The 288358-nt window shown below is 31.2% G+C and overlaps 3 protein-coding genes across 3 annotated transcripts; 2 read left to right on the top strand and 1 right to left on the bottom strand.

Moving 5' to 3' along the window:
• Positions 1-61719: 61719 nt before the first annotated feature.
• LOC129974884 (CD109 antigen-like) lies at positions 61720-221987 on the top strand. Its single transcript, XM_056087658.1, has 33 exons — positions 61720-61848; positions 74080-74406; positions 109448-109628; positions 138656-138824; positions 142028-142098; positions 142430-142481; positions 144712-145034; positions 146270-146500; positions 147355-147549; positions 150720-150839; positions 154782-154844; positions 155976-156173; positions 162262-162411; positions 167862-168002; positions 168132-168180; positions 171185-171298; positions 172086-172209; positions 175962-176079; positions 176975-177088; positions 178988-179104; positions 179201-179329; positions 183533-183704; positions 186348-186548; positions 191843-191915; positions 199384-199564; positions 200323-200406; positions 202348-202525; positions 203152-203381; positions 204514-204675; positions 211854-212050; positions 212948-213122; positions 214835-214940; positions 216367-221987. The coding sequence occupies exons 2-33, from the start codon at positions 74222-74224 to the stop codon at positions 216549-216551; spliced, it is 4788 nt and encodes a 1595-aa protein (XP_055943633.1). The 5' UTR covers positions 61720-61848; positions 74080-74221; the 3' UTR covers positions 216552-221987.
• Positions 221988-233215: 11228 nt separating this feature from the next.
• On the bottom strand, positions 233216-273672 carry LOC129976004 (uncharacterized). The gene is made up of 3 exons (XM_056089333.1): positions 273200-273672; positions 239092-239381; positions 233216-234646 (listed from the first exon to the last, which is right to left on the bottom strand). Exons 1-3 carry the CDS (start codon positions 273505-273507, stop codon positions 234591-234593), a joined length of 654 nt encoding a protein of 217 aa, XP_055945308.1. The 5' UTR covers positions 273508-273672; the 3' UTR covers positions 233216-234590.
• A 5558-nt stretch (positions 273673-279230) lies between these two features.
• LOC129975582 (uncharacterized) lies at positions 279231-280004 on the top strand. The gene has a single exon (XM_056088644.1). The coding sequence runs from the start codon at positions 279231-279233 to the stop codon at positions 280002-280004; it is 774 nt and encodes a 257-aa protein (XP_055944619.1).
• Positions 280005-288358: the final 8354 nt, after the last annotated feature.

Here is a 288358-nt window from a genome sequence, read left to right as displayed (position 1 = left end):
AGAGTGTAAATATTACAAAAATATTTGTAGCTTATAAATTATAACAGTATATAAAGAAACACAAAAAAGTAAAGGAACAACTTATTTATTTAAATCACAAAAAAGTGTAAATATCACTATTCAGTCTGGGGTATTATTACAAATTGTTGAAATGTGATCTTAAAAAACATAATGCATCAATTGTACTGTCATTAATCCTGAAAAGTAATTTTATGCAAAAATGACCAGCTGTCGAAAACGCTCTTTCGGCATCTACGCTAGTTGGTGGTACAATGCGAGATACATTTTTTCCAAGTGTTTACCTCTAAATCCCTTATCTTCAAATAAATCGATTTCTTGTCGGATGTTTTTGGATAGAGCTGATTTCTGTATTGTATTTTGGTTCGTTGAAATTTTTTTTATTTATCGCTAATTCTAATTTTTGTTCAAGAGACAATTCTTCTTGGATTCTTCTGTTCTCTATTTTTTTGGTATAATACTTCCATTACTCCTAATTGAATTCCATGAGTATAGCACAATTGCTGATTTGCACCAATCAACTTTCCAACTTTTTAGTCGTTATGGATACAATATCTTCGTTCAGGGATAATCCATGTTTCGCTCATTTATAGTTAAGCAATTAATTAAGCCATTAATTAGCTAATTAATTTCGCCCGTTAGGGAGACATAAAAACAAAAGCGTATACTATTTTGCTATGTTGGCGATCCCTAAACATATAGTGGAGACAATTTTAAAAATTTCTAGTAAATACCGAAAAACCGGTATTTAAACTTGTGAATACCGGTATTACAAAATTGTAGAAATGGCTCAAAATACCGGTATTCGGTATACCGGTATTGCAATCCCTAATTGTATTCAATGTATTTTGAGTTTTTTTAATTAATATAATTTTGTTAAGAGATATCTAAAATATCTATTATATTAGACACCCAAGATATATACTTGAGACTTATTAAGTCATTTTTTTCGGATTTTGAATTCTTGAATTCATATAATTTTGTTAATTGGTATCTAAAATATTTCTTTTTTATGTGAATGTGGGAAGGTAAGCAATTTAGATTCTTCTTCAACCACATTTAAAAAGGAATAATTTATTAACAGGTATATTTGCCATTCTATATAAGTTATGTATTATAGGAATTCATTAATAATAATATCTGCCATATGTTTTATGCTTCATCGTATCTTCATTGTAAAAGATGGAAGAAATAGTTATTAATTCAAGGTCATTATAAAAAATAAATTTTTTAAACGCTATTTATTCAAAAATATCACGCATATCGCTGGGAATAATGTATGAAAATAACCGCAAACACATAAAGACTGACGATTTTGTCGTTAAGTTGATATTCAAGCTATATTCCATTCATCCGGAAAGGAGAATAATACGAGTCTTGGTTGCTGAAACTCCACGTGCAATTGTGGCAATTCAAAGAGATTCCCAAAAGGTAAATACTTCACACAGATGAAGGTATATGAATTACTTTTTCTTATATGTGGGCTGTGCTGGCTCAAATGACCTTGATGTGTTGCAGTTTTGGCTGGCTCAAATTACCTTGATATTTTGTAGTTGCAGCTGGTTCAAATTACCTTGATGCGTTGCAGTTTTGGCTGCCTCCACAATCAGGTCATTCAATTATTGGAACATTCAAGTCCATTGATACCCGAAAGATGTATATCAGCACTGTTGGATTAAGTGTTTTAATGGGGTGATTTCACTTCGTTTCCTCTCCCCTCCCCAAATCTTCTAATTTAGTACTTCATGATTTCTTTCAAGACGACATTAAGGACCTTCTTAATGCATCCTTTCTACCATAAACTTTAGAAAAGTTCGAAGAACGGATCCGTGATACAATGATGACCACTGACAGAATGACACTATGAACGAGCTCAATTACTGCCCGGAAAAGAAAGGTGTCACTCAGGGGAGTGCACATAAAGCCTTTATACAGTGAGCAGAAAATTTGATTCGTTTGTGGTTATCTTCATGTATCACTTGTAGTTGTGTGTGTAATGTTTTTGATTATAAAGGGTTTCAAACGAATTCATTTCTAATGCGGTTTCTGTAATGCAACTTAGAAATAATCCTAATTTGGTTAGGGAATATTCCCAATGAAATTTAAGCAGTTTCAACAATATTTCCGAAAATTCTGAGTTTCCTTTTGTTGTGGATTTGTTCAGAACCAGATGTTGAATTCATTTCGTTCGTTTTCTCCAATAATTATTATGAAAATTGTTCATGAAGTACAAATTTGTTCATAAGCATTGTTACTTGTTTCTCAATAATATTCCCGAAATCAAAAAATGCTTTCTGTACACTACTAATTATTATTTTCTTATCATTGCAAGTATATAAAAAATTAGAAATATCCATCTTAATACTTATAAACAAAATTAATTTAAATAATAATAACTGGATTAACAGTGTTATAATGCAAAAATACAGTTGCTAATGGAAAAAAATTGTTAGAACTAAAGAAAACAAATTCATTTGTGAGACAAATATATATCCCCAAAAGTTTAAGATAAGCCTTTTTAAAGACGAGATGAAACAAAATGTCACATTTGAGAACAAAATAAAAGAATTGATTTATTTTATCGGCAAGAGACTCGATATTAATTAAGAGTCATTAGTTTAACTTGACGTAATATTTTTCAGTTTTTTTCTTCCCAAAATAAATGAAGCTAGAAGTTTTCAGGTCATTTTTTCCATTTAAGGTTACATGCCATTGATTAATAAATGCGAGGTTTTTTGAAATTATATTTATTTATTACATTAAAAAAAAGTTTGTAAAAACTCTAGTAGCTATTGACAAATAATCCGAAATGAAGTGAAATTTCTTATAACGGAAGTATAAAAAAAAGCAAAATTTACCGAAGACATTTCTTCGGATTTATTAAAATATATGTTAAGGCATTTTAATACTTTCTAACAGTTTAAAACATTATTTTCAGAATTTCCTTTTCCTTTTAGACATAGATTTGTAAAATATAGAGCTTATTATATGAATTTGTTTTCATTCACAAATCAAATAATGAATTCGTATTCAATTTAAGCTCCTTTTCTAGCTTTAAAATATTATTATTATCCCACATGATACAATTTATCCAGCTTTATTCAGAACTATTGATAAAAAGCAGATTCGAAACTCTAGTCTGAAACATTGAAGCAATGGCGATATTGCGTTAATAACACATGCCGTTTCCTCTATGTGTGACAAAAAAATGGAAGTTTAAGTGTATGTATCGTATCGTAAGTTTTTAATTATTTTCAATCATGTTGAGTAAAATGATGCATCGCAGGAGAAACATATAAACTATATTTATTAAGAAACAACTACTTCAGAAGGAACTCAGCAGAATGAACTGCAGCGTAACCTTTGCATTTCGGGCATCGGAGCAATAGCACATACCAAAACACACTTGTAAACGAGAGCGTATGTACAATAAACAAGTAATGTTCATACAATGGAGCTAGAAAAATTCTAACATTTGACGCTTTGCTGTCACAGTGAACTTGATATCAAAGCACAGATGGCATATCAGTGGATAAATCTCAGTCTATGACCATCGCATTTATTTCAATTTTCTTGTTTGATACGTCATCAAAATATAGTTATAAAATTTCGTTAAAAGCTATTTTTTATGACTTAATTTTTTTAAAAACAGGGGAAAATCCATACAAGATTATTAAAGTTTTTAGTCTATTAAAGAAGTGCAAAAAACGATTTTGCATTATTATATATGCTTCAATTTTACCGAGGAAAAGGTTGAAGTTTATATTAATTTTAAATTAACTAAAATTCCGATTGAAATTTTCAAAAACTTTTTCAAAATAAAATGGATTACTCATTACTCTTACTACGTGTCGAACGCGGTAGTGTTAGATCCAGAAACCTACCATGTGGAGCTTTTTAAGTGATTTTTGTGGTACACAGCATACAGAAAGAATAGGAGCCGAAATCCATTATGTTAAATGCAATCTATTTTGTTAATCAAAGTGGTTTTGTGGTAGATATCTAATTCAATTCTTATATTTAAAAGTATCATGAGAGGTTTTCAATCCACATTTGCATTTCGATGTCAAGGGCCAATTTCTTATTAAAATTCTATCAGTTTATGAACAATTATTACTAAGATTACAGCTGAAAATGAAAATTTTTATCTTTCTTATTCCATTCGTCTTTTTCAACTTTAACCACTAGGTCACTGGTGAATTTTACATGAAAGTGATTACCTCCCTGTAAAGCACAAAAAAAAAAAAATCATTTATTCATATCGGATTCTTTTTTGATAGACCTTCTATGTGCGCTTATTTACATATGGGTTGGGTTTTGATTTTTCTGATTTTTAAATCTTTTCCCCCATGGTCCATATAACATATATAACAAGTTTCATCAAAATATGATTGGCAGAATGGATTCTAGAGGGGTTTGAACAGGGTCTCTTTAATTATAACCAAACTGTTTAATATAAATTTCGAAAAATATTTACTTCATTAACAAATTATTTCACGAACTAGAAAAGTTAAAATAATATTTTGTTGAAAAAACTATTTTATTAGACCGCTTTAATAACGGGGGAAAAATATTGCACCAAAAGTCACACATAACGTCTTATTTTCAAAAAATTCAAAATTATTATAAAAATTTTTGAAACTATTAATTAACCATAAGAGATCCCTTTGTTTGCTCCTAAAAATAGCTTTTAACATCTATTGTTATTTAAATTAAAATAATTGAAAATCTACTGTATGCAATGATATTTATGTTGTTATTTCTTATTTCATCATCCATGTCTCTTGGAAAAAATAACTCGTCACCAATGTTTTCCTTACAATTCAACAATGCAAAGAATTGATCTTATACGTTTAAGTTTTAAAAAAATTGCACCGTTTTTTTTATTTTTTTATATTGGAATAATTAATTTATTTATTTAGAATAGTTTTATAAAGTTGCTTCACATAAAAGCATTTCAAAATTTTATATCTAATTTTGAGACATAAACAAAAAACTTTAATGCAAATACGCGCGAGCAAACGTGGGTATAAATGAATTCATTTAATCAAGAGGAATTTCGATTAATAGAATACTTTCTGGTTTCATCAAAGCATTCACAATTTTCGTTATTGACTGTGTGACCACGCCGCCAGACAGATCGAACAATTCTCCACCTAAAGAAACTCCAAACTGTCTAATAAGTAGAACTTCAGAATCGACATGGGCAATCCTGATTAATGGAAGTAATTAAGGGATGTCAGCGAATTATCGACATCGTGGAGAATTCTAGAATACAAGAAACGATGCTTGATGTAATAGGCACTTCGCATTAGCTGCTCAGCAAATTACTAACAATAAGCAAAGTCGACCTATGCATTATGAGAGAGATCAATAAAAATTTAGAAAACTCAAGCTTCAGCGTAAAATCTTTCATTAGAAATTGATGTAAACTGTCGAATTTTTGCAAATGCAGCTTAAATTTTTGAATTGAATAAATTGATTATTTAGATAAATGGTTGATTGAGTTAATTTCTGATATCTTATACTTTGTAATAGCATGTTGATAATAATTAGTGACTTGCAGAAATTTAGACAAACCAGTCAATGGATGTGTTCTCAATTGTCTTGAACACATAGATAAAAAATTGTGTGGCACGTGTCAAAATTCAGAAAATATACAAATCTTATAACTTTAAACGAGCAATTCTTATATATATATGTCATGCTATTTTAATTCTAATTTAAATGTAATTAATTTCCCAGATTTTATCTTAATTTAGCCCATAGTAACTTTATTCTAAAAATATTATCTTATTTCGAGATTCAATTCCACTTTCGGTTTAATTAATTCCTCTGTAAAACTAATGAGCCATCAGTACTACGTATCACATGAAAGTGATACTTCAGTTGCCCTTGTCAAAGGTCATCATATGTATTCCATCGGCGCGTGGCCGGAAATCCTATGTTATATGTAGACTATTGATCCTACGTAGACTAGTGATCATTTGTTTCGCGCACTTCTTTACTTCTGCTTTTGTGCCGCACAGCGTCTGCTTGTAAATGAATTGTTTTTCGAGATGGGTATTAACGAGAGAATAAAACGAAATTATATATATATATATATATATATATATATATATATATATATATATATATATATATATATATATATATATATATATATATATATATATATATATATATATTAATTTTGTGTATCTCGGAAACGGCTCTAATGATTTAGATCAAATTTTATATTTAGATAAAGTTTTACTTTTTAAGTTTATCTATAGATGTCTTTCCTGAAAAAACGCGATTTTACACCAAATTTTTTATAACTAACTATTAGAGTAGGAATATTCAGCTTCCACTTCGACGTGTGGACAGTATAGTGCAGTGGTAAGAATTGCATAAACGACGCGTGTGTTGCGGTCCTCGGTTCGAGTTGCGCTTTATGCTTTACTTTGTACTTATGTATTTACATTTAATGTTTTTGCTTTTTAAGTTTATATACATAGGTGTCTTTCCTGAAAAAAAATCCCTCGATATTACACACACACAAAAAAAAACCCCTATTTTTTAAACTAAATACTAGAGCCTTTTTCTTTCTGCTCTAGTGTTGACAATGTCATAGAGCGCCATCTCGAACCCGATTTCACCCTGATAAAACTGATCTTAAGTATAAAAATATAATGATAGATAAACTTGTAAAATGAATGCTGTAATATAGCAGGTTGTTTCGAATAACATGTTAAACTAAGTGCCATCATGATTTTTTTTATCTAAATGTCCAGTTCGTATGTTGGTTAGATTGAAAAATATTCATATGTAAACAGTATGTGATTCGTATTTAAATATTTTCTCAAAAAAAAAAAAAAAAAAAAAAAAAACACGACTTTACAAAAAAAATGTCGAGAGAAGCTTGTTCTTACATATATGGTGCATTTATATATGCACTCTTTAGAGATTTTGATTTAAAATTCAAATTGACAAGATTTTACTTAAGACTAAATACTAATTTTCATTTATCTAGTTTGAGTGACACTATTTATTATTAATTTACTCACGTATAGATGGCGCAGAATAGCAAATCCTTGCTACAATGAAAAGTAAGTGGATCCTTAGTAAAAATGATAATCTCTGTAAATGTAAAAATGCTGTAGTCTAATGCTTAGTAAAAATGCTGTAGGACTAATCCTTGCCTTAGAATATGAAGTGTCTTGATGGTGTATATTGGAATTGTATTTTAATGCCCAGTTAATATTACGTATGTTCCTAAAAGAAGAAAAATATTATTTATAGGTATTAGTTGTAGAATTAGACATTATTATAGGTAATAATTTCTAAATTACAGAATTAAAGAATGAGATTTTAAAAAGTGCAGTTAAAATAAGATGTTCACGAGAGAATTATTTATAGCATATGTAAACTTGTGTTTTATATTGCTATCCCGTACTGACTGCTTTATTAAAAAATTCTGCATCCGACCCCTTTGGATGTCTAAATGCACCGTTATCTCTGGTGCGACTGATTTATATGCAGAACCACACAGAATCAACGGCGAAAGAAACTTTAATAAAAAAAGGGCCACAAGCTTGATATTATGTTTTTCAAAAGAAACAGATATTTTCTTTTGTACTAAAAAGAATTCGATAACTAAACTGATGCTTGTATAAAATGAGATTTTTGAAGCCTTACTTTCAGATTTTATTCTTTTGGTTCTTCGATGTAGATGCCTTTGATGCCACCAACTTTTAAAAAGTTCCATCCTTCCGCTCAAATGATATTTGTGTTGATCGGGAAGATGGGATTTTCTTTTGATGAAAGAAATTTTAGAAAATATCGACTGAAAGAACTTAGAAAAGAATTTTGTAGTTTAGAAATACTTCCAATATTGGCTGGTATCGCATCGATCTTTTTTAACATGTTTTTAGCTAATTTAATGTTGCAAGCTACATTTTCAAAAAAAAAAAAAATATTGTAATTATTTCTATCATGTTTTATTGCTATTAAATATTTATAGACATTTCTTAAAAGATTCATTACTTGTCTTATGAGAATAAGAAAATAGTAGTAAATACATATTTAAATTTGTTAGACTAATTTAATATGTGAATTTAAAAAAAGTTGATGAACGGTACATTTTTATGATGTACTTTTCCATTATGTTCACATGGAAGACGTATGCGCACATAACATCTGATATCGATTTGAGCATTTTCTGTAGAGATAACGTAACTCCACTTTCTTTTGCCTCATACAGAACTTCATAATAAAGATTACTCATTAAAATGTGGTACATTAAATTCGTATTATATGCGTACTGCTTAGTTTTATTAACGTCCCGCTTTAAAACAACGCTACGGCTATTTTGCGACGGACCTCATAAATTTGAACTTCAGTCAGATGACAAGGACGGCACCTGAGCTGGAACCTCCTCCTCACCACACCAGTAGCAGGATGTTTGGCACGGATGGATTTATCGTTCACCATACCCGCTTACAAGGCGGTTCTTCGGTGGAATCGTGTCTCGAATCTGAAACAGTCCGCTTCCGAAGCCGACCTTACCACCAGGTCATCGCGGCTCTTATTATATGCGTATATTTACTGCTATATTGGTTGGATCGTAACATACTAATAAAAAATAAAAGAAAGTGCAATTTTTCAACAAATCAAGTGAATAATATAAAATTAGATGGTTTTATGAATATAATCTGCTAAAGAAAGTTAAAGTTTCATACGCTGTTACCAATAATATGAAAAAAAAAAAAAAAAAAAAAAAAAAAAAAACGAGCTTTCAATCCTCCCAATAATTCAGTTTTCAACAACTGATCAAAAATGCACCATTGAATCATCTTTAAGAACCACAAACATTGAATTGACATAATTTAAACATCTAATTAAAATATTTTAAATAGATCATCGAAATTCAGAAAAAAATTGCAAATAACTTTATATCATTAAAAAGATAATATCTTGAATTTTTATGCGACGTGAAAAATATTTTAAATTGATAATATTCCCGACACTAAAAACAGAAACGGCCAAAAAATGTTTCACTATTTAATTAATGAAAATTTTAATATTCATTTAATCACTATTTAATATCTATGAAAATCATTATGAAGTTCAATATGCCTTCCAAGATGCCATGTTAAATATATCTGGATTCATGATCTACCCTATGAAACATCAAATAGGAAGACACTCTTTGCTGTTTTCAAGAGCGGTTTAAAAATTGAGAAATTAAGAAAATGTAATAAGGGGATTGTTATCTTGAAAAATTCAAAAATGCATTATTTTTTATCAATCAGAATCTCATTTTCATGATTTTCAGAAGAAGAACAAACGCAAATTATAAAATTTGCCCAAATGAAAAGGGGAAGGGATTCGGTTCGGAAGCGATGTATGTTTTGTTTATACATTATGTTTGTAAAATGTTTTTTATTAATATAATGATAAAATGATGAATAAATATGAAATTATATATATATAACTTTTGAGGAAAAAGCACACTTTGATGTAGCAGTTATTTACAAAAACTAGGATTATTCTAGAGAAAAAAAATGGTTACAGTTTTTCAAGTCAGTTCTTTGTAACATTCTATGTGTAGCTTACCTTAGAGTGTTATCATCACGATATCTAAGGAATAATGATTATCAGAATCAACTGATGTATATGGAGATAAAATAATCACTAAATATTTAGTATAAGTAAATCTTCTTATCCTCACGGTATTGAATGAATAGTGGTTATCAGAATCAGAAGATGTATTTGGAGCTTCAAACTAATTGTTAAGAAGACAATAATAGCGAAATTCACAACATTTCGTGAATATTTTCTGATTTATAAATGTGCCATATATTCAAATATAATCTTCACAACTTCTGTTTCCTTGAGAGAGAAACAGAAGGTATTTTTCATTTGGTTTTTCCTTCAAGTAATGTGCATGTAGAATTTTCAGGCCTAATTCAATAACTTCTGCTCACGCTCTCTCAAAAGATGAATCACATCTCTTGCTGCACGACTAATGCCAACTATTCCGGCACTCCAATATCTCCTCATTATCCGGAAGCACGTTTGTCATTACAGCATTCCGTGAACAAGAAAACTTCTATTACTTCTGGCGGGTGAATCCTTCGATCACTCTTTGCTGTGATGGGGTAATCACAAATGCCTTCCTACGTCGGATTTTCCGCCAACAGTTTTGTGAATAAGAATGTATTTTTGTATATCTTAATAGGCGTCACTGAATATGAAAACAGCGAAAGTGACACGAATTCCATATTGAACGATCTTTCTTTCCTTTTTCGGCACTATCTTGGAATTTATTTATACCAATGTACATATTAAGACGAAAATGTCTTTCTTGTATATTTACCAAGCAAAAATTAGAAGTACTGCCGTAAAGACATTTTAAACGATGGTGCTTTAACCACATCTTTAACCATATATTAAAACCATGGTGCTTTAAATTATCTTTCCCTTTCAAGCAGAATCATCTTAAGTAGAAATATAAGTAAAGACCTAGTCATCTTTTTTTATATCAAGAATGTTTTCAAAATGGGTTTAATAAAAGTGTATGATTGATAAAATTTATCCATCAGTCTTTTGGAGTTCAGTTTGCACCATTACTATTTAAGACGTTATTACATATTGCTTCATGTTATTCTTTTTTATTTACCATTTTAGAATTTTCTTTAGATTTAAAACACACTTTCTCACATCAATATAATACAACATCAGTGATCTAGTTAGAAACAACGTGACACGCAAAAATGTTATTTATTTAACCCTACTTCTCCACTTACTTGCCTAAAATGATGCACAGCAAAAATGTTAATCTACTTAAATAAAACAAAAATTTCAAATAGATCGATTCAGAAAAGAGACTTTACGGTTTCCAATTTCTTATACCGCTTCAATGACAATTCCACATTGTTATTTCTGGACCAAAAGGAAAAAAAATCTTTCTTAAGCATGATATTTTTCTTAGCAAATGCGTTTCTTTTTTTCCGTCAGAGCCCTCAAGAGAAACAATCCTCGGTTTAACTGCTGATCCTCGACGCCATTATTCCCACAACACCAACCATAGATGGGATCTAAAGCATCGAGCGTAATAAATAAATGTCATGCAATTTACTCTCACTTTCTTTCATGCTCTTAGCTGTAGATGGAATTCTAAAAGCTTGAGACATAGCGTAATTCTTCTTTTGAAAAGACTTTCTTCCCACAAATAATTCTGTAACTTAAAATTTTTTTTAATTATTTTTTTTTCATTATCAGAAAAGTTTCGCATGAAGAAAAGCTATATTAAAATAAAATATGGGCTTATAGGGAATTAGTTTTCAGAAACTAGTATTGCTTTTTAATAAAGTTACAGATGAAGAAACATGCCACATAATACCATGATTCTAAAACAATAAGATAAATGAAACAGTGACTCATTCACGTCACGCATTAACATTTCTTTAAGCCGGCTGCAGGGTAGTGTGTCTTACCCATGATCTGAACGTACCGGGTTCGAACCCTGATTCGGGCATGATTGTTTTTTACCTTGTTTTCTATCTGTGAGGTATGTGAAAGAGTCACCCTGTAAAAAGGGGTTGTGCAAGCGAGTGTGTGAGTATCGTCTTCATACGAGTTAAAGTCAGATTTCTGCTCTCGGGTGCTCAGGGGTCTTTACCCTCAGAAGCTACAGCACTCCTCTTTCCGTTGTAACGCAGACACGACATCAAAGATTTAATGAGGACAAGATTCGAAATAATTATAGAATGCAATAAAAATGCTTTTTTTTTTCTTTTGACAATGCATGCGATTTTGTGCGTTTCATTTCCTTGATGACTGCTTCAACCCATATAACATCATAGGAGCTCTTTTCGTTTTTCCTTTGATTTGTTTTTCCCTATTCCTTTCCGACCCAATCTTTTTTCTGCTATTTCCAAATAGACATATCACTTCGGTGATATGTCAATACAGCACGTGATTGAATTTTCGAAGATTTTTCCGACTCGCTTTATTATTCCCCTATCAACTCCATATTCCTTGGGTGCTACGTGTTTGTCTTGATCGATGTTCAACATTCAATTGCACAAATTAAATATTAGGATGTCCTAAAATTTTTTTCTCATCGCCGTTTCTAACAAGGCTTGTGATTGGAGACGAAATTTAGATTTTATATGAAAATGTTTATAGAAGACGCACTTGGTGTAAGGACAATAGGCTTTCAACTGTGGCAAAGTCAGGACTACGCCTCCAAAAAGTCCTTTTATCCATTTGATGGGATTGGAAAGGCCCGGGACTTGAACCCGGGAAGCGTATTCCATATGTTAGCTTACTTCAAGCTATGAACTTTTATCCTTAAAAGGGGATTTAAAATTTACTTCTAAACTTTTAAAATGATGAGAAGTACATTCATCGAGATATCGAACTTCAAGGGATTTCAATATTATATCCTTCTAGTTATCAAAAATTAAAGATTGGTTCAAACTCTAAGTTGGCATTATAAGTTGAATGGCTTCTCAGTCTTTAAATCTATTTCCGACACCGAAGTAGATATACAATAAAATATCTATTTCAATTTTTCTGCTTCTATTATCTAAATGATATTTTAAATTTATTTTCTGTATACCGATTTAAGTTCATGATCTGAGTTGATATTTCATCTGAAATGAATACAAGAAGATAAATTTAAAATGAATCTTCAATATTAAAAAAAGATCAACGGCTTCATTCTATTTCTGCTTTTGGAATATTTAACTTTGATGTAAGACATGGAAAAAATCAGCTACAACGAGAGAAAAAAATTCTGAAGCACGCAGGACTTTTTTTCCCAGTTTTAATCTATCTAGCATTAAAAGCCGAAATTTTTCAGAGAGCTGATCAGAATAATGAAACGATTAAAAAAAAGCTAAAAAATAGCAGAAAAGGGGGAGGGACTTTAGTATTTTTAATGTATAGGAACTTGCGTACGTCTCCACTTCATAAATAAGGAGATGAATTTTCATTACTGTTTTGCTCGAAAATAAAAGACAATTTAAAAATTCTGATTAACTTTCATATTCTATTAACTGCAACTTTTACACTGCTGGATATATATTTGAATGTTTATGAATGTTAAAACATGCAGTGTTTTGATTCTTAAAAAATCATTTCATTTTCAAGTATTATTTTCTTTAATAGTGCTTAAAAAAATTTTTAAGAAAAAAAAAAGCAGTATTTATACAATTTGAATTCAGTTATCTATTAACCCAACGTCAAGCGAAGTTATTGCATAGCTCTTTGGTGGTGGGGGGATTTCCCGGATAATATTTTTGGCTTTAAGCCTTAATTTTTATTACTAAAAAGCTAAGATATTGTTATTTATGTATATGATATCTTATTTCCACAATGATTCAAAGGCACCCCCCCCTCTCCCACCTTCAGGTTTCTCGCAAATTCTTCTCATCCGGAAAATTGTACTTTTTATAGGTCCTTGTGAAACTAGAAAAAAAAGTTAGAAGATTACTAGTTAAATAGTAAAAATTAACTCTACGCTTGAAATTTATTTCGTTCTAAGCGATGACAACAATAAAAAACTTAAAATTTGAAAATAAATAATAAAAATTATCGAGAAAAGAGGATGAAATAACGGCAATAATATTTCCAAAATCAAAATTAGAAATCTTGTGCGGTTCCTGCAAGACAGCGAATAATTGATCTCCCTAGACCCAATCCTTAAATAGATAAATTCTGAATATAATTATTCTAAAATTCTGAATATACCATTATTTATACCATATGTGTAGATTTCTATTAAAGTTTGAGCAAAATCTGTTCAGAGGAAGAAATTGAAAATATGTTAAAACAATAACTACAAAACGGAGATAGTAGATGAATAGAATTCGATACACATATTTAACATATAGAATGCAGAGATCTATCAAATTTTGAACCAAATCCAACAAGATCCTGAACGTCTCTACTATCAGAGGAATGTAAACGTGATAGCTCAAAAATGCAGTGCCTTAAATATATCGAATTGGGTGCAATTTTATGACTACAATTTTAGCTTTGTGTCAAATTTTAATTTCATTCGGTTGAAAAAAAAACGCACTTCTAAAACAAATTCTCATTTAGGATGCTATTTACCTCATATCAAGGATTCATCGTCAAAATTTCGCCGAAGATCACAAGATAGGTTGAGCAAAAATGTTAAATTTATGCCAAAGGTTAATATTTCTTAACTAATATACGCCAATGTCAGTAAGGCGTTCTTTGTCTTACCCAAGGTCGACTGTGTTTTATGAGGGGCATGGATATTAGAGAGCCTGCAAGGAAGTTTTGGGAGACCCCCTCCTACTGGTTTTTTTTCACACTGGTGACCTCTAAAAGAAAAATATTAACATTTAAGAAAGAAGATGTCTTTCTGCCAAAGAAAAAATAATCGGTGCCAAAAATTTACATGTATTTGTTAGACAAAATAATAACTCAAACGAATGGAGGCTAACTTTAAATGGGGAATAAAAAATTAAATGACAAAAGCTCAGCCGGGTCCACTCTAACTGTAGCCCTAGCGCCTCTTAAATGGAAAAAGTGAAAATATGTTCTTTTTCATACCAATCTGTGAATCAGATGTGTGCGCAAGGGGGCTTTTATTTCCCGAATAGCACATTCCTCTTTCTTGTTGGTACATTTTTTATCTTATGTTTGTATTCTTATAGTTTTCTTTCATTTTCGTTGATTATCATTCTCTCAAAGAGACAAAATAAGCAAAGAATGTAGTAATCCTGAAGTGCAAAAGTAAGAAAATTTGATAGTAAAAGAAAATTTTGCTGTTAAAAAAATTCAAAAGATGTTACACCTCTACGGCCGTTTTGAAAGAAAGGCGATTGGCTGAAATACTTATCATTCAAATGGAAAATAACTCTTTAATTGTTGTTGTTGTCGTCGTGTGAGAAATACAATAAAGAATAAGAAAAAAAAAGGGGAGAGAGAAGGGGACAATTACATTGGGTCGAAAGCATGTAGAACAGCCCTGGCAACATCTTCAGCTTTATAGGAATAAAGAATATTCCTGGTGCAGTCAATGTCTATTTTGAAGAGGGCTGAAATAATGGAACGGCAGCTAAAAATATGCCCCACCTCCAGCTGCACGTCTGGACAGTGTTTGCATTCTTCATCTAGTCTGGAACCATCAGGCTCCTCATGCTCCTCAGGTGCCCTGTTCTGAGTCTTGCAATTGTGGTTGTGATGTCTCTTTTACAATTTAAATTTGTCAGGAATAATTTCCTTCGATTGGTATAGAGCATCTGCCTTGCCACGGCATTAGCATCCAGAGCAGTAGTAGATAGAAGCGTGGGACCCATCTCTGGCCCCTTTGACAAGAGTGTCGGCTTGCTCGTTTCCATCAATGCCGACATGGGCTGGGGTCCATTGCAAGGTGCACGCCTTCTTCATTGCTACGATAGAGAGCAAAGAGCATTAAAATCCTGGGAAATCCCTGTCTTTCTATCTTGAATAGTCTCTAAAGCAGATTTGCAATCTGAGAAGATCCACTTTAGAGACTATTCAGGATGGAAAGACAAATTAACCCTTAAATTATATTGAGAATGTTGTTAGTTAATTTTACATAATATTTTAATAATATTTTTTTAGATTTTGTTTTATGTTGGGAAGAAGATAAATGGACAACCTAACAAGACAATTTCTTTAATGAAATAAAACATAGCTCTGCTCTTATGTTAAAAGGCTGTTTCGCGTGACTCCATTTATCTTTAATGAGCAACTAAAAGCCTCCTTGTGTGTTTTCGTGCTTGTGGAAATAAACCTTTTTAATTACTTTCGCTGCGATTAGAGCCATAATTGTTTCACTTTTCTAGTGTCTATTTAATGAGTTTTATTATTTTTGTCTCCGGAATTGTGCTTAACAAAAATTTTTGGCTGAAAATCCGACAGTAAAATTTCGTCACCAGAGTGCTATTTAAAGTTTTTACTAGCCTTAAGTGAAATAAATTTAAATAGTGTATTTGTGAGTCCTAACTATAAATATGAAATAACACACAAGCAGTCGCTATAAGCCAAACTCGAGTGTGCCATATGGAAAATCTTGCTCTGCCACAATGTTTTAACAAAAGTGAATTGGAAAAAATCACGAAAAGGTTTTTTTAGCAGTGAATTTATTGTACAGCTAAAAACAAAACCATAGCACCAATTCATAAAATATAAATATCAATTTAGACATAAAAGTAAAATGTCTGATAAAGAGTCCATAAGCCAAACTCGGACATTTCACAATTAAGCATAATCCTGGGTAAAAATTACTGCCGTCTTTATTGTTATCATTATAATTGTCCAGGAGAATTTCCCAATTGTGTTATTTTTGTTTACTGTGGAAGTAACTAAATATCAATTTAGTTAAAATGACAAGGCAAAGAGGCTAAAGAACATTCTGTTAAGAAACTTGGTTAATAAGCATGCTGAAGATGGAAAGTTTGTGCCAGAAATATCAAAGATTGACCACAGAAGTTTTTCAACGGTTCATGACAACGTGAAACACTTCAAAACCTATAATCAGATGGAAAATAATTTTAAAAAAATAAAAGAAAATTCGTTCTTTAGTGCAACAAAACTAGTTATTATTGCTAAAAAAATTAGAAAAAAACAATTAGCCCATCAACAATAAGACTCGTGCTCCATAGGGCAGATCTTATTGGAAGAAAAGTCAGACAAAAGCCTTTGATAAGTAATCGAAATCAGGCCGTAAGACTTAATTCGCAAAATAAGGACTTAAATTCGCAACGTCCGTGAAAACATAGATAGACAAACAAACATTTTTTCTTATTGAAAAAATGTCTGATTTATTGATGAGAACAAATTCTACATTTTTGGATTCGATGGCAAGCCTTATGTCTGGAAAAAATCAAACGAGGAATTGCGCATAAAAAAAAAGAAGAAAGCGGTGGATGGGACGGTCAGTAATAGTCTGGGACTCGTTTGCAGATGCTGGCCCCGGAACCCTGCATTTTACTCATGTGAGAAGGGATCAGAATATATACCTCAAAATTTTGAAGAAAAATTTGCCAAAATGTGTGCAGAAACCTTCTCTTGGCAAAACTGACTATTATCAGGATAATGATCAGAAACATAAAGCTTATCGAATGCGTTCCTGGCATTTATATAATTGTCCTCACGTCATGGACACTCCACCCCCAAAGCACCGATATATACCATTTAAAATTTATTGAAATAACTTAAGAAAAAAAGTCTGAGAACATGCCATTTCCAGTGAATATATTTTGAAAAGAGCATTGTTGCAGGAATGAGAAAATATTAAACCTGATTTTTTTGTAAAAAAATTGGTGCAATCTATATCTAAATGTCTTAAATTGTTACAAAAAACAAGGACTTGCATACAAAATAATAATTAATTTGTAATATTAACTAGTTTTTAAAATCTTCTAATTCGTCTGAGTCTGAACATTGTGCATTATGTTTTGCTTTTTACCATAATTTCTTGTTAAAATTAATTTATTTATAATTTTTATTACTTGTTTTAACAATTGCAATAACTGTACTATTGAAAATTCATTCCATTGTGTTTTTTTATTATTATTTTTAGTTTACAAATTTTGACTGTATTAGTATCGTTTCTTTGATGTTCTAGTTTGGTTCGAGTCAAGTCTGAACTAAAAATGAAAAATCACTTTTTTATTTTTTATTTGCTCAATTTTTATTATGTTTCATAAATTTACCAAGAAGTTTTATACGCCAATATTTATGACTTCCAAAACGCATTAACACAAAGTTCTACTTCTATAGACAAATATTATAAAACTTTATTTAATAACCTAATCGAGAACTCTCTCCAATTTACTTAATGTTAACAAATGTTTTTGTCTTTGTTTCCAGTCTCTGTCTGATTGATTTTAGGACTGTTTTTTCATCACTCACACTTATCTGAACTTGTTTTATGTTCCTACAATTGGAATTTTCTCTTCGGCTTTTAGTTTATTTCATATTAAGTGTTCTCGTTTTTTATGTTTGTCTATTCCTTATTACTATTAATTATGTTAATATTCTACAAAATATATTGTTAAAATTTAATGGCAGTCATTCTTAGACATATTATTTATTGCTTTATCTATACAATTTATTTTTATTTAATCATTCAATTTTTCATTTGCTTTAAGAATCAATTATTTAATGATTAATGTCTTTTGTTCAAAATTTTTCCACAAGCAACTGTGTATTCAATTTTTATGCACAAATGATTATATAATTCTTTAAAAAAATTGGATAAATGCAAAATGTTTCTTCTGGAGCAATTAGCAATAAATACATTTCTTTCATTTTTAGTACTTAAATATATCTTGCTTAAATATTGCATAGTAAGAAATGACTCTAATATATTCTGTAAATGTATTTGATGCCTAAAGCACAGATTAAGAATGAAATTTTTTATTCAATTACAATAAGGTCAAAATAACTGCCTGTGGCAAAGTACAATGAATGTATTCTTTAAACAAACTTAATGAAACAAAGAAGCTAAAAAAAAAGAATTTTTTAAAGTCTCGATTTGAAAAATTGAGATTAATATTTTAACATAATTTTTGAAAAATAAATTGTTTCAGAAATTACAGTCAATGTAGTTTTATTTAAATACAATCATTAATATTAAAAGCATAATAAAAGTGGCAATATTATTTTAATAAAGCACATATATCTAAAGTTTAAAAGAATGTTATTCTAAGAATTGCATCATTTTCTCTTATAGCGATAATTGCTTAGAATTAATATTTTTTATACTGAAATTCAACTTGGAATAAATGGAAATTATATTTATCCATTGAAAAAATAATTTGGTATTGCAATGGTATTTTTTTTTATCAGGATGCTATAGAAAATCTTATATGCCATACGTCAGTCAAAGATTATTCAATTAAAGAGTGTCTCCCCCCCCCCTATAAAATTTATAAAACCACAATACGGGATTTGAGGAAAGAAAGAAATCGAAATAACACATCTGGGAACAGTTATAGGTTCTATTAATATATATATATATATATATATATATGAGATCTTCCAATGTTTAAAATATTAGAAAATAGATTTTCTTCATTCAAATGAGTGTAGTAGATGTCGATTTACTAAAATATATATTATGTTCAAAGCGTTTTGTTTTAAATGTATATATATATATATATATATATATATATATATATATATATATATATATATATATATATATATATATATATATATATATATATTGTAAAACGTATAAATTCAAGGAATCTAATTATAATATACATTTGAACACAAAAATTTCTAATATGTAATGAAAGCTTTTAAAAGTATTTTGAAAGATACTGATTTTATTAATTTTCATAATTTTTCAATAATTTCCCTTGAAAATATTACCCTAAAATGGAGCACATAGTTAAACACATTTCAGACAGGTTAATTCGCAGTTGTCCTTAAAGTACACAATTCAAATCAAAGGCTCATTAGCACACAAATCTGCTATTTTTAATATCCTCAATACCTGTTTGCGAATCCAGGTAAAATGAAAAAATGTTTCCGTTGCTAAGATACGAAAATGCTGCATCGAGGTGAAGCAACCGACAAATAATCGGAATAATTGTTCACGCGGAATCTATTTTGTTTTTCGAAATATTTATGACCCCGAATCATATTCGAATAAAGAAAAAGTATGAGATTCTTTCCTACAACAGGACGATAAATATTCATTAAGCTGTGTCATAAATGGGTTTTGCGGATGAGATAATAAATTTAAATTGATGAGGTAGAATGTTTTATTTTAAATAATTTTATTTCTCCCATAAGTATTTGTTTCATTCTTTATTGAATTGATAAATAAATATATTTTCTAAAGATAAATTAAAATACTGGTTATAAAAGCCCGTAACTTCTTTTATAAAATGACTTATGTATTATTGAATTTTACTCTTAAATATGAGGATAATTTCCTGCCCAAGATTTTCACTTGAAATAGAAATGATTGAGAATTCAATCGAGAAAGAATTTTAGTTATATAACTTGGCATTTATCAAAGCTTAATGTCGTTCTCGAGCTAATTTATAAAAAACAAATACTTTATTTATAAACAAAGAACTTTACAACAAATTTTGAACACCAAATGGATTTCAAAAAGAGTAGGAAGAATAGAAGCACCCAATTCAACGCTTAAAAAAATAAATAAATTTTTCGAAAGTCTGTGGAACTTCAACTCTCTGGATTTTGTTGTTTGATTTTGCTGTTTTCGGCCTTTTGAGTGATTTTCTTCATGCTTCTCTCTTTTTGCTATTCTGCTCAGCTTTCTACTTCTTCTTTGGTTGTCTCTACTAACTTGATTGAGTGAAGAAAAAAAAATCATGCAGTGGCTCATAAAGAATGTTTTTTGTTTTTGTTTTTTAAAGATTTTTTTTTTTTTTTGCTTTTTTTCTTGCTGATACTTTTTTTGTGATTTAAAGCAAAGCAACGTGTTATGAAGTTGAAGGCAGATAGGGAACCAATTCACTGATTTTTTTCCTCCGTATTCTGGTTTAAACTTAGTTTTCTTGCATCAGAAATCACTTTCGATAGAATTTTTTAATTGCATAAAACCAAATCGATATATCAGCTCATATTAAAGATTTTTCTGCCTTTGAGAAGCTTAAATACATGAACAACGCAAAGCCAATCCTATTTTACAAAAATGTTATGTACTAAAGTTATTGTAATTCTTCGTTAAACTAATAAAAATTGTATTGTAATCGTAAACTAATATAAACTATTAAAAAGATTTATTAAATGCTAACTACTATTTATTTTCGTAAGTTGTAAATTTTTTAATCCATTCAGTAATAATATCAATTATCTCAGTTAAATTTCAAATTAAATTTCAACTTGTGTCCTCATTACAAGCTAGATGCGACATGTTTTTCATTCAATGTTTCAAAATCCCAAACTGATTTGGAAAAGTCGTGGAGAGAAATAAGGAGCCATTCGCTTCTGTTCGGTAATCGTACAATCAGTAAAAATTTTTTAGTTAAAAAAAATCATTGTCTACATACTGAAATATCAACAAACGTCAAAGTTTTTAATAACGAGATTCATTTTCCTCGTCAAATTTCAAAAACGCAGCAAAAGTTATTTCCGGAAAACAGGTGTCGTAAGTTTAGGTCTATTTGTTTCAAAATTATGAGCTAACAAATTTCTTATTTTCTCAGTTTAAAATTAAATATTGAATTTTTATTCATATCTTAAAAGTTATTATATTTATTGATCTAAATCCTTTATGTTATGGCATTTTGTTAAGGAATTTTACATATTTTAAACACGTATTACTCATTAAAAAATTTAAATGCAAAGGAATTTCAAATTAAAGTTTAAATTGTTTAAATGATAACATAACTTTAGGCATAAGTCGAAGAACAAGGCAAGTTTATGCAGGCATGCAAAATTTCAGTTCATTCCATGAATAATTTTTCCACTATATTAAAATGTTGAAGAACAAGACAAGTTTATGCAGCCATGCTAAATTTCAGTTCATTCCATGAATAATTTTCCCACTACATTAAAATGTTTGCATCTTCTCTAAACGATACGTTTAGAGCCGCTAACACAAATGCATCGTTTTCACTACAATCCCTTCTTTGGAATGAGAGACACTGGACTTAGATATGTATCTTGATTTGCCCACAAACAAAACGAAATTTAAGACGCGTGATTTAGAAAAGAAGCCTAATGTGAATTTATCTAATCGCTGAGCTCCAGATGAAGCTCTCCTTCAAAATTTACAAGTTAATATCGAGGCAGAAGGTGAAACTCGCAAAATCCATGCTCTTATTGACAGTGGCTCAAAACTGTCTTATTCGTCGAAAAAGACAGTTAAGGAATTGAACATGAAATTTTGGAACAATTTTGGAACAACAGCTTTGGAAAGAAGGCATCATGAGGCGCCCTGAGATATGGAAGAAGGTAATAGAGCAAAAGGATTCTAATATAACAAAATAACTAATATCTTAAACAGTACATATTGTACATAACATAAACATAAAACATAAAAAAAAAAGTACAAAACATAAAAATAAAACAGGAAGAAACATATTTTTGCATTACCCTAATACAAAAATATGAAAACTACTCCCTTGTTCTTCCAAAAAACATTGTCTTGCTAATGTTACATAAAAAAAATCAGATTAATATACGCCATCTCAAAGTAAATCACTTATCTATATAAAAAAATTGCCTTCTGGTATAATTCCTTCTTCTTTTTCATTCTGCTCCAATAATTTGTTTCTTGTCAAGTGATGTATAAAAATAACTATTATACATCAAATGAGATTCGACGAATTCAGCCTCCGGGCTATAGTGCTTAGTTTGTAATTAATAGGAAGAAAAAAATTAGAAGATACTGTGAATCCTGAGAAGTTGCAAATTAATTATGGCTGCATTGCAGCTAAGAGAGTTCATCCAGATGTTTCCTTCAAGAAACATTTTTTTCTTCTCACTGTCCTCTTTTATATCGCAGTTTGGGAACATTATTTTTCTTATTTTGTACCTCGAAAATTATCTCGCCTTTGAGTCGAAATTTTAATATATCATAGTTAGTTACATTATGTAATTATAGTATATCTTGAAGATCAAACAATATTATGGGATTTTATTGCTGGCACTAAATACATTCTTTGAAACGGATTAGAAGATATTATTTATTATTAACCTCTCATAGTATTTATAAAAACACTTTTCTTTTTTGATAATACTTATATTTATGGTAATATTCCTGTCAATCAGCCATGATATTAGGGTGTCCCAAAAGTTTCTTTCCTATTTCTAATATGAAATGAATACACAATATTACTGTTTAAGATATTATTTATTTTGTTATTTAAGAACCCTTTCGTCCCTACATTCTTCCATCTCTCAGGAAGTTTCATTATGCCTTCTTCCCGAAATTGTTGTGTTTGGAAAAAGAAATAATCCTCGAGGTTCACTTTTATTTCGCTAAGGGATTTAAAGCGCTTATCGCGAAGACAATTTTTTAAGGACAGAAAGAAGTAATAATCAGATGGAGCGAAATCTGGAGAATATGCAGGATGCGGTAAAACATCCCAATCGAACTGTAAGAGCCTTCTCTCTGACGACAAATGCAATATGTGGTCTCGCGTTGTCATGATGAAAAACAAGGCCTAATTGGTTCATTAATTCTGGCCATGTTTTTCTTCTTCTTTTTTTCTTGTTATGGCAGCTTTCAATTGATGACTGAATTTCGTAGAATTCATTATTTCACCTTGAGGAAGGAGCTCGTAGAAAATGACGCCTTTTCAATCCCACCAAATGGACAAAAGAGCTTTTTTGGGGTGTAATAGAACTCTGGGACGACTAAACCGATGACATAGACGGCTAATAGAAAAACCTGCATGTTTGCAATAGCAGAGCCAGATACGGCCATTCATAGCACAATGAGGAAGAAATGTTTCGGATACCTTAATATATTTTTTCACTATTTTCTTAAGTATATTTATATACAACAAAATTAACCAAAATACATGTTTGAAGATTTTTTTTTAATTTTACCATATGTAAAAGTTTAAGTACATGTACTGTCTCATTTTATGTACAAGTCTCAGAATTACTCCTTTTTTGGCTATTTTAATTCTATATATATTTGGTATGTTAGGAAAACTTTTTGTTAAGTCTTATTTGATTGAATTTTGTTTCGATGAATTTTCTACCGATCTGTCGCAATTTTGGAGATAAAACGAAACGCACGCAAAAAAGATTTGTAGACATTTTTTTAACGTTCACATAATTGGAATTGCACTTTCTCTCCATATCTGTGAGGTTAAATTATTGCTGCAAATTTTGTAAATTTTCCACCAAATTTATTGAAATGAATTGCTTTATAGCTTATTCTAATTATTTAACTAATCATCTCAATTTAGCAGACTATAGTTTTATGACTAAATTAAAGGGTTCAAATTACCTAATATTACTAGATTAAAAATCTCTATTTTTGTAAGATTTTTGTCTAAAAGTGGTCTTATAAAAACAAATCTCTACAAGTGGTCTAAATAAAAACAAATCTCGACAAGTTTATTTGAATGACTACAGATATCAGAAAGCTCTTGAATAGTTTAATAATGAATAAATTCGGTTTTTTTTTTATTATTATTTATAAGAGCCGATTTAGCCGACAAACTCTTCACTGGAAATATTGTAAATAAAATTCGACTTGGATGGATTTTGATGATCAAAATTGTCTCAGAAAGAAAGTTTTTCTATTTTCATCTGTACTTTATTTCCGCTGCAGAGAAAGGAAATTAGATTATCTAAGAAGATATTCTTGACATGATTCATCCATCAAAACTGTAAAGGCAAAATGAAATTAAAAGGAACTTGGAAAGAACACATTCTCAGATCAGTGACCAAAAATTCTGGAGTCCAATATGAAATTTTCTTATTAACATTTCTTTCAATGTAATTAATTGATTTCGATGAAAGAATTAAATTCATCGAAACACACTAAAGATACGGAAATTTTTAGATGAATATTGTTATTAATCTGTAATACTGTTTCTCTGCATTCTTAACACTAAGAATACCACAACCGTTCAAAAGACCGATTATGAACTTCTGCATCGAAAATGCGCATATCCTCTTATCGCTTTTGCACATTTCACTTCATGTCTTTTTCTACAAGAATTATATACAGTTAATATTCTATTATTTTTTTATTTGTATTTTGTTTATTTTGAGTAATACTTGTCGCATACCGTTATCGACGACAACCAGTCATTTTACCGTTAGAACAATTTATTGTTTTATAAGGTTATCGGATCAGAAATTATGATGTAATGCGTATTTTCAACGTATCGTATTCAGTTAGTTGCACATTCTTGATTTAGCTGGCAAAAATGCCTGGATTTTGCACAAGCAAACGACAGAGGAAAATATCTTGAGACAAGTTTTTTTACTCCAGTTAACGGTAGAACTTGCCACCGACTTTTGAGAAGCCCGTGAACAGCAGAAAGAAAGAACAAAGCAAAACGAGCGATGTCTAAATCTATTACAGACTCTTATCAACGTAAGACAATTCAAATAGGATATTGTAACGAAAATAAAACCATCAAAATTTGTTCTAAATGTGAAAAGCATGTTTGCAGAAAATATACAATGGAAACACCCTGCATATTTAAAAAAATGCGATAAGCAATGAATTAAAAAAATTTTTTCTTTGTGTTTGAAATTGACAATATGCAATTTTGTTTCATTATAATGAAGTTAATTTGTTTCTTTCCTTTCTAACATTCAATCAGAAAACTTAAAGTTCGGTCGTATGACCGTCTATGGCAGAAATAGGTATGTATTAAGTATTGGTATGTTTAGTGTTAATCTTATAATTGAAAAGAGATACTTACTAAAATTTGTAATGGATGCCGAATAGACGATTCAATAACTGATCCCCCTCGACCCTGGTAGTAAATTAAATGTTCTAGAAAATGCTAGAATTATGATTGTTTACGTCAGAAATCAAGAAGTGGATATTCTTCTGGCAATTTCCATATGACTTTATGCCCTCTCGGAAGATTAAAAATGTCGAGGCACTCATACTGGAAATTAATCTCTCTTTGGAGATATAAAGAGGGAGAGCTATTTAGTTTGCTGCGTGAGTTCTGTACTATTTCCTAACCAGGGATTTGCCGTCTGATTGGGTTGTTACTTTCTACAAGTGTTGTTCTTTATTTACGCCTTGGTTGTACTTTCGTTACTTGTGTGTTTCCTACAATATTCTTCAATAATGTGTCGATACCCGCTATCTAAATGTATAAGCATTGTTTTTGTATGACTTTTTCGAACTGATTGTAGTGAAATATTTTTTCTCGGCTTGAAATTCAAGATACTCAACAATGCTGGGTGAATGTACTAATGAACACTTTTCCTGAAGTATATTTCTAAGAATAAGTAGGATGGATATTTCAAGGAATAAAGCATTTTTTTAAAAAAAATTCTGGGTTGATACATTACAAGCCAAATATTTTTTGCTATTTTTGCTCAAATTGAAATTTTCTTCTTTACTAGAAAACTGAATTGCAGTTGTCGTAGTTTCGGACATGGATCTCACAGGCCCCATTTATTGAAAGAGAAAATACATATCTCGGATACTATTATACACCTGTGCAGTATTTCAAAATGTTCATTTTGAACTAAAACCTTTACTGAGCACTTAGGTCTTTCAAGATTTGCATCAAAGATATGATCACCTTGCATTAGATCTCATCCCACGTGGGTATTGAGGGAAACAAGCAGGCCGGCACACTTGCCAAGGAGGCCAGAGCAGCGCATGACAGTCCTCTATCTGCTACTGCTCTGGATGCTAATGCCGTGGCAAGGCAGAGGTTCTGTACCAATCAAAAGAAATTCTCCGTGACAAATTATAAAAGAGACATCAGAACCACAATTGCAAGACTCAGAACAGGGCACCTAAGGGGCATGAGGCTCATGTCTGATGGTTCCAGACTCTATGAAGAATGCAGACACTGCTCAGACGGGCTGCTGGATCCGGAATATATTTTTAGCTGCCGTTTTATTATTTCAGCCCTCTTCAAAATACACATTGCCTGCACCAGGGATATTCCATATTCCGATAAACCTGAAGATGTGGCCAGGGCTGTTCTACATGATTGTGGCCCAATCTGATTGTCCCCTCCCCCCCCCCCCTTTCCTCTTATTTTTTTATTTTACTTGTCACACGATGACGACAACAACAACCACAAAGATATGATATATTTGAAATATGAAGATTATATATTGTTCCATGTGACAATAAGTGGCTATATTTAATTCTTTACCTGATAAGATTAGATGTTCACGATTTCGTTTGAAAGCTATTTCTGTGAGAACAGGTCCTTTTTTGGAAGGAAATGGATCATTTTGAGAGCAGATTGTTACTGTTTTCAAAAGTGAAATTTGCCGACGTTGTGGCCTAGGGGTAGCTCTTCTTCCCCGTGGTCTCGGCGTCCCGGGTTCTAGTCCTGGTTCGGGCATGGTTGTTCTCTTCTATGCTTATTAACTGTAGGGTGTGTGAAGGAGCCCACTTGTTAAAAAAAGTGCTGTACAAGCGAATGTGTGAGTGTCAACTTCGCTTGAGCTAGAAGTCAGACTTCTGCCCTCGGGTGCTCAGGGGTCTTTCAGAAGCTAATGCACTCTTCTTTCCCCGATTACTTGTCTTGTTTTGAATTGGTGTTCAATCCAAGGGTGGGTAACGCAACAACAACAAAAGCGAAATATTTGTGATATGTAGTTGTCACTCATACATATGAAGACTTCGATTAATTTATCTGTTTCTGAAATTGATTTGATTATTTTTTTTCTTTGATATATTCAGATAATTGTGCTTTTTTGAGATTCAAATTTTTTGAGTTTGCGTTTTTTGAGATCCTTACGTAATTCAATAGTTTATGAGTACCTAAAACAGCATGGAAGGACAAAAAAAAATAGTACTAGTGAATTATTAAAAAATTAACAAATAATATTTGTAATACAATGAGATGGGAGCTAATTATTAAAAAAATGACTGTAATGATGACGGAAGCTGATAATAAAAAAATGTTTTTATCGGTCGAACTAAACCGAAGATTTCAAAGAACGATAAAAATCGCAATTTGAAGGCGAAAGAAGTCGGTACACAGAAATTAAACTCTTTGCTTTCTGAGACCAAAGCTGCCACTGAAACACAATTAGTCTCTATGTACGATGAATGAAACTACCGAAGAGATGGAAGTTGTAAGTTGCTATTAATTGTACTTACTCCCTCTCAGTCTCACAAGTTGGGAAAATGTTTCTATTCTCTATAAAATGAAGTGAAATGAAGAGCATGCGTAATTGATTTTGATGAACATTTAAACTTTAGGGGACGATCAATGCGATCAATTCAGAGCTGCATTTTACAAATTTCAACGTTTTCTTTAACTTATGAAATGTAAATGTATTGTGAATTGTTAAAAACATCTGAAGTGTTTTAATGAATCATCCTAACTTAGCTCTCAAGCATGCAATAGCGAGACTGCGAAAGAAAGCCAAATTACCTAATACTATACTATATTGTTTCACAATGCTGGTACACCGATTATTATTAATCTTATCACATATTTTCCTTCTTAAATGTTCGCATATAAATTACGATGGAAATAAATTTTTTCCTTGTTACTTCATATTACAGAAATTGGTGGAAACCTATCTTACTAATCTGTTCTATAATTTCCTTAAAATAATAAGAGAAGAACAAAATACTTCTCTGCATTTTTTTATTGATTTCTAAATTAATTTATGGTATGACAGATAAATCTTTTAACTTATCTTTTCTTGTAGAATATTTCTATTATGCTGCTCTATTTATCATAACGCAGGTTTGGTATTTCGTTTCCAACTTTTTATTTACTCGTTGTTCATGTTGTATGCTATGAGTAGGGTTAAAGTATGATATAGAATAAATTAAAAATTTATTCTGGTGTAGAATCAAAGTAAGAAAATTGAAATAAAAAACTTTAGGCCGTAAAAATAAAATTATTGAAATAGTGGAAAGAAAATAATGAAGAATAATGAAATAATGAAAAGTTAATTTTTGAATTTTAAATTGATGAAAAAATAATTTCTGTGAAATAGTTTGCTTCGAAGCAATTGATACAAAACTCGAACATTTCAGATGGTGATGCAAAATTATAATTTGATGGAAAAAAATCAAAGACCTGCCAAGTGAAACATTAAGAGAAATTTCTACATCATGTACGTGCAATTTCCAGATAGCATAAACACATTATCGTCCTCCCTAAACATTTTTGTACCAAAAACATTAAATTTCAAAAAACGAAAAATTATTTGAAAATATCATAGAAAAAATAATCGAATTGATTTCAGAAACAGATTGAATGAATCAAAATCTTTCTACGTATAAGTGACAATATTACAAATATTTCTCATTTAAAAAACACCCCACTCACAAAAGGATCCATTTTCTTTCAAAATACAACCTGTTCTCAAGAAATAGCTTTCAAACAATAATCCTTGGATTAAATGTTAATCCCCAAAAAACATCGCTTTCATAATATTCAGTGGGAGACTGATAGACTAAATGAAGCCAATAAATAAATATAATCTCGCAGAAAAAGGTATAAGATTTAGCAAAATTTACTTTAAAAAAACAAAACTGGAAACTTCTTCATGAGGAATTTTCCAGAGTGGCACATCATAAACAAAGAAACAGAAAAAAGGCAATTTTTATTTCTTGCGAAGTAAAACTGATGGAAAAGAGGATACCATCAATACTTTAAAACGTCTCGATGAGTTTCAATTCAAAATTCAATAAGCAGTTCACTTACACAACTCTTAATGCAAAGCGATCAGTTGCAATAAATGAAATTCAGCCAATCTGGAATGCCGAAGTGCATCGCTAACTGTATTAATGGATTTTTTTCATTGATATTGAAAAAGTGAAATTTCGTATTCTAAACAAAACCAATCAACAATACGTTGGACAGCAGGCTATAGATTAGTTCAATGATTAATTTTGAAAATAAGTGCGAATTATTTTTGTAGATGAATATTCTGCCTTCCTACCATTATTTTGATAACTTTAAGGAATTCATTATTAAAGAAAAGAAAACAACATAAGCATTTTTTTTTCATTTTCATTAATGGTATTTTTTGAATATTTTTGTCTGTACTTTCACCTTATTTAAGCCTTATCCTAAACTTGAAATGATCTATAGAATTTATGCTAATTTAAATTGAAGCATATCAATCGATGGAACTGAAGAAAGCGTGTTAAAGCTAAATTATTTTCTTTTCATACTTTTTATAATCTTCATTATGCATAATTTACTATCTTGACAATATCTTAATGCATTCTTCTGGAAGTGATTAAAATTATTTCTCATAAGCGTCTACATTCTATATAGTAGAAAAAATTAGGCTGTCTCATTAATTATGATTTTTTATAGCCATAAACATTTGGCTCTCGTGATGTTTTCTTCACACGGTTACAATTTATTTTCTTACAGAAATATTCGTTTTTAATTATAAGGCTGACAACACGCTTTTTTTCTGAACTTGTTAGGTAATATTTTTTGTGACAAATAATTAATCTAGCAAATATTTAAGAAAGTAAACATTTTTATAATACAATTTTTATCTTCTAATTTTTTGTAACAACAACAAAAAAAAAGAAAGAAAGGGAAAAAAAAACGAAAGAAAGGAAAAAAAAAAGAAAGAGAAAGAGAGAGGGAAACAATAAGCTTTTGCACATATTGAAAAACTTTTTAAAGAAATCTGCATGTTTCCATGAGATATTTAATAATTACCCGCAATTTTCTATTAAATTATTATAATTTATTGGTAGAACATTTCAAATTTGTATTTTTTTATTCTATAAGTTAAAAATGTATAAATGCCTTTACTACAATTTATTTCACTTTACAAGATCTCTTTTTGTTCAATTTTTTCTAGGTTGATACTTTTTAGCTCAGTTTCCACAGACAGTAGTTTTTACGTAGTTTATTTTTAAAAATAAGAATTATATACATATAAATGGATAAATATTTGTTTGAATTTGCTCTTAAATTCGATTTAATTAAAATTCGTTCACTTTGATTTAGACAGAAACTGGTATAAATAAATGTAAAGTAGTTCTTCAAAGCTATATTTTTTAATTAATATCAACATTCATTAGATATAACATATGCGCATATTTTGAAATAACTTTTTAAAACCATCGGTAGTTTTTTCCCACCGATAGTCATGTATTGAGAATTTTTTCTTATCTTTGTATACGATTATGCGTTTTATACCTCGCAGTGTTATGAAAGCAAATGAATATGCACACCAGTATTATTTAACAACAGCTTCCAAAATTTGGTGCTTGTTACAATTCTGGTGATTTTATTTTATTGCAGATATCATTTTTACAACTTCTTGCATCTCGTTCACATTCATTTGAATAGATAGTCAACCTTTTAGTAGATTTCTCGTAAATGTTTACACAGATTTATAAATGCTCAGGTATAAAGAAAAAAAATTCTATGATTCTTTAAATTCACCCAGCAATTGGAGTTTCCTGAATTTTTCTGCCCACATTAATGAATCTGTACAATCAGACTTTCCGATGACTCATTTCGTTTCAAATATTAGTGAAACTTACAATAATCCTTTGAAAATTCAATTCCCAATTTCCTTTTTTTTTACAATTTTTCTTAATTTTTTGTATTTTTGAGGTATTAAATTTTCTTCAGGAAGAAATAATAATTTTTTAAAAAATTCTTTTTGGACTTGGGTAAAGAAATGTAGAGTTTCCAAAACTTATTAGGAATATTTTAATGACTGCAATTTGTTCCCTTTGTTCTCTTTGAATTTGAGAAAAGTAAAAATGAGAATTTTTGTGACCAGAGAATAGGAGACGCAGAACTTTATTTTTTTCACTGGATACAATTTTTTCAAGTAATATTAGTGGAAGTTTTCACTATTTACTGAGACTGACAGTTTTTTCATTTTGTTCTTTCTCATATAAAAACAGTATATATCTTCGTTGTGCAACTCTTTCTATTCGATAATCTGAAGCATTATACCTCCAGGTTGGATACTAAGGCCAACATTCGAAGCACTGAACAGGCAGGATGTTGAGTGACCTATGAGATGACAAAATCTACGTTACGCATCATCAAAATGTAGCTGTGAATTAAAAAAAAATCCTAAGGAATTAGTTTAATAAAAAAAACGTGTTCCATTTAAATAGAACTTTTTAATAAGCTTAAGTTCGAGTTAACTAGAAATTTATTGTGGGTAACGGCAACCAAACGGCATTCTATGTATATTAACCGTGCAACGTTTTCGATAACAGTCAATAATCATGTGATTAAGTTATTTTACTCCAGGTGTAGCAAAAAAACTTTGATAGTTATTTGATATTTTTTTGTAATAAACTGCACAAAACATAACGAACAATTAGTATATTTATAACTTTTTCTTGTTGTTGAAAATCATGGTACTTGAATCCTGTTGTCATGAAATCATGATACTGCAGATATCAAATCACCACAAATGAATGACTGTCGCCAATCTGACAATTCAATCATTCTTACAAAAACAACCACCAAAACGACGTGTTTCTATTAAATATCGTGCTATTTGTTCTCTAAATTTGTAAGGAAGTCTTTAAATATATATTTATATATATATACAAAAGTATTAAAATCAAGTTAATAGGAAAATAAAAAAAAAATTAAAATTAAAATTAAACCCAAAAAAAATATAAAAAATATAAAAAAGAATCCGGCCTGAAGACTTTTTCAAGGGTCACCCTCAGGCAGGGATTCAAAGAAAGGGATTTTTTCTGTGAAGGAAATGCAGACATTAGTCTAATAATGATTTCTCGTGACCCGAAAATCCCCTGAAATCAGGCCTAAGAGATATACCATATTAACAGAAAGGAAATTACAAAACAACAAATTAGAAGAAAATAACCACTACAAAGTAAAAGTACAATAACAAAAATAACATTAAAAACAAAAAATAGCACTAAAAACAAAAAATAGAACTAAAGGAAAAAACGAAAAGGGCAGAATATACCATCAGCAGTCAAAGAAATTTTAAGCTATCAATTGTGATTCCCGCTTTTTAAAAACACTAACGGTAAAAAAGCTAATGGTAAATTAGGTAAAAAGTTGTAGTCTCCCAGCGCCATCTATTGAGTGATCTAATATGCAAGGCAAGTTCTATTTTTATTTAAGCCAAAGGATTAATCCCAAACCATACCTTGTTTAATTAAAAAATTGACATTACAGTAATTTCTAGGAAATTCATTTTTAATTAAATTTTTAATGAGGTTGTTTGATGCTTCAATATAGGAATTTTTATTATTGTAAACCCTTTTGATCCTGTTAACTTGTGAGAAAATTAGATTTTTGAAAATTTTAGAGTTTAGATTGGAATGGTAGTTACATAGTTTTGTTATTTTAAAGTTGAATTCATCCCTTTTATCGTATATACCAACTATTGTTTTATCATTAGCAATTTCGATTTTTAAATCCAGAAAGGTAGCCTCAAGTTGATTTTTATTTGTATCTGTTAGAATTAAATCTTTTGGATAGCAATTAGTAACAATATTAGTATTGTCGAAGTTAATCAAAAGTAGGGTAGGAAGTTAATCAAAGGTAGGTTTTTCGGATAACGAGGAATCATTATTAGACTAATGTCTGCATTTCCATCACAGAAAAAATCCCTTTCTTTGAATCCCTGCCTGAGGGTGACCCTTGAAAAAGTCTTCAGGCCGGATTCTTTTTTATATTTTTTTTGGTTTAATTTTAATTTTAATTTTTTTGATTTTCCTATAAACTTGATTTTAATACTTTTTTATCAATTCATCAGTGTTTTAGAAGTAGCTGTAGTTGCGCTCTCTAAATGCTATGAAGTTCCTTTTTGGTTTTAGTTTGAATAGGTAATAATTTTTAGTTGCGATTTCGAAACTGTTTTGTTTCGTTTTCATTTTAGTTTCTTTTTCAAACTATTTCTTACTATAGAGTGGTTATATATATATATATATATATATATATATATATATATATATATATATATATTTGTTTTGGTCTTAGTTCATGGCTTTCAAACTGAAAACCACATCAGCCTATGCAATGCTGGCATTGCAAGCATTAAAAAAATCATTCAAAATGTCAATAAATTTTGTTCGATATCTAACTTGAATTCATTCATTCAGCAATGGTTGCAAGTTTCGTCCCATAAATTTTATTCCGAGAAAAGGAGCCCACCCCCCGAAAAAAAGTTCAATAACGTCAGCGCCATCCCACCAAATTCTTGATCATTTTCGTATTTCATCAAATGCCTTTCATAAAACTCAACTACTCTCATATCTGAATAATTTTTATTGATAGAGAATACTAAGTAACTTTTTCATTTAAAGTATTTGTCTACGTTTAAAAAGAAGTTTTTGGTCAAAATTCACAATTTTTTTATTGTTCTATTTTAAAACAAATTTATTTGGATTTCCAAATATAAGTTTTTAATTCTACGATAAATAGAAACCGAGATATGTGATGTTTTATAAACCACTGTAGCTGAAGACGAAACCGGAAGTAGTTGAATTTTTTCCATCATTTTATCAAATACATGTCTCCCTGAGTTATAATTTATTTTGTCCCGTCAGCAAGCTACGTGAATTAGAATATGTTTTGAGTAGTTTTTATGCCGAAAGGATTTGCAATTACATCTGCTTTTGAATATTATTTATGTTTACAAAGCATTTTTAGTACAAGGCAAATGAAAGCTTTAAATGGTTTTTTTTTTTTTGGGGGGGGGGGAAACTTGGATTTCGTAAAAAATTTCATACGCTTAACAACTATGTCGTGTACTCGCCTATGGTACACGGGTTCTTTTACTGTGATTGAAAAAAACTACTCTCCTTGAAAAAGATAACTATAACATTTATTTCTACGACAAGACAAGCTATTCTATATACACATTAAGTTTAAATGACTGCATTTCCGAAAGAAAATAGTTCAGAATCTTTTCAGCTGCTGATCACAACGCTGATCCGTTTTTCAAGTTTGATTCCAAGTTGTTGTTGTTTTCAATACGGAGTTGAGTTGTTACTCGCTTCGTCGAAGATTGCTCATTCACGCTACACTCCTACCTTTTTGGGTTTTTCTTTTCAAGAAAACTCAAAATGTTTTTTAGTCCAAACAGTTCACAGGTCCAGTCGTTTTGGAACTTGAATCTTTCGACCGAAACGGGTTTTCATCGTATTTAGATTTGGTAGAGACGTTTTGTCAGATTCTGGTAGCTTCTCAGGATGTTCAGCATATTGCTGTTGTACTGCCTCTTCTTTCTCATCTTCAATTTCAGATGCTCTCTTCTCTAGTAGATTCTCTACTGCAGGCGTTTGAACTTCAAGTGCGTAGAGACGCTGTACAGGTCTCAGAAATTTGCCATTCTTCGTTTTTACTTTTACAAGACGAACTGAACCGTCCTTACCAGGGAATATTTCTGTTATTTTCCCCACAGGCCAATTCAGACGTTTTTGATTGGTTATTTCGACAATAACCACTTCTCACACCTTGAAATCGTGGAGTTTTTTAATTTTCCTAGTTTGTTGCCTCAGTTGCCCCAAGTATTCCAGTCGGAATCGATTTCTGAGATCTTCTTGCAGTTTACACCTATACAGTCGCCGCTTGCGAAAATACTCAGGAGATAGTTCCAAGTGTTCAAGATCTGGAATTCCATTTTTTCTAGGTTTTCTGAGGAATGAAGATGGTGTTATAGGCTCCAAATCATCGTGTTCTGAAACGTAGGTAATGGGTCTTGAATTTACGATGTCTTCGCAATCACATAGAATTGTATCCAATTCTTCGTAATTCAGGCATGCTCGGCCTAGAACTTTCTTCAGAAGGTCTTTTACTCGGGCAATAAGGCGCTCCCACTATCCTCCCCACCATGGAGCTGATGGTGGTATAAATTTCCAAATAATTTCCTTCTTTTTCCCTTCTCTTACTACTTGTTGCCAGTTAATACAATAGAATAGTTTACTTGTTCCAACAAAGTTTGTTCCATGATCCGAGTATATTACTGAAAATCGTCTACGTCGTGCAATAAAACGTCTTAGCACTGGTATGAAATTCTCTGTTGACAGCGAGGAAAGAAGTTCAAGGTGGATCTTTAAGTTCTTTAAAGGCCAGACTCTAGCTCGAGACTGAACAAAGCTAACAAACACCTCATCACGAAACTCTACTCTTAGGAAAATACAAGTGGCATATGCTTTAGCACTTGCACCACAAAAGACATGAAGACTGACGGTTTCTTCTTCGCCTTGAGTCAGTTTCATCCACCGAGGTATTTTGACCTCTAAAAGATTCTTTATACCCGTCAGACAGTTCCAAAATCGTTTTGATAGACCTTCTGGCAAGGCATCCTCCCATTTAAGTCCAAGATTCCAGGATTCTTGAAGCATAAACTTTGGAGTGATGGTTATGGGAGAAGATATACTGTGAACCAAAGAAAGCAGACCTCTTTTAGTAAGAACCACGTTTTCATCTTTCGGACAGCAAGACAGAGTATCTTGTTTTAGATTCCAGTTTAAGCCCAATAAGGGTACAGCTTGGTGTTTATCTGGCTGATCGATAATTTCAAGTGAAGCATTTGATTGCCAGCCTCGTAGATTGAATTTGCCTAAAGACATCAAAGCTTGCGATTTAACTATAAATTTATCTGCTTCATCTATATTCTTCAAAATTTCCGCAGTATTCAAGAGCTCTTCAGGTGCTTTTTCCAGATGGCAATTCAAAATTGCTGCTAAAAGGAATGGACTGCAGGTGACACCAAACACAACTCTATGATGTCTATAGATTTTCATTCCTATGTGTTTGGTTTTCCATAAAAATCGCAGATAATCCTTGAACCTCTCTCTAATTCCGATCCGAAGAAATGCCTTCTCAATGTCTGATGCTATTCCAACAGGAAATTTCGGGAAACGATTCAGTAGGGGAGGAACAAGTTCAATTAAATTAGAACCGCTCTCAAAGCAGGCATTCAGTGAGGATGTACTCTTTATATGTGCGGATGCATCGAAAACCGGCCTCACTTTCTTAGTAATGCTGTTCTCTTTAAATACAGGCCTGTGCGGGAGATAGTATACATTTAACCCCTTTTTATCTTTGATTTCTTCAATGACACCGTCAGCAATCCATTTTTTAAAGACATCTGTATGTACTCCAACCTTCTCGGATTCTACAAGTTTTTTATAAACAGAAGAAAGTTGTTTCTCAGCCATTGGTCTGTTGTCAGGGAGCCGGGATAATTCTAACACCCAAGGTAAGGCGACTTCGTACCTCCCTTCCTCATCAATCGTCAGAGTGTTTCGAAAATAATCTGAAGTACCTTGATGCATTTCAGTCTTCTTTTTCGATTCAGTAGGATCAGTAATTCCAATGGCTTCTAACTTACATAAGTCACTTATATTACAATCTTTTATAAGTAAGTTTGTCACTGTCATGCTTATAGAGTCTGAACTGCTTGGTGCTCTTCCCATAAGTGTCCAACCAAGCAAAGTCTCAGTGGCAGTTAATCCACAAGCTAAATTGAGGATTTTTCCAGTCATCAATTTTCCTGCTATATCAGCACCAATAAGCAAATGGATTGTGGATGAAGAACAAGATGCTAAACATTCTTGATCCGTTAGATGAATTTTATTATCCTCTAATTCCTTTGACCAGAATCCGGTTGGTATCTGACAAATTTCGGCACAGATTTTCTCTTGATCAAATGCGTTAAAAGTGCAATGATAATTTTTGTTAAAATCACTTACAAAAATCTTGTATTCTGAATGTTTCTGGAGATTTGGCATCCCTCCAAACAAAGTATGAATAAGAGTTGTTTATTTAATGCAGGATACTTCATTTTCTTAGCAGCTTCTTTCGTAATATAAGATTTCTGACTTCCAGTGTCTATGAGGGCCCTCACAGCAAAATCCCGTGTTTCTCAACCCAAGAACTACTTCCAGGGTTTGTAGAAAGACACTTGTAGAACATGTGGGATTGGTCAATGTATTGAACTGTCCAAAATTGATTGAACTTTCCGTTGCTTCTTGAGAGTTAGAAGACTAAACGGTCTTTCTATCAGGGCACATCATAGCATGATGTCTTTGACCACAACTTCCGCAATTCACTTGGACCCTGCATAGCTTTGACACGTGACCATTACTTAGACATCTGAAACAGCAACCTATTTTCTTCAATCGGTTCATTTTCTCATTTAAATCCAAATTTCGAGCAACATGACATTCTTTGGATTCATGATTGTTCTTGTCACAAAATACACACTTTAAAACAGATTTTTTGTTTCCTGGAAAAAGTCCCGCAGCTGTCGGCAAGTCTCTTTTAATCTTGATATTTTTGTTATTTTCTTTCAAAGAGAAGCCTTCCATAGCAAGAGCTATCCTGTCCTCATTTTCAACTTCGTTCTTCAAAAATTTCATCAAACTTTCCAATCGAGATTCTTTCGTGTCATCTTTTCCATCCACCCCTCTATCATTTCTCCGCCAGGCTCTTAAAACTTCTTCACTTAAACAAGATTCAACCAGGGGGAATAACATGGCCGCATACTTCGATGTAGTAACGCCAAGAGTTTCTAATGATCTCAGCTGGGTTTCAAGACGGTCATAAACAGTTGATAATTTAACATGTTTCTCTTTCAGATTAAATGCGAGTGTCAATTTTAACAATTCTCTAGCGTAATATTCTACCAACAAATCTGCCGAATCTAGATTTCAGACAACCAATCGCCTTGCAATAATTTCCGGAGATAAGGGGAAAACTTTCAACTAATTCCCTCGCTTTGGAATTCGGGATAGTTGCTTGGATTAAATATTGAAACTTGTCGGTTTCATCGATATCGTTGTCTTCATCAATTTTTTGGAATTGTTCCCAAAACGGCAGCCATTCTTTAATTTCTCCGCCAAATTTCTTCAGTTCCAAACGAGGCAGCTTGAATTTCCGCTTTTCACCGCCAACTGAAGATAATGTATCAGCGTTAACAGCGGGATTAGTTTTTCGATCCACTAATAAACTCATCCTTTTAAAATTGAGTGAATACTCATCTGCTGAACGAGATTCCTTTTCAATATCGTCTTCATTTATGTCTTCAGACATCAACAAAAGATTCAAAATATCTTCATTTAATTGCAAAAGTTCATTGTTTTTCTCGCCAAGAAGCTGGAAGGTTGCCAAACAATCTAAATCTTCTGCAATATTTACTTCCGTTTTCGCTGACTCATCTAAATGATTAAATAATCTAGTAAATGCAGATCTAACTGTTTTCCGTTTAAGCTTTAAAGCTTCCATAATTTTTCTTCAAGTATCAGTTATTCTTCAAAGTATCGACAAATTTCTAATAGCAAATAATTTATCGTCAAAAAAATTATCTTGCCTTTCGAATCGTTGATTTCAAATCACAATCCTGTCGCGGACGCCATGTCGTGTACTCGCCTATGGTGCACGGGTTCTTTTACTGTGATTGAAAAAAACTACTCTCCTTGAAAAAGATAACTATAACATTTATTTCTACGACAAGACAAGCTATTCTATATACACATTAAGTTTAAATGACTGCATTTCCGAAAGAAAATAGTTCAGAATCTTTTGAGCTGCTGATCACAACGCTGATCCGTTTTTCAAGTTTGATTCCAAGTTGTTGTTTTCAATACGGATTTTACTCGCTTCGTCGAAGATTGCGGATTCACGCTATAAACTATATATATGAATACTAAGATATATTAATTAAAATATTAGTATTCATCTTAAAAACTTATTAATATATTAACTTGAAATTTTACATATATATTACCCTAAGTGTTCCAAAGGCAATGAACCAGGGATATAACTTTGAATTGAGTAGTTTTTCTTTTAGGGCTGCCTAATGTAATTTTCAACAACAGATTTTTTGAAATTTTCAATACAAAAATACTCGATTAACTATAACTTTTTTGAAAATAGACATATTTCTTAAATTCTAGTTCATTTCCTTTACCATAATTGTAAGTATGTTGTATAGAAAAATAATTGGGATATGTGCAATAAAATTTTTTTGCAGAGTGATTTGATTTTTTTTTTTGCAATTTTCACTATTTTTAACCTAAATTGACATCTTTTTACAGAATCTCAGTCGGCACAGAATTTCCCGATCAATATTTTTCATTGTTTGCAACCACATTGATTTAGAAAATGAACTGAAATAGCTCATTAGAGGGATTTTTCAGAAATTTGCCTCCGTAGATAAACCGATACCTCAAATCACTTCAAAACTCGATGTCCCCTATCCTTTGGAATTCTTACTTCAAAAGCAGCTGGGGAAGCTGTGTCGTTGGAGATACGATTATCTTCTATGATGTCTCTGAACATTTCCATTTATTTCAAGCCGTGTAGAGGCTATCAAGTAGATGAACGGAGATTGTCACTGACATAACCTTTGCACTTCTACCACAGTTTCACATTCCCATCAGTACTTTATAACGAATTCTCTGTCATCAAAAGTTAATTTGGATTAAGTCTTTAATTCTCTATAAATAAATCAGTAGCTAACTAAATGGTGATGTTTTAAGAGTTAATAAAGTGGCTCACTATTTTTCATTCCTTTTTACTACAGCTTTAATGTATTGCGCAAAATCAAATATCAAAAACTTGCTTTTGGAAACGGAAAGATGAAAAACAAGTACGCAATATTTCGCAAATAAGAAATTAATTTTGTTTCAGTCTTAGATATGAATACAGTAAAGTCCTTGAGCAAGTTGAATCTCATTCAGGCAACGCGTGCATGCATACTCAAAATTACTTCTATGGAAAGTGAAAGATTGATATAATTTAATTACATGAAGTGCAGAGATTCATTATAGAGTCTGTCATACTTTTCTTTATTGTTAAATTATGATTCTTTTATTGTCTCTTAGAAGAATAAAATCATGAGCTGCATTTTCCGGTGAGTTGGCAAAACCTATTTCAGCGATTCGTTTCAAACATTTCATTAATTTAAATATATTGGTTATCATATTTACATCATAAAAATATTTTTATATATTTATAATTATCTTAATTATTTTATATTTGTTATTAGCGCACATTATTTTTGTTATTTCATAATGACTATTACATGAAATACACACACACACGCGCGCGCACACTTACACAGACACACGCGCGCACACTCACACACACACGCACACACACACACGCGCGCACACTCACACACGCACGCACGCACACACACACACACACACACACACACACACACACACACACACACACACACACACACACATACATATATATATACGCGACCAAAATTAGAAATAAATATTAAGTTAACAGCCAAAGTATCAAAAAGAAAGATTAAATGAATCCGGCCCGAAGACTTTCTCAAGGGTCACCCTCAGGCAAGGATTCAAACCAGGGATTTTTCTGTGAGGGGTCTGACTTTCGTCCAACAAACTGACCCCTCGTGACCCGAAAATCCCAGAGAATTGAGGTTTTGGAGATAAATTAGTATCACAAGATTATATTTTAGCAACAAACAATCTCATTAAAAATTTAACTATTAACGAATTTCCCAAAAACTTTTGCAATATAGAAGTTTTGATAAGAGAGGGTCTGTTTAATTTCTGACTTCCTCCGGTTTGTTAGCTTTGAGTTTTAATTCAATAGATGGCACTTCAAGTTTGATGACGATGCATTATGACGAAACGTGGTAGGCGGATATAGCTTTAAACGTGGAAAAATTAAATTTTAGTTTAGTTTAACGAAATGCATCTACAATAGCACGTTTTAACTTCAAATAGTTTTCTTCAGAATTGTACTTTCAATTTGTAAGTATTTTGCCTTGTGTTTATATTAACTTTTTGGTTCTATTTCTTGTATTTTGTGGTTTGATTTGCTGTGGTCTTATTTGGATTGTTTTTTTGCTAGTGTTTTTACTTGTTTTAATCTTGTGATACTAATTTATCTCCAAAACCTCAATTTTCTGGGATTTTCGGGTTACGAGGGGTCAGTTTGTTGGACGAAAGTCAGACCCCTCACAGAAAAAATCCCTGGTTTGAATCCTTGCCTGAGGGTGACCCTTGAGAAAGTCTTCGGGCCGGATTCATTTAATCTTTCTTTTTGATACTTTGGCTGTTAACTTAATATTTATTTCTAATTTTGGTTAAGTTCATTTGTGTTTTAGTTGTAGCAGCATTAGCGCTCTCTAAATAGAATGTTTTTTTAATATATATTTTATATTTTATTATATAGATTCAGAAAAATTATATAGATGTTTTTGCACATTGTTTATTTATGGATTGATATATATATGCGAGCTATAGTCAATGAAAAATCAATGTAAAACATATTAGTGATCACCCCCAACATAGCAGAGGGTGATCGAAGAATTCCTGCTGTTTTGCTCCCTCTGAAGTAATAGAAATGTTCTTTTTTCGAAGAATGCCGTAATGATCAATGTGTTTTTGGATAATGAAGAAATATTGGGAAAAAAGTAAGAAAATGGAAACGCTGTTCATTTAGCGATATCTCGCTGGATGTTTTGATATACAGATTGAGGAATTTCTAGAAAAGCAGAATAAATTATAGGCACTCTCTTATAATTTGATAGTACAATTAAATTTAAATGAAAAATTTTAATTTTAAAGGTAGAACCCTGCAAATGTATTTGAAAAGTGATGGCGCAGATGTTAATCATAGAAAATTAAATAAATTGAAATCCTCTTTACAAAGACTTATAGTGAGAAAAAAAGTCAGCAGTTTATTTAATTTTTTTTTTTTTGCATGTATTTTACTATTTTATATAAATTTTATAAGAAGTACATATTTAATTATCGTTATTTTGGAAATTTATATTATAATTAAACATGGTTCTTGAACCAATCAACACTAGAAAACGAACAAATATAATTCATAGTACAGGGATTGCAATTAAAGTTCCACTTTGAAATGGTTGTAAAAGGAAAACTACTGGACCAAATGGATCAAACTTAGTAACAGTTTAAAGGAGGTCATGGAAATTTCTTTCCCTCCAAAAAAGGAGGGAAGTCAAAAAACTCCACATCAAGCGGGAAATGGCGCTGTATGCAATATTGATAAGCAAAATAGGATATGAAGACACCGGTTTAAAATGTGTTTAATCGTTTCTGAAACATGTTACAAGCATGTTCAATGTGTGTTATCTCAAAAGCACTTTATGGTGATAATCTAAACAATTTGGCGGATCTGAAAGTGGCGATGCACCGACATGTGCGCAGCATTCCTCCTCATATGCTATGAGCTACTGTTAAGAATGCAGTAATGCGATGTCACGTGCTTTCAGAAAATGGTGGAAACATGGAAATAAACATGGTGGAAAATGAACATGCTTTTTAATACGTTTCAGAAACGATTAAACACATTTTAAACCAATGTCTAAAGCTCCTATTTTATTAAAAATATTGCATACAGCACCATTTCCTCCTGGTGGTGAGTTTTTAAACTTTTTTTTTGGTAGAAAAGAAATTCCCATGTCCTCTTTTAAATTATTACCAAGTTTGATAGCATTTTATCCAGTAGTTTTTCTTTTATGACCAAAGTGGAACTTAAATTATAATCACCTGTATTTTATATTTATAGAAATATTTATTTTATGACAACAAAAGATCGATAATGTTATTTTTTTTAATGAGGAGAATAAGAATATTGCGACGTTTTCATCAATGTTTTCTTAATCATAGAAACAGAGCACAAAATATTGAAGTGGAAAACTTTTGAAACTATGAGATATTTTTTTAGCTGCATTAAAGGAACAGCAGACATAAAATTCTAGAAAAATTAATTCGGAGTCCCTATTACAGATTTAAAACTATAAGAACTGGTTCCTAATGGCAGAAATAATATAGCGGAAAAAAAATCAAAGCTAGGCTTTATTTTTTTCTTTCTTAGACTTCGTGAATAATTATGAAGAATAATATACCTTGGAATTAAAAGTTAGAAAATTATATTTCTGAACTCCACAAAGAAGTTTCAACAAAATAAATGAAGTCATTTCAAACGGGGCCGAGTTATCCTGGTTTGTAGGGCGTTAGATTCACATCCCTTAGGTTATGAGTTTGAATCCCGCCGGCCGAAGACTCTCCTTGTATATGGTGGCTGATGCACGTATAAATCTGTCGTGGTCCCAAAGTCCTCCAAGTCGAGACAATGCCACTAGGGGTACTAATTCAGAGGTGATCGCTCTATGATTCAGGTCTAAATCAAGATCTGTGGATGAGTGAATGAAATGTATGAAATTAGTCCTCCCCGTAGAAAGGGTTGTGACGCTTGAAATAGCTAAGTCGTACTCCTGGCCATAGATTTCGCTACTGAAGAACAAGAGACGCTCTTCTCGGCTTAAAATGGCTGACAATTAGCCAGCGGGCTTCTCTATGACAAGTGCCATAAGAAACAACAACAACAATTACAAATTCTCCGCATCAAAAATATCTAATACAAGTTATGAGCATGAATGGCCTTTTTTATAGCTCTTCTAAAGTTCCTGCCCACAAAATTGCTGCAATCCATAACGCACATAACTGGTATATCCAATCATTAATTTGGAAACTTAGAATAATGGATACCTATATTTACATTTTTTAAATAAAAACACCTGAAAAAGAAAAAAAGAAAAAGACATTAGCAAGCTTACTTTATTTTTAGCAATCTTTATTGTATTTTATTCTATCTTAATTCGCTTATAATAAGAACTGTTATTATATTGTTATATGCATGTTTATATTGTTTGAGAAATATATGCATGTTTTGGCGCTTACATCTGACTTAACAAATAAGGCATAAGAAAAAATGTTAGAGTGGGGAAAATGTACATCTCGGAGTCATTTCCGAGTAATTTGAATTAAAGTTAGGTCAGAATTTGGAGCTTCCTCATAATAACTTCCGAAAATTATTATTAAACAAAATTGATTTTATACCGTTTAAAATTTTAAAAAAACTGTATTTTTAACGATGCAAATTTAGTTGCATCGTTTATTCTACAAATTTTTAAGAAATATTAAAAATTAGCAAAAAATTTTAATAACGTGATTTTTTATCGTTGTTGAAAGCAATGAAGGAACATTTTACCTAATATCTAAGCAATTTATGCGAACATTCAAAAAGTGAAATTATATTATCACAAAAGAAAATGTACAATCTCATATAGATTTACCATGTACTTCATTTTGGGCATGAGACTTGACTCCATTTAGGAAAATTTATATACATTATAATAGGAACAGGTTTCAGGTTTTTAAAGTATCATGGTTTTAATTTGTTGCACGTGAAACAGCAGAAAATGATATAAAAAAGAAGAATATAATTTAATTAAAAAGTTGTATACTTTTAATGCCCTAAGAAAAATATACTTTAAAAAGATCTTTAATTTTATTTCAGAAAATATTTTATTAAATTCCTTCTTCTTCTAGAATCTTGATTGTTTATACTCACACGTTAATTAAGACTTCTAGTTACGTATTCCATGAACATTAAAATGTGAATTAAAGTATTGATTAAAGTGATGATTTCGATATGTATCTTTGATCAGATTAAATAATTTTGTCATCTATTACCTTTCAACTATCATTGCAAAATAAAAGCTGGGCATCTCAAAACTTAAGGTAAATAGCAATAGCAACAAAACTTATTTTGTGTACACTCCCATGTACATCTTCCCTTCTTCTTCTTTTTTTTTTTTTTTTTTTTTCTTTACTCACTTATATTGAAACAATATCATTCACCTCTTTCGACGCTCGTAAATGCCCCGCTTTATAGAATTATTTCTGTCTGTTGATCGGTTGGTGTAATTGTAAAATAAAACAGCAAGCTAGATCAATTAAATTTGGTATATGTTTTTAGTTAAATGGACACATTTGATATTCTAAAACATTCTTCTTCTTGTCAACTGCGGAAGGATTCAATCATTCTGAAGCCGCCTATTTCTCATTTTACCTATGTATGATCATGATAATTAAAAAAAAAAAAATGTAAAGAAATGAAGGAAATTTGGAATATCGCTTTATGTATCTTACATATGAAACTAGGTTTTATCATTAGAATTGTAAATGCGTCATATTTCTAACCAAATCGTCCTATACATAGTCTGTCTGTCTCTTCTCTAACACAATAAATCGAAAAATTGGCATGAAAATCGTATATATATATATATATATATATATATATATATATATATATATATATATAATAAATTTTAATTTTAGCTGATTAAAAGGAAACAATTCAAAATGTTTCGTGATTTCCGATTCTACCTAGACCCGTCTCACCCTAGCAACATACACGCATTCTACAATATTCCATGACATTAAATGTTATGCGTAATATTGATCAATATTATTGAATGATATAATATCATATTTCACAATATTATACAATAGGGTGCAGTTGACTGTGCAACATACACACTTTAAAAGAAATGAAAGGTGGAGAACAATATGTTTGGGGTATGTTATGAAAAATCGGGTTTTTAGGGTTTCGTACTACTAAGTTAAAGGATATATACTTTTGTAAATGATTGCTTAAAAATGTCCTTGATAAAAAAATTTTATTTGTTATAGTTCTAGATAAAAAAAAGATACTAAAGCTATATGAAAAGTCTGTGCAAATAGCATTTGATCCCTTGTTAAATTTAAACAAATTTTCAAATAATGAAATATTTAATGCTGAAAGTGCTTAATATTTTCCGATAGTGCAAACTGAAATCTTACCAATAGTAGTAAATATTAAAGATAGATTATGTTGAAAATATTATCAGAAATAATTATGCTTTTAATTATTCAAATTGCATTTTTTAAAAATTCGTTCGGTATTCTTTTTCTTGTTTATGAATATTTTACTTCAAAAAAAACTTTCATTTTGTTTCCCAGATGGCAGCACGAGACAGATTTTTTTTTCTTTCAGCATTTCTCTTGAATAAAGATAGATATATTAAATTTCTTCTACCTTTTCTCCTACTTAAACTTTTATTTTACGAGAATTAATACAACAAATGTGCATCTGTGTATATAACAAATTTGTATATTGTATCAATAGTTTCGACAATAACTTCTTAATCCTCTTCTCATGTAAATTAAGCCTTAGAATGTTTTTACTATTTGTGTCGTTATTAAATAGAATACTTGGAAATCAAATACGCACGGCAATGAATCAAAATATCACTGATGACAAAATTAAATCCAAAGGATTTTGGAATGAGTGCAAAATTTTTATACCACAATATTTTCCCAAAATTCTTTTCTGATTTCTGATGTTTTAAATTCCATATATATTTATACCTAAATTTGTTCACTGTTTGAAGAAATTGTTTTATTTACAATGAAATGGCAAAAAGAGTTATCGCAAATGTATATGAAAACACAAACACACACACACACAGATATACATATATATATGTGTGTGTGTGTAAACATAATTTTTGTGAATCTTGGCCGAAGACAGTTTCGAATTTTAAAACTTCGCTTTTATTCCATTCCGGAAGGCATGATTTATGTACAAGCAGAAGGACGGGTACATCAACACAGAACGACACAAGAGAGAAAAAAGGAAAAGAACTTAGAATATTTATCCCCATGGTTACATACTGTGAGATTTTGATAGGGATTTCTTTACATGTGTCGCATTAGGTAAGGGAATTATAGGGATCTTTTAAAAGAATGTGCTTGACTGTACACTTTTTTTATCCCCCCCACACACTTTTTTTGTGCACAGATGGAGTGAACTTCACTTTCCTCTTCCGTAAGATTTGAAGGCATTAGACCCAACTATGTCCTATTCGATCTTATAACACAATTTCTCAATTGAATTAAGATCTGGTGATTGTATGGACCAACGTAGCAAGGTAAATGCTCTGTTATTCTCTTCGAACCATCTAATGACAATGCAAGCTTTATGAAAAGGAGCATTGTATTGGTGGAAATATCCATTCCCTTGCGATAACATTTAAATACCATTGGGAATTCAGAAGTTGTTTCACAGGAATCAATGGACCCATACAATACTAAGAAAACATATCCCAAACCATAACACTGCCTCCATCAGCTTCAAGTGTAGTGGAAAAGCAGTTGGGGTCCCTGCTTTCGTGCTATTGCCTCCATATTTGCATTGAAGCTCATTTTCATTGAAACAAAATAATCCGCTTTAGAATTCTTAAGAGAAATTTAGAAAGTAAGGTCCATATTATTAAAGAATCCACAGCCGTTTTCCTGAATGTGAACCGATGTAATGTATAGTTGGCAATATATGAACCGACATATTTAATATATATTTAAACAGACTGTTTCACAAATATTTTTTTTTCTGGTTGAATGTAAGAAATATTGATATCAGTTAGGATATGCACAACAATGTCAACAAAAAATTAATTAAAGATATTAATTCAACAATTTTTTTTGTGTATTTCCATAAATTTATCATCTACATTGACGGATAATATAACTGTTGTTGATATTTTACAAACATTATTAATGTTAATAATAATTACTGCTAATTAATGTGAATAATAATAATTATTATACTAATAATAATTACAAATGATTGTTGCCGGCATCCTGGTAGAAGGGTGGCGCGTCTTCTCCATGATGCCTCCTCTATGCTTCGACATCCTGCGTTCGAGGCATGGTTGCTCCTCTGTGTTCTCTCTGTGAGGTGTGTGAATGTACCCGTCTGTAAAAAGGTGTTGTACAAGCGAATGTGGCGCTTGAAGTAGCTAAGTCGTACTCTTGGCCATAGACGACGCTACTGAAAAAACAAGAGACGCTCACTCGGCTTAACCCGCTCACAAATCTGTCAGTGGACTTGTAAAGTCATAAGTAACAGCAACAACAAATTATTATTAGCATTATTAAACATTATTAAATTAACGGGAAATTAAAATTGGATCAATCCTCATGATCGATAAGCATATATGTGGAACATGCATGTTTATCATACGTTCTGATAAATTTATCAGAAATAAAGAAATGCGCTTCTTCCCGATCATTTGCCATTGTAAATAATTGTAGAATGCATGTCTTTATCAAAATAAATGAAAAGAAAATTAATACTGATCCATTAGTTGCATACAGTTCTCATTAAAGATATTCATGAAGTCAATTAAAAAGAAGCAATATCATTAAAGATGAGTCGCCTTATCAAGATTCTGTAATCGTCCTTTTTATATTGGTACATTTAGTGTCTCAACCTTTACTTTCTTGAATAGCGTACCATCATCCTTGACTGAAGTCAGCAGAGACTGAAGGGAGGGACCAAACACACAGAGGCGGAGAACGTAATTAACGCTGTCAGAAGAGAACGTCATCCGTAATTGATTTATTCGCGTGTTATATTGAATCATGTATTACGGACATCTGATTCACGAGCAGACTTAAATGATAGCGGCTAGATATATGCTACTGATCGCACGACCACCACAGTATGAGCATGCTAATTGTAAAAGAAAGCAGCAGAAAGTGTCTTATAGAGCCGAATGTTTCACTATTGAAGCTCAAACTGATAATATTGACAAGCCAGACAAGAAATTGTAGGATTTGGAGGGGGAAAAATTCTTGCTCATTCGCAAATAATTAAATTCTTTAAAAACACTTATATCGAATAATAAATATTTTATCAAAAATATGAAAATCAAAACCAAAAATCGCAAAAACGTGAGGATCAATTAGAAAGAATTAAGTATCGTAAACACTATGATATAATTTAATTTTTATGTCAAGAAATTTTAGGGTAGGTGCATTATGTGCTCGGAGATTCGGAGCTCGTATTCGAGAGAATATAAGTACTTTTTTTCATTCACATTTTGAATAGCAGTGATTTCTGTGCACATGCAGCATCTTGAACTCTAAAAAAATGTTAGAATTTTACGGATACATTGTGTTAAATTTTTAAGAAGTATAACTAGTAGAAAAATTCATAATATTTTTAGAATTCTTATTGATAAGAATATTTAAAATATGTAAAAGAAAAGAAGAAGAAAATACATAAAATGAATGATCGATTTCCTGATTTGAACTGACAACCAGTAAAACCGCCATATTTTCATCGAGCTTCAAGCAGTTATAAGTTTCGAAGTACGAACATCATTCAAAGTTTGAATAAGATAAGCGTCTGGTGTAAAAACGCATTATCGTCAATAGGAACGATTGTTGTGAAGTTGAAAAATCATGAAATCTAAAAATTCATATTATATTATAGATATATTGAGGTTACACACATATAGCCTATAAAATAATTCGTAGCAACTTTAGAATTAGTGCAGAGAAAAAGTATTCAAATCATATAGAAAAGAAGAAAAAATACACAAAACTTTTCACGATTCGAATCGTAATAATAAAGACCAGACGCTTTAATCACCGCGCCATACTTTATTCGTGTGTGAGTGAAGTATGAGCACGATTGCCATTCAGAGGATGAAATGAGATGGTTTAAAAACGCCGATTTGAACAGGATTCGCATGTGCAATATTTTGAAATCTGAAGTATAGAATTAGATAGAATATTAAATAGAATTCTATAGATATATTGGGGTTATTTATTTATGATGTATAGCAAGTAGAATATTTCGAAGTATGAATTTTCGTTAGAATGTTTCGTAATATTATTATGGACAATCATATTCTAAATAAGTGAAAAAATGGAGAAGAATTACACAAAACTATTAATCGATTTTCTAATTCGAACTACAGACCAGCAAAACGCAGCAAAGCATCACGACGCTTTATCTAGCAGGCCACTCACTACATTCTGATTACGTGACTGCATGGTGTGGGGTTAATGCTGAATTTCTCTTCGGACCATTTTTTTTTTTGAAGCTTTGTTGTCTCAAAGTCTTAAAACGTACTTTGTGATGAGAGCACGGTACTGTGAGCTTCTTCGACAGCATATCATTCCTGCTTTACAAAAACGGAAGACCATGTAAGATAGAACAACTCCTCACATTGGACGCTTTTGTCTTAGAAGAACTACTTCGTGCTGACTTTGGCGAGAATCGTGTAATATCCTGAGCTTTTCTAGATGCCTGGCCTCCTCGTTTCCCCGACTTAAATTCCTGGGATTTCTGTTTATGGAGATTCCTAAAATATCGTGTTTATGGAAGAGGAATAAGAACTTTACCTGAGTTGAAAGCCAGCATTAAACGCAATGTTGCTGAAATCCCGCAAGAGTTTCGTCGCGCTACCATTCAGCACGCTATAATGATCTTTCAAAACGTAAATGTTAATGAAATATACAGTAAGCACATTCTGTAAAGGAATAAATTTTAAAGATTCTAGCAGATATTTTGTCCTTCTTTAGGTGCCACAATCCCCCTGGTGGTCAAAATTTGAACTATTTTTATTAAAGAATTCTTTTTCCCATGTCTCATATAACGTATATACGGAATTTCATCAAAATCTTATAGATAGGACGAATTCTAGAGGGATCTAAATAGGGTCACTTTAATTGTAATGTGACATTACATTGATATCTTCCTTTCTTAAGAATTTTTACATATATATATATATATATATATATATATATATATATATATATATATATATATATATATATATATATATATATATATATATATATATATATATATATATATATATATATGAAAGTATTAATATTGTTAAAATATGATAATAAGATTACTAAAAAAATGAAGTTATTGTTATGTTATTGCTATTATTATAATGAAACAAAACAAAAACAAAAAAAAACCGAAAAATGAAATTTAGTTGAATTGCAGATGTGGAATGGAATCAGAGGAAAATGCAAGAGCCCGAATACCTATCCATTCCTGTACCTCTAACAAAACTATGGTGGTGATTTAAAGCAACATGTCAAGGCTTCCGAACATATTGTATACTCTATTGTATCTACACACAAAACGCAAAGCATATGAATTACGAAAAAAGATTCCGCATGCCCTAAAAAGTTCAATAAGAACGATATTTTATTCCATAGATTTTATTCTATGATTGAATGATATTTATTTCCATAGATAGAATTTTACATGTATTTTTAAAATGAGTAAAAGTACTCTATTTGTTCGGTGCATAAAACTGACTTTTGTATTCTTAAACTTTATCCAATCTTTAAAGTGGTTATGAATGGCGAAGTATGCATTATAAAGATTAAAATACTAACAAAGTATCAATATCAAAGCTATTAACAAAAGAGAGAAAGAGAGGGAAATAAAGAAAAAAAAATGAGTTAACGACGCATTGAAATATTTAACATACAGTAATCAATTTTTCAGAAACAAAGACCCCATTTAATCGTGGCGCCATCTATTAATATATAGCTGAAAAATATATAGCATCTAAAATTAATACCTTTGTTTATGGAATATGTGCTTCTTAGTAAAATAATAATAATAATAATAAATTAAAATTAAAAAAAAGAAGAAAAGAAAAGAAAGAAAGAAAGAAATTTTTATAAAATATCATGATAAATATCAAATGGACTCTTCTTAAATGTCCATAAACATCTAGAAAACTGAATAACGGATAATATATTGTTCAATAAAATCATAATCTCAAAAAATATAATAATTTAAATTGTTTTGAATAGGCTAAAAGTGTATCAATTTTTGTGGCTTTATTTAATCATCATTAAAAATATATTTTCATGCACATTTATAATATTTTTAATTAGTTTATTTGACAACTACTATTTTTTAAATTAAAAAAATCCAAGTAATTTTATTAAATTTAAAATTGAGAATTATTTTGTATGAATTTTAATTGTATCAATTAATAAGCATTATACGTCTGCTTTAGAAGCTAAAACTGCACCAATGCCTCTACGCTGTTCACTAATTGATGCTAATTCTTTTCTGCTTCTTTTTCAAATCGCCCAATTCCTTAAATACCTAGAACCAAGAACATAGTATAAAGGAAGAAATATCATATTTAGAAGATCTAAAATAGTTATTCAGAAAATATTTTAAATCTTAAAATTTATCAGAAATTTAAAAGTTAGCAATTCAATCGCATTTTCTTTATGTATTAAACTTGTATATTAAATGAATTGCAAATTATTAAAAGGATAATTTCTGTTTGAAATTTTACGCAATGTATTTAATCGTCACCTACTTATTTCTCAGTTCTCAAGGCAAAATAGCCTTTTCTGTCCATTGCAGCTTAAACTCTTTCAAAATAGTTGATATCAAAAGTTTATATATATATATATATATATATATATATATATATATATATATATATATATATATATATATATATATATATATATATATATATATATATATATATATATATATATATATATATATTGATATCAAAAGTTTATATATATATATATATATATAGTAACCAATCTAAAGTAAGAAAAAGTTTGAAAACGAAACAAAACAGTTTCGAAATCGCAACTAAAATTTATTACCTATTTAAACTAAAACCAAAAAAGAACTTCATAGTATTTAGAGAGCGCAATTGCAGCTACTTCTAAAACACAGATGAATTGATACAAAAGTATTAGAATCAAGTTAATAGGAAAAACTAAAATCAAATAAAAATTAAACCAAAAAAATATAAAAAAAGAATGCGGCCTGAAGACTTTTTCAAGGGTCACCCTCAGGCAGGGATTCAAATAAAGGGATTTATATATATATATATATATATATATATATATATATATATATATATATATATATATATATATATATATATATATATATATATATATATATATATATATATATATATATATATATATATATATATATATATATAAATAAATATATATTATTTCAAAAGTGTTATTTACTGAATTATATATATAGTATAAATGGAAATTTTTGAAATTTTAAAATGAGATAGGAATTTCTTTTACGCACTAATATTTTTAGAAATTATTAAAAAAATCAAAGAATTAATGAATCGACGAGACGTTGTTTTCCTCCACGACAACGCGAGACCACATATTGCATTAGTCGTAAGAGAGAAGCTCTTACAGTTTGATTGAGACGATCTACCGCATCCTGCAGACTCTCCAGATTTCGCTCCATCTGATTATTACTTCTTTCTGTCCTTAAAACATTCTCTTCACGATAAGCGCTTTCAATCCATCAGCGAAATCAAAGCCCACCTCGAGGATTATTTCTTGTCCAAAACACTAACAGTCTTGAAAAGAAGGCATAATGAGTCTTCTTGAGAGATGGAAGAGAGAAGGTAAGAGAGCAAAAGGGTTCTTATATAACAAAGTAAATAATATCTTAAATAGTAAATATTGTGTATTCATTTCATATTAGAAATAGGGAACAAACTTATGGGACACCAAAATGGATTCGATAATAATCATTCTTGATTCCCCTTTGCGCTTCTTTCATCGGCGCCCACAACAGCTTTGCTGTATTTAAAAGTGATTGTGCGTCCTTGACATAGGACCGGATTATTAAACAGGAAAAGAGGCTAATTGTCTAGGGAATTCGAGATGCCGAAAAAAAAATCAGTATTTTCAGGGCCAATTATTTTGTATTTTCATTGAATTTACTAATGCCCTATATGAACAATTATTCAGATTACAATCAAACTTCGGTCAAATTTTGAAATGCTGTTCTAAAATAAATTTCTAATCAATTACCACTTATTAGTTTTATCTTGCATTGCTTTATAATTTTAAAACTATGTTCATGTATAATAATTCATCATCTAAAAAAAATGACCGATTCTGTAATTAAACTGTATTTAGATTCTGTTTTAAAAATGACATTTTTTAAATTATTAACTGTAAAGATACTCTTATATAATATATCTATATTTTTATGAGAGAATACCTCTCTTGAAAGTGGTTTGCAATTTAATGCTTCACTTTTTCAATTTATCAACGTGTGCTACTTAAAGCTGCAGATACAGAGATTATATTAAAATTACTAAAAAAAAATGGTTTTGAAAAAAGGAAAGGGGGAATTTCGTGTTCAAAGTGTGTGAACGTCATCTCTACTATAATAAAGATAAATGTGTGTATGTGTGTGTGTTATGTATCTGTGCGTTGATACTGCAAAGGCTAGACAGCTTAACCTAGAACAGGGATGGCAAACCTTGGCACGCGTGCCATTGATGACAAGCGACACAATAGTTTGGGCATGCCGCCGATCAAAATGGTTTGCATTTTAGTTCAAAATAAAAGAGTTCATTATGAAGCATAGTAGACAAACATTGTAACAGAGAATTTCAAACTTGGTGGACCAAGAAATATGGCATGATTAATAAAAGCGACAAAGCGTGTGTGTTTTATGTTCTAAAACGATGGTATATAGAACATCGTCTGTAAAACGGTATTTTGCAACAAATTACAAATTTTTTTTGTCCCCGATATTATTACAAGAAACTGCAAATACTCTACAAACTTGAAAAAAATATATCAAAGATTTGGATGTACAGGAGACACAGACGAAGAAAAAGTTATTGAAGAATTTATTTCCGTAACTGATTCGTCAATCAAGGAATTTTAGCGAGATTTTCTCAGTTCAAAGAATGATCGGAAACGTTCAAGTTTATTATGTACCCTGATGTGACTTCATTTGATAAGCTGAACTTGTCCCAATACAATTGGTTGGAAATTGAGGAATTTGAAATGCAACTGATGGATTTCCAGTCTAGTTCAATATGGATTCAAAAAATTATTGAAATAATAAAAAAGTTGGAATTGATTGAAACAGAAAGATTAACAAGCAATATAAGTAAAAATACCTGTGACGAAATTTTGGAAACATGGAATAAGATTCCAGACACATTTAACTGTGTAAGAAGCAGGCTCATGCTATTTTAACCATATTTTCATCTACCTATGCCTGCGAGTCATTATTTTCAGAGATGAATAACATTAAAGACTTATTAGATGAATAACATTAAACCAATCCTCTTATATATTATTTGTGATCTAATCTGCAACAACAAAAGTCACACTAATGTTAGTTTAATTTGGATGACACGAAACTACTTCAACTACGTTAAAATTGAAGAACTACTTTTACTTCAATTTGAATGACAATGAAAATACATTTTGCATTATATAGCATTAAATGTTTTAGTTATCTAAAACATTTAATGCTATATAATGCAAAATGTATTTTTTCGTAGTCAATAAAGAGATTTGAGTTGTTAGTACTTAGTTTTATTATTTCTCTAATAATTCACAAGTCAAAATTATTTGATGGCACATCTACACCTCATTAAAAAATTTTTTAGAAAAAATGGCACATTAATGCATAAAGGTTCGCCATCCCTGACTTAGAACTACCAAATTTCGCATATATATGTAGGGAAACGAGTACCTCGGAACGATTTTTTTAAACTTTAATTAATTTTGCAAATTAAACCAAATCCCGACGTTTTTCTGCCATAACTTTCAAAACTATTATAACAAAAAGCTGATTTTTTCATTAAAGATTTTAAAATTATCATTGTAATGATACTTACTACAGATTTTACTATAATTATTAATTTATGCATATATATAAATTAATAATACATTTTTCTATTTTTAAACATTTTTTAAGCATGTTTCATACAAAATATAATAAAATAGTTTTTATCAACATCATGCTTTCAAAAACTCAAATTAAATTAAATTTCATTGCAAACTGATCCTAGAAAAAACAAAATTTTAGGGCGCGTCTCTATGGAATAAAATAAACATGAAATGTGACATTTTCTGGAAAAATAAATCTATGAAAACCATTTTTGTGATCTTCGAAATTATTCACATTATAAATAAATTTCTAGTATTTAAAGCAAATGTTGTTTAGAATGTACTCTAAGTGGGGCCCAATAATTAATTTCTAAAATTCTAATATTAGATACATACAAACAGTAAAAAAATTAATGTAATTGAAGTAAAGAATTATATTTTATGTAATTGGAATCAATAAATTATTTAAGGGATTAAAATTTTAATTAAAGGATTTAAGGGATTAAAATTTTAATTAATTTTAATTTAATTAAGAATTTTTTTTCAATGATTCATATTAAATACAATATTCTTGAGTCATTAATATGTTAAATAGCATAAATTCTGTTCTTTTGCGACAGAAACTATTTGAGTTATGAAAATCTGAATATCAATATTTTATAAAAACGCACAGTTTTTATCCATTTTATTGACAGTTTTGAAGAATATACACCGATCAACTTCCAGAGTTTCTCAGAATTTATTGATTTAAATTGATGAATTAGTTGATTGTCTTAAAATAGTCATATTTAAAATTTCAAAGCTCGGTCGCCGAAGGTTAAAACATGTTTTGATTGAAAAGTTGAAATGTCAAGAATATTTTACTGAACATTATTCATAGGATCGAAAAGCTGTAAACAAATTAAACTTCATAATTCTTAGAAGAACCTTTATTGACTGAAACAGTATAAAATTTTATAATTTACATTATTTAGGGATTTTTTTTTTCAATTGGAAGTTTGTACCTTTGTAGGATAATTTAGAAATTTGCGTTCTCAGACAATGTGAAAACATTTTTAAGTTGTAATGTGTTCTGACCTTGAAAATCTTCGAAATTTCACTTAACTTTTTAAATAAATTTAATGAAATTTAATTCAATAATTAAAATTTAAAAAACTTGGCTCCAAAGTGCAAATTTCCATCCACCAAAGTCTATATGTAGCCAAGATGATAATTCTAAGTCAAATGGTCTATTCAGAAGAGCACGATAACACGCATTTCTCTTTTTTGTCAATAACAGGAATGAATGCGTTTCGGCATTGTGTGGGCGTGCTTAATTATGCGCAAATTAACGGACTGTCATTTCTTGTGAAACAGATTTATTGCTAAGAAGCATTATACGTTATAGCGTTGAAGTCTACTTCACTCCCATTGCATGAGCGTCACAAAAAGGTATGCCAATTGGCTGAGAATTCCGTCGCCAAGGAGAATCAGACACACACTACGGAACAGGCATTCTACAGAGGAGACAGTTATAATTATAATCACCAGGTTTGGAACAGATATACCTTGAAAGATAAAAATGAGCCCCTCCGAGTAATTCTTTTGAAATTTAATTGAAATTGTAAATTAAATATGAAACAAGTCATCCAAAGAATTGTCTTTTGAATGATACATTTAATTGTCTTTTAAATTATTTTCATCTATTTTTAATTCCAGTAAAAATATTTTAAGCGTAATTAACAGCAATATATTGTAAAGAATTCATTGTTGATATACGTAGGTATTTCACCCTGGATTGATTATGTTTCATTAAATAACCATGGAAGAAAAATCCAGAAAGTGTGAAACATGTCTTATTTTCTCATAATGAATAGGGTTCTTTTAATATACTTATTGAAGTTTTATTTACAATTACGGTTTCGTACGATTTACAATTTTGTAAATTAGCAGTGAAGAAAGTTTTTTAATATGCCTTCATTTGTATAGATTGCTTCGTTTTGTAATGTAATTGGATGCCTAAGATTATATGATCTTTCTTATCACTTAGAAATTGCTTTTTTTTTTTGGTATTAAACTGAATTTCATGTAGAATGAGAGAATCTTATGGAACAAAATTTTCTCTCCGTATAACGTATTCTGTAATACATATAAAACTTCAGTGCTGAACGATTCTAACTTCTGAAATAATATTTGTTTTAAAAACTTGTTTAGTTACAAAGAAATATTCTGCATTGGTTAAAGTTCAGTCAACAAATTAGGGCTTGGAGGATAATGTACAATGTAAAGAGCGGTATAAGGCTTGTAAATCAGAATAGATCAAAAAACGTAATTTGTAGTTTAAAAATATTTTGCTGAAAAAGCAATTAAGAGACCTAGTAACATAAAGTACTTAATTGAAAGTTCTAGTGACTATCGATTCTTGCTAACCAACTGGTCACTAGAGGCAACTAGTATGTAATAAATTTTGTCGCGCGAAAATTAAAACACTGGTAAATTTTCAGTAATGATTTTCTGTCACATTGTGGGTACAAAAAAAAAGTAAATTAAATGATTGTTTTTATTTCATTTCATTTATTTATGTATTTATTATTATTTTTTTAAATCTGTATGTGTACTGTAGAAATGGAAAATTCTGATTGTTGCAAAACATACTTTTAACTTTTGTGCTAACTCGGACTTAATAGTTTCGGTTTTCAATATTTCTTCTTTTGTATTCATTTATCTGTTCCAAATAGACAGAATTCAATCAGTGAAACAGAAATGATCAATAAAAACACAACGATACTTTTTAAATTTGCAATAATTTAATTAAAATTAAAAAAATCAAATAAAAATAAAACAGAAAATATTTTGTTCCATTTCGATTCTTCATATTGTTTCAAATTATTGAATTCATTTTGTTCACTATGTCTCTTCTCAAATTCCGTCTTCAGTCTACAATTACATGAATATCGCATCCATTCAGTATCGGTGCTCCATTTTCTTCACTTCCCAATGAAACCACCCGTCTTGTACTCTTCAGGTATCGGAAAGATTTGCAGGCAAACGGCTCAAATGGCGTGCCCAGGTTATAGGCACTAAATTAAAATAATAAATACACATTTTATAAAACATTTTAATTAATTAAGAAAAAATACAATAACATTCTAATAAACAAAAATAGCTTAGTTAAAAATAGGAAGAACAGAATAAACAAAAAAGGATAATTATTTCGTTTGACTTTCTTAAGTAAACTTAGTTTTTTTTTTCGTAGGTTCCAACAATATTTTGCCATCATTTGATTACCCCATTTGTCTTGATTTCGGGTTTCCATTGATTTCCCGTCCTAAGGAAGTCATTCACTTTCTTTCTTTCATAACCGCTCTCTGATACTACTAGGATTTTCAACAAAAACATTTAAATGACTGCTAGAGTAATGAGTTTTTATACTCGTATTACAATCAAAGTTTCTGGAAATACAAGCTTTCCGTTAATTAAATGAAAATAATTTTCGATAGCCCACAGAACTCTCGACGGCAAATAAGATCCGAGTATTTCACTCCATGACTTCCGCAAAATGAGGATCACTGACCAGCAGTCTGAATTGGCGTGTTTAAATTTAGATCTTCTAATAAATCTCCTTGTCCTCGCCCGTTTTCTTAGTTATGCTTACATATTTATTTTCAAATCGGAAACTGTATTTTTGAACATTTCAATAAATTTAAAGTATTAGAGTGTTCCAAAAATTTCTTTCCCGTCGCGCTATGAATGGCCTTATCTGGTTCTGGTTGTGCCAACGTGCAGGCATATCTCTTAGCCATCTATATCACTTGGTGTAAGGACAATAGGCCTTCAATTGTCGCAAAGATGGACTACACCCCAAAAAAGTTCTTTTGTCCATTTGGGGGGACTGGAAAGGAGTCATTTTCTACGAATTCCTTCCTCAAGCTGAAACAATAAATTCTAGGAAATACTGTCATCCACTGGATCAATTGAAAACTGCCACAGCAAAAAAAAAAAAAAAGCAAGAATTAATGGACTACGAGGCGTTGTTTTTTAACATGAAAATACAAGATCACATATTGCATTAGTCGTAAGAGAAAAGTTCTTATACAGTAGACTCCCGATTATCCGCGCCTGCCGCACAATTTTTTTTTCCTGCTGTTTATTTCCTGAAACATTTCCTGCTGTTTATTTTACGTTTTATTGTACATAAAACGATTTTTCAAAGTTGAAATGACTATTTTCTCTTTTGCTATATCCGTTTTTAGCTTTTTTCGGATTATCCGTGATTTTTTTATCCGCGGCGGCCGCGCCACCCAATTTCGCGGATAATCGGGAGTGTACTGTAGTTTGATTGAGATGTTTTACCTCATCCTGCACACTCCCCAGATCTAGCCCCATCTGATTATTACTCCTTTCTGTCCTTAAAAAATTCCATTCGCGATAAGCGCTTTAAATTCATCGGCGAAATAAAAGCACACCTCGAGGAGTGTTTCTTGTTCGAAACACAACTATTTTGGAAAGGAGGCATAAAGATGTTTCCTGAGAGATGGAGTTAGTTTAGTTTAGTTATATTAACGTCCCGTTTGAAGCAACACTAGGGCTATTTTGGCATATTTGTGGCAACGATATATCCAAAACTCTTTGAGATAGATGGGTGAAATTTGATATGCGCTCTTAACACCAAATTTGTAAATCTCTGTCAAATTTTGAACGAAATCCGTTCTAAGAAAGTCTGTCTGTCCTCGCGTTCCAAAAATTGAATTGAAATCCTCTGTCTGTCCATTACAAATTGAAGAGAGCTATATGGATAAAATTCGGTAGACAGATTTAAATTCTGAAATGTAGACACCTATCAGATTTTGAGCCAAATTCAAAAAAGATTGACAGATTGTGCTTTGAGAAGCCTGTAAATTCAATAGATCAAAAACGCAATGACTTAAATATATCAAATTTGGTATGTCATTTTGTGACTGCAATTGGAGTCCTGTGCCAAATTTTGGTTTTAATCGGTTGGTGAAAATTAAGTCTAAAACACAAATTTAATTTTATTTGAGAGTATGGAAAGTCTACTCCCATTGTTTTTTATTTTATATAATTTCAGCATTCTAGTAGTAAATCTTTATATTAACTGCCTAAATTTACCTGAAGATGCCGTAGATTAGCATTTTAATCTAGTAAACAACGTTTAGTTTAAGTAATCACAAAAAGAAATATTAAGTAATAGCAAAACAATAAGTTTATTTTAAAAGTGATTCATTTCAACAAGAAGACTTGTATTCATTGATAAGTGAAAAAGCGTTCATTTCAGCTACGCAAATAATGAATCTTGGGTCTCCATTATACCTAAGTAAAGAAGGAACATGCGGCGATAATCCGATTGATAAATTCATATTCTTCAATCAACATATTTAAATGCGTTTCTGCCTCCTATCCCCCCTCCTTAACCCCATTTTTTTCCGGCTCACCTGTCACCCCCACCTCACTATGAACTGTAACCGCATCGTTGTTACATAATCAGGCTCCCCCTTCCCCCCAAAATGAATAACCTATTAAACCAGTTATGAAATCTTCGATTCTCCCCTTCAGCAGCAAGTGAAAGCGAAACTGACCGGCCCGTGACAACGGACTTTTTAACAACAAAGTAGCCCAGCAACTCTTGCTGCGAGAGCGGGTGTTCACGCTTGCGCAGACATTCGATGCGCTCTCGATGAGTGCGCATGATTTTTCCTCATTCGTCGGGTGTTTGTTTACGGTACAGATGCCCTCACATGCAGTTTCACCACGTCAATCGCGAGTCTGAAAATACGATTACTGATTATGAGGTAGTCTACATGCAAGAAAGAAGAGTAATTTAACAGAACTTTATCCTGGTAAGGTGGAAAACTTTTTTTTTACTTAACTTCATTAAAAAGTAATTATTTATAAATTATAGCATTAAATGCATATAAAAATAATAGCTAATTAATTTTACACTTGATGATTTTTTATTTCTCACAAAAAAAATGCCTAAATAATATAATAATAAAGGAAAAAAATGATTAAATATTGTTTGAATTTTCTATTCACAGTAATTATTCCCTATTTTACTTATTTACTATTTGTTTAATTATTGTTCAATTAACTATTATAACTTATTTAATAAGAAACTTTCCTCTTTTCAGCTGAAAATACATTGAGCAAAGTATTTTATTTAACAGTTCAAAATTATTTTTTAAAAGTGTGTGTAATAGAAACTTGAAACAGTTTTTTTTTTACTGTCAGGACTATAAAAGTAAACTAAGAATTAAAAAAAATTATGAAAAGGTTTTTTATGTAAATTTTTCGATAATAATTTTATAAACTTTTCATATCTAAATGCGACTTTCTCATATTAAGAAAAAGAAATATATATTTTTTAAAATCTTTCTTTAACCGTCTCATGAATTCTGAATCTTTAAAGAGAAAACGAAACCTATTTTAGCAATGAAACATTATTCCGGTGTCTCAGATCTATTTAAAAAATATCTAATTTGAAATTAATCTATTTATTGTATTGAAAAATTCTAGTTATGCAAAATAATTTGGATATTCCAAATTCATTAGAAGGTCAGTTACGGCATTTAATGAAATGTATAAATATTTGCTTCATAGATATTAATTCTTTATTTTCCCATTAATTATGCATATTTAATTTTTCATATAGTGTTCTGCACACTTTTTATATTTCTTTGACTGGAAGAATTGTAAAGAAATATGCAAGTTGTTGTATAGCGCGTTGTGAAAAACTCTTAACATTCTTGCTATTTTTCAATTTATTTCCTTTCAATCAGCTCCTAAAAATATTCTTTATTCCTTAAAACTACATTTGGAATTTTTTTTCTTTATCTCAAAACCGCAAATATTACTGGAAAACGATTAATGAAACTGTTTTATAATCAACGCCTGTTTATGTGTAAATTATATATTTTTGTTATATAAATTTTTTCCCAACTTAATTTTGCGATCAGCAGAATCAATTTTTGTTTGATTCTGCTTCGAGGTTAACACATAAGCAGCCATTAATATATTATTTATAGAATGACGTTTGAATTCTTTGATTCATTGTTTATTAATTTTTTCGTATTTTGTTTAACATAAAATTTTGAATGAAAGCGCAAAATAAATTGTACGTAAAAATCAAACCAAAAGAAAAAAAATTGTGTAAGAACAATATTAATATACAATATAATATTAAATATTATATTGTATATCAATGAAATATTATATTGTAAATTAATATACAATATATATTAATATACAGTAGATATTAATATGCAATATTAGAAACGCTTAAAAATAATAGATATTTACTATAGCGTATCTTAGAAATATAATTAAAACAAAGATGAAAAGAAAATTGCGGAAACAAAAGAAGAAAACGGAAATTAACTTTTTGGATACTCTTTCAGTAGAATAATTTAATTAAAATGGTGATTTTTCTTTAAAAGAATAATTTTCTAACAAAGTTTAAATTGTCCTCTTGCATGTGCAATTGATTACCCTTGTGTATTAAATAAATAAAAGTAAAAGTTTATAATCGTCGAAAAAGAAGTTATCCCAATTTTGATTAATTTCAATCATTATCTCCTGAAAAAGCATTTTGGTATTATTATCTGCATACAAAAGCGCAATCTTTGAGCGATATTTAAATCTTCTCCCTGCATGAAAGACAGCTTAAAGTTTGATGAGTTTTTGAGAAACAGTTTATTCGGATTTATGAACACGATGCTGTTTGAAGGTTATCAGTAAGTTGCGTTATGCTTAACATTTTCAACACTATCGACGAGATATATCGTCTTTCAGATACTTCCAATTACAGGTTTCTGTGGGCTAAAATTTGCCTCTTATACCAGTTTAGATAGGTTGAACTTTCTAATACATATCTTAATACCTTTACTTTTATCTAAATTGGCATAAGAGATAGGTTGAACTTTCTAATACATATCCGAATACATTTACTTTTATCTAAACTGGTATAAGAGACAAAAGTTAGAACACAGAAACCTGTAAATGGAAGTATCTGAAAGACGAGATATCTAGTCGGTAGCGTTGAAAGTGTTAGGACGGATAATTAACTTTGACTGCAGAATTATCAAATATCACACAGTTATTTTTCGGAAACAAGTGCGCTCACTAAGAAAGGTTGAGTTGAGTTGAGTTTGATTTTTATTGCATCTTTGGCTAATCTACGCCACATTCATGAAATTAAAATATCTGTAAAGAAAACCGTGGACATTCTACAAGAATGTGTAAAAGAGACATCGGATTGTTACAAATTGAGCAAAATGGTGTTGGGCCCCCAATCAACAAATGTCGGTGGGTGAATAGAGTGTGCCCAATCCTCAACCTAGTTAAAATTATGCCCAGTTTTCTGCTGTGTAAACTGGGCCAGAGATCTATTGTAGACTTAATTGTATGAAGCTTATTGCAAATCTGTGCATCCCATTCAGTTTGCCATTTGGAATGCAAAATATGATACATATATTTCTTATAAACAAAAAGAGGAATCTGTGTTGGCAAGAATTGAAAAGGCATTTTCAAAACTTGTTTAGATTTTTATAGTTAAAAATTAATCTAAAAATTAAGAGCACCGAATGTTTTTTAACATAGTAAGTTTGTTGGGCTGAACATTCTATCTTTAAACATACAGAATGTAACGGTTGACGCAATCAAGCCATAAAATGATATCGTGCTACTTTATTTCAAGCTAGATATAAAAATATTCTTTAAAATCATATCTACGTTTGTTATCATTCCCATCAGAATGCTTTAATGCGATGCTGCTGAAACTTCTTAGTTCTTTTTAGTTTAAAAATCACAAATTTAAACTATGATAAAATCATACTTATTATAAGATAACACATTAATACATTTATTTTTGCTTTGATGTTTGTGGCTATAATTAGAAAAAAAATTGAATGGTTGAATTGGTAATTGAAAATTGGAATTGGTAATTGGAATGTGAAAATATTCGGTGTCTAATATCTACAATCGGATACAATATGTCAAGGCAAGTATTTTTATGTATAACATTTGGGGTCAGGAATATAACGCTATAGTATAATTAAGATTTGAAGCTTGTGTTATGAAAACTTCAAGAAATGAGAAAAAAAGGGAAAATCAATGTTTATTGAGAACTTTCAATACAACATATTTTCGAAATGTCTGCCGTTCGAACAGATGACATGGCAAAATCTGGAATCGAAGTTTGCAATTGTTTTCTGCAAAACATCAATTCCAATTTTCTTGATCTCAGTTTCATTTGCAGCTCTCTAGTCATTCAGTGTTGAGACTTGACTGAGATACACTGTGTCTTTCAGGCGTTCCCATAAAAAAAGTCGCATGGTTAAGATCCGGGGAGTAACGAAGCCTCTGTATACCATTACATGTTCAGTCTATCATGAAAATGTTCAGCTAAGGGAATGAAGTTTCGCTGAGATCTAGCGCCATCTTGCGTAAACCAGTAACCGCTTATCTTGTCTGTTGGGAATTTGCTTATTTTCAATTTCAGATTCGCTTTTCCTCTTATTCGTATTCACAAATTTGCATAGTCACCTAGAGAAGTTTCCATGTTGTATAATCGTCGCATGCATCGTAATTTGGAATACAAATTGTCGGATCCGTAATTAACGTTTTTCATGTAATTAGACTATGAAGCTATATTAGAGGACCCCACATGTTATATATAAAAAAAACTCGTCTTGCCGTGTTCTATCCGAATTTGTAAATATTAGACATTGCATACCTTATGGGACACCCTGTTTTATCAGTCACTAAAGTCTTAGTTACTGATTTGATAGCCAATTTATATTAGCGTCAGAATAAGCCGATGTAATCTAGATGTAATACAGTTACAATGCCAACATCTTATTGAAGGCGCAATAAATTTTTTAAACATGGAAAAAAAAGCAGTATTCTCCTTACTTTGCTTGTAACATTTACCGGGAGAGACTCCTGAAGAGGCGGATGAGAATTTTCCGGATAAGGAAGTAGGTTGGAGAAACAAGTAAACACGGATTTTAAATTATTAAGGGATGAACGATTCTGTTGGTTTTAAATCGTTAACTGCAAATTCAGGTGATTTCCACCCGTGGTAAAAACTAAAAATTTTTTTTTATCAGCCTGTTATCAAGATCATTCATTACAACAATTCGTTTGTGTACATCAAAGAGAATAAAGTACGACAATCAAAATGGCAGCGTACATTTTTTTTTTAAATTTAAGGCAGCTTAAATGTTTAGAAGTAGTCACCGAAAACCATAAAAATTAAAAATGCGCTGGTTCAAATCAAATATGTGCTGGAACAAGTCGTCATCAGAAGAGGCAATTTTAAACATTTTCAGATTCCTATCAATCAAGAACATTTGCTTGCATAGCATAAAGACAAAAATATTTTTGATTTCACATCAAAAATAACATGTGTTGATTTAGAATTAAGAGAGAAAATTAAGAGAAAAATTATTTTTTAACAATATATTGCTTATTACTTGCAGATTATTATTATTAGTATTAGCCCTAAATTTTGAATGCAAAACTTTTTCATTGTTGTCTAAAAGATAGACTGTTAGACATACAGACATATAATTAGTCTTACTTCTTCATTAAAAATTTTTCTCAAGATTTTACTAATTTTTAAATAAAAATTAATAGAAATGCCTTTGGTCTTTTTTCTTTGATAAATCGGTACATATTATCTTAAAATTTTTTTACAATATTTTTTAAAAATTAAAAAAGACAAATTTTTGAGTAAATATTTACGCTTCCTACCACTGATTAATTTTTTAATAATATTATTTCTGCAAAAACTGAACTTTATATATATTTATTTTAAATATATCTTATTAATTTTAAAAATTCATCGATTAAATGTCTATAAATAAAAATGTGTGAAAAATTATCTCTATATTTTTTTACATTGGGATTTATTGAATATATAATTATAATTGTACCCAATTATTTATTAGAATTATTATATGATTTTATTTTAAAAAATTATGGATTTGAAATAAAAGACTTCTAAAATGAGAAATTAAATTTTTGAAATTTCAAAATTTATATATATTTTTTATATTGTGTTTCCAATTTCACTTTAAATTTCCAAAATTATGATTAAAATGTGCCACTTCATTTTGAAATCTATTTCGATTTTTTAGGATTTCTAGACATATATATATTCAAAAAAATTTAATCTAAAACTTTGGCAGATGTGTTTAAGAAAAGAAAAAAATATGTGTAAAATAATCAAATCTTCTAAACAATGAAAAAAATTGTGGGGAGTTAGTTTTAGTCCAGTTTTCTTACAACTATTTTTGAATAGTATAAAACTATCGAATAATGGAAGACATAAGATAGAATTTCAGCTTAGAACATTATATATGCGTGTATAGACTGCACTTAAATAGTTGAAATATCGTCTGGCAGAAGCATCGGCAGATGTTTTTGCAGTCGAATACGTGTATAGTCAGACGGTAAAGAAAAATTTAGAAACATATGTTTCGCTTTCAGTGTAAATTCCTCCCATAACTCTGTAAACTAACTATATTGACGCTGGATGGGTCAGCTTAAATACTAATCCTAAACTATTTAGATTTAACAAATTCTCTTTATCTGTACAGAAGCTTAATATAAAAATTTTGATAAAATATAAATCTTGCACGCTATCGAATAATTATATGTATATAAAATATGGGTTTCATCAGTGGATAATGCTGTTTTGCGAAATCCCTTGATTTAAAAGGTTTAGTATTATTATTACCTTTTTTTGATAGAATGCTGCACTGTTTCTATTTTATATTTAACAGACTGAATTTTCTATCCTCATAAAGATTTTAAGAATTTTTAGATTTGCTTCTTATGATCTGTAATAATTAAAAAGAAAATTTTAAGTTTTTCTTAACTCATATATCGGTTCTAATGCGGCTATGTATGCGTGATTGCTTTATTTACCAACTATTTGTAGATTAGTTTGTTCTAGATCATTTTTAAACAGCATTTGTTGCATTTAATCAATTTTTATTGAGATTAAATCATATAAGAAATTGAACTTTTAGAATTATCATATAAGAAATTATTGGAAAATGCATACTCCTATCAATCAGTTTCATCATCATAATACAAGGAAGAAAAAAAAAAAAGGAAAATTTTTGAGTACATGATATTGTTTGAATACAAAGCCTTTTACATGTTTATGAAACTGGAAGCTTCCTTTTTATTTTATAAATTGATAAAAAAATCCCATCAATAGAAGGTAGTGTTTTAAAAGTTGAAAAAAGGATTATAGGTTGATTGTTCGATTCCTGGTGTATTCAATTAAAAAATTTCGATTTCAAGCTTGATAGAATTGACATATGAATTTTTGGTCTAAAGCTATAAATCATGCTTTGAAATAAAGATCGTGAAGAAATTGTGACGTTATTGATTCCTGCAAGATTTTTATTTGTTTTTATTAATAATTATTAAATTAAAAATAAAACAATAAATTCCACAATAAATATTAAATGTTATATGATATAAGAGCCATCTTAAGTAAACAATTTCTTATATCAGTTTTGCAAAAAGGACTACAACAATGAAAAGCAGTGTTTTCTCTAAAACATTTAATTTAATAAGATTGGCTTACCCTTGCAGTAAATACTTAACAACTTTAATTTTATTAATATTTAAATAATATTTGATTTCAAAAATGAATTACAAAATTGAAATTTGGAGGAAATTAATTTCTTCTTTCTTGATTATTTAAACTTCTTCTGGTGATTCTTTTGTTTTATTTATAAATGTATTACATTCCACACATATGCAATTATTACATTTTAAGAAAAAAAACTTTCAATATTTCATTGATCTTAGTATAAGTTATATATTTCCATCTATTATGTATCACATACATATGGAATTAACTTAATTATAAGAAAAAATTTATATAGAATAGAGCAGTGATATCAAAAAATATACATAGGATATTGCATTCTAGTAAAATTGCTCAATTTTCTTTAGAATTCGATACTAAAATTTATAAATGCGAGAAAATGTTAATGATATTATTTATAATTAAATTTTAATTTTAATAGACCTTCTAATTATTAAGAAAAATATAATTTGAAAACATAGCACATTTTCATTTCTTACTGACATTTACAATTAAAAATTACTATTAAACCATTTTTCAATTTATTTCACTGCATCAGGAAAACTACTTATTCTTATTAAAGTGTATTATTATAAATATTATCTTTTACATTCTTATGGTGCTTATTTCTTATAAAGGTTATTCACCAAAAATCGGTAAGAACATTTTCCTTATTCTTTTTCTATTAAAAACCATTTCTATAACATTCATTCCAATATTTCAGGTATGTTCAGTATATGTATGTATATGTATGTCAGGTATGTTTACATTTATTCTTTAAAATTTAAGAAAGAATTATGATTATCACTTATGGATGAATAATAATGGTGTGCTAATTTTAATTATGGTTGCTGTTCGTAGAACGGTGCAAGAAAATCTAGAGTAAGAGACATAAGCAGTCGCTCTTATCATCAGATTATAAAAAAAAATGACGTAAATCGAGCATATTGCTGTTAACGTTGTTTATAGCCATTTTTTTCTCATTTTGATTTTTAAAAATCAACATTAGGTATTTAAATATGAAGGGACATCAATAAGTAACGCGTAATAATAATAAAAGAAAATACATTGAATCAAAATATAAAATGGAAATGAAAGTTTTGCCAATTTATTACTTTTCTACAGAAATGCCATTAATATTGAGGTATTCGTTCTTGAGCAGGATCAGTTTGAAAATGAAAATTCCGTACTCATAGAAATCATTGTTAAGTGTCAAGATTCCGACCACTAAAGTACCTCTTCATGCGTCAAATCAACGATTTAGTTTAGTTGCCCCCTTTTAAAGCAACACCAGGGATATTTTGGGACGAACCTCGTCACCTTGAACCTCGGTCAAACGACGAGGACGACACCTGAGCTTGTACCCCCTCTCCACAACACACCAGCGGAAGGACGTTTGGCGCGGACGGAATTAACGAGCACAATACCCGCTTACACGACGGTTCTTCGGTAGAGTCGGGTTACGAACTGAAAATCCTCCGGTTCCGAGGACCTTACCATCAGGCCACAGCGGCCCGAGTCAAAATAATGGAATAAAATAGTTGGAGATTTGGACGTTCGAAATCAGCTATATAGTGAGAGTTCCAAAACTTTTCAATCGATTCCTAGCAGTTTTATACGAAATGGGTAGACGCAGTTCCTGGAACTTGCCGAGAAACAGCCCGAATTTGAACCCGCAGATTTTCATCTGCTTGTGCTCATGAAGAAATGCTCAACAGAGCTCGACTTTGACGATGAGCCGCGCGTTAGTGACTCTTCTCGCAACCGAATGCATTTTATTAGACTTAAGAGTTTCAAACGAATCCAGATATTGCGGCAAATGCCTCGACATTGATGACGATATGTCGAAAAGTAATAAATGGGCCTCATTTCGGTTTTACATTATCATTCAGTGCATTTTTTATTATTGGTTCAAAATTATGTTCGTCTCATATTGATACTCTCTTGTATTTAAAAGAATTACAATGTTTTTTATTTCGATGTTCCTTTTATTTTAATATTTTTTTGGCAATTTAGATTTGTATTATATCATTTATTGATGTTATTCAAGAATTTTTTTTAATCTAACTATGCACCTACGTCATTTATTAATATTAAAACTATTATTTTTAAATATAAAATATTTTGAAGTACATTTATAACACTTTCTTCTTGTTCTGATTTATTGAAAGAATTTTTTAGACAAATTCAAACCTAATTCCAACGCTTGTAGATATTAGTATATACGTTGCACGTTACTATTTTTTTATCGAAAAAAATATATATTTAGTTTTCAGTTCATTTTATTTTGATTCCCTCAAATCAGGAGAATGTTATGATGTGTATCAGTATAATAATTACAAGAAGATATTAAGTAAAAATATATGATTGCCTTTTAATTAGTTATGATTTTCACGCAAAGTCATTGCAACTGATTTTCTTTAACTAAAGAAAATCTGTTTTAGAATAAAATTATTATGAAGACTGCTATTATGATTTTTCTAATTATAGTTATGATTGCAATATGAAAAGTTTTCAAATTTTTGTTTTTAGCTATTCATACATCTGCAAAATATGTTTCCCTTTAAAAAATCTAAAAGTTTATCAAAAATGGTTAACCTAGCGTAACATTTTAAAAATTCTTTTCATGTTTTGAAATAGATTTGAATATTTTAATGCAGAACATGCGAAGTATATCCACAGTTAACTGGAACATATTTCTAAATAAGTAACAAAAATTATAAAATATCATGCAAATAACAAATTCCTGTACCTTAAATCAGGACGTGTAACAGGAATTCTATACTGCTCAAGCAAGTCATCGCCGAAGCAACGGCGGATAATTCGCTATTAAACGTCTCTCCATTGTTTTCTTGAAAAAATCTCAGAAATTATTCTGGAATATTTCCAAGTTATGCTTTCACTCACATATTCATTCAAATGCAACTCTGTCAACCGAGGAAAGCAGCCGCAACTGAGCAACCAGACAGAAAAGAGATGAATCTGCATACAAGGCTTATACGTCATTCGTTTTCATATTGTTTTCAATGTGGCCTTTTTCCCTCATTTCCCATATGTCCACATGAGGGCCGATTTCCACGTTTCAAGAAAAATTTGCTGCTTTCAACGTGTCTGACAATCGTTTATTGCAACCACAGAGTCCCGTTTTACCGTTACCAAAACTGCTATGACCTGCCCAAGAATGCATTTGCCGACGATTTACACATTAAAGCGGAATCGTCTGTCAATTAAGGTATTTGTATGCGTTCTTTTTTTTTTATGTCTGTAGCGCGTTTTGGCAGGTAAAAACAAAATTTGTTTTCGCTATTTTTAGTACATTATTACAATGGAGTCAAGGTATTTTACTCTTTTCTCCCATTACAACATATTTCATTTACGTTTTAGGATTTATATTCTTTTCGTGATCATCATTTTCCATAATAAATCACTTTATTGTTTAATATACAAGATGTGTTTTTTTTTCTTTTATTAATTCTGATCAAATGTCAAAAGATGGAATGTACAGAATTAAATTATTATTAAAAGCCATATCCGGCATTCGTTATCCTTTTTACATTTAGTCTAAGCTTATGCCTTTTACATTCCGAGAATCTCATTTTAAATTATTTTCTTTGTACTTACTTTACAATATCATATTTTCTCTTGTATTCTAAATACAGCTTAGACATTAGTAACACTGATTTATTTCTGTTATGTTATAAAATCATAATTTTTGTATGAATTATCTTATAAAAAATTCTGATAGTATAACTATCAGTTCGTTGTATTGTAATTCTCAATCCTTCAATTTTGGGAATGCTTAACTACTTACTTTAATGCTAAAATTTTATTTACGTCATTTTAAAAAAGTTCTTACATTTTCATCATCAACTCATTTTATTTCCAACTAATAGTAATAATAGTAATAATTTCCAACTAATAGTAATTATTCAGAGGAAATTATATTTTTTTAAAAAGTGAACCGAGATTTTTGTCACATTTCGTTATTCTGTTAATTTAAAAAACATTTTTTTAGTATTGCGAGTATAAGAAGCTTAGATTAGTTTTTCACAAAGTACATGTTGCCAATTCTTTTCATTAAATAGATTAAAATAAAATTAAGATCTTGCTCGAAAAATTATGAATAAATACTCACTTACAGGTTCCTATTTAAATTAAAATTAAACGATACGTAACCTTATTAAAATGTATTCAGAATGTTAAAAATTAAGATTTTAAATTGTTTTTGTGTTTACGAATATCAATTTTCAGCATGAATTTAAAAAATTATAATCTTTCAGTACAGTTCATTCAAGCAAATAAACTGATTAATCTTTATAATAATTTTTTTTTGTAATTGTAAGCTATGTTATGTATGTAGTTATCAACTTGTATTTAATTTGTTGCATTTTGAATATTTGTGGTGACATGGCTTGATAAATTCATATATCATAAAAACTCTACATAAATGGAATATGCATACGATTTATAAAATGCTTTACAACTGGATATTTTGAATATTACTTTTATGCACTTAGAAAGTCTCCAAAAATTCTATAGAAAATAAATTTCAAAACTGTTTCCAATGATGACAACAGCTCAGTGTATGTGTACACAAAATATGTACATAAAGAATATACATTTGTGTTTCGCATTATATATATAATATGCATTAAAGTAAAGCGAAAAAAGTCGATTTTTCGAGTAACAAATTCTAAGATATCTAATGTTAAGCAAAATAGGGCATAAAGACACCGGTTTAAAATGTGTTTAATCGTTTCTGAAACATATTACAAAGCATGTATAACGTGTGAAGACGAATTATAAAATTTGATCTCATTACTTCTGAAATAAAAGGTGGTTATAGTTAAATTCCACTCAAAAGCACTGTTTATGGTGATGACCTAAACAATTTGGCGGAATTGAAAGTTGTGATACACCGACTTGTGCGTAACATTCCTGATATACTAAGAGCTTCTGTTGAGAATGCAGTAATACGATTTAACTTGGTTTCAGAAAATGGTGGACGTCACATTAAACGTGCTTTGTAACACGTTTCAGAAACGACTAAACACACTTTAAATCGATGTCTTTATGTCCTATTTTGCTTAACTATATTGCACATAGCGTTATTCTTTCCTGGTGATGAGTTTTTGAATTTTTATTTTTTTATTTATTTTAGCGGAAAAGGAATTTCCGTGACTTTGTGTAAACTATTACCAAATTCGATAACATTTGGTTCAGTAGTTTTCTTTCTATGATCATTTCAAAGGGGAATTTTAATTATAACCACCCTGTACTGTAATTATCTGCCTTAAAATATGCTACAGTATGTTTACTATTTGCATACTTTAGTTTTTTTGTTGCAGTTTTTGTTTTTAAAGTTAAGTGGATAGAGTGAAACTGATTATTTTTGGTATTTTTAGCCCAAAACAATGCAATCGTGCTTTTTCCCATTGTTTTCCTTTTATTTTTTTAGATTTCCCTGAAAATGTGAAACCTTGTGTGCTTGAAAGAAAGGAAGAGAAAACAAAAGAAAAAGGGCTTTTCAAACTGGACCATGACTTATTTATAAGTGTTTACATTAATGTTCTTCCGAAAAGCAACTGCAAGTGCTCTACATGGATACATACTCTCGGAGCAGATGGAGTGTGTTTCGCTCGGTGATTTGTGGGATTATATTGTGCACCTGCGTAAAATTATGTGATTCAGAAACGAGGATATTTACCGCTGGTCAGTGGGATGGAACCGGAGTGGAGAACGAGTATTATTATGCCAGCGATAGAAATTCCATTCTTGAAACTCCGTAAGTTATTCCACCAAAAAATTCTGTTTTTTAATTTTATCAATTTTCCTTTATCCACTTTAGAAGAAGTTTTAATCTTTTGCCAACACCTAATATTATTATTAGGACGATAATTTAGAAATACGATTGATTCAAATGGTCAAAAATGGTATTACAACTTTATTAATCGCTTTTCAATAAACGCATTTTCAAATTTAAACATTACTCATAATACAATCGATGTAATTGTTATGGTGTATGACGATAACTGAGAAATCTGTTCCTAATCAAGATCTATCATTTGATATGTTATCAAAATTAACTATGATTTGCTGACAATGCAAAAGACAAAAATTAAATAAGTAGCGAATCAGTATTCATTCTCTCAAATTGCTGGAGGAACAATGATTATGACCGCATTACCACGAAAAGGGGATGCTATAGCTTGTGGGGGTAAAGACCAGTGAGCACCCGAAGGCAGAAGTCTCACTTCTAGCTCATATGAAGATGACACTGACACACTCGCTTGCACAACTCCTTTTTACAGGGGGGTTCTTTCACACACCTCACAGATACAGCACAGGGTAAGGAACAATCATGCCCAACCCAGGACTCGAATCCGGGACGACCAGATTACGGAGAAGACGCTCTACCCCTAGGCCAGGACGCCGACAGTAAATTTCTGATGATTCAGTGATATAAAAATTCTTCAGCCTGTTCCTAGAGAAAGCAATATCACTTTCACAGTACATGTACACTAATTAGTGAAAAATTTAAAAGGATCAATTATGGGATTGTAATTTTTAAATGTCTCTTGAAATGTCTAAATTTATTTGAAACATAACATATTGCTTTTAATGTATTTTCACTAGATGATTTAAAGTTATTAGGAATCATTTCAATGAATGTTTAATTATGTTGGGAAAACATGTGGATTTTAATTACATTTTGTAGCCTTGCATCAAATATATGGAAAAAACAATGGTGATTGTTTCCAAAAGTTGGTTTATAATGCCCCATAAGTTCTTGATTAAAATATAATCAATCTAACTTACTGACTGCTTCGAATTTCCTTGTCCTACAGTAACTCATTTTCTTCCTTACCTGGTAGTAAACCACCGGGGAGCGCATCGAATTGAGGGTGAGATGTTTCCGGAATGGTGGTTGAATCTCGCCACCCTGGAGAGTACAGGAAAAGGTGGGGGTTTGGTTCCTCCCATCTATGACGGGACGTACTTCCTTCGGGAAGGGTTGTACCGTGGCCGGCGATGGCTCTTAGGACTCAACCACAGTTCCCGCCAATGTTGCTGTTGCGGCTGTCCGGTCATTCAGCATTTATTATCCGTGTGCCTTCGGGCGGGTCGGAGAGTCAGTGATGTGACTTACCTGTTAGTAAACTTTAGGCACAACGTTTATTCTGGGAATCATATCACAAATTTGTTTTAATGACAACCTCAAGCTTGGAACATAACTAATGTCAGGTACAAAAAGATATCATATTGTTTCTCATGCATTAGTAAGTGATAGAGATATTAACTTCCAATCATTTAAAAGAAAAACATATTTCTGTTATTCAACAGAATCCCTGCCTTAAAACTGTGTTCAGCGATTAAACGTGATGTGTTCTATAGGTTATTGAACTTAAGATTCATAATAAATGATCTATAGAAGAAAATAAAATCTCTTATTTCATTAAAACGATTCATTATCATAATAAAATCCCTTGTATGAACCACTAATATGTACTGAGTAGATGTCTAATATTTTTTAGTATCAATCATGTTCCCAGCAGATAATCCATATCGATCATTCAGGCAACAAATATCCACAGTATATCCAATTTTTCATTTTTTACGCCACTTATTCTAAATTGCAGTTACTCAAAATTTATTTTAAAATATAAGTACAAATTAACTGTTAAATCCGTTTTATTCTATTAAATTTGAACATTTTATTATGTCGAAATGATTCATTATCAGCAAAATATCATCTATTCACATTTCAGATTATCATATCTCTTCATAATTGTTTTCAATTATCTTACTTAATAAACTTTTATTTATTTATTTATTACTTAAAAGAACATATTTTCAAAAGCAAACTTAATTTATTTACGCTGCTACAGTTATCATATTTCCGTTTCAAAATTATCTACAACAAGTTTCAAGTAGTACATAAATAATTCTTCAAGTTTTAGGTATTAGATATCCATAAATAATAAAAATTATTGTTTTCGTAAATTTCCGTATTTTTATATCATTTTATTGGTTTATTTCTTGTATAACATTTTGTTTTTGATTAAAATATTTAAATATCAATTTATATTATTAGAATAAATAAAAATCTGTGCCAAGTACTTTCAAAGTAATAGATGATTAAAATAAATAGTATTTATATTGATATTCCCTTTTATAACAAAATCATGTCAGAAAGAAGGAGAAAAAAAGCTGCTTTAATTTCTTTTTTTTAAATTCTTTTCAGAAAATTTCTGCAATCAAATTAAAATAATTTCTTTTTCTTAATGTACTTAGGAAACACTTTTTCCTTCAAGTTTTTTTGTTTGTTTAATATAAATTTAGTCTTTTCACTTGGAACTTTAGTTAATCACTCATTTTACTCAAGTCCTTCTTATATTGATTCCATTATCAAAAGATGGAATTGTAAGTTTTTTTTTTCGAAAAATTAATCTTTTCCCATAACTTAGTATGTAATTTATTATGATATCGAACCCAAGAAACTTCTCTACTCTGACACTGCATTCGCAATGCGCCAGATCGCGATGCGTTAACTGAAGGTGCAAGACATATTTTTCGTGTCATTAAACTTTTCTTCTTTCTTGGTAGGATACAAATTCAGTTTGCTTTTAAATAGTAGAACTTAAGTATAACAAATAAATATCATATCATAGAAAATTTTGTTTCTACATGTATGCTTTTGTAGAAACAAAATAAATAAATAAATAAATATCTTAGTCTACTAATCGCGGGTGAAGTCTACAATAATAAATTAGGAACACAAAATTGCTGGCTTCATGGCCTAAAGATAGCGCGTCTTCCCCGTGATCTGGGCATCCCTTTTTCGAGTCCTGGGTCGGGCATTATTGTTCTTCCCCATGTGTTCTATTTGCGAGGTGTGTGAAAGAACCCCCCCCCCCACCTCCCCTGTAAAAAGGGGTTGTGCACACGAGTATGTGAGTGTCATTTTTATATGACCTAGAAGTCAGACTTCTGCAATCGGGCGCTGAGGAGTCTTTACCTTCAGAAGCTACTGCAACCCCCTTTCCGCTGTAACGAGGACACGACATCGTCATCATCATCAAAAGCATGAAATTAATTAACCTTCATACTTGCTTATTTTTACATTTATGCATAAAATAATTAAAATAAAGTATTGTCTTTCAAGCCGGCATCCTGGCATAGGGACCATGATCGGGCATGGTTTTTCTTCTTCTGTGCTCTACCTGTGAGCTGTTTGAATGTGCCCCCCCCCCGCGAAAAGGTTTCTGCAAGCGAATGTGACGCATGAAGTAGCTAAGTCATATTCTTGGCTCTAGTTGGCGCTACTGAAAAAACAAGAGACGCTTACTCGGCTTAAATCGCTGACAGTTCTGTCAGTGGGCTTGTAAAGTGTCACAAGTAACAACAACAACAGTCTTTCAATGCTGTGAGGAAAAAAAAATTAAAATAAAGATTTAGATCTTTTTTTTTTTTTTTTTTTAAATGCAGAACGTTCTGAATAGGAAGAGTTGTGTGTTTGCAACTACAGCAATAGTGTTATGATTTTAAAATATTGCTATACTGAGTATCATTATTTCTTCTATAGAATATTCTTTTTTATAAACATTTCATTAAATAACCTAATCGTGTAAATTTATTCCTTTTTCGCTTGCTTTTACTGACTCTATCTCTTGTATCCTGATATAGCTCACATTTTATGAAACTAATTAGTTATATATTTTAACAGTAGCATTTATCCAATATATCTACTTTTAAATCTATCTGAGAACTTATGATGATACTTGCTTTGACTCCTCAGAAATTCTAAAGAGAATGTTCATCTTCCCTGCAGTGTATAATAACAACTGTTTCCAACAAACGAGAACATTTAAGTTCCACTCTTAGTCTTTGATATCGCAAATTTATTAAACAAAAAAGGAAAATTTTACTAAGAAAGAGCTTTTTTTAAAGATAAGTACACAAAAGACTCAAAATCTACATGAAAATGTTTTCTATACATTATACAGAGTGCGGAAATTAAGCATTTGTGTGTTTTAAATATATTTAAAATTTATTTCAAACAAATAATTTTGTTTTTCTGAAAAAAAAGAAAGAAAGAAAGAAACTGAATATCACTGAATTGAGATTTTTTGGTATTTTAAGCGTAACTACATTGCTTTAAAATTTAAATGAACATATGTATGAAAACTGGAAAGCTAACATTCTAACCAGAACATCTTCTAAACAATAGGTTGTTAAATATGCATAAACTAGAACCTAGGGAACTAGCATAAAATTATCAAGGTTTTTAGCATGAATATAAAAATTTGATTGGCCGTTAGTTAAGTCACAAAAATACGTCAATTACAGAAAGTTGTCTCTTAAATGAATGATAATATTTTATATGTATGGACTATACGGGAAGTAAAAATTCTATAAAATGTAATTTTACAAACTGTCATCCAAATCGTTTCGCACTATTTTTGAAGATGTACTATATATCACTTGACTAAATCTATCGAAAAATTTCTTTCAAATTCATATTAGTGTTGAAAATGCAGCGAAAATGCTTGGATTATTTTAGATCTATAAATTGATTTACTGACACCATTTTTTTTCCGTTTTAGAACTCAATTAAAAATTATAAAATTGGGTACTAACTAATTTATTTAAATAAAGTGAAGACAAAATTAAAAAGATACCCTTAACATTCAGCAAAAAATAGGAACATGTATCGGAATGCATAATTTCGATTATTTAAACTAGTATTGAACTCTTATCGGCAAATTTCTTGAAAAACTCCTCTTCAGAAGCTTAATCATCACCTCAGAGTAAAGGACCTGCTTCATCCAAACTAATTTGGCTTAAGGGATGAAACATTCACAAACCACGTAATTGGACAATTAACCGAAACAATTCATAATTCCAAACAGTAAAAAAACAGCACACTATGGTAATTTCCTTAGATATTCATTCTGTTTACACTTTCGATAATCTGCAATTTTTTCCGTCTGCAATAGCCTCAACAAATTTAATTTCAATTCAATAACTATAGAAACATTTAAAGATATCCTTAAGAATAGAAGGTATTCTTAAGAAGTCTTTCTCAAACATGGCCACTTGCTCATAGCAGGAAGGTCGCGCAAAAGGCTCCTGTTCTGGACCAATTTTTTGGAATATCATCACAGATGAAATTCTTTCGGAAAAAGGGCCACCCAACATTCATCTCCAGGATTTTGCAGACGACTTTGTTTTTGTTGTAGTTGGATCAACGGGAGCAGAACTGAAATTAGGCGCCCAGAATGCGCTCTTAATCTACAAGCGCTGGACCGGCAAACATCACCTTCAAATTTCTCTTGAAAAATCATGGAATATCCTGATTAGCAAATTGTTTAATGGACAAACAATTAAATGGATAAACGGGACAATCAAACGCCAATAATCTTTAAAATATCTCATTGTTACCATTGATAATAAGCTTAAGTGGATCCCTCACATCCTCAACATCAAAACGATGGTGATTCTTTTATATCAAAAGTGCTTCAGAATTTCTGTCTCCACATGGGGTTTGAAAAAAGAATTCAGACGCCACCTCTACTTTACCGTTGCCGAAAGAATGGTCTATTATGGAGAATCACCTTGGGACTATCCTCTCTCTCATATCGACAACTAAGAATCCTAAAGTCTACACTCAGAAAATTTCTTCCCTGTATTTCTGATGCATTCCTCACAACATCTTCGGTAGCATTCCAAATCGTCGAAGGAATTCTTCCACTCCACATTTAAGTGCAAACAGAAGTAGTTTATGTGAGAACAAGCCTTGCCTAGTTGTTTCTAGAATTTAACATTCAATCATGAGAGCTTTGAGATCAAATGCTCTCATACAAAAACATTTTCTTCAAGCTTCTTTCTTGAAAACAGAATTTCCCTCAAACTAGATTCCAAGCAACAAACAAGTATAATATTTTTATAGATGGGCCCCAAAATCAAGGAACCTCTCCCCTGGCTCTACCTCTGCGACTTCCAAACCGACCAATCACTATCAGTATCTCGCCAAATTGAACAAAAAGAATTCTACCTTTGAGACTGAACTGCCGGCCATTAAGGAAGCCTGTAAATGGGTAGCGAATTTAACCACACGTTAAGATATGGAGAGGTAGTGAGTCCAATTTAAAAGCGATCTGCTCATTTTCCACGTCAATCCTAACTGTACAAGATTTTCAATCCATTCTATTAAGCCACCCTTTTATTTGGTTAGGATGATTTAAAGTACATGTGGGCCACAACGGCAACGAGGTCACATATTTCTTAGCCAAGCAGGACATTTCTACAGGTACCACGTTCAATAGCCAGTTTCTAAAAGCCAAAGGAATATTCAACAAACTGAACCTACATCGATGGCAAGAAGAATAGGACAATGGCTCAGCTGTTAGAAACATTTATCAAATTATCCACAAAGTCTCCTTTAATCCAGCGTCTTGAAACAAGCTAGATATAATCTTTGTTGACCATGGCGCTTTCTCTTCTTACTTCAAACAATTCCGTATTAAAGGATCGAATCACTGCGGCTGCGGTGAAGGCGATCCATTTCAGTATGCATTTAGCTACCTTCTTCTTGTCGATACTGCTACGTTCAATGGCGGCGAGGTGGTCAGCTGTACGCAAGAAGAAGAAGTACGCAAAAATCAAAATTAGAAATCTTGTTAGATTTCTGCTAGATAACGAAGATTTGATCTCTCCAGACCCGCGTCCTCAATAAATGTTTGTCTCCGTTTTCAATCAAGTCCTTCTCCAAGAAATATAAACTTCATCAAAATTCTTAAACTAGTACTGCCCACCAAATATTCCTTTTTTTCATTATTGCATTGTGTATAATTGTTGTGTTGCTGTTTTGTATACTGTATGTAAACTTTAACACTTTTTTTTCTCCTTAATATTTCCACGTATTTCAATTCAACTGATGGGTAATCCTTGAGATTCCAAGTTCGGGAGATATTCTGATGCTAAAATAAAGAAAAGTATTAAAGTAGATGTAGCAATGAATTTTTAAAATAGAAAGTTTCCCTTTCTATGTTACATGAGAAAGAATTAACAATAAATCTCCAAAATAGAATGCGTTATATAATTAAGAAGATAAAAAATTTGTAAGTAAATAATTGAATTGTTCTTCGAATCTATCCGAATATAGATAATGATCTTTTAACATATAAGTCTGAAATTTCATTCAAACTTTTGAGGAAAATTAATTTTAAAATAAAATTTCTCTTTGAGACTCACTTCCTAATGAATACGTTCAATGAGCATTTGTGAGTATATAATTTTGCATATACTTGCCATTTTGTATATACAGAATAGCAATTTCAATTAATGAATAATATTATAGCACTTCTTTTTACTATTTTTTAAAAAAATAGTAACATTTAATTTAGAACCTCCTTATTTCCCCGAGTTGTGCTCACTATACTTTATGTTTTAATTTTTCCATCTTTTATATTTTAATTTTTTGCTTGTATATAATGTTATAAAGTGTATATTTTAATTTTAGTTTTACTAATTAATAACATAAATATAAGTGTGAATTGAAGCAATTCAAATTCAATTGCTCAACAGCAATGACGTTTCTATGACACTTATGTTCAAATTCTTGGTTGTGGATTTTTAATTCTTAATAATTTCGATTTCGATGTTCTTAATAATTTCAGAAATATTATTAAAAAATAAAAATTATGTTTTGAAGTCAATATTACCTTTTTCCAGCTATTAGATTATTAAATTTTCCGTAAAACAGTCAAAAATTCGAGAATCAATTTTAGATTTATCTATATAGTATGGTTATAATTAAAATTCCACTTTGAAATGATCATAAAAGGAAAATTACTGGACCAAATATTGTCCAACTTGGTAATAATTTAAAGAAAGCCATGGGAAATTCTTTTCCACCAAAAAAAGTTCAAAAGCTCACCACCAGGAGAGAAATGGCGTTGTATACAATATTGTTAAGCAAAATATTACATGTAGACATTAGTTTAAAATGTGGCCTCCTCCATTTCTGAAAGCAAGTTAAATCGCATTACTGCATTCTCAACAGTAACTTTTACCATATCAGGAGGAATGTTACGCATGTACGAATGTTACATGTCATTGTATCGCATCTTTCAGTCCCCCCCCCCAAATTGTTTCGATTATCACCATAAACAGTGCTTTTGAGATAACACACGGTGAACATGCTTTGTAACACGTTTCAGTAACGATTAAAACACATTTTAAACAGGTGTAAACCTGGTGGTGAGTCTTTGGACTTATTTTTTCTTGGTACAAAAGAAATTCCTATGACCTTCTTTAAACTATTACCAACTTTGATAACATTTGGTCCAGTAGTTTTCCTTTTATGACCATTTCAAAGTGGATCTTTAATTACAATCACCCTACACATTTAAGGTCTGTAGTTTGCATATAAAACACTAACCGTTTGTTTTGTAAACAAGTGTAATAAATGAGGATGGTAAATGATGTTAAATCGTGAGGCCTCATGTTCCTTGCGATTCGGCACACGCACATTGTTAGCAGAATAACGCACATTTTATCTCTAAAAAAATATGCAATCTATTATTACGACTCTTTGTACGAAATTGATTTATGGCAAATGTTTCTGGAAGCTCAATGGACAATTACGAAAAACCTAATCTAAGACTATGCGAAGTGGGCATTTTATCAAGTAATAAAACTTTGTTTTTCGCATGTTTCACTTATTATATGGGACCCAAGGGTGCGCTATGCATTCATTTGCCGTTTCTTTTATTGTAGCATTTTCATTTCCAAGCACCAAACTGCATTTGAAACTACTGAGATCTTTAATATCTTGTAAGCTAGCTCTAGTATCCTATAAGCTAGTTTTTAAAGAATACTGCTAGAGTAGATCAAACGCTTTAAAATAGATGTTTTCATTTGAGAAAAAAACTCGCATGTCAAGATTAGCTGCAGTAATGAAAATACGGCCTTTTTTCATCATTATTCCAAAATCAGAATTATATAAATTAAAAAAAAAATCTGTTAAAAACCGAACTTTCTCAACTATGTTTAGTTTGTTTTCATGATGCGATAAGCACGAGGAAAAATTTCATTTAAAATATTATAAGAGTCAGAACGGTGAATCTACAGATACCAAATTTGGAAACATTTACTTAGATAGCAAATGATTACTAAAAAAGCATTTTAAGTTGTAAATGTCCTGCAAAAAAGTAATTTTCAATTAATCATTGGGAATTTTTTTCAGTCAATAATTTTAGACCATATTGTTGCTCCAATGCCACTTTAAAATTGAAAAGGCAATCTTTTTAATGACTCTACTTTAAGTTCTCTGAATTTTTATCTAGTTTTAGTATATCTTCAATTGTATTTTTAAAAATATTGTACTACAAATAATGTTCTGTATTTACATTCACGCGCTTTGAGACGATATTAAATATATTTTTGTGTGTGAATGTTAACATTGCTATATAATTAAAAATAAATTGCAAAAATCTAATACAAAAAATCGATAGATTAAACTTAAAATAATTATCAAGTAAAATTTCGTATGTCTTTAATTTCTTATAATACTATTTCTTTTTGTGTTATTAATTTACTATTTGAATTCCCTATAATTACGCAGTCCTTCAAAAAACATTGTTTGCAAATTGTTTTAATTTTGATGATTGATTGTTTTGTTATTTTTAGTGTTGATTCTAAAAAGGAAATCCATTCATTTCTATCGCGTAAGCATTTTTTTGCATATTTGGAAAGAAACAGTTGAATTCGGAAAATTTTGGCATTCCATTAAAATTTCATCATTAATTCATAAAAATTACATTTATATCCTATTTCAAGAATTTTTTAAGTATATATGGAATGTTAAAATTGTTTTAATAGCACTTTTCTTTTACATTAGAAGTTACTTTGCCTTTTGTGTGTTTACAGGGATCATCTTCTTATAGTATCCAACAGTAATCGACTATCATGCTGACATCCCATTTTGCTTGATATTAGTTTTCAATCTGATTTATACCTTGATGAAATCTTTTGCTTTGTTCTTCACTTACTGCATATTAATTTTTAGTAAAATAGTTGAGAATCGAGAATATGAACTTTGCAGCACATACTGCAACAAAAATCTTGGAAGTTTTTATCATCTCTGCAACAACAGATTTGTAGTGTGGGCCTTTTTTGTATCCGAGACAGCTAGACATAGTTTTAAGAAATCCAGGATTTTCTTCGTTACATTTTCTTTTATCTCACATTTTTATCTTTCATTCTTTTCCTAATGTCGGGTCCTACAAACACACCTTCTTTCAGTTTTGCTTTGGATAAACTGGTCATAAGGACATTCGAAGGATTCACTTTCTTTTCCTAAAACTCTTGACAGATTGTTTCATAAAACTTAGTTTTGCGGGAAGGGGTAGATTAACCCGATTTTTTTAAAAATTTTTTCGCTAAGATCTAATATCTTCCTGATGTCTTCTTCTTCTTCTTCTATAATATATTCCTTCTGTATCGACTGTTTCATTCAAAAAGAAAATGGAGATTTCATGTACCCTTTTTGCTGACCAGGTAATATAGAAATCACTTCCACATAACTGTAAACTGCCCATTTGTGATTTGAATAGGTAGTTTATTCAGAATAAAATCAAGAATTTCATAGCACTCTTCTAATTGAACTGAATGTCCAACAAGTACGAAAGCATTTTCATTTCCGTAATGCAATAGTATTCTTTTGGGATTTCTTTTCGATAAATTTATAAAAAGGTCACCATTTTTCAAGTTTATATTGGATTTTAAAACTTGCTATGAGGCCTGGAGTATCACTACAGTAAACTAATTTACCAAGTTCAAAATAAAAAATTAACTCTTGTTCTGCACATTCTGAAACAAATCTTTCCATCTGGAATTCAAAACATCTGACGAATCCTAAAAAAGATGTAATTCCTCACTAAATCATTTAATTCAGAGTGTGTGAAAAGTTAGGTTCATCGCTAATAGAGTCAGTCACAAACTTCATCAATATCATAATCAATTTCACATTCAGATTCGGCCTCTTAATTAAAAAAATGTTTCCCACACTATCTGGGAAGAAAGAAACCAGCATATCAGGTCTATGAGGAACAGGGTAGTATGACAGATGGAATCTTAGGATAAGATATTGTCTTTTTGTACCAAATATATATTTTTTTGGCCCAAAATCATAGTTATTTAAATTGAAACCTTTCACATTGCAAATACAAAAATAACTGTCGTCCCTACTTTTTTTTCTTTTTTTTGGTTCTCTCAATATCAATGATATACCAATATTGTTTTTCACCTAGAATCCATTGGTCTAATTCTTCTAAACAACACACATTATGTGGAAGTTTGCCTTACCAAATTCCATACCAAAATATAAAAAATAGACTTTTTCTTCAAAATCTGGAATGTTTTTTTGTTGTTTTTTACCGTATGATGATGAGGATGTTGTGTCCGTGGTTATATATATATATATATATATATATATATATATATATATATATATATATATATATATATATATATAAACATCAGTTCGGCGAAATAGCACATAAACTGGAGGCCTTAAATCTTTAATGAAACTTACTCACTTATAAAATAGAAGTAAAAATATTATGACCTTAAAAACAGGATAAGTCAATTTACCGATTCAGAGGAGTATTCTAGATTTAAATAGTTTGTTTTTGTCTATTTTTTAAGTCTATAAATATGTTTGTCGAAATCATATAATATTTTTTTGATTCCCAATATGCTAAATTAAAAAAAAAATAGTTGATTTGTAAGGAAATGGAACTTTTATTTTTCCCGCAATCAGTATTAAAAAAAGCTTAAAAAAACCACTTTCTTATCTTTTTTTTATCGCAAACTTGTATAAAATTTTGTTGGTTAAAAGAATAGTGAACTCTACTAGACAAGTTTGGGAATTATTTAGTCAGAGTTATGAAATATTTTATGCATATGTATTAAAAGAAAAATACATGAAATATTACATCTTAACAAACATTTTTATACAAAATCTATTATTTTTTTAAAAATTAAAAAATATATAATTTTTAAAAAATTTAAAATATTCCAGGTGATTTAATTTTTAATTTTTTCTATTTTTTTTTCTTACTATCCAATGTAAATTTATTTGAAACAAAACTACACATGATTTTGTAATTCCAATTAAATGCAAATTTTCTTGAAATATTTTATGGACACTTACTGAAGTTTCATAGGAAGTTTATGCTTTTTTGAACTAAAACTGACTTTTAGAAAGCTAAGAAAACTCTAAACATAAAATGCATACCCTATCTTTGATCGAAATCATTATTATCAATTTCATTTAATTTCTTCAAAAATTAAGACACCTGGAACATTTCAAAGATATTTAATTACTATATCATTTTGAGAAAAGTCATTATGATTTACTTTTTTCCTCTTAACCAACCCTTTAAATATTTATTTTACTGAACAGTTAAAATAGAGTTATAAAATAACTCACTTTTAGTTGAATATAAACATATATTTTGGTGATGAAATGATAAACATAAAATTGAACGTTTTCGTCCATTTTTGCTTATTTCAGTCCCCTAATGGGTGTTACTTATATGAAGAGGTGAGATTTATCTTAACGTTGTGAAGAAATGTACATAAATAAAGCATTTCATACCACGTTTCAAAAGCACTCAGATACCACGTTTCAAAATATTATTTTGTAATTCTTTTCAAATTACTTTGCATTCATTGAGAAAAGGTTGCAATGAATGGTCCTGGTAAACATCACGCACACACTTGCAATGTAATTATTTGATAGTCCAAGGCCACAAGGCTGCTTTCAGTTACACATCAGGAAGACTAATGTTAATCAAAACATTGTGTCCTCCATTTGATTGAGCTTTTACTTTCCTGCAGTCGATGACTTACAAGGAAACAGATTGTTACAACAGATTTAACAATGGCTTCAAGGCCCAAGCGGCGGATTAAATTCCGGTTTGTCTGCGGAGTTCCCCCGATTCTTTTAACTTTCATTTTGTTGTGAAAACGTGTCGTTAGTCAATAAATTATTTAACTACTTAAGAGAAAAATGTTGACTTACTTTGAGAAGCTCATCATTATTTCAATTAACACGCAATTTGCATGCATAAAATCTAGCATGCTGTTGTATATCAAGTGACTTGTAATTATTTCTTCACTGAATTATCAAAATAAAAAAAAATGCATTAATCATTAGAATGAAATCAACGTTTTTATGAAAAACATCTCATGATTCATGTTCGTTAAAATGTTCGTTAATCTCCTAGAAGTATAAATATTAATTTCAAGATATTTAGGATAATAGTTTTTTATTTTTAATTTGAATATATTCAATTTAAATAGGATACTTAAAAAATAATTTTTTTTTCGATGCGTAAAATATTCAAAGAGAAAATATAATTAACCTTTCAAAGTTTCGAGATGTATAATAATCATTGGAAAATGCTCTAAGTATGGACTTTTCTTAAAAAAAAAAAAAAAAAGAAAGAAAGAAAGAAAAGAAAAACGAATTATATTCGTTTATGAGCCAGAGTTGCCGGCGTCCTGGCCTAGGGGTTTCACGTTTTCTCTGTGATCTGGGCTTTCCGGTTTCAAATCCTGGTTCGGGCATGGTTGTTCTTGTTTTATCTGTGAGATGTGTGAAAGAGCCCCCCCCCCCCCAGTAAAAAGGGGTTGTGCAAGCGAATGTATGAATGTCATCTTCATATGAACTAGAAGTCAGACTTCTGACCTTGTGTGCTCAAGGGTCTTTACCCTCATGAGATACTGCACCCCTCCTTTTTTTTAATAATGAATGAATGAATTATTATTCAAAATAATAAATTTTCTAAAAAAAATCAAGCCATTATTTTATGATAATATTTTTCTCGCTAGTTCGTATGATTTGACTATGTAACTTTTGGGGGTAAAGTTTCAGATAATCAAAGCTTTGAAACAAATAAATAATTTTATTCTAATATACAATGTTACTGACGATTACTGGACAAAAAGGTAACCGCAATAATTGTTCCCGTTATTAAGTTTAAAAAATAGTAATAAAGATAATTAAATTTGAAACCTTTTGAAGTGAACCAGCCACTTTTATCAAAGATGAAAATCGAAAAGCTGCATTTGGGATAAATATTGAAGTAAGCGCGTGATTTTTGAGGGAAAATTTTAATCTTTGATCACGTCATAGTCTTTTCAACTTTAATTTACTTAGATCACTAACCTCTGGCAGACACATGACTTCTGGATCGCTTTATTATTCAAATGATACTTCTGGTGATTAAAGTAGGTGACTGCATGGAAAGTCAATTTTTTTTATAGAAACTATGAATTTTTTTTATTTAATATTCTTAATGTTTGAACAGGTTTCTTTTGAAAGCCATTAGAATTTTGATTTTGAATCTACTTTTTGAGAAGTTACAATAATCTTTATATTTGCATTTACATATATTTTAATGATATTTTACATCTTTAGAAGATATTTTCTCAAATTTTAATCTTTGGTAGTATTTTCTTACGAAAAACTTCATAAATTAAAGTATAAGCATATATTTTGTTCAAATTGGAAAAATTCCTCAGTATATTCCTGAGTTGTATATATATATATAATTCCTGATATTATATAGTATATTCCTGAGTTATTATATAGTTCTTGGTTTAGAGAATAAGCTATCTATTCATTTAGAAATATTTTATATTTGATTTAATGCCTTACAATGTGAAAAATATTGAAAACTTCATGCTATTTATCAGTCAAAATCCAATATTTAAAAGAATGGATAGAAATACAACATATTTTTTAGTTCAGAAAATAGATACTATTTTTCTTACGCTATCTGCAAAATGTTAAGCAAATCATTTGATAAACCACTAAACTAGAAGTTTTTTGCTTTATTCCTCTTTCTAGCCAAAAAATTTTCCAATTTTTTTAAAAAAATTTCTTTTATTTTTTGAAAAAATAATTTGGTTTCTTAGATGTTTTTTCCGTCTTTTTTTATGCAAATGTTCCAAAATATAACTATTTCCGAACTTTTTTCAAAAAATCCTCCCACACATTGTCACATACCTTAAACAAACATTCGCAACGCAAATGGGCATTTTTAGGTCAAATAATTCTAGTAATAAAAGTTTTAATTTATAAATCCTAATTATTAAAATTGAGATCGCATAATTCTAGAGATAAAAATTTTAGCTTATAAGAATAATGAAATTAAGATCGCATAATTTCTTAAAACTTTGATTTTAAATATCTTTTCTATTTTCATTTAGAGTGTTAAAACTATTTAAACTAATACAAATTTATACATACTGCATTGAGGCTGATCTTATAACTATTTCAGTGATTTGATTATAAGTGTATATGAAAGTTTGGTTAGAAAAATAAAGCTTTTGTTAAAGTTTCTTCAGTAATTATTAATGAAAATAGTTAGAATCTAATTGATAAATCCTGTAAAAAATTATATCTTAAAAGGGTATGGTAAAGTCAGAAAAAAAGGAGATTTGTTGGTCAAGATAAATAAAATCAAAAATTGATAATTTTATAGAATAAAATAATTTAAAATCCTTCAAAAATCCTCTAATATTTTTTATATGTAAAATCATTAAAATTTCATTTGGATATCATTATAGATTCCTGAGCATTTATCAAAACATTTGCTTGCCAATTCTTAGCCGATCGAAACATTCCACTAAATAACATTTATTTATGAATTCAGATAATTATGCTCAAAGTAAAATTACATTTAAGGTAAAAAAATTTTTTTGAATGCAATGACTAATTCTTTGTTAAATTTACGAAATTTAAAATATTTCCATCCATGGATGGCAAATATTGATAAAATTCATACACATCATTGAATTTGGCCTTCAAAGTGAAATTAATTTGGATTTTTTCCGTTCTCATGTGATGGTATTAAAACAATAAGTATACTTTTTAATAATTACATAATGTTCCTCTTTTGGTGCAATTTCACTAATAATACTTCAAATGCACAATATTTAAATTATTTCCTTTAGTTTTGATTATAACTTTAAAATATCTGAATCTTTGTCGGTGATGTGCCATGCCGACAAGGTTCCTATGACCGCACTATATCTTTGTAAAATAATTATTCAATTTTCTAAATTGTAACTTTTGAATGAAAAAATCTAGTGCAATTCTTAGCTGTGTTTCAAATAATGGGGAAATAAAGAAACTTTATGCTTAGCTAAATAAAATTTAAATTTCATTAAGACCGACTGAAAGACAATTTAAGTAATTTCACTTAATGTCACGTAATGTCCACTTAAATTTCGGATAGTGAGAGAGTTAAAAGGCTGAAAAAAATCTACATACAGAAAAAAAAAAAGTCACTGTCATGAGAAACTAAATAGCAAAGATAGGTCGGAAAATTGTTTTCAATTCAAGTATCTGAAATCCTCTAAACATATTTAGACGCTTATTAAAAGCAAATGAATCTAAAATAATCTTAGAATTTCAAGCATGAAAAAAAAAATCATATTTTTTGAAGCCGCTAATTTTCCAAATGTGAAAAATTAGCAATTTTTTATTATAATATACAGTATTAGAAAAATAGATTACAAAAAATTACAACAGATTTTACAAGATAACAGATTTAACAAACAACAAAAAAATTTTATCAACAAATTTTTTCAACTGCAACTTCAGATATATGTTGGTCTGATTACACTACAAATCGTCGCTTCAGTTGTTTATAAGAATTAATGAAAAAAGTTGGGCAGTAATGCTTTCAAAATTTTTTTCATTTCTACAATATGAATGAATTGAACCGCGTTACTCATTGGCAGTATTGAAATACAATATTACACAATAATACCTGAAACTATATTAAATTCCATCGTACAAAAAAGGAATCTCAACTCTTTGTACACCATTATTCAGACAACGATATGTTTGACTCTGCACCGAACATTTTTACTTAAATTAAAGCAACAATTAAATTTAAATTCAAAACTCGAATCGAAGTAACTCGGGTTCTTTTATGTTCTTATATAGACTGATATAACAGTAATCACAAAAATTATATTTTTAAATAAATTTCTGTACTCAAAGGTCAAAAATAAATTTCCATTTAATCTTTTTTTTATTATCTGTGGCAACGGATATTAAAATATCTTTCGTTGCATAGAACACTAATAGATGGTAAAAATAAATTGTAAAATTTTCTTAAAAATAATTTTTCTAAAATATTTCATCTCATTTTATGTGACAATAATAAGTGAGGTTGCCTCTGCTTATATAAAAGCTCATCGGATTGCAAAAGCTATGTCCTCCTCCTTTGTTAATATATCGCTATCTTCCCATCATTATGCGTAATTTGCATTAAAAAAATGCCAGTCATCGCCTTGGTCACCTTTGGAACCTGACGACTTGGACGGAATACATAAACGATTTAACTAATTAATTTATCTTTGTGACATTTGGCCAGTGTTTGTACTCATTTTATTAGGAATGAAAGTTCTGCTGTCTCAATTCACGAGTAATTAATAGAATGTTTGACAAGAGGCACGTGGATTAAGAGGAACTTGTTTATTTTAACAACATGGAAGTTCTTATGGGAGTTTGGAAGATTTAAATGTGTATTCAGTGCTCGTTTTCGCGAAAGTGAAAAGTTGACAAAATTTATTTGCTAAAAAGAAATTTAGGAATATAGTAATAAAACAAATTATAAAGCATGCAAAAAAAATGCCGATCCGTGAGGCAACAGGAATCAACTTCAAGTGAATTCTAAAATATGTTGCTACAATCTTTAGTTATATTTCTTAGATAATTAATAAAATAATTTAACTTTTTGTTTCTGGCTATGTGACCAAATGTGTCTTATATTAGGATGTCCCATAAGTTTCTTACCTATTTCTAATATGAAATGAATACAAAATATTTACTTTTAAGATACTATTTATTTTGTTATATAAGAACCATTTTGAACTATTACCTTCTTCCATCTCTGAGGAAGCTTCATTATGCCTTCTTTCCAAAATTGTTGTGTTTTGGACACGAAACTATCCTCGAGGGGCGCTTTTATTTCGCCGATGGATTTAAATCTCTTATCGTGAAGAGAATTTTTTAAGGACAGAAAGAAGTAATAATCACATGGAACGAGATCTGGAGAGTATGCAGGATGCGGTAAAACATCCCAATCAAACTGTAAGAGCTTTTCTCTTATGACAAATGCAATATGTGGTCCCGCGTTCTCAGGATGAAAAACAACGCTTCGTCGGTTCATTCATTCGGGCCGGGTTTGTTTATTTTTTCTTGCTATGGCAGCTTTCAATTGATCCAGTTGTGATAGTATTTCGTAGCATTTATTGTTTCACCTTGCTGAAGGATCTCGTAGAAAATGACGCCTTTCCAATCCCACCAAATGGTCAAAAGATCTTTTTTGGGGGTGTAGTTCCGGCTTTGGGTGTAGTAGGGTGTACTTCTGGTGTACGACTGAAACCGATAACATAGACGGCTAATAGCTAAGCCTGCATGTTTCAACCAGTTGAGCTAGATGAGGCCATTCATAGCGCGATGAGAAGAAACTTTTGGGGCAGCCCAATGTTATTACAACATTAAAAAGGATAAATTCCATCATACTATCGCTGGGGGGGGGGTCTGTTATTTACGTAGAAAATTTTATAATAAAGTCCTTATTGTGTAAAAGGTTATTTCTACCCTCTCTAATAAATAATCCTTTAGCCATTCCCATAGCAAACGCAAAAACATATGTACCGGTATTCACTTGTATCTTATTAGCTTGAAGAAAAGTTTTGTAATTAGTAAACTAAGTATAATTGTTTAAACAGTGGAAATATCAAGCAATAGTTGCAATTAAAGAACTTACTTTATTTTACTAATGTTTAATCATTTATACGAATAGAATTCTTTCATAAATTAACTTTTCATTTTTCCTCGATTCCGTATCATATCCATCTATCCATTTTCACGAGATATAACCCTCAATATCTTTTTATAAAATATTTTCCCATGTTTTAATTTTCTTCTTTTCAAAGTAATTTATTTCCAAATTACGAAGAGGAGATCAATTCCTGCTCCAGTTTTATACGCTACAGTAAAATTTTAATACTCTTTCCAGCTAGTATCCATAACTCCACATTTCTTTTAGCATCCATTATGCGTACATTTGCCTTTGAGATCTACAGAAAACAGCCTAAAACAATTTAATTATTAAATATGATTTTATTTTTAAATTTACGTCTTATATTTTCTTAGCTAGTTTCTTCCCAGAATAAGTTTTAATAACTAAAACTAATATTAGCAAATGCAAATGTCAGTTTATTATATACTTTGTGAGAATTTAATTTCCCTAATAAAGACGGATCCAGTATAAAGTTTATATAAAAAGTGTAGGGCCCATCGAGTGCAAATCACCCTTTGTAAAATATCGTGTTGTTTTACTTCGTTCGCCGAGCAAATTGAGAATAATCGGGACTCTGCCGTAGTAAATTTATATTTATTAGAATGAAATAACCTAAATATGGACAATATCACTGACATACATTTTTACTTTTTCGTATACAAAGTACAGAACATCAAAAAATTAGAACTTTAGAATTTACGAATCTCCACGTTGTAATCCAGAAAACACATTTTTAGCATTGTGTCTGTGACAAAATAATTCAAAAACGCATTACACTACACGGACGGTGGTGACACCAAATTGGTAGATTTTCATCCAATTTTGAGCCAATCTATCGGTTCGGTTGTTCTAATATAAGATAATACGATGATTGCAAAACAAAGAGAGCTAGATGGATGAAATTCAGTACGCATATTTAAAAATTATAGTGTAAATTACTATCAACGTTTGAGCCAAATCCAATAAGGGGTTGACTATCTGTGCTTTCAGAAAAATGCAAATACGATAAATCAAAAAGGACAATGACTGAAATGTATCAAATTTGGTGCGTGATTTTTTTTACTACAATTGTAGTTTTTTTTTAAATCAAATTTTAGCTTCAATCGATTTTTGGAAAAATGCGTCTACAACACAAATTCGATTTTCGGATACCATTAACGGAATGCTAGGGATTCATTGCCAAAACGTTCGCCTAGGATTACGGGTTGGGTTCTATATAATTTGTTAAATTCACGCCAAGAGTAACTATTACTCAAGGACAACAATTTTTGGCGAGAGATCACACCTTCACTAGAAGGAAAGCTTACAGTTTTTTTTAAGTTGGCAATAATTTTTTCAAGCCTTATGACAAAATGGATTCTTATATTGATGTTGCTTATTTTATATACATGGTTCCCCAAAAATGTAAAACTTCCATTTATTTCCTCAAGTTTTTCACTTTCAAAAAAATTTCAATATAAAATTTTAGTTTTTCTTTAATTTTAATGAATTGGCTGATTCCATAAGTACTCTGTGGCTTCTGTAGAATATATTTATCTTCTTTTAATAAAAAATTTCAAAATTTGTTTATACTACCCTTTAATGTTTTACTACCCTTTAATGTTAATTTATACTACCCTTATTTGTTTATACTTCCCTTTAAAAAGCAAATTTATTAATTGAATTCACTTTTTAATACCTTAAACTAATATTTGAATTGACCTTCTTTGCAGGGGATAATTGAAATAATAGACATATCACAATAAGTTATGAAAAGGACAGAATCATATATACTATTAATACATTCATACTTCTTCTTAAATTTAGAAAAGAAAGGTCAAAATATACAATAATTGAAAAGTTTGCAAAGTTTATTCAAAATTATTTTTATCATCTTCGACAACAATACGAAGTTCTATTCTTCCTACAATGCTTTTTGGACGTACACACATTCAACTGGATTGCCAATGCGCACAGCATCAAACATCAGCAGTTGGAAGAACTAAATTTTATTTTTTGCTTATAATTTTAATTGTTATTGAAAATAAGAATCAATTAATGTGAACAAACAATATGGGAAATATATTTTATGTAATTTTGGCTTATATATTAGAATCATGGATTAGTTTTTTTTTCGCTTTATACAATACATTATTGGTAATTGTATGTTTTCTTTCTTATTTTATCAATGATATAAATTTTCTGCAAAAAATTAAAAAAACCTGATATTTATATGAAAATAGTAATAGAAAAATAAACAGTACTTTATTAATTTTCAACAATTCTTTCAAGATATGGCTATAGAGAATTACATAAAATAGTTATTTATTGACAGAGAAATCAAATTTGCAGAGATTAACCGAAAGAAAGCAATCAAAACTATTATTTGCATTTGATTATCATGATTTTCAGTTTATTCAATTTTAATAAAATGAACAGAAATATTCTATACGAATTAATTAGAATATTTCAATGAAACATTCTAATAAAATGAAAACACACAAACACATAATAATTCTATAACATTCTATTAAAAGAAATATTCTGAAAATAATTTTAATTGTTTGAATAACTATTCCATTACGCATTTTAATCTTGCAAAGCGATTTTGCCAAACAACTGATTCTCTGAACCATTTTTTATAATTTGTATAGCACCGGAACATTTCAACCGATATTACGTTTATTGAAACCGATTTATGCAACTTTCAGTTCCAAATTCTGAAACATGCCTTATCTTTGTTCCGTGTAACAAATCAAACAGCTTGTATAAAATTTGTTTGTATTTGGACGCCTGCAATTGCAGCAGAGATATGTCATAACTGTTGCTGGTCACGATTGTCTATGAGGAAGTAAATTCAGTTCGCGACAAGAATTTGATGCTCGAATTTTGGACGACTTTATTATAGATTTCGAATCTAATGACTGTGGTGGAATATTAATGAATGAAGTTTTGGCATATGAATATCTAAATTTGCCTAAATTTCGTTTCGTTAGATGGAGTTAAATACTTAGATTCAAAATTCGTGTCCGTTGTAGTAGAAGTTAGAAGCATTTAATTGAATCAAAATGATACACATTCAAGTCTTTATAAATAAATGAACTTATCTAGATTTGAGATTTTTGAACGTTTCAAACAATTAAAGGCATATTTTTTGTTTTTATTTTTCTTAAGTTATCTCTACAAATTTCCTTGAAATTCTTCAAGGAAATAGACTGTCTTATTTTAGAAGATAATATTATTTCTCAAGTATGGAAGTAAAGCAACACTTATCAAGAGGATCAGAAACAGAGGTCAAATATATGTTAGAAATATGTCAATAAAAATCAGTGTAGCATAATTTCTGTGAAATACGTATCGATAAATCCTAAAAAAAGCACTGAGAAAAAATTATTTACATCTAATAAACAAAATCTATTATGAATCTTCCAGGAAATTCAATTTGAAGAGAAATTCAAGAACAATCGTGAATAATAATGAGTGTCAATAAAATTAATTAATAATATTTAAATTGAATGTTTTTTTATTTACCTCCATTTGAAAAAGATAAAACATCAGCGATATCCCTCATAGCATACCAAGAATATTTGTATTACTGTTGACTGTCAATTTGCAATTTTAAAATATTTTCAAGTGTTCAATTTTTAAATTTTTAGTAGTATCAGTGTGGGAAAAGTTCCATTGAAAGCAAAAATGCCGGCTATTATACACATGATTTTGTTATTGTAGAAAGTATACCAGATTCCATCGCAAGTCTCGATTTGTTGCAATCTACGTGCAGAATATCCCTGGTTGACATTTAAAGAATCTGGTGGCTTTATTTTTCAACATCTCTCTATTGGAACTGCAATCAACTAGCCGCCTTTGGAGACTAGCTTGTTATCCCAGATTATTAACTTTTTGGGCTGTTAAATATTAAAATGATATATATATTTTAAAAACTTTTTCTCCACATTTAATAAAATCGAAAATCAAGAATTTAATTGAATAAATCAAAACAAATTATAACTTATGCAAATGAAGTATATATACTACGAAAGAAATGCGGAAGAAAGAAATCCTACTTCGGAATGAATGCCCAAAGATGGCATTGGGTTTTAGTCTTGTTTCTGCACTGACAAAATAACGCGATGGCAAACCAATTAATGTTAATCGTATTTTAATCGCATGATTACATTAAAAAAATTTATTAAAAATAAAGAAAACTTAGTACAGGAATGAAATTGATATTATAAAGAAGTAAATTTTTTTACTATAAAGTTATGCAAAAATCCTTTTTATGAAAACATATTTTCAAATATATGACCAACAATTTCCATAAGTAAGCCATACGCTGACCCTTTTGTAAATGGTTAAATGGATTTTTGAGCCCATTTAAACTATGTGTCGCCTATTCCTTGATGTATTTTACATGTTCTTTCCTCTGAATGAATATAATTTTTGATGAATCCATGTTACTTTAACGGAAACCAGAAATAGAATAGCAAATAGTTGCAGGGGTGCACTTTATTTCTATATAAAGTGTCAGAGTAATTTGTTGTATGATAAATAAAATTACTTTTTTCCGATTAAAATAATCAAAAGAAACTGTTATGAATTGTATGGAATATTAAAATCCACTATATAAGAATTTTTTTTTTTACTTCATCTAATGGTAACAAATATAGTTTTGTCCGAATATAATTTTAGTCGAAATTTTAACGAATCATATATCATATAAAAATTTTAAAATCAATATTACATATAGCTAAATATTTATCTTTATGAGTTTCCCCATTCAACAAATAATTCTGCGTTCTCTGCTATTTGTTTTCTTTAAGGCTTGAAAATATTCCAAATTATTCTTATTTACAAGATGTCCTCTTCTTTTTAAAGAATTTTAATCTATTTATAAATGAGATTGTGGCTTATTTTCATAAGTAAGAGCAGATCAGCATAAATTTAAGTAGAAAAGATGTTCTATAATTATAAAAGAAGCAGAGAACATGTTTTCCTGTTAAAATAAATTTAAAAGCGAATGCAAAGAAAGAAAAAAAAATCGCAAGATTTCCTGCTTCCTGATCGTCAATCTTTTCAACTACGATAGAAGGCTCAAGCGATAGAAGGCCTGTCCTCTTATGTTAATATTTTTCTTATTGTAAGCAAAATCCTCTTGGCACATGCCCAACAATAATTTAATTAGTGATTAAAGTGGATGCAGAAGATGTGTATAACAACAAATGTTTCTAAGCTACTTACTGAGATTTTTTTTCCTTATTTAACTAGAGGAATTGAAATGGTTTTAAAATATCCTTTATTTAATCACTTTAGGAATGATCCATTAAAAAAGGAATCTGAACATTGTCTGAGGTGATATATATATTTTTTTTAAATTTTAAATATAATTATTTTAGTACGGCGAAGCCAAGTGAAGATATGAGAAATTCAATTTATCGATTATGTGTATATTTCATTCTGAGATAACTAATACTTTCACGCCGGAGTCCTGGCCTAGGGATAACGCGTTTTCCCCGTGATCTGGACATGCCGGGTTTCGAGTCCTGGTTCAGGCATGGTTGTTCCCCCCTCTCTGTGTTCTATGTGTGAGAGAGCCCGTCTGTAAAAAGGGGCCGTGCAAGCGAACGTATGAGTGCCACCTTCATATGAGCTAGAAGTCAGACATCTGTCCTCGGTCTTTACTCTCAGAAGCTACTGCACCCCTCTTACCGTTGTAATGCGGTCAAGACATCATCATAACTAATACTTTCACGATGAATGGCCACCATCTGGTAAAGAGGAAATATTTTCATTCTTTGCATGATTCAGCATGAACACCATTCTTATTAAAAAAGACAATTTAATATCAGGTCGGATTTTCGTCTGTAGATAATGCGTCAAGAAAAACAATTCTAGAAAATATTTGAAGGTCTTTTCTTTTTGAAATCTGAAAGTATTTCCTGCCTCATTATAAAGTAATTGTTAAAAAAAATATTACCCTATCAAAAGTGAGCATATTTTAGGGAAGTGTTTACGTATTCGCTTAACAGAAATCATCTCGAAGTTTATTTATCATTCGAACATGTCATGGTTAATAAAAATACGGTATTAAAATGAAGGAAATATTTAAATTAATGTATATAGTGCAAGTATAAAATATTAATTTTTTGTGCTTTATAGTTAGAATACATATATGAAATGAATCTTTGAAATGAAATTTTTTAACAAGGAATTTTACAGTACATGTATAGTTAGAATATGAATTTCAAATTTTTAAATTATCCGCTCTCACTTCAAACTTTTCATTACAGGATTTAAAAATGTCTTTCTTTTTTTTAATTTTCTCTTTTGAATATTTTTTCCTCCTAAATAATTTTAATATTTTTAGAAACGTAAAACTAGACTTGTTGAAAAAAAGTTCTTTAAATGATAACATACTGATACTGAATTTCTTATTTTAATAACCCTATTTCAAATAAAAGTAAAGTTCACTTTATTTAGATTATTCTTAATTTAATGTAATTCAAATAAAGGATGAAAGTTAATAAATTTATAGAGACTTAGATAAGGCATATTGCAGAAAATAGCGACTACAAAAATGATATTTTTGAAAACGTTTATATAGAATATTTCTCGGGTGTAAAATTGAAATCCATGATCTTGGAAATTCGGAAAATGACAAAACTATCATTTCTTTATGATTCTAATCTATAAAATATTACATTCTTCGCCTCCTAAAAAATGTTATTTAGCTGTAGGATTTGACAACACTGCAAGCGTGATCACGTGATTCTTTTTCTAAACGTTAACAAACGCGATCCTGATTTCAACCGTTTACTGTTATTACTTAAACATGAATCTCGGCTGAAAGAATGAATGAAAGAAGGCGAGTTGAATGAAAGAGACTTTCGGAAGATGCTCAGAAAGGAGTTTGTTGTTTCAAGAGGCCCAGCAGGCTAAAAAACAAGAGAAACATCCTTGGTTTAAAAATCGTTGACTTCGTCAGCGAGCTTGTCCATGGCAAGCGCCATTATAAACAACAGCAACAAACGTTTATATGAAGAGAATTAACTATCTAGGTTCGATTACTGAAATTTATGAGTCTTGTGGGGTCTATTTTTGGAAATATGAAAGATTCTTCCCCTAAATATGCGAAATACTGCCGTGAGCGTATGGTGCGCTTGCTGGCATTATAGAGCAGTCCGGAGTTGATGAAATAGTTTTTATGTCCCGATTCACTTCGGTTACATATCGCGGTAATACACTGCCGCATTAACCTTCGCGTCTATGGATGTAGAAATAGGTATATGCAATTGTGTCTATAGAGAGGTTAACATTAACTGTCAACATTAATATGACTCCCATGAATATCAAATTATATTTGAAGATTCAAGACAATTATGAGACGAACCGCAAATGTCATCAAAACGCATTTTTATGAAAGGAGTATTCTTTTGGGAAAATTATCTAACGGCCACATAGACTTAAAATTTAAGATTACCATTTGATTTTTACTTAATTTTATTTGTCAATTAGAATTATTTTTCCGGAAAACGTATCCTCATTTTAGATATCAAGACAATTTATCAATTGAAATCTTAATAGGCTTTTTCAAATTAAGGAATAAAAAAACCCCAAAATATTTAAAAGAGCGAAATATGTATGTTTAGCTCAGTGCTTATTTGCCTCGAACTTCTGTTCTGCAAATTACAAAAATTAGTCTTCTCTACATATTAAAGAAACACTCAGTTTCGCGGAGAAAAAATTCTCAAGATAGAAAAAATAAATCAATCAAATTTTGTAAGTCAGTTTTTTAGTTGTTTTATTTATTTAAATGCTTCAAAGGTTAAAAACATGATGCATTTTTTTACCTGAACCACCTGTTCTGCAAAGAAATTTATTCTTTCACGGATTCAAAGAGTATTAAGTTAAGTGTCACGATTCTGAAATCTAAATTACCGGTGGAGCTCATTCCTTATCGCATGTCAAATCATGTTTCCTAGCGAGTTCAAAGGATCAGGTAGAAAGAAAAAAGAAAAGAAATAGATTAGGCTAGAATAAATATTTTTTCGGGCTTGCAGTTGATTTATATTGAGTAATGAAGTCTTATGTAAGGAATAAAATATCTGATTATTTATTTATCTTATGCAACGAATGTACGAAGCTTATAGAAATATATATAAAAAAAATCTTTGGATCATTTCACCGGTCGAGAATGATCTCGTGCTATAAACCGTTGTGTCAATGATTGGTGGCAATGCTTGGATTTTCAGTGTACATATTCAATAATGGTGTTCTTCAACCCATTTTTTATATCAAATCAAACTGTTATTGCTTCGTTTTCCAAGCCCAGCTTTCGGCGTTTAATTCGGCTGGATCTTGGAGAACAGAATTAGAATCTAAATTTTGTTTCCTGGCACTTTCACTTCGATCGAAGTTTTGTCTTCAGCATATCTTAAATATGATTTCATTCTAAACGTAAAGGAAAACAGCTTTTAGAGTACATGGTTTAGGTAATTTCATATGGACATGCGCATATGCTGGGAATCAGCTGTCCGCCAGCCGATTTTGCAATGGGGGAAGATTGATTTCCCTGTTTATAAATTCTCCCCTTAATGTTGTTTTGAATATATGTTTTTTAAATTCAATATAACTGAGCAGATTTATTTCCAAATGGAAATATTTCCAACAGGAAATGGTGTTGTGCTTAAAGGATTTTCTAAATAAGTCTAATATTAAAACTCTAATCATTAATTGAGAGCTAATTTTTTTCTTACTAACCATCGCTTATCTTTTTATATTTAAACTGTTAAATTCACTGAATATCCCCCGTGGGGAATTCGGTGGTCCAGATCATTCAGTTTTCCAATGTCGTTTTACAACAGATTTCCATCTTTCTTCTCCATCAGTTACCCATAAGTCTATACATTTGAAAGTTTTTAGCAGAAACCTATTTTTGTTTTCTAGTTAATATCTAAAATAATGGAAATATATTTTGATATTACTAATTCCCTGAAGTTTCAAGAAAAGTTAGTAGTGATTTATTTATATTTCTGGGGGCATTCTCCTTAATGGTTTTGGCTTCTTGATGTTTTATTTTATGAACAACAGATATTTTATTTTATATTTTTAAATTTAAAATTTTTCTTATTTACTGAATCACAATATGCATTGCGTTGTCTTGTACTGTGTTTTGTTTGTTTGAATGCAATGGCGTTATTCGATGCAGTTACTCTCTAAGAATCTTCTAACCGATGGATTGAACTCGTCATCATCGGCTGTTTAACCTCACAATATGCTACAGGTGGATATCAAGGTTGGGCTGGGGCTTCCCTTTCTATAGATATCCCATGGGTAATTAGGTCGACGAGTGTTCTGATTTGAAATAGGGCTATTTATATAGAGGGTTCCAAAAAAAATGAAACAAGCGTTTAGTCCCTATATATTGAACCTAGAAGCATATTTTCAGATATTAGCCTACATTAAATAAAGTGGGCACTTGCATAAAACTCTTATGAAAATTTATAATAAAATTTGTTAATTTAATTTACTTTTTTACAGTTTTACATCATCTGACCGAAATAAAAGTTTACATTTTTTTACAATTCCATACGGTTCTTACATTTATTTATGTACACATGATTGTGTCTGCAAAATTTGTAGAGACATGTTTATTCCTAAACTTCAAAAACATGACAAATTTAGAAAGTTATATTTAAAATTTGTAGAAATTCAAATTTATTCAGTGCAGAAAAACTGTCATATATCATCCAGTGATCATGACTTGAAACTAATGCTCTGGTTACACATTCTGTTATCCTTTATGGTTGGATGATAACTGCAATTTAGGCAATCAAGAAAGGGAGAAAAATTCGAAAAATTGAATGTTTAAGGTATTTTTAGAAAAGAAATAAAATTCCGAAAGCGAAAATAAAATATTCTTTGTTTCCCCCCAATTCTAATATGTTTGAAAATTTCCAAACAGTTGACGTATTTCAGTTACGGCGAATATTTTGAAATAATTTTACAATAGCAACGAATATTTATATCAAATGTTCTCAACTTTTTTTGAAATTTTATGAAAAAATTATAATTATAACCAAATAACTGAATGTATTAAAAAAACTAGTTGAAATAAATGATCTTCCTTCTGACTAATGCACATTTTAGGCAATTTTCTTTCGTTGATGTATATGTGTCCTTTTTCTGTCTCATTTCCTATATTCTAAACTCTTTTTGAAATATTAATGCTGCTTTTGAATAACTTAGCGAACGGTTACTAACAAAAACTACAATACTATGGAATAATTAATGTTTTTTGTGTTAAAACTACTATACTTCATTCGTAAATGTTGAAACAACTATCATTATGTTGCAATAAATGTGCAGCAATTTCAACATTTACGTGATCAACGGAATTCAAAATTTTTAACAATTTATAAGGGGTAGATTTAGATTTATAATTCAATAAAGAAACTTTAATATAATTATAATAACACACGTACGGATGATGTATTCTAATTATTCTGAAAATGTATCATTAATTATTTACACAGGAATAACAACTGTACGCTTAAACTTATAGCTGACCATTCCGCTCCAAATTTCACTCTCAGTTTTTTTTCCTAGTTATCATTTAAACACAGTTTCTAGGTTTGTCTTTATCTGGAAGTACGTCTTAGTTATAGGCTAATTGAAATGTAGCTAAGGTAAATTATTTAATATCGAGTGCACAGGCTGAAATGGAGAATATAGATCATACGAAATTATTCTATCCGAAAAGTATTTTAAAACTGACTGATTCTTAAATTACCGACTTCAAATTTTTTATGAACAGTCGAGAAGGGTTATGGTATAACCTTGATAGGAGGAGGGAACGGGGAAATTATCCTCTATGACCGCTACTTCAAAGATTATTTTGAAATGTTGCTGCCATTCAGAGTGAACGCGGTTGTTAAGATCTCGGCTTCTGTATCTGATTAAGTATCTATATTAAGAATCAGTTATCCTTTAAGATGTATGTGGGTTTGATTATTAAATCTAATGCAAATAATTAAGCATTTAACCCCTAGTGTGGCGTGGAAATTAGGAAAAGAGGAACTTTTCACATAAATGCCACTTATTTAGAATGGTGAGACTCTTATTCAAAATTGCGTTTGTTTTATTGTAAAATCAATCTGAAACCCTTCCCTTAAATGAATATTTGTTTGTAAAAATCTAAAGTATTCAAAAAAGTAATTTAGAAGAATTTCATGATTTTAATTATTCATTTCACCCTGGTTTGTTCTAATTTAAACCTCTAAAAAGAAGCTGCCAATATTATCTTATTGTTATATATGATTAATTATACAATTTTTCAAAAATGTTGTATAAAAAGTGAGGTTTTTTTATAAAATATTAGAAATGAATAAAAGCTGAAGAAATAAATAAAGAAAGAAAGAATTCACAAAAGAAATCATGCTTCTGAAAAAATTACACGTCCATAACACCGTCGTTACAACGCTTGATTATAAACAACCCAATTCTGCAATTATAGAAATGAACTAAGCTGCTTATTTGTTGTTTTCCCCCTCAAGCGAACGAGGAAGACAGGTATTCAAAAAAAGCTTCATTTTTTTTTTTTTTTTTTTTTTTTTTTTTTTACCGAAACATTGATGGGAAATTTGACTAGTTCTTATATCCTCGGGCCAGAGGTATATCCTCAAAATCGTGTAGCCAGATACGATGTCATGCCCTTTTAGGAGATCTCGAAGATCGTTTTGCGCTGCATAAAAGCATGTTGACATTTTTCTTTTTTTATTTAAAAAAATGGTATTAACTTTAGCGTTTCATGACTTTGTAGACAATAATTTATAGATTTTATTCTTTTTTAAAATTCAGCAAATTAGTTTAGAAAATTATAGACAGGACAAGTTTTTGATTTATATATTTAATGTATAAACTCAAATTTTGAAAACATAAAAAAAAATTAATTCAATGATTTCAAAGACAGTTAAAAATTGTGATGGTATAGTTTTCTTTAAATGCATTTTATTGTTTGTCCAAATATATAGGAAACAATTGAAAATATATTTACACGGGAATATTAAATGCTAGCTCCTTTTTTGCTTTAATAATTATTCTATTATTTCTGCCACAGAAGAAAATAGGAATAGTTATTACTTCATTAATAAGTTATTCAGTATAATTTAAATCTTTGAAAATCTGTTTTTTTTCAGTTAATTATTTTATTTATATCATTTTACTACGTTTGTCAATTAGATATTAAAATGATAATTTTTATTTGTCAAACGAATCACGAAAGTTTTATGCATATATTATACAGAAATTCAAAAACAAATTAATTTTATTCATTGCGATAAATTTATGTTTGAATGATCTATCATATATAATAATTTCTGAACGCCATTTAATACAACACATTAATGGATGTTTTAGTTGCGCATTTCAGAATTCATAATTTCTGAAACTTTCTCAAAAAATTTAGAGTTCTTGCTCTTATTTGAGTATACTCCTATTTCTTCTATTTTTGTTACTTCTTCTCAGAACAGCTGTTCTTCTGGCACGAGGTCTCGTATTGTGGAATCGAGACTGAAAGTTTAAAATATGTCACCTCGCAGTGAGACCTGATTTACAACGCAAGATAAAGGGAGGACCATTAAAACGTTACTGCAATGTGAGCCTTTTATTGCAAAACTGACTGTTACCGTAAGCGAATCAAATTGTCTAATAAGACTGATCAACGTTGCTATCTAGTAAATAAGAAAATCAGACTAAGTTAATCTGCTGAAACTTCAGATATCTTAAAAATATATACTAAATCAATCAGTTTTTTTCCGCACCCCATAACTAGACAGAAAATCTACTTTCAACAGACAGCAGTGAATCGCAACATTAGGTTTCTATAGCAACGAGTCACGTGCCTCACTTGACGTGCAGCTGTGTTATGGTATTTCGATTTCTGAAAAGCTGCAGAGGGAGATGTGTCATTTTAAGAGAATTCTCAATTAAGTTTTAATTGAGTTCACAATTCTTTCTTGGCACTTTTTAGTCATGAAAAAGTGTTGTAAAATGGTTAATAGAATAATTGGGTGTTTATAATTCGATTGAGTTGTAATAATAACATAGCAAAACATACATATTATTGTTTATTCTTAATTGGGTTCAAATTCGTAAGAAATATTACAGCTGTCTGTGCACAGCATGAGTGTTTACATGTCTAGTTTGTCAATAAATTTCAATTCCCGAAAATTTTCTCAGAAATAAAAAAAAAATCCTGTTACATCTAAAATACTTTTAGATTCAATTATCTGTATTTGTTATTGAAAATTTTAAACCTGATAAAAACTTTTAATGTTGAAGCAGGCGTTTCTCGAAATTCCAGATTTTCTTGTTAATGATTTTCTGCATATTTGAACTTTAATTTTGATTTCTGTATTTATATTTTTTCGATTATTTCTCAACACAAAATATATTTAAGATGCCATTAGTAAAATTATACTAGAGCTCAAACGTTTTATTTTTATGTAATGTAGCAATCCATCGCCGAATCAAATACAAAATGAAATTCAAAAATTCAGTTTAATTAAATATTGAATTTCAATTCAATTAAATTCCATTGTTTTGTACAAAAGCAGAGCCAAAAATTTGAATTTTCTATATTTAAATAGTATACTTGCCAATGATAGTTCTAAAATATTTTTCACTTTAAAACTCAGAGGCAAATATATCACTATTAATTTCCTTTGAGTGATCTCTGGTATGATACTCATCACTACTTATTAAATTAATTAATTGGTGAGCCAGAAGTATTTTTTCTTTTTCTGGTGTAATATTACTTACTATTTACAATATCAGTTTACACTAAAAATATATTTTCTAGTTATTCCTATAAAAGAACAAGCTACACAATAGAGGCAATTTTGAAAAAGTGTGATAAAATAGCTGAACTTTCTTTAATGAAGCAATTTAAGTCCTAATTTGATATAACTCATTAAACAATAAGGTGACTTGTATAAGTTTTCATGATTTTTCATTTCAAGATTCATTTTCAATAACCATAATTATCATGCAGGAATTCTGATTGCAAGTTTTCATTTTTCTCACTATTTATGATTATTATTTGATTTGAAATTTTTATTCTAATATTTTTTTCTTATATAATTAGATGAATTTATTTCACTAAAAACACTTTTTTTGTCATGTTAGTTTTTTACGGTATATTTTCTTCAAATGGGTTTTGTTATTTAAAAGTGAAGAAATATTGACTTGCACATAACAGAAATATAAACATAATAATAATAACATTAATCACAATAAATAAATAATAATAATTTTTGTTTTAATTAAGTGGCTTTTTAAGAATTCAACAGTTCTGCAGTAGCACAAATTTTTTCCTCTCTTTTTGCAATGTCAACCAAAAGTTTAATTTGTTTATTTTTTTATAAATTCGATAAATGCTTAGCAAGAGGACACCTTTTCTTCTTATGTTTAGTATATTGATGCATGATGTACCTGAAAGGCTCATTGACTTGTTCAATTATTTGCTTTGTTGTATTAGCATGCAGAAAAACTAAACAGTATTAATAAAATAAATGATAAAATAAAGACATATATATCACAAACAATTATATATATATATATATATATATATATATATATATATATATATATATATATATATATATATATATATATATATATATATATATATATATATATATATATATATATATATATATATATATATATATATATAACAATTAGTAATAGATATTCAAAATAATATGCTTTCGTTTAAAGCTTATGCTGTTATTGTTAAACGAAAAATAAGATTAGATATAACATTCACTTTAGGAATAGAATTTGTAATATTTTTCAAAATTAATTCTTTTATAATATCCTGTTTTCCAGGGATCTTAGATAGCATTATTTTCCTAAATTAAATTTTTCCATATAATAATTTAAATGAGACCTTTTGTTAAATCTAGAAATGTAACATATCGAGAAAAAAGTATGAAATTTGAAAATGCGACCAAAGAAAACTTATTATTGTTAATAAAACGCAATTGGAATAAAACTTATCAATATTATTATAAATTCTTCGGAAATTTTCTTTAGGATTTAAAATTTTTCTCAATACATCATATCTTTCACAATTAGTTTGTTGGAATTTGAGTTATTTAATTAGTTTCGGTTTGTCTCGCGGTTAGACTTCACCAATAATGATAGCCTGCTGTAAAATTAATCGGAGCCTCGTCTGTATCTAGAAAAAATTGCACATATTTTACTGTTTATATTTAACAGAAGCAATAATATTTCTTCTTTTCGCCTGATAATGTTTTGGATTGGGTATAAAATATAAAAGCGTGAATATAATCAGTACTGAAAATAGAGAATTGCAAAATTTAGCTCTGCATCATTTTTTAAGCCATGCAACTCAGAAATACGTTGAAGAAAAAAAAATGTTGAATACTGAATAGAGAAATTTTAAATTTCAATTACTTCCTCTATTGTAGCGTATTATATTCTGAGCTTTATCAAAAATTATCCTTTTATAAAAATCAGCTGTTGAAATCTCTCATGCATTTCTGCGAATCTAGGCTCTTTCACCGATTATGTAACTGTTCTCTTACCATATAAACGAAAAGCCTAATTAAAAAATAGTATGCAGGATAAAAAATAGAAGAAATTCTTTATTTCAGGAAGTTTTAAGAGATTTTGTATTTAATCAGTAGTTAACCATTTCCATATATCAAAATTATGATGCTGTAGTAGAAAATATTCTGTGCTGTAGTTTTGATAAAAATTAAACAGTCAGTCTGAACAGGAAGGTATATTTTTTTATTATTGACCCCCCCCCCTCCCCCAATAAAAGCTTATATTTGGGCCTTGGGAACTTGATGTTCCTTGTAACATTTTCATTTAATACAGTTTGCATTAATGAACTATTTTTTCTATTAGGAAATATTTAGTCCTTGCCTCCAATACTGTTCGTCCTGGTCAAGTGTACAGAGTGTGTGTATCCATTTTAGAGTCCAGCACTCCACTTGTAGTGCGGGCATCCCTCCATAGAGATGGCGAACAAGTGGTTGGAGCCACAGAAATGGCTGATCCACATCAGGTGACTACATTGCTTATGCAGGTATGCATATAGATTTTCATTTTAAATCAAAACGGGCTAATAAATGAATTAATAGTAAAATAAGAATATAGAGTCCTGTATTTTTCCAATTTCTTTTACTGGGTAAAGATTTTTTTTCATACTGAAAATTCCCAAAGCAAGAAAAATGTTTAGATATTTAAAAATTTGTTACTTTCTAATTGATTAAATGTAAATATTCGTATATTTATCTATTGTGTGGACAAAGTATGAGGGTACTTAGTGTTTGATGTGTGTGTGTGCAACGGTTGTGTGGCCAAGAAGAAGAAACTTTTGAAAATTTTGACTCGCTTTATTTCATCCGGGAGGCATATTATGTACAAGAAGGGATGATGAAACAAAAGTCCATTTATATCGGGATACAAGAGCAAAAGAGGAAAGAGAATAAAAGTGAAGCTCCCTCAGTGATTTTATAATGACATTTCGATAGGGATTTCTTTGACACGTTTATACATTGGGAAGGGAAATATAGGTATCTTTTAAAAGAATTTCCTCAGGATTAAGAATTTTTGTCCCTTCATTCTGAGCGTGGAAAAATGTTGATTTCAGCAGTTTTACAGATCACATGTAGGATTAAATAAATAAAAAAAGTAGGAATTGGATCAGGAAATAACAGACCATATAAGAGACAAATGCTAATTTTATGCATCGAAATTATCATATTCGTATATACATTTATATTAATATATAAATGTATATACATTTATATTAATTTTGATTTTTGAGAGGAAAAGTATTTTATTACTTTTCAAAATTTTAAGTCATTTTATAAGTTATTTTTTATTAAAAATGGCGTCAGATATTTTTTATGATATGCAACCAAGCGATATTTTAAACATAAAACTTATGTAATTTCAACATCTGCTATCTGATATTCTTTCTTATAAATATTTAAATCCAATTTGTATCTTACATTCTTTGGTTAATCAATCAGTTCTCCTCCCTTCTTCAAAAAAACTTCCATTAATTTGTTATAAACAAGCCCGAAAGTAGAGTCGACTGCATCTGCCACCTCAATTGGCATTCTAATTGCATACGGCAACCTATTGAATCAGATAAGTAATGCTTCGAAAATATGCGATAATTGCCCAATACTTTTTTCTTCGGGTTTGCAATATAATACAAAGCGACTTTTTTTTTTGTCTGCATTGCTTTCAGTCTATTACTATCATTACCTTTTATCAAATCAGTTCTGCATGCGATGTTTTCGTTAGACATTGATCCTTCAGAAAAGTGCCGAATTCGAACAGAATACTTAATTATAGACTGGAATCTTTTATTGTAGAAAATAAGTTTAAAAAATGCCATCTTTTCTAACCCATAATTTTTATTTCAGCTTTTACTGAATACAATAATAATGATTAAAGTACAATCATAACGTATGAAATTTGATAAACTGCGTATCGTGTGTTATGTGAGTGAAAAAACCAAGATGCAATACATTGTCCCCCCCCCAGATCTATATGTAACCATTGTCCTATATTTGGAGAAACATAATTTAATTCCTTTTGCTCTTTTTTTCACGGAATTAAATAAAAATAATTAAAATACTATCGTAACGAATCAAATTCGATAAATTGTTTGTAATATACTTATATGAAAAAAAAACTTCTAACAAATGATTCTATTTTGTTCTAAAATTCATAACATTTAAAAATACATAAAAATTATAAAATGCACTAATTTAAAAAAATATAATAAACTAATATAAAAATATTTTCAAATCATTTTTATTGGTTTTTAACTCCCTTTCAAGGAATACAGCAATGATTATTTCTTTATTTGAATGCACTCATCATAATGAAAATAGGTGTTATCTGTAATGCTCCTAGAAGAGTAAAAATATGCAAAAGTTGGTTGAATTTTTTGCGTAATGTTTTTTTTTCGGTGAGCAGAGCCATAAAATCTCTGATTGCTAATTTAAGATCTTTAAACGCTGTAATGCTAAAGAAAGAAGAAATTATTTTTTTTTCGGTGAGCAGAGCCATAAAATCTCTGATTGCTAATTTAAGATCTTTAAACGCTATAATGCTAAAGAAAGAAGAAATTGTTATGTGATAAGACTTCCGTTGTTGTTATTTTTTTTTTTTTCAGTTTTAAAAATAGAGTAATATAATGCTCATATCGAATGCACTGCAACAATTTTTATATTTGAATCCGTTAAACATCTTGTTTCATAATATCTATAATTCTCAACATCAATTCAAGCAATTACTGATATTTTCATTGCTGTCAAATCTTTAATATAAATAACTTTTTTGCAACAACCAAAAAAAGAAAAGGAAAAAAAGAAGAAGAACATTTTTTTCAGCAAGACTTTCCAATTTATATTACCCAGTATTAAGCAACCCAAAGAGATATAAACTGATTTTAAATTAAAAGACTCATTTTGAAATGGAACATAGATTATTCAAAATTTCACAAGGGATTGCTGAAGAAGCTTTAACCTCCCCCCCTCCACTGCCCTCTCTTACGCTTAATTCATATGAATCATTTTCATTTTATTGTCATTTCTGGAAAATCCCCCAATTTTGCTTTTCAGAAGAATTTTAGAACTATTACTAACTATTACACTATTACTTTAGCTAACTATTACTATTTACACTATTATTTTAAACTAACTATTATTATTACTAACTAAATATTATTATTACTAACTATTATTTTAGACTCACTATTACTATTACTAACTATTTGCACTATTATTTTAGACTAACTATTACTATTACTAACTATTTACACTATTATTTTAGACTAACTATTACTATTACTAACTGTTTACATTATTATTTTAGAACTATTTCTAATTCGTGAACTTAACTATAAAAAATTAAGAAATTATTAAATTCGCTTAAATACAAAAATCGCCGGTATAGAAAATATTCAGCTTGATCATATTAGAAGTTCTCTTCTTCACGGTTTATTAGTTTGGTTTCGGTTTGTTTTCAAATCGAAGAATAGTCGATAACTCTTTGTTTATTACATTTTCAAAAGTCAAAAAACGTGATTTATAAATTCGGCGTTTTGCAGATAGTGTTGTCAATTATGTAATCAAGCAAGTTAGCTTTTCTTTGTCTTTCCTGCAGTTTTGTCATGCAAATATTTGATTTACAATTATTAAATGCATCTTTCAACTTTTGTCTCGTACATTTTTTTCTGAAATTCAAGCAAACCAATTCCTAATACATCATGGTTGTAAGACAATACTAGAACACATATATACTTAGTTTAGTTCTTAATAGTTGATTCATTTTTAGCGAATATCATCAGCTACTGCATAATACCACAGTACTACTTCAATCAAAATACCAATACTACTTCAATCAAAATACCAATACTACCTCAATCAAAATACCAATACTACTTCAATCAATACTTCAATCACGTATGCATATCCAGATATCTGGACGTGTAACAAACTTGCCGTCAGTAGAGATTACTTTATTTTGCTCTCTTTTAACCAGAATAAAAGAAAGTAATCATACGTTTCCCAAGTAGCTGTCATAAAAAATGCTTTTTTCATATCTTGCCCATCAACCCGATAATTGCGAGGCATTTTTTCTTTTCCTGTAACCCCCTCCCCCTCTGCCATCTTTTGTGATTAAAGCTGTTGCGTCTCTGTTAGTGAACTTCGATTCTTTGGTCTGCTGTCCATTTCCTTATTTTTCTTCCAAAGTATTTGTTTTTATCGTTTCGCATGGCTGTAGGCGCGGACTAGAATTCAGTTGCTGATATTATTTAAAATATAACTATGAAAAGAAATTGCTTCATCAGACAAGTGTTTCTTATTGCAATTATGAATTTTTGTAAACGAACAATCCATTATTAATTGAAATTTAATTTATCATGGTGTATTCAGTTTTTAATTTTCTTTAGATTTTTAGTCTTATTTCTACTTCAGAATTAGGATGTGCATTTATAGATTTTTATTTTCTCGTGTTAAAATAATCGTTTTAGATGAAATTATATCCTGGCTTTGCTTTCAACGTCTGTCGAATGATGGCCAGGAGCCATTTGTAAGGATGGCTTCTGGCCATGATTCGACTGGAATCATATGTAAGGATGGCTTCTAAAAAGTAGTTTTCCATCGTACGTATGAACACGAAGTCTTGAAAATATTATCAGACTTGACAAATTGAGTCTTGTTTATTTTATAATCTGAAAAATGCAGAAAAGTATCGTAATTTATACCAAATCTTCCGAAGGGCTGACTGTCTTTGAGTTTATCTATTCATTTGTATATAAACTCAAAGCTTGAATTCAAAAAGGTATACGAATGAAGTTTGTTCTTATCATCAAAACTGCTGATATTTGGTATCAAACTGGTAAACCGGCAGACACAAAATGTATTCTACGGAACGCAAACTTGCCATATTGTGTAAAAATATAAGAAAATAGAGGTTTGCTTGTTCATCTGTTTCTATACTTTGATAAAGGATAAGAAAATAAGTTGAAGCCATAGGCCACTTTGAACAGCAGTAGTGTTGATGAATTTTTAGAACTGATCTAGGCCTTAACAATCAAACATTTTTAATATTCCTGGTAATAAGCAGTATGAATAAATCTAGCTTACACTAGCTGATTTGCGTGCGGACTAAGTGAAAAAAAACAGCAGCTTTCAGTTGATGTAATCGAACAGGTGCGTTCTATTTCCTGATGCAGCAATAAACGAAGTTTCTGTATAAAATGCAATATTTTGAGTAGCTGCGATTCTTTCAAGAATCTTCTGAATTCGAGAGCATATAATAAGTTCCATAAATGCTAATGTTTTATTTAATGTTAATTAACAGGATTTGAAACTATTTCTTTGGCATATGCCTATCGATCCGTCTGCGATGTTGATTTAATCAAGAAATAGTGTTTTCTTTCTTTCTTTCTTTCTTTTTTTTTTTTTTTTTTTGCTTTTCAAAAATTAATACCTAAATAAGTTAATTCCTATAAAGTAAAATTTTAAATCTAAGTATTTTTTTAATTCCTTGGATTTATAAAATTTGTCGTGTTTATAACAATTATATAATTGAGTGTTTTTGAAAAAAAACCCAACACCTCAGGGGCACTTCTTTTTCAGGTGCGATAGGCCTAATGGCCCCGAATATTCTAGTGATCAGGTCTGCATTGCTCCTCTCTTTAGTCTACTGCTTTTTGCTGTCTTTCTTCTATTCCTCGACGGCAAGACAGAAAGCTTTCCATATGAAGCTGTCATCACTCTGCTGGCTTTTTTTTTTTCATGCACAACCAAAAGTGCCATGTCTTGGTCATGCGATCTATTGTGGTCACTGCGATACCCGGCGTATCAATCAATCAGTAACTAGCCACCCGAGTGGTTAGTCTGTTACGGATCAAGAGAAGGGTTTATTTTTTAGGCTTGGCATCACTGTTCCCGGAGGTGATTCTCAGAGTGTAGAATTTAGCTAGTGCTAGGTAAACGCCAAGAATGAGTATATACAAAGCTGGTGGCTGCCTTCCCTTGTTGGGCATCATGGTGAATAGTGCCTCTATACCTGGTCTGACTTTTCTATCGCATGGGAGCAAAAACCAATTTCTACACTAAGTACTACTTATCTTCAACTATTTGGAACCAATTCTTTTGTCAAAAGAATCTCTGATAAACAAGAAACGTTTAATATAGTTTCCCCTTTTGGGCACAAAAGGTCATTGCAGCAGCTGTCGGGAATGTTTCATCCATCCGTCAAATGCATTCTAGCAGTAGACGAACCTTTATTATCATTCTGGTGATTTACTGGTAGAATTTTGCTTTAAAATACAAGCCCAGCAAATTATAAAAATAAGAGCTTCGCCATTATAACTGTGTCTGTCACTCCTCGTGCGTCATTAAATTATTCCAAAGTGTAATCACATGTGCAGAATTGTTTAACATCCTTCCAGAGCAAATTTTGCAAAACTGAAAGCACGAAGAACGACACGTGTACACCAAATTAGTATTCACCAAGACGGATAACTCTTTGTCGCTAACCATTACATCCTTCATTTCAAAGTTCAAAATTATTAGAATTTTTCTGTACAAGCTTCATTAAATTATCATATTATATATCCGAAACCTTTTGAGGGGTTTTCAATCCCAACGATTTGATCATTTTAGACCTAATTGCTATGATACACTCACTTGCTCCCATTACTCTGAGAAAAGCCATGATAGCCTGCAAGTAAATTGTGGAAGCAATATTACAACATTCCAACGATCTTGTGAACGAAATACAGAAAACAATCAATATCAAATAAATAGAACATATATCCTGTCTTAAAACTAGACAAAAGACTCTAACTCAAATAATCACAACTGTGTCAGCATATGCATTGGATGTTAAAAAATACTTTTGCCTAAATTGTTCTTGCAAAAATTGTGTTAAATACTATGTCGGAAACAAAAAAATATCGATAAATATTCTGATTCTGATACTTAACCTAATATGACAAATGTTACGGAAAATGTAAAATCCATAAGATCAAAGTCAAATTGAAAGGCTCAAATTTCACTAAAGCTAAAATTGTTGAAACGTGGTCATTCCCCCACAGAAATTAAAATTATCGAATATTTAGAACTTCGGTTGCTTTGGAAGTCTGTATAGAGCATAATCTATACAGACTGAAAGTCCATTTTTGGTGGAACACCCAAAAGTCCCGATCTCATCGACCCCCTCCCCCCTATCGACCTGAAGGGAATGAGGACAAATTTGAAACGAATTTCTCTGTTTCGCCAACTAAAACCACTCATCCTAAACATTTTAGCAATACAAAGGTTTTTTTAATGGATACGTTTCTCTCACGAAATTATTGTGGTATTCGGTCCAAACTGTATGACATCACGGCCATCACCAGCATTTTCCCTTTCCTACTTTTAACAGTCTTGGCTTTCAAGAAACGTTCTTGCCGCCAAATGTTTCTTCAAACTTACACGGTTCCACTTCTGTTCGGAAGAATAATATCTCGGACATCACAGTTGTCTGTATCTTTATTTCAGATCTCTGTCCAAGCATACATCTTGATTTGTATACTTCTCTACCGGCTATATGTGTAGGATCATTAAGAACTTTGATCACAATCTGTTATATTTACTTGCCACCTCATGACGGCATTCGTCAGCATCATCTTGGCAACTTCAGCTTCCTAAGCCTTTCATTATATCTCATAGCATTTTGTGAGCTTCACATTGCACAAATTTTAATGAGAGAAAAATGGAACAGTTAATGTATAATAATTGTCTTCATCTGTTCAATAATGAAGCAAAACAATTGCTTCTTTGATCTCGCTCGTAGATATCGTACTCTTGATCTGGCCATCCGTTCACCTGACATTGCCGAATATGATTTGTTGGCGGTGTTGTATAGGGCTATGATCATTTCTCAGTGTTTGTCACCTATATTGATATTAGAAGTACGATTCCTATTCTAGTAGGCAGACTGGACTAAATTCTCTAGATTGGTTAATATTACTTATAGGATCATTACTCTAGAAATTACGGGTTTCACAGTTTGTCATTGATGTTCAGGCAAAAATCTCATGATTTTAATCTCTAGTATCTCTACCAATTTTACAGATAATTCGATGAAACATTTTTAATCTTGGTATATCGCACATTTTTCAACTTGGAGTTTCGGCTAATATCTTTTTTTTTTTTTTTTTTTTTTTTTGTAACATCCTTATATCTACTAGGAGGGCTGAAACCTGTCTCAATAAATTTAGCACAGTTACCTTATTATAAATATAGTTACTTTCCTGGTTCTAAAAGATGCCGTTTTAAATTTAAAGGTCTTAAAAGGATTTTACCGATCACTCTGTATGTAATTACTATCAAATTAAATTTATTGTTCGCCATATTTTATTTAAATGTCTTTCTTTTAACCTTTTTTGTCTCTACTTCTTTTATTCATCGTCATTAATTTTGCAAGCGTTGGTGGTTGAGACTTATTGCGAAATATTTTTAACTTTTTAAAGATTTATTTTTACGTTTGGATAATTTTAATTTTTGTTTATGTTTAAACATTGTAACAATTGCATTGAATCATTTTTTGGAATCAATCTTTTAAAGCGCCGAAATTTTTGATAGTTTTTCCGTTGTATCATTATGTTTTAAGCGTTTTTATCTCAATTCTTTTGCTTTTACATTACATTAAAAGTATATTTATTAACTTATTGATTTTACCTCGTTGTGCTTGTCGCAATAGTAAATCGTTGTGCTTGTGCAAAAAAAAAAAAAAAAAAAAAAAAAAAAAAAAAAAATCAAATACCTGAATATATGTGTGTGTGTGTGTGTGTATAAGTGGTTAGAATTCCAATTAAAATTTTTAAAAATATCAAAAATTATCCCGAATGCTTTATTTAAAATATATCTATAATAAATATTGTCTACAAACTTTTATCAAGTATTTTTTAGTTTCTATAAACATATGACAACAGTCAGGGATTTATTTCTTTTTATTGTCAGAATAAAATCTGTTTTGAATTAAATAAAAAGTTCACCATGTTGATTTTCCAAATTGCTAGGATTATTGAGTGAACAAATAAGTCCTAATTGAGATATCACGATAATTTTTGTATTTTCAAGAAACTCTAATTTTGGCACCAAGTTTTTCGCCAAGGTCGGAGGACGTTGACCTGATATCTATTCAGAATTATTAAAATATATGTAAATCTTTTTTCTTTACTATGAAACTAATTGCGCAGGCAAGCAATATTATAGATTCGCAATAATATGAATAATCTATTTTGTAATCAAAAACGATAATATTGATTAAAAATAAGAAAAGTTGAAAAGTTGAAAATTACTGATACTGAAAATACCCTACTGATCAGGAAATTTTAATCTTGTTTACATTCAAAAAATTATAAAAGAATAAAAAAACCATATTAGTAAAACACTCGATGGATATATATGTATATTCTTAAAATTATTAAGAGAATGCGAATTTTTTTTCGAAGAATATAATTTACGAATATTCCTCTATTAGTTAATGGTTCAATAAAATCAATTCACTAATAGTTATTGGTACTTCAAAAATAAACTGTCACGGATTATTTAAAGAATATTCTTAAATTATTATTCATTTTTTTTTCTTCCCTTTAAAATATTAAGGAGCTGAAAATACTTTTTGTTTTATTGAAAATTAAAAAGGAAGATAATCACAAAATGTATGATAATTATTCAAAAAAAACAACTTGAAAGCAATTTTATTATTTTGATCTGCTTTTGCCTTTCCATAATATGTACCAGAATTTTTAAGCAGTGGGACAAGCGATTTTAATCCGATTTCATTTGACATGGAATCACTAAAATATTCGGTGCATTCCAGTCGTAGGATCTGGCAATGTTTGAGAGTCAAATGCAATTAATATTCATGAAGAAAAGGTGGCGATTCAGAAAGAATTTTTTATCTCTGTACTTTATTTGTTTTAAAATAACAGGCAGTTAATCAGCAAGAACCTCGGATGCTGGTTTTATCGAACTGCTTTAACTATGAGAGTGAAATTCAACCATACCATGTAAAGGGGCAAAAAGTTATTTTCGGTTAAACAAAAAATCGATGTGTTATACATTATTGAGCGAGAAGAATATATTTTCAGATATAAAAATGTATTTTACATTATATATTGAAATGGAGTCATAAATATTTCATCAGTTTAATATGAAAACAACGCCAAGAATAAAAAATAACAGCAATTCCCAAACGCTTCTTGATTTTTCTCCTTTTTATTCATTTCTTTTAATTTCCATAAGTTAACCCAATGTTTGATCCTTTTAAAACGTAATTTTAAACTGTTGCATTTTAAAGAAATTTAATATTATTTATAAAAAATAGACTGCAAGATTGTAATTAAAACTTACACGAATGTTTGCATTTTATTTTATTTTAATTTCATTCATTTTTGAATATTTATTTAGTATATATATTACTCACGTATTATTTATGTTCCTTTATTTTTTCACGGAACTTTAACTTTTTAATGGATTAAATAAATGGCAAAAATTAAATCGAATTTTTAATCCAAAACATAGAAACAAAATAATGTTTTAAATCTGATTTTTCTGGCTTGATTGGATCAGCCGTTGCATTCTATGTATAATGACTTTTACGTCATGCAATCTACATAAAATACTCAAGGATAAAATTATTATCATGCTATAAAAACATCGAATGCTTTGAAATATGTTAAAAATTTTAGCTAATTTCATAATTTTCTTATTTTATTTCATTGATATAGCAAGCACACCAAAGATATTTCAGACTTCGCTCAACAGAAATCTATGAATTATCTTTTTGATCAGACTTTCAGGACTGGGCGATTTCTAGAGTCCTTCAATTTTCAATTGTTAGATAATCTTCGGATTTATGGATGCATACTTTTTAATTTCTTAAGCTTAAGCTATTTTAAGTTACATCATTTCAATTTGTATTTCTCACATTTTTCTGTTTTGGCAAATTCCTTTTGTTGCAAAAAATGTGTATATAGTCATTGGGTAATGAACTTTGATAATTTTGGAATTTCATTTATATTGGAAATTTAATGGAAAAATCATTTTATTCAGAATATCCATTAATTAATGTTCCTTAAAGTAAAATTAATGAAGTTAATGAAATTAAATTTCTATATGAATACTTCCAAGAGATATCTTACCACCTTAATAATAACAACTAAATTTACCGATACGCGAGATTTTGGGACTGTCTTAACGAAGAACAATTTTTTTTCGTTATGAAAATATTTTAAATCATAATGAAAGAACGAAAAATGGATTGTACAGCGTTTCATTAATAATCGACAAAAATATGCACATACAAAAGTGAATGACATACCATTTTAGACTCCTAAGAATATTTTTTTATTAATAAAACATTTTTTAACATTACAATCCCTGGGACCCTATTTAACATTTTAACTGAATTGGCCTTCCTTTTATACCAAACACGACTTTGGAAACATTTCCTTATTTTTTCGGAACTGATGTCCCCATGCCTTATGTTTGTGAAATTTAGTTTCATTTCGTTCATTAGTTTCCGCTACAAATGCCTCTCAACAAGGTTTCCTGACTCTACAATTCATAAGCTGTAAGTACTGGAATGAGAAGCTGAAAGCTTTCTTTCATTAAAACTGATTTCACGAAATAACGCATTGTTTCAGTGTTCAGAATATAGCGTAATAAAATGAAAATGTTAAAAAGCGGATTGAAACTTGTCGTAATAATGCCTTTCAGGAAATTTGCATCATTGGCATTTAACTGAAATATTTCTGTGTGCGAAATATACGAATGACACTGCATTAAACTATTCACTGGATGCAAAACATCATTCATTTGTCTGTGAACTGTGAAGCTCAGCTATTGTAAGCATTGTTTTCCTCATTCCTCTTATAAACGCAATATTTCAAGGACGCAGGTACTAATGGAAACTTATTTCATTTTATCGTCTTAAAACTTTCATCAGCAATTGCCACGCGTTTCCCAGTCGGCGGGCCTTTCAACAGGTGGTTAATGGTGGCGGTCCAGTGGTTGTTCGCTTCAGTGGTTCACTTAAGATCAAGGCCGTGGGGCGGTCTATGAATACAAAGAGAACGTTTAATGCATTGGTGCACGCAGTACTATGCGCAAACTTTATAATAAAGGGCCATCGTTGTCGGTGATATATTGTTTTTATTTGGAACAGGTTTCCTTTGTAGTAATTGTATTGCTTTGAATCCACTTTTTTTTTTTTTTTTTGAAAAGACCTAATGTATGCGTACATTATAACTACTTTTAAAGTGTCCACTCACATCATGTACGCTAACATATCGTGAGCAAAGCGACATTTGAGATGATCTGTAAATATGTGCTTCTGATTTTCTATTAATAATAATTATAATACAATGAAGACAGGCTGTTTCGGAACCGATGAGAACTTATTAAAATTTCAATTTATTCAAAAAATTCGAATTAAGGAAAAAAAATCTAAAAATAAATACTACAAAAAACGATATCAATTTTTAGCTAAAAATGACATCACAGCTTCTATAATTTATAATTAATAAAGAAATAGTGATTAATTTTAAGAATAATTACAAAGATAATTATAAAAAACAATATTTTTTAAATAAAAATGTAATAATAGAACTTTCAATATAGGAAAAATGAGCAGTAAAATTTGCACTCAGTAAGTTAAGTTTTCCTTTTAAATGGTAATTTTATATCGATTTTAGATTAGACTTTTCTACAAGAAAAAGGACCTCGAGGGAATTAAGGGTTGTAAAAGATTTTTTCGTAGATATATCTCAGGACATAAAATACAGATATATTTTACTAACAAAAGCAATTCGAAAACAAAAACCGTTTTGCAAATTTTAATTATAAATTCGAATTAAACACAATAAAATCAAATACTGAACAGTATTTTAAAATTATATTTGTTGGCTTTCATTATATTTGTTGTATAATCTGTTTATATTTGTTGTTCTAACTATTAACTACTTCTAACTTCTTCTTCTACTTCTAATTCTAACTATTTAACTACTGTTAAATTTGAATTAAAAACATTTGAAAGTCCCATTATATATATAATTTCGTTCTCTCTTTACAAAAAAAACTGTTTTGCCATCGGTTATTCAATACATGTGGGGGGAGGGGGTTCATTCAAAAATATCATTGGGGATTATTTTATTTCGGATAAGATGTAATATACACAATATAGTATTTTTTTTCTTTACTCAGATAGACTTTTTGAGTCTAAACATTTATAATTTCTTGGTTCTGGCAAAGCAGATATTTTCTAATTCATAGTCTGACTCTGCGAAGAATACAAAATTTCTCCTTATTGTACTAAATTTGTTTCTTTAGAGGCATTTTTCAATGAAGCGCACTTTTATTTATGTAGGTACTCTGCAGAATTGTTTTTTACTTTAATGACTTTGTAATATTAATCTTGAAATCAAGATATTTCTCATACATTAGCATAAGACTTCAAATATAAAGGATCAAAACTTAATTTAATTAATACATTAATTGATATTTAAGTACTAAAATAGTGTTTTGCCATCCACAACATACATATATGTAAGAAGCTTATTTCTCCTCAGAATATGAGTAGAAAATCGATTGCAACGAGCATGAAAAAAATCAAATGAAATAAAAAGGCTTAAAGGCCAGAAAAAAATGGTATGGAATGCTTATGTATCAATTACTCTTTTTTCCTTTCTACTGTGTTTGAAGTGTTATCACATGCACATGAATTGACGCATGTAAATCCGAAAATAATGTTTTAGGAGTTAGGAAGGTCTGAAACACAAAAAAGCTCATTAAAATATCGGTACTGAATTTTTTGGCTACTTACAGTACTTTGTATATTTCGAAGAAAAAAGAAGCGGGAGTGCCCCCTCCCCAAATCTTTCTCACATACTCTCTAAAAGGAGGTATTATCCCAGAAAACGCCTGCCATGGCATTGGCGTACGATAATTGCGAAACGTAACTTTTCACTTGAATTTAGCCTTATTACAGAATCTATCGTGTGATCTTTGGCGAGTTTTTTGGCGATTAATCCTTAGCATGCGATTAACGATATACGAATTTGTATTTTAGACGCACTTTTACCAATCAGTTCGACACACAGCTACGCAAATTATATATTTTTTTTCTGAAGATACAGATAGACAGACAACTACCGGTTGTATTTAGCTCAAAATCTGATAGATGTTTACACTATAGATGCTAAATTTGTGTACTAAATTTTAGCTATCTAGCTTTCCTCTTTTTATATTTGTGTGTTAATTTGTATTCGAGCAATCGCACAGATGAATTTCCCCTGAACGAATTTTACTCAAAATTTGGCAGGTATCTGCCTATTTCGTGTAAAGACCATGTGTCAAATTTCATTCGTCTAGTTTAAAATATTTTAGAGTTGTCTTCGTTACAGACAGACGAATAGACACATAGACATAATTCCAAAAATGTTTTTTTTTTTTCGAACTCAGGGAGATCTGAAACGTGGAAATTCATCAAAATTTCGAATTCCAATTTTTGAACGATTACGATACTTTTTCTATACTTTGTATATGAGAAAGTAAAATAAAAGTTCAACAATTGCTATCTTAAAGAGTTTTTTATAACACAAAAGAAAAATTGGAAATAAAGTGAATAAAGTATATATAAAGGGGATTCGAGCTTTATCGCACTCGCATAAAAAGGTACTTCAGTTCGAGTGCAAGAAACCGTAACTGATTTCCACTGAAAAACGCATGCCTAACTCACGGCTTTGTTGGTCCTGATTTTGACCGATCTGCCACTTCATATAACTATAAAGATTTCAAGATCCGAAACAGAATGTATTTGCTACCAGTATGCATAGGACTGGGCAGGTGGAGTGCGATTTCCAAATCCTCTCCCGATATGCAATTGTGTCATCTTGTTTGCTCAGGCACTTCTTGTGATTCACTGCTTTTGCATACATTTTGTGCAGGGCGGTGGAATATTGCCACCGGGTCACGTTTTTTTTTTACCTAAAAACATGCGTGGATGAAGATATTGTTTTACCAGTCGCAGAGAGTCGAAAATGGCGGTCACGAAATAGGTATAATTATTTCATTGACTGTTATGGAAGTAAGCTGCATGTGTTTTTCTGGAAACTTCCAGAAATCATTTAAGCAAGATACGTTATGGAAGGACAAACTACTGAAAACAAAATGCACCAAGCGAAAACAACTGGACCGTGTTGATGATAAACAAGCGCAAAGCATCCCTCTTAATCGGTACGTCAAAATATCGAAATCAGAAAGAGATACTAAAGACATTTATCAGTTGCTCCATCAAAATCGTAATGGCATTCATCGCTAATAATTTAAATGTTTCCTCCATTCAAGTTCGATTTTCTACAAATCAAAGAAACATAAGGAAACATTCGAAATTTGGCTCATAGGTATTAAGTTGCATATACAGTCAAATGCGACCTATAATTGGTCGTGTGTTTGTAATTAGGTCATAATCACTGAACATTAAAAAGAAAGGTTCACCGACAGTTTCTTTCGAAACTATTTTTTTTTTTTTTGCCTCATGTGGAAAAAGTAATAATTATTTCCGTCAATTTTGATTTCTTTATTAATTTTTGCGCATTAAATACTTATCAATTATACTGGCAATATCATAAAATTCCTTCTTTAATTTAAAAGTATTTTTTATGGAAACAGGATAATTCCTTCCATAGTATAATTCCTTCCATAGCAGTCTTAATATTAATATAATATTTTCTAATTGAAATGATAAATATCTCTAATCTCTATCTATATCTATCTAATTGAAATGATAAATATATAGGAATCACGTGAGTTGTTAGATTTCCAGCCTCCCAGCAGAATTTCATAAAATTTAACTGTCCTTTTCTTAGTATGTAAGGAAAAAAACTCTAGTCAAACAAAATTGTTTTGACAGATGAAGTGTGAAATTTTTTTTTACTGTTTGTATCTGGGCTACCGATAAAAGGCCTAATCAGAAACAACGTATACATCGAGAAGCCACTGTTGATAAAAATCTTCATATTAGTATATTATAAAATTTATATTTATAAAATTATGCTTTTCATTTACAAAAAAAGGAGGGAAACTGCAATATTATAATTTTATGATATCTCAAACAATAGCTGTTTTAAATATTAGGGCGTCCCATAAGTTTCTTTCCTATTTCTGATATGAAATGAATACACAATACTTACTGTTTAAGATATTATTTATTTTTTAATATAAGAACCTTATTGCTCTATTTCCTTCTTCCATCTCTCAGGAACATTCATTATGCCTTCTTTCCGAAATTGTTGCATTTAGGACAAGAAGCAATCCTCGAGGTGCGCTTTGATTTCGCTGATGGATTTAAAGCGCTTATCGCGAAGAGAATTTTTTAAGGACAGAAAGAAGTAATAATCAGATGGAGAGAGATCTGGAGAATATGCATAATGCGGTAAAACATCCGAATCAAACTGTAAGAACTCTTCTCTTACAATTCAAGCAATATGTGGTCTCGCGTTGTAAAGAAGACAAAAACGCCTCGTCGGTTCATTCATTCTGTCCGTTTTTTCGCTATGGCAGCATTCAGTTGATCTGATGAAAACATTTCGTGGAATTTATTATTTACCTTGAGGAAGGAGCTCGTAGAAAATGACGCCTAACCAATCCCACCAAATGGGCAAAAGAGCTTTATTAGGATGTAGTCTCGGCTTGGGTGTAGTAGAGCTCTGGGACGACTGAAATCGATGATATAGACGGCTAATAGATAAGCCTGCGTATTTGCACAAGCAGAGCCAGATAAGGCCATTCATAGCGCGATGAGAAAGAAGCTTTTGGGACATCCTAATACATAAAATAATCGTTTCGCAAAAAATATTGAAACGAATAAAAATAATTTTTATATTCATTTTCAAAGAAATATTTGATTTTGAAACTAGTCTACTATATTTTAAAGTATTACTCATCGTAAAATTCACTAGATATGTTGCTTTCTGAGAACCGTCTAGTGAAAAGTCTCGCATGGCATTTTTATGAATTCTTTACTTTCAAAAACCGAATTTTGTCTCAAAAACTCGATTCCTGACCGAAAACTTATTTTAAATTTAATCCAGAGACACACAAAAAAAATTCAGTTACATATTTGCCGAGCTGAAACTTGCGAATTAAAGCATTACAATCTTCATTCATTCATTCATTAGATAGCATGTAAAAGTTTAGCTTGCTGATGCTTTCGGGAAGTAAAACGCTGAGAGCTGATAGAGTAAGGAAAATTGGTGCACATGAAGTTGTATAATAAGAATGAAAACTAATGTTCCGGTGAAGACGAATTATAAAATTTTATCTCATTACTTCTGAAATAAAAGGTGGTTATAGTTAAATTCCACTCAAAAGTACTGTTTATGATGATAATCTAAACAATTTGGGGGAACTGAAAGAAACGATACTCCGACATGTGCGTAACTTTCTTCCTGATATGCTAAGCGCTACTGTTGAGAATGCAGCAATGCGATTTAACTTGCTTTCAGAAAAGGTGGAAGCCACATGGAACATACTTTGTAACACTTTACAGAAACGATTAAATATATTTTAAACCGATGTCTTCATGTCCTATCCTTGCTTAACAATATTGCATACAGCGTCATTTCCCCCTTGGTGTTCAGTTTTTGAACATTTTTTTTTTTTTCCTTTTTGGTGGTAAAGAAATTCCTATGACCTCTTTTTAACTATTACCAAGTTTGATAACATTGGTCCGGTAGTTTTCCGTTTATGACCATTTCAAAGTGCAATTTTTAATTATAACCGCCATGTATGTCATAATGGCAAATACTTCATAATCGGAAATCTACAAAAAAGCCCTCGTTTCTAAAAGTAATAGCAAAATACAGCATTGAATACTTTGCTAATGAATAAAAGTAACTGTGCATCTATTTATAATGATTAACAAGTTAAATAAAATCTGAATTATATAGACATTAATGATTTAAAAAGAGAATCAAATTCCATAAAAAAAATGCAGAGCTAAAAAGAAATATCGACTTTTAAAAATTTAATATCGAAACCGATTGAGGAATTACGTATGAAAAAATAAGTTTTTAAAATAAATTCTTAACTGAATTAAAGAACGCCATAAAAAGATTTATGATATGACAATTGAATGCATTAACGATTTTAAAAAAATACTAAAATAAGAGACAGAATTAAATAATTTAATGGAGTAATTCAAACAAATTTTTAAAAAGTTCAACGCTATATGCATATTAGAAATTTCAAATGTTATGAAATGAAAGCGAACTTATAAATTCTACTTTAAAAATAATGCTAAAAAAATTATCCTTACAAGAAGAATTGAATGAATGATTTGATGAAACAACGAAATTGCTTTAAATTTCTGACAGCAATAAAAATATTATCGAAATTAGTTTTAGAAAACTTAGTAAGCTTGGAGAAAAAAAGGTACATAAATAAAATAAATGACATTAAAAATTAATTCCTTAAATTTTTTTGGTGTGAACTCTTTTTTATACACTATAAGTAAAGTAAAAACATATCGTGCGGGCCGGGTTAGCCAGGTTGGTATGGCGTGTGATTCACATTCCTATGGTTGTGAGCTCGAACCCCTGATAGCCAAAGACTCCCCGTACCTGTGGCGGCTGGTGTGCTTATAAATCTGTCGTGGCCACAAAGTTCTCCAAGGCGACGCAATACCCCTAGGGTTACTGCATCAGAATTAGTCGTTCTCTGATTCACGTCTAAATTATGATCTATGATGAGAGAATGAAATTCATGAATGAAGTCCACCCCATAAAAAGGGTTATGACGCATGAATAGTTAAAACATTTTGATTTAAGAAATAAACGGGCACCCCTCTTTATATTTATGTAATAAATACTTTAAATCAGTATTGCTTAATTTCAATTTAAAATAATTGTTATTTTACCACTGCCTCGGACGTCTGTCCTTCTGATCTTTAAGGGTTTCTTCAAAATGTCTAATTAGCGATTATTTTCTTTTATTTATTTACTTTTTAAAAAATTTTTTTATTGCGAAGTAAGGATATTCTACGTGTCGGCTTACTTTAAATTAGTTATATCACCTTCCCGTTTTAAAGCAGCACTAGGGCAATTCAATTTTGGGACGGACCTCGCAATTTTGAATCGCGGTCAGATGACGAGGACAACACATGAGCTGGCACTGGCCCTCTCTCCACGCCATCGAGAGGACGTTCGCTTAGCCGACGGTTCTTCAATGGAATCGAGTCACGCACCTAAAATCCTCCGGTTCCGAAGCCGAGACCTTACCAACAGGGCACCGTGACAGTTATAAAAAGATGCACTTTTATTACAGTTCGATAATCGGCGGCGATACGAATAACTTCGTGTTTTAAAGATTTTTGAATGATTTCTGTATTTTATCAGGTAAAGGCAATTACTTAATAAATATTTCACGAAACAAATGTGATATCAAGAGTAAAGAAAAAGAAAGCACTTTAATATGTTTCTATTGTTCTATAATGTCATAATCGTAATAGATAAAAATATGCCTATGGATTTTCGATATAATTATATAATGACAAATCATCATTAACTGATGATGGATAACATTTTTAAGTTGCAAAAATGTATCTTCTTTTGACTTCATCGCTCTTTGCAGTGTATGAGCGATGTTCTTCACCTTCCAAGATCATTGATCCATATGTAATAATTTTTCACTTTTAATAGAATTTCTTATTGAATTTATAAGAAACAATTTAGTTTAATTATATTGACGTTCTATTTTGACACAATGATAGGGTGTAGGGATTGCAATACCGGTATACCGGGATACCGAATACCGGTATTTTGAGCCATTTGTACAATTTTGTAATACCGGTATTCACAAGTTTAAATACCGGTTTTTCGGTATTTACTAAAAATTTTTAAAATTGCCTCCACTATATGTTTAGGGATCGCGAACATAGCAAAATAGTAATACGTTTTTGTTTTTATGTATCTCTAACTGGCGAAATTAATTAGCTAATTAATGGCTTAATTAATTGCTTAAATCTAAATGAGCAAAGCATGGATTATCCGTGAAAGAAAATATTGTATCCATAACGACTGATGTAGCAACAATTATAAAAAAAGTTGGAAAGTTGATTGGTGCAAATCAGCAGTTGTGCTGTGCACATGGAATTCAATTAGGATTAATAGATATATTATACCAAAAAAATAAAGAACGGAAGAATCCAAATACTGTGGATATAGAAACTTCGGATTCCAATTTTGAAGAAAGTAAGAGAGAGAGATATATTGACAATGAAGCTAATGACAATGTAATTGTTGAAGAAGATATTTCTAATGAGGATGAAATATTAACCTATCAAGAATTGCTTCCTATAATTTATAAAGTTCGAAAAATTGTTAAGATATTTAAACGCTCCCCTATAAAAAAAGGATATATTACTAAAATATATAATATCTGAAAATAAAACAATATATGTTAATATTAGATTCTAAAACACGTTGGAACAGTTTACTCCTAATGATGGAACGATTTTTGAAACTGAAAAATTCAATCAAAAAAGCAATAATCGACTCAAACCTGTAAATTAATTTTTCAGATAGTGAATTCGACTTAATATCCAGAACTATATCAGCTCTACTTCCAATAAAACTGACTATTGAGGCATTATGTCGGAGAGATTCTCATTTATTAATAGCTAATGCAATAATAAATTTCATATTGCAGTCACTGAAAGAACAGCACACATCAATATCTGAAGAATTGTATATTACATAGAAAACTCGCACAGAAGAAAGGCATACCGAAATAGAAAGTGTCTTATGGTATTTACATAATTATAAGGATTTTAAAAATGAAAATGAAAAAAAGAAAATAACCGATTCAAATCTGATTAAGTTTCGAGTAAATTTTCTAACAATTTTTTGCCCACAAACCTATCCACATTCAGAAATCGATTTATTTGAAGATGAGGGATTTAGAGGTAAATACTTGGAAAAAGTATATCGCGGATTGCTAACAGTACCACCAATTAGCGTAGATGTCGACAGCTGGTAATTTTTTTCACAAAATTACTTTTCAGGCTTAATGACAGTACAATGGATGCATTATGTTTTTTAAGATCACATTTCAAAAATTTGTAATAGTATCACAGAGTGAATAGTGATATTTACACTTTTTTGTGATTTAAATAAATAAGATGTTCCTTTATATTTTTGTGATTATATACGGTTATAATTTGTAAGTTACAAATTGTTTTTTGTGATATTTACACTCTCTAACAAAACCGGCAAATAAAACAAAGAAACACCTGTGTGTTCTTTCTTTTTCTAAAATTTCTAATACCGGTATTAAAACCGGTATCCCGGTATTAAGATTTAAAAAATACCGAATACCGGTATTGAAATTTTGGTCCGGTATTGCAATCCCTAATAGGGTGGTTTGGGGACGAATTACGTAATTTTGTGTCACTGTCTGATGACGGGGCGGCACCTGAGCTGACACCACCTTTACATACCTCCATCAACAACAGGGTTAGGACATTTAACCTTGGTGGATATAATATGTTTCAGATCCTCTTATTCAGAGGATTTTTCTATGGATTCGAGCTTCAAACCATCCTTTTCTATCAGACTACGTGGTCTCAAGAATAATTTAGAAAAGGGAAATAATATCAATAGACTTAATTCTTGGTTGATCGATAAAATTCTTTAATATAAGATTCTACAGTTATTTTCCACAATTTTTTTGTTTCCAAGAATTCCAGTTTGTTTGCTTTCAAGAACTCAAGATATATTTCACTGATAACTAAAAAAATAAAGAATGCTATAAAAGAAAAATGCAAAACTTCTACTTATAAAGTTTAATACATCTCATTTATTAAAAGTTATAAATATCCAAAAGAATATTCTAAATATCCAACAGGTCCAAGATCGGAAAGTTAAACTGCTTCATTGAAGTTCCCTCTTTTATATTTCTGAAACAAAATTCCCATGATATTGTATTTTATTTTCTTAGTTTTTGTCCATGTAAAATAACGCAAAGGTTTTTTTGACCTTCATTACAAGAGAAATAATAATGAATTTCTTTTTTTTATAGCATTTTACAAGGGAATTTTTTTATTTCACGCTACCCAGATGACGACTTTTCTTTGAGCGGATTTTTTTAATCTTTTCGTCCTTGGGGACTACTTTACATCCATTGTTAGGCAGTTGAAATTTATCCATAAAAACAACCTATTTACATATAATAGAAGTCGGTTATTTTATTTTGACGTGAGAGGTAAAAACGTTCTACTGGGAGAACTCATCTTCCGTAATCGTATATTTTTGTTTGAAATGCGTGAGAAAAAAATCGGATAATTTTTTTTTCGTTGGTGATGATTGTTGTCATTCAAAAATAAACACTTGAATAAAAATTGTCAGCAGTTCATTTGCATCTCAAGTTCTCTGACTTGATATATATATATATATATATATATATATATATATATATATATATATATATTATTTTGCTCCATAGCGGAAATCAAATAAAACTTATAAAACTTGGATTCATTATTTTTCTTTTGCAATGCAATCGAAGTTGAAAACTCTTTCATTACTACAAAGATAACATTATTTTATTTTATTATGTTATTATTTCATTTTAATTATTTATTTTATTAGATTTTTTATTATAATATGACGTTACTTAATGAGCTGTTTCTTATAAAATATTTCATGCCATTTTTTTTCTTCTTTTTATTAAAAGTTGTTTTAGCAAGACCATTGATGTAGTATTTTAAGTTTTGTGGCAATAATTTTTTTTTTTGTAAATTTTATATGAATTGGTTTTTCTATGTGTTTTGTCCTGAATTTTCTTTTCTATCAAGAATGTTTTACGATTGTTGAAATCAATTTTCAATTTCTAAAACCAATAAGAATCAAGAAAAACTTTTATATGTATGTATACATGATTTGAAGAAACTGTCGTGGGAGTTCCTTAACAATTTTTATTATTCATAGTTTCTATGAAATAAGGATGATAAGGAAAAGATAAGGATTTTATTAAGGATTCTTTATCCAAGCCATGACACTAGCATGTTGTAGAACTGGAAACCAGAAAGCAGGAAAGACAGCCTGTAAGAAAATATTTTGAACTTATATATTTTCAAAAGGAGTTTGTCTACTCAGCGGGTTTTTTTTTTTTTTTTTAATTTTTTATTCTAAGTCCGCGCAAGTTAGAAGTTAAAATTATAGCAAAGCCGGAGTTCTAGTTAAAACATTTTTTTAGACCATAACTAATTTGGAAAGAAAAATTAGTCCTCTGTAACTCTTGTACGATAGGCTAGGTAGCTGTCATCACATGATTGTACACAGATGCATCAGCTTAATTAGTAAATTTAAATCATTTTAAAACTTAATTAATCACTTGTCATGGCTTGAAACAATTATTCCTTAAGCAAAAATGTGCAAAATTATTCCAAATACTCAAAAAATCAAATGTTATAGAATAAATATTATGTAGAAGTTAAAAACAGATCTCTATAAAAAATTTTGATTTAAATGAGATTTAAGTAAAATAGAGCCGTATAAGAATTTTTCCAAAATTATTTTATTGTGGAAAAAGATAATATTTATTAGTATAATTGTTTGATACTGGTGACTTTATTATTTATTCTTTTTTCTAAAGAGTGTAAATACGTTTTAATTTGGAATCGTACATTATTTGGCTTTGTAGTTTTGTTAAGAATTTATTAATTTTTTATAAGCATTTTTAAACATTATTTAATATAATTTCATTTCATTAATTAAATTAAATACATTTAATTTAATTTCTTTAATCCATATTTATTCCCTATAACAATCTGAAGAATGAAATTAAGGTCTGAAAAACGGGGAAGTCAACATTTTTATTTTCAGATTTATGCAAAAAGTATTTTTTGTTTATATCTATCACTTTTTTTTTGAAATTTGTTTTAAAAATTATAGCGAATTTTTTTATAGCGATAGCAAGTTTCGTGTTGTGATATATCAATGAAAAACAAAATGATAAATTGGGAATTATGTAATATTTTCTCTTTGGGATGATGGGATATTATCGATATGACAGAAATGAAAATGCTTTAATTTTTTTAATGATCAAATTTGGGCTTACACCCATTGCTTCTATCTCTTGAGAAAATAAACAATTTCTTCTTTATAAATTAACACCAATCCATTTTCGCTTTTGCTATGTAAAGTGATTTGTTCCATTAAGACAAAACAAAGAATTTTATTAATTTTTTTTTTATATTTCCTTTTTTTATGAATAAACATTATGAAACTTTATCTTGCAATATAAGGTAAAACTGATCCCTAGATACTTGAAACTGTAAGTAGTTTTATCTCTTTTATGAATAAAATTATTTTTCACACTCACAACTTAACATTTTACAACAAATTAATTTTTTAATCAAAATAATACTTATGAAAGTTTCCAAAAATAGTATTGTTTGGAACACGTTTTATAAATTTAATTTAAACAATATTTTAGATACCTTTTAAGTGAGCAACACTTCTGAATTAAAATAACCGAGAACTTAGTCAAAAGATTTTCGAAGTAATTTTTTAGAACATGTCAACTTCTATTTAGTTTATCAACATTATGTTATATATTTTTTAATATCCCTAAAATTTAAACTGTATCTAGTACTCGATTTTAAAAGATTAAAATACTATAGAATTAAATCTATATCAATCAAATCAAGCTCAATTAAAACACCTTTTCAAAATGAGATACCTAAACATTCAAAATGTTTTCCAATTAAAATATTATTTCCATTATTCAAATTTCAAAATGTTTAAATTAATAGATTTTATAACTTTACAAGAAAACCATTGCATCAAATGAAATGAACTCAAATAGATTATAATACTACATAATTATTATTGTCATTTCATAGCTGCTGTATTTCGTTAATATTACACTTGTTATATACATGATAAATTTTTTTAAAAGGTTTAAGCAATTTTTTCTTCCTATATTTCTCATTTTATTTTCTAATAGCAATATTTTTTAATTATTTTTGCTTACACGTGAAAACTTTCATGAATGATTTGAAGTGATTCACGATTTTTTTCAATTTTATTGAAATAATTATTTTTTATAGAAAAATGACATAGAAAAAAATAACTATAGGATTTGAGCACATCACATTTTGAAGAATGCGGGAAAAAATATCTCACTTGTGGAATAAATCACTTAAATTCTTGTTGGCACTGAAATATTCACATTTTTCCTTGATATCGATACATTATGATCGAAGTAGAAGGCAGCAGGAGTGAGATGAGGTGTGTTCTCCGTAGATTTAACTATGCAGATACGAATTATCTTACGATTATTTAAGCATTGCGATATGAAAAAGACGAGCAGGCATTGTTGGCCACTGGAGTTGACATTCCGAGAAACGTTTTCGTGTCACAGATGATAATCCTGGAGGATTTTCGTAAAACATACTTTGAAGAAAATAAAGAATCATTGAAGTTCTCTTTATTTTTGACTTTTCATAATTTCAATGAAAAATGTACAATTTTATCATTTTGTTAAGGGTTCAATAACCAAGCCATGGCGAGGGAATGGTTTAACGTAAAGAATAGGTAGGTAGAAAGCAGGAAAATAATCTGTGAGAAAATATTATGAAATATAGTTTTAGAAATGAATTTGTTGACTTATCGTTTGGTTCGTGGGGATAAAAATATAAACCGCACAACTTAGAAGACAAAGTTACCGTGAAACCAGAACCAGAAGGGAGAAAACTACTTTTAGAATGTAGATTAATTAATTGTAGATAATTACAGACACAAGCACATGTATATGTATGTATGTGTAATAATTTCTATTTTCCTCATATATATATGGATAGATAGATATAGATAGGAGGAAAGTAGAAATTATTACACATACATATATAAAGAGAAGCAGCAGAAATGGGAGTTATCGAATTATTAAAAGAAAGAAAGTGTAGAATTTATCAAAATTAGCTGCAAACCTTTGTCAAAAAAGCATTTAAATTCTTTGAACAAAGTTTTTCTAAGCTTCTCTTTTAGCTTAATGGTGATAAGCAGACTTTTTTTTAATCACATCCCTTTTTATATATCCATATTTCATCGAATATTGCAACAGTTTCTGGTTTTCTTTAACTGTTACCGTGCCGAATTTTGCATTTAATTTCATGGTTGATCACATACCTAAAACAAAAGGCGATTAGAACATATTTTTTAAAATTTAGACGAATATTAATTTTGAAACTTAACAATTTATTCGCTTTTCCATAGTTCTTTCAATTAGTTGATTTTCTTTTAGAATTTAAACTTTCAATGTTACCGTAACGTAAGATATCGGTAACAATATCTCGTCTTTTAGATGCTTCCAATTACAGGTTCTTCTTTTATACAAAACAATAAATGAAAAAAGTGAAGGTATTCCTTAAATATGTATTAGAATGTTCAACCTTTTTAAACTGGTCTAAGAGGCAAATTTTAGCCCACAGAAACCTGTAATTAGAAGTATCTGAAAGAAGAGATATCTCGTCGATAGTGTTGAAAGTGTTGAAGATGTGATCCTAGAGATACTCACTGAAATTTGCTTTATAAATGCACAATTGAAATTTTCTTTTCAGTAAGTTCAAAATTCCCACGTATTTTTTGTTAACCATGAACAAACGTATTTATTTTGCATTTATATTACATTTCTTTTTAAGTATTTTTTAAATTGTATAATAAGAATAATTCTTCTTGGAGATTGAAAAACAGGATCATAATTTTAAAAACTTACTCAATTTATTGCTAGCTAATTAATCTGTAAATTTGGATTTCTTAAGTTTGTAAAAATGTGTTTTATCAGAGCTATCATGAAGAAATAAATTCTGTGAATAAACCCACACATCTGAAAGGAAAGGTCGAGCTGTGAAAAATGAAGCAAATAATCCCACGCGCAGAAAGGTTTCTCCTTCAAGGGGTACACGAAAGCCATGATGGTCAGACAAAGAGAAGAAGGTCGTCTTGTATTTGCATAATCATTAACACGGATTTATTGCACTTAGAAAAACGGTCAAAACCGCTTTCTTTTCACTTCTTGTATAGGGAGGGTACTGAGAGAATAGCGTTATCCAAAAATTTGAATTGGGGAGTTTTGAGAATCCTGTCATTTAGGTCTTTCCGAGTTAAAAAAAATGTTTTAGCCTGTCCATCAGAGTAGCTAAAAAAATTCATTATTTTTCATGTTGTAGAAAGTTTAACAATCGTTGAGAAATATAACGAGAGAAGAATGTGGTATCTTTACTCCCTTAAAGTACTTAAAATTTATAAAGAGTGGGGGGAAAAATCGACTATCTATATATTTAAAAAATTTGACATTTTTTTTCTATTTGCTTAATATAGCATCAGTTGTTCATATTCACATTCTAATAGAGATAGAATTTATGCTATCAGAATTGTTTCATAATTCCTGCAAAGTAGACAAAATGATAGTAGCATCTTAACTGTAAAATAGACAAAACTATAGTAGACACCTTCACTGCAAAGTAGACAAAATGATAGTAGCCACCTTAACTGCAAAGTAGACAAAAGTACGTGATTTTATTCGCTGTGCAATTTTTAGTTCCTAGTAATAAATGCGATCTAGAAGCATCATCTTCTAGATGAATTGTAATCATTTGGTGTTTTACTATGTATTCTTTCAGCTATACTAATGCTTTGCGAATCTTCATGTATTGAGAAGTGGCTGTCTTGTCGAAATTTGTTTCCAGTTCATTTCGTATTTATTAATGCTCAGAGAATAAATGCTTTAAAAGTAAAACGAATAAAAGAACCATTATAAAAATATTTTAAATCGGCGATTTGGTTTACTTTTATAAAAGTACTTATTCAAAATTGATCAAGACTAACAGCGGTTTCTTTACTGACATTTAAAACTTTTTGTTATATTTGAGTTTCTGTATGGTCTGTTACTCATTGATTTACCAAGATATCTTGTGTTTGGAAAAAGTGACTTACTTGTTTCTTTTTTTTAAATTTATTGCAGCTGTATCACTTCAAAAAATAAAAATTTGAGCCATGCATCTCTTTGCTCGTTATTCGAACATGAAGCTGTGGTTTATGTTTCTGATAATTTGAAGCATAGTCATACTTCATTTTTGAAGAAATTGACTTTGTTTGTAGGAAATGAAATTTCCGCATGTTCAATTGTACCCTCTAAGTTTGCATGTTAAATCATTTGTAGTTCGCATGGCTTGATTTTGTTTTCCCGATTTTAGATCAGGTTTTCTTTTCCGGTATGAAGGAGTGTCGTCTTAAGGAATTTTGAAGCTTTACTATAGCACAAATACAATATTTTAATTCGGTATTTAAATGGAGTTTATTCATACTGTTCGCCGTTTATGAAAAGAACTTATTGATTGCAGTATTTTCATATCGATAAAATATTTTGTCTGAATTTCTATCCATTTTTTTTTTCAAATTTCCTGAATATATTCGTGATGTCTTCTTGTTGACGAATTGCTTTGTTATCCAAGTGAATACTTCACAGGAATTTACTTTTATCCTTTCTAACTAAATTAGCGATTTGTAAAGAGAAAACAGTATTGCGTTATATTGACCCGAAAAGTAAGTACATTGATACAATTTTTAAAAAGCTATAGAAAATATATAAGCAGAAAAGTTCCTTTCAGATATATAACGTATCATCTCCACTAACAAAACGTACAAAATATCTATAGAATAACTTCATGTGATCGTCTTAAATAAGAGTTGGAAAACATCTCGGGTCAGACGGACTGGAACTCAATAAAGGTATCACGCCTCTAACCTCCACGTAGCTTTTTCGGCCACACGGCTGAAAGAAGACGAAGTGAAGAGAGAGGAAGAGTTGAGCGGCAGTTGGTGGTTGATAGCGGTGAGAGTGTGTGTTGGTGGGAGCTCCGAAAAATGAATTTAAATTTAAATATAATTGTATATATGTAAGCATAATTTTGTTTGAAGCAGAAGGTAGGTGTGAAGACATAGATGAGACATTTTACATTTTAAAATTCATTTTAATCCATCGGGAATCCATTTATTTAGTTTTTTTTAAATATTTTTTTTATTTAAATATTGTTTTTCTTTCGACTTTATCCAGTATGCTTAGAGTGTTACATTTTTGCCTTAATTTAAATGTACCTTTATACTTTATTTCTTCTCTACCTTATATGTTAATAATTTTTCATAATTTATTTACATATGCGAATAAATTTTGTTTCATTCGGGGTTTTGTAATTCCCTGAAACGGTTTTAAATTTTTACATAATTGTTGTATAAGCCTCAGGGTGTCACTATCTGAGCATTCAGTCCCTTTCACCGAAAAGAGAATTGTAGATTTAAAAATATCAAGTAATAACCATGTTTAGATGTTCATTTCGTTTTTGTACTCGCTTTTTTCATCTCAAAAAATTGTAGAATCTCGAAAACTACAATTCATGTCCATGCTTCTCGGAACAAAGCATTTTCAAATATAATATCCTAATTTTGTTTTTATTCCGCAGGTCCCTTTCAATGCTATTCCAGGTGCCTATCGATTAAAGATTGAAGGTCACCGAGAGGGCAACTTGGGAGGCTCCGAATTCACAAATGAGACTCTGGTCGGATTTTCGGAAAGATTTCTCACCATCCTCATTCAGACCAATCAGCTAGTCTATAATATGGAACAAATGAGTGAGTCCTTTTTGGAATATACAGGGTGGTTATAATTAAAGCTCAACTTTGAATGAAATGGTCATAAAAGGAAAACTACTCAACCAAATTATATCAAACTCGGTTATAGTTTAAAGAAGGACATGAGAATTTTTTTTCCGGCAAAAAAACACGGGGGGGGGAGTCAAAAAACTCCCCACCAGAGGAGAAATGGCGCACTGATAAACAATATAAGTCATGAAGACATCGGTTTAAAATGTGTTTAATCGTTTCTGAAACATGCTACAAAGCATGTTCCATGTGGCTTCCACCATTTACTGAAAGCAAGTTAAATCGCATTATTGCATCCTCAACAGTAGCTCTTAACATATCAGGAGGAATGTTATGCACATGTCGGTGTATCACATCTTTCAGTTCCGTCAAATTGTTTAGATTATCACCATAAAGAGTGTTTTTCAGATAACACACATTAAACATGCTTTGTAACACGTTTAAGAAACGATTAAACCCATTTTTAATCGATGACTTCATGTCTTATATTGTTTATCAATATTGCATACAGAGCCATTTCTCCCTTACTGGGGAGTTTTTTTTAACTACTCCCTTTTTTGGAGGAAAAGAAATTCCTATGACCTCCTTTAAACTATTACCAAGTTTGATAGCATTTGCTCAATTAGTTTCCTTTTAACGACTATTTCAAAGTGGAACTTTAATTATAACCACCCTGTATATCATAATGTACACTCATGTCCAAAATTAAGGTCATAAACATAAAATCTTAGAAAAATGAAAAATTATTCATTGTGTTGCCACGGAATTTGGCACAGAGGTACACTACAATGGAAGAAAAAACAAGGCACATAACAACATGAAAAAGATTTTAATTGGGGATTAAGAAACAGGGTGTATCAAAAAGTGTTACATTATGAATCAGAGATAAAGCATTTATCTCGGGAAAAGCCTGTCTAATATGGAGTGTGACCTTCGCGCACTGCTATACAGGCTTCACAACGAGCTTCCATACTGTTTATGAGGGTGTCAATAAACGCTTGGGGCAACAAAGCTCATTCTTCCGAAAGCGCGGCTTTTAACTCTTGGAGGGTATTAGGAGGGGAGATACGCTGTGCAATGGCTCTTCCGATACCATCCTAAACATATTCAATACGATTAAGATGCGGAGACCTCGACGGCTAGTCCATACGTTGAATATCCTCTTCCTCAAGAAAATCGTCAACGATCTGGGCTTTGTATGGATGCGTGTTATCGTCCATAAACATGAAGTCTGGACCAAAAGTACCCCGAAACAACCACACATAGGCTTCAAAGATCTCATCCCTATAGCGATGTGCATTGGCAATACCTCCATCGAAGACGTGCTGTGGTGTACGACTGGCCAACATTATGCCACCCCAGACAAGGATTCCTCTGCCACCAAATCTGTCAATATCTTTTACGTAGGAGGGATGATAGCGAGCTTCTCGCTATCTAAAGATGAAGATTCGACAAGTTCCACTATGTGTGATAAATATCGACTCATCACTGAAAAGAACACGCCCCCATTCTTGCTGTGCCCAAGATTGATGTGTTCGGCACCATAACAACCGGGCTTTTCTGTTGGATGCAGTCAAAGGGGCACACTCAACTGGTCACCGGACATAAAGGGCCCTCTCTGCTAGACGTTTGTATACTGTTTGTCTGAAAATTCTTATTCCAGACGCAGCAGCAAGGTCAAGAGCAAGTTGAGGAGCCGTTGTCAGCCTATGCCGTAGGGGGCTTAATGCCAAATAGCGATCCTGTGCAGACGTCTTTTTTCTGTGACGGCCTTGGCCTGCCTTCCTGGTTACAGTACCACTTGTTTGGAATTGATTCCACAACTTGGATACCACTTTCGGTGCCACTTGTTATCATCGAGCCACCTCCGCTTAAGACTGCCGAGCTTTAAGCCTGCCAACGGCTCTCCATCTCAATGAATCGTCTAAAGGATTATGAGAACTCATTCTCACTGAAAACATGTTAAATTTTTAGTTTTAACTCAATATTCACAAAATTGCAGACAAAAATCCCAGATGCCTAAACGGTCTAATTTCAGTAATTTCTCAAAAACTAATGCTAAACAATATTTTTTTCCCACAACAAAGGTTAATATCGCGTTGCCAGTCTTTCACAATGTATAAAATATAGTTTGTTTAAATTTTACTGGTAGCCATTCAGAATTACTTTGAAAAACATCTTTGTGACATTAATTTTGGACATGAGTGTAATTTGTTTCTATTGCCTGTAATTCATTGAGTGTCTGTATTGGTGGAAATTAGTGTGAAAAAATTTGGTTTAATATGCTTATATTTATAATTCTAATGTTTTCATTCGAAAAAGTTGAGAAATGGTCTCACACTGTATCTTTAATTGGGAAGTCTTTGATTGTTTTTTTGCCGTTTATTCATAATAATGAAGCTAGAAGAAACGTTCACTTTCGCACAAAATGCATGAAGAATATTTTCTATCAATTTTCGATTAAAAGATCGATTATAATATTTTGTCTATTCGCCAGCTTAAGAAATAATTGTGATAATTGCAAATTAAATTTAAAAATGCTTTAAATGTACAGAATTTTTAAAAACTGTTAGATTAAATGATACACGGAGTTTAGTTAGGAAATATTCTGTCAACGTTAAAAAGGATAGAACATGTCAAAGATTGCAATTTCAAAAATGCAAAATGTTGTTGTATATTTAACATATGAAATCAGAAACGTAAACAATTAGAACATTTGATTTTGGATTGGATGTGTGCAGGGGACACACTAATAGCCATCAGTCTCTCTTGATTCAATTCCTCCGGAATCAATATTTCTGCTGCAGAAATGCGTGACTTGTCGGGTATTTGCCGATTGTTCACTAATCATTCTTCCGCCATTATGGTGCATGAATTGCAACTGGAGATCTGTCATTTGGAAATTCTGATAACGCTTGATAAAAACCATTATTTGTTTGCATTATTAATATATAAAACGATATCACCTTTTCCATACGCTTTATACTTATCATATCTGTAAACGAACAATACGCATTCCAACACATTTTATAATATTAAAATAAATAGTTTTGAGTTTTTTTCTAATTGAATTACTTATAATTAATTAAAGCGATAAATTTTTAAGAATATATTTGTTCAGTTTTGTTATATCTTGTTATTTACCTTGTAATGAAGCCTTCTTTATTTTTCAGTGTATATTCGAATCGTTTTGTTGACAACTGAGTTAAAACCATTCACAGAACCGATAGATATTTATATTGTGGTAAGTTAAATTCAATCTTTAATTTTTTTGCCTAAATTTACATTTATTATTCTTAAATAAGAATAAAGCAAGCAAAATTAGCCTGACTTTAGTATAAATATAACTTGCATTTATTGTATATACTATATACTTCAAAACCCATGGTAGGTTATAAAGGATTGATTATAAAGACGCGACGGAAGGAAATTTTTGAAGCAATAACCATTTTAAATGAGCTACCCATTTATCTTCTTTAAAGATTAAAGAAAATGTTGATCCGATATTCAGCGTGTTATTTACTTCTTTAAAACTATTGAGACTGAAACTCGCTTTATTTTTTCCACCGTTTTAGGATTCACGAGGAGTCACAATGAAGAGATGGGTTTCTGTCTATCCATTATTAGGTACAGTTATTATTTTATTCTTTTTATTTTTTCTCTCAATCATTTCAGTTTATATTGTAAGAGATGAAACGGCATTTCTGTGTTAAAAATTTTATATCTTAATATCATATTGAAACAAATCTGTAATGTTGCTCCAAAGCACTCTTAGTTCAATCACTTGAAAACTATTTTACGATCATCTCTGTTGGATGCTGATCGGGTGCCAAGTCAGTGATCTTACAACTTGGTAAATTTGGCAGTTTTGGCGACAAAATAAATATTATTGTAAACTTCCAGAATTTTAGCAATTGAGCCAATAGAAGTAGAGAGACGATTGATTGATCCAGAACCGTCTCTGCCCAGCTCCGGGGAACTATAAAAGGGCGGCAGTTTTAAGCTGCAATCAATCAGTAGTGTATAGAGTCGTCGAGAGGATAACAAAGCAACGGCGGATAGTTGGATCAGTCCAGCAAAGAACATGCATTGTGTGGAGCTCAAGCGATTGCTGAACTGAGCCGTGTGCCGTTTCCTGGTGTTTATTGTGGAAGTAGCATCGAGTAGTATGTGAAAGTAGCCAGTTGTGCACTAGTGAGTCGGCAGTTAGATACAGCTAAAGTGAGGAGACAGTGGAGAATTGCAGACGTTCGGAGAGACCGTGGAGTGAGGCAATGCAGATTCCCTCCTTCTGCTGAATTCTGCCTGGCCGTTTCGTGTGCTGTGGTAGTTATTGCTACCAATTACTACTTATGGACTACTGTTTGTTGTAGTGTGCTGCTGTGTGTTGTCTGTGTTCATCTTGGCTGTATATTTGGCGTATTTAATAAACGTCGCTGTTTTCTGCTGAGGACTGCTGATTATATTTTCTTCATAGACCAACAAAAAGGAAAGAGCCCGCTGGAGTGTCCTTAACAATATTATATTTCTTTTATCGAGTGACCTTATTGCATTAAATCAATCACTGAAAAGTTATCAGAATTGCTTTCATGATGATTGAGAAATGAAATGAAATTGAAAATTTTTGAAGAAACATATTTTTTGGCCATAATTTTTATACAAATGCAGCGAAAATAAAAGCAGCTAAGGAAGCCGGTAGAAGAATTCTTCGCTCGATTCCTTTTTATATACTACAACAGATGTTTTATGCTTCTTAGCATACGCAAGAATAGTAAGCATGCAATTTTGACCTTTTGCTAAATGCTATATTTTGTCCAAAAATTAATTAAGATTCGTTGTTCTCATGATAAAATATTATGTTAAAATCTCACTCATTTCACTCGTTGCGTTTTTGTTTTACTTCTTTCATTTATAGTCAAAGTGAGTAAAAAAATGCCCCATTCGTAGCTTCGTCCAAAATTCTTGTTTTTAGCCTTAAGACTAAGTTTCATCCTCCTATCTTATAGCATTTTTATTTCATAAGGTTCATAAAGGTATCGGCAAAAAATTATAATTATAAAAATTGATTTTTCGGGCTCAAGAAAATTTTGAATGAGACGATTCTTCTATATCTTAAGACCAATGTTTACCAATAACAATACTTTCTGTTTTTAGGCTTTATATATATAAGAAAATAATAAAAATATCTTATTTCCATATTATTTTTTTCAATTGCTTTCTCAATGTTATCTTCGTATCACTATCTTAGGGCCATGCAATAACTACTATCAGGGAGTATTCCAGATCTGTGAGCTTACAGAACTGCCGAGTGAGAGGGGGAAATTATATAGATTCTTTGTATTGTAGATTTTTTTTAAAAAAATCTGAAAAATAAATTTACCTTATTATATTTATATTTTCACTTTTCGAGCCAAGAAATGATTTTGTTAATTATAAATAATCAACTACTGTGAACCTTGATACTACATGGTACCTGTATGCAGATCAAAATTCGCTCCATCATAGAGTTCGATGGTAAGAGGAGGTACTCAAGAGACTGGCTTAGTAGAATCCATACATAAAATTAAATCATAGTGAATAATTTGCTAATTAGATTTTAGTTTTTTGAATCATTCCAGTGCGTAAAATGATAGAATATCCAAAAGGCTAAACTTACATTTTAAATTGTGTTTCCTCTGAATGGGTGTAAATTCATTAAAATCTCGAAAACAATTTTTTCTGACGTTTTCAATACTTTATCTTAGTAGCAACATTTCGCAAGTGTGGAAGTCGAAACAATGTATTATAAATGATTGAATCAATGTGCTTAGTTTAAAAATAGCTTATTACATATGCTTAAGTATTTCGTTTCTTTTAGGCATAGTTAATTTAGAATTCGAGCTGCCTTATGACTATCCTGAGGGTTGGTGGACAATCAAGGTCGTCGCCTTAGGACAGACAGAAGAGACTCGAGTTCTAATGGAAAGATGGTTCAGTCATCGGTTCGATGTGAATGTGGGCACCGACGCTTTCATTCTCAATACAGATGAATTCTTGGAAGGTCAGATACTCGCCAATTACACAAGTGTGGCCACCGTCACTGGAAACCTCACTCTGAAAACCTTTTTGAGACCTTTAGGAAAATACAAAGATTTAAGTACCGATTTAAAGGACCGCTATATAGAAGAATATGTGGATATAGTAAGTTCAAAATCACCTTGCTTGTTCTTTTTCTAGATTGACTACAATTATTAGGGTGTCCCAAAAGTTTCTTTCTCATCGCGCTGTGAATGGCCTTATCTGGCTCCGCTAGAGCAAACATGCAGACTACTCTATTAGCCGTTTATGTCATCGGCTTCAGTTGTCCCAGAGCTCTTTTACAGTACATTTCGTTAGCGTCACAGTCTCTTTTAAAAATTTCATCCACAACGTTAAACATGGGTAGCGAAAGGCGACATTTACGGCAAGATATGCTTCATTGTTTCAAAAAAGGCGCCCAAAACGACGGATACGGACCTTATCAAGGCCATGCTTGATGAAAATCCTCGATGTAGTATGCGGAAAATAGTGAGTGACACTAGGATTCCTAAAAAAACAGTGCATAATCACCTAACCAAGATGAGATATGTTTATCTCTGCGAAGTTTGGGCACCGCACTTAATTGACGGTGACCAGACTTATGAATCGCATCTCTCCCAATTTTGGAAATAAGGCATATTGAGGCTTCCTGAGAGATGGAAGAAGACGATACCACAAAAGGGGTATTTTATAAAAAAATAAATAATATCTTAAACAGTAAATATTGTGCATTAATTTCATATTAGAAATAGGAAAGAAACTTATGGGGCAACTTTATACATTTGTCACTTATTTAAAAGCATTTGTTACATATCGGGTGATTAAATATCAGAAATACAAATTGCTAGGGGAGATTAAAAGCACATACGATTGGGCGTATAAAAAGATTTAGTATATTCGAAAGATTTTTTTTTTTTTTTTTTTTTTTTTGCATTTTTAGATAATTTGTGTAGAATAAACATTTTTACGTTATAATGCCTCCAACAAGAAAGTATTTATCTGAAGTCAGAGATTGTCAACATTAAGTATTGCAGCATGTTAGAAAATCCCTTGATAACTACAAGGCATTTGATACATCAGACAAAATTAAATGCATGGGTGAGCTTCAGTTCGAAGGGGGAGGGGCGCTTTCTCAGATGAACAAACCATATATCAAAATGACATACTTACTAACTGCGATCGTTAATATCTAGGATATTTAATTCATTACGAATAATCTTAAATCAAAAAGCAAGCTGTATTGCAAAAAAATACAAAATTTTTATTGGATTCTAGAAAAAGTGAGTATATTTTTATGCCTTGTCCATTAAATAGAATTTAAGCATTATTTAATCCCGTTTTTTTTTTTTTTTTATCAGTTTCATGGAACCTACGATTTCGGCATTCCGTTGTCTGAATTGAGAAACATGGCAAGTCCCGTACCTTTGGAGCATTGTGAAATCGAGGTACAAGCGACAGTAGGTGAAAGATTCTACGACTTCACGGTGTTTGCTTACGGGAGAATTCGAGTGGTGAATTCCACAATTACTTTACGTTTCTTGGGTACAAATCCTCAGGTCTTCAAACCTGGAATGCCGTTTAAGACACATGCAAGTAACATTTCATTTAAATTTGATTGTCATTTATTCATATGTCACTGTTATGTAAAATATATCGAATAATAAGAACAACGTGAAAAAAGGGTGAAATTTGATCGAGTAATAAATTTATTAAAGAAATTATTTGAATCCTTCATTTCTATTTCTAACTGGTAAGGTTTTTGTGCTACTTGTTAGCTACCATTTAAGGCTTTAGATACCTAAAGATTTAAATGTCTTGGTTGTTATATTTGCTTCCACAAGGTAATAAATTTTTATAGAGCTTATAATATAGTCTCAAGCATAAGAAAAAATCGAAACTTGTTTTGATAATGAAAACAAATATTTAAATAAGCATATCAGGCCCACTTAAACTTTGCTTCAGTATTGTCACAATCGCAATAACAACAACTATATTTATATTCTATTTTGATTATATTTAATTCCAGTTAAATCGCTTAGATATAATTTCATGTCTACGATTAAAGTGCTATTTAAAGTGTTATGCTATTTTTAAACATTGCTGCACTTTAGTTGCAATGTTTGGATGCAGAAAATATTTTATCCCTCTAATCACTTGAAAATTGCTTTCTTATTATAGTGTGATGAATAATTTTGCAGAATCAGAGAAATTTTTATTAAATAATCTTCTGCTTATTACACAAATTAGGAAAAAAAATAATCTGCAGAAGCATTTGGTTTCCAAAGACTGCAAATAAGAAATAAACCTGACTAATTCATTATGTTATATTGTGTTATGAAACCCTATAGAAAAAACTACAATATGGGGATATACTGCTGTTTGGTGTTTTTTTTTCTTTGTGTATATTCGAAACGGAAATTTTATTATTTTTTTTTAACTTTAGATAGCAGTATCATATAGTGATTTGGTGTCCTTACCAGAAGAAAAATTGATGTCTTCGAATGTTATCATCAACCCAGTAGCTTATACTGCAAATGGAAGACGAGATCTGGAACAACAAGTTCTTCCTTTTCACATAGACGGAGTTGTGTCTTTGATCATTGACCCACCCAAAAATGCAGAAAAAATTGTAATAAGAGTGAGTATCACTGAATGAATAACACTAGTATGTTTGGAACAGTCAGTGACAAACTCATAGATAATACTAAAGCCAGCGCCAATTATTCATAGTGCTTTAATCAGTGTCATCACATCAACGGCATCACTATCAGACATACACCGATTGCATATAGAAAGTACGAGTGATATGCATCCCAGCTTAATGAGCTAACACAAGTTTTAGTGCTGTAATTAGTTCTACAAAAGTAGCAAATTTGAGCTATCACCTTAAGCTACAAGCTTATCACCATTTCATTAATATACGTTTCTGAATATCATTAATTCTTTTTAAAGCTGTTTGTTTTGTGTGTATGTGTGTCTACGATGTCCAATAAACCTATTGAAGTCGTAATGGTGAGTCAGAGCGCTAACGAATCTCAAATTTTAATATTTTATACAGAAATGTAAAAAGTTTTGTATTGTGCCTCTGTTTCATTTTTGCGAGTCTTTGCCCACAGTATGATTTCTAACGATCATATCGAAAGGTGTATCTTTTTTTTCTGTACTGCTGTTTAAATTTACATAACAGTGGGAAGGTTTTAAACATTAAACACTTTTCAGAAAAAATATAAAAATTGATTCAAGCATTCTTGCATCTGATATTCCAATTTGGTAATTCATTTTCGAAATTCTATAAAGTCATTATTCGAATATTTCTGTTCTATTTGATACAAGAATGATAGAAAAAATACCTTCATTGATTGATTTTTTTAATTATTTTTTTCCAGTTGCCTTGAAAGATTTTTTTTTCGTTGATTAATAAAATTTATCTTAGGTGAAATTTCAGTTCTTTAATGATTTGGGAAGATACTAAGTTAAGAAAACAGAATTTTGATATATATATACATATATATATATATATACACACACACACAGGGTGTTGCCGAATTCGACCGACAAATTCAGAGGGGTGATAGTAGGCATCAAGAGGATAAAGAATCACCATACAACATGGGGTCCCATGTTGTATGGTGATTCCCAAACGACGTTTAATTATGAAAATCGCAAAAATATAGAGAGTCGGAGAACTGCTGGAAACTGTAAAAAATTAATAAAAAATAACAAATAATGTTTTAACTACGAATATTTTTTAAGTGAAAGCGCATTCTTAAAAGTTTTCTTTCACGCTGGTAACATGAGGATTTGATGATCTAGGGGGTCGTAAATTACTGAAAACGGAAAAAGGGTTTAGAGCCCATATTTGCAAAATATTAAAACTTGAAGAAAAATAAAGGCTTGAAAATGTGAGGAGTATTATAGTCTATAGTTTGATATAAGCATGTAGTGTGAGAATTGGGGAGATTTAAAGAAATCCAAGGAAAACTAAAATGGGAACCAGAAAACATCGCTGCAGCATCAGTACCGATGTTCGCAGAGAGCGTTGTCAAATTCGAAATGCAAATTCAGAGCAAGGATAATAGGCATTAAATAGATGAAAAATTACCAGAAAACATACGATCGCAGGTAAAGTTTATTCAGTGAAATTCGCAAAAACAGATGTCGAAAAGACAATGAGTCTGAGGAAGAGACTGGACCTATGAATGCGAGGATAAGGAACAAGAAAATCGAGAAGAAGCCTTCTCGTACGTAAATTTTTCATGCGGTCGAGAAAAATAAAAGCAGCGAGCAAGTATTCATCAATGAGCATTGTAGAATTGATGATCGTTATACTTCATTCGCAAACAACAAGTCAGGTTTAACGCATGTAAATTAAATGTACTGGTGCTCCATCAAGCATTAACCAAATTGTCAGTGTTCCCTGCAGTAAATCTGGAGGAACATGCTGGAAGAAAACAGGGTATTTTTTGCCACTGAGGCGTTCGGGCAGAAGATAAGATCCAAAAGATGATTCTGCCCAGATGTTAATATCAAACTTGTGTTGTACGTTCGACGAGATAGTGGTGTGGGGATTTTCGAATGACCAAATATTCGCATTGTGTCTGTTCAAGACACCTTTTCTCGTAAAGCAGGTTTCATCTGAGAATAAAACTCTAGCAGAAAAGTGTGCATCCTCCTGTGTGAATCAAGCATCTAGCATGCAAACTCCACCGAATTTGTGATTTTCATTGAAAAACTTTACCTGCGACCTCTATGTTTTCTGATAATTTTTCATCTATTTAATGCCTACTTTCCTTGCTCATAATTTGTCTTTCGAATTTGAAACGCTCCCTGCGGACATCAATACTGATGTTGCAGCGATGTTTTCTGTTTCCCATTTTAGTTTTCCTTGGATATCTTTAAAACTCCCCAGTTCTCACACTACACGTTTATATCAAACTATAGACTATAAAACTCCTTACATTTCCAAACTTTTATTTTTCTTCACGTTTTAATATTTTTGCAAATATGGGCTATAACTCCTTTTTCGTTTTCAGTAATTTACGATCCCCTAGATCATCAAATCCGCATATTACCAGCATGAAAAAACTTTTGAGAATGTGCTTTCACTTAAAGAAAATTCCTTGTGAAAACAGCATTTGCTATTTTTTTATTAATTTTTTACAATTTCCAATAGTTCTCCGACTCTCTTTATTTTTGCGATTTTCCCAATTAAACGTTGTTTGGGACCCCATGTTGTATGGTGATTCTTTATCCTCTTGATGTCTATTATCACCCCTCTGAATTTGTCGGTCGAATTCGGCAACACCCTGTATGTGTGTGTGTGTGTGTGTGTGTGTGTGTGTGTGTGTAACAGCTACTTTAAAAGTAAATGAGTTTAAGTTGTTCAGTTCTGCTTATAAATGGACTTTTAATCCAAGATGCATTATCATGTAATTTCAAAATTTAGATTCAATAAAAATTCTGCACAATAGAGCTTTTTTTTTTTTGCAACCAAATTGCAGCATAATAATATGAACTAATATGAATTGGTTAATATTAAAATTTTTGAATCGATGATTAAATTATTGAATATAACTATATCACACAATATTGTGTAACATGTTGTATTGTCTGGAAGATTGTATAGTTAAAATTATATTTTATAATTAAAATTACTAATATTTTTTCATCAAGCTTCATAAATCTCTACGGAGATTTATTTTAGTCTAAAAAATATGATCAGATATAGATTTGCAGTCATTTGCAATTTCATTACAATAGCAAATTAAAACCAAATAAAAATATGACAATATATGCAATGTTTTATAGGCTTATTATGAAGACATGCATGACCCTGAAGCTAGATCACGAGCGGAACTTACAATTTTGACAATGTATAGCAGGCAAGATCGATACCTTCAAGTTTCAACTAGTACAAAAAAAGCTCAAGTAAGTACTGTTTGAAATTTAACGTGGTAAATGTATAAGATATTCATAAGAAGTTAAATTAAGAAGGTTTAGATACCAAGAATGCAATTAGTTATAGATAAATCGTAAACATCAAGAAACGTTTTTGAAAAAAATTTATAATAATGTTGAAAAACAACCGCAAGGATCCAATAATCCCATTTCCCATTCTGAATGTTTTAGAATTAATTTTAACATATCTCTAATTTAATGGCTTTCCAAATGTTTAAAATTATTTTCCATTTGGCATATATCCATATTCAGACAAATCTTCTTTTTTAGTTAGAATATGAAAAATCATTCCACTGAATTCCATATTCATGTATAAGATTATATTCAAACATTTTATTTGGGTTTGTAATGCGATGAGGCACTGTGGCTTAGTTGGAGGCTGCAGTGGCTGTCTTCGAAATCGGTGGGTTTCAAGTTCGAGAATCAATTCCGCTGAAGAATCGTCGTGTAAGCGGGTCTGGTGCACGTTAAATCGTGTGGTGTGGAAGTTTGGAGAGGGGGCGCCAGCACAGGTGTCGTCCTTGCCATCTGATCATGGTTCAGAATTACGAGGTTTATCCCAAAATAGTCCTAGTATTGCTTTTAAACTGGACGTTAACAAAATTAAAACTAGTAATGTAATTTTAACGATTTACATAAAAACAGGTGCATTTTATTATACTTATCGAATATGAAGTGTATAAAGGAAAAGCATTTTATTCGATCTCGTGATGCATCTACTCTTTTTAGACTACCGGAGACACAATTTTTGAAATTATGTTTGTTTGTCTATAAATGCAACAATGAAACAAGTAAAACGGATGAAGTTTAGCATATGATATTTGCATCTAAATTGCAAATTTAATCCATCAAATGGAAATCTGCTTTCTGTATATAAGTTAATATGATAAACCTTAAACTTAAAAAAGATAAGTAAATGAAATGTGGCATTTATTGTTATTGCCAAAGTATAAATTTGAGTTAAATTTTGGCCCTAATCCTTTCAAAGATTGATCCTTCTTTTCCCATTCTATATTTTTGTGAGTACATGGAGAGCGATAACATAAAAATGCTACAAACAAGATAAATGAAACAAGGCATGACGTCTTGACACAAAAATATAAGATCTACATGAAATTTTGGGCTCAGTCATCCAAAGAGAAGGTGTCTAAAATACATACTCAGTTCTCTTCAGCGGCATTTCATACAAATACAGGAGAGAGTTTTATGTCTTTCACTGGTTTGATTTAAATCTGCATATCAAATACTTTTATGTGATTAAAAGAAATCTCCATAGAGCATCAGCGAAATTCAGACAAATCTTCTTTTTTAGTTAGAATATGAAAAATCATTCTACTGAATTCCATATTCATGTATAAAACCCCAAAATATTGAAGAATGCAAGGTCATTCAATGACCTTCCATTCAACGGAGTCATCAAATAGGTATCAGAAAAACATCAATATTTATGAAGTATAAGGCAACAACGTGAACTTATTAGCATTAATACAATAGAAGCAAATATTTATCAGAATATTGTATTATAACTAGCGAATTATCATGACCTTCATTTCTTATTTGGGACAAATAAAGTGAAAGGAAAAATAAGTAAATACAACAAAGAAAAGCAAAACTGGACATTAGGACAGCCGAAGACAAACAATGAAAAAAGGAAGAAAAAGGAATATAGTTATTAAATTAAAAAATTAAATCAGTTTTGTACGAATTTATAGAAACAATAATAGTATGTAATATTTACAAGCAGCAGTACATTCTACTTAGACTGCATATCTAAATATTAAGTAACATTCTAGGAGTTCAATTAGATTCTTTTGTTCATGTTGTATTAACTTTCTGTTTACAAAATATTTGGAGCTTTTTAAATAATTGCCGGAATTCAATGATTTAACTCCCTTCAGACGTCTTATTTTTTAACTGTATTTTGCTGAACCGCATTATTCAGGTATACGGATTGAAAGTTCGCGAGTTTCATTCCAGATCTCAACAACGATCGTTCATTTACGATAGAATTACGATTCAACTACGATCCTAAATCCGTCGAAGTATGCAGGTATGGTAAGAAATCCTGGTAAGGTTGTACCAACGTAGCTATTAGCTTTATTGTCTGATCGTGAAGCCTAACGTTTAAAGTCCGTTGAAAAAACTCTGGTGTAGATATCAAGAACATTATTTCAGATAGGGGTTGAAAATATACTGCATCAGTGAAAATACTTTTAAAAAAATCTCTTTTTGATTTGAGCACAGATAATCTTCATGTAAAAGTGTATCTTGAAACAACTCAAAAGTCTGGCTTTGATTACTTGTATTCACAAAATGTTAGATGTTGTGATTTAGATTGAAGAATATTATGAGTGTTATGTAGAAAAACATATTAATTGTCTGTCATTGTCATAAAAACATAGTAATATCTGTCTCTGTACTGTCGTTTCTCACTTATTTTTTTTCTCTTTTGTCAACGCAGTTTTGAGTTTGAAGTTTATGGCACAAAAACCAGATTTGGCCATCCTGCGCCTAACATATGGTAAAAATTATATTGAAAATGATAAAAATTGAAAATAATATGTAGAGAAGTTGTTATACTACAAATATGAAGAAACAAAGTTAAACAAAAAAATTTAAATCAGTCAACTTAAAAGAAAGGAATGGAACTAGATAAGATGCAAAAATACATATTTGTGTAGAAAATTAAAAATGTTCAGGTGAGGGTATTTTCTTACCCTATCACGCATGTATAAATTTGATCCTCCGAAATAACGTAACCTATGGTGACAGGACATTCTATTAAAATATGAACGACGGTATAATTGACCTGACATGCTGAAAAAGTTGGACACCGTTCATCAAACAAAAGGTGTTCATGGGCGAAACGGGTGTGCGCGATGCGAAGTCGAGTCAGCTTGACATCAAGTTCTCGCACCGAGACAACTGGCCACAAGGTAATGTATGGTTCAATGAAATGTAATTTATCAGCGAATTGAAGATCGCATGATTCTTTGCCATAATAAATGAATAAATAATAATAAATAAATTTCTTCACATTAAGATAGGGGAGTGGTCGTTGTAGACATAAAAAGGATTGCCTTAGCTGCAACATCTGCTATTTCATTACCATTTACACTAGCGTGGTTAGAGATCCAGCAAAAAAAAAACCCACATTACATATTTTTCAGAACTATCAACACAGAAGGAAATAGTATTGACACTTAACATTAAATGGTGACCCAAAGAGTACCTTCTCTCCGATGTTTGTAGGACCTAATAACTCAGATTTCAAGAGAAAAATTATCCTATATCCATGCGTTACTGCTGCTTTATCATTTAAATATGAAATATTCTGTACTTTACAAAGACAATATTAAATGACAGATTAGATTCATATTGAGATAAATATATTCTACCCATCTCTTAATTAGGAATTAATAGGCAAAACATTTGGAAAATTTCAGTTAAATAAAGTTATTTGCTGATTTTTAATTGTGAAAATTTTCTCTGTATATTTATGCCATTCTTAATTAAAAAAGCATGATGTATGAGATGCATATATTTTCATATATATATATATATATATGCATACATACATGCATGATGCATATGAAATATTACATGATAGTCATTTTGCAAATAAATATGAGCTGGTTATTTTCTTTTCACTAAAAACAAGTATTGTTAACTAATAAAATAGTTTCATTTAAGGAAAATATTTAATTGTAATTTTTTTCTGTGTGGCTTTCAACTATCAAAATTTGGAAAATATGAAGGATATTGTTTTGAAATTTGCTATTATAAAAGTTGGCCTTAATTATACATTTTTCATATCTCATGATTTTTTGGATGGCCTATGCATGATCATTTTAATATATGTTGCTAAATATATTATAAAAATAGATTGTCATTATTATTTTCCTATTCTAGGCAGGAGAATATGCAGTATTTCACGTTTGGACCAATTTTCACTTAAAATTCTTCAATTACTTGGTAAGTTGTAATAAGTTTTTTAAAAAATTTAATTCGTTTTATTTTAGTGTAATTTTTAAATATATATCTTTACATTTTGAATATATGTTTAAACGTAAATAACAATATAAAATATTGATGAAGTTAAATTGAAATAGTAAACTTTTTAAATTAAGATTTACAGCTTCAAAATCACTTATCTTTGCTAACGCAGTTTTAACTTTAAAAAGTAGTAATTAATATATTTGGTGTCAATTTTTTAATTTTTTTTCACTTTCTTTCCAAATTAAAAAAAAATGCAATATAAATTTAACTCAATATTGCTAATTACATTTTTCTTTGCACAGGATAGTGATTGAATGTTATTTTATTTGCAGATAAATATAAGTAGACTTTTGATTTATGAATTACTATAAAATATAATTAAAAATCCAACAGTTATGAAATATTGATATTCAATTAAAGAGAATTAAAATGCCTCATTACATGTAACAGCTATAAAAAAAGTGACATTTTTTTTTCGATTTTTTTTCTTTATTTTTATAATGAAACGGGTTATTAATGATAATTGGTATGCAAGACATTTAAAAATAATTTATAAGAATTCTATCAATTACAAAATTAATTTTGATGACCAATATTGACCAAAAAGTTTCTGATTAATTAAAGAGTTTCAGGAAAAAAAAATTGAAACGAAACATTTCCCTTTTGCAATTAAAAAACAGTCATTATTAGACAATTTAATTTTTATCGATATCGTGGATTTTCTTAATAGAATTTAGTAATCAAATTTTTCCGATAAGCAGGCTGTAATCTTTAATTTTTTTTTTCATCTAGCATACACACAAATCATCTTTTAAACACCCAAAAAATTATCATATTTATAGTATTAATTAATTTATTAATTACAAATAAACAAGTTTCTTAAAAATATTAAAATAAATTTACCATCATGTCAGGGAACAAACACATTACAAATACCATATATGAAAGTAAATGCAAAAAATAAGTCAAGCATTTCTGTTAACCTATTTTTAACGAGTTTTAAGGAAAGATTCACTTACCTTTTCAAAAATTAATCAAAATGCTCTTTTCTAAGCCAATTCAACATATAGCCGTGATATATCTTTGACTTCCCTTTGTCTCTCCTAGGTCATAGCGAAGGGCATCATTGTTCAATCAGGCACAGAAAAAGTGTCAGGGATGATTCACAGCATCACGACATTTTCCGTCCCTGTCTCCCCAGAAATGGCCCCTGTTTTCCACATGGTCGTCTACCACATTACGAATGACGGAGAGGTTTTCACCGATAGCGTCGTCCTGCCTGTGGACGCGATCAACAAGCGAAAGGTTAATCTATATCATTTTTCACAAATTCTTTGCCGGCGTCCTGGCCTAAGGGTAGCACGTCTTCCCTCTGTGATCTAGGCGTTCCGGATTCGAGTTCTGATTCGGGAAGGGTTGTTTTTCCCCCCTTTCTCTGTCTGTAAGGTGTGTGAAAAAGTCACCCTGTAAAAAGGGGGTTGTGCAAGTGAGTGCCATCTTCATATGAGATAAAGCCAGACTTCCTCCCTCGGGTGCTCAGGGGTCTTTACCCTCAGAAGCTACTGCACCCCTCATTCTCCGATATCTTGTCTTGGTTTGAATTGGTATTCAATCCAAAGGGGAAAAGCAACAACAAATTGATTTTGTAAAAATGCCAGCTTTAGTTGATAGTGCAACAAAAGCTACGAAGTTCATCAATGTAATTTAATACTTTTAAATATGCTTCTACCGAACAGAGTAATTAAAAAGTAAATCAGTAATTCGCTAATGAATAACGATTGATGTATTCACAAAAAAATTGAAAGGTTTTTTCTTAACTTTCTGGCAAAATAATTCACAATTTAATCTATTAGATGGCTCTACAGTTATCAGAGCAATCTATGTTCAGAAGTATTGTTGTCTAACAAAGTACTATACTTTTTTACAGTACTAAACAATAGTTTATTACTAAAAGCTACGAAAAATTGTAATGAATTTTGCGATGGAAGAAATTAACATTTACAGCCTTTATTCCGAACAACGGTTCTACAGAATTATCCGTTGATGGCATTTACATTTTAAATCATCATAATATAATATTCTAATTTTCTGATTAAAAACGCTGATTTTCTCTTCAGTAAACTCTGTGCATTTTTTTAATATTTATTTACTTGCGAATAAGTGATTTTTATAGTTGTCCCAAAAGTTTGAATCACCCTATATTTGAAAGCCTTTAATATATATGAACAGTAATTATGTTAAATTTAAATTCTCAATGATTAAATGACAGCTGATAAAATTCACGACTTAATATTTATTTACTTGCGAATAAGTGATTTTTATAGTTGTCCCAAAAGTTTGAATCACCCTATATTTGAAAGCCTTTAATATATATGAACAGTAATTATGTTAAATTTAAATTCTCAATGATTAAATGACAGCTGATAAAATTCACGACTTAATATTTATTTACTTGCGAATAAGTGATTTTTATAGTTGTCCCAAAAGTTTGAATCACCCTATATTTGAAATCCTTTAATATATATGAACAGTAATTATGTTAAATTTAAATTCTCAATGATTAAATGACAGCTGATAAAATTCACGACTTAATATTTATTTACTTGCGAATAAGTGATTTTTATAGTTGTCCCAAAAGTTTGAATCACCCTATATTTGAAAGCCTTTAATATATATGAACAGTAATTATGTTAAATTTAAATTCTCAATGATTAAATGACAGCTGATAAAATTCACGACTTAATATTTATTTACTTGCGAATAAGTGATTTTTATAGTTGTCCCAAAAGTTTGAATCACCCTATATTTGAAAGCCTTTAATATATATGAACAGTAATTATGTTAAATTTAAATTCTCAATGATTAAATGACAGCTGATAAAATTCACGACTTAATATTTATTTACTTGCGAATAAGTGATTTTTATAGTTGTCCCAAAAGTTTGAATCACCCTATATTTGAAAGCCTTTAATATATATGAACAGTAATTATGTTAAATTTAAATTCTCAATGATTAAATGACAGCTGATAAAATTCACGACTTAATATTTATTTACTTGCGAATAAGTGATTTTTATAGTTGTCCCAAAAGTTTGAATCACCCTATATTTGAAAGCCTTTAATATATATGAACAGTAATTATGTTAAATTTAAATTCTCAATGATTAAATGACAGCTGATAAAATTCACGACTTAATATTTATTTACTTGCGAATAAGTGATTTTTATAGTTGTCCCAAAAGTTTGAATCACCCTATATTTGAAAGCCTTTAATATATATGAACAGTAATTATGTTAAATTTAAATTCTCAATGATTAAATGACAGCTGATAAAATTCACGACTTAATATTTATTTACTTGCGAATAAGTGATTTTTATAGTTGTCCCAAAAGTTTGAATCACCCTATATTTGAAAGCCTTTAATATATATGAACAGTAATTATGTTAAATTTAAATTCTCAATGATTAAATGACAGCTGATAAAATTCACGACTTAATATTTATTTACTTGCGAATAAGTGATTTTTATAGTTGTCCCAAAAGTTTGAATCACCCTATATTTGAAAGCCTTTAATATATATGAACAGTAATTATGTTAAATTTAAATTCTCAATGATTAAATGACAGCTGATAAAATTCACGACTTAATATTTATTTACTTGCGAATAAGTGATTTTTATAGTTGTCCCAAAAGTTTGAATCACCCTATATTTGAAAGCCTTTAATATATATGAACAGTAATTATGTTAAATTTAAATTCTCAATGATTAAATGACAGCTGATAAAATTCACGACTTAATATTTATTTACTTGCGAATAAGTGATTTTTATAGTTGTCCCAAAAGTTTGAATCACCCTATATTTGAAAGCCTTTAATATATATGAACAGTAATTATGTTAAATTTAAATTCTCAATGATTAAATGACAGCTGATAAAATTCACGACTTAATATTTATTTACTTGCGAATAAGTGATTTTTATAGTTGTCCCAAAAGTTTGAATCACCCTATATTTGAAAGCCTTTAATATATATGAACAGTAATTATGTTAAATTTAAATTCTCAACGATTAAATGACAGCTGATAAAATTCACGACTTAATATTTATTTACTTGCGAATAAGTGATTTTTATAGTTGTCCCAAAAGTTTGAATCACCCTATATTTGAAAGCCTTTAATATATATGAACAGTAATTATGTTAAATTTAAATTCTCAATGATTAAATGACAGCTGATAAAATTCACGACTTAATATTTATTTACTTGCGAATAAGTGATTTTTATAGTTGTCCCAAAAGTTTGAATCACCCTATATTTGAAAGCCTTTAATATATATGAACAGTAATTATGTTAAATTTAAATTCTCAATGATTAAATGACAGCTGATAAAATTCACGACTTAATATTTATTTACTTGCGAATAAGTGATTTTTATAGTTGTCCCAAAAGTTTGAATCACCCTATATTTGAAAGCCTTTAATATATATGAACAGTAATTATGTTAAATTTAAATTCTCAATGATTAAATGACAGCTGATAAAATTCACGATTTAATATTTATTTACTTGCGAATAAGTGATTTTTATAGTTGTCCCAAAAGTTTGAATCACCCTATATTTGAAAGCCTTTAATATATATGAACAGTAATTATGTTAAATTTAAATTCTCAACGATTAAATGACAGCTGATAAAATTCACGACTTAATATTTATTTACTTGCGAATAAGTGATTTTTATAGTTGTCCCAAAAGTTTGAATCACCCTATATTTGAAAGCCTTTAATATATATGAACAGTAATTATGTTAAATTTAAATTCTCAATGATTAAATGACAGCTGATAAAATTCACGACTTAATATTTATTTACTTGCGAATAAGTGATTTTTATAGTTGTCCCAAAAGTTTGAATCACCCTATATTTGAAAGCCTTTAATATATATGAACAGTAATTATGTTAAATTTAAATTCTCAATGATTAAATGACAGCTGATAAAATTCACGACTTAATATTTATTTACTTGCGAATAAGTGATTTTTATAGTTGTCCCAAAAGTTTGAATCACCCTATATTTGAAAGCCTTTAATATATATGAACAGTAATTATGTTAAATTTAAATTCTCAATGATTAAATGACAGCTGATAAAATTCACGATTTAATATTTATTTACTTGCGAATAAGTGATTTTTATTGTTGTCCCAAAAGTTTGAATCACCCTATATTTGAAAGCCTTTAATATATATGAACAGTAATTATGTTAAATTTAAATTCTCAATGATTAAATGACAGCTGATAAAATTCACGACTTAATATTTATTTACTTGCGAATAAGTGATTTTTATAGTTGTCCCAAAAGTTTGAATCACCCTATATTTGAAAGCCTTTAATATATATGAACAGTAATTATGTTAAATTTAAATTCTCAATGATTAAATGACAGCTGATAAAATTCACGACTTAATATTTATTTACTTGCGAATAAGTGATTTTTATAGTTGTCCCAAAAGTTTGAATCACCCTATATTTGAAAGCCTTTAATATATATGAACAGTAATTATGTTAAATTTAAATTCTCAATGATTAAATGACAGCTGATAAAATTCACGACTTAATATTTATTTACTTGCGAATAAGTGATTTTTATAGTTGTCCCAAAAGTTTGAATCACCCTATATTTGAAAGCCTTTAATATATATGAACAGTAATTATGTTAAATTTAAATTCTCAATGATTAAATGACAGCTGATAAAATTCACGACTTAATATTTATTTACTTGCGAATAAGTGATTTTTATAGTTGTCCCAAAAGTTTGAATCACCCTATATTTGAAAGCCTTTAATATATATGAACAGTAATTATGTTAAATTTAAATTCTCAATGATTAAATGACAGCTGATAAAATTCACGACTTAATATTTATTTACTTGCGAATAAGTGATTTTTATAGTTGTCCCAAAAGTTTGAATCACCCTATATTTGAAAGCCTTTAATATATATGAACAATAATTATGTTAAATTTAAATTCTCAATGATTAAATGACAGCTGATAAAATTCACGACTATCTCTATATTCCCAAAAAATGCATAGAATAAGTATTTGCACCATTTGCCTGATCCATTTCTCAATGTTAACTACTTGTTTTAGTTGAATTATCACAGGAATATGGAAATATTAAGTACATGAAAATTGTTTATATATTTATTTTTGTTGCGCTTGTGTATTTATATCTGCATAGAAATCATTGTGAAAATTTCTTTTCTTTTAAAATTATTACTTGAATATGCATCTACTAAATTTTAACTATCAGATTTTAACTTTTCAACTGATTTCTTTAAAAAATAGTTGGTAGTCAACATCATGGCTCTTGCGCCAAAAACCCTAAACAATTCTTTAAAAATATAATTGCGTTTTAAGATCAATGATATATTGTTGTCAATACATTTTCTTTAACAATGTTCATTTCATTTGAGATGTTACAGCGTCGTAATTTGGCATTAGTATGAGAATACCTATTTTATCAAGCAACTGTATAAAAAAATTTGTTGTAAATTTTGTGATGTAATGTTTCCACCATTTCTTAAAAGGAAATTAAATTTTTCAGTATTCAATTGAAGCGCCTTATTAAGCAAAATTTATTCAAAGGTAAGCAGACAAAGAAATAGGACGCAATGAATGCATAGCTTCATTTAAAAATATGCTATCCATCTTTCTTATTTTCTCGTATATAAAGCGCACAATTGTAGTTCAAGGTTATGTGGAACCATTTCATCTATTATCAATGACTCTTTCTTCTCAGCTGATTCAACGACGACAGGTAGGGGGGAAGCCAGTGGGAATGGCCGCCCCCCACCCGTTTTTCGCATACCCTTTCATACAAGTATTATTCCTCTCACCTGGTATAAAATGGTGGACCTCGGATAAGGTCCCTAATTTCTTGAATAATAACAACGATCAATAATTACGAAATATCGGACTCGGGGAGAACTGAAACGTGTAGAGTCGTTCAATTCTCATGTTCCTAATTTTTAATTATGTAACTTAAGTTTTAAGCAACGTATTTTAACCTAAAGTGTTGATTCTATCTTAGAAATTGCTGAAAAATGGTATTTATTGTTACTTATTCATCACTGTGGCTTTTATATTTGTTGAGGAAAAAGGGCTCTTGAGTACAAAAATAATGCATGGAATGGACGTTATCACCTTTCAACCATCTTTATGACATTCTTACGAGAATTTTGTGACGCGAACTGCATGACTTTGTGTGAGCATTATGATATTTTTGTGAGAAATTCTAGTGGCGAACTTCCTGATTTTGTGTAAAAATAATATTCAGAAATATTTTATGCTAAAGATAAGTTAGATTTTATCATCATCATGTTATTTCATTGTAGTTTGTTCTGGATGTAAACATGAAACAAGAACGATCTGGAAATCTTATTGAATTAATTCCTCGACTGACATCCGAGTCGAACATTGGAATATGGGGTTTCGATAGTGATCACATGTCGACACACGGTCGCCAACAGCTCACAGTCACTTCTGTAAGTATTAACAAGAACTTCACATGTATTACTAAAGCTGCTCACATTATTAAAAATAACTATCAAAATGTCTGCCGTATAAACAAGTGCGGAATAAATATATTATCATTACAACATGTATTGTCTCCATTTGTTTCATAAGTAGCAGATGCAATATCGGACTTTTCTGACACTTATTAATTGGTATTCTACACTCAAGTTTTATTCAGGGTGGTTATAATTAAAGTTCCACTTTGATATGGTCATGAAAAGAAAACTACTGGACCAAATGTTATCAAACTTGGTAATAGTTTAAAGGAAGTCGTGGGAATTTCTTTTCCACCAAAACGAAGTTCAAAAACTCACCACTCATGCAACATTTTAAAGCAAAATAGGACATGAAGACATCGGTTTAAAATGAGTTTAATCGTTTCTGAAACGTGTTACATAGCATGTTCAATGTGGCGTCCACCATTTTGTGAAAGCAATTTGAATTTCATTACTGCATTCCCAATAGTAGCTCTTAGCATATCAGGGGGGATGTTAAGCAAATATCAATGTACCGCGTCTTTTAATTCCGCCAAATTGTTTCGATTGTCACCATATGCAGTGTATTTGCGATAACACACAATGAACATGCTTTGTAACACATTTCAAAAGCTATTAAAACACTTTAAGCAGATATCTTCATGTCCTATTTTGTTTAACAATATTACATAAAGCGCCATTCCTCCCCTGGTGGTAAGTTTTGTACTTTTTTTGGTGGAAAAGAAATTTCCATAACTTCCTTTAAATTATTACCAAGTTTGATAACATTTTTGTCCAGTAGTTTTCCTTTTATGATCATTTCAAAATGAAACTTTAATTATAACCAACCTGTATTTCTCTATGGAACCGAGAGGTTATATGCTGATAAAATATTACATAATAATTACCTAGTAAGCTCTAATTGTTGGAATTATTTGAATTACTCGTCACTACAATGTATTTTTTTATTTCTTTTGCAGCAGAACCATGAGCCTCCATAATTTTTAGATGGAGGGTGTTGTGACTGAAGACGATCTTTTATCTATAATCTATTTATTTTACATTATGTACAGGAACTATATCAAAAACGTAAACATGGATGAAATTCTACACTAATTTTTCTTCCGTTGCAGTATCGCTAGCTGAATAACGTTACATAATTAGAAAAGACAACAGAAAGTGCGAAATATAAAATGAATGGCAACATTCTCCCACCTTTTGTATTGCAGACAAACAATTTAAAGCAATACAAAACATAAACAAATTATTACATACTTGCATTACAAACTCAAAATCTTATATATGACATTACAAAAATAAAAATTATTAACAGTTCACAAATTCGGTCTTTTAACAGGAATTAATGGACTGCCACATCGAGATTTCTTTACTTCCTTGAGAACATCAGCTGCAGTAGGACCTGGGTTTTGCGCAGCTATATCAGTTCCTTGGTGGTCATCGATGATATGGTCACCAGCGCTGAGCTCCAAAGGATAAATTCGTTGAAGCGGTCGTATGATCTCACCACTGTCTAGTCTTAATTTAGCCACACGCTCCACGCCGTCCTTGCCTGGAAACAATTCGATCACTTGAGCCAAATGCCAATTCATTCGGTTTGGGTTCTTTGATTCAACTATGAGGATTTCTCTGTATTATATATGTGTCTATACTATATAGAGTCTATATTTATGTTCAAGTTCTACAGGCAACACCTCATCCCAGCCTATTTTTCCTCTCCAAGCGTTTTGCATAAGCAATTTTGGTAACAATAAAGCTGGAGCCGTAAAGCCAATTGGATCGTATATACTGTTGATCACAGATAGCAATACCCTTTTTGTAACTGGCTTTTCTTGGGTGCAATCTATATTTGCTGGTAGCTTGCTAGAGAGTTCGTCGCTAACTACATCCCAACTCAGGCCAAGTACCATTTGCTTATCTTGATCTTCCTTAGAGTCATTAGAAGCCCAACCACGCAATTCAAATGCGCCTTCTTTCATTATTTCTATGTATTGCGATTTCAGTTGTTCTAGTTCTGTAGCGTCATTAACACTCGTAACTAAATTGTCCACGTAGAATCCTTCTTTTAAATGACCAATCGTCTTCCTGAGGCTCTATGTCTGGAATTTTTCTCATTCTAGATGGTAACTTATAGTGGCATTCAGCAGAAAAGGGCTGGAGGAAACGCCGAAGACTACTCGACAATGACGATAAATTCTTATTTCCGAGAATCCAGTGTTCTCCCACCATAAAAATCTTAGGACATCTCTATCTTCAGTTCTCAAACGTATCTGTAGAAATGCCTGTTTCACATCTGCAATTACACCTATGGCACCAGAACGGAATCTTAATAGTAAAGGCAGTATTTTATGTATAAGACTTGGGCCCACACTTAAGGCATTCATTCAAGGAGGCAAATCCCGGTTTCTTGAACGAAGCGTCAAAACCTGGGCGAACCTTTGTGGTATTGCTTGATGGCTTGATGACGGGTCTGTGAGGTAGGTGATGGACTTTCTTGGCAAGCTGGTCTATTGGGACAGCTTCTATAATACCTTCTGCCTCCCACTGTTTAAATACGTTATCGTAGGCTTCAAAGTAATTTTCGATTATCAAACGCTTAGTTGCTGTACGAAGTCTGGATTCTGCTGCGTCGTATTTATCATATAGAGCAGGATGTCCAGCTAGCCATGGTAAAGCCACTTCATATCTTTGATCCTCACAGATCCTAATTGTTTCCTTAAAATGGGTCAAAGTTTCTTCTTCAAGAAGGCTTTCATTTATCTTCTCTATGGGATCTGTAATGCCCAAAACTTCCAAGTCCCACATTTTAGGCACGTCCATATTTTGTAAGCTTAATGTGACTTGGTTAACAACTTCCTTTTTCTTCCCCAGTCCTAAAATTGTCCAACCCAGCAAGGTCTCAACTGCAGATACTCCTGAAGATAATACTTCTATTCTGCCAGTCAAAATGCTTCCAAGTATATCAGCTCCCAGAAGAACTCGTATAGGTGGTGAATCTCTTCCAACATCTGTAAGTTTTATTCCTCTGGAAGCAAGCTCAGAAAGCAATTTTCTGTCATGTATTCTGGGCAGGGTTGAGCATATCTTTTGTTGCTCGAGAAGAGACAATGGAGTTGAATATTTGCGATTTAAGCTTTCTACGTTTACCATGTATCTCTTATGCTCAGAAGCAGGGGAAATTCCTCCGCCAAACAGTCCTTGAGAAAATATCTCTCTTCCAGATGGAGAAAGGAATAGTTCTGCAGCTAAATACTTTTCAATATAGGACCGCTGAGATCCATCATCCAACAATGCTCGAACACAGACTTCCTTGTCTCTATTTCGTAGTCTGACCATAATAGTTTTGAGATATATTTCATGTTCAGAGGGAAGATTTGTTAGCAGTGTTTCTGTAGATCTCTGCTCATTATCGGCTGTTCTGTCCTTAGAGGAAAAATTACTTTCCTTTTCCTTGCGTAAATCTGGGCAAAGTAATGGATAATGTCTCCGTTTGCAAATTAAGCATCTCACACTACTATGACACCTTTTTGCTAAATGTCCAACCTTAAGGCAAACGAGAAAGCATCTTTTTCTTATAACTTGCGATTTTCTGTCCTCATAACTCATATCAGATAACTTTGACAGTCTTGACTTAGATGAGGGCGGTCACAGAAAATACAATTAAGTTTTGCACCAGTTGTACTTGAAATTAACGTAGCCACAGTGGGTTCTTCTTTATGGACCGATTTCTGACAATCTTTTCGTATAGCACCACTTCCCCTATCTTTACTGAATCCTTCCCGAGCTAAACGTATCATTTCTTCTGATTCGACTTCATGGTGTAAAAAGCACATAAGTTTTTCCAGGGATCTCTGACTTGTAGCATCATCAGTACTTTCTGAAATTCTACTCCTTTCCCACGCTCGCAGAACATTTTCTGGCAAACATGACTCCACCAATGGCTCTAGAAAGTGAGCAAATTTTTCTTTTGGGCGCCCTAAACTTTCCAGTGCTCTTAATTTTGTTTCCAGCATATCGTAGAGGGTGGCTAAATCAGGGGCGTTCTTTCCAGTCTTACCATTTTTCAGAACCAGTGAAAGGAAATCGCGGACATATATTTGCACTAAGAGATCTTCCCGGCCAAATCTTAATTTCAGCTGTTCGACGGCTTTTGGATAATTTTCAGTTGTTATTGGGAAACTGGAAAATAATCTAGCAGCTCTCGAATCAGGCACCATAGACATATAAATATTGGAATTTGTCTATAGTAGTGAGTTCCTCTGAGTCATGAATTTTTGAAAATATACTCCAAAATGTCAAAAATTCCTTAGGATCACCAGAAAACATCTTTAATTCAAATTTAGGTAAGTTTAATTTTACCACATCAAGCTCGGAAGAACTTTCCAAAAAAGATCCAGAATCTTTATTTAATAGCGTTTCTATCTTGGATTTAAGCTCAAGAAAATTATCTCTATAATCCTCTGCCGCCTGAAAATAAGTTTCGTATTCGGCAGCAGTGTCAGTATTTTCTAAAAGTAACGACGAAATTTTATTCTGAATCTCATCTAAACGTAAGAATTTATCTTGTAACTGAGAGTTCAATGCGCGCAGCTTATCGCCATCCTTGGCGTCTTCTTTCTTCACCAAACATTCCTTCAACTTGTTCGCCGTAGCCGTAAAAGAAGTTCTGAAGGCTACATAAGAGCACTCTTTAAGTTCTGGCAGTGTTTGCGGCATTTGTGGTGCGTAAACAATGTCTTATCTCAATGATTTCTTTTTGTGGGTTTATGTCAAAGATAACAGACAAAACAAAATGCTACAAAATGTTTGGGGCGAACTAGATTACTGATTGGATGTATACTGTGTACAAGAGGGTAACTCAACGGACATTTGTAACTGAAAAAAACTTGGTATATTTCTCTTTAAATTCTTGTATAACTTATAATTTATTGTTATATGTGCAGAAGTTTCGAAAAAATGATTTTTTTTAAAAATTGGGTTCATCATTTGTACTTACCCTGTATAATCAAGGCTCAAGTATTCATTATCCTTTAGATTATGTCTGGGCAAATCTCTCTATGTCTTTCTGGGATGAGATACTCGACTGAAATATACAGCTATTTTCCTCCTTTTCGGTCAGCTTTCCTAAATCTATTTGCATGATGGTTATAATTTACTATATATAGCTCTGCGAAAAAAAAAATCGTTTTTTTTTTATATTAGTGGTGTATTATAAGTTCCTGCAATGAAAGAGGTTCGAAGGATTATGAAACAACATCTATTAATAAAGTATTATTATCTTACAAAACGTTCAGCTTCTTGTGACATCTTAGCCAGTGATATCCAGAATCCCTTATTATAAGACATTTAAAATATTGAAGAAAACATTGAATGCAGAAACCGCTGAGAAGCATGGAAAGTTTCAATGTATGAATTACTCATTACAGATATATGAAGCGATGTACGCCTTCGAAAAGGATTATTTGAAATTTGATCGAGCCTTCTGGAGGCATAGGGATGGATCGCCAGAAAGAATTTCCTACTACGTCACTCATAATTCTGCAAGGGACACGAAGAATTCTTTCGAGGTAATGACACTTTCAGTTCCATTTTTTAAATTTCCGTATATTATAAATTTATTTTGAATTAAATCTGTAACTACAATTATTTCTGTTGAATCTTTTTTTTTCAATCAGAATGAATGATTTCTTTTCCAGAATTCCAATCTTGTAGTTTTTACAAATCTGGTGATATCTGAAATGCCAAGTAAGTTCTGTGAATACTTTATATATAAAAAATGTAGTTGATAATGTATACAAAAAAATTCATGATTTTTTTATGTTTCTTAGTTGTTTTATATCTAGAAAAGCTTTAAGAACGATGCCGATTCATGTTCATCGCAATGACAAGATAAACATAAGTGTTCGTGCAATTTTGAACTAACTTCGCGTTAATTAACGCTATGTCGTAATCTAAAGTAACTAATTTGGAAATGCGAATTGATTTCAAGGTTAGAAAAAACAAGTTAACAAATATATGTATATAAAGGGTGATCAAGAAATAACATGGGATGTTCGGTGCCCTGTAGCTTGTTATGTAAATGAATGAAATATAACAAAATTTAGCCACCATATGCATTAAAGTATGATACGATATCGAGGATAAAAGGAAGGGATGGGGAAATTCAAGTAATTCTGCAAGAATACGACCGTAGAGCGCGTTGGTACTACGTGAACGTGGAGTCACGTAGTGACAACGCATCATTATTATTCAAGCTGTTTTATCATCATTATGCCATCATTATTAGTCCATCTTATTAGTCAAACTGCTTTATCAGTGGGATGAAATGCCAGTGCTGCTCTTCGTGAATACCGGTGATTAAAACAATTCCGTAGAGGATCGATGGCCATAAATAACTTACGAAGAATGATTGAAAGATTTGAAACTATGGGAATTCTTGGAGTGCAACGCGGCCCTGGACGAGTTCTGGCTGTGAGGCTACTTTTGAAAGACGTTTTGTATCAAGGACATGTTCCTGACATTTCTACTTCAAAAGATCACATAAAATTACATGTAAGACGAAATAAATGCCGATAAGTTGTGAGCTACCGTCGAAAACCTCGTGTACCGCGCGCGCTTATTGGAAAATCAGGCTGGTGGTCACCTTGAGCTAAATTTGCAAGTTGCTATCATAAACGTTTTCCATTGGCATTTGGTATGTTGTTGTTTACTCTTTTCATTGGCAGTTATGTATTTTTTTTTCATACATTATGCGCTTGCAGAGCCAGGATTTTCCCTACAGGGGTTTTTGGGTACTATTTTTTTTTTTTTTGACAAATCGAAACCGCATACTTTAATGTGTATGGTTTCCAAATTTTGTTATATTTTGCCCAGTACATAACATGCTACAAGGCTCCGAACATATAATGTTATTTCTTTCTTTTATGACAACATTAAAGTAGCGTAAAATTTCTTGTCTGAAGCATCATAACTTCAGAAAGTTTTAGGCTTAATTTATCTATTTTGTTTGTTTTTCGCTCAATTGCATCAGCTATTGAATTTTGTTTGCATTCGCAATTCAGATAACATACCAATTCGTGTTAGGATTCTCGCACTTACTTATAATTTCGAAAATAATTTCGCTGAGGAGGCACTTAAGAGTGCAAAAATGAGAAGTCAATGGAAGCCATTCGACTGATTCTAACTTCGATGTCGATATAGAAATATTGTAGAGTCAAGATACCTCCTCTCCAATGACGAAACCATATTCTCCGAAGCGGTAAGGGAGAGATTTCATTTCAGCCCTTTAGGTTTCTTAGGGATCAACCTTAGTTCTTTCGCGCAGTAGCGACATATGTCATGCGATTACCTCGGATACTTTCGCAGGGCAGGCGTAACTTTTATGTCATTAATTTTAAATATCAAATCTCTCAAACGACGAGGCGAAATTAGATGCTTCACAAATAGTAACATGAGATTAATAAATATGCAAGCAATACCCTGATCTAGCCAGAGGCCATGCGGGAAACTTGATGGGGCCACCGATCAGCAAACCTACCTAGCACAAAGAAACAAACAAAATTTGATGACATCGGACATTGGTACAAAAAAAAGACTAAAAAAATATTACATTTTACATTATATATAACATTTTGACACATTAAAAATTTATAAAATACCTTAAGTGTACATTAACTTTTTACCTTGGGTGAGAACTAAAGTCAATAGCATTGACAAAATGTCCCAAATAGAAGATTTAATGGCTGGAATTTTTATGAGTTCTTCGACGTCAAGAAGCATCCAATTTCTTGTTAATGAGTCTAAGTTTTCGACTTAGTATACAGGCTTTGATCACGTGATTTATAGATCCATCTTCGGTGCAACACTGATAAGTCAAAGAAACGACTTTGATGTCCAGTGTGTACTTGATTAATATAAAAATCACCCTCGATTCGGATAACATAAACGTTTTTTAAAATGTTGATAGGTTGTTCTCCTCTTGATGGAATTGTTCCATCTCGCCTGCCAAACTTTAATCATTAGTTCTTTAGTCTCATTTCTGAGTTGGATTTTGAACTCATGAAAAGATATTTCTTGGGTTTCTGAGCATAAAGCTTTCTTGGCTAGTGTATCTGATTTTTCATTTCCAATATACGCCTGATGAGCTCTGATCCAGATCATTTCAACTGTAAGTTGACATTAATAAATGAAAAATTTCACTTAACAAACTGTAATTGTTTTAGCATTACTGCTGGTAGCTTAAAGGAATCAATGGTTGAGAAAATCTTTCGAGCAAATGAAGCAAAGCTGTTAGCCAATAACATTTTACTCTAGTTTCTCAAACAACGATGTAGTAGATATCTGAGAAAAAGAATAACCATCAATATATTTAATAATTATTTCCAACTTTCATTGCTGCTTGAAGTAAAGCTATTCAAATGAAATTTCGATGTCGCTCGTTTGTTATCAAATTTGCGAAGTATCTACAAACTACTTGTCAGAGCCAGAGTCTCTGATGAACTAAGCAAAAACGCGGGTATACAATCAATCAACGAAATGGGGATGGATTTGTTAATGATAAGTATTCAGATGAACGGTTTCCGTAGTTTCTTTTAACGGGCGTTTGCCGCCTTTCCGTATTCATAGAGTTGATAATGTTGTAAAAAAGAAAAACTTAATAAATTCAATATTGATATGAAACAAGTAAATGTGTAAGAGACTGTTTGCATAATTATTAATTTCTTAATACAATACGCTTGCTTCTTCTCAGATTTCTGCAATGCATCGCATGATCTGAGCAGTTGTCTTTCCGGACAGTGTTACCCGACTCACAAGCGATGCGATGGTGTAAGAGATTGTGACGATGGAACGGATGAAGGAAGCTGTGAGTATAGAACCTGCATAGTGTGACATACAGGATAGAATAAAATCCAGATACATTTTCAAACAATAATTTTTTATAGTAATAAAAGTTTCGATTTTTACATTATACATCTTCCTTCATGTACATTCATACTGAAAGCAAATGAAGATCCTCATTATAGAGCAAAATTTCACATTGCATTGCTACACAGCATATTTTGTTCTTTACGAAAATCTTTTTCGTTCTTCAGCATAAACGCAACTATTAGCAAAAAAAAAAAAAAAAAAAAAAGCTGGATGGAAACCTATATTCTGGGTGATAAGAGAAAACAAGTATTTCTATGTGGTATGATATTTGAACTAAAACGTTCATAAAGTAAAGAATTCTTATTTGAATATAATAAATCGATACGCTAGCTATTTTTTATATATTGGTAGTAAGTATTATGAGATAATGGAGATAACTGTCAGCGGGCTTAAGTATGTGCCAGCACAACACACAAGTATTATGAAACGTTTGTAATTCAATATAAACGAGGCTTTGTATCAGTGTCAGTTGTTTAAAATAATTGCAAATCACTATACATTTATTTTTTTAATATTTGAAAGTTATATTTGCTATAAGCCATCATTTTATTCATAATTAATTTATACACTCTATGTCCAATAATAATCCTCAAAATAGGGTTCATTTTATTATTTTACATACGAATGTATTATATATGTTTAAAATGGCCAGAAAAAATGAATATATTGCAGAATCAAAAACTGTAATGGATGTAAAAAGAAAATTTCTTCTCTTACTAAAGGTTTCCAAATACAGCTGAACGAAGACAAAGACTTGTTTGATTTCTATCTGTATCGCAGAAATAGACAAAATGCCTTTTTCGATGCCACTGCAGGAAACTTTGCTTGGAAGAATAAGATTATTGGGTAAGTATCATTGAGAATACTCAGAAGGATTTTATACGGAATTAAGGAAATACGAAGTGATCAAGAAATAACATGAGGTGTTCGGTGCCCTGTGGCGTGTTATGTACTGGACGAAATATAACAAAAATTTTGGCCACCATATACATTAAAGTATGCGGCTTCGATTTGCCAAAAAAAAGTACCAAAAAACGTCGATAGGGAAAATCCTGGCGCTGCAAGCGCATAATGTGTGAAAAAAGAATATATAACTGCCAGTGGAAGCAGTAAATAACAACATACCAAATACCAATGGAAAACGTTTATTATAGCAACCTGCAAATTTGGCTCAAAATGACCACCAACTTGATGTTCCAATAACTGCATGCGGTACATGAGGTTTTCGACGGTGGCTCGCAACATATCCTCATTTATTCGCCTGACATGTAACATTATTTGATTTTTTAAAGTAGGAATGTCAAGTACGTGTCTTTAATATACAACGCCTTTCAAGTAGCCCCACAGTTAGAAATCCTCCTCGGCCTGGTTGCACACCAAGAATTCCTGTAGTTTTAAATCTCTCAACCATTCTTCGTAAATTAGTTATGGTCATCGGTCCTCTATGTATCTTTTAACCGTCGGTATTCAGGAATAGCAGCACTGGCATTTTCATCCCGCTGATAAAATAGCTTGACTATAACAAGGCACGTTCATGTAGTGACAGCGCCATATACGGGCGAATTCTTGCAGAATGACTTGAATTCCAGTAAACCCTTCCTTTCCTCTATATCGTATCAAAAAGTACCCGTATATGCAAATTACATACTGAAGTTTTTGTATCGCAACGCTGGAATTTCCCCCATCCTCGTTTTTTGGTACTAAATTTTTTTTCTTCATTAATCGAAACCGCGTACTTTAATGCGTATGGTGGTCAAATTTTGTTATATTACGTCCAGTACATAACACGCCACAGGGCACCGAACACCTCATGTTATTTCTTGATCACCCTGTGTATATTTTCACAAGTATAAAAATATAGCCAATGAACTATACTTCATCTTTTTTTCTCTACTTCACACATTGATCTTCAAAAAGAATATTTTCTCTGTTCTTGGCACGTTACTGCAGCGGAATTGTTTATTAATATCCCTCTTTATACTTTACGCCCCAAATTGACCCATTCTAACCCTGAACCCTCTTTTCTTCGTAATCCAATGTAGTGAAATGAAATCAATGAGATACTGCTTAATTGTTTTTTTTCTTATACGAAGTATAGAGAAAGTATTGTAATCATCAAAAGAATTCGAACTGAAGATTTTGACGAATTTCCAAGTCTTTGATCTTCCTGAGTTTGAAAATTACATTGTTGGCATGATGTCTGTCTATCCGTTTGTGACAAATACAACTCAAAAACGCTTGGAGCAAAACTGATGAAATTTAGTGTATGCAATTTTGAGCAAGTCTATTTATCCAGTTTTTCAAATGTGACTACAAAACGAAGAGACATAGATGGATAAAAAATTCGGTACATATATTTAACAGCTATGGTAGAGTCATGAATCAAATTTTTATCTAAATGTAGCTACGAATTGGCTATCAACTGGTGTGATCTTTCAGAAATATCTAAACATGATAATTTAAATATCATTTAATCATATCGAATTCTGTTTTTTTTTTTTTTTTTTTTTTTTTTTTTTTGTAACTTTAATTGTAATTTTGTGTCGAATTTTGGTTTTAATTGGTTCGGGAAAATGTGCCTAATTCCATTTTCAAATACTATTAGCCTCATACCAGGAATTTATCATCAGAAAACTCACCAAGGATCATTCGATAGAGTCAATAAAAAATTTTAATTCATGCCAGAGGTTAATATTTTGCAATTGTTGTAAGTCAATGCCAAGCAAGGCACTCTCTACCATATCCATGATCCGCAATTTTTTCCATGGAATGAGGGAACATCTTTATTATAGAATATTTGTGAAACCTTTGGTGAGACCACTGCTGGATTTTTTTTACTAAGCGCTGTCCTACTGGAACCTCTTTCGTCTGTTCTCAGTTCGCCATGCAGAAAAACTGAACCATTAAATCCGTCGCTCAAAGTCTTCTTCTTCCTCTAAATGATACCCTCACTTATCAAAAGCCGCTGTGACTTTCTTCTCCATATCTTAATGTAGTGAAACCGAAATAAGATTCCTACCTCCCCTCATTTGTTTCCACTTACACGCTGACGTTCTATTTCTGTTTAAGTGTCTCTTTTTTCAATAAGCTAATAAAGTAAGATAATATTAATAAAGTTTCTTTTCATTCTTCTCACCGCACTCTAACCCACCATAAATTTCATTGCCTTCTTCTCCCAACGTTAGCAAAGTTCAACTGATAAGAGACTCTCTCATTTTTGTCTTCCTGTTCGATCCTTATTTCGTCTTTCTTCCATCACACATGAGTGCCACAACAGTACTCTCAGTATGCCAATAGAATGGTATTTTTAACAAATCTTAACAACAAAGAACAATTTCTTAGTATCAAATTATACAAGACGATGGCGGATATGATATTTCGTATGGGTTCGTGACACTTAATAAATTATTTATCTATTGTTGTTGTTGTTATGTGACAAGTGCAATAAAAAAGGGGAAGAGAAGGGGACTGTTAGATTGGATGGAAAACATGCAGAACAGCCCTGGCCACATCTTCAGCTTTATCGGAATAAAGAATATCCCTGTTGCAGTCAATGTCTATTTTGAAGAGGGCTGAAATAATGGAACGGCAGCTAAAAATATGCTACGGATCCAGTTGCACGTCTGGACAGTGCTGCATTCTTCATAGAATCTGGAACTATCAGGCATGATCTTCATGCCCCTCAAGTGCCCTGTTCTGAGCCATGCAATTGTGATTGTGATGTCTCTTTTATAATTTAGATTTGTCAGGGAGAATGTCTTTCGATTGGTACAGAGCTCTGTACTGCCACCGCATTAGCATCCAGATCAGTAGCAGATAGAAGGGTGGGATTCACTGCTTTGGCATTCTTGGCATGAGTGTCAGCATCCTTTAGTGAGCAAGAGAGTTATTTAGCTCACTAAAAGAATTAATAGTTAAACGTTTTGCTTCCCAAATGGATGCATTAATCTGTAACACTTATAAATTTTTCCTCTTCTGATTTTTTTTCGAAGTAAATATGTGTTAAGTTTGTAAGATTTGTCATAATGTGAATATTTTCCACAAATGCACGATTAACTAGAAATTTGATCTGTTAATGCTATTTTCATATGCCGGTATGCTTAATGCAGACGAATAGTTTAAATAATGAAATTTGCTGGAATAAGAATCAATTTTTTTCATACCCTGATACTATGTAATAATTCTGCATTTTTATAGCTGAAGTTCAATTCCAATTTTAATTCAGATCTCATAAACTTTGTTATTTTGGTAGATTTCATACTTTTCTGAGATCACTAGAAGTCTAAATCTTTTCTGTATTCTGAATGTATTAAATACAAAATATTGCCGAAATCCTACTGAAGTGTAATTCAGATAGTGCATAAAAAATATCGAAAATATATTAAAGTATAATTGTTTAGGCATTAAATTTTTAATTCTAATGTTAAATATTGGCCATTATTAGGAAATCAAGACTGCTTATAATATTAAAAGCATTCTTTCATTATGAATATGAAATTGTCTTCAAGCGAAGCTATAGATATAGTTTACTGTTTCTTTGAGTTTTAAGCATACTGTATAGAATTTACTCTATAAGATGGTCTGATTCTTTCCTATAGAGAAGATCAAGAAGAATATGTGAACACCATCTCACCCAAAGGACCATCTGCATATGCTCTGAATGCTATTGGAATGAATAAAATTTATGGTCTCCATATTTTACCAGAATACATCATCGTAAGTTCTAAAACGTTTTTTTATCCTATTTTTACATATTATAAAAATATAGTACACAATAAATAGCAAATATTATAAACTAGACACCTTTGGCGACCAGCTGGTTCGTCAGGAGTAAAAGCTTTTAAATTTTTAAATAAATATTTGGCACCTTTATCTTAATAGCTTTTTCATCAAAATATTTTTATCTTCCCATTTCTATAGTCTCATATATTGATATAGAAATCTTATGATATTGTGTTCCTATCTCTCTAATTTGTAACCAAAATTTAAATTTGAATTTGAAACGGAACAGATAAAACTTCAACAAACACGAAAACGCTTTTGCTGAAATCAAACGTACTTTTTTAAAAATATGACTGCAGAAAATCGAATCCTTCAGCAATGCAATTTTATTCATCTCACAGAATATTTCTTTTATAATTTTTGCAATATTTCAAACAATTACTGAATAAATATTTCTCTGATTCTATTAATTAATAAATTCTATTCTATAATTAATTATATTAATTAATAATTCTATCTATTAATAAATGCACTTCTGAAAACAATGATGAAGTTTAATTTCTATAAAGTCTTTTGGTCTCTTTGAGATTGTGTATGTTCACTGTTTCCAACAGCCATTTCATTTATTTTTAGGGATCATTGATAAACTGATTCAACAAATCATTTATAATACCTTTTTCTAAGAATTTCTTTTTTCTTTTTTTTTTTTTTTTATATTTCTCGAATGTTTCATTTTCTGGTCTCAATCATAACCGAAACTATCCCCACTAAAACTACAATGGCATAACTTCTTGCGTTTTGCATTTTATGGCGTTTTAATTTATTTGTGGAAAGATTTTGTTTCTTTAAATGATTAAGCCATCGCTTTTTTGGCGTGTCTGTGTTTTAGTTTGACTCAACAAAGCCCTTCTTCATCCTTGTAGAAGGGCCCGAAGAGGCTGCTCTGGGAGAGCAAATCGGCCTGCGAGTGACCGTCATCAACTACCAGCTCATCGAAATCAAAGTAAGCATTTCTTTCTTTAAATGGTATATTCAAGCAATTGATACTTAAATATCATCATCAATATAATTGATTCTTAAATTAAACTTAATCAGAGTACTAAAAATTAGAAAAAAATTGTTTCATCCAAATTCTGGGAGTTAAAACAATACCCCCCCCCCCCCATAAAAGCATATGGCTCAGATTGATATATTCTAAAAAATAAGAATTTTAATCGCTTTTAAAGTATATTTTTATTTTTAAAGAATCTTTAGAAGATTTAATTATAATAGCTATTATGGCTTCTTTTTCCAATCGTGTTCTTTTCAATGCATCATTTCCGATTTTTATTTTAATATCTAGATTTTTATTAAAATATTTCATAATTCATTAATATTATGAAATCTGAAAATCAACTTTTCATCAAAAAATTCTAAGAAGTAAGTCTTATTCTTACTTTATAAATATTCTTATAAAGCAAGTACAGGGTGGTTATAATTAAATTTCCCCTATAAACATCATCCTACAATGCAAACGGGTGAACGGATTGCTACGAAATTTGGTATACTTATGTACTATACATGAAATGCGCTCACGGAATTTCGAAAAAAAAAATAGTTCTAAAATATTCAATAGGGGTGCCTTTTCTCGAAAAACATTAAATTTAACACAATAAACGATCAAAACGGAAAAGGTTAAAATACAGAAACAATATTAACATTTATAGACTAGTTTCTGATCGCCTTGTTATTAAGAAAAGGTACGAATAAAAAATAACTGTACGCTGTTTGAGGGGAAAAAACAACAACAATGAACAGTTCTCAGTTTGCAGATACAGGAACAGATTAGGATGAAATTGCCCAAGAGGAGTTGTTGTTAACCGTGTCCAGGACGATGTCGGGAAAGGAGCTCCATGTGACCATTCTCATTCGCCTGCAAAATCTGGACATTTTTTTTCCTAGAACTGACAGCCTTTCCAGGTTTTACATTTTATTACTCATAATTCTTGTTCTGGATTATTAATATTGTTTCTGTATTCCGTTTTGGTCGTTTATTGCGTTAAATTTAATGCTTTTCCGAAAAACGCACCCTTTGGTGGACATTTTGGAACAGAAAATGGCATTTTTTTTCTAAATTCTGTGAGCGCATCTCGTGTATAGTTTATATACTAAGTTTCATTGTAATCCGTTCATCTGTTCGCGTTGTAGGCTCCTGCTTATAAGGGAAGTTTAATTATAACCACCCTGTAGAAGTTAACAAGTTAAAGTAAAGCAAGTGAAATATTTTTATAAAGTAAGTTTTTTTTTTTCCTATTTTATGCCATCATATAAAATACATTACCATTCGAATACATTACCATTTTATCTATTTATGCATATTCTTTCGAAACTACTTTATGCCAGTATGAAATGCGCATTTAACTAGCAGTACATTCCTGTGCATCAGTAATACGAAGAAGAATTTATGAATGATGATCAAATCATTGAATGCATGTGCCCATTGAGAACTACATACAGCTTGGGCATCGTCCATTTCGAAAAATCTCAAACTTAGAATCCAGTAATCAAATGAGGGTACTCGTTTATTTTTCTGTTACTTTGGGATTATATCGTCGACCTGTCAAATCTCACGAAAATGCGCCATTCCTCGCGAAATGCGCCAATCCTTTGGCACCATCATAATGAAAAGCAGTTGTCTCAAAGCTACCTTTTGGCGATAATATCGGGTTTGGCAAAAATGCTCGACGGGATAATCCCAAAGTACGAAAATGGTCGACGTGATAATTCCAAAGTACCATTTTTCTTTATCACTCTTATTTTTTTACTGCATCTTGTGACTAAAATTCAAGACGAAAATTGGCCATCTTTATACCGAATTGATTTTTTTCTTTCGTTTTTGAAAATAACATTTTCATCTACGCAGGCAGAAATTATCCTCGTGGCTTCGGATGATTACCGTTTCGTAGAAGTTGGACCATTGGGTATTGTTTCGTCCTACAACCCAAAAACATCTGGTGGGGAGCACCAGCACCTTATCTATGTAATTTTCATCTTATCCATTTATAGTTTATTACCTTTCTCATCACTGTTTTATTAAGTGCTCTTTGTTAAAAGTTGAAGTGTTCTTACTTTTTAGGTGAAACCAGTGAGTCACATGATTGTTCATGTTCCTATCGTTGCCACCAGAATTGGAGAGATTGTAGTCAACATTATCGGCAGAACTCAAGTTGCAAGAGACATCGCGACCATGAACATCCAGATCAACGTGAGTTTATTGTAATTCATTAAAGCAATTCTTGATGAAAAATTAAATTTCTGATTGATTGACGAAGATTGCTCAACTGCAAGACTGTTTCAAAATGTCAAAATGTTTCAAATCCTTGCTCTCCATATATTTTTTAAATTTTCTAATTTGTGGGCTTCTTTATATTATATAGAAGGAATTTTTTTATACCGGATGTCAATAAATTAAGTTGCACTAATTATGGAAATCGTTAGATAACTAAACATCAGTCCAGGGTGGAAATCAGTTTTTATATGTAAACGTGTGATTGATAAAAGGTTTCTATTAATTAAAAATTATCCAAATGTGTTCAGAAGAGCTGCAACCAGCTCATGGGCAAAACTTTTATTAAAACAACAAATATGGCTACAACCTTTCCCATAGTATTCAGTAATTTTAAGATTGCATTGATCAATTTAAGAGTAACTTCATTTCAGAAAAAAAACAGCAGTACAAATATGGCTACAACCTTTCCCATAGTAATCAGTAATTTTAAGATTGCATTGATCAGCGTTTCTCAACCTTTCAGTTTTCGCGGTCCAGTTTTCAATCATAATTTTCATCTCGCCCCCCTCCCCCCGCTTACAATAAAATATATACAACAATAATATATATTGAGTATTTTGTATTCTGTTTTTAAATTATTTTTAACTAACTGCCAAAAAAAGAGTAAAAGCGAGCCAACATTGGCGAGAAACCACATCTGGCATTTTGCCAAGCGGGCGGTAAACAGATGAAGCGAATGAAAGCGGGAAAAATGAAAGCCAAACTTAGCCTATTTGAAATGAAAGCCAAACAGAGAGATAACGTTAAAAGAATATGAAAATAGAAAAATTCATCAATGAAAGTTAACCTAGACGGGGTGAGCTAAATTTAGAAACTGGAAATTCATTTTTTCGAATAATAAAAGAAATAAAACTAACTAAATGACTAAACAAAAGAGAAACAATAAGTAATGTTTGTGGAAGAGAATCCAAACGACCTATGCCGTCTCGAGCATGCGCAGATGTTTTCTCATAGGAAGAAGGAAAATGTTCGATAATGCAAATTTCAATTCCAGCCAGTCTCATTCGAGTCGATCCTTCTATCGCTGTCAAATATATCGTGAATGTGCATGTTATATATGTGTTCGTGTTAATTGCAATTCACCATCTTAAGCAGGCAGCAGATTTATGCAGACTCATGAATAAATTTTTAAGCGGAAGTAATCGAGCATTAGATGACAGTCAGGCATCAACAAATACACAGACGAGCGTGGTTCCGAAAATAAAATCAAGAAAATATTCTCACGAATACTTAGATTTTGGGTTTACCAGTACTGAAGAAAATGAAGAAGAAAGCCCCTGTGTGTCATTTGCTCAAAAATGTTGGTCGCAGGCAGCATGGAACCTAATAAACTTAAACAAAATTTGAAAACGTGAGTACGTCAAAAACCCAGAGAATTCTTCGAATTAAAATTAAAATCATATAAAAAGCAAAATCATTTTTTAAAGAAACTTTGTTTGTGAATAAAAAAGCTTTAATTGCATCTTACAAAGATTCATATAAAATAGCCAGATGTAAAAAACCTCACACCATTGGTGAAGAGCTTATTTTGCCAGCAGCAGTTGTGATTGCAGAAAATATGTTTGGAGATAATTTTTCAAAACAAGTGCAGTCCGTTCCTGTTTCAAATGATATTGTTGCTCGTCGAATTGGTGATATAGCTAAAGATGTACAGTGTTACCTTTCCTCGAAGTTGCATGACAAATTGTTTTCCATACAGCTTGATGAAGCATCAGATAATTTTGCTCATTTAATTGCCTATGTTCGATTTTGTGATAATATGTCCGTAGCGGAAGAACTACTTTTCTGCAAACCAGTAGAACTCAAAACAACGTCCCTCGCAATATTTGCTATTTTAAATGATTTTATGAATGAGGCAAACATAGAAAGGAAAAATTGCGTGAATGGTGCTCGTTCAATGCCCGGAAGATTCCAAGGTATACAAGCACTTGTAAAACAAAAATCGCCTCAGTGCGTTTGGACACATTGCATGATCCACAGAGAAACTTTGGCTTCGAAAGAAATGATTCCTGGTCTGAATATTGTGTTAACTACGGTTGTAACCGTAGTAAATTATATAAAAATTAGACACCTGAAATCGAGAATATTTTCCGCACTTTGTAAAGACATGGGTTCAGTACATTCAGCGTTACTATTTTACTGCGAGGCAAGATGATTATCACGTGGGAAATCTTTGCAACGTGTTTATGAATTAAGAAAAGAAATCGCCATTTTCCTAGAAGAAGACAACAGACCGGAGGCCGAAAATTTTCGCGACGGTTTATTTGTGATGAAATTGAGCTACTTGGTTGACATATTCGAGAAATTAAATAACTTGGATCCTCATCTCCAAGGAGCAAGTACACATATGTTGGATACGAGTGATAAAGTTAATGCTCTTTGTAGAAAATTAGAATTGTGGAGCATAAATTTAAAGCAAAGAAATCTAACAATATTTGCAAATGTGGATGATTGTACTAAAACTCTCAAGGCTGAAGAAGAACATGTAAAAGTTGTTTTTGTAACCATTGAAAATCATTTAGCCATGCTGGCAAAGAATCTAGTGTGCTCTAGTGCCCTCTCTCTAGTGTGCTCACGCCCCCCTAGGGGGGCGCACCCCACAGGTTGAGAATCGCTGCATTGATCTATTTAAGAGTAACTTCATTTCAGAACAAATGAAATGGGAAAGGTTGTAGCCAGTACAAATATGGCTACAACCTTTCCCATAGTAATCAGTAATTTTAAGATTGCATTGATCTATTTAAGAGTAACTTCATCTCAGGAAAAAACAGCAGTATCCGAAATAAATATAACTGGAATCGTAGATTTAAACAAAGCATTTAATATAACGCAAAAATAAAATTCGAACATAATAGTTATTTATCTGTATTAAACTCCAGACATTAAAATTTCCGAAAGAAATGCTCTTCGATATTGAGTGATTGGTACAAAAGACAGTGTTTTGATAATAATGTAACAAACTAATTGTTACATTATTATCAAATGTTACATTTGATAATAATGTAACACGTGCTTTTGACACCGAAACTTCAGCTCTCTGATTTCGAAGGCGATATTTTATCACTAGACCACAGCTTTACTTACACTAATTAGATCTAAAAAATAATTGTTTTGGAGATTAAGAAACTACAAACATAATCTTTTTATTTTGCTAAAATAATTACTCATATTATTGTTCCTTCCCTTTATGAACCGCAAACACCATAGCACAGGGTGGTTATAATTAAAGTTCTACTTTGAAACGGTCATGAAAGGAAAACTACTGGGCTAAATGTTATCAAACTTGGTTAAAAATGAGAAGGAGATCATGGAAATTTGTTTTGCATCAAAAAAAAAAAAAAAAAAAACCAAAAACTCACCACTAGGGGGGGGGGGAAATGGCGTTGTATGCAATACTGTGAAGCAAAGTAGAGCATGAAGACACCGATTTAAAATGTGCTTAATCGTTTCTGAAACATGTTCCAAAACATGCTCAATGTGGCATCCAACCTTTTCTGAAAGCAAGTTAAATCGCATTACTGCATCTCAACATTAGCTCAGGAGAAATGTTACACACATGTCGGCATATCGCATCTTTCAGTTCCGCCAAATTGTTTAGATTTTCACCATAAACAGTGCTTTTGAGATTATACAAATTGAATATGCTCCTTTAAACTATTACCAAGTTTGATAGCATTTGGTCAAGTAATTTTCTACTTATGACCATTTCAAATTGGAACTTTAATTATAACCGCCCTGTACATTAAAAATATTTGTGTGATTCAATTAGGTACAAATGTTAATTTCGAGTTCACTGCATATTTCTTGAAAGAATTACAAGGGACTTCATTGTCCACCAAAGCAGAGATAACGTGCATTTAGATGTTAAGTAAACTGTCCATTACTTTGTTAAAAACTTGAATTGTCAAGTAAAATATCTTTATTAGGGATGTTTCATTTGCAATTCAGTTTAGATATCGGAGGCTGTATAATTAAAAATATTCATCTATTCAAAAATAAATCTCCTGTGTCAATAAAAGAAGTTTTAATAAGAAACAATCCAACTGTTCTGTAATAAAATTTACGCTTTCAAACAAAACTTATTTCATAATATAAAATACGAGACTGATGTGCTTGCAGCCTGATGGCGTTCCTGTCAATCTTCACACTTCTATGCTTCTCGACATGAGGAACGAAGCCTATCTCATTCGGTATTTGGATCTTAACGTAACAGAAGATCCTATCATACCTTATCAAGAAATATATAGACATTATATTTTTGGTTCTCCTAAAGCCAGTGTCTCCGTAATTGGTAAGTTACTTCATTAGTTGTATTTATAACAAAAATTAAAGAGATGCTTCTACAAGGGGTGTTGAAATGAAAAGGTACGAAACGACTCTGTGTGTATAAATGAAGACATTATTCAGTACATACCATAGGCCTGAGTACAATGATCCCATTGATTAACGAGCTGAAGGATTCCTTGTTCCCAGAATTCATGTGGCCGTGACGAGATCCAGTCCTTCACAGCGTCATTGAGTCCTCCGTCTGAGTTGAAGAGATTCTCTTTCAGATGTTTTTTCAGGGGGATAAAAACATGCAAATCGCTGGGTGACATGTCCGGACTGTAAAGTGGACGGTCGAACTTCTCCCACTTACACTAGCCAGTTCCGCGTGTGTGACTCTGGAGACGTGTGGATAAGCGTTATTATGGCGCAAAACCACACCCTTTTGTTCTAGCCCCGGTCTTTTGTTCTTGATGAACCTGCGTAGTCTTCGGAGTGTCTTACAGTACACATCGGAGTTAATAGTTTGCAATGTGAACGCCATCCCGTCTTCACATGCACTGCTACGTCAATTGGATGGTGCTTTTTATAAGAGCCTCTTCTCTCTCCTGCGCATGAGTGCGCCCACGCATACTCCACGTGGAGACTCCAATCGCATTCCTAGATGTCTCGCTACGTTCTCTCATAGCGGCATAGGCAAATATGTTAACGGTTACTTTGTTATGACGCTTCGTACCTTTTCATTTGAATACCCCTAGTATTAAATGGATTTAATAAATTTAGTAAACGCACTTATATCAGGGTTCTAAATCAGAGGCTCCCAAACTTTTTTTTCTCGTCGACCACTTTCAAAGTTTTACTATTTTCGGTAGACCCCCTGCTGCTACGTTTCTACTGTATTCCCAAAACTCCTAAAAAATATCACCCTAAATTGGGGGTGTTAAGAAGAAAAAAAAAGTAGCAAATTTCTTGTGTCCTATTTATTAAAATAATACTTGTGGTTATACAAAATTATAAACATTTATTATTACAAACAATCAACAATTGGCAAAAAATCAACAATGAACTCTGAAATGTAAATCAACAATAAAAAAAATAGTCATACTTTTAATGAGACGGATGTACTTGATGAATTGACAGCAAATTATTGATATTTGGCTTCAGTTTTGTAAGAAATAATCTCAAATCTCCCCGTTCTGTGATCTACTCCTTTTTTTTAACAGGTTGGTAACGGCACTAAAACTTCTTTCGACAAGATATGACGAGGTAAACGCTGTCAAAAATTTTCTCGCAATTTCCCACAACCCAGGATATTTTTCGGGGATTTCTGAATGCAGTCAAAATGTTGATAGCCTTTTTTAAATTCCACCTTCATTCCTCGTTGGTGCTGAGCTCAAGTAGCTCCTCTTTTAATACCACATTCGCCTCTTCCGTTTCATCAAACGGGGTTATGATCCATGGTGGTATTTCCATCGTCAGAATATCTTCAAATCTATTTTTGAAGTCATCATGCAGCGTATTTAAATGTTGAGCGTATGTCTGAATATCCTCATCAAGACATTCCATCTGTGACAAGTGCGGAAACTGGGAGAATTCGCGCCGACTAATATTTTGCTTCATTAATTTCAATTTACCAAGAAAAGCCGAAATTACACCCTTTGTTTTTATTAAATTAAGGCTGTCCCCTTGTAACTGCAAGTTAACGTCATTGAATTTTATGAATAAATCTGTTAAGTACGCAATGTCCGCTTTATATTTGATCAGATTTTCTTTTAAATCTGGTGCTTTAGTTTCCAGACAACAAATGAGTAACGTTTTGTTCTTGGCATTCGTATTTATACTAATGTAGATTGCACACACAGCGCAAGTCGCATTTCATCCCTTTCCAGGTCTAAACAAGCATCCCGGACGAGCGGACGCACGGGTGGCACTTTGCAAGTCTCGACATGTGGTGTACACTTGTACTATTATCTATTGTTCTATTCAATTCTGTGTTTGAACTAAATCTCGAATATTTTTGAGTACCTACCTAGTGAATGATGCTACCTGCCTACGTTGATAGGTAAATCCAAGCCAAAATTTTTGTTCTTTATTATGAAAACCAGAAAATTTTTCGTGGACCCCCACTTACAACTTGTGAACCCCTGTTTTCTTTTCACGTCTACGTGGACTCCCGTGTGGTCTCCAATGGACCCCTGGGGGTCCACCTGGACCACTTTGGGAACCTATGTTCTAAATAATAAAAATTTATCATTCTGATAATTTTCTTATTTTTAATTTATAATAACAATAATTTATAATTAATTTTTCTGAATTTCTATACTAGGTGGCTGTTTTTCCATGTAATCAAAATATAATTAGATAATGTTAATTGATTAAAAATCTGTGAAATATCAAAAAAGTGTTTGATCTTCGAAAACACAGAATCGATTGGAAAATTCTGACTTTACTAATTGAAAAAGGGGAAAGTTAAATAAATGTGCAGAGAAGAATTTTTATCTGTATTTCATTTTCATAATAGATATGCACATGATTGAGTAACGTAGTATCAAAAAGATGACAAATTAAGCCATGTTATGTTTGTAATACTGCACAATAAAAGAATTTTGCCTGCAAAAGTATGTATCTCTAATTTGTCAGTAATATTTCTATCATATGTATGTTTCAGGGGATGTCGTTGGAGCACCTTTTCCTATTGATCCCAAATCACCTGTTGGCCTAAGAGCTTTGCGTGTTGCAGATATGGTAAAATCTGGCGAACACATTATGTTTGACTTTGCCTACACTTTGTACACACTTCATTACTTGAGGCTAACAAATCAACTGAGGACTGACACAATGCGTGGAATGATAGAATATCTTAATAAAGGTAAATATATTTTTTTAATATGTACACACTTCATTACTTGAGGCTAACAAATTAACTGAGGACTGACAGAATGCGTGGAATATTAGCATATACACTCATGTCCAAAATTAAGGTTACAAAAATGTTTTTCAAAGTAATTCTAAATTTCTACCCGTAAAATTTAAGCAAATTATATTTTATATATTGTGAAGGACCGGTAACACGTTATTAACCTTTGTTGTGGGAAAAAACGTTGTTTAGCATTAATTTTTGAGGAACTACTGAAATTAGACCGTTTAGGCATCTGGGAGTTTTGCCTGCGATTTTGTGAATATTGCATTAAAACAACAAATTTAACCAGTTTCCAGTGAGAATGAGTTCTCATAATCATTTAGACGATTCCTTGAGATGGAGAGCCGTTGGCAGGCTTGAAGCTGGGCATTCTCAAGCGGAGGTGGCTCGATGGTTACAAGTGGCACCGAAAGTGGTGTCAGGTTGTGGAATCAATTCCAAACAAGTGGTACTGTAACCAGGAAGGCCGGCCAAGGCTGGCACAGAGCAACGACACCTGCACAGGATCGCTATTTGGCATTAAGCGCAAGCTGAATAGACTGACAACGGCTCCTCAATTTGCTCGTGACTTTGATGCTGCGTCTGGAATAAGAATTTCCAGACAAACAGAATACAGACGTCTAGCAGAGAGGACCCTTTATCCCCAGCAACCACTTGAGTACGCTCCTTTGACTGCATCCAACAGAAAAGCCCGGTTGTTATGGTGCCGAACACATCAATCTTGGGCACAGCAAGAATGGGGGCGTGTTCTTTTCAGTGATGAGTCGATATTTATCACACATAGTGGAACTTGTCGAATCTTCATCTTTAGATAGCGAGAAGCTCGCTATCATCCCTCCTACGTAAAAGATATTGACAGATTTGGTGGCAGAGGAATCCTTGTCTGGGGTGGCATAATGTTGGCCAGTCGTACACCACAGCACGTCTTCGATGGAGGAATTGCCAATGCACATCGCTATAGGGATGAGATCTTTGAAGCCTATGTGTGGTTGTTTCGGGGTACTTTTGGTCCAGACTTCATGTTTATGGACGATAACACGCATCCATACAAAGCCCAGATCGTTGACGATTTTCTTGAGGAAGAGGATATTCAACGTATGGACTAGCCGTCGAGGTCTCCGCATCTTAATCGTATTGAATATGTTTAGGATGGTATCGGAAGAGCCATTGCACAGCGTATCTCCCCTCCTAATACCCTCCAAGAGTTAAAAGCCGCGCTTTTGGAAGATTGGGCTTTGTTGCCCCAAGCATTTATTGACACGCTCAAAAATAGTATGAAAGCTCGTTTTGAAGCCTGTATAGCAGTGAACGGTGGTCACACTCCATATTAGACAAGCTTTTCCTGAGATAAATGCTTTATCTCTGATTCATATTGTAATACTTTTTGATATACCCTGTTTCTGAATTCCCAATTAAATACTTTTCCATGTTGTTATGGGTCTATTTTCTTTTTTCCATTGTATTGTACTTCTGTGCCAAATTTCGTGGCAACATAGTGAATAGTTTTTTTATTTTTCACAGATTTTATGTTTGTGACCTTAATTTTGGACATGAGTGTATTAATAAAGGTAAATATATTTTTTAATAAGATGGACAGTTGAAGAACAAATTTGAGAGGTAAATTTCTTAAGTGTGATACGAAAGGAAGTTTTCAATTTCTTGGGCGCATAGTTAACTTGGATAACAACAATGACCATTATCAAGGGAAAGGCGTTTAAATTGGTAAAGCGTACCCAAAAGCCTTTAAATGATAGCTTAATCCATTTACAACTTAATGCAGGGATGTGTTAATGAAGAAGATGCATAACATGCTTTTTCTCCTCCTCCTCCACATAAGATTTTAGAAATTTCTCAAAATTGTGGACGCAAGATTTCCCTGGGAAAAGTTGTAAATAAATGAGCAAACATAGTTTTATCTTTAACGTTCCATCGCTCTTCGGGATCCTCCGTCGGGGATCTTTTACGATTTGTTGATGGATGATAACAAACAGTCCTTTAGTGACAGATGACGACTTTTATAGAACACAAAGACACTAATACATAGACGACAAATACACAGCCGAGACGAACTCAAGCAACACAGAGCATAAGACTATAACGAACAGTAGCCCACAAGTGGTAATTGGGTGCAATAACAACCACAGCATACAAAGCGGCCAGACAGAATTCAGCAGAAGGTGAGAATCTACGTAGCTTCACTTTACGGCCTCTCCAAACGTCTGCAATTCTGCTCGCTTTAGCTGTATCCAACTTCCAACACACTAATGCACAACTGGCTACTCCACACACGACTCGATGCCGCTTCCACAATAAACACAAGGACTCGGCACACAGCTTAATTCAGCAATCGCTTGAGCTCCACACAACGCTTGCTCTTCGCCGGACTGATCTCACTATTCCACCGTTTCTTTTCAAGACTCAATTTGCGACTGACTCTAGCTCGAGACTGCTGGCCTTTTATAGCACTCAGAGGCGTTTCTCAATTCTTAATGGCTGAATTGCTAAAATTCTAGAAGTTTCCAGTAATATCTATTTTGTAGATGTAGTCGCCAAGCTCTGAGATCACTGATGCGCACCCGATCATCACCCAACAGAGCTTATCTTAAAAAGGTCTTTCTAGGGATTGAACTAACCTTGATGGGAAGAAACATTACAGGTTTGTAACAATATGAATTATCGGACTATCAGCACGAATGCATTAAAAAATTTGTAGTTTAATTGCTATTTGTAAAATTCGTTATTAATTATAATGTTCCGTGTTAAGAAGTCAACGTTGCGTGTTGTTATTATATTTGGAAGTCCATTGTTATTGCTTTCATGATTTCAAATTCTGTATATTTCTTTGAGCGAATAAAAATTTTTCGGAACTATTAAAATGACTCCCCTAGATTCATTCTGTGATAAGAATCTTTTGTTCTTTAAGGTATACAAAATATATAAACTGAAGTTAAAATTTGGACAGGGGTAAAGGTGGCTATTGTAAGAAAGCATCTAGTACTGAAGCCATACGCCAAAGGAGTTTCTAAAAATACTGAAGTATTAATGAAACTTATCAATCTTGATGAGATAACAAAATGCACAAATAAATATACTTAAAGCAATATTAGGTATTTTCACCAACCATGGAAGGAACAAGAGTTCAATCAGTTCACCATTACAGTGCTTCCCATATTTTTCGTCGAAGCTGGAGCTTTTAATAAGATGCAAAAAAAGGGTATTATATTCTCAGTTAAAATCTATTTGTTTCATAAAGTTAAAATCCAGCCTTTTATTTCAAGGTCACTGAGATAACCTCAGTGCCAAAATCAGCAATACCGTATCTTCAATAACAAAGAAAAAAACTCTGTAAAAGAAAAGAAAACAATAACAGGAACTTGCAAAAGAAAACGTGCTATAATGGATCCTAAAGAATCGAATAAATATTAATGAGATGACTTTCTTGTCAGTATATAAAGCAAGAAAATCATCTTTATTTTCTTTTACTTTATATTTCTGGTCACTAATCTGTTAAAATAGAGGAGAGATATTGTTCAATTATATTCATAATTCCCTTCATTGCAGCAGCTGTTCGATTAGACTTAAAATTTACATTTATTTTATTTTCATTTATTCATAAAATTTTCATTATTCTATTTAAGAATCTATTATTCTCAATATAACTCATGCTAATAAAATTCGTGGAATCACAGAAATTGAAAGAGTTATTTAAGGGTTCATAATGGAACTCATTTTCATGAGATAAACATCATGGAAGGATTACCGTTTTTCATCAGCTGGGAATCATTGAGTGAGTAGGTAGCATGCTGCATAGCTGGAAAACCTTCCACATATTTAACGCGAGGTCAAAAAGGCTTGAAATTTTTGAACCTTAAATTAGTTCGTTTTGAAGTGCTGATTGTACTGCTTTGAAGTGTACTACAACTGAAAGACAAATAATAATTAAAATAACAATATGTTCTAAGCAAAACTGTAATTAAAATGTTTTCATTTAGCTTTCCTCTGAGATGGCAATCTCAGCATCAATCACTCGCATCAGTTTAGTTTTACTTTGAAATAGTCGCATAAGCTGCGTGTACCCTTTCAAGGGAAGATAAAGGCAAGAATATTATTTTTCAAAATTCATTATTATGATTCTCTGGGCAGAGCTCATTATACACGGCGTTCATAAAACGTTTCAAAATTTCAAACGTTCTACGTGTGAAATTTGATTTCAAATCAGCTGTGAGACCTCCGAGAGCATAGTGTGAAAGTAGTAATTTTAGTAGTAGTAGTAGTCGTTTGAAACTTCATAAAATCAAACATCATCTATCTCCCTCTTTTTTTTTTTCTTTTTTTTTTTTTATTAAAGAAAAGGTCTACTCTGATGTTTACTTCCACTTTCTTTGGAGCTGATACCCTCATTGACAGGAAATGCTCCAATGGTCAGAATGCTTCTGGTAGGGTATTGTGCAAAGCCGTTCAGCATAGCACGAAGTCCTTCTTCTCCCATCACTATTGAGTCTCTTACTCGTCAATAATAATGAGCTGAAAATGTTGTGATATTATCAGCTCGCTTATGAAGTCTGCTATTGGAAGTGATCAACCCACGTATGCAATGGTTTTGTTTTTCTTAAATTCGCATCTCATTGAGGCTTCATTTATTAATTCTCAAGAAATATTTGGAAAGAGATAAACAGTTTATTCTAGTTTTGTGTGATCTTAGTGTTAATTTATTTATTATCTCTGCACAGCATCCGCTTTTCTCTTCTTTGTTTTCGCTCCTGCTTCTCATTCTTTATCTGCCAAGTCACTAAAAATGTTGTCCATTACCTAAGCCAATAAAATATAATTAATGTTACTTTACACAGACACAAGCTGATAGGACAAATTATAATCTTAATCATAACTTCTTCCTTCATCGAAACGAAATTTCCTTGAATCGCCGCTTGCCGATGGAATCACTTTTTTAACGGATATCTGTTTTTCTTCCCCTTCTGGACGATGTATGCCTCATCGTTTCTCCGCAATAATTCAAATGGATAGAATCGCATCATCGTTCCCGTTTTCAAATATATAATAATTAAAGTATATCCATCAAGTTAATATGTAGATTTGAAACTTCAAAATCAAACGAAAAGAAATCGAACTGCCATTCTTTCCTCCCACGATTTTTGATTGTAAAAATATTTTATTCAAATTAAAATATTTTAAGATCTCTGTAAAAAAGATTCGACTTAGATTTAAAATGAGTTATTTTCTTTTAGCGTATGTATATCAATCGGTGTTCTATAAAAATGGAGCTTATACAATGTTTAAAGGAGAAGAGCCAAGCTTATGGTAAGTTTTGTTCAATAATTTTATAATCCCTTTGTATTACAAATTGTAAAAAAATAATAATTTTTGATTTTTAATTTCCATATTATATAGAAAACAAGCAGAAAGTGAAATGAACAATGTGTCTGCGTGTATCACGAGACTTGATTCTTCTAATTTTCCATTTCTTTCTTTACATCACTCATTACTCCATCCGTTTGTTCGTCAGTTCCAAATTAAAAAAGAACAATTTTAAATATGGGGAAAATGTATTTATGCAGAGTTTCATATATTGTTTTAGGTAATTATGTGTCTTGTTTGCAAAAGGAACATGGTAAATTAGTTTGAAAAATGTAGAAATCAAAAATGTCTTTTTAATGTATTATATGTAAAAAATGAAAAAAAATTAAAAAATAATCAAATACGAGGGAAATAACTTGTTTGCTTCCTGCTGTAAAAAATTATTATAAATAAATTATTTGGGGGGGGGGGGTCTCAATCATATTTATCGTTTCGATTTTGTTTCAAAAATACCACGTACCACTTGTTGTAAAATATCTTCAATAATTACTATGGATTTGATATGAGAGAACACTTTATTTGCGATTATTTACATAGCAAAGTTTCGAAAGCATATTTACATCGAGAAAGACGAAATCTGAATTAATTACACTTTGGAGCGGAGTTGAGTTGCAACTAGTATGACGCTTAAATAATCTCCCACCTTGCAATTTTATGGAGTACCTGAAATTGCAACAAAAGTTATAAATCGAGTCTGTTGGGAATTTTAATACGCCGGATAGCTTTAGTGACAACATCAGGAGTTACTTTGGTTATATAATCATCATCTTCACTGGAATCTTGATCTGAAACAGCTGGAGTTGCAGGAAGTTGAGTGTTTGTGTCTTTATCCTTTTGCTGAGCAATGAATGGTAATTTTTCAGAACTTCTGATTTCCAAGGAATAAAGTCTCTGGAATGGTCTTAATTTTTCCCCTTGAGCTGTTCTTACTCTGGCGACTCTTGAATGTCCATCTGCTCCAGGGAGGACTTCAGTTACAATTCCTAAGGGCCAGTGAAGGCGTTTTCCATCAGTTTCAAGGAGAATTATGTCTCCAACATTCAAAGATTCATCTCGGGTGTGACGACCTTTATGCACTAACATTGCTAAGTATTCGTTGCGAAATCTCGTTCTTAAATCATGCCGTAGTTTTTGAATAAAACGTAATCTTCTATTTAGGCTTTTACTGTCGATTTCGTCTAAATCAGTTGTATCACTACTAGGAATGCCTTGCAAGAAACAAGCAGGTGTCAATGGCCTTAGACCTTCTGAATTATCTTCAATATACGTGAGAGGCCTGGAATTTATTGTAGCTTCACAGTCACATATAAGAGTTTCCAATTCTTCATAATCAATACTCTTTCGGCCCAAAATTCTCCTTAGCATTTCTTTTAGCATGCGAATCATCCGCTCCCTTCATCCACCCCACCATGCAGCAGTTGGAGGGTTGAAATTCCATTTAATTTTCTTGATAGTGGAAAACGACATGATCTTCTCCCAATCTAGATTTTTCAAGGCATTACTTGTACCAACGAAGTTGGTGCCGTTATCCGTGTAGATTATATTAACTTGACCTCTCCTAGCAAAAAATCTTCTTAAAGCCATTATAAAGGCTTCCGTGGACAAGGAATTGACTAACTCAAGATGAACAGCCCTATAAATAGCACAGGTAAAAAGGACAATCCATGTCTTTTCTCCAGAACGCAAAAACAATGGGCCTGCCAAATCAATCCCTGTGACTTCAAATGCTGCAGCAACTTTTATTCTATTTTTAGGAAGAAGTGCTAAAGGTGGCTCCGTAGGTTTGGCTTTAAATCTTTTTCAAGTAATACAATGAGAGCTTACTTGTTTTGCTATTTTATTGACAGAAATAATCCAGTAATTTTCCCTCAAATTGGAAATGAGAGTTCGAAGTCCGGCATGCTGCAACTCACAATGTTTCTGGTGTATCAATTGACGAATTATTTCATGGTTACCTGGCAACAATATAGGGCACTTAAAATTCTCTTCTTCATCTCCCAGTATGAGCTTAGTTCTAACTTTAAGAATGTCGGAATCGTCTTTGAAAGTTTGCATATTTTTCAATGCTTTCATCTTGCTTCCTGCAAAACTTTCCTTTTGAATTAGCTTTAGCAAACAGTTTTCAGCTGATTGGACTTCTTCATAGGTTAGTTCGGTTTCCTTACATTTTTCTTTAAGACGACAGTTTTTAATGAAACGTAGTATCCAAGTCAGCATTCTTAAAATCTTTGTATATTTCGAGAAATAAAGTAGATTGTCAGTAAAGGTAACTGATTCATGCTCCACATTACTGACTATTGTTTTCCTTTTCTCTGATTCAACTAAATTTTCATCAATAATTTGTTTTTCATTCAAAGGCCAGTATTCTTGTGACTTTGATAACCATTCTGGACATTCCCACCACTTACTCTTCAATAAAATCTTTGCATCACAACCTCTTGAAGGAAGGTCTGCTGGATTCATATGACCTGGCACGAAATGCCAGTTATCAGAATTAGTAAAGTTTCTTATTTCAGTTATCCTATTTCTTACAAATGTATTCCAAGAATTATCCCGTTTAATCCAAGTTAAGACAACAGTCGAGTCAGTTCAAAAGTATACTTCATTAAAATTTACCTCAAGTCCATCTGTCACTTGGCAATATAATCGGGATAATATAAGAGCTCCCAACAGTTCTAATCGAGGAATTGTAATTTCCTTTGTTGGTGACACTCTTGACTTACTTGCCACTAATTGAACTGAAACTTTCCCGTTATATTCAGCACGTAAAAAAATACATGCAGCATAAGAGGCTTCACTGGCGTCACTGAAACCGTGAAGACTTATCTGACAATCTTTAAAGGGATTTGAAATTAGTCTTCTTGGAATTTTGCAATCTTTTAGCAGATTTACATGTTTGTACCAGGCTAAAAATTCATTACATATATCTGGTGGAAGCACATCATCCCAATTAATTTTTCTTTTCCATGTTTTTTGTAGAATGATCTTTGGAATTAGAGTAGTTGGACTTGTAAATCCTATTGGGTCGTAAATTCGTTGAGCAATAGATAATAATGTTCGTTTGGTTATATTTTCTTCTGAAATTTTAATAGCACTGTTACAAGAAAGTTTATCATTTTCAGTATCCCAGGAAAGTCCTAGTATTGGAATATATCTCTTTTTTGTTTCTTCTACAATTTCTTCAGAAGTAACCCAACCTCGTAAATCAAATTTGGCTGCAGACATTAGTTCTTTAGCTTCAGAAATAAATTTGGATGCCTCTTCTCTAGTTTCTAAACTAGTTATGCAGTTATCTACATAAGAGGATTTTTGAAGTTGACGAGCTGTTTCCTTCCTTCCATCTGAGACATTCTCTAGATGATGAGCTATCGTTGCCTCAAGTAAAAATGGACTAGGAGAAGCACCAAATACCACTCGACAATGTCTCAGGGTGATCAATTCCTCTCTTCTTGAAAAATCTTTCCACCATAAAAACTTAAAATAATCTCTATCCTTTGGGTTCAAACTGATTTGTAAGAAGGCCTTTTTAATATCTGATGTTATTCCAATAGCATTTTTGCGAAATTGCATTATCAATTTTGGTACTAATTCTAATAAATTTGGAACCTTTTCTAAGCAATTATTCAAGCAATTTCCTTTAGAGTCTTTTGCTGAGGCATCGAAAACAGGGCGAATCTTTGTAGTTGTATCTCCAGTCTTTATTACAGGATGATGAGGTAAATAATGTCCTTTATTCTTATCTTCATTTACAATTTCGATAATTCCCTCTCGAATCCATTCATTAAACACATCATCATATTCGCTTAAATGTCCTGATCGAATAAGATTTTTTGTAGTTGACATCAAACGCTTAGTGGCTAATTCTTTGTTGCTTTCTAACTCTGGATATCCACTTTTCCATGGCAAACATACTTCATATCTCTTGTCTTCATTTCTCTTAATAGTTTTACGGAAAAATTCAACTGTTTCTTCATCGGCTACCTGCCTTGATTTAATTTCTACAGGATCTCGTATACCGATGGCATCTAGACTCCATAATTCCGTCAAATCTAAATTGGCAACATAAATAATATTCTCCAAAGATTTCGACTGTTTCGTTTGTTTACCTTGAAGTGTCCATCCGAGTTTTGTTTTTATGGCTACTAAATTTTTATCAATGTGTTCAATGGATCCCGTCAGCAATACACCAAGGTAATCTGCTCCTATTAATAAATCTATTTCAGGAGTGTCTTCCCCTGTATCACTTAATTCTATATTTTTTCTCTTTAAAATGGGAAAAATGTCAGGATTACTTACACGAGGAATAGCACCACATATTTTCTTTTCATCTAAAACGGAAATGTTGTGCCTGAAATTTGAACACAAGCTTTGCAATGTAATGTTATACACATTATGGGACTTTTGTTTAGTTTCACTGCCCCCCAAAAGTCCATGACTTAACATTTCTTGATCTACTGGTTCCAATCCCAGTTTATCCACAATATCCTTTTTTATGAAAGATCTTTGAGCACCGGTATCGAATAATCCTCGGATAATTAAAGATCTGTCTTTATTGATGATTTTCACCTATACCGTTAACAATAATGTAGATGAATTCCTTGGTGACAAGAGAATCTTGGCATCTAATTCAGGTGATGGATTCTGTTTTGTTTGATTTATATTTGGACACATAATACTATGATGTTTTTTCTTGCATATAATGCACTTCAAATATGCCCTACAAATCTTCGAATTATGACCTGGTTTCAAACAAATAAAGCACGCACCTTTCTTCTTTAATATTTCTTTTTTCTCTTCCAGTGACATATCAGGAGCTTTAAAGCATTCTGTTGTATTATGAAATGACTTATTAGAAAATATGCATTGCTTGTCATTTTTTCAGCTCTTTTCTTTTCACTAGATACAATACAAGCTGCCGTAGGAATTTTATCTTTCGGTTTAATTCTTTGAAACTCTTGATCCTTCGCAAAACCGGATCGAGCAAGTTGTAATCTCTCATCACTCTCGACTTCCGATCGAAGAAATTCTAACAAGTTTTCCAAAATATTCGGCTTGACTTTATTTTCAACTCTGCTACGTGTTCGTTCCCACTCTTTTATAAGATCTTCTGGAAGAGCTGACTCTACTAATGGATACAGCATTGCTTCGTACTTTTCAGATGTCACTCCTAATGTCTCTAATGCTCTTAACTGGGTTTCTAATTTATCATAAAGAGCACGTAAAGTGAAATTTTCTCCATTCTTTACTTGCGTTAAAACAAGATTCAAAAGTTCACGAACATAAATTTGGATCAACAACTCATCTTTAGCAAAACGCGATTTCAATTGTTCAATAGCTTTTGTATAATTCGCGCCCGACGGCGGAAAACTTTCTACTAAATCTCTTGCCGATGAACCAATTTCCGTCGCTTGCAAAAGATATTGAAATTTATCATCCGAGTCAATAGTATCATCATCGTGAATTTTTTTGAATTGTCCCCAGAATCCGAGCCAGTTCTTTATATCGCCGTCAAAACGTTTTAATTCCAACTTGGGAAGGCGAAAAGTTCGTTTTGTTTCATTCAATACACAGGAAGTATCACTATTTTCTTCTTTCGTAGCCAAAACAAAATCGACTTTCGTTTTCAAAGCAATCCACTGATCGCGATAATTTTCCGCTATGTCAAGGTCATTAGAAAATTTTTCTTCGTCAATATTTTCCATTTCGGACCATTTTACTCTTATTTTTTCATCTAATACAAATAACCTTTCAGCTTTATCACTTAAAATATTAAATACCGGTATCAATTCAATTTTACTTACCGGTTCCGTTTTCACAGCATTTTCAACTTCTTTCAACGATTTGGTAAATAATCGCCTGAGTTGTGTTCTCTCCCGTTTTAGATAATCCATAGTCCTGTCGCGGACGCCAATTTGTAAAATATCTTCAATAATTACTATGGATTTGATATGAGAGAACACTTTATTTGCGATTATTTACATAGCAAAGTTTCGAAAGCATATTTACATCGAGAAAGACGAAATCTGAATTAATTACACTTTGGAGCGGAGTTGAGTTGCAACTAGTATGACGCTTACAACTTGTTATAATTATCGAGTTAAATATACACTTTAAGTCTAATTTTAAATGCTTTCATAAATTAGGGGGAAAAATTAATTGTTAGCATTACTGAAAATCAAGCTTATAATTTTGGACAAGAATAAAACAGCAAGTTGGACAACTAAAATTAGAGCGAAAGAGCACTATTTATTTGGCAGTTTTGTCTCTTTTGTTCCATTCGTTAATGTTTTAATATTTTTAACATTCGGTTGCCACGACAATCAAATTGCGTAATTTTTATCAAATGTGCTTTGAGAATTTCTTCTGTAAATGACTGTAGCTTTACTTTTAGACAGTGAGACGGAATCTCAAGAGCCTGTGCAAAAGATCGATTCCAAGCCCGATGGCCATTCGAGATCTGATTTAATCGATTCTGTGAGTGGGCCATAGTAACACAGGCTAAATGCATCGGGAGAGAGAAAAAAGGCACACTTCATTGGACGTGCAGTTCGTTTCAGTATTCTGAGACGACCACTTTTCGACGATTCTATCTCATGAAGGGGAGAGACGCGGAAGGACGAGTGCGTTGCCAGAATTCTTCGTCATTTTTTTACCTTGATTTTCCCCCTATTAGATACTTTTTTTTCTTTTTTTTTTCACGCGTATGTGAATATCGTGTCGTTTCTGACCATATTATTTTAATTCAGTCCGCGAGTACTCCGAGTTTATTTTATTGTTAAATGTAAATAAACATCACTTCTTTCATCTTTCCACTCACTCCTATTTTGACGAATTAAACCACGCATGCGCAAGAGCGCGGAAGGTTTTAGAATCCGTTGTCAAATAATATTTAATATTTTAAATAACTTCGATACAAAGCACATAAAAGTTCAAAAGCGAAATAAGTTCTTAATAGCGAAATATATGTTTTTTTCTTTGTGTATCTAGGCAACACATAATTAAAAAAAATTTGTTTCATTATTATTTCACAGTCTTTTAGCTTTTTAAACTTCCTGTTTTTTTTTAATTAACTGCTGTTGCCTTCTGTTGTATCAATCAATTACTTTTTACTTAAGTTAAAGTATAAGGTAAAAGAAAGAATCCTGTTTCCTTGATTAGAGTCGTGTAGCTTAACGAGACACTCGTCAAGTGTCTGTGCGCTAATGTAGTTCCAGAATTCATCGCTATAATAATTGGCGACATTACTTTTGTCGATTGTGATCTCCCAAGAATTTATTTCTCTCCGTAACTGAAAATATTGCCAATAATTTGACTTCAATAAAATGTTAATTACTACCTTCTTGCATTTTCAGCTTTTAATTAGAGAAAAACTGATATCTTGAAACATATTTATTTTGTTGTTTTCCTGAAGGCTAACTGCTTATTGCGCCAGGATGTTTCATTTGGCCATGTATCCCGACTGGGAAAATTACCTTTTCATCGATCCCGAGATGATCACAAGATCCATGGAATATATATTAAGATACCAAACAAGGGAAGGCTCTTTCTATGAAATCTCAAATAAACCTTGGAACAGAAAACTCGATATCATGGTAAGTGCACAAATACCTGTCATGCATATTGCAAATAAAATAATATAAGGCTGAGCAAACAAGAGTTTGTCTGTGATTCTTGCGGCATTCCTCCCTTTGTCAAGATTTGAAATGACTCTAATTGATGTCTTCTTCTTCTTGTGTACAGCCGACCACTCCGCCACCACTGAATGAAGCAGTATTGACAGGATTTGTTGTGGCTGACTGTTGTCTTTAGCATTATCCATCCTTACATTGACCGATTAGTCAAACAGTCATTCTCTTCGAGGTAATTGGCCACAAAGTGGTCAATTACTGTCTTTTCTCCTCATGGCCAATTGTATAAAGTTTAGTTTCTAAGTGGTCATTAAGTGTGATGACCCGTCTGTTACGTTGCTAATAATTCAAATATTGAACCATCAGAAAATTCTTTACTTGAGAAACATTTATTCTCATAGCCATTCATCCTACGGCTGTTAATACCGACTCTGCAAGCGCTTTCTACTGATAAATATTTGATTGTTAAGCGTTGATATTATTAGAAGGAATAGGCGGCTTCCCTCTTTGTTTCATTCAATGATACACTGTCTCTTTATCATTTCTCTTGATATCCACAAGAGAAATACCAAAATTCTACAAAGTTTAATAACACCTCTAGAACCAAAATGGAATTTTCATTTGAGTGATACTTAAATTTGTCTGGGATAATATCTAATGTCCGTAATTTTTCTGAAATAATATTCCATCTCGATCTACATGAACATTTTCTGATTTTTCAGGGTGACAGAAGAACCGCGTTTCAAAACATATCTCTGACGGCTCATGTCCTGATCACCCTCACATCCGTGTCTGATCTCTCAGGGGTAAGTATTTCAGGTGAATTTTCAAATCTAGAGACATTATTATTTATTCAGAAATAAAAATTACTTAAAATGGAATAAAACATTCACTCATTTAGTATCTAACTTCTTTTAACAATCAAATATATATTACGTCTACCCCTAGTAGCACATATATGTTGTACAATATTGTATGATATTAAACAAGATGCGCAACATTGTATAATATTGTTGAATATTAAATTATATAATATAATATTGTATAATATTGTGCAACAGGATGTGCTACGTGGGACTGCTATAAAAACAGAATATTGAATAATAAAACTGAAAGCTCTGTTAGTTGATTCTGCGTTGTTTATAAAAGATAAATTTTTATCATCTGCTCACTTCTGAGTTGATCGCAACATTTAGAACAATTTTGTCATATTTATTTATACATATGAACTTGAAATAATGTACAAGAAATGAGACAAAATATACCGTTGTTAGCAAAACCTTGCGAAACTTTCACACATTTCAACTCGCTCCATTTTTCTTCAAACAAGATGAATCAGCCGCTCATTGGATTGTCGAAATTTAATATTTTAGATAAATATCCATTAAAGTAAAACAAGGGCAGTTTTTTGATGTGAATGATTTTATAAAATATCTTTACATAGAGTATTTGACGTCAGATTAAATAATGAATGATAGTGAATATAATCTTGATTTATTTTGATTTTTAGTAATGATGCCAAGATATTGTTAGATATTAGGATTCTAAAAAATACTATATTCGAGTTTAATGAGTAAATACAGGATTTGGGTAGCACGATCCATTTGTAGCATTTGTCCTTGCGATTTAATGAGTCAATGCAAGTATAACTTTCTCGGGAAACTGCCTTGCCATTCAGAAAACATGGTGTAATGACATGAGATTCGTGGACTGCCAACCATTTTCTCTCATTCAATTTATCGAATAATAACTGATCAATTCTTGAAGCCATTGTGCAGTCTTTATTTGTCCGGCATGATGGGAAAGCATCGACAGACATGGCATAATTTAGTTAGTATTGTTTGACATTATTGACAATAGTTTAATTTTTAAAATTAAAATTTAAACATGGTGCTTTTACTTATATTGGGCACATGTATGAAGTCTATAAAAATAGTTCGAGCAGCTGATAATTTATCTATCGCTGTTGGCTTTGTTTTAGTTAAAGAGTCAAAAGACATTATGTTCTACATTCTTTGGAATGTAATGAAGCAGATTTTGGATTGTCTATTTATTTTTTGATATCTTTACGTCTTGTTATTTCACAGTCTGAACCGGATAACGTAAAAATGCAATGACGGTACCCCATTTATTATGTATTACTTCAGAATTCAAAGGTAAAAATTTAGATCAAATTTTACTATCAAAAATAAATAAAAATGTCATTGAAAATCCAAAGAAATGTATTGATAGTAAAATTTCGTTTCTTTACAAAAAATAAACAATTAACTATATTCTTAAGAACTGTTTTTCAAGTTTATACTTAAATGTGCATAGTTTCTCTTCAAGTTGCATTTTAGAAATTTCAAGACATTTTATTACAATTATATTATTCAACTATCTCAGGGTATAAATGCAAAATTTTGCTTTATTTTTATTTTTATATTAAATTTGATGTTTGAAAGATATTTTATTTTTGTTGAACTCTTACGTTATTGGGACGCATTTAAAGGTACTCTTCAATAACAGAGAACCATTCGCCACTTTAATCATTTTGTTATTTAAAACTCTTCTTGGGTATAGATTGCAACACATTTTGTATAATACAATTAAAAATGTCATTAGACATTTTTAACATTTATACAACATTTTTATGTTTACTTTTATCATTTATTCTAAAATAATACTATCCCACATGATTCGTAAAGAGAGAAAATCTGTTATGAAATGAATATTGATTTTTAAAAAGACTATGGGCATTCTTTTAGGATATCCGTATTGAAATTTCAAATGCTAAAAATCTGGCAGTGAAGTACTTGGAGAGACGCCTGCCCCAGTTACAGGATCCTTACCAGGTGGCGCTGGTAACGTACGCTTTGCTAGAGGCTGGCAGCGTAGATGCAGAAGTCGGTTTCAACAAATTAGATGTCATGAAACGAGAAAAAGGTATGCAATTACTGTACTCTTTAATTGTTTGGAAAAAATAAAAAAGAGCCATTGGAGAAAAAAAAAGTATTTATGTTTAAATGAAAAAGGTTTTTCGTGTTCGTATTTATTTTGGTTGATGAAAAATAGTTAATATTGTTTCTACTCCTGAATTATTTTCGTTAATTAAATGTACAAATATTCTATGCTGTTTCAAGTGAATGACTATTTTAACTCAATCGAAGCCTGATTACTATGCAAACAGAAAGTAATTCGGAAATTCTCATTTCATTCCAAAAATTTTAAACATGTTTGATGTTTCTGTTTTATACAAAGATTGTTGAATTAATTTGTATTCAAATGTTATGTCAGGTTTATTTATTAAAATTTAATCATTTATAGAAGTCATTATTTTTTAAATTATTTGAAGTTTTTAATTACAATTGCTGCAACTGCATTTAGTAAAGTTATTTGTTGTTTACATTTAATTATGCATTATTTATTAAAATTATAAAATATTACATTCATAATTATTGTCATTTTGAATTTAAAAATTATCACTTCCTTTTTACGTGCCCATCTTTTCTCTTTTATTGCCTCTAACACTGGTAGTTAATGACTTGTGAATGGTAGAAATTATTTTCCAGAGGGAATGGTGTATTGGAGCCCCGAGCCCATCAGCTCTGCTGAAACTCTTTACCAGAACCAAAGACCCTTCACCCTCCCTCGTCTTCCGAATAAGTACGATTCTGTTGCAGTGGAGGCAACGGCTTACGCTCTTCTGGTGTACGTCCGCTACAATGGCGTCATAATAGATCAAATAGTAAAATGGCTGAACTCAATGAGGACGACGGATCAGGGATTCATGGCATCGCAGGTATTTGCATTATTGAATCATGTGATTTTTTAGTATAAATCCAATATCCCAGCAGCTTATTTTTTATCAATAGTAACTAACCCCTTTCAAAGGTGATGTTTTTTTTTTTTTTTTTGCTTTTCTTTTTTAAATAAGTGGTGATAGGTTTTGATAACCGAGGGAAAGTTGACTCTTCTATTAAAACTGGAACGTCCGTCGGTGTCGATTAGACACCGGAGTCTGTTTAGCATTTCCTTTCCGTATTTTAGCAGGGAATTTGAAAATTTTTCGTGACTTTTAATCATTTTCCTACTGGTGATTACACAGAAAAAGTTTTGTGATTCTAGGTTAATTAGGAGAGATTTTACAGCTATATATACCTAGAACGTTCACTGGTTTCGTTTTGACACAAAGGCAAATTTTTTATTATAAACAGCTGTCGTTAGATACCATTAGTAAAACGAACTTCCCAAAGTATCTACTATCGCACATTTGTTTGATCTTGAATGGAGTGTTCACAGCGGAAATGGGTCAATTATTCTAAAAGTGTTGCGTCTAGTTGTTTCGTTACACAGCATTTGCTTATCTGCTCATAAAAAAATTCATTTGATTTTAGAACCTTGTGCAAAGCAGCTACCTTGAACGATGGCTCGTAGAAAAATTCTAAGCCCTGATGAAATTGCTAATTTGTTGCTAGAGCTTTCTGAGAAGACTGGTGGTGAGCTCTTTTGTTCTAATTTAGTTACAGTTTTTTATGATATAAAGGGTCATAAAATATGATAATTACATGAAATAATATTAAAAAGTCTTAAAACTAAACCCTACTGAATATTAGTCCTGCAATTAATTAGTTATTACAATTATTTTATACATTTTATATCACGGTGTCGAAACAATACCGGGGGACGTTTAAGGGTAATCAAAATCTCGGACATTCTACTGTTAAAAGAAGATAATCTGAAATCCTTAAAAAAGTTTCATTTCCGAAGTGTCGTCATTTATATTTTTGCTTTATTAATTATATTCGCTTGACTGACAGGGTAATAATAACTATTAAAACTGTTTAACTTTTAATAAAGATAAAATTATAAGAATTACGAAATTTGCTTAAATATGTAAATTAAGTTCATAGGCTGCACTTCTTTTTTTACAGGATACATTAATCGCAACGCAGGCCCTCATTGAATATTCTTTTAGAACTCACGTCAGGGACATCACAAATATGAAAGTGACAGTGGAGTCGAGTTCAAACCCTGGAACCATACATTCCATGGCTTTAACGAGTGATAATCTTGCGGAGGCAAGGCAAGTTCCTGTGAGTAATTCGTTTCTTTATCTATTCTTTACCCCCTTGTAAAATAATATTCAAAATTTTATATCTTGGGTGCGTTAATAAATAGAATAAATAAAAGCGAATGTTTATTAGTATGGGTTATTTTATTTTTACTCCCCTCTTTTGGGGTACAGCGATAAAAAGTTATTAAATTGTACGAAAGTAACATTGTGTAGAAAACCATTACATACCAATAAATCTATCTGCTTCTGAATTAATATCAGAATTTTGAGGGCTCTTTTTTTTCATGAAGCAAGTTCCAGTTAGGTTTCCGGACACTCTCTTCATGTGTGGAGGAATATATGCCCAGATTGCAGTGAGGTGAGGGATGAAAATACTTCCAGGGAGTGAGCTCAGAAATCTTGAATTGTTTACTGTATTTAAAAAAAAGCAACAACTTATGTTTACTGTCAACGTATTTCAACGAGTTACCTGAGTATTATGTTCAAAATACTAGCATAGATCAATCATACATACCTTAGAAGCTTCATCCGACATATTACCATACAATATAACAAGCATATTACCAAACAAAATGTTATATATCTGGTGCTTATTGCGTGCTGGTCGAATTCTACGGTTATACATTTCACTGAAATCTTTTTTTCAAAAGCTTGATAATTTTTTTAACTTATGTTGTCAAGGTTAAACTCGCCAACCTGGTTTGTGTTCAAAAGTCAGATTTCTTGTAACAATGGAACATGCATTTGTCGAAACTCGTTATATATTGCAATTATATATATTGTAGGCCAAAACAGAAAAAATTACTTCGGACAGTCACAAACTGACAGCTCCTTACCGACTCGTAGCAATCTAGAAAATATACTCCGTCTGTTCTTATTGTGAAATTTGATGCATCATTCTCAATGATAGATAGGAAAATGCACCTGATTTGACAATATTGAAATACACATTCGACGAAGTTATCCACCAATAACTATTAATACATACTACATAATAAACAACAAAAAATTGTTTTTACTATACCTACAATGCTGTTAATAGAGCAGTCAAGACCGTAACAGAAGTTTCCACCACATTAAGCAACAAACCTAAGAGAAAGCTTCCTAAAATTACAAACATAATCTCGAAAAACCAAGCCGAAATTCCAAAGCAAGGAAGATCTTCGCACTATTCGAAATAAAAGGCATCTCTGTAAAGATTTTTTTTGTAATAATAATTACTGAGGAGTTAGCCCCCCGGGCTGCCCTGACTCATCCCCAAGAATCGCATTGTGACGTGTCTGGTTTTTCCTTGTAATAAGGAATTATAAATACAGTCATTGCTGAATGTAAAAATATTTAAATTGCAAGAACTGTTAGCATTAGCTTTTAACAATCACTAAATACTAAATCATGAATTTCTAAAATTAACTTTCTGGTAGCAGAGAGATATATAAGAGAATGTAAAAGAGTAAAAAAAAAAAAATATGATTCTAATTTGTTTAAAAAATCAAAAATGAATTTACTTTTTTCCTTTTTTGATAAGTTACGTTTAATCAAAATGGGTCGCCATATTGTCAATAACCTTAAAATAAATAAATGAGCAATAATTCTAACGCATTTCTAAGTGATTAGCAATACTTCGAATTAGCGAATTTAACTGGCTATGCTTCTGTCATTCGGAAACTTTATTTTGGACAAAATCTCTCTCACACAAAAACGTTTAATAATTATGTCTTGCTCATTCCGATTAGATTTTGTTGAGAATGATTCTTTAAAACTTTTGTTTGACAAAATTCATTTTCGACAGTTACATTTTATGATTGAAACTGCTCTACGTAAACTCATTTTATCTTATTATCGAAACAACGTACGTTATCTTGGATTTTTTTGATTCCATGTAAACAATCGGAATGTTCGAGCCAAATGACAAATAAGAAATTCGACTTGATTTTGCGTTCCCATTAACATTTTATATATAGAAAGAGAAAGATTATTTATTTTATAGATGCATTTTTATAAATTTAGTTGTAAACACTCATCAAAATGTCGTGATTTTATTCAATATATGTATTCTTTAAATTCGATCTAGAATTTAATCTCTAATTTCACTTCAGACCGATGGCATCTTATGTCAGCTAAAAAAAGTGAATTCTATTTTCAGAAATGTCGGATAGAAATGAAATGTATTTTTCTCCGTAGCTTGGTGGCTTATCCTAGCGTTAAATTAATTTTTATAAATATGCACAGCTACAGCAGCTATTTTTAAAAATAATTGTAGCATTTTTTAATCAAATCTTGTTATATCAATTATTTATAAACAAAACATATCAATCTTATAAAATATTTTTATCTAATGTGATTTATAATGAGCGTCCCTTCTTCTCTTTATTATAAATTGCTATTTTAAATATTACATCTTGGTAAATAATAAATTATGTTTCATTAATCTAATTTTTATATGAAGTTGTACTGAGTCTTTTAAATATTAATATTTTTTTTTATTAAATTTGTCTATTATTCATTTATCAAAATCAAACTATTTTTGTCAAATTCTCTTTCCAATGATATGTTTCTGTCAATGATATATCTTCCTCCCCCCCCCTCACCTTCATGAGCTTTTTTTAAATATTGCATCATGAGTGCGTCATCAAAAGAATAACGAGATACCAGAAAATAGTTTTTTACTATACACTTTTTTTTTGCTTTTTTTATGATTGTAATGACTCTTCACTAACTTCCATATATATATTACCGTGAAAGACTGAAATCTGGAGAATGTCGACACTGACTGATGAATGTCAACATATAACAAATACCTCGATGAAAGACGGAATATTGTATTATATTCTTATATATTCGGACTATCACCATACATTGATGGTGAATGTTGAAAAAAAAAATTGTTACGTTTTTAAATTATACTTTATTATTAAAACGTATTATGAATGATATATGCCGAAATAGAAGAAAGCTATAGTAATTTAACTTAAAAAACTATGGTAATTAAACTATTACAGATAATAGAATTACAGTAAAATTATAGAAATTAAATTATTAAACATAAAGCTATAGTATTAAAATTAATTATGTGATTGACGTTATACTATCTTATTTGTTACAATTTAAGCTGTTATGGCACTTTGAATTGCACACGAGTCCCTTGCTTTTACATTTGCATTTAGTAGTGAAACATATCTTTTTGCAACGACAGCGTGTATAGCCTTTCCCTTCACTTCTCGAATTAGCTGCAGCGGCTACTCTCAGCGACATTTCTTGAGAAGAAATCTCATCTATGGAGAGTAACTTTTCTTTACAAATTATAAATTGATTACGGGCATAAAGCTGCTTGAGAGTACAAATTTTGTTTGCTAATTTATAAAAGTCTTCTATTCCAACAACAGTCAACACATTTCGGGCATCTGTACTACCACGGTCGACATCAGGGACAAATATTCGCACAATGTCACCAATTACCTTAATATCTGTCATAGAAAACTTTCAAGGTGTAGTCCTTTCTGCCTCTAAAGCCTCAATACCTCTTAAAAAGATAAGAAGGCACTGGGTTCCTTGGTGGAGCATAGAGATTGAGTGTATGAGGAAAAGGCTCAATGCTGCTAGGCGCAGGTATCAAAGAACTCGAAATTCTATTCTTAGAAATCTTTATAGACAGAAGTATTTACAAATAAAAGAAAATTACAGTTCAATGCTTAAAGAGGCTAAAGTCCAATCTTGGAAGGACTTTCTAGAGGATATTAACGAACATAATGTTTGGAAGAAAATCTATACGTACGGTATAAAACAAAACTTCATGAAAAAAATTGAAGTCTCTGGGATTCGTCTTCCAAATGGTTCCGCCACCACTTCTGTTGAAGAAACTATAAATGAGATTTATAAAAAATGCTTTCCTATCGATACTATTAATACGGATACTCCTTTCCACGTATTGCAACGAACTAAAGCCCTTAAAAATTATTCTTCGAGTCTTGATCCTCTATTTACTACTGCAGAAATAGATGGAGTGATTTACTCCCTTAAGCTTAATAAATCTCCTGGTCCTGATTGCATACAAAATGAAACTTTGAAACGCATTCACTTGATGTTTCCCTGTTTCTTTTCTAAACTTTTTAATGCTTGCTTACAGCTTAGTACCTTTCCGTGCTCCTGGAAGAGAGCAAACATCTTTTTAATTCCGAAAAATAATGACTTTCGTGGTCCACATCTGGACAATTTGAGATGTATCAGCCTCCTACCAACTATTGGAAAATGTCTTGAAAAACTGATTGTAAACAGGATTTCCTGGTTTTTGCACAGTAAAAAACTCTTAAACGAGACCCAGTTCGGTTTCACTCCGCAAAAATGTTGTGAAGATGCTCTCCTTTACCTGAAAGACGTAGTTGATAAAGGCAAGAAGAAAAATATGCTTACAATTTTAATTTTTCTTGATATCAAAGGAGCTTTTGATCATGCTTGGTGGCCGGCTATTCTCATTTTGCTCAAAAATTTCGCTATTCCAAGTAACATATTTCATCTGGTCAGAGATTTCTTGAATGATAGGTCTGCCTCTCTTACACTCGGTCGTGTTTCAGTTTCCCGTTCCTTGCAAAGGGGCTGTCCCCAAGGCTCCGTCTCTGGTCCACTTCTGTGGAATTTAATAATGAACAGCCTTCTTGCTAGACTTTCGAAGATCACAGGATGTGAAACCATCGCCTTCGCGGACGATCTGCTCATCTGCTTCCAGGGAAAATGTCTTGATGATATTTTTGAACTTGCTCAAAGCACATTGGATGATATTTTAAACTGGGCAAGAGATTTCAAAATGGAACTCAACCCGAATAAATCGAAGGTTATGGCTATTAAGAAAAAGAACGTGGACTTTTCTAGCAAACAACTATTTTTTGACAACATACGACTTGAAATGGTAAATGAAATCAAATACCTAGGGGTAATGCTTGATGACAAATTCTGTTGGAAAAATCATATTTTATATCTTTCCAAAAAATGTGAAAACATTCTGAAAGGACTTAATCGTGTCTCTTGCAACACCTTTGGATTGAAATCCAACGTTATTGGCATGATCTATGTCGTGGCTGGTTCGTGAGTGCTTTGAAAAAATAGGCAAATAGAAAACTTAACAAATTTATTGCAGATTCGTTCGAGTTACTCTGCTCAGTAACTCCTTCTCCTCCAAGAGCCAACATTCGAATGACATCCCTTTTTTACTTACACTTGCGCTAGTTGCCTAGCGCCATCTATAAACGTTTATTTCCTAACGCTTCAAAATCCAATCACTACAATCTACAAACAGGGAATTGTTCCTTTTGTCTGCTATGCCTCTAGGGTTTGGGGTAATGCTTTGAAAAAAAAGATTAACTGTCGAAATCTTCGTAGAATTCAAAGAAGAATTTTACTTAGAGTTATACGTGGATACAGAACTGTAAGCTACGAAGCCTGCTTTGTCATTGCGGGGTTTCCCCCAATTGACCTTTTCGTCCTTCAAAATAAAGATTTCAAAGATAACATAAAAATTACCCAAGATTCCAAAGTGTCTTTTTCCAATCTTCCACATCCTGCTGAACGTGTTCCTATCGAAATTATCGATTATAAGGACAATGTTCTTAGCAATTTTCCTGTAGTGTGTTTTACTGATGGCAGTAAACTCAACCACCGTGTTGGACTTTCTTTTGTTGTGTTTCAAGACGCAGTTGAAATGGAACACTTTATGTTTAGAATTCCCGATGAGTATAGTGTGTTCCAAGCAGAATTGCTGTGCCTCAGTAACTCGGTCAAATGGATCGTAAACCACTGTACTCTGTCATCCAGGTTCCTTATTTGTACTGATTCTCTCTCATCCTTATTTTTGCTTAGTAATGTTTCTTCCTGAAACAAAATTGTAGTGAATTTTCACATCACTCTTTACGAGCTTAAAGCAAGAGGAATTAGCGTCTGTTTTTCTCATGTCCGAGGTCATTCTGGCATTTTAGGGTATGAAAGAGCCGATTGGCTTGCAAAGCAAGCTACAAAACTGAACATCATTGATCCTATGAGCATTCCCAAATCTCACATTCGTAATGAGAATCACAAAAAGACCATTCTCTTATGGAACGAGCTGTACCAAAATTCGTCAACTGCCTCTTTAACCAAATTATTTTTCCCCACAATTTCTCAAAGGTTGAATAACAAGCATTTTTTCAGTGATTTTCACTTAACAAAATTTCTTACTGGACACGGTAATTTCAATTACTATCTCAAGAAATTTGGATTATCGAACACTGATCTGTGCTCTTGCAGCGTGGGTGGAGTTCAAAATGTCGAACACTTGCTTTTTCATTGCTCCAAACTTACTGAAGGGAGAAGAGATTTTATTGTGGATCTAGATGCCTGTAATATTAAGTTTCCACCTCCGCTTCATGTTTTGGTCAACCACAAAATGGCTTTTTTCTCATTCTGTAAATTTATTGCCTTTGCTGCTTCAAATTTTAATTAGTTTTGTTGTTTATTTTTCCTGTTGTTTTTATCCTTATTTTTATATGTACATATTTTTTTTCTATGTATGTAGTTGTTTCAACTTACCTCTGTAAGCCTTGTGCTGTACTTTGCGGTGCACAAAGATTGACTTATTATTAATTTTAAAAAAAATGTCACCAATTTGAGCAGGAGGAAATTTCCTTTTTGTGGTTATTCGCGCCAGAAGAATGAATTTAGCGACAGACAGTCACCTATCCGTGGACATCGGCGTCCCTCCACCAGAGCGTGTCGGTGATTGTCGACATACACCGGCGATTGTCCGAATATATAAGAATATAATAAAATATTCCGTCTTTCACCGAGGTATTTGGTGTATGTTGACATTCAACGGTGAGTGTCGACATTCTCCAATTTCGGACATTCACGGTAACATATGTACTATAATTTGGAATTTCCTACCTTTATATCTACTCAGTTAAAATACATTATTTTAATACTTTAAAAATTTGATCGATTATTTTAATTCCATGTGAATGACATAACACAGCGATTGGAAAAAAACTGCAGGTCTTCTGATAATTAACTCAATATATTCAAATACATTTTTTCTTTAAATTTTAAGGTGGTTGTGGGTGTCTATTAAATGTAATAGCATCAAATATCATACAAAAGTACTAAAAGGAAGAGGAAAAAAAAAGCTTGGAGGCATTTTTTTATATAGGAGGGATCTACATTTTATTATATTTTCAGATCGGTCCCAACGTATGGGGTCACGCCGAAGTCGTTGCCAAAGGAGCTGGTTTGTCGATCCTTCAGTTGGATGTGCAGTACAATGTGGACAAAGAATTCTTGCTGATACAGCCGCCCGTGCCTTCATTCGATTTAAATGTCCGAGGGTATTTCCATGGGCGAAATAAGTCTCACATGAATATCAAAAGTTGCGCAAGGTAAGATGATTTGTCCGAATTTTGAGATTAGTATTTGTAATAGTTTATATATATATATATATATATATATATATATATATATATATATTCACTAATGGCCCAGAGAGTGAATACACAGCATGGCCAAGGAAAAAGAAAAGATAATGGGTTCTAGCTGTTCTCTCAATCAGCAATACTCAAAAACTAATAGACGATGTAAGATTTGTCATATGACATAATATTGTCAATATATGACAATATTGTTACAGTATCTAAATTTTGGCGATTGATTGGCTCAAGACGCCCACATTTCCTCACATATATTCTTTGTAACTTTTAGGTATAACAAGGTATATTTGTCAGCTATGTTTAATCCACAGTTATTTAACGAATTAAGCAAAACCCGGACCTTTTCATCTCAGTGATTTCTATTCCAAGCATATGCTGTGCTATTTTCCCAATCAGATCATAATTGATACTATTTCCACTTAAGGCTACTGACACTTCTTAATATTTTCAGTATTTAGGAAGATCTTTCAACAGATGCTACGGTAGTTGGTTTTTACCAATATAATTCTTATATATATATATATATATATAAAAAACCAGATGCAATTCAAATAAATTATTTTAAAGCATATATTTTAATATTTCTATTATTATGATTCAGGAAAGTAAAATACTACGATTATTTTTTATTTAATCCTACATTTAAATCTTGCACCATTTGATAAATTTTTAACCAGTTGATGACAGTATTTCTTAATTCTTTCCTCGATGATCCGTTCGGTGTATTACTCTCTTTTAGATATGCCGAGTCGGTGAGGATATCTATCTAAAAGGTGGTGCTAAAATACCCTTCTGTAAATTTGAAATCCTTATTAGTTCTAACGTAAATTTATTTCCTCTTATTTACAGGTGGACTTACACCGACGAAAGTCCTACCAGTGGTGTAGCTGTAGTGGAGATCACTCTGCCCACTGGATATTACATGCATAAACCTGATATGGACAAGTACATCTACAGCAGACAGGTGCCCCGACTTCAGAGAGGGCGAGTTCACCCCAAATCCGCTGTCTTTATGTTTGATTACGTAAGTATCTCAAGTTCATTCGAGATTTTCCTTCCGCCAAACTTTGATTGTTCATTTTACCATTTTTATTCGTTCAATTTTAAAAATTTCCATTTCCAAAATTCAAAAAATCCGTTCTTTAATTGTTTCCACATTGTAAGGGAATATATAAAACTGGAACACATTTGTTTTATTTTGCATATTAAGAATAATAATAAAATATTCTGGTGGTTTGTTGTGTTTTTGACAGCAAATCCAGAACACAAAATATTGTTACGAGAATGTAAAGTTGCGTCAAAGCACGGTTAGTTGAATCACTGGAAAGACCGTTTTACGATCAGCCCTATGGGTACTGATAGAGTGCTGCGTCAGTGATCTCAAAGCTTTGCGACAAACTGGACGACCATTTGGCTACTTGGCTACGAATTTGGTGACTTTGGGGACAAAATAGATATTACTGGAAACTTCGTGAATTTCAGCGATCCATCCATTAGGAACCAAGTTACGCCTGATTGGACCCGAACCTTCTAGACCCTCCTCCCTTGAACTATAAAAGGCCGGCAGTCTCAAGTTGAAATGAATCGCAGTTGAAGTCGTAGTCAAGTATCGAGTCTTCGAGCGGATAGCGAAGCAATGTTCTAGTGCCAGCGTTGTGTGAAGTCCAAGTTATTGCTGAACTGAGTTGTGTGCCGAGTCTTGTTGTCTATTGTGGAAGCAGCATCAAATTGTGTGTGGAGTAGCCAGTCTTGTGGTAGTGAGTCGGCAGTTGGATACAGCTAAAGCGAGAAGACAGTGGAGAATTTCAGTTGTTTGCAGAGACCGTAGAGCGCAGCACCGGAGATTCACTCTCCTGCTGATTTCTGATGCTGACCGCTTTGTGTGCTGTAGTCGATTACTACTTGTGGGCTTCTGTTTGCTGTAGCATGTTACTGTGTACTGTGTTGCGTTCGTCTCAGCTGTGTATTTGTCGTCTTTGTATTCTGGTCCTTCGTGTTTAATAAACGTTGTCGTTGTTTTCTACTGAGGCCTTCTGGTCGCTTTCACACCATACACCCACTACAATCGAACACGGTGACTTTATTGACTTAGTAGTAGTAGTTGTAATAATACTATTGAAGAGAATGGATTATAACTGCTGATGAGATTGCCTTTTACCGTATGGGAGAAAATGATAATGAATATTTCCAATTATTTTTCCTGATTCCTTTTCTTTCAAAACTTCTAATAGTTTACACAAGCAACGTTAAAAAATTTCATACCTGCGTAGCAACACGCTCGAAAAACGATAAAATGCTAGCAAATATAGTGATTTTATTTGCCATTCTGAATTGAGCAATTGGCAATGGCATACACAAACATTAAAAGATTCTTGGTCAGTATTCTAAATCCACTTCCGTATACCTGACTTTGCCAAGCTTTTTTTTTAAGGTTGATCGGTCAATTAAGTTGAATGAATTGCGATTATCAGCAATCGTAGTGTAAACTGTATTGTCAAACAATCCACAATTTAACCCCTACGCATACAATGACGAGTCTGACTGAATTTTTAAATTGCATGTGGAAATATTAAGTAATTTAAAATGCAAAAGTCAATTAAAAACGCTTTAATATCTCAAATACCCTTATATGATTATAGAAATCATAATAATAATAAATGTCCAAAATAGGCTGTGTCATCTAATTAGTAAAGGAAATCAATTCGCAGGTAAAGAAGTTGATTTTCTTTTTTTTAGCTTGACACTTCTTGGTCGTGTGTCAATGTCACAGTGCAGAGGTGGTTTCCGGTAGCTAACATCACAAGGTTCCTCAAAGCCAGAGTATACGATTATTACATACCAGGTAATATAAAACATTCACATGCATTATTCAAATATCACTATTTTTTTTTTGTACAATACTGCCCGAAAGTACTGAATCAACCATAGCCTTATTTTATAAAAATATTTCGCATATACTGCATCACAATGTTTATGCTTTACATTATTGCCTTAGCTGGAAATTTTCTATTACTATTACTTTTTTAAAAAAATATTTTCAAATTTTATTTGTATTATAATTGCTAAAAGGCTGTCTAACCCAAATTTAATTTAACCTAAATAAGCATCCTTTAATATCAATAACACTGTTACCGTTATTTGATTTTCGATTGTATAAACACTTTTATTCACATTGCATAACAGTATTTTTTGTATAAGTGAAAAATAGCACCAGCTAAGTATATCTGCCTTAAAATACCTATTGCAAAAAATAATATTGAATTTCAGTTATTTTTTTATTAATTAAGTTTAAATGCATATTATTTACACGAAATTTAATGAAAGTGAGGATTTTATTAAGTTAAAAAGATGCACCATTTGATGATAAGAGTAATAACACTTGTAAGAGAAAGTTAAGTGGTGCTATCTTCAGAATTAAATAATGAACTTGGGTAAATAATGATAATGGTTATCATTTGGTGATAAGAGTAATAACACTTGTAAGAGAAAGTTGTGGTGCTATCTTCAGAATTAAATAATGAACTTAGACAATGGGTATCAATTGGTGATAAGAGTAATAAAACTTGTAAGAGAAAGTTGTGGTGCTATCTTCAGAATTAAATAATGAACTTGGGTAAATAATGATAATGGGTATCAATTGGTGATAAGAGTAATAACACTTGTAAGAGAAAGTTGTGGTGCTATCTTCAGAATTAAATAATGAACTTAGACAATGGGTATCATTTGGTGATAAGAGTAATAACACTTGTAGAAGAAAGTTGTGGTGCTATCTTCAGAATTAAATAATGAACTTAGACAATGGGTATCAATTGGTGATAAGAGTAATAAAACTTGTAAGAGAAAGTTAAGTGGTGCTTCAGAATTAAATAATGAACTTAGACAATGAGTATATAAAATTATCGATTACCATTTTAGTTTTCTTATTAAAAATGAAGGTAACATAATTCCTATAAAAAAATATGGTTCAAATATTTAATTATAAATAATTATAATTATTTTAAAGGTAACAGTTACTTAAAGCTCTCGATTTTTAAAGATGTTTGTACATTTAATTGTGTGTCATTTTACATCATTACTCACTAAGAATTTAATTATTTAAGGTTCAGAAAAAGATAAAATTTTTATATAGATATTTTTAGGAATCTAATTCTTAAAATCTAAATCATTTGATTATTTTGAATTTGATATGATGTGTTTAAGCAAAAAATATCTTTAAAACTTAAAAGTATCTTGTCTAGGTAGCTAAAAGTTTTCATCTTATTTTTCAGAACGGTACAAAGAAATAATCTATGAAGACTTCGATCTATATGTCCTAAATATTTGTGAAGTGTGTGGGTCATATCAGTGTCCATATTGTCCATATTTCAGTTTCGCATGTAGACTAAATGCTCAATGGATTCTACCTTTGTTTGCAATGCTGATTGGAAGACTTTTATTGAGAAGAATCTCATGATAGTTGTGAAAAGGATTCCTGAATTCATGCAGATCTCAAGATTCCTGGAAATAAATAGATTTTATTTTCAGAATTGCATGTTTTGTAGGAATTTAAAATCATGGAGAAAATGCAATGTTTTTATATTTTGGGAAGCATAGAAAATTGTACATAACATGTAAAGATCAAGAATAGTGGCGTATTTTAAAACCTAATTCATTTGAGCACTTATGCTTGAGTCCACATTAGATGCTTCAGTTCCCCACGGGCGCTCTCTTTTTTTATTTTTATCTAAAATATCTTAATGTTTAAATTTTGTAAATATATATTAGGATGTTCCATAAGTTTCTTTCCTATTTCTAATATGAATATTTACTGTTTGAGATATTTATTTTGTTATATAAGAACCCTTTTGCTCTATTACCTTCTTCCATCTCTCAGGAAGCCACATTATGCTTTCTTTCGAAAATTGTTGTGTTTTGGACAAGAAATAATCTTCGGGGTGCGCTTTTATTTCGCTGATCGCTTCAAAGTGCTTATCGCGAAGAGAATTTTTTAAGGGCAGAAAATAGTAATAATCAGATGGAGCGAGATCTGGTGAGTATGCAGTATGCTGTAAAACATCCCAATCAAAAACTGTATGAGCCTCTCTTTTACAATTAATGCAATATGTGGTCTCTCGTTGTCATGAGGAAAAACAACGCCTCGTTGGTTTATTTATTCTGGTCGATTTTTTAGCTATGGCTAAAAATGTTTCCATGTCCAGTTCATGACAGTATTTCGTAGAATTTATTGTCTCACCTTGAGGAAGGAACTCGTAGAAAATGACGCCTTTCCAATCCCACCAAATGGGCAAAAGAGCTTTATTTGGATGTAGTTTCTTCTTGGGTGTAGTAGAGCTCTGGGACGACTGAAACCGATGACATAGACGGTTAAGCCTACATGTTTGCACAAGCAGAGCCAAATAAGGCTATTCTTAGCGCGATGAGAAAGAAACTTTTGGGACACCCTACTATATATAAACTATTTACTCACCATTTCAAATTTACGTTGTGTTAAACAATTATAATAGTGTATGTTATGAAATATACTAAGAAAAATGGAGACAGATGATTTGCGAGTATTGGCGTCTGAGATGTATGAGAGATAACGCAATTTCGGTTTTGAAGATAAAATTTGTTCCACTCGTCGAAATATTTTTTAAAAAGCTTCGAAACCATAATGTAAGGTAGGTCAAAGAGATCTCTCAGTTTATTCGAACTTAACGGAGAACGAAAAGCAATGGTTAATCATAAAATCGGACTTTATATCATAGAGTTGTTTTGAAAAGCAAGACACTATGTTACGTTTTAGTCATAGGTGTTATTTTTCTTATTGTTTTAAACTTTTGTATTAATTATATGATTATTTTCAAAATGTTTTTTGAAAATGTACTTGACATTTTAAAAATTGTATGTATGTGATATATATATAGATAAAGTACAGGGGGGTTATAAATAAACTTCTCCTGCACAACAACATCCTACAACACAAACGGGCGAACGGATTTCAACGAAATTTGGTATATACACTATACACGATATGCGCTCACGAAATCTCGAAAAAAAAATAGTTAAAAAAGGTCTACTAGTGGGCTCCTTTTCCAGAAAGCATTAAATTTAACACAATAAACTATCAAAAAGGAATACAGAAACAATATTAATATTTATTGACTAGTTTCTGATCACCTTGTCATCGAATCACATTAAGTAAAGGTAAGGAAAAAATAACAGTGCACTGTTTGAGGAGGAAAAAACAGTTCAGTTTGCAGAAACAAATACAGATTAGGACAAGAGTACACTAATGGAACAATTGTTATTCGTGTCCAAGACGATGTAGGGAAAGGTACTCCATGTGGCAACTCTCATTCACTTGCGAAAAATTTCAAGTCGATGGACAGTGTGCTCAACAGCAGATCGTAACTGATCAGTTGTGATTAGGGATTGCAATACCGGACCAAAATTTCAATACCGGTATTCGGTATTTTTTAGATCTTAATACCGGGATACCGGTTTTAATACCGGTATTAGAAATTTTAGAAAAAGAAAGAAAACAAGGTGTTTCTTTGTTTTATTTGCCAGTTTTATAAGAGAGTGTAATATCACAAAAAATAATATGGAACTTATAAATTATAACAGTATATAAAGAATCACAAAAAAGTAAAGGAACAACTTATTTATTTAAATCACAAAAAAAGTGTAAATATCAGTATTCAGTCTGTGATACTATTACAAATTTTTGAAATGTGATCTTAAAAAACATAATGCATCAGTTGTACTGTCATTAAAGCTGAAAAGTAATTTTGTGTAAAAATTACCGGTTGTCGAAACCACTCTTTCGGCATCTACGTCTACGTTCTTCAGATAGTGATTTGTGCTGTTTTTTCATGATTGCAACATGAAATTTATTGTTGCATTAGCTGTTAATAAATTAAAATCTCTCCCACATAATGCCTCTATAGTCAGTTTTATTGGAAGTAGAGCTGATATAGTTCTGGATATTAAGACGAATTCACTGTCTGAAAAAATTAATTTGCAAGTTTAAGTCGATTATTGCTTTTTGGATTGGATTTCTAAATTTCAAAAACCGTTCCATCATTAGGAGTGAACTGTTCCAACGTGTCTTAGAATATATTATTAACATATATTCTGTTTTATTTTCAGTCAGTATATATTTTTTAATATGGAGTTTTTTGTAGGGGAAAGTTTAAATATCTTAACAATTTTTCGAACTTTATAAATTATAGGAAGCAATTCTTGATGGGTTAGTATTTCTCCTCATTAGCAATATCTTTTTCCACAATTACATTGTCATTATCTTCATTGTCAATATCACTCTCACTCTTACTCTCTTCAATGTCGGAATCCGAAGTTTCTATATCCACAATATTTGGAATCTTCTGTTCTTTATTTCTTTGGTATAATACATCTATTACCCCTAATTGAAATCCATGAGCATAGCACAATTGCTGATTTGCACCAATCAACTTACCAGATTTTTTCATAACTGTTGCTCAATTAGTCGTTATAGATACAATATCTTCTTTCAGGGATAATCCATGTTTCGCTAAATAAGATTTAAGCAATTAATTAAGCCATTAATTAGCTAATTAATTTCGCCAGTTTGGGAGACATAAAAGCAAAAACGTATACTATTTTGCTATGTTTGCGATCCCTGAACACATAGTGGAGACAATTTAAAAAATTTCTAGTAAATACCAAAAAACCGGTATTTAAACTTGTGAATACCGGTATTACGAAATTGTAAAATGGCTCAAAATACCGGTATTCGGTATCCCGGTATACCGGTATTGCAATCCCTAGTTGTGATGTTAATATTGTTTCTCTATTCCGTTTTGGTTGTTTATTGTGTTAAAATTCATGTTTTTCCGGAAAATGCGCCCTCTGGTGGACAATTTGGAACTGTTTTTTTCTTTCTTTCTTTCTTTTTCGAAATTTCCTCAGAACATCTCGTGTTTAGACTATATACCGAATTTCGTTGCAATCCGTTCACCCGTTTGCGTTGTAGGATGCTGTTTATAGGATAAATTTAATTATAACCCCCCCCCCCTCCCCCAGTATTTCCCTTTACTCAAATGAATGTTGTCATTCTTCAGACATCTACCAATATTTTTCCTCCCAAGCGGAAACCGCCTTATTCCGTTTTAAGTTTTTCAGATATTCTGAAAAATTCACTGTAAATAATTTATTACCTATTGTATGTTCCTAATTAGAAAGTATGGCTTGTGTGTTATATTTCGTTTTCTTTTTATAATTTAATATGTCTTATTATTTTTATAAACATTGATTTGAAATAATATTTTTCTCGAGATTTGATTTGATGCATTTGAGAAACAATTCATTTTTTATGGGATGTCCTGCTATTGAAGTATATTTTGGAATTAAAAAAAAAGTTAAGATATAGTTAAATACAACAGATGCAAAGGAAGTTGACATAAATTCCCAATTACTAGTTCATTTAAAAATAAAGATATTTGAAACTGTGCTTTTAGCGAGAACATTTCATTTTCCTTTCTAGGCTTCAGAATTGGGGCTGTTTTGTGTTGTTGCAGAAAATGCTTATGATTCAGTGCTGTTGCTAAGATTCAATATATTTTCCTTTGGAGCTCTCTAATCTTACTGTATCGTAATTTATTTAACTCCTTTTCAGTACGAATTTTTTTAACTTGTTAAAAACTGTTTATTTTCGAAGCAAGTGAAGTGAATAGATTCTACATGAGATAAATTTATTCAGCATTTTTTAAATCATTTTTAAATCAGAGCTTCGGAAAGGATGGCCAAATACTCCCACCACCACCCAAAAAGTATTGTTACCATTTAAACTAATTTTAAAAGATCAGTGGGATGTAAATACCTCGTTAATAGTCAAAGGGTTAAGTAATGCAACCTTTATTCAAAAATGTGCTCATCATGGGTATTTTAGATTGTTCATTCAGCCCAGCTTTAACCAAAACTGCGCTAACTGAACATTTTCGATAGTGTACAATGATACACTTAACTTGTTGATGCAATCGATCTTTTCAGAAACTATTAATCTATTTACGTAGAAGATATAAACTTTAATATAAATTGAATTCTTATTTTCCAATGTATAAACAAATTTAACAAGTAGAAAGTTGAATTTTTTTGCAACTGCAAATAAAATATTTTTTTTCCTGCATGCAATAATTCGAAAACTGATCGAAGCAGTCGAAATTTTAGTACACCTTATCAATCAAATATTACTCATATAAGCTTAATAAATACAAATGTGAAAAGTGTAATATGTTTGGATTTGTATGAGAGTTGAATGTCGCATAAGCTGTAATGCATCCTGAACCAAATTCAAAATGGCAGATCAGTGAGACGAAGCGCTTTTCATTTGCTTCTGTGAAACACTTTGGCCTGGGTAAGAAAAGCATTGAACGCCGATTGAATTACGCGACTTACTCTATTTCATTGCTATTCTTGACCTTTTACATACGTTAAGGGATCCATGCTTAACATCAAAGTAAACGAAACGGAGCTTCGTCTGAAAATTTTCAAGATAGTCGAATATGTGCGCATTAGAAGACAAATCGTATGCTTACAGAAAAATTGCTTCACTTGATTGCTTTTGATTGTCATGCCACTCACCTTTATTTTATTAATTATGTTAATTCTAAAATTCTATTTAATTATGTTGAATCTAAAAGTTAAAAAACATGATTTTTTTATTTTAACCCTAAAATATTTGTTCAATAATTTATCATAATCTTTCGAAAATATGCTCTAAAATCTTGATGAATCATTGGATCTATCATCATATGCTTATGTTAATGAATTTCTGTTGTTCGAAATCTTTGTGGAAAAAATAATATTTTTTTCCTTGTAATGCAAAACTGTATTTGTTTTGAAAAAAAATAATTTCTTATAAATATTTGCCTATTTAATTTGCTTTTGTGCAGAATTTTACATGAGATTTTATATTATAAATAGAATGCAATATTCTGCATAATAACATGTATTTCTGATTTGTTTTATTTTTATAACCTTGTTGAATAAAATATTTATATTATAATATGTTATCTCGTTTTAAAACATATTTATCAATAATTATCGAGAGATATGTATAGTATCATAATTTCAAATTCTTTCATAAAACGATGGACAATCATACACTATTTCAACCTATTCTTGATTGTAGGCTCTTTATTAGACTGAAATGTGTTTTTGTTGAAACATTTCATTTCAAGAAACCCATTACCAATTCAGGATTCATGAAGAGCGATTTCATTGGGCATCCAAAATTTTTACATAAAAATTAAAAAAACACGTAAGGGCATGCTTTTGTTAATGCATTAAGAAGAAGATTTTTTTTATATAAAAGTTATTCGTTGATGGCTGAAACGCTACTAAGAACAATTAAAATAAATTTAAATTATAATCACGTTGTGATATATTTTAATTTTTGATAAACTCTAATGAATATTAATCGCGACTTAATTATTTTTAATAAAGAAGTTTCCTCTACCTCATACATTTACGATTTTTTCTGGAGTCTACATTTTTAAGAAGAAAAAGTTTTACATTTTTAGTACAATAATGATGGCGTGGACTTTAAATTTTCCTTTTATTATTTTTCAATATTTATTATATTTCATAACCAGTTATTATTAAAGAATAAATAAAATAATTTTAAATAATGTTTTATTAAAAATAATTACTGAAAATAATTTTATCAAATTCTTCACTAGATGTTGCCATGCTTCTTCTTCTTGCGTGCAGCCGACCACCCCGCCACCACTGAACGTAGCAGTATCGACAGGATTTGTTGTGGCCGACTGCTATCTTGAGTATTGTCCATCCTTGCATTGACCGATTTGTCAAACTGACATTCTCCTCGAGGTAATTGGCCACAAAGTGGTCAATTATTGTCCTTCTGCCTTATCTACAAACTCTCAAATAGTTGGTAAAAAACTGACAATTTTTGACATCATGTCCTTCAGAGTTTTAAGATTACCTGGTACCATCAGTACTGTACTTAAGTCATTATTTATAATTTTCAGATTTTTTCTTAGCTCCGAAATTTCAATACATTCCTTTAAATAGTGGTAAACAGTACCGATTCCTCCACAAATGCATTTATTGTCCTGCATTCTTCCAAATCTTTGGAAATATGCAGGAAATCTCCCATGTCCTGATATAATTTGAATTATCAGTGGATGGTATCTTCTTATTTTTATTTCTGGATTAGGAATAAAATCGAAAGTTACTCTTCCGTTTTTGGACATATACCATCTGTCAAACCATTGCAGCTTTATTTCTTCTCTTAATTCCCATTTTAAGACACCATTTGATTTGGGGACAACCATATCAACATCCTCTTTCTGTGCCGCCAACTTTGCATATTGATCCGCCTTTTCATTACCATATATCCCAATATGGGCCTTAACCCAATTCAACTCTATCCACTTGTTAGTTTTTACACTTTTTATCTTTTCTTTTATCGTCCATATTTCCTTATTACAATTGTGAGAAGATTGTATGGCTTGTAGGACTGAGAAAGAATCTGAAAAAATTGAGCACTTCTGTCCGTCCTCCACCCTTTCACAATATTCAATGGCCATCTTTAAAGCTTGCACTTCTGCCTGGAAACTTGTGGCATGGTTCGATAATTTCACAAGACTTTTATCGATCTCTTTCCCATAGTAGTATACTACTATTGCAGCTCCTACTTTATTTTCATCTTTTGAACCATCTGTAAAAATTTCTATTCCATCCATATCTGGGATTTTAATTTGAAAACCGTGAATAAACCATTCTGCAGGATGTTGTTCGAATTTGTCAAAATACATCTCATAATCTTTTTTTCTGAAGCATTTGTTTCCTATTTTAACTTTATTACTAGAAGTTCTTATTTGAAATTTAGTGAAAATTTCCGTTGCTCTGAGGTCCATTGGCAAAATTCCCGTTATCACTTGAAGGGCTTCTGTAGAAAGATGTTGCCATGCATGCGGAATAAGGCAGAGCGTTAAAATAAAATTTTCTAATGACAAACAAAGTTCAAAAAGTGCTTCTTTGCATGCTTATAAAGAAAAAATTGTTGAAAATTTGAGTTTCTATTTTGGATTTTTAATTCGTTCAAAACGCCTGCAGCTACGAGAAAAAAAAATGACAAAAAAAATCCTCTAAAGCTTTCCTTTACACAGGTTTACAATTTTCAATAGCGCCAAACTTCTTCATTTTAAATGGTTGATGATAGAAAAATTAAATCTTTAAACCGTAAATTACAATTTGAGTTTGCGCAAACGACCTGACATTTTAGAATTTAGGGTTTAAGCAATTAGTTTTTTGACGTTTTATGAACAGAGATGCTGAAGCATTTTAAGTAATAAAAGGTTCTCTTGATAATTTGCTAATACGAGGGATTTTATACATATGTTTCTGATAAAGGCGCATCGTTTCCTTATTCTTTCCTATTTCAGATTTTTTTTTTATGAAATAGCCCAAAACAACACATTAAGAAGAGAGGATTGCAATTCGGCTTCCACCCATACTCTGTCAAACCGATTTTAGTATCTTATATTTATTAGTCAAATATGCTGTTCTGTAGATTCTGCAATAATTTTAACATAGCTTTCAACAGTTAAGGTATGGTACGGAAAACTCGAAACATCAAATTCAGTGGGAGTTTAACATGCGGAATTGAAGAAAGAGTCTCTTTTATTAAGTTCTGTATCATCCAAGAGCTTTGAAACTTATCCAAGATCCTATAAAATTTATCAGCTAAATGTAGTCTGTATATATTATAACCACCTCTCCCAGAAATTACTGCATCAATCTGGAATTTGCTTATGATATTCATTGCTTATAGAATTTGAAATTATCAAATTTGACTGAGAATTAAAAATTAGGGTTTCTGATATTTTTATTGACAGTAGCACTTGCAGTTTGTTTCATGTTCTAACAATTAGGCCACGTATGATATATAAGTTGCCATGATGTAATGTAGTTAGTTTTTATTCAGTGCACAACATAGTTTTGAAAGACTTGCATACCTGAAAGTGGATATTCGCAAGTTATATTACAAAAGAGAAATAACATTAGGATCATCGTGGATTTTTATACTGAATATGAGGTAAAATAATAGAACAATTATTGATATTAAAATCCTATCATTAAAAATAATGGATAAATTAGGGAAAACAGTTTATTGCATTCGATACCACATTTAAAAAAATGCCACTGTATGTTTTTATATACACCAATAATAAAATAACTCCTGACACACATGCCACCGAAATGTAGCGTTGTTGTTTTTCTAATTCAATTCTTAATGTAGTCTTCAAACAACTTCATGCTCTGTATCTATTGAATAATTTATCAATTTCAATAATTTTTGTGAAATTCCAAGCAGTTATGTCCCAAAGAGGGGATAGAAAATGAAATTGTATTCCAATCTTTGTGGGCTTCCTGTAAAGAATTCAAAAGAAAATAGTAGAAAAATTATTGATCTTGAAATTTTATTATTGAAAACTAAAAAAAATGATAAAAGAAGGAAAGAAATTATTATTGAGATATAAATTGGCGTAACATGACATATACACTATAATCCCAATTATTATTTACAGACGTATTATCTTTCATTTGTCAAAATGTTACATACAAGCAAGCAATTAATTTTCATGCTATTTCGAGAACATCTTTCTTTATGAAAAAAGAAATTTTAAACTAGTCTATCTAAAAACATCAATATTTCTTTAATAAGGTTGAAAACATTACAAGCCATAAAAACTAATACAATTTAAATCTTATAAGTGCGTTATCTTTGCTATTATTTTATTAAAATACCTTGTATGCTTAAAATCAATAGAATATAGAAAAGTTTGTTGCAATTATAACTGAAACTAAAAGATATAAAATTCTTTTTTTGTATTTAAATAACAATTAATTGCCACAAAATTTCAGCTTACGAATCGAAAATAATTTCACCCAATCCTAAAAGAAATTACTTTAGTATTTCAAAGAATGACAATTTAAAAAAGTTTTGGAGAGACAGATTATTGAAAGAAACGTCAACACATGCTTTTTGGTACATAAATTCCGTAGAGTCTCCAGTGCCTCTTTTCAACGATATCATATAAATTCAAACAAAGTACCAAATACGTTTGATGAGATAAAAAGCGAACTGAATTTTTATATATTGCATTTAAACATTTGGCCTATAGATTACAAAAATGCTAAAACATACATTTATGGATAAACCTCGTCATTGATTCTTTTTTGTTCGTATATTTTGCCAATTTATATAAAACATCAAATCAGTTGAATACAATGAAATGGGAAATGAACGTATGTTGCGGTGTATTTGGAGCTATAAGCTACGAGAGAAGCATATATTTATGAGTACATATCGCCTTGATGTCGCCGAATTTTTCTGTCACAAATATTCTTACAATTTAAAGAAAAATAAAATCTTCTCCATTGGAAGGAATAAGATATAAATACACGTCTCTGAAATTGTTGCTTTCCCCAATAGCATTTTAGTCTTAGAAAAAGGCAAAATAGCTTTATGGAATGCATTGGAAGGCGAACATTTGTATGTAAAACAAGATTCAATTTATTTGAACCCATAGGCGAAACATTTTTTTCTTTCAATAATGTGGCTTAATATAAAGAAGTTGGTTTTCAGGTATCTCCTTCCAATTTAAAGAAACCTCTCGATTCAGTTTAATAGAATGACTTCGAAGATAGGAAAAGAGGGAGTTTCTACAGCAATAGGCTCACGACTGAATTTGATAATACGATTTTTGAATACAGGTCTTTTAAAAAATTCCATATTTATAAAAACTGAAATTCAGCCATTGAATACAAGAATTGTTGAGCAGACTTATTATTATTTTTTAACTGAAATTTAGACAATGATTTCGAGCATTGTTCAGCATATTAAGATAAATAAATAAAATGGAAATCCGGGCAATAATTACGAGAATTGTTCAGCAGAATAATTTATATATTATTATATTTTTATGAATGTAGATATTTTAATAAATTGCTGATTTTGCAGGCAATGATTATGAGAATTGTTCATTAGAGTAATTTTATATTTTAATTATTTTTTCACAAAACAGTTTAAAGACAAGATAAAAAAATGACTTTCGTAATCTTATGAATGTATTTCATCATTGTTAAAGTTTTTCTAACAGTTGGGAAAGAAAACACTCCTGGATAAATTCATACCTCGTTGATTCCATAGCTCGAAAGGGAAGGAGTGATGGTAGGAGGAGAAGGGAGGGAAAAACCCTCATTGGCTCCACTGCTCGTGCTGCCATCTACCGCATATATGAGAAAAATCTAATTTATATTTCATTTAAAACATCTTTCTGAATAATAAATATCAATAAATTGTAAGTAAGCCCGATTAAAACATGTGAAAGTTTTGAAAAAAAAACAGTTCCATTACAATATATATTTTGTTTTATGTGGCAAAACTTTTATTTTCTAAAGAGCCCAATAATATAAAATAATAACCATCCAAAGAAAGGAAGAATTATTTATGAAAATTTTATTTATCACCTGATTACGCTCATGAAAGTTGGAAGGTGCAAGAATTAAATTCAACCGGTTCCATCAAACTCATTTCTTGATACAAAAAAATCGCGCAATTTTCTGTATACTTTTTCTTGCATCAAGTTTTACAATTTATACACATTTTTTGAAGACTAAGAAATAATAATAGCGAAGGAAAGTAGCGCTTGTTCTACTCTTCTACAACACCCTGTATATATATATATATATATATATATATATATATATATATATATATATATATATATATATATATATATATATATATATATATATATATATATATATATTTAGAGAGAGAGAGAGAGAGATAAATGAGTAAAAGGACCTAATGCACGTTGATTCTCTGGGGAATCAAACATTTCCCTGCTGATATGATATCAGTGTTTCAAAATGGGTCGGAAAGAATGAAGGTATATTGACTTAGTCTTGTGCTCATAATTTAAAATAACGCAATCCATCCCATTTAAATCCTTGTGTATTATTAAAATAAGACATTATTATAATGAACTAAATTCATCTTTATCAAAACCCTTTTCTTAAATTCTGTGGTATTCAAGTCGGTGGTACCAGATGATAATCAACATATAGTAGTACATATTGTAGAATGACTAATCTATGATATTTCAGTTGTTACTATTGAAAGCAAATTTATTATAGCATATAATAATTCATTCAGTTTGCAAATTCTATGTTACTTGAAATACTCCGCTGAATGTATCCTTTCATAATTCTAATAATAATCCACTTTTGCATTTTACCATTTGTTCACGTGTTTCTATTGAACGATTGAGGAAAATAGTATCAAGTTTTTGTTTTGTTTTGTTTCACCAATTTTAAAATCAAAGCTACAACGTAAGCATATTTAATTTTTACTCGCTTTAAAAATTTTTTGTTTCCTTACCATTTGTTGGTTATGTTATCAAATCGTACTCTTTATATTTGTCTTGTAAGCACAGTTTGGTCAACATGTTGTGTATTTATTTAGTAACTTCCGTTCGGCCGGCAGCAGGTGGGCTCCGGAGATTTGAATCGAGTGGGTAGGAGCTAATTTTCAATTAACTAAATTATTGATAGAAAATTCGAGTTTAGTTTTATCTAATGATGCCAAAACAACAAAGACCGCAATGTATTTTAATTAATAAATTATAAATATTACACTTCAATTAATGAAGAAGACAACACTATTGTTGAAGGATAAACTAAATTATAATAAATCATATTTAAAGCCGGCTCCTGGCTTAGGGACAGGCGCGTCTTCCCCGTGATCTGGGCGTCCCGAATTGGTTTGGTTCGGGTATGATTAGGGGTTGCAATACCGGACCAAAATATCAATACCGGTATTCGGTATTTTTTAAATCTTAATACCGGGATACCGGTTTTAATACCGGTATTAGAAATTTTAGAAAAAAAAAAGAAAACACAGGTGTTTCTTTGTTTTACTTGCCAGTTTTATTATAGAGTGTAAATGTCACAAAAAATAATTTGTAACTTATAAATTATAACAGTATATAATCACAAAAAAGTAAAGAAACATCTTATTTATTTAAATCACAAAAAAAGTGTAAATAAAAAGTGTAAATTCAGTCTGTGGTACTATCACAAATTTTTGAAATGTGATCTTAAAAAACATAATGCAGCAATTGTACTGTCATTAAGCCTGAAAAGTAATTTTATGTAAAAATTACCAGCTGTCGAAAACGCTCTTTCGGCATCTACGCTAGTTGGTGGTACTGTTAGCAATGCGCGATATACTTTTTCCAAGTATTTATCTCTAAACCCCTTATCTTCAAATAAAATAAATCGATTTCTCGTCAAAGGATTTTGGATATAGCTAATTTCTGCATTGTATTTTGGTTCGTTTAATTTTTTTTATTTATCGCTCATTCTAATTTTTGTTCAAGAGACAATTAGTTTTCACTATCAACAGTAGTGACATCATAATCTTCGATAATTGAACCGAATTCTTCTGAATGTGGATAGGTTTGTGGGTAAAAAATTGTAAGAAAATTTACTGTAAACTTAATCAGATTTGAATTGGTTATTTTCTTTTCTTCTTTTTCATTTTTAAAATCATTATAATTATGTAAATACCATAAGACATTTTCTATTTCGGTATGCCTATCTTCTGTGCAATTTTTCAATGTAATATATAATTCTTCAGATAGTGACGTGTGCTGTTCTTTCAGTGACTGCAACATGAAATTTATTATTGCATTAGCTGTTAATAAATTAGAATCTCTCAGACATAATGCCTCAATAGTCAGTTTTATTGGAAATAGAGCTGATATAGTTCTAGATATTAAGTCGAATTCACTATCTGAAAAATTAATTTACAGGTTTAAGTCGATTATTGCTTTTGTATTGGATTTCTCAGTTTCAAAAATCGTTCCATCATTAGGAGTAAACTGTTCCAACGTGTTTTAGAATCTAATATTAACATATATTCTGTTTTATTTTCAGTTAGTATATATTTTAGTAATATGTCCCTTTTTATAGGGGAACGTTTAAATATCTTAACCATTTTTCGAACTTTATAAATTAAAGGAAGCATTTCTTGATAGGTTAATATTTCATCCTCATTAGCAATATCTTCTTCAACAATTATATTGTCATTATCTTCATTGTCAATATCACTCTCACTCTTACTCTTTTCAAAGTTGGAATCCGAAATTTCTATATCCACAATATTTGGATTCTTCTGTTCTTTATTTTTTTGGTATAATACATCTATTACTTCTAAATTTTTTTCATAATTGTTGCGCCATCAGTCGTTATGGTTACAATATTTTCTTTCAGGGATAATCCATGTTTCGCTAATTTAGATTTAAGCAATTAATTAAGCCATTAATTAGCTAATTAATTTCGCCCGTTAGGGAGACATAAAAACAAAAACGTATACTATTTTGCTATGTTTCGCGATACCTGAACATATAGAGGAGACAATTTTAAAAATTTCTGGTAAATACCGAAAAACCGGTATTTAAACTTGTGAATACCGGTATTACGAAATTGTACAAATGGCTCGAAATACCGGTATTCGGTATCCCGGTAAACCGGTATTGCAATCATTAGGTATGATTGTTATTCTTCTGTGTTCTATTTGTGAGGTGTGTGAAACGTGTGTTCTATTTGTGAGTCCCCCCCCCCGCCTTGTAAAACAACAGGTGTTTGTGTTTGTGTGAATGCCATCTACATATGTTAGAAATCAGACTTCTGCCCTTGTGTGCTCAAGGGTCTTTACCCTCAGAAGCTACTGCACCCACTTCCGTGGTAACGCGGACATGGCATCATCATCATCATCAATCATGTTTAAACTCAGATAGAGGGCTTGAAATGTCATTCTTATCATTGAATAAAAGCATAAGCTTGCAGAAAATTGCACAGATATGGAAATTCTTATTTAATACATTCATATGCCTGCGAGGTTGAAATGAATTGCAGGATTAGTGTTGATTCAGATCAAGAAAAATGTGGTATTCAGTACAAACAAACAGTGTTAATTTTGCCATCAATATGAATGGAATAATCTTACGGTGTGGAAAGAACAATATAAAGCTTACTCTAGTTTTTAATTTATAAGTTTAAAGATGATTCTGTAAATAAAATTCATTAAAAAAAAGTTGTGATCTGTAGATTCTTTTTTTGGAGAAGAAAATGCCTGATTTTTATAGTAGCAGATATCTTAATCCGCCATGCGTTTCACATTGGATTTATAAGTAACTAAATATATGATTCAGCTTGTGAAATATTTAATGGAACATCTACAAAATGGAAATAAATTTTGAAAAAGTTTTGCCTGATTTTATAATATTTGTTTTTAAAAATATGTGGTTTATGTATGGAGCTCTTAAAATTCTTACTTTTATGTTTCCCTTTGTTCAGTTAATAAACATTAATTTATGAAAAAAAATTTGTACAAGTAAGTTAACAGCTAATTTTTTAAAATAATATTAAATAAAATATAAAAATATATGAGAATGATGTATGAATGAGAATTTAAAATAAATTTTATATTCTCATTCATACAGAAATAAATAGTTTTTTATTTAAAAATAAGAAAATCTTACTGAGTAGTTTTAAAATATTATAAAATAGCAGATAATCTTTGAAGATATAAAATAAATAAAAGAATTTCAGTAATAAATCTGCTTTCTATTAGCTGATTTTCTGATTTAAATAAAATTCAGTTTTTTTTTTATAGCACCGCTTATGAACATTTTTTGAAAACTAAAACGTTCCCTTGTTTGAAAATGAAAAGCTTTTTATTATGTATTCATTTATAAAAGTAGACGTTGTCACTTAACGCGGTACTGAACCTTCTATTGTGTAGGTAAAAACATGAAAGAACAGAATCTGTGGGACTTCGACCTGCTGACTTGACAAGTGTAATACAATCTTGAAAATATCTATCATCTTTTTATAACACAAATTCTTCAAGTATGCGCAGAAACTGAAAGCAGTCTAAATACAATCTGTGAAATCAAATAATTTTTATTTGAAAGAACGGCTTACTGAATCGTGTTTCGGTCGATAATGATAAAATTGTATTTTATGTTATCAGAAGAGATAAAATTAATTCTGGATGCTTATATGTGATTTTATATCGATGTTTATATCTATTCATCGAGACATAATAATGCATGATTCAAGATTCTCAGTTAACTTCATTTCTAGTAGAACCTTTTTTTAAAAAAATTGCAAAAATGAAGAAAGTAAGTATGAAAAATCTTTTTATAAATAAAATTTCATACCCAACAAATTATCTCTGTTCTCTCTTGCGCCGTGTAAATACTTTTAAAAATCACTTGCCAGGTTTTATTCAAACCATTTTTAAAACTCCTCCTCCAGAATGAGATTGTATTTAAATTTTGGAATGACATAAATATTGATATACTATGATATGTCATATTATGAATTTTTCCTGGATGAAAGATGCCTCATTCATATTTTAAGGATACCTATACATAAGGATACCTATACATAAGAATACCTATTTTTTATTCGTATAACAGAGGAATTTTTATTTGGAAGAAGTATGTTGTTTCTTATGGCACTTGCTATGGACAAGCCCGCTGTTCAAAGACAGCCGATTTAAGCCTAAGGGGGAGCGCCTCTTGTTTTCATCGTAGAGCGAACTTTGGCCAAGAGTACGACATTGCTACTCACGCATCACATTCGCTTGCACAATCCCTTTTTACAGGGGGGCACATTCATACTTATAGAACATCGGAAGAACAAACATGCCCAAACCCGGACTCGAACCCAGGACGCCCAGATCAAGGGAAAGACGCGCTACCCCTATGCCAAGACGCCGGCGGAAGAAGTATTGTTTTTATTATATAGTATTTTGTTTTTATTATACTATATTTTTCTCTTCATATTCTTCATTAATATTCTTACTTATTATAGTCTTAAGCATTTATCTCTGCATCATTTTTCTCAGTTCGAGGAATTTCGCAGAGAAGTGTAATTTTTTAAAGAAAATAATTTTTGATGTAGATTTTTAACGAAATAATTTGAATTGAATAAATTAGACATCTTTATTAGATATTACGTGAAATACAGTAGAAACTACACTAAACCACATATAACACAAATATGTTGTCTTCCGAGAACAGACAACAATTTTCAAAAATTAATTTACCTTATTAAAACGTCTGTATAGAACAGATCATAGTAAATGAAACATATCAAAAAGTTCGGAAGATATAAGTAAATATTTCCGCTTTATACAGTGCATGTGACAAAGAACTGTAAGTTGCCATTTATAAACATCAATACAATTAAATGAAAAAAAAACACATTTATATTATGTTAGCATTCTGCAACCAGTCAAAACAAACTTCACTGTTTTTTCACTTCTCTGTCAAAATTCAGGACAATTTTATTGAAATTCCAACTGAAATAATTTATTAGATCTGATAATTTTCAAATAAAAATTTATCTTCCAAAATGAAATAACCGGGAAAAAACCCGGTTAGAATTAATGAACCGACGTGCCGTTGATTTTCATCATGACAACATGAGACCATATATTGAATTAGTCGTAAGAGAGAAGCTCTTACAGTTTGATTAGGATGTTCTACCGCATCCTGAATACTTTCCAGATCTCGCTCCATCTGATTATTACTTCTTTCTGTCCTTAAAATATTTTAATTCATCAGCGAAATAAAAGCGCACCTCGAGGACTATTTCTTTTCCAAAACACAACCATTTTGGAAAAAAGGCATAATGAGACTTTCGGACAGATGGAAGAAGGTAATACAGCAAAAGGTTTCTTATATAACAAAATAAATAATATCTTAAGAAGTAAATATTGCATATTCATTACATATTACAAATAGGAAAGAAACTTATGGGACACCCTAATATATTTTAAAAAATATATCACGTGGAAAAATAAAACTTATTGATATTAATTCTGTTTTTTTTTTATTACAAAAAGAAAAACAAAAAATCAAACACTCAAATTTTTCTGTTTTTGTGTAATCATTATGGTGTTACCATAACCTTTGCGTAACGGTTTTAAGTGCCACATTTGATTAGCTATTAAATTTACCGAAGATATAATACCGTATTCGGAAAAGTACTTTCAAACTTTTATAGAACATAATTTTCTTGATTCTCTGAGGCAACTTTCCATGCCATCCGATACAGCTAATGCCCTTTTGGGACTACAGCAGTGATTATAATTTTCGGCTGGTTCAGCAATACGTTTAAAGAGGAAGCCATATGCATTTACTAGTAGATGCACTGACAGGAAGGGAAGACATTCGTTGATGTGCTTCTCAATTAAATCTAAAATGCATGTCGTACAAAAGTTCACTTTTAAGCAATGTCTTTAAGCGTATCTATTTCAGTCGAATGTCTTGCAGTTATAAGCTCTACTCATGGATTGAATGAATCCTCATAACTTGATTATTTAGTTGTCATTGAGTTGCTCTTGCTGTCAATGCCTCCTGTTGTCACGTATATAGTCATCCGTGCTATTGCAACAGTGATAATCTAGAAAAGAAAAGAAACAGTTGTAAATATACACACACTATGAATATATTAGATAATGAAAAAGATCAATTATAGATAATGAAAAATCTATCAAAGTTAGATTATTTCATAAATGTGAGATAAATGAAAAGTAAAAAACTATCAACCCCAAAACAATCATTATTAAATTCTATTAAAAATAATTATTTCCTATACCAAGCTAATAAAAGATACATTCTATTTAGAGAGCGCAAATGCTGCTACAACTAAAACAGAAATGAATTTAACCAAATTAGAAATAAATATTAAGTCTAATGCAAAAAGAACCTAAAAGAAAGACATGATGAATCCGACTTGAAGACTATCTCAAGGGTCACCTTCAAGCCGGAATTCAAATCTGGGATTTTTTCTGTGAGGGGTCTGACTTTCGTCCAAAAATATTGTCCCCTCATCACGAGAAATCCCAGATTGAATCCCTGTATGAAGGTAACCCTTGAGATAGTCTTCTTCACGTTTTTCTTTTGGTCCTTTTTGCATTAAACTTAATATTTATTTCTAATTTGGTTAAGTTCATTTGCGTTTTAGTAACAGCTTTGTAACTGCTGACATAAATTTTAAAAAAAAGTTTTTTCAGCACGTTTTTATGACTAAGATAAAATGTAAAATATGCATTTTTTTTTTTTTTTATTAAAAAGAGGTTCGAGGAGAACGCAGAAACGAGAGCAACATATGACATTGATAAAAATGCTCCAAACAAATTACCATTTTAATCCCATCCATAATATATTTAATTAATGCTTTCAATTTTTTTCTGAAGTTTTATCTGGATTTCTGATACTTTTACAAGTTTTTTTTTCTTTCGGTTTTTAAGTATTTGAATTAAACATTTTCATTAAAAAAATTCTTTTATTTATTTATTTTTGTTCTTTTCTGATTTTGAATAGGCAATAGGATTTTTAAAATTTCCAATTTTTTATGGATTTATTTAAAAGTTTTAATTATTCCGAATATTGTTTGGTATTATAGATGTGATTACACTTTGACCACTTTTAAGTCGCATTTTCATTATTAAAGTCTTATAATATAATTCATCATTCGCCATTGTAATTTAATGTAATTTTTATATCATTTCTCCCCAATCAATTACCGGATGCCGTCTCTAATGTGATATCAGAATTTAAATCAAAGTAGGCTATTAACTGTTCAAAAAAATATGGAAACATTATATTATTAACAAGAGTAAATATTTAAAGAATTTTCGAACACTAGCTTATCGGGAAATTCGCCTTCTAAATTATACTTTAAAAGCACAAAACTATAAATGTGAAGTTAAGTTATATTAACGTCCCGTTTTGAAGTAACACTAGGGCTATTTTGGGACGGACCTTGTCATTTTGAACCGCGGTCAAATGACGCGGACGATACCTGAGTTGGGAGCCCCCTCTTCACACTACACCAACAGTAGGTAACCCGGACGGATTTAACGGGCACCAGCCCCGCTTACACGACGGTTCTTCGGTGGAATCGGATCACGAAACTAAAACTCTCCGGTTCCGAAGCCGGGGCCTTACCACTAGGCCACCGCAGCCCTACTACCAATGTGAAAAAAATCAAGGTAAGTATATAAAAATTGCAAATTTTAGAAATATGCAATTGTCCTTCTCTTTCACATAAACAGAAAACTACCTTTTAGTCAGTATAATGTGCCTTAAATTTATGGCAAATTTTAGATTTACGACCCTGTGTACGTTCAATCGTATGTGAATGAATTTCGCACTTTATGCTGTTGCATCGTTGATTGCTTTTATTTTTGAGGAATTTCTGTTATTTTCCCTGGAATTTTAGAATACAATTAGAAGCGTAATCACATAAATAAATCACTAATGCATTTTGAAATAAGGTAGGGCAATGCATTCTATTGCAGTTTTATGATCGCGGAAATTTTTTAAACCATTTGATTGGAGCGAGTAAGCACTAGTGTTTTATTACTTTATACAATTTCAAGCAAGCTACAGGATAAAAAGGCAACTCGAGTAAATAACGACAGTATCGGGTTTTTTAATTAGAAAGCTTATAAACAAGTTTTAAACTTTTCAAATAGCATATAATATCTGTAATTTTTTCTTAAATATCTGGATTCGTTTGGATACAATATATATTGTCACGTAGATACTTTAGTGTGGAACGCAATGACACACACTAGAAGTAGAGCTAAACCAATTTATTAACTCAACTCTGAACTGAGAACACAATGACTGACAAATCTTCTGCTTTTATACTAGCAGGGAAAGTTCCAGTATACTTTTCTGGTGACAGTAAGAAAAGTCCAGAACACTTGTCTAGTAAACTAAAGAATTGTCCAGAATCTTCTGGACCATGAAATCAATGAATTAAATGTTTACACAAATTGTGAATCGCATTGTCTCTAGCGGGATTCAAACTTACAATCTCTTGATTATGAGATCAGTGCCTTGACCATTCGGCCATGGAGAGTCAACTGCCTCTTTTCAATGCGGCAATATTACATATATTATTACAATATATATTATTTGGATACAATACAATTTACACAGATGGATCTAAATCAGCTAATAATGTATCTTTTTCAGTTATTTCCCCAGATAATGTGTATTCTTTTAAAATTAATTGTTTCTGTTCGGTGTTCATAGCAGAGATAACTGCTATTTTACATGCATTGGAAGAAATTTCTGATAGTCGTCAAAAACATTTCATCATTTACACAGACTCCCTTAGTGTATTAGAGTCTCGAATCATTTCATCCTCAGTCTCATTATCATCCCTTGGTTTTAAATGTTTTGGATATTTTAAATAAACTAGCATCTCTAGATTTTAATGTTTTATTATGCTGGGTACTATCCCCTGTTGGAATTGTGGACACAAGAGCAGACAAGGCTGCCAAAGTGGCGACTGCCACTAAGAATACTACTATACATTTGACAGACTTGAAGAAGCACATAAAAATACTTCTTTTAAACAAATGGCAAAGAGAATGGGACATTGAAAGCGAAAACAAGCTTCACGAAGTTACACCTACTGTCGAACTTTGACCTTCTCCAATTAACAGAAAAGCGGTTACAATTTTCACTAGATTACGAGTGGGTCATACTCGATATACACATCGTCATCTGCTGTTAGAAGAAGAAGCTCCAATGTGTTCTCGGTCCAACATATACTTTCTGAATGCCCAAATTTTTATACACAGCGTTTACATTTTTAAAAAATCTAATAATATTGTTTTATCTACTTTACTTTGAAAAACTCCATATGACACCTCTTACCCTTTTTAAAATCAATTCACACATTCAGTATACTGTCCTTTCTTCTTTGAAGGTTATCTGCTATTCATTTTTATTCCACATTGATTTCTATACCACAGAATTTCGAAATTTTAACTTGAAAGAATTTTACCTAGTCTGGCGCAGCATGGCCAAATCTATGGCCCTTGTGCCAAAAAACCAAATCAAACCAATTATTTGGAAACAATCGTATCATGAAATACTGATACAAATAACACGGAACTAAAAATCTGTTTTTGAAATGTAATAACTGTTATAAAATTATCCTCCAAATTCAAAACTTTTACAAATATATAAAAGTTGCGCAAATTTTGACTGATAAATTTCTTTAAATTTTTCTCGATTTGAATTCCTTGTAGTAGTGCAAGTTTTATCAATCGATGCGATAAACTAATGGAATTTGCAAAGTGAATTTAATGATTGCTGCAATACAGAGTTTAGGCATTGCCGTTGCTTCTCGTAAGTACTAGCCATCCTGTCAAGTCACTATACCAACAGAAGCGGCTACAGACATTCAAAAGAGAATTTCTTTTTTAATAAAGCACTTAACTAACGCAACCTTTGAAATTTTTTGTAGCAAACAGACTTGCATTTTTTTTTTTTTTTTTTGTAAATATCGCTGTTTTTGAATTAAACTTAAATTAAAAATTGAACAATTCTTCAGACTGCAATTACTTAAAAATAATTGATAGTGAAGTTTAATTACAACGTAATTGCACGTCAAGTTAGAAAATGTGTAAAAAGTAGAAATTATAGTGTTAAAACTATAAATATAATTAAAAGCTATAACTATTTTATCAAACAATAACTATAAAACAAATTATAATTTAGATAATATTTGAAGATCGGAGCCGCAGCATCGGAGCCGGTGGGTTTCAGGTTTGAGACCCGATTCCACCGAAGAAGCGGGTCTGGTGCACGTTAAATCCGTCAGGACCAAACGTCCTCTCGCTGTTGTGGTGTGGAAGTTCGGAGAGAGGGTGGCAGCTCAGCTGTCGTCCTCGTCATCTGACCGCGGTTCAAAATTTCGAGGTCCGTCCCAAAATAGCCTTAGTGATGCTTTAAAACGGGATTTAATATAACTAAACTTTTTTTCAAGCTACGTCAAGAATCTCAGTTTGTAACAACGCGCATGTTCAATTTCCAAACCTTTATCATAGTCTTCGAAGTGCGGCGTGAAATACAGAGTGACGACCACGAGCAGAACGGCTATGACGATGATGGTCGTGCTGATGGCAACCACCACGCAAGTCGCTTTGCTCCGTTCCTCCTCGACTTCGGCAAGTTCGAAGCCGGCTTCCACGTCCTTTTTGTGTTTGCGGTGCCTCTTGCGGTCGCGGCTTTCTCCCGAGGAATGGTGGGAAGACTTCTGGGACTCCGAGTCTTTATGAGAGTGACGAGACTTGGTGCTCGGGGATCCGCCGTGGTTTCGCTTAGACCTAAAAGGAAGGAGAAAGTTAATTGCAAGGAAACGCTATCACGAATGTGCTATTTTCATACAGGGTGCCCTATAAGGTGTGCAGCGTCTAATATTTATAGATTCTGATTGAACACGTCAAGACGAATATTTCGATATATTAGTAACAGTTTAAACAGAACCAAGATTCTATATTCGGAGTCCCACAAGTTATACATCAAAATACTCGTCTTGACGTGTTCTATCCGAATCTAGAAATATTAGACGCTGCACATCACCTGTAAATACTAAACATGTAAATAACAGATGTCAAAACTTGAAGGACAATTTGATACAGTTACGCAGTTAGGTACCAGATAAAATTTTATGGATTTCGGATTCACTATAGCACACTTTAAAGGCTCAAGTGCAGTTTTTTTTTTCAAGCAAAATAGCATAACTTATAAAACTTAAATGAATTTTAAACAACACAAAATTCAAATTTTTTTTGCAATTTTTTGAAGAAAAAAGTCACACATTATAGATCAAAATGTCTAATTTGGGTTTAATTTGTATGAACTGTATAACGAGTTTTGATTCTTTTAAAAGATGATTAATGATAGTAATATTTCTACAGGAAGAAGAGATAAAGTTTCCAAAAAAACTCTACAAATTCAGATCTTTAAATATTAGAAATTATTGATGATGATGATGTCGTGTCAGCGTTACAACGGAAAGGGAGGAGCAGTAGCTTCTGAGGGTAAAGACTCCTGAGCACCCGAGGCAGAAGTCTGACTTCTAACTCATATGAAGATAACATTCACACACTAGCTTGCACAACCCTTTTTTACAAGGGAGGTTCTTTCACGCACCTCACATTTAAAACACAAGATGAAGAACAACCCCGCCCGAACCAGGATTCGAACCCGAGACGCCCAGGTCACGGGAAAACGCGCTCCCTCTAACCTAGAATGCGGGAGTTGGGAATCATTGTTTAATTGTTAATCATTGCTCTAATAGTTAAGTTCAGTTTTTTTTAGAATAGATTTTCACTATTTTAGATTTCTTTTTACAATTTATTGATTTTCATTACAGAACTACATTTGGTATGCTTTGACTGTGAATCAATGTTTCAGAGAATTAATATGATTTCTAAACGTATATTTTAAACTTGCCGCCTTTGCCGATTAGTTGCTTCACTCAAAATTTCAAATTTCAATTTTCCCCAACAAATCATTCTTAAACTTCAAATTTTGATATCTATCTGTATGCATATATCTATATATAACTTACATTAGCTTTACACCTTTTTTTTTCTTCATTGGGCTTTGCACCAGCCCAATTTTCTGTCTATATATAATGTTTATTTTTTTCAATTATATCACAGGAAAAGGCAGCAATATTTTAAAATGGGGGCACATTAAAACTTTTTCCAGCATTGCTTGATTTTGTTAAGTTAATTAATTAATTAAGATAAGTTAAACTTTTTTTTTGTAAATACAAAACGTATCAAAACATTTATTTCAAGCATATCTCATATTGAAATCTATTCAACATTGAAAAATAAACCTAATCTTCATATCCTGGTACAAGGATAGAAACAAAGCAAAAACGAAATATTATTAACAACATTACGAGCGGTTTAAACTTTCTTTTCAACAGTGAAATATATTGTTGCAAAATATGTTTAAAATACTGCAAAAGTTTATTAAATGGTTATATGGTAAAAATATGGCATAATTACATTTTTTTCCAATTTTATGATGCTGTAAAAACTATTTTTCTACCGTAAAAAGTTATCTATATTAACTATTAACAGTAAACTATTTTTCTACCGTCAGAAAGTTATCGCGAAAAACTTCAATATTTTGCTTAAGTTTTGATTAATTAAAATTTTAATTCAAATTTAAAAATAAAACCGCATTGAAAAGCACATAATTACCCTCCAAACTACATATCTGCGAAATTAGATAAGTATTAGTCAAACGGTCTGGTTTCTATATAGTCAGCACAAAGGATTGCAATATCGGATCAAAAGTTCAATACCGGTATTCGGTATTTTTTAGATCTTAATACCGGGATACCGGTTTTATTACCGGAAGTATAAATTTTAGAAAAAGAAAGAAAACACAGGCGTTTCTTTGTTTTATTTGCCAATTTTACGAGAGAGTGTAAATATCATAAAAAATAATTTGTAACCTATAAATTATAACAGTATATAAAGAATCACAAAAAAGTAAAGGAACATATTTAAGTCACAAAAAAATTGTAAATATCACTATTCAGTCTGTGATACTATTACAAATTTTTGAAATGTGATAAAAAACATAATGCATCACTTATACTGTCATTAAGCCTAGAACGTAATTTTGTGCAAAAATTACTATCTGTCGAAAACTCTCTTTCAGCATCTACGCTAGTTGGTGTTACTGTTAGCAATGCGCGATGTACTTTTTCCAAGCATTTACCTCTAAATCCCTCATCTTCAAATAAATCGATTTCCCGTCGGATGATTTTGGATGTAGCTGATTACTGTAGTGTATTTTGGTTTGTTGAATTTTTTTTTTTTTTATTTATCGCTAATTCTTTGTTCAATAGACAATTCCTTTTCACTATCGACATTAGTGTCATCATAATCTTCGATAAGTGTACCGAATTCTTCTGCATGTGGATAGGTTTGCGAGTAAAACGTTTGAAGAGAATTTACTATACAATTGATCAGATTTGAATTAGTTAATCTCTTTTCTTCTTTTTCATTATCATTTTTAAAATCATTATAATTATGTACATATCGTAAGATATTCTGTATTACTAATTATCTGTAATGTGTACGTCTCATAAAACCGCGATTTTTCATTGTTAAATGTAAACTTCTCCTCCTTTCATCTTTCCTCTAACCTCTATTTTGTCGAATTAAACCCATCCTAACGCATGCGCAAAAGCGCGGATGGTTTTACAATCCATTGTCAAACAGTATTTTATCACGTCTCTTGAAAGTGCGATGCACCTTTGTATTCACAGTCTAATTAAGTTCGTCCGTTAAGGAAACATAAAAACAAAAAATGTATACTATTTTGTTATGTTGGCGATTCCTGAACATATAGAGGAGGCAATTTAAAAAATTTATAGTAAATACCGGAAAAACGGTATTTAAACTTTTGAATATCGGTATTACAAAATTGTACAATTGGCTCAAAATAGAGGCACTCGGTATCCCGGTATTGCAATCCCTAGTTAGTACATACACAGTCCCTAGTTAGACAAACAGCCAAAAGCTTTTTTCCTTATGTTTATGCATCAAAATTTAGTTAAACTACAAACACATTTTCTCGCCAAATATTCTTGTCAACAGCTAACATGTTTTTAGCAAACCTATGCTAATCACTTCCTACCGCCTTTTATCAAAGAGATGATTTATTGGGCTTATTTTTGACCCGTACGGAAATGTCTGGTACAGATGAGTCCCAATACAAGGATTTTTTATCATCTGCATATGTTGTAATAACTCTGCGTCGAGTTAGATTGAAATTGTATTTTCTTCAAGTAGTATTTCTTTGATATACCTTATTTAATCAAAATGTTGCTTTCAACTTCCATTGAGTTTTTATTTAAATTAGATTTTTATGCTCACTTGTGATTAAAAATTTCATTGAAGTATTAAAAACTCGGGAAAAATATAGGTAAAAAGCAGCTATTCATATATAGTTAAACATTTTTCTTTTACCGACGCTTTGTTCTTTCTTAATTCAACTATTTTTATAATGCTTATCTATAATTTCATAGAAGTCACTGCCTACAATTTCTTTCTTTATAGAATGATAAGAGATGCAATTGAATTTTGTATATTAAAGCTGTCCTTTTTTTTCCAAGGAATATATAAAAAATATATTGTCATTTTTTCTCATTTCCGATTGAAACTCATGTTTTTAATTTGTAATGATTACTTCGTTTGGTATTGACCAACAGTAATAACCTTCCTGACTTTTGGACACAGGCAGGCGTAAATGCATGAGGTATATTTTTTAAATGTAACTGCTTTTTAATTTTTTTAATGAATTAAATAAAATGATTTCTTTTAAATTCATTAAAAAACAAAAACAAAAAAATATTTTAAATCAGTTTTATTCGTAAAAGTATTTATATTTAGTCAAATAAAGTATTTTATTATTCTTTTAATTTTGAACTGTTATCTTTCATTTTACTTTCTTAAAGCGCCACCTGCTTTCAAGCTTTTATTTTTTCCCAACTGAAACTTCGGCCCTATGGTCTAAGCAACAACTATATGATATTTCATTTGGATCCATACACTAGAAATGGAGTTATGGGTGTTTAAGTATCGCCAGTTTAATTTTATTCGACCTGTACGATCAAAAACATAACAGTTAGCAGAAGCACCGACGCCGCAAAAAATATAATGGAAGTAAAAGAATTATTAAAACGATTTATATAAGTTATAAAAGAATCTTTGTCAACGTTATTACTGTCATTCCAAAGTGGTCGGATTTAGAATGATTTAAAAGAAAAAGCACTCAGTAGTATAGAAGGAGCATAAGTAACCCTCTGACTGGAAGTTTGTAAGTAGAAATCGCTATTTTTGTGAGTGGTAGTGTATTGACTCATGGAATCATCAGTCGTTTTTAGAACACGGATGAATGTTTAAAGCACGTTGACAAATAAAGAAAGAGCCTTCTATAAAAATGATATGAAATTGCTTAAAATTAAATGGAGAGGGGAAGAGCCACGTAACAAAAACATCGGGCGTGGTCTTCCTGAAACTTTCCCGCACACTTTTCAATAATGGTTTTATCCACTTTCTTATGTTTAAAAGTGTGGATTGTGAGTAAGGAGCGAATACTCTCATAGCATTGGTGAACGATAGTTACGAAATATAGATTTTTGCCGCGAAACTGGGATTTTTACTGAAACTATCGCAAAAATAGATACTTTGAGATGCCTTTTTCGTGCCAAAATTTGACACAACTGCAATTATAATAACACAGCGTTTCGTTGAGTTCAATAACTGCATTTATTTGTTATTGAGTTTACATGCATGCGAAAGTACAGACAACCGCTTGACAGATTTGATTCGTAATTTTTTAAATATCGATATTTTAGATACTAAACCTGCGTACCAAATTTTATCTAAATAGCATTTTGCGTTTTGGAATTGCAGAGATCACTCGTAATCGAACGGCTAAACACATGACTTCCTGTTAATGGATTTCATTCAAACTTTTATAGAAATCTACAAATTTCATGATAATTCCCGATATCAAATTTCAGACGTTTGCCCCTTATCTGTTAAAGAACGTGTGAGAAAAAAACAAAATGTTCCAATTCCTTTCTGGCCAGAATTGTGAAAAGTTTCTATTCAATGAAAAAACAACTTCGTGAAGGTATTATATAATTTGTCGCTAACGTAAAAAGGAATCATAAAATTTACATAAACTAATGTATTTATGATACTCCTTTAATAAAATTTAAATTTTAAGGTCAAATATTCTCTTTTCACCATTTATTTAAGTTAGTGCGTTGTACTAATTCTTGATGGTGCTGCGGATAATCAGGAATTGCACCAATTTAAAAATATAGCGAAATACTTTACGTCGATACTATTTTTTACAGTTGAATATTGTAAGGACAACTATCATATTTAAATGTGTTGTTAAATTTTTGAAAATAGAAAAACTATTTAAGTTTTATTAAAATTTCTGAATTGTATAGCATTAAAATGATTCGGAAGTCTTTACAAATTAGCAGCAAGTTCTAATAAAAGGTAGATGTACCTTTTAATGCCTGAATACAACCATACTTTCAATGTTAAAAATCCACGCTTTTGACTTAAGTTTCCTTACATATTTGGAAACGCAGCAAATTCTGGAATGTAATATTAAACTCCATAAAAGCAATGAGAAAAGTGATCGAAAAATATAAGATCTTATTACTAAGCAATAGCTTTTTTTAAATAACTGTAGATATAACAAAGAAAATAAAAAAGAAAACCATTAAACTATTTCAGACGACTTCTCGTGAACAACAATGCACTGCATGTTTATCGACTATTCCATAGAGAAGCTTTGCGCTTCCAAGAAAAATCGAATTTCAAAAAATTTGCTTGGCCCGACTAGAAAATACATTTATGTGCCATGAGCTCCAACTGAAATAGCGATTCTTATCGGAAATGTATTTTATATGATGAGTGAAAAATAAATGTCACCAGAAAAATAAACTCTTTATAGTTCACCGAATTTTGAAAATATAGAAAATCAACCAAGATCCATTATACAGGGTGGTTATAATTAAAGTTTCACTTCGAAATGATTATAAAAAGAAAACTACTAGGCCAAATGTTATCAAACTTGGAAATAATTTAAAGAAAGCCATGGGACTTTCTTTTCTGACAAAAAAAGTTCAAAAACTCACCACCAGGGATAAAATGGCCCTTTATGCAATATTGTTAAAAATATAGGACATGAAAACATTGGTTTAAAATGTGTTTAATTATTTTTGAAACGTATTCCATAGCATGCTCAATGTGGCGTTCAACATTTTCTGAAAGCAAGTGAAATCGCATTACTGCATTACTCAGCAGTCGCTCTTCGCATATCAGGGAAAATGTTGTGCACATGTTGGTGAATCGCATCTTTCAGTTCCGCCAAATCGCTTAGATGATCGCCATGAACAGTGCTTTTGAGATAATACACATTGAATATGCTTTGTTATACGTTTCAGAAACAATTAAACACATTTTAAACAGGTGTCTTCACTCCTATTTTGTTTAACAATATTGCATACTGCGCCATTTCACATCTGGTAGTGAGATTTTGAACCTTTCTTTGGCAGAAAATAAATCCCCATGACCTCCTTTAAACTATGACCATGTTTGATAACATTGGGTCCTGTAGTTTTCCTTTTATGACCATTTCTTAGTGGAACTTTTACTTATAACCTCCCTGCACATCACTAGTAATTTAAATTATACATGATGACACATTTTCATTTCTGGTGTTTCTTACCTGTAGCTTTTTTAATAATTTAAGCATTTGGCTAACATATTTAGGAACATAACATATCAGCGCGACATCATTTGAATCAAATATAAACCTGTATTTATATTGATATTAATATTTGTTGAGAATGTCTTCTTTTCATAACACATAGGCCTCAAAAATCAAAGGTATTATATACATTTAAAATGAGATCAATTAATAGACGCTTATTTCTAGTCAAATGAGAAATTTAAATTTAAGCGCAAGTTAAAGGCCGGAAAACGTAAAGCATTATTTACAATTTTGAATTCTTGTATGTAAGTCTATATGAAATGAATACACAATATTTACTGTTTAAGCTATAATTTATTTTGTTATATAAGAGCCCTTTTGCTCTATTACCTTCTTCCATCTCTCAGGAAGCCTCATTATGCCTTCTTTCCGAAATAGTTGCGTTTAGGACAAGAAGCAATCCTCGAGGTGCGCTTTGATTTCGCTGATGGACTTAAAGCGCTTATCGCGAAGAAAATGTTTTAAGAACAGAAAGAAGTAATAATCACATGGAACGAGATCTGGAGAGTATGAAGTATGCGGTGAATCATCCCGATCAAACTGTAAGAGCTTTTCTCTTACGAAAAATGCAATATGTGGTCTCGCATTGTCATGATGAAAAACAACGCCTCGTCAGTTTATTCATTCTGGCTGTTTTTTGCTATGGCAGCTTTCAATTGATCCAGTTGATGACAGAATTTCGTAGAATTTATTGTTTCACCTTGAGGAAGGAGCTCGAAGAAAATGACCCCTTTCCGATCCCACCAAATGGACAACAGAACTTTTTTTGGTCTGTAGTAGAGCTCTGGGACGACTGAAATCGATGATATAGACGGCTAATAGATAAGCCTGCGTATTTGCACAAGCAGAGCCAGATAAGGCCATTCATAGCGCGATGAGAAAGAAGCTTTTGGGACACCCTACTACATATACAATAGGAAGCAACTATATTTATAACTTGAAATTAAGGAATTTGAAAAAAAAATCACATTTTTTATGAAATAGAACACATATTTTCATAATTAAATGCATGCGTAAGCATTTAAAAACGTAAGTAAGTCATTAATTTGCGTAGATAGCATCTTTGTAAGAGACATGTTTGAGAATTGTATTAAAGGAATTGTCAGAGCAAAATAATCTAGTTTGTAAAATTAAGTTCGTCCTATATAAGACAAACAATGAAATGGATAGATTTCTGATGAGGAAAAATAACAGTTGGTTAGAAGAGGTGCAGATGAAGATGGATATATCTCGGAAAACAGAAATAAGATGGTTCTATCTAGTTTGGACAACAATTCCAAGAAGATAAAAACGAAGATAACGTCTAAAATTGAGTAACTACAGCGCTATATATTTTCCAAAGTAGAAGTTAAATATATTGCAATATTTTGCAAAGGAAGATAAATAACTATATAAGTATAGTGATTCCTTCTACCTTAGCTTCAAGTTTCCAAGTATTTGCAGGAATTTTGTTTGTTTTTAAACTGTCAAAAGTTTAGTAGCTTTGCGAAAATGTATAAATTTTCATTTATTATGTATATATTTATATATTTAAAATGCATAGTTCTACTTTGTTTTACAACTCTCAGAATTTATATTTTTTGTTTAGAAATATATTTATTTAGTAACTGGATCAATAATAATTTTTAATCTATATGTTTGCGATCCTACAACAGAATACGACAGAAACCAAGCAAAGATATAAGGAAGTTTGAAAAAGAAGATATATTGTTTAAAGCAGCAAGAGTGTTCTTTTCCCGAATTTCTTACATACTTAGATAATTTAATATCTACTTTTCGGATCTTCTTGCCTCCTATGCAGTATAACAGGGGAATAGGAGTAAAGAGAGTGACACAAAGGTGAAAACATCTCCGTTATATATCAAAGATTAAATAATTACAGTTTTATAAGAATTATTTTACCATTTCTTCATCTTTCAATTATTTTCTTTTACAAAAGACGTATAATCATATTTAGAATTTTTATTAACTTCAAACATCAACATTAAATATACTCCTGTCTCTCTTCAGTCCAATATGGAATTAAATTTTTAAAATGTAAAAAAAAAATGTCTAATCTCCCTTAAATTTGTATTTGCTTACTTTAAAGTTATATTTTGCGCCGATTATGTTTCCGTTAATTAGACAAAACACAGCATTTCAAAACTATGTTCCCTTCAGTAAATTCGTATTAAAATTTTCATTTTCACAACACAAAATTAAAATAAAAAGTTTGAAAAAAATCTAAAATCTCTAAAGTTTTTAAATAAATGAAATGTAGGTTTTTTTTAAAGAACTTACGGATTAAATTTTAGAAGATGTCCACCCCCCCCTTTTTTTTTTCGTCTTGAAAAACAACATAATATCTGTAACAACTTTTTGCCTCATTATATAATGAAATATTTATTTTATTATTTAACAGTATTGTCCATTAGGTTTATCCAAAATTTATAAATATACTCGAGATAATTAATTTCAAAATACACGCGCAATGAGACATGTTCAAGAGTTCAGAGACAGAAAAAAATGCCATTTACGTAAACGTAGAAAAAAAAAAACAATGAAGGAGTTTTTGCTTAATTGAGTTTGAAAAAAAAAATGTAAATTTGCATTTATTTGTTAACAACAAACACGAATGTGGATTTTCTTTAAAAAAATCATTTCCTATTTTTTTTAACAAACAAGTTAATTATTTTAACGATTTTTTTTTATTTCTATTTGATTTGATTGAATTTAAAGTACGAAAATGACAATCAACATACAGGATGGTAATAATTAAAGTTCCACTTTGAAATGGTTATAACCAGAAAACTACTGGAGAAAATATTACCAAACTTGGTGAAAGTTTAAAGGAGGTCACGGGAATTTCTTTTCCGTCAATAAAAAAAGTCCAAAAACTTACCACTTGCTGGCGCTGTATGCAATATTGTTAAGCAAAATAGCACATGAAGACAACGGTTTAAAATGTTCTTAATCGTTTCTAAAACATGTCACAAAGCATGTTCAATGTGGCGTCCATCATTTTCTGTAAACAAGTTAAATCGCATCGCAGCATGCCTTCAACAATAGCTCTTAGTGTATGAAGATGAATGTCGGTGTATCGCATCTTTCAGTTCCGCCGAATTGTCTAGATTATCATCATAAACAGTGCTTTTGAGATAGCACACACTGATCGTGCTTGTCACATGTTTCAGAAACGATTTAACACATTTTAAGCCGGTGTCTTCATATCCTATTTTACTTAACAATATTGCATACAGCGTAATTTCATCCCTGGCGGTGAGTTTTTAAACTTTTTTCTTCGTAGAAAAGAAATTCTCATGACCTCTAAATTGTTACCAAGTTTGATAACATTTGGTTCATTCGTTTTTCTTTCATGGCCATTTGAAAGTGAAACTTCAATTATTACCACTGTGTATTTTTCATATAATACATTAACAAGATTTCAAAACCAATAACTCTTATTAAAATAGAAAATAAGAGATAATTAAATAAACTAAGGTTACAGCCGTTTATTTTATTACTCTATGTTTTTTTTAATTTAAAGAACTTGACCATTTATTTATATGAAATTTGAAATTTGTTGCTTTTTGCAGTGTGAAAGTGAAATTACTTTTGAATAAATAAAGAACAATTCTCCCTTACGCAAAGCTTGAATATCAAATTGATGCGGATAACAATCATAAAAACTTCATAGAAATTTTACAGAACTTTTTTTTTTTTTTATTTAATGGCAGTTACATTAAACCGGGCTGGTATATTGTCCTGCAGTCCAATTGTCAAGCTTCCAACCTGTTTCCGCAAGTTCGGTCTCCGTTCACGCCGGAGTCCTGGCCTAGAGATAGCGCGTCCTCCCCGTGATCTGGAAGTCACGCGTTCGAATCCTAGTTCGGGCATGGCAGCTCTCGACCCTGTGTTCTATCTGTGAGATCTGTGAAAGAGTCCTCCTGTACAAAGGGGCTGTGCAAGCGAGTATGTGAGCGTCCTTTTCATATGGGATAAAGTCAGGCTGCTGTTCTCGCGTGCTCAGAGGTCTTTACCCTCAGAAGCTACTACCTCTTCCCCCGTTCTCTTATTTGCTTTAAATTCGAGTTCAATCCAAGGGAGATAAACAAAGACATTAAACAATTCTGTAAATTATATGCATTAAACTAAAAGAATAAAGGGGTAAAAAATGAACTAGCAGGAATGTTCTCCATTCAAGTTGCTCTGGAACTGAGATAACACGCTACCTCAGTTTTGTCATGTTACAAATAGAAATAAGTGCTAGCGGTCTTTTAAGCATGCTCTTTATAAAAGTGAATTTGGGTTTCAGACGCGTTTTTCTCGACTTATTGAAACAAAACGTTGAGACGGTACTGCAATTATAATCACAAACCAAATTTGATATATTTAAGTCATTGCGTTTTTGTGTTTTCCCGTTTACATGTTCCTGAATATATAGATGGACAAACATTCAACCTCCTTTTGCATTTTTCTCAACATTTGATAGGTGTCTATACTGTGGATATTAAATCTGTGTATCGAATTTAATCTACATGGCTGTCTTCGTTGTGTAGTTACCGTGTTGTCTTATATTCAAACAGCCCGACAGACAGACTTCTGAACGAATTTTGCTCAAAACTTGATGTAAAGACTACATACGAAATTTCATCAGATAAGATCAAAGCGTTTTTGAGTCACAGACAGATAAGTAGACGAGCATAATGCTAATTCGAACTCATGGAAATCTAAAACGTAGAGATTTATCAAAATCCGAATTTTTCGATGGGATTGCAATATTTTCTCTATGCCACATATAAGAAATCTAGATACGCTAGCCAAGGAAGCTTTAAACTTAGAAACCCAAGAAATATCTTCCTATGAGTCCAAAATTCAACTCAGAAATGAGAATAAAAAAACCTAATAGTTAAGGATTGGCAGGAAAGATAGAATAATTCCATCAAGGTGAGAACACTCTATCAACATTTTAAAAACGTTTCTGTTAACTGAATGGAGGGTGATTTGTATATTAATCAAGTATACACTGGATATGGTGTATTTTCTGTACATCAAAGTCGTTTCTTTGACTTGTCAGTGTCGCACCGAAGAAGGATCTATAAATCACGTGATCAAAGCCTGTTCACTATGTCGAAAACACAGGCTCAGGTGGCCAAGAAATTGGAAGCCTCTTGACGTCGAAGAACTCATAAAAATTCCAGCCATTAAATCTTTTATTCGGAATATTTTGTCAAAGCTCTAGACTTTAATTCTCACCTAAGGTAAAAAGTTAACGTACATTTAATGTATTTTATGCATCTTTAATGTGTCAAAATTTTATATGTAATGTAAAATGTAATATTTTTTTTATTCTTTTTTTCTTTACCAATATGTATTTTTTCTAGAAGGTTCTTTGCTGTTTACAAATGTCCGATGTCATCAAATGTTGCATGTTCCTTCGTGCTAGGTGAGGTTACTCATCGGCGACCCCATCAAGTTTCCCGTATGGCCTCTGGCTAGGTCTGAGTATTGCTTGTATATCACATATACGAGAGAGTAAAAAGTATGCATTTTGGATCTCGACTCATCAACCGATTTGAATTTTCAAAAGTACATTCTGATAGTGAAGACCACATAACAAATTTCATTTGTTTAACTTGTTTCGTTTTTGATGTGTTTACATACATATAGACAAAGAAATAAGATGGATATGATCCAAAATTTGTCTCAGATCAAAAATTCTGTCTGGAAAATTACGTACCAAGATCTAGGGATATGCGAACCCAAAAAGATCCTATCCATCCATTTTAGGATACAAATTTGTAATTTTATGCAAAGGCGGCGAGACAGATTTCATTCTATTCTTTTCAGATGTTGGCTTCTGTCACTCATTCCTCTGGTTTGTTTCGTTCTTGAATAACCATATTTACATGGACACACTGCGGATCCTGGTGAGTTTGGTATGAACTGTTCTACAATTCTAACTACACGTAAAATTTCAATACATGTTTGAATTACCATGATCATGTGCAAATCAAAGGGCATGCACGCACGTTTCTCTGACGATCCTAATTTTGATACAAATCAGGAATTTGCTCCAAAGACGATGAATCAAATTCTCTCCTTCTCCTTGCCCTTTTGAACTATCGTGTTCAGGAAGTTGCAATATTGTTGATTTTTACATTTTCCAGAGTGTAAATTCAACGTAATCACGAGACTGAATATTTCAGTAAGCACCAGAATTATCTTTTTGCACATTTTGTCAGCCAAAACGTGAAGGTATGAATGAAACAAGCGATAATTTTATATAAATGAAGAAAGGGTTCTCGATTCTGACAAAATGTACATTTAGAGCAAAATAATATGATCAGAAGTAACACAGACACGCCATTGAAAATCTGAAATGTGAAATTGTCATATTAGTGAAGATGGAACAGCGTAAGACCATTTCTTATCACTATTGCAATGGATAACATAAGACTCTCATTTACAAGAATGTAACGAAAATCAGAACGATCGGTGTGAACAATTTAACAGGTATTCTCGGAAAATTGAACAAAGATAAATGTTAGACATTTCAATTTGGTATCAATTTGCTTCTTACTCTTTGATGAGGATTATAGAGCTCATTTTTTTATTTTTTTATTTTGGGATATCAGCAAGCTGCGCTAAAATGCAGGAATCGAATAAAACTCTACAATTTCTATAACCCTGCCTTTCCTAGCTGTGGATTTGGTGTGGATATAATTTTTATTTTTTTTTAATTTCAGTTTTAAAGCATGCATTTAAACAAAATGAATCAAAACAAGACACACAAAGTGAAAAATTGAAAAAATGTTTAATGAATTTAAGAGTATTTATTTATAATGATAATCTCTGTGTTTCTATATTTCTTACATTAATGATACAATACGATAACTTAATATTTAATACATTTTTATTCGAATATAAAATTAAATTGTTGCTATTGTAAAGCTGGCATCCAAAAGCTTTGACACTAAAAATGACTACCAAATGCATCAAATGCTCTACAGTATGATCCAAAGAATTGGAAAATAAGAACTGCGAACTGTATCAAAAGATTTTGCATCAAATTTTTGAAAATCTTTTATTTAAATCAAAAGGCTATCACTATGTTTATGCAAAATGAAGACTTTACTTCGAGAAAATAGATTGTGAAAATATTAGACAGTTTATCACAGTTCCCTGACTTAAGTTTGAAAATAAACGGGTTTCAGCCCTGGAATAATAATTTAAAACTGAAGTGAAGAACGCTTATTTCCAAAGAAATTATATTTAAATGACAAAAAGCACTGGCATCAGATAAAAAGCGAATAATTAGCATAGAATTGTGTTAAAATTATAATACATTATTGAAAAATTATATTTTATTAGAATAACAGCGCATGCGTAAACAGTTTGTATCTGTCTATCAATGGAGAAAATATTTTCGATCTACAAAATATTCTTCTGTACATATTCCAATTATTCTTATACACAACATACTTACAGTTATGATGAATTAGATTCTAAGAAATATGTGCATTTTCAAAAAGTTATAGCTAATCGAATATTTCCGTATTAAAAATTTCACAAAATTTGTTGTAGAAAATTACATCAGACAGCTCTAAAAGAAAAACTACTCAGTTCAAAGATATATGCCTTTGGCACACTAAAGGTAATATACATGCAAAATTTCAAGGTAATATAGGTATTAGTAAGGTTTTAAGATATCATGCTATGCATATGAAAATTTTTACGAAATTCAAGTTTATTAAAAAAAATCAATTAAAGTTTTCATTTGTCTTGTACTAAAAATGCTTTGTAAACATAAACAATGTTCAAAAACAGATGTAATTGCCAATCCTTTCGGCATAAAAACTACTCAAAATGTATTCTAATACGCGTGGCTTGCTGACAGAACATATTATAAAATAAATTATAATTCATGGAGGCATGTATTTTATAAAATGAAGTCAAAAATTCAACGTGTTTCGTGTTCAGCAACAGTGGTTTATGAAACATCACATATCTCGGTTTCTATTTATCGTAGAATTAAAAACACATATTTGGAAATCCAAATAAATTTGTTTTAAAATAGAACAATAAAAAAATTGTGAATTTTGACCAAAAACTTCCTTTTAAATGTAGACAGATATCTTAATATGAATTATTTTTTCTGTGTGAATAAACGAATGAATATATGGAAACTGTGGATAAGAAATGGAAGAAATCTGCGATTCTACAATCACGTTACCGCACATGCAATATCACACTTATTTGTGCGTTGCCTTATGATGTATAGTATATATATTTCTTATATACATCATTTTTCTAGAATCATAGTAGATTTCATTACTTCAGTTCATTTCTAGATTAAACATATTTTATGAGAATATCAATAGAGTCCATTGATGCCAATTGATTGTTTAGGATTGGCTCGTGAAATTTAAAGAAACAATAACAGAATAAATCTGTTCGATCTTAGAAATTTTGGTAAAAAAAAATTGTTTCCATATTATACACATTTAATACACCAAGATAATAAGACATGAATTTTTAAATGAAAGATGTCAAAATGGACACAGTTTGTATGAATACATGGAAGCAGTTTCCGAATGATTTCGGATAAATTATGTAATAATTATGTTTATAAAAGTAACTAAACTTCATTTCATTATTATTCTTCTTTCATCTAACTTCAGCGCCGGCGTCCTGGCCAAGGGGTAGCGCGCATTCACGGTGATCTGATCGACCCAGTTCTGGTTCAGGCGTGGTTATTCTTCAGCCTGTGTTCTCTCTGTGAGATGTGTGAAAGAGCCCCATTGTATAAAATGCAAGTGAGAATCATCCTCGTATGAGGTAGAAGTCATATTTCGGCCCTCGAGTGCTCAGGGGACAAAATAATCTAAAAAATACTGCACAAACTCTGTTTAAAATCGATGACTTCGGCAGCGGGCTTGTCTATGGTAAGGGCACTAAATAACAACAACATATAATTTCGGCGCATGCTCTGTAGTTAAATTTTCCCGAGATCAAAATTAATATAACAATCAGACCAGATTAATAACCAGATCAACAATAACTATCAGATGATATAAAAATATATCTATTTCCCAAGTTTTATATTCATTGTTATCAGAATATCATAAAATATTTTGCGTCGTTATAAATTTGATTCCCTAGAAAATTTTAGCAGAAAAATTTATCCAAACTGAATTGATAAAATATGGATATATAAGACTGAAAAAGGAAGCTGAATTGCATAAAATTGGAACTTTGGGATTATTTCGCCGACCATTTTCGTATTTTGGGATTATCCTGTCGACATTATGACAACCTAATATTATCGCCAAAAGGTAGTTTTGCACCAAAAACCGCAAATTGCTCCAATAAAAGTAAAATTGCTTTTCATTATGACAGCGCCAAAGGATTGGCGCATTTTCGCTAGCGTTAAGTTGTAATGCAACATCAAAATATGGTATTATGTGCTGTACTGTGGTACAGAGATGCTCCAAAGGATTGGCACATTTTCAGGAGCGTTGACAGATCGAAGGGATAGTTCCAAAGTACCATAAAATTTTAATTCATCGGAACTAGATTTCTTATCAACGCCTTCTCCGCTGCCTTCAACATTGAATGATAAACCAATGGTGCGAATGGTGAAGAACTATTTAAAATCCAATTCTTTGTTATTTAGTAAGATTGAAAAAGATGAATTTAATAAATATGAAAATTATTTCCGTCTTATTAAGCAGGCAATTAAATTAAAGTATTTTATAGGCAACTTCGTTGTAATCAATGCATGGACAATCCTAATGTAACATTAAAAAAATCAGTTTAGATCATTTGGAAAATATCGAAGCCATTAGATTTCAGGAAAGAAAAATAATATATTTGAGGTAAAGTTAAAATGAAATTGCCTGCAAGTGAAAAAAGATTCCCAGAGTCAGTCTATCGCTAATTTTTTTTTTAACAAAATCCACGAATAAATTTTTGTAATGATTAATTTAATAATTAGTTATAAAAAGAAAAGTTATAACATTGTATAAAGTATCAAGCTGAAGTCAATGTAAAAATTATTTCGAAAGCAAAAACATATCAAGGGATATAAAATACCTTCATTCAATAAGCTTGAATTTAAGATTATTTCAGAAAGCAAAGTAATTCATAATTTTTCATAAATTCAGTTTCATTTAAAATGAATAATAATCAGATAAAAATTTCACCAATATTAAAAAAAAATTATGTATAAATAAAATAATGCTTATCATTTTATTTTATTCAATATTATTATATGTGTTTTTTTTATTTAAATAAATGTTCTTAGTACAATTTATTTAAGAACAATAAAATGAATACTTGTTTTACACTTTTTAACGCATAAAAATTTCTTACTAATAACTGTCCGAATTTTTAATTTAAATCCTTTTAAAATTATTTAATCAAATTTTCAAAGTGTCATTCAATAATTTCCATATGTTATAAAAATGTGTTTGTTTAAGCGTTTTAATAATATGACCTTGTAATATCTTTTAGGTAGAAAAAAAAATCATATTTGACACCAGTTGCGCAACTTTTAATAATATGTCCTTATAATATCTTTTAGATAAAAAAATAACATCCATATTTGATACCAGTTACGCACATTTTAATAATATGACCTTATTATCTTTTAGATGAAAAAAAACATCCATATTTGATAGAAGTTACGCAAATTTTACTAATATGGCTTTATAATATCTTTTAGATAAAAAAAAAAAAAAAAAAACTTCCATATTTGACACTAGTTACGCAAATTGTAATGATATGACCTTATAATATCTTTTAGATTAAAAAAAAAAAACAATCATATTTGACACCAGTTACGCAAATTTTAATAATATGACCTTATAAGAAATATCTTTTAGATGAAAAAAACATCCATATTTGGCAGAAGTTATGCAAATTTTAATAATATGGCCTTATAATTTCTTTTAGATGAAAAAAAACATCCATATTTGACACCAGTTACGCAAATTGTAATGATATGACCTTATAATAACTTTTAGATAAAAAAAAAAACAATCATATTTGACACCAATTACGCAAATTTTAATAATATGATCTTATAATATCCTTTAGATAAAAAAAATCCATATTTGACAACAACTACACGAATTTTAATAATACGACCTTATCATTTAGATCACAAAATTTCTTCCTTATCGCGCTATGAATGGCTTTATCTGGCTCTGCTGTTACAAACATGCAGGCTTATCTACTAGCCGTCTATGTGATCGATTTCAGTCGTCCCAGAGCTCTACTACACCCCAAAAAAGTTCTTTTGTCCATTTGGTGGGATTTGTCCATTTAGTGGGATTTGTCCATTTAGTGTCCAACATTGTCCATTTAGTGGGAACGGCGTAATTTTCTAAGAGCTCCTTCCTCAAGGTGAAACAATAAATTCCACGAAACACTGCCACCAACTCGATCAATCGAAAGCTGCGATAACAAAAAAAATAAATAAATAAACCCGACCCGAATTAATAAACCGACGAGGCGTTCTTTTTCCTCATGACAGCGTGAGATCACATATTGCTTTAGTGGTACGGGAGAAGCTTGTACAGTTTGATTGGAATGTTTTACCGCATCCTGCATACTCTCCAGATATCGCTGCTTCTGATTATTACTTCTTTCTGTCCTTAAAGAATTCACTTTGCGATAAGCAATTTAGATCATTGAAATGAAAACGCATTTCGAGGATTATTTCTTGTCCAAAACACTAACAGTCTTGAAAAGAAGGCATAATGAGGCTTCTTGAGAGATGGAAGAAGGTAAGAGAGCAAAAGGATTCTTATATAACAAAATAAATAGTATCTTAAAAAGTAAATATTGTGTATTCATTTCACATTTGAAATAGGAAAGAAACTTATGCGACACCCTGATGTGATTTGCAGCAGTATTCACTGTTGAAATTTTACTAGAACTTCATTGCTTCATAAAGTTCCAGAATCTTTCTTTATTTGTAGATGAAAATCATTGTATATTAGATAACTTTTAAGGCAAGAATTTTATTTTACTCTAAAGCTATGAAAGGATGAAATTATTGTAATTTAAAATAATTTCATACTTGGACCAAATTAAACACAATCTTAATTAAATCTCGTATTTTTTTTTTAAAAAATTGCTTTTCTTTTTCAACATCTAAATGCAAGGTCATTAACTTAATTAGTTTGAGAACCCACATGGCATTTTCATTTTGCTCATGTGTCAGAAATTAGCTCACATTTTAATTTTTAGCGCTGCTTCTTTTACTGCATTTACTTATTTAATTCAGGATTGTTTGTAGTAATTATTACTTTCAGAATACTAAAAATTAAAGAAATTCAGTTAATAAATTAAAGTTGGATAATGTTCAGAAACAGTATGACGGATGTAAACCATATATGCCAGAGATTTTAGCGATATTAGCATTTAGGTTTCACTACAATTTTAATCTTGATACTGCCTGACATAAAGTTACAAGGAAGATGAAGCTATGTGCATTGTATTTTTAAAAATAAAAAAGAGGGGGTGATGTTGTTTAGGTATCCATGCCGAGCACCATTTTATGCAAGTCACCTTTAATTTACTCCAAACTTCTTTTCAGTAATAGATTTGGCACATTACTACTACTATTGAACTTTATTTTCAAAACCAAGTTATTTAATTTAACTGTTTATTAACATTTTCTTTATAATTGCTAAAGTTACAGAGAGACGGTAGTTCTAATAAGAGATACAAAATATACTAGCGGAAAATAAAAATCCAACAACTACAAGAGTCGTGCTAGATAAATGAAATGTGGGCAGCGTCCTCGGACATCTAAAAGAAGACGTCTATTCAAATTAAAAGTGGCGCCACTGAAAACTTAATAATTGCATTTGCTTTAAATACGCGACATGAACCTTACGTTGTCTTCTGTATTGGGAATTGTAAGATAGATTTCAGTAAAGAATTACTTTAAAAAGCGACGAAATAATGAGAGGAAAAGTATTAGAGAGCATTGGCAGTTTGTGAAAGACTTATTAGCATCTTACTAACTTAGAACGCGGCTTTGCAATAGGTTATGAAAAGACGGATTTTTTAAAAGTGATATTGCAAAAAAGTTGGTAGAGATGTATCTACTTTTCATGTGTGTTCATAGTAGTTGTCATGGGAACAAATTGCCTGAAGAAGAACAGGGTTCGAACATTGATAAGCAACCACTACCAAAGAGGACTGCCACACTCAACTAATATATAGTGAAGTAAATCATACTGCATTTGTAGCAGCAATTCGATATTCTCTCGATACCATAGTGAGACAGCGGAAGACAACAAATCGATTTCTTGAGGAACAGCTCCAAGCCAGAAGCTCTGCAGCATTCATGCCACTAACTCGAAGCCATCGCCAGACGTGACTTCGATAAGATATTTGTGAGGAAATTCAGGGGAGGCTTAGATGACGGATCTGTGTCTTGTGTTGTTTGCAGTCTTGTTATAATCGATTCTTTATTTATGTAATTATTCTGGCACAGCTTCTAGTTTGTTTTTTATGTAGGATTATAGCTATTAAAAACTGTACGTTTCTGCTCATATTTTTGATTTACCTTCTAGTATTGCTTTTTTTTATATGTTTGTCATTCTATATCTGCTTTGTATTTTCACCTTGTGTTTGTGTCATTCACCTATTTTTCACTTTATATAAATAGATATATGATTTTATATATTGGTACATTGTTTGATACTGCTATATGTCTATGTCTACTATACTATTATATCTACTATGTCTTCCATCCTATGGACATATTTTTTTATGCTTATATGTGTTATTACTTTCTATATGTACTTTTCAACTTAATCTCCTGAACTCAGAAATGGTTTGCTAACTATTTAATTTTAAATATTTTTATTTTATTCAAATGAACTATAATGTATACCTTTATTTACCGCCCATATTCTTGTGATGACTGTAAGCCATTTAATAAATAAATAATGATTCTCTCCCGGCGACCTTTTACACCCTTTCGGATAGGCGGGTCGTTGTGGGGTGGACCAAGACCAAAACCATGTTATGTTCTCAGAGATGAGCCGTTTCTGCTTTGTTAGGACAAGTAATGGTCGTTTATTGGTTAGAAGGAGTGCAGGTGAGCGCTTAGAATTATACTGTCTGCGGCATATTAATAATGGACCTACCTAAAAAGGTTTTTTTTCACAATTTTCTGAAACATCAAGAGAATTCTGCATCTTAAGAGCAAATTTTTACATCAAAATGATGACTGAATCGTTTGCTGTCATTTTTAACACTATTCCAAGTTGCAGCCATTTTGACCACTAACATATTCCAAAAACCTTGGCATTCGTTCCTTACTATTACTGTCACCCAGCATTTTCTATAGTGTTGTAATACTGTCCTGACCTTCAGTATCACTAAATATTTTTCCCACCGAATATACACAAGATATTATTGGACGACAAATCCGTCGTCATTAACAACTACGAATAATATTCTTGAATATAATGATGCAGTTAAAAAATGCGGAATTCCACAAAATGACAAACTTTTACAACCTAGCATTCAACTTCTTGGTGGTTACAGCAACTAATAAAATATCAGCAATTCACGTCTGAAATTACTCTTGTCGAGTTTACTTTAATCTACGACCTTGAAACATTAATCAAACATAAACGTTACCCAGAAAATGTTTTGCCTGAATTTCTAAATTTCATTCTTTTAAACTAATTTCTTCTTGATGTTGGGGTTTCATTTCAAACCAATACAGCTTTCTATGAACATTTAAAAATTTATGAACATGTTACTAAGAGTATTTCATACAGCATTTGGAAGAATTAAAAAAGGTACACATATTATCATTTTATATATATATATATAGTAATTTCCGAAGTTGGTAGAAAAAGAGCGAATAGTTTCTTAGCTTTTACTGAATTCTTTCGTTCTTGTAATATTGAAAACGCTTATGATACCACTTAATAAGATTGACTTATTTTCTAAATTTTCACTGCCTCAGAAAGCTGCACAGGGTTGTATTAGAAATCTCGCTTGCATTACTTTACACAAAAAATTGTCACATTAAAATTTCATTTATTTAATGCACACAAAAAAACGTTCAATTTGGAAGGACACTGTCACATATTTATCATTTTCACAATTAGAAAGTTTTTCTTATAAAAAGGATGCTTGCTGGCAATACGGATGGCATGGGTTCCAGAGATATAAAGCAAAGAAATCATCTTCATTTTGCCACATCTACGATTTTTTTATGTAGGTTTCAGTACCTGCGTTCTGCATTAATTGATAAACTTCGCTCATAAATTTGTTGTCATAAAGCGCTAATCCACTTGATTTTTATCTTTCATCGTAAGGATATTATAGAGAAATTTAAATTTTCCTCCTAAGCCAATAATTTCCACTCTCATGAAAGCCTGCCTACGAACTCGGTTAAAACACATCCATATCCGGTTCAAATGCAATCTAATTATCGTTTCCAATCAGGAAAATCGGTTTGGATCGGAAACATAAAGTGTGGAGAGTGTATTCAAGCGGCATTTTGTCAAGGCAATAAATAAAAGAAAAGGATGCACCGAAAGTGTTGCACACCACAAATTACATCCTGAAAACTTGTTATACACATTATTAAATGCATCTTTTTCTTTACTTTGGTATAGATTTTTGTATTCTGTTTGTTTCCTTATTCTATTGTAAAAATTTTTTGTCCCTACGCACCTGATCTACTAGTAAAATTTGTCACATGGTGTCTTCAGAATCAGCCTATATAATTACATCTTTCATATTGTTTTGTTGACATCATATTGCTGTATAGTTATGCCATATTAAATTTGTGTTCCAATTAATCTATGTTGTGCATTTTATATGTGGTATTTCTTCTGATTTTCAGGAATTCAATGTCAAAAAAAAAAAATCCCGTAAAGCATACACATTTCTTTCCTTTGCTTTGCAAATTCTATGTTCTTACTATAAAAACAATTTGTTTCTGATTGCTTAACCGAAACTTCTAATTAATGAAGTCATATCACTAATTAATGAAGCCATATCTAACCCGCCCGAAAGCACACGGGTAATAAATACTGAATAACCGGACAGCAACACAAGTGGGAACTGTGGTAGAGTAAGTGGTAGGTAAAGGCCATCAGCGGCCACGCTACAACCCTTCCATAGGGAAGTATGTCCCGTCATCAATGGGAGGAGCCAGACCCCCACCTCTTCGTGTACCCTCCAGGGTGACGAAATCCAACCACCATGCCGGAAGCATTTTATCCTCATTTCGAGGTGCCCCACCCCCAGGGGGTGACCCTTTAGCGAAAGACCGTCGTCAGATAGTCGAATATTAGTGGAGAGGATTGGCGTTCTATTGAAGCGGCATTTACAGTTATTATTGAAAAACTGAGCAACTTTAAATTTTGCTCCTTCTTCAACATTTGAGCGCAGAAGAAAAACAGAAACAGTGCCCCCCGGGAAGGATTCCAATTGGTGAAGTTGACTTAGCTAGTATACAAAAAATTTCCAGAAGAATAAATTAACTTCCTTTCCTTACCCAATATTGTTTGCTAAAAAGCTTTCAATCAATTACTATAATTTTTAGAATTCTTTTCGAAATAAAAATATGAGAACGATAAGCACGCGTTTGCTATCATTACGGATAGAGTAGAAAAGCGGGCATGAGGAATCTCAGTTAGATAAAAGCCAAGTCAGATTAGCTACCTTAGACAGCCAAAATAATTGATAAAACTAATTAAAACTGAATGAATTGAACACTCAGGAAGGAAAAAAACAGATATATATTTATTGTTGCTAACAATGATATACCATATCTAGGCTTCTTTGATATTAATGATTGAATAACTAGTAAATCTTTAAATTTAAATAAAAATGTATTAATAAATGTATAGCTCAAATTTGAGTTAATTGACCAGATTTTTTGAAAACATGAAATTTAATGGCATAGGCTAAAAGCACTATATCAAAATAATAATTATAAAAACATTTTTTAAAGCAAGCAGGAAAAAATTTAAAAAAAAACAATAACTAAAACGGAAAAAGAGTATATTTTATCTTTATTTTTATTATTTTTTCATTAAATTTATTCATCCACATCTGTTAAACAAATGTGACCACATTCTTTGTGCAGAAGTTATACGTTCTTTTAATCAAAAACTATTTGTCCTTTTTAAATGCTACAAAAATGAATTCATCTATCAGTAAAAAACGAAATAATTTAAATATTTAAAGACACAGTATGCAGCATGTTTGATGTTTTTTATTTAATTAGAAATACATGGCAGGATTTGGACTAATGGCAAAAAAACAGAAAGGGATTAGTTTATATTTTTAAATATACGATTTTAACACTGACATTTCACGATAATAAAATGAAAGTGAATTTAATACAACAGCATTTGGAAACAGTCAATTGCAATATAAAGTAATCTCGTAGAAAATTACTTAATTTGAATTCTTCTATTTCTTCCAATTATTTTATTTGAAAAAATAAAGTCAGGATAATGAAATAAGCGGGTGTCATTTTTAAATATATTCAAGTCCATTTCTAATAATTTATGTTTCTTGAATTCCAAACAGTTTTATTCAGAAATAAGCAACAACAACTTTCAAACTAATTTCTAGTGAAAATTTCAAGTAAAAAGAATAACTAAATACAAGAATTTCAAAACATATAACAAATATTTCGTTTTCATACATATTAAAATTAAAGCATTAATACATTAAGACAATTTAATTCCAGCACTTTTAATTAATATACTTCTAAAAGAATTTTGAGAAAATAAAGTCATACTAAAATAAACATTAATTTTAATAATACCATCTACTTATTACATCTACGGCAAAAAATCATATTCATCATGAAATAACAAAGATAAAATTCACTACGACATTTTGAATTTCAAAATAGCACTTTTAAATATGATTTTTATTCTTTTTTTATATCTTTATAATTATTTTAATATTTTTATTACTTTAACATAATAATTAATTTTTCGGTCTTACCTAATACTTATTCAATGGCTTAATTTTACACTGAAAACAAAGACCATATCGTTCAAGCCAAATTTTCTTTCGTATCAAATGAGAAATGTATCCTCCGGATCTGAGAATTCAGCTTTATGAAGAGTTCGCAAAAAGTAAAGCGATGATGGGAATACAAGTCATTTTGATATTCAATTTTACAACATACACATTAGCTCTTAAGTACAAAAACCATAACAGGAAGGAAGCACTTATGACTCACACTAAATCAGTTAAATATCTCAATCTTTCCTGTTTAGATTTTTATTTACTTAAATTCGAATGTTCAGTGCTCTAGCAATGAACACACATAAGAAATTAATCATTGATATCATTTTAGAAGTCATCAACTATCCGCAAATAGAAAAAGGAAGAAATGCAAAAGTCAGCGGAAATTTAAAATCCACATCGGTATCGCCAGTGAAACCTGAAGCTGAAATGTTTTGAAAAATCAATCTGCGACTGCACGTGATTTGTTAGTCTTGTGGTGGAATTTATTTTCTTTTAGGATAATAATTCAGAAAGCATCTGCGCATGTTCCCTTCTAAATCATTTTCGCTTTTACAAGGTCTGACAGAGAGAAACGTAAACATCCAATACTGACGGTTTTCAGTTTCCTTTTTTTCTCACTGCTTTGAAGAACAGTCAGCTTCAAACAGTAAAACATTGCGAGGTATAAGAAATTTGGTGCTGTAGGTTTTCGTACGTTTAAAGATGATAAAATTAAGTGCTTAGAAAAGTTATCTTAAATTCAATAAAATTTAATATGTTGTCGTCATTATATGAAATTCAAGTCATTAAAAGCATTTAAAATGCTCTTTATTAGCGAGAAAAATCCGAGTTAATAGTTTGTTCCCCAGTTAAATTAATTTTTCCTAAAATGTCTTGAACTGACTCCAGTTTTTTCTTCAAACTAAATAAATGCAACTTTTCAAAAAAGACTAAAATAAATTAAATTAACAGCTTTGGAAGAATTCTTTTCCGAACTTTAATTTCAAATGGATTTTGTTCTCTCTAATATAAACGTTGTAATTAATTCGTCCAACAGAAGGCATAAATCTTTTGATAGCGTTCTATTTCTCCCTGTTCCTTTTTGGTAATTTTAAACTGTTCACTATTTTCTTATTTTGGATTTATTTTATTCTGTCCAAAATCATAAAATATGATCCTTATTCTTTCACTTCCAAAAATAAGAGAATCGCAAATTTTCACTCTTCTAAATGAATATTTTCAAAAATTCCTGTCTCTTTGTTACACTAAAACGATTCTTTATGATGAGTATTGAATGACTTATTACTCCTTACAAAAAAATTTAAAAAATGATTTTGTGTAACTATTGTTTGCAGTGCCCTGGAGAACTCAATCGATAGCAGTTATTTTATAATGCATTCTTTAAAATGAAATAATTTCAGACACAACGTTTAATTTAGTTATATTTATGTTCCGCTTTCAAGCAAAATAGGAACTATTATGGTATGAAGCATGTGAGTTTGTTTCTGTTCTCCAAATATCTGCACCACAATAGCGAAAGGACACTTGGCTCTGATAAAGTATATCAAACCACTGACAGGAATTTCGTATAGAAATCGGGTTTCGAATTTGAAACACTGAATCTCAAAAACCGAGAGCATGTCACCGGCTTACCGCAGCCTCATGGTCATGTCGGCTGATTAGAATTATAATATTCGTTTCGGAAATCTATAAAGGATTAAATTTAATTCACTTTGCACATATGGTCAATTTCAAATGGCCATAAAAGGAAAACTACTGGACCAAATGTTATCAAATTTGCTAATAGTTTAAAGAAGGTAATGGGAATTTCTTTTCCACCAAAAAGAAAAAAGAAAAATGTTCAAAAACGTGTCACAAAGTATTTTCAAAGTGGCTTCCACCATTTTCTGAAAACAAATTAAATCGCTTTACTGCATTCTCAACAGTGGCTCTCAGCATATCAGGAGGAATGCTTGGCACATATCGGTGTATCGCTTCTTTCAGTTCATCCAAATTGTTTAGATTATCACCATAAACAGTGCTTTTGAGATAACACACATTAAAAATGCTTTAAACAAGTTTCAGAAACGATTAAACACCTTTTAAATCGGTGTCTTCATGTCCTATTTTGCTTAACAGTATTGCATACAGCGCCATTTCACCCCTGTTTTGTTCTTTTTTTTTTCCGTGGAAAAGACATTCCCATGACCCCCTTTAAACTATTAACAAATTTGATAACATTTGGTCGAGTAGTTTTTCTTTTAGGACCATTTGAAAATGGAACTTTAATTATACCCCCCTCCCTGTATTTTTAAAAAGCATTTTTTTTTTCCTTTCCTAAAAAAATCCAAGTTTTTTTTTAATTATTTTTTACTCTCTTAGTTTTTTACTCATACCTTTGTAATAAATATTATGAAATAATAAATCAAATTTGGTACCAGATTATTTACTAGAAACCCGCATACCAATTCACACAATTCACCATTAATTGATTGTTAAGATCTCTGAATGTTAACTCAATGCACGGTTATCGATAACACACTAAGTGTACAAAATTAGAAATTTCGAGAAAATGATGATATGAATAAAAATTTAACTACAAAATAATTATTTCCTTACAAAAAGTTAAATAAAAAATATTTGAAACAAAGAGCATAAAAGAAGTGTAAATTTTGAAAAAGTGGAATTGTGTTGTGATATTTCATACATTTCCTGTATTCCTTTTTTTCTAGCGGTCGTTAGCACACGCAATGTTCTACGCTCGATGGTTATATCTCTATTTTAATATTTAGATTGCTTGATTACTATTTAATAATTCAATCCATTACCAAAAAATAATTAAACTAATGTCATCCATTGCATCAACGCTACAGTTCAGACATCCGCAGAAGTGCATAAATAATACATTCCAGAATTTTATACATTAGGGTGTCCCATAAGCTTCTTTCCTATTTCTAATATGAAATGAAAACACAATAATTACTTTTTTAAGATATTATTCATTTTGTTATATAAGAACCCTTTTGCTCTATTACCTTCTCCCATCTCTCAGGAACATCCATTCTGCCTTCTTTCCAAAATTGTTTTGTTTTGTACAAGAAATAATTCGCGAGGTGCGTTTTTATTTCGCTGATGGATTTAAAGCGCTTATCGCGGAGAGAAATATTTTAAGGACAGAACGAACTAATAATCAGATGGAGCGATATCTGGAGAGTACGCAGAAGGCGATAAAAACCCAATCAAGCTGCAAACTCTTAAGACTAATGCAGTGTGTGGTCTCGCGTTGTCATGATGGAAAACAACGTTTCGTCGGTTCATTCATTCTGGCAGTTTTTTTTTTTTTTTTCGTTTGTTTGTTTATGACAGCTTTCAATCGATCCAGTTCATGACAGTATTTCGTAGAATTTATTGTTTCACCTTGGGGAAAGATCTCGTAGAAGATTACGCCTTTCCAATTTCGCTAAATAGACAAAAGAATATTTTTGGCGTGCAGTCCCGGCTTTGTGACAGTTGAAAATAGTTAAGCCGGCAAGTTTGCACAAGCAGAGCCAGATAAGGCCATTTATAGCGCGATGAGAAAAAAACTTTTGGGTCACCCTAATAAATCGAATTTGCATTAGTGTGTAAGTGGGCATATTGATATATGACTCTTAACTTAGTTTAACTATCCTTATTTCCTTGGTGTGAATCAACATAAAGGTCGTTTGGGGAAAGAACTTGTAATTTTGAATCGTGATGAAATAACAGGAAAGTTCTACCTCCTTCACACCTTACTCTAGTTCTTAAGGAGTGGTGGGGGGGGGGGCGGGGGGGGTTAGGTTCATGATACCAGATTTTGCTCCCATTCAGTCCACTTCCAAGATGGGCCTTCGATGAAATCGGATTTAGAAGCCAGTCCCCTCGTCCCTATAAGATACAAAGTCGCCCCCCACACACACCAATAGCCAAGAGGGGAAATTTTAAACAATGTGTGTAAATTCGGTTGTATGTTGAAAAAATTATTTGTTGCTGCTTATCCCCCTTGGATTGACGGTGCAAACCAGAACGGCGGCAAGCTGAGTGCAACAGTGTTATTTTAAATGAACTCTATTCCTTTGTTCGAGGTGTGTTTTAAATTTGATTGAATTTGAAACGAAGTATGGTATTCCTGTATTCCTGCCGTAACATAAATTTTGACTATTTCAAATGGACTGTTTCACACACATCACAGATAGAACACAAAGTAAAGAACAGCTATGCCCGAATCAGGACTGGAACCCTGACGCCCAGATCAGACGCGCTACCCCTTGGCCAGAACGCCGGCGGAAATTATTTGTCCCTTTGTTAATTCTCTGCATTACATATTAGTCCTAAATTGCCTTTCATTGTCAGATTATTTATGTATCCAGTAAGCTAATCTTTTGATCGTTTAATAAGATGGTATATCTATGAAAACTACTCATTTCTTATTCAAAATTATCCCTTAAATGTAAATGGTGCCTTAGAATAGATGATTGTTTCTCTAAAAATTTCTAAAATTGAGAGGCAGGAGCAAATAAACAAGACACGTTAAAAAAAATGAATTGCGTGTGAAATATTAACATATTAATGTTTATATTAATTGTTTTGAACAAACATAAAAATGAACTATAATAAAAAACAAATAAAAAAATAAATTCTTTAAATTTTAATACATAGAAAATTCATTACTAAGTCGGTTATTATTTAACTCAGGATATGATTTTACTAGATAAATTTGCCCATATAGAAGCAACTGGATTAATATTTTAAGGTAGAATGATCTGTGATCAAAACAGAAACGCCAAAATGTTACATTTTATATCGTGTTTCATCGCATAATATATGCGTTATTTTTCAGATCAATATCATTAGAGTTCGTGCTGTGAGTGAATCTCATTGCAATCAAACACATTCAAATTCAAAAAAGGTGTTTACGAAAGATGCTATAAATGAAATACAGAATTTCTTTACACACGAAAGGCTTTCGCATCTTCATATTTGCTACTGTTTCTTAATTATTTTTCATATTCCTAATCCAAGTTTAATTTGTTCTTTTGTATATCTCTTGAATTCTGGCTTTACAATGTATGAAAAGAAAATGTGAATTACTCTTGTTGGTTATTAATATATTTTTCAATGGAATTGGTGCAGTTTGGTATTCACTTTCTTAATAAGTCAAACATTTTAGTAATAATTATCAAACGATTGCGCGGAAATACAAGTAGGAAAAGTAGACAAAGTAAAAACTTAGTTGTTTCCAATTTTATTTTTGCGTCTCTACAAAATTACATTAGAAATTAAATATTTTGTTATAATTGCATTATCATGACGAAAATTATAAAACCCTCAATAGCTTAATAGCTTGTCAGAAGTTCTAATTTAAACTATAGTCGAATACTGATTTTCTAATAATCATGGCTGAATTTGAAATTGAAGAAATATGGTTTAATTTAAAACAACTTATCGACGTTCGATTTTTTAGCAAGTACTATATCTCTTCCTGTATAGAATTGCTGTAGCCTTGATTTGAGTCATTTGTATGTGATAAACTATTTTTAGGATATCTGAAAACTTTCGGACAACATTTTTAGAAAAGTATGGTGTAAACATATTTTAACCATATTTCTTGGTTTACGATTATTAAAAATTAGCAATAAAATGTTAATATTTGAAATAAACATTGATAATTTTTGAAAATTGGTATTTAATAGCAAAAATTAAAGCAAATTTTTTTTAAAAAACTTCAGACTGTCTACACCAAAAACTATAACTCTCATTCGAACAAAACTTATACCAAAATAAACTACATAGTATTTTCTAGGAAATGAACTACAATCATATGGTATAATAATAAATAAAAATTTTAGAACCAGTCGAAGATTTATCATGAAGTTTTTAGTAAATTTATGATTTTTTTTATTCGAATAATAGGCTGTAAATCAAATCATATTCACTCCACCTAAATTATTTTCGTTCATTCCCTAGAAAATGTTATAAATACAAAGTCCACCAAATTTCATAGTAATATGATGATTATATTTTCAGTTGATTATATTTGAAGCTTATATTTGCAGTTTTGATATAGCTTCATTCTATTTGAATTGAAGTGAGCAAAAAAATAAGTAAAAATCAATTTTGTGAAAAATGCATTTGAAGTACAGATATAGTAAATTATGTGTGTACATAAAATTCATCCCATTTATAGGATATACCTTCTACCTCCTCAGTTTCTAATAATTTTCCATTTTCAATCATTTTATTTTTTTCTGGCAGTTTTGCATTCGGCAGTGCATGCCGCCTAGATTCATTTATTCTTTGTCGAACTCAGCAAATGCTCTAACTGCATTTGCTCTTGGATACACTCCAATTACCTTCAGGATATTCAATAATCCTATAAAGCTTCCGTTAAAATGTATTACAGACATAAATGTCTCTCATCTCATTGTTCGGAGCTCAACAAAGACACCTTTAAGTACAAAATTTTGGCAAAAAACAGTTGAAACTCTCATTGGTATTTTATGTTTTTCCGTGCAAAACATTTTCCTTATTTAAAACTAAATTTGCGTTTATACAAATTTTTAACATGCTTTTGGCCCTTTAAATCAGTGCTTCTGGTTATTTAAATGTCCACTTCAGGTTTACCGATCATTTCGAAAATATCAATATCTTGAATTCTAAGTAACGTAGAGACAAAAGTAAACCTGTTTTGGGTAGCTCAAAGACTGGTCTATCCAATAAATAGAAATCTTTCAAATGTCATCTTTAGCAAAAATGGACCTTTTTAACGTGCTCGGATGCCTTAAACTAAATGGAATACTCAAATTCAGATCCATTAAAATCTCAGATTTATAATTTTTTTTCTCTAATTCATTCAGTACAAAAAGTATTCCAAATTGGAAATGTAAATTGAAAAAGAGATCTCCAAAGATCCATCCATTTCACACTCCCTTTTGAAATAAATACAATTGTTCATTCACTTCTCTCTTATCTCCATAGTGATAAAGACACTGGCGCAAAGGAACTGAATCTCATGATCACGTTAAATTTGAGATAATTCTACAAAGCTTGCAATTGTGCCTTTAAATATGATGGATACTTGCATAAAAACTTTGCACCAGTCTGCCCATCGAATGACATAAATTTTATTCAATTTCTGGATGATATTGACTGAACTGAGAAAAAAAAGAATCCTACTTGAAGTGCGATATTTTGCAATAATATTAGCAACGAAATTAGTAGTTTAAAAAAGGCCCCAACTGATAAATAATTTTTCTAATTTTGTGAAGCTAGAAGGAAATTTTGTCTTAGCTCATTTCTGACCTGTTCGAAAGAGAGAGAGAGAGGGGGGGGGGAAAGGAGAAAAATGAATTTTATATATTTGATTCGTTTTGCAGAATACCAAATTGATTAAAAAAATATTAAACATGCCATCAACAAAATTCACGCCCAATAATTTCTGAAAACCCAAACTGTGTAATTTAGAATTATCTATATTTACGGTCATGAAGGATTCATTTGAACACCACTACTCTCCCCCACACACACACACACATACAAAAAATTTTTAAAAAACTTTTCTGCATATATTTTTTAGTATGCAAGAAAATTTAATGAAAATAAAAATTCCGCATTTAAAAAAATGTATTCCTTAGAGATGTAAATTCTTAGAATGATTTTCAAGCTTGCATTCTTTGAAAAAATTTTTATAGTTTGCATATAAGTTCTGTGAATCAATCTAAATTATTTATTTTTCGAAGCTGATATACCAGCATAAAATTGTGTTAAATATTTGACAGATACCTGAAAAGTAAAATTTGCGTCCATAATTGATTTGCAGTTAATAAGATAGTGGAGCTTGGTTTAACTTGAAATGGGAAAAAAAATTGGTTGATTAAAATTTCAGGGATATAAAGCCAGTTAGGAAATAACTGAAAGAAAAGCGACAATTTTTAGGCTAAAATTGGCAATAACGATTTTTTTAAACAACTTTTAGAAAATAATACGTATTAGAAAATAATTTTTATTAAACATAAATATTTTATTAAATAATAATAATAAATAATAATGATAATTTAATAAATTACTATTTTTTAAATAAAAAAAATCTACAGCGTTTCGACGTGGAATAAAATCTAAAAATAAAAGCGCATTTTGCTATTAATATATTCAAGTATATTAAAGTGATGATTGTTTCATAGTCATGTTGATAAAGGACATTCACTGTATAGTAGTAAAATTCATGAATAAATCACGAATCTGAAAATATCATTCAATCACAAACTTTGAAAACTCAAAATGTGTGTATATATATATATATATATAACCAATCAAAATAAGAAATATTTTGAAAACGAAACGAAATAGTTTCGGAATCGCAACAAGAAATTATTTCCTATCCAAACTAAAACCAAAAATGGAACAGGAAAAAACATCATAATATTCAGAGAGCGCAAATGCAGCTACATCTAAAACACAGATGAATTGAGACAAAAGTAATAAAAATCAAGTTAATAGGAAATTCAAATTAAATCAGATAAAAAAAGAATCCGGCCTGAAGACGTTTTCAAATAATGATATATATATATATATATATATATATATATATATATATATATATATATATATATATATATATATAAAGAGAGAGAGAGAGAGGATTCGAATTGCAACGGCTCATTTCGTCAAGTTTTAACTATACTAAATTAATATTAATGAAACTATACTAAATTAATAATTTTTAACTACACTAATACTAAATTAATAAAATCAATTCACATTTTACACTTACCGAGATGGCGTGTTCTTGCTTCGAACGGGAGAACGGGATCTATGAGCATGTTTTTTAGACCCCGATGACGAATCTGTATCCTTGCTTTCGGTGGAGGTTCTAGTCACAAGTTCATTTCTCTTACAATGATGATGATGATGGTTTGAATTCTTATTCAGTTGTTGGCAAGACCGATTCAGATTTTCAGGCGACAAGCATAAGAAGTTCTTATCTTGTTCAACTTCACCACCAGGCTCATCCAATGAATGCGGTTTTTGTTTCCCATGATGGTCTGGCTTGCGTGAATTTTTCTTGCGATCCAACGACATTCTTGAATCAGAAATTAATTAATCAATATTTTCCAGAGTTTCTGTCGTTATTGACTAAAAGATTTGTCCACTTAATTTGTCTTCAGGGTGTACGAAATTCTTGCTAGGACGAGTTTGCTTGAAAACATTTGAAATGAAGCAATTGCAATCTTTAAAGAATTCTTCTCATTTTGCTGTTAGTGTTCAAATGTTATTATATCTGCTCAGAAATCATATGTTTTAAATGCATCATTATTTTCATTAAATAATACTGAAATATTATACGTTATAAAATGTATTTCCCTAATGGTCAGTTAGTTCAAGCATAAAAGTGCTTACTAATGTACAAGAAAAATTTTGGGAATTAAAAAATAAGCAAAAGACAATTAAAAAAACTAAACATAAGATTTATATAAACTAATTTTCTTTCATTTTTAAAAATATCGTAAGTTTTTTAAATAGTATTTTAACATATGCTTTCTAATTTAAAGTACTTTATATGTCATTAAAGTTATAGTCAAACGAATGTTTCGTTAACTTAAGCTTTAATTAACCTTAATTACCTAATCAATAATGTAAACGAATGACCCCAATTTTCATGAATGATTTCAATTTAAATAGAAATTTGTAAATAAAGTCAAAATTAAATTAAAACGCATATAAGAGTAGAGTCTAAATTTTTTAATTATTTGTAACATATTTAATGCATTTTGCAACGTTTAGATAAAAATAAATTTAAATGCACAGAAAATACTATTGATCGAGATTTTTTAATGCATTTTTTTTTTTGCTTAATTACTTCTCTTTTCAATTTAAATAGAAATTAAATATATATCCTAATCTTTATTAGAAACTGATAAAAATATCATTCACTTCAGTTGAATATATTTTTTATAAATATTATCAGTAGAGTGAGAAGTAAAAAATTGAATAATGTTGTCACTAGTATTGACATAACCACCGGATCCATTTCGTTATGCTATAATCTTTTTATAAGTTGATCTGCTACTATGATGATAATATTATCGAAGAATAATAATTAATATAATATTTATAAGTGACATTTGGCAAACAGAAATTTTATTTTTTTATATGTCATTACACATATTCTGTTTATTTCTTAAATTTATGAGAAAAAAGTAAGTGTTATCTGTTTTACAAATAATTTTAACTGATAGTTTTATTTTAATGGGGAGGAATTTAAAGTTGAAAAATCAACATTCAACAGCAATGCAGTTTTGACCTTCCATACTACATAAAAATACGATTAAAAGGTTGATAGTATTTGTAAGGATAAAAAAAACTATTTTGAATAAAATCAGCATTTCTTTTCACTCGGATTTTATAATTTAAGTTAAAATACTTTTTTAAATGCACAGATTTGTTTTAAGAACATTTCAATCACCATTATGTGGAGACCCTTTTTTTCTTTTCAATTATATTCACTTTTAAACAATACATTGAAAAAAATAATCAGTCAATTACTAATGGTGAAAAAAAAAACGATCATTGCCTTTTGAAATCGAACAATATAATAAAATATATTAAGAGATTGCAATTCCACTGTCAATTCAAAGGAGAATTTTACTGGGCCAGAAGATCACTATTTCCCAAAGTAATTAAGAAACATCTTTTACCTTCTTGAATATTCTTTCGAAAAACACGAAAGGATAGAAAAAAAATACTCTCCAATATATTCTTCACTATGCATTAATTTCTACCACGTGCAGTGTTATTTTTTCAACCACAATCCGTGAACAGCACAGAGAGAGGGAGAGGAGGCGCCGGGCGGAGGAACGAGCACTATTTGGAATAACACACAGCACTAAAAAACAGGGATGACGGCGGCGAGCATTTATTGCAGGGGTGTTCTAAGCGAGCACATTTTGGTCCGGTGTAACCAGCGTGAAAAGTCCTGGACGTTTCAGAACGTTGCGTGGGAAATCACTCAGCGCGCGGCATTTCGCGCAACTTGCGCGAGCATTCGACATACTTGAGTCCCTGGGATGCCCACCTGTGGCGGGGACCGTATCCTCATGGAAAATATTAATTTTCTGATTAGTTTTTAAATTCTTGAAGTTTAAACCCGAACGTTGATTGAATTATTTTTATAAATATATCAGAAGTGTCATCATTTATATATAATAAATAAATATTTAATAAATATATATGGTGATGCGTTCTTTATATATATCAAGTTATATAAACTGAAATATTTCAGAGTGTGTTTCATTCTGTAAAGATCCATTTATTTCTGATAATAGTATAATAAAACATTATGGGGATAGAAATTAATTTATGAAAAAAAAATCATTCAACTTATCCGATAAAACTAATTTGATTTTTTAACCAACTTGCCTGGCTGATAATTCATTTATATATCAAGGCTCTACATTATGTTTTGGAATTAGAAATCGAAACAGCTAGATTTCTGTTTCATCAAAAATGTGTTTGAACGTAAGCCAGTCTTTATTTCACTGGCAAGAATGCTGTCCTTTACTTATTAAAAATTAACGAGCATTAACTGATGATTAAGTTGATTGTTAAAACCACATTATGAAGTCGAAGTGTTTATTAGTTGTTTGTGTGTGTTCATGGATTCTGGAGTTATTTGGTGATATCATTTCTAACGAGAGGTGATAAAATAATAATGAGCCCCTATTGATTGAGGAATTTGCTGTCAAGTGTATTTCTTTCTTATCTTTTATAATATTTAATGGATCTATTTTATCATTTCTTGAAACAAAAGTTATTTATGATAAATGCGTTTGATTATATACTAATGGATAATAAAACGATAAATTTTATTTATTTCTAAAGTAATCAAAGCGATAAATCTGATTTCGCAAAGCATTACAAAAACGTTATTGGGAAAAAACTTTATTGGAAACAAAAACTCAAGCTTCTTATAGATACATGAAGAAAGTTTATAATTATGTTAATTTGATTCTTGAGACCAAATGCCTAGGACAATGCAACGCTTTTTTTTATTTATGCGAGAAAATAATAAAAAATGTATTACTAAATGATTTTAACACTAAACATACCATAACCGGTCAAATGACCGATTATGAACTTTTGCATCGAAAATGCGCATATCATCTTATCGCTTTTTCACATTAGAATGCATGAATTTTTCTAAGAATTATATACAGTTAATCTTCTATTATTGTTTAATTGACTAATACTGTTATCTACCAGAACCGGTCATTTGACTGGGAGAACAATTTATTGTTTTATAAGGTTGTCGAAGGAGGTATTATGATGTAATGCGTATTCACCTTATTGTATTCAGTTAGTTGATACTAAGGACGAAAGAGATGCTGAAGAAGAATCCATAGTGTTACGAAAATTGTCCGGGGTTCGTTTGGATAGTGGAAGTGATATGGTGTGAAGAACGCTCAATCACCAGGCGGCAGTAGAAAATGAAACAACGGCGTTTATTTACACGAAGACACACAGGACAACACAAAGACGGCAACTATATATAGCACACAATTATCTTCAGCCGAGACGTGCAGACAACAGCACACAACAGACTCTAATGCAGACCGTAGCGCACAACTTAATTCAGCACTCACTTGACTCCGTCGATGCTCCGCTAATCTCTGGAAGGCCAGTTCTTTCTGTCGATTCCGACTACTCTTCAATTCACCGCTCGACTCACCTTCCGTCCACGACTCCAATTCACGACTACGACGACTCAACTGGTCCACAGCTACTCTTCTCTGTCGCTTCCGACTACTCAATTCACCACTCGACTCCCCACTACTGGTTCATGACTACGACTCCGATCTGGTTCACCACGACGACTACTCTTTCGCTTCCGACTACTCTTCGACTCCACTGGTTCGCAACCCAATTGTCATGTATACCAGGTAGACCGAGAGACGATACGATTCGTTTTACATACACGCAAAGAACATTTATTAGTATTAAGATGCACAGACACGAACGAGCATAACAACAACTACACCGAACAAGTACAATACGAAGAACTACGGAACTAAAAAAGGTAAAACAAACACACGCGTGTCACACAGCCTGGAAGGTTCTCTGGCCGTTGCCAGATACATAACAGTTCCTTTCTCTAATTTGGCTGTTGCCAGATACATAACACCAATTCACCACCACTCCTCGGCAGCTGCGGGTGCTTCCTTTTATAGGTCTGAGAAGGGGCTAGAAGCCTCTCAACCAATCAGGAACGTTCGAGGCGTATCTATGTTCCTACTGGACGGATCGGGAAAATTCTCAATGTTTCGGGTATAATCTATTTTGGCGCCAAAGTCGCCAAATTCGTCGCCAAGTCACCAAATGGTCGCCAAGTTTCTCGCCAAGCTCCGGAACCTCCCATGGAACCAACTATGCTGGAAAGCCGCATCGCAGATTCGTAACAATAGCAAAAGAAAAAGCGAAACCAGCAAAAACATACGCTGAAGCCACGACCACCGAACAAGCCCACACAGTGCTGTTGCTCCCCAAAGAGAACAGCAAAGAAAATGTTAAAAAGCTGGTTGAAGAAAACATACAACCAACGAAAGAAAAAATGGCCATCAATACAGTTAGCCCTCTTAGGAACAAGGGGATAGCAGTCGATTGCTCGGATGAAGAAGGAGCGCAGAAAATAATCCAGATGGTTCAGGGAAACCAGAGGCTAGCTGAAACAATCGAATGCAAAAAACCATCGACCAGGCACCCTAGATGCATCGTATATGATATTGTCACGTAGATACTGTAGTGTGGAACTCAATGGCACACACAAGAAGTAGAACTAAACCAATTTATTAACTGAACTCAGAACTGAGAGAATACAGTGACTGACAAATTCTCTGCTTTTATACAAGCAGGGAAAGTTCCAGAATACCTTTCTGGAGACAGTAAGAAAAGTCCAGAACACTTGTCTGGTAAACTAAAGAAATGTCCAGTACCTTCTGGAACATGAAATAAAGGAAAACATAAAATCAAGGAACTAAATATTTATATATACTATGAATCGCATTGTCTCTAGCGGGAGTAGAACCCACGGTCTCTTGATTATGAGACCAGTGCCATGACCATTCGGCCATGGAGATACGACTGTCTTTTTTCAATGCGCAATATTCCAAATGGGATCGCAGATGTAGAGGTGTTGGAAGTACTGGAACTCACCATCGGAGCTCCCAAAGATTCTCTGAAGCCGAGCTTTAGAATCAATAGAAGAGGGGACTGCAGTCACCTGGTAATCTCAGGAAGGCCGTAGTATATCAAATCTTTACTTAACCAGAAGAAGGCTCTCATAAATTGGAAAACACACTCCATTAAAGAATATTTCAGCGTTCGGAGGTGCTTCAAGTGCCAACGCTATTGACACATCCAGACAAAATGTTTGTCATCAAAGCATTACTGCGCTCATTGTGGCCATGAGCATCAAACTAAGTACTGCAGAAACAACTTGGAATCATGCATTAACTGCCATGAAGAAAATACGCAGAAAGGTGCACGGTTCAACATCGACCATTCGGCATCACACAATAGATGTCCCACATGTTTGAAAGAAATAGCAAGGTACCGAATGACCCTACAGTATTAATAACAACAATTGCTCCAACTCAAGCTCTACACCATTTACATCACAACAACCTTTTCTTCATTCCTTCACCGGTTTCAACTGGCTTTCTAAGTCTTCAAACTACCTTGGTCTAACTATCCTTCAAATCAACTTAGACAAATAAAAAAAAACTACTTCAATCCTGACTAAAACGGCCATGGTCCATCTTCCAGATATAATACTAGTTCAAGAACCTTACATAAATGAGGGGAAAATCACAGGAATTCCATCTTCATGGAATCAATGGATTTCCAACAACCAAAAAGCAGATTTAATCGCCCTTCCTTCCTGCCGAAGCCCAGTTTTTCTTCATTCTACGGATAACTCCACAGCAATTAAAATGCAAATGGATAAAGGCCCACTGACAATAATTTCCTCCTATTCTTCGCCACATTCAAACATTTCAGAAACTTTACAAGACCTTGATGTTCTTCTCAAGAGCATCGGAACGGAAATGGCTCTCATAGGGGAAGACCTTAATGCTCACAGTAAAATCTGGGGATACAGAGATGAAAATGCCAGAGGATTTTTAGTGGAAGATCTCATCGCAGCAAATCATTTGTTTCTCCTAAACAACAGAAATTCTCCCCCTACTTTTGAAACTAACAATGGAAAAGGCTGGCCAGACCTTTCAATCGTCAAAGAAGCATACCTTGCCTCAATCTGTAATTGGGAAGTCCTCGAGGATTACTCTCTAAGTGACCAAAAATACATCAAAATTCATATCTCCTCTCAACGCAAAGGCTCGAGCTACTACCGTTTTAAAACAGCATATGGCGGCCACAGTAAAATGATTCAGCAACTCAGCACAAAAATCCAAGAGCTTCTCAACTCAATAGCGTCCTTTCAGAATCATGAAGTTCTCTCGGCAGCCTCACATTTAATTTACAACTTGAAATCTTCAAGGCATGCAAAACAACCTACAAGGTAAAAAATGTCAATACTAAACATAGCATCAACTGGTGGGCACAGGAGCTCGAAATTAAGAAAAAAGAACTCAGGGCATTAAGAAGAAGAGTACAACACTCTCAAGGGTCTTTCAAGCAACATTTTAAAGAAATAGAATCAAAGAAAAGAAAGGAATTCAAAAAGGCCACCAAAAAAGCAAAACGGTCCTCCTTCCATAATCTCTGCATCGATTCAACAAAGCCATATGGTATACCATATTAAGCATGCATCAAAAATGCCCAACCACCTTCAGAACTAATCAAGCTCTTGGGGAACTCCAACGTAGGGGTAGCTAATACATTCGCCCAAGAAATCCTCAAGGCTCTTTACCCTCCAGCCCAAGATACTGCACTTCCCGAAATTCCTAATAGTCCTTTCATTCTGGAACCACCATTTTCAAAAAACGAAATAAACCAAATCCTTCGTAAAGCCCCTCCTAAAAACGCACCAGGTTTTGACTCCATAGACAATATAATATTGAAAGAAATTAACAAGAACTTCCCGGATATTCTCCACACCTTCTTCAATAAGTGCCTCCAACTGCAATGCTTCCCTACTCCACTCAAAAAAGGAATGACAATACTGTTTCACAAGAAGGGTAAGAACAAAACAGACATCAGTTCTTATCGCCCCCATCTCTCTTCTTCCCATCATTGGCAAAACCCTTGAGAAACTCCTCTTGCAGAGACTTAATCATCACCTCAGAGTAAATGACTTGCTCCATCCAAACCAATTTGGTTTTAAGGACGGAAAATCCACAGACCACGCAATATAGCAATTAACGGAAAAAATCCATAATTTCAAACAGCAAAACGAACACATTCTGGTAATTTCTTTAGACATCCAAAGAGCTTTCGATACTCTGCAATTCTCCTCCATCCGCAATAGCCTCGATATACTTAAATTCAATTCAAAAACTACAGAAACACTTAAAGATGTCATAGAAAATAGAGAAGTCCTTCTTCAAACATCTCAAGGCACTACCGCCTGGTCACAGCAGAAAGGCTAAGCGCAAGGATCCTGTTCTGGACCAGTTTTTTGGAATCTTGTCGCAAACGAAATTCTTTCTGAAAAATGGCCACCTAACATTCACCTCCAGGCATTTGCAGACGACTTTGTTTTTGTAGTAGCCGAATCAACAAGAGCAAAATTGAAATCAGCCGCTCAGGATGCTCTCTCAATCTTCAAGCGCTGGACCGACAAGCATCACCTTCAAATCTCCGTAGAAAAATCATGTAATATCTTGATAAGCAAATTAGTCAATGGCCCAACAATTAAATGGAATAACGTAACAATAAAAAGGCAACAATCTTTAAAATATTTCGGTGTTACCATCGACAATAAGCTTAACTGGGTTCCTCACCTCCTTAACACCAAAACGAAGGCGACTCTCTTATACCAAAATCTCAGCAGAATTGCTGGCTCCACATGGGGTCTGAAAAAAGAATTCAGGCGTCATCTCTACTTCACCGTTGCCGAGAGAATGATCCTACATGGAGAATCAGCTTGGGCCTATCCTCTCTCTTAGTTATCCAAGGAATTCTTCCACTTCACATCAAAGCGCAAGCAGAAGCAACCTATGTAAGAGTAAGTCGTCTTCAATTACCTAGCCATTTTCAGAATATAACATTCCATCCTGAGAACTTCGAGATGAAATGCTCTCACACAAAAATCTTCCCCTCAAACTTTCTTCTTGAGGACATAATTTCCCTCAAACAAGAATTCCAACCTACAAACAAGACGGATATTTTTACAGATGGGTCCAAAATCGAGGGAAAAACCTTCTTTGCGTACTGCGTATTCCAAAACGAACAAATTACTCATCAGTGGCTCGGCAAACTGAACGAAAATAATTCTGTCTTATAGGCAGAGCTGCTGGCCATTAAGGAAGCATGTAAATGGGCTAGCAAATACGATCATAACGCTAAAATATGGAGTGATAGCGAGTCCAACTTAAAAGCGATCAGTTCATTCTCCACCTCAAGCCCAATTGTTCAGGAAATTCAAGCCATTCTGCTCCCCGAACCTTCTATTAAGTTAGGATGGGTTAAAGCACATGTAGGCCACAACGGAAATGAGGTTGCAGATTCCATAGCCAAACAGGTCATTTCTGCAGGTACGCCTGTTCAATACCCAGCTCCTAGAAGCCACTTAAAAAGTATTGTAAATGATTTGAGCCTACAGCGATGGCAAGAAGAATGGGACAATGGCTCAACTGGCAGAAACATCCATCAAAACATCTCGAAAGTGTCCTTTAACCCATCATCTTGGAATAGGCTTGACATTATCTTTGCAACTGGCCATGGCCCTTTCCCTTCATATTTCAAGAGATTCCATATTAAAGGATCTGATCAATGTGGCTGCGGCGAAGTAGGCGATCCCCTTCATTATGCCACTAGCTGCCCTCTCACCACATCTTTTCATCTCAAAAAACCCATCCACGACCTAGAAAATATCTGGTGGACCAACGTTATGAGAAACAAGATGTCTAAGGTTAAAATTAGAAATCTTGTGCAGTTCCTTCAAGAGAACGAGGAATTGATTTCTCCAGACTCAAGCCCAGTATAAATTTTCATTTCATTTCTCAACCAAGCTCTTCTCCAGAATATATTATATTACCTTCAATAGATTTCATCTACTCATACTCCCCACCGAATACCTCCTTCATCATTATAATATTGTATGTAGTTACTTTTTATGTGTATTGATGATATTTTATGTCTTTTTTTGTGTATATTGATATTTTATGTCTTTTTATGTGTATATTGATATTTTTTGTCTTTTTATGTGCATTTCTTTTATCTTAATAAATACTCCCACGTATATCCTTTCAACCGACAGGGAATCCTAGAGATTCCGAGTCCGAGGATATTCTGTGGCGAAAGAAAGAAAGTTAGTTGATCCTTGATTTAGCTGGCATAAATGCCTGGATTTTGTACAAGCAAACGATAGATGAAAATATCTCGAGACAATATTTTTCTATTCCTACTATTAGTTTTATTCATCCACTCAAGTTCAAATACATTTTTTTAAGCGTAAGTAGGAAGGGCCTAAACTTAAGTATAGCATCTAAGTAGGAATTGACTCAATTTTTATATATATATATATTACTTGTTTTTACACCAGTTGGCAGTGGAACGTGCCACCAATTTTCGAGAAGCCTGTGAACAACCAAAAGAAAGAACGAATGACAAACGAGAGATGTCTAATTCTATTACAGACTCTTATCAACGTAAGATATGTCAAATAGGATACTGTAACGAAAATAAAGCCATCAAAATTTGTTCTAAATGTGAAAAATATGTTTGCAGAAAATGTGCAATGGAATCACACTGTATGTGTAAAAAATGCGATAAGCAATGAATTAAAAATTCTTATTCTTTGTGTTTGTAATACATAGAAATTGACAATATACAATTTTGTTTCATTATAATGAAGTTAATTTGTTTATTTCTTTTCTAACATTCATGTTTCATACATTCAATCAAGCAGCATAAAGTCCGGCCATTTGACCGGCTATGGTAGAAATTAGTATGTAATAAGTATTGGCATGTTTAGTGTTAAAATAATTCTTATTATTTTGGGTGATTAGACGTTACGCTTTTAATCAAAATCATTTTATATTTTCGTTCAAATATTATCTTTACTTTTCTTCGTAATTTTCAGTTTTGACTTAAAAAATAACTGAACTTATTTAAGAAATTTAGATTTTAAATTTTTCAAATGACAGAATTTAACTATTAATTAAAACAGTTTTCTCAAGAAGAATAAAGACCTACATTGAATGCCTTTTTTAAAGTTGCATTTAATAAATAAAATAAAAAAAAATTCAGAAATTTTCAACTGAATGAATAATATTTTGGAAAGGTAATTAGCAGGATTAGACGGTTTTCAAACCCGATTTTAAAAAACCGGTTTTTTAAAGTAAATTTGTCACATTCGAAAACCGGTTTTTAAATAAAGAAAACCGGTTTTAAGAATTCATATTATTATGTAAAAAATAATTTTTAACTTATTTGATTTGCTATTCATTCTATGCAACGGGCAGCAAATACATTTTTTCAACGTTGCAAGTTGCGTTGGCCAGTGCTTGTGCACTGCACAGTTATGCCTCGAATTTGTAGATTTATGTTTTTCATGAACATTCCTTTTCACTTTTTTTCTAGGTGAAACTAAAGTTTGATAAAGTTCATCTTTTGCTTCTCGTCGGATGTTTTGTCTATCAGTATGAAGTCGGTGCTAAAACAAACGTAAGCAATTTGACTGGCTCGTTTCGAAGAACGTGTGAAAGGCATAAATAATTCTCTGTTTTCTGAATCTTGATCACAGTATTTAATGATATCATATAAAATTTTCTTCGTACCACTCCTGAAAGCTTTTTTTACACCCCCTGAACTAGCCATATCAATAAGAAATATTCAGTTAAAATAAAATGCTGTCAGAAATGACATAACACTCACATACACATGAAAAAAAAATATTACTAGAAAAGTATCTAATGCGAGAAATCCAAAGTCAAATGTGCTCATTGTTCCGCATTTCACCCCTTAATGAAATGGAATTGTCGAAATGTGGTCTCAGAATCCGATCCGTCTCGAGTCACGACAGGTTTGCTTAATATTGTGAAGGTGAAAACTGGAAGCAAAAATATAAAGTTGTTATATTTGGTAAAAATAACGTAAGTATTAAGTAAGTTTAATTTTTATGTTTATATTTTATATTTTACATTTTAAAATTTAAATTTTATTATATAAATTTCTTCTATCAAAAATTAGTGTAAAATAAGAAGTTCTGGCTTCTGTTTAATGGAATTTTAAATAAAACACAGGGTGTTAAAATATCCCATATTTTCTTTCTCAACGTTTTAACATAAATTATGTCTTTACCCAACATCGGAATTAGATAAAGAAGTGTTTTGTTTTGTTTTTCAAAATTCCTAGAAAACGTGTAGATTAGATTATTTTAAATTGCATTAATATTAATAGTTAAAATAATAAAACAGTAAAATAAACGTCAAAAATATTTATTCAATAAATTTAGTTTCATTTTTAGATAAAAAATGAGTAAGTCGGAAGTTTGGGATAGTTTCAAAAAGTTCGGGATAGACAAGGATTTAATTTATATAAAATAACAAAAAAAAACAAAAAAAACAAAATTCGATATCAAAGTCATTCATCAAATGAAATTATTGTAATAAAATGTTGAGCTACAAAGGATCATCTACGAGCAATCTACATAATCATTTGAAAGCAGTTCATAAAATAATTGTCGGAAATAATATAATTGTTTAGTTTCTTGAAGACCCTGAAGGAAAACTTGCAAATCCAAAGACACTGAAAGCTGCGTTTTCATTATTTGAACAAACGAATAAAAGAACAAAAAACTTAGATTTGTAATTTGATGCCAAACTCAGTAACTAGTGAACGAGTATTTTTAATTTCAGGCAGTATTGCGTCCAAAATAAGAACGAGACTTAGCCACGTCCAGTGGATATTTTCTGCTTTTTAAAATCCTATTTTCTTAGGAAAAATTAAAATTAGTGAAAATAATATAAATATTATTTGAAATTTTTGTTTGAGTTTTCTTTATTTTGTGTAAGTAATATGTATAAGTAATCTTTAATTTTGTTTTTTATATTTTGACTTTGATATCGATTTTGTTTTTTGTTATTTTATATAAATTGAAAAAAAAATAAAAAAAAAAATAGAATTCCCTATTCATTTTTTTTTTTGAAAAAAAATTCAAAAACCGGCTAAAACCGGTATTTTTAGAAATATCGAATTCGAAAACACAGTTTTTCAAAAAGTCGGTTTTTGTATAAACCCTAGTAATTAGAATGAACTTTTTTCAAGAATCTTTTAATGAATTTCAAGAAAATGATTTATTAATTTATAATATCCATTTATAAATATTTATACTAGGAATAATATATTAAATATGATCTTTAAATCATAATCGCTGAAAAAATATTGATTTTTTTTATGGATGTCATATAAAAAGAAGTAATTTTTTTAAAAAATTCGAATATTTTTTCCAAAAAATTGATGTTGTTATTGTAGGTATGCATATATCGTCAGTAAAAAACTAAAAATAATTAAATCATAGGATAAATAAAAATGAATTAATTCTTTCTTGTAATTTTAAGAATCATCTTTATGACAGAAACATTATTCATTATAACATATGTGTAGTACATATAGTACATTGTCGCTGTACTAATATGCATAATTTTTCCTGTTACAGATATGTCATTTTTCTATAAAAACGGATTTATTCAATTTTTTTTTTCGGTTTGGTCACTTTCAGCTAACTGAAAACTGATGATACGCTTGTTAAAATTTTTTGTATTTAACATGGAAAAAAAAATTATCAAAGAAATATCGATATCGAAAATAAATCAGTATTAAAATTAATACAATACAATTTTGTTGTGAAAGATATAGTCACGAAAACACGATTGTAATTACAAATACATAAGTTGTATTTTTTTTTTAATTCCTAATAAACATTTAGAAATTTCTCTTGTTAAGATATTCATCGTAATTTTAGTTTTTTTTTCTTATTTTCATCAGCATCTTATGCCTTTACAATGATGCTTCGAATTCCATATTTTCTATTTCATTTTAATAACATAAATAAAAACATGCTTTTGAAAGCTTTATTTTCATTCAATTAAATGTGTCCATTTCCGTACACAAAATAAAAAGCTCAATGTAACCTGAAATTTACAAATCGACTTCTCAAACTTATATATATTTTCTTTCAAAAAAGACTCTGTTTAATTAATCACTTTAATTAATTTCCATCACATTTATTAGTTAATGAAATTTATAATATAGACGCTATCATCCAACTGATATCTGTCACTGGGGTTCAAATCAGCCTGTATTACATTACCTTCGACATGCGATAGTTTCCGTTGCGTCGCTTAAGGTAATGGTTCAAGCGGTTTAATTAATTACTTGGTCATCGTTTCGTACTCATGTGTTTCATTATAAATAGAGCCAATGTACAACAGATAAATGAATATGATATGAATTGCTTTTTAGATAATTAATCTTAAGGAAAAATCTCATAATCAAACATGATGAGACGTCCATTTCAATATTTGTTAATTTGAAAATTGCTTCTCAATATACAGGGTGGTTAAAATAAAGTTCCACTTTCAAATGGCCATAAAAGAAAAACTACTGGACAAAATGTTATCAAACTTGTTAATAATTTAAAGGAAGTCATGGAAATTTCTTTACCGCAAAAAAAAAGTTCTGAAACTCACCACCAGGGGTTAAATGGTGCTGTATATAATATTGTTAAGAAAAATAGGACATGAAGACACCGATTTAAAATGTGTATAAAATCGTTTTTCAAAATTATTACAAAGCATGTTAAATGTGGCGTCCACCATTTTCTGAAACCAAGTTAAATCGCATTACTGCATTCTCAACAATAGCTTTTAGCATATCAGGAGGAATGTTACGCACATCTCTCTATATCGAATCTTTCAGTTCCGCCAAATTGCTTAAATTATCACCATAAAGAGTGCTTTTTGTCATAATACATATTAAATATGCTTTGCAGACAGGTTTCAGAAATAATTAAACATATTTTAAATCGATATCTTCATGTCCTATTTTGTTTAACAATATTACATAGAGCGCCATTTCTCCCTTGGTGGTAAGTTTTTGAACTTTTTTTGGCGAAAAAGAAATTTCCATGAGGTCTTTTAAACTATTATCGAGTTTGATAACATTTGGTAGAGTAGTTTTCCTTTTATGGCCATTTCAAAGTGGAACTTTAATTATAACCACCCTGTATATACCTATAATAAAAGATGATTTCGTTTTGTTTACTTTTACAAAAAAAGAAATCTCTGTAGGGAAAGAATTAATAAGTGAAAGAAAAGGAATCGCAAAAATATAATAATAAATCATAAAACAGAAACGAAAACAAAAAATGATGTTAATCATTCAAAATTATTCAACTGCAAATATTTGAAAAAACATGACTATAATTTAATTTTTAAATAATTTATGTCCACCGTCTCTGTTCGCCCTCCATGTAATTAACATTAATTCAATCACGTTAACGAACTTCTATTAACTAAATCTTATACCAACAAGTGAAAGTACTATTTTAAATTGTACTTATACAATAAACATAATCAGTTTGGTTAGCTACGCTTTCAGTGTCGAGACATCAATTTTTGGGTAAATATATAAGAAATCCATGCCACTGTTTTTGCTGGAGATTTTGCAATATTTCTCAAAATCTTAGGACTGTAATTTTGTGAGGGATCATGACCTTTCATATGAAATGAAAATGGTGAAATCGGCGACA

Source organism: Argiope bruennichi, chromosome 7, assembly GCF_947563725.1.
Source record: "Argiope bruennichi chromosome 7, qqArgBrue1.1, whole genome shotgun sequence".
Classification (NCBI taxonomy): domain Eukaryota; kingdom Metazoa; phylum Arthropoda; class Arachnida; order Araneae; family Araneidae; genus Argiope; species Argiope bruennichi.
The sequence above is the reverse complement of the archived record's forward strand: the minus strand, read 5'-3'. Positions and strand labels throughout refer to the sequence as shown.

Coding starts and splice junctions, on each gene's coding strand:
- LOC129974884 (XM_056087658.1), top strand. CDS start 74,222: ATGGATACATACTCTCGGAGCAGATGGAGTGTGTTTCGCTCGGTGATT. Junction 142,099..142,429: donor CGATAGATATTTATATTGTG/GTAAGTTAAATT, acceptor CCACCGTTTTAG/GATTCACGAGGAGTCACAAT. Junction 150,840..154,781: donor CTAGTACAAAAAAAGCTCAA/GTAAGTACTGTT, acceptor TTCCTATTCTAG/GCAGGAGAATATGCAGTATT.
- LOC129976004 (XM_056089333.1), bottom strand. CDS start 273,507: ATGTCGTTGGATCGCAAGAAAAATTCACGCAAGCCAGACCATCATGGG. Junction 239,382..273,199: donor AGCAAGAACACGCCATCTCG/GTAAGTGTAAAA, acceptor CCTTCCTTTTAG/GTCTAAGCGAAACCACGGCG. Junction 234,647..239,091: donor CTTCGAAGACTATGATAAAG/GTTTGGAAATTG, acceptor TTTCTTTTCTAG/ATTATCACTGTTGCAATAGC.
- LOC129975582 (XM_056088644.1), top strand. CDS start 279,231: ATGGTCCATCTTCCAGATATAATACTAGTTCAAGAACCTTACATAAAT.